Genomic DNA, 288,358 nt, shown 5'->3' on the forward strand with positions numbered 1-288,358 from the left:
GGTGGTTCAGCAGCGGCAGCGGAGGTAGAGACTTGGGGGGGTGGCAGAGGGGCAGGCGGGGGAGGGGTAGCTGGGGCTGATGAGGGGCCCCACCTGTCTCATCCCCCGCCATTGTGAGCAGGGAGGGAAGGGGAGACACCAGAAAGAGAAGGGGAAAGGGGAAGCAGGTCGACCACTCCTCCCCGCTAGGCTGCAGGCAGGGGAGGAGGGCACCAAAAGGGGTGGGCTGGATGGGGGGACAAAACAGGGGTTAGGGGTCAGTCACCAACACAGGGTGGGATTCCGGCTCCTCTAGCTGCATTAGGGATGGGGGGCTCCAGCAGCTCTAGGCAGCAGACTCTGCAGCAGCAGCTCCAGGAACTCCAGGTGGTGGTCCAGGCAGGCAGAAAGGACCCCTTTCAGGTGGTGGTGGTGGTGTCCACAGGAGCAGCGGCTGGGGTCCCTCACTCCCCCCCTCTAGGGAGCAGGCCAGCAGGCCTCCCCCAAGGGGCTGCAGTTAGAGCAGTAGCAGCACCCGAGGGCTGGGGGTCCAGCAGCTGGCTAGCAACCAGGTAGCAGAGAAGGGAGGTGGTGTCTGGCCCGGCCAGGGGAGCAGCTGGAGCAACAGCAGTGGCAGGGAGAGCCCAGGGCCTGGGAGCAGCAGCCCTCGCTCCTCCCTCCAGGACAGAGGGCTACAGGAGAGTGGTCAAAGGTAGATAGATTAGTTCCAGGTTAAGCTAGAACTTTTCCCTGGGTAAGATAACAGGGAAGGTGGTTTTTGTTTTTTTTTTTGAAACAGAAAAGAATTTTATTGTGTAACACTTAGAGTTACTAATGAAAACAAAACAAACTATGCAACAAAACAACGCAATCCGAAGGTATAACACAGCAGCTTTCAGGAGGGAGAAGTGTTCAGGCTAGCCTGGGCCCAGAGCGGGGGGGCTTCCTCGACACTCGTGGTCTTCCACCCTCCTGAGTTACCTGGTGGTCTAGAGCGGGGAGGCTTCCTCGACACTCGTTGTCTTCCACCCCCTCGAGTTACCTAGTGCCGCACCCAGTGTCACCGATTATCCCTCTCCTGAGAGTGCCCGGCAAGATGGGCACGGCTGCGGAGTGGGCGGTTTAGGGGTGGGGGGGTAGACACCCATGTATTATAGGACCCTTCCTAGATGACAGTAATGATGGTATCCACAGCAGCAACGGCTGGGGCTGGCATCTCTCGCTCTTCCCCTCAATCAAAGGGTCAGACGGAGGGAACCGGATGGGGTCACCGAGCAGAGAACCCCGGACAGCGCCCACCGCTCCTCGAAGGCGTCAAGGGAGTCGGTGGACGCCGCCCAGAGGAACTCTGCCCGGATACGTGAATGTACTGAGGATCGGAAAAAGGCCCTACAATCGCAGGATGCTTCATGGGACAACCTCCCCTCTCTGGTTTTATAAATGGCTGTTTTAGCCAAGGCTAGGAGGAGGTTAACCAGGAGGTCTCGCGATTTTGTGGGGCCACAGATGGGGAGTGTATAGATAAAAAGGTGAGGGGAAAAATGAAGCCAAAAGCACAATAGAATATTTGTGAGGGGCCGAAAAAGGGGCTGCAATCTGGCACATTCTAAATATACGTGCGCCAGGGTTTCCCTCACATTACAAAAAGGGCAAGTATCCGGGATAGGGGTAAACCGTGTCAGAAACACGCCCGTGCTCACAGCTCCATGAAGGAGCCGCCAACTGATGTCCCCGACGGGCCTCGGGACCAAGGTGGAATACAGGCTGGCCCACCGAGGTTGCTCACCCTCCAAGGGTGGCAGGAGGTCCTGCCACTTTGTATCGGGGTGGGACACCAGGGTGTGGGCGTGAAGGGTGTGAAGCGTGAGTGTGTATAAATAATTCCGTGGTGCAATTTGAAAACTGACCGGCTGCAGTTCATGAAAGGGTGAGGGGTTTGTTGGGATCGGCAGGGTAGGGGCCAAATGGAAAGGTCCGGTGGGCCTGGGGTAGAGGATGGGCGGGGTGCGCCTTCGCGCAAGGCTTGGTTGACATAAGCCCGAGCAGCGGGGGTCAAGGCAGCCTTCACCTCCTGAAGTACGCACCGGGGGGTACGAGGACTGGAGAGCCCCATGCGCCGAGCGAGCGTCAGGGGATCCAGCCAGTCTCTCCGGTCATAGTCCAGAAGGTCTCCGACCCTCGTGACTTCCGCCAGGACCAACCTCTGGCGCACCGAACGGGACCCCGCCACCTGCACACGGAGTTGGGGATTGTGTAGCAGGGGCTCCGTGAGGAGATCTGCTCCCACAGTGGCCGCCACGGACCTGGTCGTTAGAAACAGTTTCCAGATCTGGAGGAGGTCCTGGTAGAAGACCGGCAGCCCGGAGAGGTCTCACGGAAAACCTCTCGGACAAAGATAAAAGAGCTGCCAGTCGTATCGGAGCCCTTGGAAGCGGGCGCAGGAAGGCGTGCGCCAATATGCTCCACGTCGAACTACCTACACTATAAAGGAGCCTCTGCAGGGCCTGGAGGCGGAAAACGCGGACCTGAGTGTACAGACACTTCAGGCCCTGCCCTCCGTCCTTCAGGGGTAAATGAAGAACTCCAACAGGGGCCCAGTGCATTCCTGACCAAAAGAACTCTAGAATCAATCTCCGGAGGTGGGTCAGGAAACCCGGGGCCGGGGCCAGGGTGTTGAGCCGGTACCAGAGCGTGGACAGGACTAGTTGGTTAAGCACCAGTGCTCTCCCATGGAGGGAGAGACATCGGAGTAGCCTCGTCCATTTCCGGATCCACTCTATCACCCCGCCCTCTAAATTTTGCCAGTTCTCCGGCGGCGAAAGGTGCGTGGCGGAAGGGTAAACGCTGAGATAGAGCAGTGGACCCTCACTCCACCGGATGGTCTGAAGCGCGGGTGGGAGGGAGCTTACCTGCCATCAGTCCCCTACCACCAAGCCAGAGCTCTTGACCCAGTTGACTCGGGCGGAGGAGGCTGCCGAATAGATGGCCTGGCATGCCTCCACTTGCGCCAAGTCGCCCGGATCCTGGACCACGAGGAGTACGTCATCGGCGTACGCCGACAGGACCAGCCGCAGCTCCGACTCCCGCAGCACCAACTCTGTCATCCTCCTGCGGAGGAGACAGAGGAAAGGCTCGATCACCAGAGCGTACAGCTGGCCTGAGAGGGGGCACCACTGCTGCACTCCTTGCCCGAAGCTGACTGGTTCGGTCAGGGTCCAGTTGATCCTAACCAAACACTCCGCGGAGGCATACAGCACCCGGAGAAAACTCACAAACTGAGGTCCGAATCCAAACACCTGCAGAGTGCTCAGGAGGTACCCATGGTCTACTCTATCGAACACCTTCTCCTGATCAAGAGACAGGAGGGCAAACAACAGACCATCTCTCCACCCGAGTTCCAAAAGGTCTCGGACTAGAAATAGGTTGTCAAAAATGCTGCGACCCGGGACAGTATAGGTCTGGTCTGATCACGTCTGCCATCACGGACCCTAGCTGCAGCGAGATTGCTTTCGCTACGATTTTGTAATCCGTGCTAAGGAGTGAGACGGGACGCCAGTTTCGTAAATCGCGGAGGTGCCCCTTCTTCGGCAACAAGGTGAGCACCACTCGCCTGCACGACAGAGGGAGGACCCCGCTCTGCAAGGACTCAGCCCAGACAGTGACTAGGTCTGGGCCGAGAATGTCCCAGAACGCGCGATAGAACTCCACAGTCAGCCCGTCCATGCCCAGAGATTTATTGGTGGGCATGCGACGGAGGGCTTCCGAGAACTCGACCAGAGTGAGAGGCAGCTCTAGTCGGTCTCGGTCGCCCACGCTGACCGTGGGGAGTTCCTCCCAGAGCACCCCGCAAGCGCCAGGATCAGTCGGATCCAGGGAGAAAAGGCTTGTGTAGAAGTCACGGGCCCTCCCACACATCTCCTCCGGATCCGTGAGGGGGGTGCCATCTTCCGCAAGAAGGCAGGTGACGTGTTTCTTGGCCCCCCTCGTTTTCTCCAGGGCATAGAAGAAGCGGGAGCCGCGGTCCATCTCCTGAAGGAGGTGGATGCGGGACCGAACGAAGGCACCTCGGGCCCGGTGGTCCTTGAGGGCCCGGAGCTCCTCCCGCTTCTCCCTGCACGCTCTGCAGAGGGACGGGTCCTCGGGGTTGGCGGCCAGGCGCCTCTCCATCTCTAAGACCTCCCGTTCCCACTGCTTTATTGCCGCATTTCTCCATAGGCTGGTGCCCCGAGTGTAGTCACGGCAGAAGAGCTTGGCGCACACATTCCCTAGATCCCACCATCGCCGCACCGAGGGAAAGGCACGCCACTGCTTTCGCCAGGCCAGCCAAAACTCCCGGAAGGATGTCACGAAGCTCTCGTCCTCCAACAGTCTGTTGTTAAAGTGCCAATAGGCCGGCCCCGGTCTCTCTGCACGGAGGGAGACCATTATGGTGACTAAATGATGGTCGGAGAATGGAGCCGGCCGAATGGTGGAGGAGTGGGCCTGTGAAAGATGGAAACAGGATAAGTAAATACGGTCCAACCAAGAGTGGTGTGACCGATGGGCCTCCACCTGGACAAAGGTGAACGTGGAAGTGTCATCTGGGTGATGGTCATGCCAGATGTCCACTAGGGAGTGATGTTCGACTATTCCTCGGAGAATGTTCGCGGCAGCTGGGCTCGGCTCGGCCCCTGAGTGGTCCCATTCCTCGAGGGTGGTGTTAAAGTCCCCTCCCAGGACCAGGCACTCGTGCGAATCTAGGGTGCCGAGGAAGTCGGACACCCGCTGATAGAATTGTGGCCGCTTTGGGCTCGTTTGCGGGGCATAAATGTTAACAAGGTTGACCACGAGCCCCTCCATATGGACTCGAAGGTGCAGCAGGTGGCCCGGCACGGCCTCAGTGACCCCTAGCACCTCGGGCCGTAGGGTGGGGGAGAACAGGGTCGCCACTCCAGCTTGCCAAGTCGTGAAGTGGCTAAAGTATACCCCATCCCCCCACTCCAGCCGCCACCTGGCCTCGACAGTTGGGTCCGTATGGGTCTCCTGCAGGAAAGCTACAGAGTACCCCCCTTCCTGAAGGTAAGAGAGCACCTGGGACCTGCGGAGAGCCATCCTACAGCCCCTGGTGTTCAAGGTTGCAATAATGAGAGGCGTCATGCGGAGGGCTGGGGGGTGAGGGGTTCTTATTGGGTGGGGGTGTCTGTGGCCCCCGGCGGGTTGCACAGCAATCCGTGACCCATCCCGTAGACGAGTAAATCTTTTCGGAAGCCGCAGGCCCGCTCGTAGGCCGCAGCACCACGCTTTCCTTGCCCCCTGCTCTCCTTTATAAGGGCTCTTGAGGCCTGAAAAATTTGATCAAAGTCCCCCCATAGCTGAAGAGCTAGCTGTACCTTATTGCGGGCACCATGGGTGTGTTCTAGGAACTTCCGTAGTGCATGCCGCAGCTCATGGGGGGGTGGGGTTACGATTTCCGGGGTGTTCCCTGGTGGGGCTCTTAATACAGCCTCGTGGTCCGCTAAGGCGGGTAGGCAGGGTGCAGAGGAGTTGAAAAAGCTCATGCTCAAATAAATTGGTTAGTCTCTAAGGTGCCACAAGTCCTCCTTTTTCTTTTTGCGGATACAGACTAACATGGCTGCTACTCTGAATGTTGAAACAATGTAAGTTTTAGCGATTTAAGCATCAATTGGATTGAAAGTGAAACTCAATTAGCCAGTTATTGGGGTAACCTGTTTTATGAATGAATGTTGTTTCATTCATAAAACTTTGCTTACGAAGTTATATTAATAAAGTGAACAATTAAAAACAATTTCATTGATCAGTTCTACAATAGTGCCTGGTGTGGACAGAGCTTATACTGGCAAAGCTATGCTTACTCCAGCCCCCGTCCACCTTCAAATCGCTCCTGAAAACTCTCCTTGCCATGATGGCTACAAAAAATGTGGCAAGTTAGCTGCTTGTGTGCAGACACCACTCTGTGCATGACAGCTGATCAATACCGTCTCATTGTTTCCTTGACTGCCCTGTCTGTCTGTATCCAGCCATTGTCTCGTGTTCTTTATTTCGATTGTAAACTCCATCTTGTTGAGTGTTTGTACAGAGCCCAGCACAATGGGATCCTGGTCTTTGGCTGGTTCTCCTTCAGTAATACAAATAATAATGATAAAAAGGCAATGGTGGCAGGATAACTGTGCCCACCCTAGTGGCTTTTGCTGGCCCAGCTGTGTTCATCAGGGATTGCCCCTCTTCACAGCCATGACTGACACAGCGCTGCCAGCCAAAGGCTGCCTGGTGGCTGTGGCCTTAGTTCACCTCAAACTGCAATAAGCTGTACCCCTATAAGCGTTCTTGCAGCAGCATAGCTACATCCACTCCCGGGTTCTTCTGTCGCTTTAACTACACTGGCATAACTAACCCAGCAAAGCTGCTGTGTCTTGTCTACACTAGCCAGTGTTTGCTAGAAGAGCTACAGCAGCAAACCCTCCTAGTGGAGTCGCAACTTATATTCCTGAAAGAAGTAAGCTACACTGCCAAGAGGACTTTTGTGCTGAGACAACTGAATCAATGCTAAGGCTTTTGTCTGCATAGCCATGTCGGCTGGGGGGTTGATAGGGAGTGTGATAGCTATGCCAGCAAAACTCTTAAATGTACACCTAGTCTTTGTTTCCTCTGCTAGAATTTCTCTTAACCAAGGTAATTTGGCTAATTGAAATCCCAACAGCCAGCGGTTGATGCCGTCTGGTGCTACTCCACCCAATGTACAAGGTTTGACACACTTCAACAGCAATACAGCAGTACCAAACATGTCTGAGGTGCTGTACAGACAGTCCCTGCCCTCAAGGCTGTTTGGTGTGGATATTGTCATGAGTCACTATCTAACATTTCATCCCTTTTTACCAAAGGTTTGTCTTGTTGATTCTATGTGACAGTAGCCTCTAGAGACCCCAACTGAGCGCAGGACCCACTAGGCAATGAGGGGCAGGGACTCTTTCCATTAAACAAGAAATGATGATTTGAGACAAAGAGGAACTCTATGTCCGGGATAAAATGCCAGCTGACATACTTCTGCCATGAAATGATGTGGACTATACCACATCTGTTATCTTAACACATTTTGTGAATTTCTCATATTCCCTAGTAGGACCTATTGCCCCTAAATGATATCAGAGCCCTATTGTGCTAGGTACTGTACATATGGTGTGAGAGAAAGTCTGTGCCCCAAACAGACTAGTCCAGCTAGAGGGTGGGTTAAAGGAAGTATTTTCCTGCTTTTACAGATGAAGAACTGATAGATTTATTGACTTGCCCTGCTTCACACAGGGAGCCTGTGACAGAACCAGGAGTTGAACCCAGATCTTTAGAGTTCCACCCAACGGCTCTTTATCCATGACAAAATAGTCTTGATGTTCACTCCTTTTGTAAATTTAACAAGACTGAGCCAACCTCACTTGACAGGGATAAACAGAAGGTTATTTGACATCTGTTCCTTTTTCAGTATGAACTTCTTGCTTTTAGAAACACTGTAAAAAGAAAATGCTAATGATATAGCACAATGGATACAGTAACTTGTTCTTAATCTAATAACCTAGTCTCTGCTGTGTTCATTTAGATGTAATATATAGGCTTAAGGTGTTAACATAACCCAGTCACTGTCTACCATTAAACTGTGTTAAACAAGGTCTGGGGTTTGGTATGCAGAGACCTCAGCCTGCTTAGTACCATGGTGCAAACATCATAAAATTCATGCCAAATATTAGAAATGTATTGATTGAAACACAAAAGAGGAAGAGAATCAAAATGAGATCAAGAGCATTGAAACTGACCTTGATTCTTTATGAAAAACAAACTTAATAAAAATCTATCAAAGTCCCTTTCTGAAAACAGTGACTCTTGGTTAAAGTCTCTTATTCAGTCAAGTCTTTTTTGGTGGGGAGGAAAGGTTTAGTTCTGTTGTTCAATTCAGAGTTGGGAAGGATAGCCACTTCCCTGTTTTAAACAAAACACATAGGCACAGAAGGGAGAAAAGAGAGAGGATAGTAAAGATAGGGGAAATGTAGCTTTTTGTTGTTCTCCAGCTGGTGAGTCACAGACGGATGTTTTGGGCTGGCAGATTGGTCATGAGAGCTGTTGCTCTGAACCTCAGCTCATCTGCCAGGTCAGGGACCATCATCTGGTTAATCTGGCCAGGTCCCCCTCCTTCACTGGTCCTTCACAGGCCAGGCAGTGCTGGACGGGCCATCTCATCTCACCATACAGTGTGTTTGCTGCTGGAGGAACCCCATTATGTTCTGGTGAATCTCCATCTCCTTTTCCTGCTGGGACTCCTGGGCCTTTCTCTGTCCTTTCCTTCTCCAGGCTGTCTGCAATATTCATCCTCCAGGCACTCTGTTCATGGTGTGATGCAGCACTGGCTTGCAGGATCTCAGTGAACATGTCATCCCGAGTCCTCTTCTTTCTCTTCCTTATCTGGCTCAGGTGTTCCTCAATGGTGCCTTCCAAAGTTATCACCATCTAGCATGGGAAAGTGTCCTCCCATGGAGGAAAAAATAAGGCTGCTAGCAGTCACAGATATCTCCAGTGGCAGATGGTGGGACATTAGACGGGGAGGATGCCGAGAGTCACTTGCAGGTTTAAATTTGTGTAAATGGTGGATTCTCTGTAACTTAACATCTTTAAACCATGATTTGACAACTTCAGTAACTCAGTCAGAGGTTATGGGTCTATGACAGAAGTTGGGTGGATGAGGTTCTGTGGCCTGCAATATGCAGGAGGTCAGACTAGATGATCATAATGGTCTCTTCTGACCTTAAAGTCTGAGTCTATGAGTAACAGTGACTGTCATTCATGTTGGGTAGACAGGAAAGACCTAGGGACTTTATTTATTATTCTGGAGCACACTTGTGCTTGGAAGCTTGGAAGCTGTGCTCTGTCAACAACTGCTGAACACACTTGTCACGCAACCAGAGGTGTCCATTCATCTGTGTGCATAATTGCGATGCTCATAGTCAGGCAAAGCATGCCATGTAAGGGAGGCACCTGTATAGTTTGGGATGAGGAAGTTACAGGAGTCAGTTGGCAGTGCTGTATCATAGGCTCGGATCAGTGGATGCCAGCACACTGGCCCTATATTCTGTAGCAAGGGCCTAATATGTTCCTTTTCCTCCAATTACAAGGTGGTGGGTAATGTGGTGAGTTAATGCTATTCTAGGGGTGGGGTTGTGGGAAGTAAAATCTGTGATTGGACCTGGGATGTTGATTTAATATCTGAGAATTCTGTAAAGGTCCATTTGGTTTGCTGGGAATTTGTATAGAAGGGCTGTAAGGTTTGCTCTGGAGGGTTTGCTAGCTGGAGGTAGATTTTCCCAGGACCTGGCTGATAGTGCCGGAATGGACCCTCAAGACAAGAGACTAGTCTATTGGGGACAGCAGGAGGCCAGGATACCAGAAAGGTGGCAATGAGACCAAATTCAGAGGACATAGGAGCCAGCAGTTTCTGAGCATGGGATCTATAGTAGGAGTCTTCTGTGCTAGGCAGGGTAAAGAGGGCACCTGTAGATGAACAGTAAATGAGTTCATTCCTGGGGATTACCCATAAATAATAAAGTAAGAGCTCATTAACCGATTCTGGAGTAGAGCTGTGGTGACTGTGTTTTCTTGCAGTGGCCTTTGAAGAGCACCTGCCCTATTTATCAGCGAGTACCCCACTCCTGGGGTCCTTGGAATAAGGGAGCTGGTCGGGGTGACATAATATAACATTTCCAAGTACAAAGCTTAGTGGTGGAAAGTAGCTACCCAAGCCCAGGGCGTAGGCCACCTGGGCTCATAACAAGGGGTAAATGTGGTTCTGCCACATCCTCATTTCCTAACCCATGAAGCTAATCAGAGAAGAGTGGAGCTCTGTGCTTATGGCTTCTTGCCCTTTCAGAGCTATTTCTAGAGACACACTTCAGGCACAAGTTAGCATGCTGGTTTACATCCCACTTCCTTTTGGCCATCTGAGCTTCTCTTGTTCCTCATTTGAATAACTCAAGCCTTGTTGGCACTAGAAAGTGGTTGTTGATGTAGCTAACCTGGCTAACCCTCCAAGTGGAGATGCAGCTTATGCTGGAAGAAGAACTTTTGTTGGTACAGCTTATGCCAGTTCCTTGAACAAAATAAGCTTTACTGCCGTAGCACTTTGCTGATATAACTGTATCTGTGCTGGGACTTTTGCTGGAATAGCTATATCGGTTAAGTGTGTTTCCCCCCCTCCTGCCCCCCACACCTGCTATGCTGGCAAAACTTTTAAGTGTAGGCAGGTCTTATTCATAAAATCAGATGGTAATGTGTTTTCATTTCAAGTACAGCTGTATTAGACAATGAGATGATTTATTACTAAACTGTTTAGTGGACTAAACTCAGACCTGCTGAAAGCAGACACACCTCATCTTGGGACTGTCTCTGAGTGTATCACCTCACGTTGTGATCACATCCTCTTTCACAGGACAAACATCGTTGAGCCTGATTTGCATAGGCCACCTGCACATAAAATGTTTAACCAGCAGGTAGTGGTATTTCCTGGCAAATAGGTGTAATTCCCCTTTCTGCCACTGCTAACCACAAGCACCAGCATGGTCAAGGGGCCTCATATAAAGGTGTTTTAAGCCACTGGGAGTCTTTCCACTGGCTTCAGTGAGCTTTGGACTTTCAGTCTAGGATGAATTCTGCTGTTACAGAACCTATTTTGATTGCCTCAGTTTTGACTTACACCTCCACTCTCCCGTCCAGAATGATCAACCATCGTTTAACAGGGACCAATATCAACTTGGCAAGTCTTCAATCTATCACACATGATTTTCAGTGATTATATTGCATTTAATGTACAAAAGATACTATATTCAAAGCCTAAATGTGTATATATACATATTTAGGATCCCATTTAAAGAATAGTTGATACTGAAGTGTAACTTATGACTGAAGACTGCACAGCCCAGAGTGACTGCACCATCTGGCTAGATTTGTGGTTACTCAACTAGTGTGTTTGTAACTTTTCTGTGTTTTATTGCACACTCAGTATTCTCCTGCCAAGCCTATGAACTTGGAAATGAAACACGTCAGCAGTCACTAAAGCAAACTCAAGTCATAAGAGGCTCTCAAACACTTCTGATAATGAGTCATCTTGATATGGTTATGGTAAATGAATGTCTGATTTTTTCACAGAAGTTCCTCTGGGCTAGGTCCAGAAGAAGATAGTTACAGCCTTCACAAAGTCCAGAAAAGGAGGGATTTTGGCTTGTGGCACAAAACTAATCCTGCCCCCTAACTCAGAGGGGAACTGCAAAGTTCTTCAAGGTTTGGAGAGAGAAGAATGTGTGAATAAGCCTCTAACCTAATCAGTAGTTGCAGTGGGACATAGTGGCACAAAATCAAGATCAGGGTGGTGTATGCACAGTGTCCAATATGTGTAGCTGCCACTCTCGGCTTCTTTTGATTTAGATATAGGTGTAAAACCCCTCTAAAAATCAGGCCCACTCCTAATGGTAAGCTCTTCGGGACATGCAGTGGGATGTTTTTGTTTTTTAACTATCTAAATAGACAAGACAAAGGATGGATTATCCCCATTTTACTGATTAAATGACTTTCCTCAAGGTCAAACAGGAGTCTGTGGCAGAGACAGAAATCACACCCAACTTTCCCAAATCCCAGTCCCATGTCCTAGGTGATTAATGCAAAACAAATTAACTAGATTAAAAAAATAGTCGTGATTAATCAAAGTTTTAATCACACTGCTAAACAATAAAAGAATACCTATTTCAATTTATTATAAATATTTCTGGATGTTTTTCTACAGTTTGAAATATATCAATTTAATTTACAACATAGAATACGAAGTGTACAGTGCTCACTTTGTAATCAAAAGTAATAACACAAATATTTGCTCTGTAAAAAAAGATAAGAAATCATATTTTTCAATTCACCAGTACTGCAATGCAATCTCTTTATCGTGAAAGTGCAATTTACAAATGTAGAATTATTTTTACATAACTGCACTCAAAAACAAAACAATAAAACTTTAGAGTGTACAAGTCCATTCAGTCCTATTTCTTGTTCAGCCAATCACAAAGACAAACAAGTTTGTTTACATTTACACGAGATAATACTGCCAACATCTTATTTACAATGTCCCCGGAAAGTGAGCACAGGTGTTCACAGGGCTCTGTGCCAGATATGCTAGATATTCATGTGCCTCTTCATGCTTCAACCACCATTCCAGAGGATATGCTTCCATGCTGAATTTAAATTGGCATTCTATTATTGTTTAACAGTGCTCTTAAAACTGCAATTAATCATACTATTTTTTTTATCTCATGACTGAGGGTTGGTTTTTTTTGTAATCGTTTGACAGCCCTTAAGAAAAGGTTTGCTGGAATAGCTATACTGGCAAACCATCCTAATAAAGACCGTTTATACCAGCAGAACTATGTTTTTGCTGTTATAGCTCATACAGTTTCCTCAAGTGAAATAAGCTATACTGCCTAAAGCATGTTTTTGTTGGTATAACTGAGACTACGTTGACACGACCAGCGCTTACAGTGGCACAGCTGCACTGTAGGGCCATAGTGCAGACGCTTCCTACATTGATGGAAGACGGTTTTCCATCGATGTAGTTCATCCACCAGTCCGAGAGGTGGTAACCAGATCGATGGATGAATACAGGGGCTGTGTCGACAGGGGGTTAGGTTGACCTAACTGTGGCACTAAAGGTGCACAATTTTTCACAGCCCTGAGTGACGCAGCTAAATCCATCTGATTTCTAAGTGTATACCAGGCCTGAGCCTACATTAGGGTTTTTGCTAAATTAAAAAAAAAAAAAAAAACCCTCCCTGACACTACTAAACCAGCAAAAGTTTCTAGTGAAGATCAACCTTCTCTGGTGCAGATTGGGAAGCTCTGGGTCTAGATCCATGCTAACTACTATAGTGCTGCTGTATTTAAATACAGCCTTTCTAGCAGGGGTCTAGTGAAGGTTCTTTTTCATTGCCAGTTCAGCTTGGAGCTCTCTAGTGTGTCACACATTTAACAGTTGCTGTTTACTTATTAATCTGAAGTGCAGCGCAGGAGGGAGAGCCTTGCCCACCCCTTCTCTTGCATTAGCTTGACAGCAGTTCTTCGCTAGTCCCCTGACTGCAGCACAAGTACAAACACACCTTCATTAAAAATAAGACACTGAGCGCAAATACAAAGCTCTTTTTGTTCCAACCTGCCGGAGCAGGAATGCAGAGAAAGCCCCTCAGTGTTTCATGTTAGCCAATAAAACTGGCTTGGGCACTGCAGGGCTTTGCCTGTGTCCTTTCTGTTGATGTGTATTATGAGAGGGGTGTGTGAAGAGGGGTTTTACACTTAGCCAAAACATTCAAGGAAAACAAGTGAGCCTTGTTTTTGCTACAGCTTGGGAAGTTAGGAGGAAGGGGAGAGTGTTAGTTTGCTGCAAAGAATTTGATAAAACTATGCTGTATGGTCCAAGGCAGATGGATAGAGTGGATGGGTAGGAAAATCTTAGTGAGGGACAGGGTAAGTTACTACAAAGCTCATTATTAATACTTTTCTGTAGCCACAGGGGCTCCCAGCAAGGTCAGGACACTACTGTGCTAGGAGCTGTACATACAGTGAAAGACAGTCCCTGCCCTGAACAGTTTATAATCTAACTAGACAAAGGGAGAGAAGGGAAACAGCAGCACGGAGGGACTAGCTACACAGCAAAAGCTGTGCATGGCCTAGCCTACCTGAGCTGGTTCGAGTCCAGCTAACACAGGTAACAGTAGGGAAGACAGTGCAGTAGGGGCTCATGAGCTGAGCACATACCCGGAGTCTGTGCAGGGCTTGTATTACCCACCCTGTAGCCCATGCTGCGCTGTCTTCACTGGTATTGTTACCCACCTGCTAGCTGGATTTAAGCTAGTTTGACTAGGCTAGTCCATGCAAAGTTTTTGCTGTGTAGATATTCCAGGGGGATGGGGTGGGGGAGAGTGTGTGACTTGTTCAGGGTCTCACAAGGGACTAGAACCCAGGTTTCCTGTGCAGTGCTCTATCCATTAGGCCAGGCTGCCTCAGGCATGCCTTTTGCTTCTGCACACCTAATGGTATACAGCCCCCCCACACTTAAGATCTTTGTTGGTGTCATGTACCAAGCTGTTAAAGCAATCCCCAAAAGAAGTCAGTCTCAGGTCCCTTTTATGCATGGGGGTAGTTCCACTGACATGCAGGGGACTACTCATGTATAAGGAGCAGGACTGGGGATTGAGAGAACTGGAGGAGTACATTTTTGGCACCCGCTTAAAAACAGTCCTGCTTTAGTGGCTTCAGGCAGTATGGTCAGTGATGAAATATTAAACAAACTAAAGAGCATGTTTCTATTTACAGAAGGCTTGTGGATCGCACTGGTGGTACATTCTGCTTATTAACATGTCAGAGACTACCAGAGTGCCAAGGAAACTGTTTAAGATCAAAGGAGTTATGGATGTGTCTGCAAGAATGGAAGCAAAAAGGCAGCAGTTGTAAATCAGCACTGCCATAACTTCCAGTTCAGAAACCAAACCACTTAAGCATAAAATCTTCACCTCTGAAACCCTTCTGAGCTTGGATTCAATGATCTGCCACAGACTAGGCTGGGAACAAGGACAGTAGCTTACTGTTTTTTTAAGACACAAAAAGCTATTGTCCCAGGCTAGAATTCCAGGGAAGGTGACAGACAAGCTTTCTTTCAGTTATTCTGAACCCTGTGGCTCTTTCTAATCTGTAGCTACTGACCCAGCAGAGTTTGCTTTGGCTAAGAGGGGATGAACAGAATCTTATGCTTAGTAAAAATGGAAGGAAATTCTACTGTGCGGCTGTAACAGGAGGCAAAGTGTCAGTTAATGGGCAAAATGTCATTTAAAAACTGCACCTTACATGCCTTCATCTTCACTGAAATGCAACAACTATCCCTAAAGATAATCACTGAGTGACGGGTTGGTCACAGAGACCCCCTTGGGACTATCACCTGATGTGCTGAAACTACCTCCGAGCCCATTTTCTCTGCCAGTTTGGACCTCCAGAACCCTGCCTTGTTGAGCCAGACACGCAAGCCTGCTGCAACACAGACCCAGGGTCTGAGCCACACCCCCAAAGCTTACAGACTTAACTGAAAACAGCTCAGCAAGTACTCCATCTCCAGCATCCAGATACCCAGCTCCCAATGGGATCCAAACCCCAAATAAATCCATTTTGCTTTGTATAAAGCTTGTACAGGGTAAACTCATAAATTGTTCGCCCTCTATAACACTGATAGAGAGATATGCACAGATGTTTGCTCCCCCAGGTATTAATCACTTACTCTGGGTTAATTAATAAACAAAAGTGATTTTATTAAGTATAAAAAATAGGATTTGAGTGGTTTCAAGTAATAACAGACAGAACAAAGTAAGTTACCAAGCAAAATAAAACAAAACACACAAGTCTAAGCCTAATACATTGAGAAACTGAATACAGGTAAATCTCACCCTTAGAGATGTTCCAATAAACTTCTTTCACAGACTAGACTTCTTCCTAGTCCAGGCCCAATCCTTTCCCCTGGTACAATCCTTGTTAGTACCAGCTCAGGTGGTAACTAGGGGATTTCTCATGACTGGCAGGCCCCCTTTGTTCCACCCCCTTTTATATCTTTGGCACAAGGCGGGAATCTTTTGTCTGTCTCTGGGTTCCCACCCCTCCTTCTAAATGGAAAAGCACCAGCTTTAAGATGGATTTCAGTATCATGTGATATTTCACATGTCCCTGTAAGACTTCATTACCCACTGGCTGGCACCCACGTATACAAGAAGGCTTACAAGTAAACAGAGCTATTTACAGATCATTGATTGTGAAGCACCCTTAATGGCTTCCACTTAATATGTTTGTATCAGTAATAGAATCATAGATTTTTAGGTCAGAAGGGACCATTATGATAGTCTCGTCTGATCTCCTGCACAACGCAGGCCACAGAATCTCACCCACCAACTCCTGTAACAAACCCCTAACCTATGTCTGAGTTATTGAAGTCTTCAACTCATGGTTTAAAGACTTCAAGGAGAAGAGAATCCTCCAGCAAGTGACCCCATGCCCCATGCTGCAGAGGAAGGCGAAAAACCGCCACGGCGTCTGCCAATCTGCCCTGGAGGAAAATTCCTTCCTGACCCAAAATATTGCGATCAGCTAAACCCTGAGCATGTGGGCAAGACTCACCAGCCAGACAGCTAGGAAAGAATTCTCTTTGGAAACTCAGATCACACCCCATCTAACATCCCATCACAGGCCATTGGGCCTATTTACCATGAATAGTTAAAGATCAATTAATTGCCAAAATCATGTTATCCCATCATACCATCTCCTCCATAAACTTATCAAGTTTAATCTTGAACCCAGATAGGTCTTTTGCCCCCACTGCTTCCCTTGGAAAGCTATTCCACAACTTCACTCCTCTGATGGTTAGAAACCTTCATCTAATTTCAAGTCTAAACTTCCCGATGGCCAGTTTATATCGATTTGTTCTTGTGTCCACATTGGTACTGAGCTTAAATAATTCTTCTCCCTCCGTGGTATTTATCCCTCTGATATATTTATAGAGAGCAATCATATCTCCTCTCAACCTTTTTTTGGTTTGGCTAAACAAGCCAAGCTCCTTGAGTCTCCTTTCCTAAGACAGGTTTTCCCTTCCTCAGATCATCCTAGTAGCCCTTCTCTGTACCTGTTCCAGTTTGAATTCATCCTTCTTAAATATGGGAGACCAGAACTGTACACAGTATTCCAGATGAGGTCTCACCAGCGCCTTGTATAACAGTACTAAAACCTCCTTATCTCTACTGGAAATACCTCGTCTAATGCATCCCAAGACCGCATTAGCTTTTTTCATGGCCATATCACATGGGCGGCTCATAGTCATCCTGTGATCAACCAATACTCCAAGGTCCTTCTCCTCCTCCATTACTTCTAATTGATGCATCCCCAGCTTATAATAAAAATTCTTATTAATCCCTAAATGCATGACCTTACGCTTCTCACTATTAAATTTCATCCTATTACTATTACTCCAGTTTACAAGGTCATCCAGATCTTCCTGTATGATATCCCGGTCCTTCTCTAAATTGGCAATACCTCCCAGCTTTGTATCATCCGCAAACTTTATTAGCACATTCCCACTTTTTGTGACGAGGTCAGTAATAAAAAGATTAAATAAGATTGGTTCCAAAACCAGTCCCTGAGGAACTCCACTGGTAACCTCCCTCAAGTTTGACAGTTCACCTTTCAGTATGACCCGCTGTAGTCTCCCTTTTAACCAATTCCTTCTCCACCTTTCAATTTTCACACTGATCCCCATCTTTTCCAATTTAACTGATAATTCCCCATGTGGCACAGTATCAAACGCCTTACTGAAATCGAGGTAAATTAGATCCACTGCATTTCCTTTGTCTAAAAAATCTGTTACTGTCTCAAAGAAGGAGATCAGGCACAATCTATCCTTTGTAAAACCATGTTGTATTTTGTCCCATTGACCTCAATGTCCTCACTACTTTCTCCTTCAACATTTTTTCCAAGACCTTGCAAACTACAGATGTCAAACTAACAGGCCTGTATTACCCGGATCACTTTTTTACCTTTCTTAAAAATAGGAACTATGTTAGCAATTCTCCAGTCATATGGTACAACCCCTGAGTTTACAGACTGATTAAAAATTCTTGCTAATGGGCTTGCAATTTCATGTGCCCGTTCCTTTAATATTCTTGGATGAAGATTATCTGGACCCCCAAATTTAGTCCCATTAAGCTGTTTGAGTTTGGCTTCTACCTCGGATGTGGTAATATCCACCTCCATATCCTCATTCCCATTTGTCATCCTACCGTTATGCCTAAACTCCTCATTAAAGCCTGAGGCAAAGTATTTGTTTAGATATTGGGCCATGCCTAAATTTTCCTTAACCTCCACTCCATCCTCAGTGTTTAGCAGTCCCACTTCTTCTTTCTTTGTTTTCTTCTTATTTATATGGCTATAGAAGCTTTTACTATTGGTTTTAATTCCCTTTGCAAGGGCCAACTCTACTTGACTTTTAGCCTTTCTCACTTTATCCCAACATGTTCTGACCTCAATAAGGTAGCTTTCCTTGCTAATCCCTCCTATCTTCCGCTCCTTGTAGGCTTTCTGCTTTTTCTTAATCACCTCTCTGAAATGCTTGCTTGTCCAGCTTGGTCTACAACTCCTGTCTATGAACTTTTCTCCTTCCAGGCTTCTGATAGTTTCAGCAACTTTGACTTGAAGTAATTCCAGGCCTCCTCCTCCTTTAGAGCCACACGTTTTTCAGTCCAATCCACTTCCCTAACTAATTTCCTTAATTTTTTTAAGTTAGCCTTTTTGAAATCAAAAACCCTCATCATAGATCTATTTTAGTTTATCCTTCCATTTAGTTTGAACTGAATTAACTCATGATCGCTCGAACCAAGGTTGTTCCCTACAACCATTTCTTCTATGACGTCCTCACTGCTCGCCAAAACCAAATCTAAAATGGCATCCTCTCCTGTCAGTTCAGCAACTACTTGGTGAAGCAATCTAGCAGCTATCGCATCCAGGAAAATCGGAGTCCTATTATGATTACTAGCACTTGTCCTCCAGTCTATATCTGGGAAGTTAAAGTCTCCCATGATCACACAATTCCCATTAGTATTTACTTCTTTAAAAACATTAAAGAGGGCTCTATCCATATCCAAATCGGATCCCGGCGGTCTATAGCACACCCCAAGCACTGTCCTAGGGGAGGCTCTCTTTGCTTTCTTCCACAATGTAATTTTTGCCCAGACAGACTCAGTCTTATCCATTCCATCACTTTTTATTTCGTTACAGTCTACCTCATCATTGATATACAATGCTACTCCACCACCATTGCCTTTATTTCTGTCTTTCCTAAACAGGACATACCCTTCAATACCCATACTCCAGTCATGACTACTATTTCACCATGTTTCTGTTATCCCTTAATATCTGATTTCACTTCCCGCACCAGTAGCTCTAGTTCCTCCATTTTGTTACCTAGGCTTCTTGCATTAGTGTACAAACATCTTAATTTTTGCTGTTTGGCCTCGCTCACATTCTTTACCCGATTGGGCACAGACATTCTACCGCCAATATTTCCTATTAGATTGGTATGTACACTGCCCTTCTCCCTTATGTTCATTCTCCTACCCACGGCTGTATCCTTTCTTACTTCATTTTCTTCCCTCTCAAAGAGAAAATCTGGCATGGAAATTACCTGGACATCTCCCAACCATCTCCCCTGAATTCCTAGTTTAAAGCTCTCTTGATCAGTTGTGCCATCCTAGAAGTCTATTTCCCTCCTTACTCAGGTGAAGTCCATCCCGAGAGAACAGTCCTCTGTCCATGAATGCTTCCCAGTGGCCATACATCCCAAAGCCCTCCTGATAGCACCACTGCCTGGGCCATCTGTTGAGCATCATAATCTTGTCACACCTTTGTTGCCCTTCTCTAGGAACACTGAAGATCACCTGAGCCTTGATTTCCTTAAGCATATTCCCCAGCCTGGCATAGTCTACCCTGATAAGTACCAGCGAGAATCTAGTTGTATCATTTGTTCCCACGTGAAAGATAATCAATGGATTCTTTCCCGCTCCCAGTAGGATCCTCTTCAGCCTCAGATCCACATCCCGTATCTAAGCACCCAGCAGACAGCACACCCTTCTGTTCTTCGGATCAGCTCTTGTTACAGGACTGTCTATTCTTCTCAATAAGGAGTCCCAATGATGTAGACCTGCCTTTTCCTGGCAATGGTGCGATTCTCCAGTCTGTCCCCTGTTCCATCTGGCTGCAAGTCCTCTTGATTCCTATTGTCCCTTGCAATTCTCTGCAACCCATCCCGTATCCTCCTGGGGCTCATATTTGGTGGTGTTATCTCCATTGACTCTTGCCCTCTTCCTATAGGACTATCTGCTCTTCTCTTCTTCCTTGCCCTCTCACCTTCAGTGACCACCTGCTGTGCCCATTCTTCATTTTCCAACTCTGCAAACCTGTTCCTGAGCTCTATTTCTCCTTCACTAGCCCGTCTTTTCCTCTGCCTGGTTCTCTTAGTCACATGCTTCCACTTTCCTCACCCAGAAGTCCCCCCTAAGAGTTCTTTGGTCCTGCTTCCATCTGCAACTCTGAGCTTTTCCCTTCAGCCTCCTCATGTCTGCTCCATCATCTGCTCGAACCCCCTTCTAAACTCAACCAGACTTTCCACCTGCATCTCTAATCCTTGGATCTTTTTTTCCATAAGCTCTATCAGGCGGCACTTCATGCAGATAAAATTCTTTTCAGGTACCTCCTCCAGGATCAAGCACATGCCACAGCTTCTACATCCAGTCATCTTCATTGTGTCTTCCACTGCTTGGGTCACTCCCACTGCTGCCTCTGTGTCTATCATCGCCTTCCCACCTCAATCCTGTTAATCTGGGAAACACAAACCACACCAAAACACCACCACCACCCACAGCAAAACAAACCCCCCCAGCGAGCACCACAACACTGCCAGAACACCACACGCTCCCTTCACTAGCTTGTCTGTTCCTCTGCCTAGTTCTCCTAGTCTTCCCCCCAAACTTCCCTTGCAAACTTCCCTGTTTACAGCTCTGTTTGCTGGCTCCTGTGCCGCTGCAGCTGTCTGCGAGTTTATATCTCATTATCCTAACTCCAGACATAGAAATAATACATGCAAACAAATTGGATGAACGCACTCAGTAGATCCTAAGCTTTGTAATGATACCTTACAAGAGACCTTTTGCATAAAGCATATTCCAGTTACATCATATTCACACTTATAAGCATATTTCCATAAAACATTATGGAGTGCAATGTCACACTGAGTTTCGGTAATTTTTAGTAAACTAGCACATATCATATGCAGTTAATAGCACATTTCGGTATTTACGAATTCTTATTATAGCTTTCTTTTAATTATCAGACCAACTATTTAATTGTTTCAGATTTTTAGCAGGCAGAAAAGCCAGTTATTCAAGCCAATTCTATTTAAAGTTTGATTTCCCCACTTTCATCGATCCAATCCAGGGACAAAGTGTTGGAGATTCTTCCCCTGAATGAGATGATCACATGCTTTTCTGAGGCACTCTTCCAGCTATACCAAAATCATCTCTGGCTTTACTGACTTCATCTTCATGGAAGGCATACCTATTAAACTGGTGCCTCTTTAATACTCACTGTAGGGCATAGCAATGTCTTCTTATCCCGCAGTCCCCTCTAACTTCAATCCAGCCCTTTGGGCTCAGGCTTGGGACATGTGGGGTTGAGGATGGAGCTCTCGAGTGTGGGTGATTAACTTTTATCATATTTGTGCTGCAGAGAGTGTTCTGATTTTTGGTTGTAACTTGTAAGCACTGATTTAAAAATCCCCGTTACCAAATAAAGAAATCCGTGTCTAGCCAATAAATAATAGAAAAACACTGGAAATGGTTATTTGTACCTAAGCGCTTGTCTACACAAAGCAGAGACTCCCAGTCTCTATTCAAGCCAAAGCAGTAATGCACACTAATGGGTGTCAAAGTAACAGCCGTGTTAGTCTGTGTTCGCAAAAAGAAAAGGAGTACTTGTGGCACCTTAGAGACTAACCAATTTATTTGAGCATAAGCTTTCGTGAGCTACAGCTCACTACATTGGATGCATACTGTGGAAAGTGTAGAAGATCTTTTTATACACACAAAGCATGAAAAAATACCTCCCCCCACCCCACTCTCCTGCTGGTAATAGCTTATCTAAAGTGATCGCTCTCCTTACAATGTGTATGATAATCAAGGTGGGCCATTTCCAGCACAAATCCAGGGTTTAACAAGAACGTCTGGGGGCGGGGGGGTTGGAAAAAACAAGAGGAAATAGGTTACCTTGCATAATGACTTAGCCACTCCCAGTCTCTATTCAAGCCTAAGCTAATTGTATCCAGTTTGCAAATGAATTCCAATTCAACAATTTCTCGCTGGAGTATGGATTTGAAGTTTTTTTGTTGTAATATTGCAACTTTCATGTCTGTAATCGCGTGACCAGAGAGATTGAAGTGTTCTCCGACTGGTTTATGAATGTTATAATTCTTGACATCTGACTTGTGCCCATTTATTCTTTTATGTAGAGACTGTCCAGTTTGACCAATGTACATGGCAGAGGGGCATTGCTGGCACATGATGGCATATATCACATTGGTGGATGTGCAGGTGAACGAGCCTCTGATAGTGCCCACATATCTATTCAGGGGACACCATCACAGGACCTAATAACATCAGCCACACTATCAGAGGCTTGTTAAACCCTGGATTTGTGCTGGAGATAGCCCACCTTGATTATCATACAGATTGTAAGGAGAGTGGTCACTTTAGATAAGCTATTACCAGCAGGAGAGTGGGTTTGTGGGTGGGGGGGTGAGAAAACCTGGATTTGTGCTGGAAATGGCCCAACTTGATTATCATACACATTGTAAGGAGAGTGATCACTTTAGATAAGCTATTACCAGCAGGAGAGTGGGGTGGGGGGAGGTATTTTTTCATGCTTTGTGTGTATAAAAAGATCTTCTACACTTTCCACAGTATGCATCCGATGAAGTGAGCTGTAGCTCACGAAAGCTCATGCTCAAATAAATTGGTTAGTCTCTAAGGTGCCACAAGTACTCCTTTTCTTTTTACTAATGGGTGTGATTTCTAAAGTGTACTAAACGTGTTGTGCATTAATTGTTCTGGGTAGACCCAGCTGATGTGAACTAAATGTTCCCTGGGGTGATTTAATGTAGTACTGTTTGAACAGTGCCATGTTAAAGCACACAAGGGAACAGAGAGATTATTGTATATAATATACATTACTCCTTCCTGTAGATACAAAGAGGCCACCCCAAGCCCCTGATTTTTGGACATCGGCACAGAACTAAAAATGATTTTAATAAACCCTGAACACCAGAAGCCTAGCTGCAGATTAAACCAGTGATGGCATCTGATCCTGTGACATGCTGTGGCCCCTGTTCTCCCATTGTCTCCAGTGCCAGTCAAGGGTGCCTCTCAAGGAAACATCCAACTTCTTGCCATGATCAAGTTGGGATGCTCACAGTTCTCTGAAAAGAACGCTGTCCCAGCTGGTCAGCAGGATCAGGCCAGTGTTCAGCTAGCAAGTGTGTGTACAGGAAGCTGAGGCAAAGCAGCCCGCAGATTCCTAGCATTTCACAACTTTCCTAGTCATTTAGACCTTGGCTACACAACAGAATCACAAATCATAATTCTCTGTGGGTCATAGTTCTCTGTGAAAAATGTTGACTTTTGGAGGAATCTTCTAATTGGTTTTAAGCCTAGTTCAAATAAGCTGAATTCAAAACCTGTTGGAACTGCAGAGGAAACTTGATTTTTAGGAAACTTTAAGGTGACCTAACCTATCTGTACGGAGTTGGTTTCAAAGCTATCTTAAATAGCCTAAAACTGAGTTCAGGGGCATGGACAGTCTTTTCATTATGTGTACAGCACCTAGCACAATGGGTCCCTGATTGAGGCCTCTAGGAGGTGCTTGTGGTGTGGTGTACCAGGCCTTTTGAGGTCCCCTGCTGGAGGCCTTGCAGTCCTACCACACCCTGGCCCAGGAAAGGAGCAATGAAGGCCTGCCTAAAAAGGCTGCAGGGAAGCAGTCAATCAGAGCACAGCAGGCTCAGTTAAAAGGAGCTGCAGGGGCTGAGCTGTTCAGTTCTTGGCTGGGACCAGAGGGGTGAAGAAGGGCTGGAAAACAGAGAAACTCTCCAGGTGAGGAGGCCTGGGAGAGGCCCTGCTCAAGCAGGGAACAGACAGAGACCTGAGAAGGTGATGGAACAGAGTTGGAAGCAGCCCAGGGAAGGTGGCAGTCGCAAATATTAAAGGGAAGCAGTACATAGCTGCTGTTTGTTAGGACCTGGAAGTGGCCTAAGCCCTGAGGAGGGGGATAAGAGTTACTTAGAAGCTCAACTCAGTGCCAGAGACTGGGCTGCGGATACCAACTAGGGCACAGTGATAGGCCTTGTTGGACCTTTGTTGCCCCAGAATGCATTTTAGACTGTGTGTGACTTAGCCAGAGAACTGAACCACTCTAGACAGGCCTGCCAAGGGCAACCACCAACAAGGGGGGTGCCCAGAGCAGCGGAAGGAAAGAGTGCACCCAGCTAACAGGAGGTGCTCATGAGAGGTGAGTGCACCCCGCCACAGTGCTGCTGCAATAAAAACAATAAATCAGACACTCTGGCTCTACCCAGTTAGAAGACAAACCAGTCTGAAAACTAGTTAGTTCCACTAGTCTACATTGTGGAAACTTTATGAGATGGGCGCAACCCTTGACCTGAACATATGGCATCTCCCACTGGATAGTCTAGGCGAGGGGCCGCCTAGTATGCTGGGCTCTGTGAATCTCATTCTGAGGCGTCCATCTCTCCCCTTTCATCCTACAGGAGCCCTGGTGCTGCCCGCAGGCTTTGTGAAGCCCAGTTGTTTTCTAGATAGCTAAAAGTGAGGGGTGGCAATGCTCAATGTCACGGCTCGTAAGTTCCTTGGTGAATCGAGCCCCTCCTGCCTCTCTCCCCTCCCCAACCCTGCCAAGGAGTGATAGAGCCAGCTCCTCAGCCTCTTGCAGTGGAGCTGGAGCTGAGTGTGGGAGGGAGCAGCACCTGACCTCCAGCCCGACACAGGCCATTGGCTTGGGACCCTTTGATGTTTAACCAGGGAAGCAGTTTAGTCTAGTGAATAGGGCATTAGGAGAGCTGGCTTCTGTTCCACACTCCACGTCCTTTGGCAAGTCACTTCACCTCATCTGTGACATAGGGATAATGATACTGTGGAAAGTGCAAGTGCTATATAGACCTAGATATTAATATTATTCAGTGGCTCATGCTCAGAAGCAGTTGAGAACCTGCTGCTTTAGGGGTGTCAAGGTTCCTTCCCCACTCTGAACTCTAGGGTGCAGATGTGGGGACCTGCATGAAAACCTCCTAAGCTTACTCTTACCAGCTTTGGTTAAAACTTCCCCAAGGTACAAACTATTTTACCTTTTGCCCTTGGACTTTCGCTGCCACCACCAAACGTCTAACTGGTATATTACTAGGAAAGAGTCCATTTGGAAACTTCTTTCCCCCCAAAATCCTCCCAAACGTTACACCCCCTTTCCTGGGGAAGGTTTGATAAAAATCCTCACCAATTTGCATAGGTGACCACAGACCCAAACCCTTGGATCTTAAGAACAATGAAAAAACATTCAGTTTCTTAAAAGAAGAATTTTAATAGAAGAAAAAGTAAAAAGAATCACCTCTATAAAATCAGGATGGTAAATACCTTACAGGGTAATTAGATTCAAAACATAGAGAATCCCTCTAGGCAAAACCTTAAGTTACAAAAAGACACAAAAACAGGAATATCCATTCCATTCAGCACAGCTTATTTTCTCAGCCATTTAAAGGAATCAGAATCTAACGCATATCTAGCTAGATTATTTACTAAGTTCTAAGACTCCATTCCTTTCTGTTCCCGGCAAAAGCATCACACAGACAGAGAGAGAGACTTTGTTTCTCCCTTCCCCCAGCTTTTGAAAGTATCTTGTCTCCTCATTGGTCATTTTGGTCAGGTGCCAGCGAGGTTATCCTAGCTTCTTAACCCTTTACAGGTGAAAGGGTTTTTCCTCTGGCCAGGAGGGATTTTAAAGGTGTTTACCCTTCCCTTTATATTTATGACAAGAAGGTGGAACTGAATGACAGAAGAGCTTGTTTTATTGACCTGGATCCAGCACTGTAGACCTTCCTGTGCATCTCGACTCCCAAGGCACCTGCAGCTGTTTCACACTAACATGAAGGCCAATGCAATAATACTTACAGCCGGTAGGGTTTTAGCTGGCTTGAAGGAGACCCTGATTTATGGATTTCCTTCTTAAAATAACAAACAGTGCTGAGCTGACAGGCTGCATCAGCTGCTTGGAGGCAGCATCTCAGCTAGATGTCACAGCTCAAGGAATCCCATAGGAAAGGTTTAAAAAAATCCACTGAGGAGAAAGCTGTGGCTTGTCTGTGTGCTTTAATTAAAACTGCTTACAGGCCTCTCTTTTCCTTTTTTTTTTTTTTTTTTGGCATGAAAAAAAAAGCAGCCAAATTAACATCTCCTCCCCAATACAAAATTACAGACTCCAGGCTGGAACCCAGCTTGCCAGGTCCCCACGTTCTGCTTATTCCCAGCAGAAATTTCCATTGTGTGTCAGAAGCAAGAGATATAGCCCAAAGGTTGTATTTATACCTAGAGGAGACCAAGGTCCTTTCTTCAGTCTGCTACATTGTTCATGATGTAAACAAAGAGGCGTCTGGCGAAGCCCATGTCAAGTAGGACCTCTGGAAATGATTGATTGCCCCTCCGGGCCTCTGGTTAAAGATCAGCCAGAAATGTTTGAGCATGCACGGCTACAGATTGCCTTAAAGACAACGTGTAGGGGAAAAATATTTGCCGTACGTTTGATAGGGCAGGACTATACTTAAAACGGTGCAGCTGTGCCGCTGCAGTGCTTTGGTGAAGACATATTTATGCTGACAGCAAGGGTTCTCCCATTGGCGTAGGTACTCCACCTCCCCAAGAGGTGGTAGCTAGGTTGATGGGAGAATTCTCCTGGTGACTCACCACTGTCTATACTGGGGGCTAGGTTGCTTTAACTGCATTGCTCAGTGGTGTGGGTATTTCACACCCCCGAGCAACGTAGTTATACTGACTTAATTTCCTAGTGTACAGCTGGCCTGAGAGACTTGTTCCGTTAGGTTGCATATGAAACACATATATACATGTCAACATAAATATAAAGAGAATATAGTGTTGAGATCACAGAAAAACTATTAAATACATGTTGGTTTGTAATTTGAGATTCATCTAACCATTAGATCCTGTGTATTTACAATATGGGAAGGCTAGTTCTGGGTGACACTTTGTTAGAGAAGCTGCCTCCCCTCTTCTGTTTGCCCCATGCACTGGGGACTGCTCACTTCTATTCGAGCAAGATTCTGAAAAGCAGGTGGGAAAAGGCACCGTGGTGACTTCAGCTCCATCTCCTCTTGCAGTGAGAGGTTGTACCTTCATAAGCCCCCACCCTTGTCTCCAGGATCTACTCCTGCCCAGGTGTATGTCAAAAGCACCACATTCTAGCCCTCAATATTGCATGTGTTTACGTATGAAGACACTGCAGCTACACATGGCACATCCACCCGTACAATATATTTATGGTGTTCTCTTTTGTCTAATGAAGATAGCAATCAACATCTAAACAATGAGCATTTGTAAACCAAGGCTGGTGCAGTGGCAGAATGGTGTGCTGCCCTGGCTGGGGCCCAGGGAGCCAAGACAGGCGGAAGTTCCTTCATGGTGAGCCATCAAGGACCAGAAGGCAGCTGCTGGAAGTTGGCCTGATCCCTCCGTTGACTATGGCCAATTTAGCACCAGCCTAGAAACTGGGCCAGAGGGGCCTCCAAAAATTTGGAGATCCAGGCCTCTTACTCTGAAATTGCAAAACTACTAAGTGTAGTGTGTAACTGATTGCTGAAACAAGCCTCTGTACCTGATGACTGGAAGGTAGCCAATTTTATAAAGGGCTTCAGTATGACAGTACTTAGATTCTTAACTGCCAGCAATATATTCACGCTGTACAGACACAGCATGACAAGACAGCAGGCTGGGGGAGGGGATGGAGTGACCCTTCTGTGACGTGATCCCCGGGGTGCAGCCTGAGATTGTGGGACCACTGTCCCCACTTAACGCTCCAGCTTGGGCTGTCTCTCACAATGCTTTGCTAGTGACAAGCAGCAAACCCCTCCAAGTTTATTATTATTTACAAAAAATAGATATTAAGAGATTATAAGTGATAGGCAAAAAGTTAGTTACCAAAAGAAATAAAATATAAGCAAAAAGAACAGGAGTACTTGTAGCACCTTAGAGACTAACAAATTTATTAGCACATAAGCTTTCGTGGGCTACAGCCCACTTCATCGGGTGCATAGAATGGAACATATAGTAACTAGATAGATATATATATACATACAGAGAAGGTGGAAGTTGCCATACAAACTATAAGAGGCTAATTAATTAAAACGAGCTATTATCAGCAGGAGAAAAAAACTTTTGTAGTGATAATCAAGATGGCCCATTTAGACAGTTGACAAGAAAATGTGAGGATACTTAACTTAGGGAAATAGATTCAATATGTGTAATGACGCAGCCACTCCCAGTCTCTATTCAAACCCAAGTTAATGATATCTAGTTTGCATATTAATTCAAGCTCAGCAGTTCCTCGTTGGAGTCTGTTTTTGAAGCTTTTATGTTGCAAAATTGCCACTCTTAAGCTGGAAGCATGTAGGTAATAGCAATGCCCCTCTGCCATGTACATTGGCCAAATCGGACAGAGACTACGCAAAAGAATAAATGACACAAATCTGACATCAGGAATCATAACATTCAAAAACCGGTAGGAGAACACTCTCTGGCCACTCAGTAAAAGACTTAAGGGTGGCAATTTTGCAACAGAAAAGCTTCAGAAACAGCAAGGGAGGTTTAGGTTGGACATTAGGAAAAACTTCCTAATTGTCAGGGTGATTAAGCACTGGAATAAATGTGCAACAAGGGTGATAAGCTGTCCGTAAAGCACATGTGTGCTACCTGCTAATAGACAGATAATAGAGCTGCATGGTACAACAGCAGGAAATGAGTGGGTGAAAAACCTTATTAGTCACAATTAAGAAAGAAAGAAAGAAAGAAAGAAAGAAAGAAAGAAAGAAAGAAAGAAAGAAAGAAAGAAAGAAAGAAAGAAAGAAAGAAAGAAAGAAAGAAAGAAAAGGGAAGTTTTCTGGATTCCTTTTGGGCGTGTGCAGCAAGCCCTCACAAGAAAAAAAACCGCAAGCTGTTATTAACGCAGACAGACATGACTTACTGGCTTCAGGCTTTGCAAGTGCCTGACAGGAAGCACTAAGTCCTAACAGTGCACAATTTTTGCAGCTGAGCTTCAAGGCCACTTTTATGGTAAAAACAGGTATAATTACAATGGAAGAAAGTTGCTATTGCTGTTAGATTATGTTAATTAGCGAAGCCGCTAATTGTGGGCTTGCAGACATATTATACTCCACGTTCCCTTAAAGACATTTGTGTTTATTTACAGCCAGATTCTGCAACCCTTATTCATCAGGGAGCTGGTGTGTACTCTGCACTTCCCAGGGCCCATTTCAGGGAGGAGAAACAGAGCATACGTTTGAACAAGCCCCTCTAAATTATACCAGGATTTGGCAGAATACGAGGATCCCAGAAGTCGCTGAAAACTGCCTTCTCTCCAGCTCTCTTTCTATGCCAACAGCAGGAATGAAGTAGCTGAGAATCAGGCCCTTGGTTTCTAAATTGTGTCCTCTGAGAGGAAAGTCCCAGTTCCACATGCCCACGGTTGATGTCCAGAAGCCTGCAGAGAGCTTTGTTAAAGTGACATGAAATGGGGAGATCGGACTGTCTCCTGTTATTGCTGTCTCTGCATGCTCATTCTTTAAGAGAAACAAAACAAGACAGGAATGAACAATCTTGGAGCCTCTTTGCACACCTCCTGTTGAGACGCTACATGGCTGATGTCGGTTTGTTTCTCCCTAGCAGAACTCAGCTGTTTCTCATAAACTTGTCTGTCACTTTCCCCAAAGTTTATTCCCCAAAGTTTATTAAGTGCATCTCAGGACTTGCTAGGATACATCTGCCAAGGGCTGCTGCTCCATGCATGCTTGGTGGAAAGCCTGTAATTATTACTTGTTTAGATCATAGCACTATGTAGGGCCCCGGGCTCAGCTCAGGGCTCAATGGTGCTAGATGCTGTGCAGACACATAGGAAGAAACAGTCCCAGCTTTGAAGAGCTGGCAATCTAAATAAAGAACACAAAGAAAAGATGAATCTCTCTATTTTACAGTTAGGGATCGGAGGCACATGGAAATGAAGGTCCAGATCATCAAAGGTATTTCAATGGGAGTTAGTCACCTAAATAAACCAGTGGGAGTTAGGTACCTACATACCTTTGTGGATCTGGGCCTAAGTGACTTGCTTAGGGTTACACAGGAAGTCTGTGGCATCAGTTGGGAATTGAACCTCATTCTTTTTCATTCCAGAACCTCAAGACCATCCTTCCACCCTCTGCCGTTAGCAGTTGATCTTTGAGTGTCGCTTTGTTCTCACCTTTGCTGTTTCACATGCTAAAATTTGCAGTGCAGAACTGCTGTAAGCTGCGAAGGCAAGAGATTGCTCTCACCCAGAACCACACGCCTGCATTTAGAGTGGCAAAGATGAGGAGCTGACCCGGAAATTTGCCTTTAGGACCAGTCAGACAAGGGAGTGTGAACATGCTGTTCTTGCCAGATAGCTGCTGCTCTCTGTGTGTGCCTGCTGACTCTTAGCTCCTTACTTGTATGTCAAAAACAAGTTACTGTTAGTGCTCCGAGGAAAAGCCAGCTGGGTTCTACTTTGCCTGTAGACATAATGAGAATTGTTGGCCAAGTATAAGCTGTCTGAGTATTTTGCTGATAATTGGCTGTGTTCTGGTTTCTTTTGCACTGGTGCATTCACAGCCCCGTTGCTCCTGCTCTGGGGGCACGACACTACCAGGAGAGAGGAAGGATCGCCCAGGAGTTGGGGCTCTAGGCTGGAACTTTGGAGATCTGAGTTCAGGTTTCTGCTTTGCCAAAAACTTCATACATGACCCTGGTCACTTAATATCCCTGCCTCAGTTCCCTCTGTGTAACACACCGGGATGACAACACTGCCCTACCTCACAGGGGTGCTGCAAGGATAGACAGGTTAAAGATGGCTAAGTGCTTGGATACTACAACAAGGAGGGGGGGCGCTTACAGTTGCTGTTATCTATTTTAATTAGGGTGTGGAACATTGCGATGGGGTGTACAAACCCTGCAGAAGGTGGGAGGGGCAGTTAGGGAGAGCCTGGTAGTTCAATTAACCCATCTTGCTTCGCTTTTAAGAGGTGCCAGGCTGAAGGGGAGGGATTAAGAGGGGGAAAGCCCAGCTCGGTAGTGGCTGACAAGGAGGACGAGAGAGCCTCTCCTTCAAAGCCCATGAAAGGCAGCCTGGCTGGAGGTGGGAACTTCCTTGACACCAGAGCCTACCTAGGGGCAGGTGGTCCTGGCCTAGGACTCTTACATATATTTTGTTCTTTGTGACTACAGGGGCTTTCCTTTTGGGGTCTGCAAAGGAGTGTGCCCACCAAGGTGCTGGTGGAAAGGCCTTGAGCACATTGCTGATAGAAGCAGCTAAGGGAGAAAGCAGGCAGTCCTTAATTGTGTCTTACTACAGGGGCCCTGGGCCAGGTGGATTCCCTTACCACTTCATGGGTACAGGTAGTGCAGAAGTCCTGGGATAAGGGCTTGAAAAGGCTCACGTCTCTATTGGGCTGCAGACCTGGCCTGAAGCCACTGGGCTATTGATACCACTAAAGGGGAGGGACCTTATGTGATCCAGCTGAAGGGACGAGTCACAAGAAAGGAGCAGAATATCACAGGCCCAAAGCGGTTTCCAGTTGGGGGAGCCAGAAAAGGAAAGCTTGCTACACAAGCCAGCCACAAGGCAGCGCACCAGCAGTGAGTCCACAGACATGAGTCCTCCTATTACCGCACCAGCCGCTGGTGCCAGCTTGGGACTGGGGGCACTGAGTGTTGCACCTACTAAAAGGGTTGCCAGGGTCCATGTTGTTTTGGTGCCTGTATGGGAATTCTCTCCTGTGTAAACCAAATACTTCCAACTATGGCTGCTAGTGCAGTGCCCTTCCAGACAGTCTCTGGAACTAGTGTTTAGATGGCAGCTTGCAGTTAGAGTACCTTTGTCTGGACTTGTAAATGATTATAGCAAAACCTCACTCTTGTCTAGGCCTGTGTCAAACCATTGCCACTTTGGTTAGCAAGGGTTTTGCCAACCTAAATCAGCAGACCGCATTCCCCTGGATTTGTGTCTCTTGTTTTTCATTTGATGCTCTGGGATCTTGTGAAACCCAAAAGCAAACATCATTCTGGGATGTATTAGCAGGAGTATTGTAAGCAAGACACAAGAAGTAATTCTTCCGCTCTACTCTGCACTGATTAGGCCTCAACTGAAGTATTGTGCCCAGTTCTGGGCGACACATTTCAGGAAGGATGTGGATAAATTGGAGAAAGTCCAGAGAAGGGCAACAACAATGATTAACGGTCTAGAAAACATGACCTATGAGGGAAGATTGAAAAAACTGGGTTTGTTTAGTCTGGAGAAGAGAAGACTGAGGGGGGACATGATAACAATTTTCAAGTACATAAAAGGTTGTTACAAGGAGGAGGGAGAAAAACGGCTCTTCTTAACCTCTGAGGAAGCAAGAAGCAATGGGCTTAAATTACAGCAAGAGAGGTTTAGGTTGGACATTAAGAAAAAACTTCCTAACTGTCAGGGTGGTTAAGCACAGGAATAAATTGCCTAGGGAGGTTGTGGAATCTCCATCATTGGGGATTTTTAAGAGCAGGTTGGACAAACACCTGTCAGGGATGGTCTAGATAACACTTAGTCCTGCCATGAGTGCAGGGGACTGGACTAGAAGAACTCTTGAGGTTCCTTCCAGTTTGTAAATTTGTAAGAAAATCAGCACCTCCTCCCTCTGCTCCCAGCATGCTCTGTAGTGTTGCCTGGGACTGAGGTAGACCTGAAGCATAGGCAGAGGTGGTAGCTAAGCCATCTAAGTAGGTAAGAGAAGGTGTAGAAGGAAGAGGAGGGAACCAAGCACTAAGCCCTGAAGGAATTCCACACAGGGGGACAGGGATTGGGCAGTGGAGGCAACAGACAAACAGGGCCAAATGCTTGTTTCCAGCTTAGCTGCACTCCATATAGAATCCAACGAGAGGGGCAGAAATTGGTGTTATGCCACTCTTCCACCACTCCCTCCTTCCTTCCACTCCATCCTAGGGGCGGCCAGCAACTCAGGGCTGTTCTAAGTTACACCAGCCACTGACCCAGGATTGCTAGGCTGTAAGGCATTCCAGCTGTACCCTGCAGGGTGAGTGCTGGGGCAGTGCAAGGGGAAATCAATCAAAACTGAGCTGATCTTGCAAATGAGGTGGATACCCCTTTGCTGGAGACTTTAGTGGCTACTGTAGTCGTAAGAGACTCCAATGAGGTGTTGGGACACTGCTATGCGAGGTCCAGTATATTCAGAATGAGAGATGGTCCCAGCCACAAAAAGCTTACAGTCAAAGTATAAGACGAGAGAACAGGTACATACGATAAACTGAGGAGGTTGGGAGCCCAAAGGAAAACTGAGCTGGACACTGTGATGGGGTGTCCACCCGACACAAGGCCTGAAGGGCTTAAGGCAGTTAACTACCTAGGTTGCACTTGGAGGAGGAGCCAGGGAAGGAGGAGGACTAATTAGAGACAAAGCTCAGATGTACAGGAACAGGAGGAGCCAGTATAAAGTCCACCAGCTGAGAGAGAGAGAGAGCCTGCTGTCCCTCTCAGGCTGAGAGAAGGCAAGGTAGCAAGTAGTCCAGCCAGGGATACAGCAGCAAGGGGTAGGACTGTGCAGACCTTGACTCCTTGTTGTAGGGTCCCTGGGCTGAAACCCAGTATAGAGGACGGGTCTGGGTTGCCCTACCAGCCACTGTGGAAGTGATCCTATTAAGTGTGAAAATGGGACAGTGGGTCCTGAGAGACTTGGATACATGCACCCCTTCCAGAGAACTACAATGGCTTGGCTGGAGAGCCCATCCATGAAGCCGCAAGTAGAGCACCCCATGACAGACCCCATACTAGGAAACACACTGTAGTGAATTGTTCCTTGACTTTAGCAAAGCTTTTGACACTGTCTCCCACAGTATTCTTGCCAGCAAGTTAAAGAAGTATGGGCTGGATGAATGCACTATAAGGTGGATAGAAAGCTGGCTAGATTGTCGGGCTCAAGGGGTAATGATCAATGGCTCCATGTCTAGTTGGCAGCCGGTATCAAGTGGAGTGCCCCAAGGGTCAGTCCTGAGGCCGGTTTTGTTCAATATCTTCATAAATGATCTGGAGGATGGCGTGGATTGCACCCTCAGCAAGTTTGCAGATGACACTAAACTGGGAGGAGAGGTAGATACGCTGGAGGGTAGGGATACGATACAGAGGGACCTAGACAAATTGGAGGATTGGGCCAAAAGAAATCTGATGAGGTTCAACAAGGACAAGTGCAGAGTCCTGCACTTAGGACGGAAGAATCCAATGCACTGCTACAGACTAGGGACCGAATGGCTCGGCAGCAGTTCTGCAGAAAAGGACCTAGGGGTTACAGTGGACAAGAAGCTGGATATGAGTCAACAGTGTGCCCTTGTTGTCAAGAAGGCCAATGGCATTTTGGGGTGAATAAGTAGGGGCATTGCCAGCAGATCGAGGGACGTGATCATTCCCCTCTATTCAACATTGGTGAGGCCTCATCTGGAGTACTGTGTCCAGTTTTGGGCCCCACACTACAAGAAGGATGTGGAAAAATTGGAGAGAGTCCAGCGGAGGGCAACAAAAATGATTAGGGGACTGGAACACATGAGTTATGGGGAAAGGCTGAGGGAACTGGGGATGTTTAGTCTGCGGAAGAGAAGAATGAGGGGGGATTTGATAGCTGCTTTCAACTACCTGAAAGGGGGTTCCAAAGAGGATGGATCTAGACCGTTCTCAGTGGTAGCAGATGACAAAACAAGGAGTAATGGTCTCAAGTTGCAGTGGGGGAGGTTTAGGTTGGATATTAGGAAAAGCTTTTTCACTAGGACGGTTGTGAAACACTGGAATGTGTTACATAGGGAGGTGGTGGAATCTCCTTCCTTAGAAGTTTTTAAGGTCAGGCTTGACAAAGCCCTGGCTGGGATGATTTAATCGGGGATCGGTCCTGCTTTGAGCAAGGGGTTGACCTCCTGAGGTCCCTTCCAACCCTGATATTTTATGATTCTATGAATAATCCTGCGCTGGCAGGGGGATGGGCTAGTGCTGCATTCTTCTCCATGGTCTTTTAATGTCTGCGAAGCTCTTGACAGAGACTAATATACTAATTATAGACGTCAACCCCACGATGTCATTTTTTTTACAGTCATGTACGGTGATAATGGACCACATCTAATGTAGTATATCGCGCAAGGGAATTCTAATTGGGTTTTTCTGAGGGTTTTTTAATGTAGATATGGCTAATAGTCCATTTAATTCTATTAGTTTGAAGCCTGCTCTCTTCTCTTCCTAAATTTTGTTCCTTCGGCTAGCTTTGAAGTCCTCTAATGTGAACATCAAACAATATGGAATCCTAGGAGAGAAAACACATATTACAGCTTGCTGAAAATTCTCCATCAAAAAACTCTTTGCTGAGAAATACCTTTTTGATTAAAATAGAAATTTTTGAAAATATCAATTTGCTTGGAGTTTTACATTCTTTAAGAAATTTTAAAATTTGTTTTCGCTGACAAGGGGACATGTTCCTTATTGAATTGCTCCCCTTCCTCTTCTTTTTCCAGTTTGGGCAAAAGAATAGTTTTTCCTGGCAAAACTAACTGTATCAAACAATTTCCTTTTGGATTTTTTTCAAATGAAAAGTTTTACTTGAAATGCAAAAGTTTCCATTGTGAAATTGTTCATGAAACAAACATTGGGTGCCATGTGTCATTAATTTTGTATACCATTTGTACAACCTGAACTTTACTCATGCAAGTTATCATTAACGTAAAAAATCAAATTTAACTCAACTGTGGTCTTGAATTTCCTGAACAATTAATATGAAGTTTTCACTGCAAAAGCTGGTCAGGAGTTTGACAAAACGTTTTTTCATTGGAAAACATTGATTCGTCGGAAAACTTTTTGCAGGGATGAATTAATTTTGACATTTTTCAACTTTTTTTGAAAATGTTTTGAAATTGTCAAAATGAAGCATCTCAACAATTTCAAAATGAAAAATTCTGCTTTTCCAATTCAAAACTACTTTTCATTTTGAAGCTTAAGCTAACTATAGTAACAGTTTTAATGCAAAGTCAAAACTAAACATTTTGAAATTAAGAAAATATTTCAATTGATCTACACCAACTTTTGTTCATATTTTTAGTTCAAAAGTTTGAGATTTTTACTTTTTATTCCAATTTGGGTTGGGAAAACTTTTTGATACCTTGACAAATTTTGCTGGATGGGAAAGGGAAGACAGTTTCCGACAGTCACTAGGTTCACTCACTGCTGCTTTTGGCTGCTCTGGAGATTAGCTCCATCCAGGTCTGATGCTCCCTTCCATCATCTCACTCTTGCTGTGGCCCCACTTGCTCTCCGAGGCTCTGCACGCTGCTCTTTGTGACATGGCCCTCTGGCCAGGTCATTATGCAGTCTTCCCCTTCCGAGGTATTAAAGTCCTGCTGGGTCAGCTGTCCTCATGTGCTCCAGACAGTCTTCCAATACAAGGCCAGGCCCAGTGCCACAATCTCAGCCCTCCCTCTGGGTTCCAGTCCAGGGACCCTAAGTCAAGCAACCACGGTCTGCTTGCTCTTCAACCCTGTTGCTATTTCCCTAGACCCCTTCCTACTTCTCTGCTTTATCTTCCACTCTGTCCCCCCTCTGGATTTACCAGCCCAAACGCCTTCCCTCTCAGGGAGACTGCTGAACACCATAGCCTTAAACACATCTCCCTTCTTCCAGGGAGTGACTGCAGACTGCTTCCCCTGCCACCACCTTCTGTTCTGAGCTTGCTGGCTTTGTACAAGCTCAGCCTGCCTCTGCCCTACTGGGCTCCATCAGCCTTTCAAGCTCTGGCCCACCCCCAGGTACAGCCTACCAGATTAATTAACCTAATTTAACCTGCTCTACCTTGTGTGGGGTGGACACCCCATCACACTCTCCCAGCTCTATTCACCATTACAAGCCCAGTACTAATGGTGACCTATATGTGAACAAAACCCAAACAATAAGGGGGTTGTATCCCTGAGCCTGAGCCTGCAGTCACTGTTCATCCCCAGTTGAAGGCAACATCTTTCCGTGCCTACCTGCTCGCTATGGTGGTAACCACTTGATGCTCTTTGTGGAATGTGCAGGACAGGATTTGTCTGTTTCAGCTTGTGGGTGGGGGGGGTGCAGACTGTTGCATCTGCACGGCATGCATGTGATATAAATTAGCGGATCTGGTGCTGATGGAATAGATGGCCTGCAGTTCCTACAGTGACACGTTCGGTTTTCTCCCTACCACAGGCAGACCTCCCTCTGACATGTCTTTCTTCCCTATCGAATGCTGAGCCATTATGAGGAAAATACCATCTTAGCAGTGGACAATGACAGGATGTGGGTACCTCTTGGATACAGCTCCCAAAGAAGCAACATCCAATGATCATTTAATTCTGTTCTTTTCTACCATAAAGTTGCTGGTGAATCAAAAAACAAAGCTAAACCAAGATTGTGGGGGAGGAAAACCCACTTCTCATTAACAGTCTGCTGTGCACAGCTGGAGAAAAGACTCTGGAATTAGACACACTCTCAGAAACTACTAATTGTGCCATTAACCCTGCTTGAAACCAAAGGGCTTACAAATGTCATTTCTTTATGGAAATAATCACGCAAAATAAACAGAACAGTCCATAGATGTGTCCAATGGGGGTTGCTGTCTTGATGTTATCAGCTTTGTCTCACACTGCTCTTGATCCATAGTGAAGAGCTATTTGTAATCTGGTGCACACAAGGTGGTCTCTATGCAGGGCTAAGCCAGCGTGACTCCTGAATTAGCAGTCTTGCTGGGAAAGCAGAGCTTCCCAGGACAGGGATGAAAGCGGAGAGAATTATCCTTCTTGTACACTGAAAAGAGTGTAGAGTAAATGTCTGCTGTATTGTATGCATTACTGCACAGTGACAGTGTGACTCAGAGGGGCAAAGCCTTCAAAGAACAGTGTGAATTTTAAAGGGAAAAGACCAAGTAGTGCAGGTTCCAAATACAGGGTTTTCTGGAACAAACATTAGTTTCTAAACCCTTTTTCCTCTTTTAGACCGGTGCGGTAAGAATAGCCACACACAACAGCTTGGGAGATAAACCCATCCTCACACTTCTCTGCAATGCCCCTTGCTTCTAGGAAAACATGGAAGCATTTGCTCCTCTTTTTGCCTCAGCTGAATCCTTCGTCTTCCAGCTCTCTGCAGGGCGAGACCTTTCAGACTGAGGGATTCACAGGAGTCATTTGCTCCATATAAGTCAAAAATCTAGATTGAGAATAGATGCTGTTGTGCGCTGCAGAGGGCTTCCTTTGTGCTGCTCTTCACGACTTTAAGCACTCCTACAACCTCAGGAACTATGCTAACTATTCCTGAGTACCACTTCCCAGCACCGTGTCTAGTAACTATTTACAGATATCCAGATGTCAGAGCATTCCGGTGACAATTTACTTTTGAGACTGATGGTCCGTCTACATGGAAACTGGTGGCATCATTTCCAGCTTGGGTAGCTTTACCTGTGCTAGCTTTCATTGAACTAGCCTGCTAAAAATAGCAGTGTAGCAACAGTGGCGGGGTGGCAGGAATGACTAGCCATCCCAGCCACAATCCTGCCTGGGACCCTTGGCACGTACTTGGGGCAGCTCACCTGCACTATCCCTTGCACCACTGCGGCTACGCTGATACTTTTAGCATATTAGTTCTATAAACACGAGCCCGGGTATGTCTACCAGAGCTAGAAATTACACCTCCGCCTCCAGCGTAGACATACCCGCAACAGTACTCGACAGAAGCTGAACAAAACTTGGATTGAGTACTGGTCCTCTGGGTGCCCCCAGTCCTCTGAGGTACAGAGAGGCCCAGGCCACTTCCAACTTTTCAGACCCCCTGCCATAATAAAAATTAAAAATGATGATACATAAAAACAAAATAAGGCACTAAAATGTAACAATTCTCTACCTTTCAACATTCAATTAATCCAGCACCAGCTACTAGTAGTGGTTTGTTTATATAATCCGCTGATCTGAAAGGACACGTTCATCATGGTCTAATCTTGTGCCACCAGAACCGATATATTTTTATTAATATGTATGAACATTTTTAACTCTTTAATATGACAAAATCTATATCAGTTAACAAAAAAATTATGTCTTTTACCAAATCACATCTCTTATTTGCTTAAATTTGCAGCTCTAAGATGAGAAAGTGTGTCACATTTTAGTCCAATAGAGATGCTTATAAAAACAAAACTTATCAAATGCCAAAAATTAACAAGTGTCTAAATTTGAGGCCCCCCTTTGAGCTTGAGGCCCAGGCCAAAGGCCCTCCTGGGCCCCCCTCTGATTGGCCCTAGTGCCCACCCTGCCAGCTTGACAAGGTCTGAGTTTCAGAAAGACCTCTCTGAAATTCAGGCCTGTCTAAGGAGTTGCAAATCACCCATGAAACAGGACACCAACTCACTAGTAGTCCCTTTGGAAAATCTTGGTCTCTGGCATTATTTCCTGGCCTGGCAGACAGTATTAGTAACCATAACGTGATGGGGATGCTGCTGCTTTTTTTTTTAACTGGTTGGAAACCTCTATGCAACTACGTGGCACTCAGACCCAGCAGACAGAGGGCAAGTGACTGGTGACCTCCCACTCTTCCGGGTGAATGAAGAGAAAACTGTTAACAAGCAGCGTAAGTGTTAGAAAAAAATCTAAAAATCTGAACTTGCCTCTGCCCAGTGAAAAGTTAAAGCAAAGGGGGAGCCTTCCTTCCACACCCCCGGAGATAAGGTGTGGTCAGTGCCTTAGATAGTGCCTTCGTGCCTGTCCCAGCCTGTCTCTCCCACCCCTGGGGTTGGAACCTGAGCAGTCGAGTGTCCCCCAGCCCCCTCTTGCTGCCCCCAGCCCCCCCCCGGCCCCTGGAGCAGAGCATCCCTGCCTCTGCCTGGGCCCTGCAACTCCATGCTGCCTCCCCGCAGCAAGTGCTGCCGCAGGGTCCTAGTGCCCCCCATTTCCACTGCCAGGGCAGACTGACTCTGAGCCTGCCCTTCCACCTCACACCCTTCCCTTTTCCAGCAGGATCCTCCTCCAGCACAGGGGGCCCCCCCGCCCGTAGTCACCGCTCCTGCCCCAGGCTGGGCAAGGGGCAGCCCCATCCCTCGCCCCCAGTGAAGCTACAGGCAGGGGCAACAGCAGGGGAAGAGGCGCATGCAGCTCCCCCCGGCACCCACCACGGGGGAGGCGAGGGAGATTCCTGGACCTGAGAGGGGCCCTAGGAGCACATGCAGCGACAGTGGTGGGGGTGAGTGTGCTGCTGGGGGGGCGGGAAAGAGGGGCTCCTCCCCCAAAGCTCGCTGCTTCCGACAGGGAAAGGGCTGGAGGCAGTCCTCCCCTCTGTTCCCTGTCCTGGAGCAGCCTGCCTGCACCCCAAACTCATCCCCAGCCCTGCCCCACCCCAGAGCCCACAACCCCAGCCAGAGTTTTCACTGCCCCCACCAAACCCTCAACCCTCTGGCCCAGCCCTGAGCCCCTCCAACACCACAAACACCTTATCCCCAGTCCCAACCAGAGCCCTCACCCCCCTGCACCCTAACCCTCTGCCCCAGCCCTGAGCCCCCTCCAACACCCCAAACACCTTATCCCCAATCCCAGCCAGAGCCCTCATCCCGCTGCACTCCAACCCTCTGCCCTAGCCCTGAGCCTCTCAAACCCCCCAGCCCCAGACAGAGCCCTCACCCCCCACACTCCTACTCTCACCCTGAGCCCCTCCCCCACCCCAAACCCCTCATTCCCAGCCCCAGACAGAGCCCTCGCCCCCTACACCCCACTCTTGCCTGAGCCCCTCCCATACCCCAAACCCCTCATCTGCAGCCACACCCCACAGCCCTCACCCCTGCACCCCCTCCCTCTACACCCCCTCTCATCCCCAAACTCCTTCCCAGAGCCTGCACCCTGTACCCCAATCCCCTGCCCCAGCCTAGGGCCTGCACCCCAGACCTCCTCCCCCACCCAAACTCCCTCCCAGAGCCTTGGGCAGGTGAGGGGCAGAGTTTGGGAGGGGTGGGTTCTGGGCACTACCAAAATTTCTACAAACCTGCCACCCCTGGAAAGTGCAGCACGTTCATTCTGCAGGCCTCAGTATTACTCATAAAGAAAGATCACAGGCTCGGTTCGGTGGCGAAGGTACTCGGTCGGGTTTATTGTCAACGAAGCCCGGTACTAGTGCTCTGGTTCTGTGGTTACAGGTACACTATCACAGGTATGCCTGGGACAATTATACCAGCTCAGTCAGCACAGCAAGATGCTGTCCCCTCGGCTAGCCAAAGATGCCCTTCCTATGACTTCTCCTTTTACACATCGATACAAACAAGTTACGTATTACACTCCACCCCCGCCCACCTAGTTACCACCCTTATCCTTTTACCTGCTAGTTCGAACCAAACATCCTCATCCATTATCCTGTCATCCCATCCCTATCTTATGAGGGGTTGGTGTTTTCCTGTACAATCTCTTGGGAATGTGGTTACATAGTTACATGAGACCTCTGGGTGTTCTTGTACCATCCTCTCCAGTCAGGAATGTGCTTACTTGGTGTTAGCTAATACCTAGTGTGGTGTTATTTTGCCAAGGCCTGGCTTACTCTGGTTCACATTCATAGTTATGCCTAGGGCTCCAGCAAGGCCTTCAGTCTACCAATGACAAGTGATAGGGAAAAGGTAGGTATTATTATTAATATTATTTATTTTATTAATGCCAAAACCCAGGAAGGAGACAAGCTTTGGTCTGCACACAGCACTTGGCTTTAGGGCCAGCTGGGAAAGGTACCTGCTTCTCATTCTTTTGCTGGACACCAAGGACTCTCCTGCATTCCTTCCATGTTTAGCTCAGCTGGTTAAAATACCAGTGAAGCCCCACCCTGCCTCCCTAAACAACCCCAGCCAGACATCAGAGAAAGGGGTTGTCACAATAAGCATCTGATTCAAGGATTTCACTGCATTAAATAAGCTGTTTGTGATGACACATGCCATTTAATCTTTCAGCTCTGCACAAGAAAGGAAAACGGGATTAACAAGTAGCGTCAATAAAGAACAACATTTGCAGTACAACAAAAGAAGAAAGTGACTCACTCGTTGGAGCCCCGGGGTTAGTTCTATAGCTCTAGCATGTTTCCTAACTGTTGATTCACTCTAAAAGAATCAATTTGTATTATACACCCCTCCACTCTGTTAATCCAGAAAGGACCCCCTTCTAGAAACACTTTCACAAGTGATTGAGCTGTGCATTCAGGGCTGCGGTTGGGCACAAAATAGTGTGTAACCCACATTTAGTACTGTCTACTGCAAAAATTATACTTGATCGCTGGGGCAAATTCAGGCTGAATGGGTCCTGGATTGGAATGGCCAATGGCAAAGCCTCAAACCTGACTACATGGTTCCAGGGGAAGGAAGGAATTAACATAAATAAATAAACAAAGCCAGCTTCAAATTTGGCAAAGGGGCTGTCAGGTTTTTAGAGTGTGGGGTCATGATGAGACTCCAGCAGCCTCTCACTTTCTTTGATCTGAAAAGTGGTTTGTGGTCCTGTTTTATGGTTGGGCTGGCTTACGAGGATGGAGTAGAAGTGACTCCCCATTGCTTGAGAGACAGTCATTGACGTCAGTGACTGTGGATCAGGACCATTCAGCAGGTGTTTTGTCTGCGGGTGGACTCTTCTGGTTGGATTCAATTGGCCATAGTCTGTCCTTCTTCACCTCTGGGCAACCCCACAAAGGCAGCGATTGCACAGGCATAGCTGAGGGCATTCTCCCTGTCACAGGGTGAGCTGAGCCATTCAGGCATCCAGGTCCTGGCTCTGACCTGTGCTTGGCTTTCTCTCTGAGCTGATGGGACTTGGACAGCCGTATCCTGTGCCTGAGAGCCAGGCCTGCAGCCCACAGTGGGCAAGGGATGTGGGAGGAGGACCAATCTAGGGCTGTGGGGTCTCCCATAACCATGTTCTGAGGAAGGGCTGGTGGTGGCTCCTTGCTTGCATGAAATAAAGGCCCCTTGGCAGACTCTCCACAGTGGTGAAGGACTTCAGGAGTTGACTGACTTGATGGGAGTCAAGCCAGAGGTAGAGGGAAGCTCAGGAAAGAGAGTTCTCTTCGATGACTCACAAAATGAACAGATGAGGTCTCAGGAGGTGTGATTCATTTCTGAACTCTGAAATGTGGTATCTGTGTGATTATATAAAAGAGATAAACTGAGGCACAGTGTCTTTGGATAGATATCCGCAAACTCACACTCCTCCAGCAATGCCTCACAGAATGTACTGATAAAACTACCTGTGTCTTCTAGGTTACATAGGCCTAGATTTCATTTCATTACATATCCTTTCTAACCCATAGAAAATATACTTCGGCTTTTAATACAGATGATCTCTTGTGTGCTATCACAGTGTACCAATCACAAGAGATAGGCAGTAGAGTAATATTTGAAACACGGATGAAGCCAGACCTGCAGCTGGTGTAAATCAACATGGTGCAATAGACTTTAATGAGGCTACTTTGATTTACAGCAGCTGAAGGTTTGGCTCATGGTCATATCCACTGCAGGTGTGCAACAAATGTGTAACATTCATCTGGAAATATGGACAGCCACATGTTACTAAATTCTAGGATGCAAATCCCAGCTGCATCTAAGGAGATCAACGTCTGAAAATCATGTTAGTAATAACCATGCATAGTGTTTTGCTCAAAACAGAATCGATTGGAATTGAAAAATATTTGTATTAATTGACTGTGGAAGCTAGATGGTTCTGGTGTTGTTAATTGGGTATTGAGCTTTTCAGATCTATGTCCCAGGATCAAATCTACCTCGGGACGATAGTTACGACTTTCAGTCACTATCTACAAGCTGTTCAGTAGCCTGTCTAAAATGAATTGGCTGCCTTGGGCCCTGTGCCAAGGCGGCAAGCATCCCTCTAAAAAACCTTTTGTCATGATTAGCGAGGCTGATAACACAGAGAGGGCAAGTGAATACCAAAGATTAAACAGTCCTGGATATGGAGCAAACCATGAACCATAGAGATGCTCTCTCCAGAACAGTGATGAGATGCATTGCTGAGGCATTGTGGTTAAACTTGCACTGCTTCAGCTAGCCATGGATAAATGGATGCATTTGGTTTCCAGTGCTTTCATAGAATCATAGAATCATAGAATATCAGGGTTGGAAGGGACCCCTGAAGGTCATCTAGTCCAACCCCCTGCTCGAAGCAGGACCGATCCCCGATTAAATCATCCCAGCCAGGGCTTTGTCAAGCCTGACCTTAAAAACCACTAAGGAAGGAGATTCTACCACCTCCCTAGGTAACGCATTCCAGTGTTTCACCACCCTCTTAGTGAAAAAGTTTTTCCTAATATCCAATCTAAACCTCCCCCATTGCAACTTGAGACCATTACTCCTCATTCTGTCATCTGCTACCATTGAGAACAGTCTAGAGCCATCCTCTTTGGAACCCCCTTTCAGGTAGTTGAAAGCAGCTATCAAATCCCCCCTCATTCTTCTCTTCTGCAGGCTAAACAATCCCAGCTCCCTCAGCCTCTCCTCATAAGTCATGTGTTCTAGACCCCTAATCATTTTTGTTGCCCTTCGCTGGACTCTCTCCAATTTATCCACATCCTTCTTTTAATGTGGGGCCCAAAACTGGACACAGTACTCCAGATGAGGCCTCACCAATGTCGAATAGAGGGGAACGATCACGTCCCTCGATCTGCTCGCTATGCCCCTACTTATACATCCCAAAATGCCATTGGCCTTCTTGGCAACAAGGGCACACTGCTGACTCATATCCAGCTTCTCGTCCACTGTCACCTCTAGGTCCTTTTCCGCAGAACTGAGGGTGGGCTTTTCCAAAATCCCTACTGGATTTAGGAGCTACGTTGTTGGGATCTGTGTTCCCAAATCTCTTAGGTGCTTTTGAAAATCCCATCTCCAGTCTCTTTAATCGCCACTAAAGTCATTTAAAGTATGTTTAATACAAATACATTATTCATGGAACCCAATTAATACTCAACCCTGAATACACTTCAGAGGAACGTAACTCAGCTATTGTTGCTGGAGAGGAACATGCTGTAGCTCTTCCATCACTAAAATATCCAGCATTTTACAAATCTCAGGCCAAATCCTGATGCAATTTGCTCCCCATTCAATCCCATTGGCTCGGTATAATTCAGCCAGGGTGAGAGGAACAGATCTGGCTAGGAGATTTTGTTACTGACTAGTGTATTACTAATGTCACTGGCCTCAGATAAATTATTTAGCAGGTTGGAGTTCAGTGCCTGGCTGTTGATTTTGGTGGGCGTAACACTAAATCCACCAGCCGCAAGGGTTAAACATCTCCGTGATTCCTGCTGCCATACAATACTGCCTAGATGTCTACTCCATCCCTGAGACCTCAGTGGAAGACCTAGAGACCCAATTCTGAGATGATTGCTTGACACTTGGGTACCACCCCAATCTCTGACAAGAGGTTGGGGAGAAGCTTTACTGTTTCTAATCTTGCTGGAGGTGCAGTACCTGGCACCCTATGCTGTGCAGTGCTAGCTGCTCTGGGGAAGTGTGCTCTCCATGGCCCCTCCCTTTTCCTCCCCAGGCGTGAGAGCTTGGTGCCGCACACAGGTCCCTCTGTGCACCCACTGTCCTGTAGCTGGCATTTATCCAGGGGGCTGAGGCGACCTTCCCCCTATTCCAGTTCAGCTTGGGGTCTAGTGACACTATTTTGAGTGCCAGCCTTTAGGTGAGACCAAGCCTGGAAAGCTCCAGCCCAGCATGAGACAGCTGCAGCGGCGCAGGAGCCAGCAAACAGAGCTGTAAACAGGGGAGTTTCAGTGGGAGTTCTGTTGGAGGAGAAGAGGCTTGTAGGGGCTTTGTGCTGGGAGAGAAGCTGAGCCCTGATTAGGCTGGCTCTGATTCTCTGACGAGGGGTCCTATACAGATAGCCAGTCAGTCGTGCAGCGGCACAGACAGCTGCAGCGGTGCAGGAGCCAGCAAACAGAGCTGTAACACGGGAGTTTCAGTGGGAGTTTGTCTTGTGGTGCTTGTTTGGGGTTTGTTTTTGCTGTGGGTGGTGGGGTTTTGGTGGGGTCTGTGTTTCCCAGATTAGCAGGATTGAGGTGGGAAGGCTATGACAGATACAGAGGCAACAGTGGGAGTGACCCATGTCGTGGAAGACACAATGAGGATGACTGGATGTGGAAGCTGCGGTATGTCCATGATCCTGGGGGTGGTACCTGGAAAGAGTTTTGTCTGCATGAAATGCCGTCTGATAGAGCTGATGGAGGAAAAGATCCGAGGTTTGGAGATGCAGGTGGAAAGTCTGGTTGAGTTTAGAAGGGGGGTCGAGCAGATTATGGAGCAAAGACATAAGCCAGCTGAAGGGAAAAGCTCAGACTTGCAGATGGAAGCAGGACTGAGGAATTCTGAGGGGAGACTGCTGGTTGAAGAAAGTGGACAGTGGAAGCATGTGACTAAGAGAACGAGGCAGAGGAAAAGACGGGCTAGTGAAGGAGAAATAGAGCTCAAGGACACGTTTTCAAAGTTGGAAAATGAAGAAGGGGCTCAGCAGGTGGTCACTGAAGGTGGAAGGGCAAGGAAGAAGAGAAGAGCGGCTAGTCCTATAGGAAAAGGGGAAGAGTCAATGGAGACTACACCAAATATGAGCCCCAGGAGGATACAGGATGGGTTGAAGAGGATTACAAGGGAGAATAGGAATGGAAAGAACTTGCAGCCAGAGGGAACAGGGGATAGACTGGGGAATCGCATCGTCACCAGGAAAAGGCAGGTCTACATGATCGGGGACTCCTTACTGAGAAGAATAGACAGTCCTTTAACCAGAGCTGATCCAGAGAATAGAAGGGTGTGCGGTCTTCCAGGTGCTAAGATACGGGATGTGGAGCTGAGGTTGAAAAGGATCCTAAAGGGAACGGGAAAGAATCCAGTGATTGTCCTTCATGTGGGAACAAATGATACCGGTAGATTCTCACTGGAACATATCAAGGGAGACTATGCCAGGCTGGGGAAGACGCTTAAGGAAATGGAGGCTCAGGTGATATTCAGTGGGATTCTGCCTGTTCCTAGAGAAGGGCAACAAAGGTGTGACAAGATTATGACTATCAACAGATGGCTTAGGCAGTGGTGCTATAAGGAGGGCTTAGGGATGTATGGCCACTGAGAGGCATTCATGGACAGAGGACAGTTGTCTCGGGATGGACTTCATCTGAGGAGGGAAGGAAATAGATTTCTAGGATGGAGGCTGGCACAACTGATTAACAGAGCTTTAAACTAGAATTTTTGGGGAGATGGTTGGGAGATGTCCAGGTAATCTCCAGGCCGGATTTTAGCATTGAGAGGGAAGAAAACAAAGTAAGAAAGGATACAGCCGTGGGTAGGAGAATGGACATAAGGAGGAAGGGCAGTGTGGATACCAGTCTAATAGGTCATACTGGCTATAGAATGTCCGTGCCTAATCGGGTAAAGAATGTGAGTGAGGCCAAACAGCAAAAATTAAGATGTTTGTACACCAATGCGAGGAGCCTAGGTAATAAAATGGAGGAACTAGAGCTACTGGTGCAGGAAGTGAAACCAGATATTATAGGGAGAACAGAAACGTGGTGGAATAGTCGTCATGACTGGACTACAGGTGTTGAAGGGTATGTGCTGTTTAGGAAAGACAGAAATAAAGATAAAGGTGGTGGAGTAACATTGTATATCAAGGATGAGGTAGAACGTAAAGAAATACAAAGCGATGGAATGGATCAGACAGAGCCCGTCTGGGCAAAAATCACATTGGGGAAGAAAATTACTAGAGCCTCCCCTGTGATAGTGCTTGGGGTGTGCTATAGACCGCCGGGATCTAATTTGGATATGGATAGAGCCCTCTTTAATGTTTTTATTGAAGTAAATACTAATGAAAAATGTGTGATCATGGGAGACTTTAACTTCCCAGATATAGACTGGAGGACGAGTGCTAGTAATAATAATAGGGCTCAGATTTTCCTAGATGCAGTAGCTGATGCATTCCTTCATCAAGTAGTTGCTGAACTGACTAGAGGGGATGCCATTTTAGATTTGGTTTTGGTGAGTAGTGAGGACATCATAGAAGAAATGGTTGTAGGGGACAACCTTGGTTCAAGTGATCATGAGCTAATTCAGTTCAAATTGAATGGAAGGATAAACAAAAATAAATCTGCAACTAGGGTTTTTGATTTCAAAAGGGCTGACTTTCAAAAATTAAGGAAATTAGTTAGGGAAGTGGATGGACTGAAGAACTTATGGATCTAAAGGCAGAGGAGGCCTGGGATTACTTCAAGTCAAAGCTGCAGAAGCTATCGGAAGCCTGCATCCCAAGAAAGGGGGAAAAATTCATAGGCAGGAGTTGTAGACCAAGCTGGATGAGCAAGCATCTCAGAGAGGTGATTAAGAAAAAGCAGAAAGCATACAGGGAGTGGAAGATGGGAGGGATCAGCAAGGAAAGCTACCTTATTGAGGCCAGAACATGTCGGGATAAAGTGAGAAAGGCTAAAAGTCAAGTAGAGATGGACCTTGCAAAGGGAATTAAAACCAATAGTAAAAGGTTCTATAGCCATATAAATAAGAAGAAAACAAAGAAAGAAGAAGTGGGACCGCTAAACACTGAGGATGGAGTGGAGGTTAAGGACAATCTATGCATGGCCCAATATGTAAACAAATACTTTGCCTCAGTCTTTAATAAGGCTAATGAGGATCTTAGGGATAATGGTAGCATGACAAATGGGAATGAGGATATGGAGGAGGATATCACCATAACTGAGGTAGAAGCCAAACTCAAACAGCTTAGTGGGACTAAATCGGGGGGGCCCAGATAATCTTAATTCAAGAATATTAAAGGAATTGGCACATGAAATTGCAAGCCCATTAGCAAGAATTTTTAACCAATCTGTAAACTCAGGGGTTGTACCATATGACTGGAGAATTGCTAACATAGTTCCTATTTTTAAGAAAGGGAAAAAAGTGATCCGGGTAACTACAGGCCAGTTAGTTTGACATCTGTAGTTTGCAAGGTCTTGGAAAAAATTTGAAGGAGAAAGTAGTTAAGGACATTGAGGTCAATGGTAAATGGGACAAAATACAACATGGTTTTACAAAGGATAGATTGTGCCTGATCTCCTTCTTTGAGACAGTAACAGATTTTTTAGACAAAGGAAACGCAGTGGATCTAATTTACCTAGATTTCAGTAAGGCGTTTGATACTGTGCCACATGGGGAATTATCAGTTAAATTGGAAAAGATGGGGATCAGTGTGAAAATTGAAAGGTGGAGAAGGAATTGGTTAAAAGGGAGACTACAGCGGGTCATACTGAAAGGTGAACTGTCAAACTTGAGGGAGGTTACCAGTGGAGTTCCTCAGGGACTGGTTTTGGAACCAATCTTATTTAATCTTTTTATTACTGACCTCGTCACAAAAAGTGGGAATGTGCTAATAAAGTTTGCGGATGATACAAAGCTGGGAGGTATTGCCAATTTAGAGAAGGACCGGGATATCATACAGGAAGATCTGGATGACCTTGTAAACTGGAGTAATAGTAATAGGATGAAATTTAATAGTGAGAAGCGTAAAGTCATGCATTTAGGGATTAATAAGAATTTTTATTATAAACTGGGGATGCATCAATTAGAAGTAATGGAGGAGGAGAAGGACCTTGGAGTATTGGTTGATCACAGGATGACTATGAGCCGCCAATGTGATACGGCCATGAAAAAAGCTAATGCGGTCTTGGGATGCATTAGACGAGGTATTTCCAGTAGAGATAAGGAGGTTTTAGTACCGTTATACAAGGCGCTGGTGAGACCTCATCTGGAATACTGTGTACAGTTCTGGTCTCCCATGTTTAAGAAGGATAAATTCAAACTGGAATAGGTACAGAGAAGGGCTACTAGGATGATTCGAGGAATGGAAAACCTGTCTTAGGAAAGGAAACTCAAAGAGTTTGGCTTGTTTAGCCAAACCAAAAGAAGGCTATGGGGAGATATGATTGCTCTCTATAAATATATCAGAGGGATAAATACCACGGAGGGAGAAGAATTATTTAAGCTCAGTACCAATGTGGACACAAGAACAAATCGATATAAACTGGCCATTGGGAAGTTTAGACTTGAAATTAGATGAAGGTTTCTAACCATCAGAGGAGTGAAGTTGTGGAATAGCCTTCCAAGGGAAGCAGTGGGGGCAAAAGACCTATCTGGGTTCAAGATTAAACTTGATAAGTTTATGGAGGAGATGGTATGATGGGATAACATGATTTTGGCAATTAATTGATCTTTAACTATTCATGGTAAATAGGCCCAATGGCCTGTGATGGGATGTTAGATGGGGTGGGATCTGAGTTTCCAAGTTTACTGGGTAGCTAGCTGGTGAATCTTGCCCACATGCTCAGGGTTCAGCTGATCGCCATATTTGGGGTTGGGAAGGAATTTTTCTCCAGGGCAGAGTGGAAGAGGCCCTGGGGGTTTTTCGCCTTCCTCAGTAGCATGGGACACGGGTCACTTGCTGGAGGTCACTTGCTGGAGGATTCTCTTGAAGAATGCACCTTGAAGTCTTTAAAGCATGATTTGAGGACTTCAATAGCTCAGACATAGGTGAGACGTTTATTGCAGGAGTGGGTGGGTGAGATTCTGTGGCCTGCATTGTGCAGGAGGTCAAACTGGATGATCATAATGGTCCCTTCTGACCTTAATATCTGTGAGTCTATGAGATGAGGTGATACACGTCTGAGCAAATGGGGATGAGGCCTGAGATTGATGCTGAAAGCCGAGCATCTGCTGCTGCAAAGTCTAACCCCCCCAGCCTCTGCGCCTTGTTCTGCGGAAGTCTGTTTCACATTCCAGGCCCCGCTCTCCCTCCCTCTGCTGAAGCAATTGAACAATAAATCTATTAAAATATTAATGCTGAAGACTGCAGCCCTCCACCAAAATGCATGGCAGAGAGTGAGGTCATTTGTTGGCAGATAGCTAAATCAATTTGTTGCTGAATCATGCTGTAAATTGAATCGGTTGCTGTGGAGAGAGGGAGCCCAGCATAGCATTTACTGTTATTATCTTTCAAGCCTCACTGACATTAATGGCTTAAAGCAGGGCGATGCTGATCTATCGCTGGCTAGCCATTCTGGGTGGCATGATGTGAAAAGGAGGGCAATGACTGGGAGCGCACAGCCTTGAGTTTGAGGTCTAGCAGCAGACCTAGGCATGACAATTGCTCTTGTAGATTGGCTGCTGCTCCTCTACAGGCTCCTTGTTCAATCAGGAGAGAGATGCTGTCTCACACAGTCCTAGAGCTTAGAGATAGAAAAGACCTATAAGAGCATCTGGCCCATTTTAATTTGTTGTCATTATATTCTGTCAAGCTTTCATTTCAAAGTACAGCAATGGGGTTTCCTTGAGAGACAAGTACATCTCACTGGGATACAGGCTTCATCTTCTTTTAGCCTATTTTTCCCTTTCTCAGTTACATCCCATTCCTTGGTGGCTTATATCCCACTGGGCCACACTAATTCCTTTCTGGTGATATCCTCCTTGCTGTTCAGTGTGTGGCTTACATCCCACTCTGTGCCCAGTCCACAAATGATGTGGGGCTCTGACAGCTCCCCACCACAGCAATTAATCCTTTAGCTCAGTCTGTTGCAGCTCATACTCTTAGGTCTCGAGAACCCTGGTTTAGTCTTTGGTCACGACCACATTAATGGTCATCACATTTGCAGCACTCGCATATTTGCAGACTGTTATCATATCCTCTGTTCATCATAACTTGGCCCAGCTAGACCTTGTTAACTCTTCTTGGATCCTGCCACATAAATCAATCCCTCCACAATCCTGATCATTGTTGTTAATCCTCTGAACTCCCTCTGGTTCACTTTTCTTCCTGGGAATGAGCTGCCGCAAACTCAATGCAATCCAGATGCAATTACACCAGAGTCACGTGGAGACAAATGATTGCTTCCCTACTCCGTGGTCTGATGTCTTTCTCTGCACAGCCCAGAACTGCAATAGCCCTTTGGTTTGCTGCCATATTGCACTACACTGTGATAGATTAGCCTGAATCTGTCAATGACTCATACTTGATGCAGAACAGAAGTAATGTGAAAAGACAGAGCTCACCTTGTTATAAAGTCAGGCAGCTTGTTGGTTTAACATTTCTGGTCATGATGATTCCTGTCTACCAGATGTTGGCCAAGTAACAGGTTGTGTGGCTGGTGGATACAGCTGAGACGTGTATTTGACAGCCTCTTTTAGAGAAGTACACAGTGTTCGTGTATATGAAGTCTGGGTTCTAGACTCCTTCCCCCCAAATTTACTATCTTGCATTTTCAAAGCTGAATCACACTCCTTCTGTGTTCCCACTGCTGTTTGCAACACTTTCCACTTTAGTGATCACCTGCACTTTTCATTAACAGATCCTCTAAATACTGAAGGAAGATGTTAAATAAACCAGGCCTAATGCAGATTCCTGAAGTACCCCAACAGACACCTCCATTTGACTCAATTTGCCTTTATCACGAACCTTGGTGAGGAAGCATGGTTCAGTGCCAGGCTAGGACTTGGAAAACACAGGTTCCCTTCCTGTGTGACCTTGGGTGAGTCACTCAGGGCTTGTTGAGACTTGAAACACTACAGCTGCAGCCCTTCAGTGTAGACACTACTTACAGTGACAAGAGGGGTTCTCCCGTTGGCCTAGGTAATCTGCTTCCTGCAGAGATGGTAGCTAGGTCGACAGAAGAATTCTAGTGCTGTCTATGCAAGGGGTTAAGTCAGTTCAGCTACATGTCTCAGGTGTGGATTTTTTTGTGGATGGTCGCTGAGTCAGCCTAACTTTTTAATGTAGACCAGGCCTTAGTCTCTCTGTGCCTCAGTTCCCCATCTGTACCATGGGTAATAATAGCACTGCCCTATCTCACAAGAGGTGTTGTGAGGACAAACACATTAAAGATCATGAGATGCTCAGGTACCGAGAAAATGGGGGCCATATAAGTACTTTAAATATTTTATTTTCGGTGAGTGCAACAGTTTTCCTTTCTGAACTGATATGAATGAAGTTTGTGAATAGAATTCCAGGGGCCTGTTATTGCAGGCTTTTCTAAAATGCAAATCTTCTACAGCTGTGATTTTCTCTGTTGAAAGAGGTCTAGACATTACAACCCCTCTCATGTGCATAGCTTATGGTTCTATTCTTGTCTAAGGGTATGCCTTCACCATAATGTAAGATGTAATTGGCGCACAGGTGGGCAAACCCACGCTTGCTTTAATCTAGCTAATACAGGAAACAATAGCGGGGCATGGACCCTGGCATGAGGCAACAACCAGAGTATGTACCCAGGATCCTGGAAGCTTGTTCCAGGTTGGCTACCTCAGACTAAAACCCATGCTATGATTACACCTTAATTTCCAATGTAGATGTACCCTAAATCAGCTTCCCAAAGTGGGATGAGGCTGAAGGATTAGCCAAGGGACTGGTGCAGGACAGCAGTAGGGCAAACTTCTCCTTTGCTAACATGGTGGGTGGAATGGGGTGCAGTTTGTTTTATTTTCCTGAAGGGGCGGGGATCTGCTTTGAAAACCCGGTGAAATATGGATCTGGATCCTATGACTGAGCACCTTGCTTTTTCTTTGTTTTGGCCCTTTGGATAAAAGCAACGTAACAAAGCACTTCTGGTACCCAATTAATTTCCCTTGATGTTCCACAAACCATTCTCAGTGGTGTAGAGAATTAACTCCTTCTCATGAGGCCTTATCCAAAGCCCAGTGAAGCCAATAGGAGTCTTTCCACTGACAGCAGTTGGGTTTGGATCAGGCCCTTGGCAGCCTGGATTGCTTATCATCTGAACTAGTGGATTTGTTTACTGTATATTCAGATTTTGCAAGTATTCCCTTACTTTCTTTCTCTGTCATGTGTTCACTTCCTAATTGTCTAAACTTCATTTCTCCGGCTAACCCAAGACATTATTTTAAAAGGGGATTCAGTATCTCCACTATTTTTGCACCATTAACTTCACTTCCCTCCTTGCTTATTAATGAGCCTCCTTTCCATCTAGTCCTTCCCTCACTCTAATACAGCTGGAAAAACCCTTCTCCATTTCCCTGTATTCAACCCTTCCCTGCAGTAGGCCCATATACATGCATCACTTGACGGGTTGTTTCTGGTTAAGAGTCAAAGCTACTATTAATTGTTCTTTTTAGAGAAAGTTCAGCAGTTTGGTTCTCCAACTCTGGAAATTCAAGTAAGTCTCATTTGTTTAATAAAACTAGACATGCACAACCTAACAGATCCATTTTTATTGCATTCCCTTATGCATGTGTGTGTGTACACACAAGTCACGAGCAAAGCCCAAAAGGTTTCAAGGTTTGGTTCAGATGAGCACCTCAGGGTTTGAATACTGAGCCAGATTACCCAGGTTTATGGGGTGAAATCTGGTCTTCATTGAAGTCTGTGGGAGTTTTGCCATTGATGTCTGTGGGGGGCCAACATTTCAATCCTGGAGTTGACAAAACCAAACTGGAATACTCCTAAGAAAAGGCTCTCCTCAGACTGATGGTGCTTTCACTTAGGCCAGAAGCCCTGAGAACTGCCTTCCACATAGTATTTCACTGTTGGTCAGAATCAAGATAGAGGTTTTAAAAACTGAATAATTTTGTAGTTTGAATATTTAGCTTGGATTCCATGACTGGGAAAATCTATGGTTCATTAACCTGAACTCCCTCTGCCATCCCTAACATAGTATCTACGGCCAGCCTTTGAAAAAGCAATGGCCCGTCTGTACCCACAGAAAGTGTGTTGCCATGTGCACCCTGATTATGCACTCTCACATTTAACTGTACGTATATGTGCACAGTTTGAGTGTGGGTCTGTAGAACATGTAGGCCACTTTGTGTGTTTTCAAGTTAAAATGATCTATCTCTAGGAAATGCCTAGACTTGATTTGTCTTAGCTATTTATTCATTTGTTTAGAAGTTTTAACAGGTTTACAAATCCTTGCCATGTAAATATCAGAAGCAAAATAATCATTACACCGGGGAGCTTTTGTTTAAAGAAAGGCTATACAGGCATATAGTAGTCAGCGGATCTTTCTCTTTAACAGGGTATTATCATATTAGAGAGTGAGCATCATTACAATACCTATCGTGTTGTTTCTAGTGATTTTATTAAAACGAGTGAAATCGCCAAGACTTTTTTATGCTTCCAAGTGTTCCTGCTGTTTTGCATGACCATATTTTTAGTTGCAGTCCATCTCTTACCCTTTGTCTGTATGTCTTCTCTGTCAGCTGAAATCACACATGGTGTGAGTGCCCTTGCCATCTGTGACAGGGTGAGCTGGCCCTTTAAGGGGGCTGGAGCTCCTCTGTACCTGTGCCAGCCTTAACCCATCTCCCCAGGAGAAGGGAATGATACCAGGTGTCACAGGATGGGAGTGTGTGACTAGAACTAGGCCTTCTGGGAATCTAAGGGCAACCTGAGCTCAGGGGTGGGAGCTTGATGGGGAAAGGGCAGTTGACAGCTCTCCTGAGCTCCCAGGTAGGAGGCCTGGGAGAGAGGCCTGCAGGGAGCAGGAGGGCCGCAAAGGACTGTGAGCCTGTGGGGAAAGCCAAGCTGAGAAAGCTGGGCACATAAAATAGCCAGCTACTTTGGTAGGCTCTTAGTCTCACAGCACTCCCTGCCTTTCCAGGACAGCTGGGAGGGTTTGTGACTTTCCACAATCCCCGTCAGTCCCCTCCCCACTATGTATCCCCTTCCTCCTGGCCAGGGAAAAGGAGGAGGCAGAGTGTCCCTGAAAAGTCCCTGACCCAGGAAGTGAGCGGACATGTCTGGAAAGAAACAGAGCATGGCGAGCCAGGAGCTGCAGAGAGGCTGGATGCAGACAGGCATACCCAGCATACGTGTACAGAGCCACTTGGGAACAGGCTGTGACTGCTGGACACTACAGCTGGGGGCAGGTCTGCATGGGACTAATAGGGGAGCAGCAGTGGCTGGGGAGAGAGCCAGTGCAGAGGAGCCCCAATGAGAGAGACACCACTAAGTGATCCTGGCCTGTAAACCTGCAAGCTCCTATTCTCTTTGGATAGAGACGAACTTGAGAGGGCCTCCAGGTACTAGACCTGAAAAGCCCTGACTCTCAAGTGGACTGCCCCCGGGGCCAAACAAGAACCACAGTTACTCACTTCGAACTTGCAATCTTTAAGCATCTGTGCTAGGGCATCTCCAACCTCTCCCTTTTCTGCCAACCCTAACAAAATACCTTTTCCCTTAGTCATGTGTCTGTGTGGTTATGAGACCCATCAGGGTTAGCACTTGTGGATATGTCTACACTGCACACTGAGCCCAGGTGCTGACTTAGGTTTGAGCCCAACTCCCTTCCATCCACACACAAATCATTCTACTCAGGTCAGCAAGCACTCAGAACCAGGGTCCTAGGACCCTGCTAAGGGAGGGTGGGTCAGATCCCGAGCCCTGCTGTGATTCGGGTCAAAACCCTGTCATTGTGCAGTGTGGACACACTCAGTCCACAGACTTGAATCAGAAGGTGTGTGTGTAGTGTAGTATGGACACGATAGCATGGCTGTGAGACCCATGTCCAGCAGCTGCAAATCCAGGTTCACAGTGCAGTGTGGATGCTCAAGCACTGGCGTGGAAACACCGAGTTCACAGGTCCCACAGGAGCAGACTTAGTGTGCTGTGTAGACACACCTTGTACAGCCTAACTGCTGGAGCACCTGCAGTGCTTGCCTCCCAGCCCACTGCTGGTACCTTGCTAGTAACACAATACTGAGCAGCTCTAATAATTGTTCAAGACTTCACTCAGCAGAAATGTGTTAATGTGTGTGAGATGCACGCTGCAGCTGTGATCAGTGAAACACTTTCATTCCAGAGGAGAGGTGGCTCCCAGAGGAACAATTGATGGTGCCGTAGCAAGGTCACTGCTGGTGACTGTGAGCTCATCGCTATCATACAGTAATCAGACAAGACAGCTCAAGTCACATATGAAGTGACCTGAACATTCATCCAAAACCAGCACTGATCCCAAATTGGACAGCAGTGGAGACAGCTGATATCCTACTCTCAGACTAGATGTGCTCATGCCAGTTAAATTGCATGATGTGACAAAATACCTTGAGTTAATAAGAGTCCTCAAGGGTATTTTAAAAACTCTGGTATATCTGAGGAAGCATGCATCATTGACCAGTTTGAGACAAAGGTGTTAACATGGGGCTAGAGATGGGGAGATTGATGAATACATTGTGGGAAGGCAGCATTTGCCCTAGAAGGAGTTAGAATGGGAAGCCTCTGGCATGAAAACAGTTTGGGGAGGTAGTATTGCTTAGTGGGTAGAACATGGCATTGGGAGTCAGGAGTCTTGGATTCTATCCTCAGCCCTGCCTGGGACCTTGACCAAGTCACTTGCCCTCTCTGTGCCTGTTTCCCCTCTTGCCTTTTGTTTTGTCTATTTAGATTGTAAGCTCTTTGAAAAAAGGACTGACCCAAACTGTCTGTACAGCACCTAGCACAATGGGACCCTGGTCTCAGTTGTGGCCTTTCAATTCTACCAGAATACCCCCCTTCCTGCTCTGCAAAAGAGCCAGGTTAACGCAGCTTAACTGCACACCATAGAAGGAATGGGATTCCCTGACTCATTTGCCACAAGAACCAGAGAATGTGTCTATTTCTCATGTAACTAGCCTCCTGGTGAACTCAGCATTGGGATTGTTTTGCGTCTTTGCTTATGAAAATCCCCCCGGACATCTTAGATTTAGCAAGATTCAAAGAGGATGGATTTGTATGGATAGCACTAAGTGTTATTTTGGTTAACAAAGGGTATGTCTACACTATAAAATTAGGTCGAATTTATAGAAGTCTTTTTTTAGAAATCATTTTTATATAGTCGATTGTGTGTGTCCCCACAAAAAATGCTCTAAGTGCATTAAGTGCATTAACTCGGTAGAGTGCTTCCACAGTACCAAGGCTAGCGTCAACTTCTGGAGTGTTGCACTGTGGGTAGCTATCCCACAGTTCCCGCAGCCTCCGCCGCCCATTGGAATTCTGGGTTGAGATCCCAATGCCTGATGGGGCAAAAAAACATTGTCACGAGTGGTTCTGGGTACATGTCGTCAGGCCCTCCCTCCGTGAAAGCAATGGCAGACAATCATTTCATGCCTTTTTTTCCTGAGTTACCTGTGCAGACGCCATACCACGGCAAGCATGGAGCCGCTCAGCTGACTGTCACCCTATGTCTCCTGGGTGCTGGCAGATGTGGTACTGCATTGCTACACAGCAGCAGCAGCAACCCATTGCTTTGTGGCAGCAGATGGTGCAATAGGCCTGATAACCACTGTCATCATGTCCGAGGTGCTCGTGGCCGCCCCAGTAAGGTCGGTCAGGAGCGCCTGGGCAGACATGGGTGCAGGAACTAAATTAGGAGTGACTCGACCAGGTCATTCTCTTTAGTCCTACTGGCAGTCCTATTGTACCATCTTATGGCGAGCAGGCAGGAGATGCGGGTGGCTAGTAGTCCTATTGCACCATCTTCTGCCTAGCAGCCAGGAGATGTGGATGGCTAGCAGTCCTACTGCACCGTCTGCTGCCAGCCAAAGATGTAAACGATAGATGGAGTGGATCAAAACAAGAAATACACCAAATTTGTTTTGTATTCATTTATTCCCTGCTCCCTACCTCTGTGAAATCAATGGCCGACAATCGTTTTGGTGAGGTCTGTCAGGGGCACATTGAAAAGTTTAATGGAGATTCAGTCCTGCCTGAAACACTGGGCAGAGGGATAGCTCAGTGGGTTGAGCATTGGCCTGCTAAACCCAAGGGTTTGAGTTCAATCCTTGAGGGGGCCATTCTGTGTGACAGTTGTTTTTCCTTTCTCCTTGATGTACAGCCACCCGCTTTGTTGATTTTAATTCCCTGTAAGCCAACCCTGTAAGCCACGTCGTCAGTCGCCCTCCCTCTGTCAGAGCAACGGCAGACAATCTTTCCGTGCCTTTTTTCTGTGCAAACGCCAAACCACGACACACATGGAGCCCGCTCAGATCACTTTGGCAATTAGGAGCACATTAACCACCACGCGCATTATACAGCAGTATATGCAGCACCAGAACCTGGCAAAGCGAAACCGGGCGAGTAGGCGATGTCAGCGCAGTGACGAGAGTGATGAGGACATGGACACAGACTTCTCTCAAAGCACGGGCCCTGGCAATGTGGGCATCATGGTGCTAATGGGGCAGGTTCATGCAGTGGAATGCCGATTCTGGGCCCAGGAAACAAGCACAGACTGGTGGGACCACATAGTGTTGCAGGTCTGGGACGGTTCCCAGTGGCTGCAAAACTTTCTCATGTGTAAGGGCACTTTCATGGAACTTTGTGACTTGCTTTCCCCTGCCCTGAGGTGCAAGAATACCAAGATGAGAGCAGCCCTCACAGTTGAGAAGCGAGTGGCAATAGCCCTATGGAAGCTTGCAACGCCAGACAGCTACTGGTCAGTCAGGAATCAATTTGGAGTGGGCAAATCTACTGTGGGGGCTGCTGTGATGCAAGTAGCCAACGCAATCAAAGATCTGCTGCTATCAAGGGTAGTGACCCTGGGAAATGTGCAGGTCATAGTGAGTAGCTTTGCTGCAATGGGATTCCCTAACTGTTGTGGGGCCATAGACAGAACCCATATCCTTATCTTGGCACCAGAGCACCAAGCCGGCGAGTACATAAACCACAAGGGGTACTTTTCAATGGTGCCGCAAGCACTGGTGGATCACAAGGGACGTTTCATCAACATCAACATGGGATGGCCAGGAAAGGTACATGACGCTCGCATCTTCAGGAACTCTGGTCTGTCTAAACGGCTACAGCAGGGGACTTACTTTCCAGGCCAGAAAATAACCATTGGGGATGTTGAAATGCTTATAGTTATCCTTGGGGACCCAGCCTACCCCTTAATGCCATGGCTCATGAAGCCGTACACAGGCAGCCTGGGCAGTAGTCAGGAGCTGTTCAACTACAGGCTGAGCAAGTGCAGAATGGTGGTAGAATGTGCATTTGGACATTTAAAAGCATGCTGGCGCAGTTTACTGACTCTGTTAGACCTCAGCGAAACCAATATTCCCACTGTTATTACTGCTTGCTGTGTGCTCCACAATATCTATGAGAGTAAGGGGAAGACATTTATGGCGGGGTGGGAGGTTGAGGCAAATTGCCTGGCCGCTGGTTCTGCGCAGCCAGACACCAGGGCAGTTAGAAGAGCACAGGAGGGTGTTGTTTCTCCTTGATGAAACCACCCCGAGTTGGTTCACTCTAATTCCCTGTAAGCTAACAACCCTCCCCCCCTCCCTTCGATCACCACTTGCAGAGGCAATAAAATCATTGTTGCTTCACATTCATGCATTCTTTATTAATTCATCACACAAATAGGGGGATAACTGCCAAGGTAGCCCGGGAGGGGTGGGGGAGGAGGGAAGGATAAGGCCACCCAGCACTTCAAAACTTATTGAATGCCAGCCTTCTGTTGCTTGGGCAATCCTCTGGGGTGGAGTGGCTGGGTGGCCGGAGCGCCCCCCCCCCCCCCACCGTGTTCTTGGGCATCTGGGTGAGGAGGTTATGGAACTTGGGGAGGAGGGCGGTTGGTTACACAGGGGCTGTAGCGGCGGTCTGTGCTCCTGCTGCCTTTCCTGCAGTTCAGCCATACGCTGGAGCATATTAGTTTGATCCTCCAGCAGCCTCAGCATTGAATCCTGCCTTCTGTCATCACGCAGCTGCCACCTTTCAGCTTCAGCCCTCTCTTCAGCCCACCACATCTCCTCCCGGTCATTTTGTGCTTTCCTGCACTCTGACATTGTCTGCCTCCACACATTCGTCTGTGCTCTGTGAGTGTGGGAGGACAGCATGAACTCAGAACATTTCATCGCGAGTGTGGTTTTTTCCACCTTCTAATCTTCAGCTAGCCTCTGGGAAGGAGAAGATCCTGTGATCCTTGACACACATGCAGCTGGTGGAGGGGGAAAAAGGGACAGTGGTATTTTAAAAAAGACACATTGTATAGAACAATGGGTACACTCTTTCATGGTAAACCTTGCTGTTAATATTACATATATAGCACGTGCTTTCATTACAAGGTCGCATTTTGCCTCCCCCCACCCCCTGGCTAACAGCGGGGAACATTTCTGTTCAGTCACAGGCAAACAGCCCAGCAGGAACGGGCACCTCTGAATGTCCCCTTAAGAAAAGCACCCTATTTCAACCAGGTGACCATGAATAATATCACTCTTGTCAAAGTCAGATTCAGGACTCACATAATTTGTCAGACCACTCTGTTTATTAGCAAAGTGCTTTGCCAATGCACCCAGATGTGAGCCCCTCTCTGAGGCTCAAGATAACTTATTTATACAGCTAAGCCAAAGCCAATTTAACATAAGAGACAAAAGGAAGCAGAAACTGACAAATATACATACATATCTTATTTGCATACTAATGTTTACCAATCTCCTAGCTCAGTAGGAGCTCTAAGTTAATTAGTTTGAGGACCCATTGTCTCACATTCCTTAATGTTTCTCTTCCTGACAACTATATTTCAACAAACCCTTCAAGTAGCATTTCTTTAATGAATTATAATTTCAATATAATTCATTCTACTTCCACACTCTCCTGAGGATAACACAGAGAGATAAAGAACGGATGTTGTTTGAACGCCAGCAAACATACACTGCAATGCTTTGTTCTACAATGATTCCCAACTATGTGCTACTGGCCAGGAGTGGTAAAGTGTCCTACCATGGTGGATGGAATAAGGCTGCCCTCCCCAGAAACCTTTTGCAAAGGCTTTGGGAGTACATCCAGGAGAGCCACGAATGCCAGGGCAAATCAATCATTAAACATGCTTGCTTTTAAACCATGTATACTATTTAAAAAGGTACACTCACCAGAGGTCCCTTCTTCGCCTGGCAGGTCCAGGAGGCAGCCTTGGGTGGGTTCGGGGGGTACTGGCTCCAGGTCCAGGGTGAGAAACAGTTCCTGGCTGTTGGGAAAACCAGTTTCTCCACTTGCTTGCTGTGAGCTATCTTCCTCGTCCCCAAAACCTGCTTCTGTGTTGCCTCCATCTCCATTGAAGGAGTCAAACAACACAGTTGGGGTAGTGGTGGCTGAACCCCCTAAAATGGCATGTTTGGGGCTCTGACCCAGAGCGGCCGTTTGCCTCTCTGGTTTTCTGGTAGGCTTGCCTCAGCTCCTTAAGTTTCATGCAGCACTGCTTCGGGTCCCTGTTATGGCCTCTGTCCTTCATGCCCTGGGAGATTTTGACAAACGTTTTGGCATTTTGAAAACTGGAACGGAGTTCTGATAGCACGGATTCCTCTCCCTATACAGCAATCAGATCCCGTACCTCCTGTTCAGTCCGTGCTGGAGCTCTTTTGCGATTCTGGGACTCCATCATGGTCACCTCTGCTGATGAGCTCTTCACTCACCTGCAGCTTGCCACGCTGGCCAAACAGGAAATGAAATTCAAAAGTTCACAGGCCTTTTCCTGTCTTCCTGGCCAGTGCATCTGAGTTGAGAGTGCTGTCCAGAGCAGTCACAACGGAGCACTCTGGGATAGCTCCCGGAGGCCAATACCGTTGAATTGCATCCACAGTACCCCAAATTCGACCTAGCAAGGCCGATTTCAGTGCTAATCCCCTTGTCAGGGGTGGAGTAAGGAAATCAATTTTAGGACCCCTTTAAGTCAAAAAAAGGGCTTCGTCGTGTGGACAGGTGCAGGGTTAAATCAATTTAACGCTGCTAAATTCAACCTCAACTCCTAGTGTAGACCAGGGCAAAGGTATATTGGAAAAGAGAGAGAACTTCCTGCCTCAAGATTTAAACTAATCTCTTACTACCAAATCAGAACAAGACCTTCATGGGGTGGAGGGTAGGGCATATTCCTCACATCTGCCCACTGAAAAGTTCTTGCATTCTCTTCTGAAGCACCAGGTGTGGTCTCTGTCAGAGGGGATACTGGTCTAAATGGACCTCGGGTCTGATCCAGTCTGGCAATCCCTATGGTAAGGACATAACGGGCTTTGATTCCCTTCATGCTGATTTGACAGAGAAGGCAATACATCTACCCTTGATTTGCACCAGTGTAAACAAGAGTAGAAGCAGGCCCGGTTCCTCAGGTGGCATCTCTCCTACCAGAGTGACCTGGTATCTGCACCCCCTATTTTATGTTTGTGAAGGCTTGAAAAGTATAGAACTTCCCCCACAATTTTTCCATTTCACATTTCCTGGGCCTGGTGTGAACACAAACAGAGCGCTGTAACTTGCAATATTTGTTCTTAGCATGAGAACAGGCTTTACTGTGGCATACATTCATCCTAATTAATCCATTGGCTACATTTCCAATAAGACTTAAGATGGTAATGTAAACCTCACCCAGTTCTAGGGCATGGAAGGGAGAGGTGGTCTTGAAGTTAAGGCATGACTAGACTGAGTCTTCAGAGGTCTGAGTTCAATTCCTTGCTCCACCACTGACTCCCATGAGTCGTGTGACCCTGAACAATGCACTGGGGCCTGGATTCTGATATACTAACTCAGTCTAAGTATGACTGGATGTTCTAGGCCTTCATGGCCTCCTGCTGCTACACCTCACTCCAGGAACCAGCTTTCTGAGGAGAAAAAGAACCGTGAGTATTAGATGTCTGGGCTTGTCTAGAGAGGCATCCCGGGAGCAGCCATTTAGGGAACCATTGAGATCTGGTCCTCCAGCAGCTAATAGGGCAAAGGATCAGTGTCAGCCAATCAGGGCCCGAGCAGGCTAAAAGAAAAAGGAACTGGCTGTTGCTAGCTGCACAATTCCAGGCTGGAACCAGGGGAGGGGTGCTCCCTGGAGCACAGCCAAAGGAACCAGGTGAGGCCAGACCCATTGCTGGCTACACTCAGTGGCAGGCCTTCAGGAGGAACCCTGCTGATTTAATTCAGGAGAGGGAATTAAACCCCTGAAGGATAAAGAAACCATTTTATTTATATGTGGCCCTGAAGGGCAAGGAACTTCTTCTATTTGTGTTTGTTGTACCCCAGAAGGGGGGTTGAGCGGCATGAGCTCGCCAGAGGGCTGAGCCACAGAAGACCCACCGGGGGGGGCACCGGGAACTGAGGAGACTAGCAGCACCGCCCCTGGAGTGCTCAAAAAGTGAGTGCAGTCCACCACACTAAAGCAGGCGGCCCCCACTTCTCCACAGATTTGTGGAGCAGGGACTCTCTCTCCCTCTGTATGTGCAGTACCTACCACAATGGGGTCTTGATCTCTGTTGGAGCTTCTAGCTTGAAGACACGAACACCAGAGTTACGGAATGACCAGTCAACCGGACACCATGGGGAACTGGAAGTAAGATATCAGGCAGCAGCGGAGACAAAAACCAACCAACCAGCATATACATTACTGTACTGTGCCTGTATTGCAACTTAAAGGTAGGCACATCTGGGCTTCCTGTCCCCACCCCCACCCCCTACTCACCACGGCATGGGGAAGTCATGTACAGGTAGGAGGTGCTGAATGCTGTGTAGAAAGAATAGTAAATATGGCAGGCGACCAGCTTGGCTTAACAGTGAAATCCTTGCTGATCTTAAACACGAAAAAACACTTACAAGAAGTGGAAGATTGGACAAATGACCAGGGAGGAGTATAAAAATATTGCTCAGGGATGCAGGAGCAAAATCAAGAAGGCCAAATCACACTTGGAGTTGCAGCTAGCAAGGGATGTTAAGAGTAACAAGAAGGGTTTCTTCAGGTGTGTTAGCAACAAGAAGGTGGTCAAGGAAAGTGTGGGCCCCTTACTGAATGAGGGAGGCAACCTAGTGACAGAGGATGTGGAAAAAGCTAATGTACTCAATGCTTTTTTTGCCTTGATCTTCACAGACAAGGTCAGCTCCCAGGCTGCTGCACTGGGCAACACAGTATGGGGAGGAGGTGACCAGCCCTCTGTGGAGAAAGAAGTGGTTCAGGACTATGTAGAAAAGCTGGACGAGCACAGGTCCATGGGGCTGGATGCGCTGCATCTGAGGGTGCTCAAGGAGTTGGCTGATGTGATTGCAGAGCCATTGGCTATTATCTTTGAAAACTCATCGCGATCGGGGAAGGTCCCAGATGGCTGGAAAAATGCTAATGTAGTGCCCATATTTTAAAAAGGGAAGAAGGAGGATCCAAGGAACTAAAGGCCAGTAAGCCTCACTTCAGTCCCTGGAAAAGTTATGGAGCAAGTCCTCAAGGAATCAATTTTGAAGCACATGGAGGCGAGGAAAGTGATCAGGAACAGTCAGCATGGATTCACCAAAGGCAAGTCATGCCTGACTAATCTATTGCCTTCTATGATGAGATAACTGGCTCTGTGGATGAGGGGAAAGCAGTGAACTTATTATTCCTTGACTTTAGCAAAGCTTTTGCTATGGTCTCCCACAACATTCTTGCCAGCAAGTTAAAGAAGTATGGGCTGGATGAATGAACTATAAGGTGGATAGAAAGCTGGCTAGATCGTTGGGCTCAATGGGTATTGATCAATGGCTCCATGTCTAGTTGGCAGCCGGTATCAAGCAGAGTGCCCCAAGGGTCGGTCCTGGGGCCGATTTTGTTCAAAATCTTCATTAACGATCTGGAGGATGGCGTGGATTGCACCCTCAGCAAGTTTGCAGATGACACTAAACTGGGAGGAGTGGTAGATATGCTGGAGGATAGGGAAAGGATATAGAGGGACCTAGACAAATTAGAGGATTGGGCCAAAAGAAATCTGATGCGGTTCAACAAGGACAAGTGCAGAGTCCTGCACTTAGGAAGGAAGAATCCCATGCAGTGCTGCAGACTAGGGACCGAGCAGCTTGGCAGCATTCTGCAGAAAAGGACCCAGGGGTTACAGTGGATGAGAAGCTGGATATGAGTCAGTGTGCCCTTGTTGCCAAGAAGGCAAACGGCATTTTGGGATGTATAAGTACGGGCATTGCCAGCAGATCGAGGGACTTGATCATTCCCCTGTATTCAGCATAGGTGAGGCCTCATGATCTATGATCTTCTATGATCTATGATCTCATCTGGAGTACTGTGTCCAGTTTTGGGCCCCACACTACAAGAAGGATGTGGAAAAATTGGAAAGAGTCCAGCGAAGGGCAACCAAAATGATTAGGGGGCTGGAGCACATGATTTATGAGGAGAGGCTGAGGGAATGGGATTGTTTAGTCTGCAGAAGAGAAGAATGAGGGGGAATTTGATAGCTGCTTTCAACTACCTGAAAGGGGGTTCCAAAGAGGATGGATCTAGACTGTTCTCAGTGGTAGCAGATGACAGAACAAGGAGTAATGGTCTCAAGTTGCAGTGGGGGAGGTTTAGGTTGGCTATTAGGAAAAACTTTTTCACTAGGAGGGTGGTGAAGTACTGGAATGGGTTACCTAGGGAGGTGGTGGAATCTCCAACCTTAGAGGTTTTTAAGGCCTGGCTTGACAAAGCCCTGGCTGGGATGATTTAGTTGGTATTGGTCCTGCTTTGAGCAGGGGGTTGGACTAGATGACCTCCTGAGGTCCCTTCCAACCTTGATATTCTATGATTCCCCTCTCCCTCCCCCCTGGCTGGGAGGGGGACAAACTTTCAAGCTCAGAGCCCAGCAAAGGTGATGCCTGGGAGGGTCAAGAAGGGTCACATGCCTCTCCCTAGATGCCTGGGGGAGCATATTCAGCAGGAAACCGCAGTGGCAAAAGGAGCAGAACATGGGGCTTCTGCTCCCAGGACCCAGCACCCCATGCCGGCAGCTCCTCTGGCACGGCTGTACCAGTACCACCCACAGCCCTGTCCTCCGGTGGGGCTGGACAGACCCTAGGAGACGCAGCTGGGTGGAGGGGCTGGGGGTGGGGCTGGGGGCAGTACAGCCATGCTGGAGGAGCTGCTGGCATGGGGCTGCCCTCCTTTAGCCTGAAATCAGTATCCGGCGCAGTGGGAGGACAGAGTCCTCACCCCCAGGCAACGTGGGATGGGGAGAAGATGGGGAAAGCACGGGGGCCCGGGCTGGGGTGGAGAGGAGTCATTTGGGGGGTCACATGGAGTGGTCATGTGTCCCCCGTTGTCTCCCTCCCATGAGTCACTCATGCCAGCCTGGGAAAGAAGCTTCCTGGAGGAGCAGCTCAGATTGAAAGGGCCACAGCCTGCACTGTACACCAAGCGCCCACTGACACTGTGGTGCTCCAGGGTGCCTCACTCATCACCCTTGCAGCCAGGGTGGCTAGAACCAGCTGCCTCTCCCCTCTGCCACTCGCCAGGCAGCCACTGCAGAGCCGTAAGCCCTGCTCTGAGCAGTCTGCCCTGAGGAGCATCCCATAACGGCTTGTTCAGAGTTACAAACAACCTCCATTCCCGAGGTGTCTGTAACTTAGAGGTTCTACTGTGCTACAGACAGCTGAATCCATCTCTAGATTAAGAACAAATTCACCTTGAACACTTTTCATGTGTTTTCAAGACTTCACTGCATGTTGAGGGCTCACGATATGACACAGGTGATGCTATCGTACCTTAGCAAGGTTACTGACTGACCACAGTGACCCTATAAGAAATGGACACATGCAGGCTAGTATCAGGATAGGTGTTTGCTCTTCACTAACAGCTTGTGGGTTTGTTTAATGCAGGGGGTGGGCAAACATTTTGGCCTGAGGGCCACATCAGGTTTCCAAAATTGTGTGAAGGGCCGGTTAGGAGAGGCTGTGCCTCCCCAAACAGCCAGACGTGGCCCAGCCACTGACCCCTATCTGACCCCCCCTGCTTCTCACCCCCTGACAGGCCCCTCAGGACTCCTACCCCATCCACCACTCCCTGTACCCTGACTGCCCCCCAACGCCCCATCCAGCCCCTCCTTTCATTCCTTACTGCCCCACCGAGACCCCTGCTCCATCCAACCACCCCTTCTCCTGACCGGCCTCAGAATCCCTGCCCTTGACTGGCTCCCGCCGCCTCATCCAACCCCCCTTCTCCTTCCTGACTGCCCCCCAGGACCCCTGCCCCCATTCAACCCCCCTGTTTCAACCCAGCATTGAAATCACCCCTCTGACCACCCCACCCCCTATCCACACCCCTGCCCCCTGACCACCCCCTCGAACTCCACTGCTCTCTATCCAACCCTCCCTGCCCCCTAACCGCACTGCCTGGAGCACTGGTGGCTGGCGGCACTACAGCCGCCGGGCCGCGCAGCGCAGGGCCCCGGGTCAGGCCGCCGGGCCGCGCAGCTGCTCTGCCCCAGGAGCTCGCAGTCCTCCATCCAGATCGTTGCGCCTGTGGGGCAGTGAGTTGAGGCTGCAGGGGAGGGGGGCAGCAGGGAAGGGGTCTGCAGGCCGTAGTTTGCCCACCTCTGATTGAATGTCTGGTCCATAATGTTACTTTAACAAAGTCTGTGCAGAAGAATTTCCTCCACTGTTGTGCACAATAAGTCATTCCAACAAAGACAGTAAGGAAGTATTCTACCTATACAATGGAGCTACTTTTCTGAATGAAAGCTTTGGGTTTTTTCCTTGCCACTCCCTGTAGTAACACAAAGAAGGAGCCTATATTTTTTGAAGAGCAATTTTCATGAGGACAACTTTAAAGGCATGGTAAGAAATGCAAACAAATGTACTAGAAACAAATTAAGTTTCACCAAAAATCAATAACAATTTTTAAAGTGTCAGGCAGTTTCAGTCTAGTATCTGAGCACCTCCCACTCTTCTAGATCTTCCCAGCACCCTTGTGAGGCAGTGCAGTGGTGTTATCTCCATTGCATGGATGGACGGCTGAGCTGGAGAGTCACTAAACCCTAATCCCCATGGAAATCAATGGAGTTAGGCACCTAATTACCTTTGAGGATCTGAGCTTAAGTGACTTGCAGGTCATACAGGGAATCTGTGGGGGGAAACAGGGAATTTAACTCAGGTTTGAGTCCCAAACTACCCCCTAAGTCCTGCCTGCGGGCCACATCTGGCCTGCAGGACTGTCCTGCCTGGCCCCTGAGCTCCTGGCCCAGGAGGCTCACTCCCGGCCCCTCCCCCGTTGTCACCTCTCCCTCCCCCGCCCCGGCAGCCTCAGCTCACTGTGCCGCCGGCGTAATGCTCTGAGCAGCTGAGCTGTGAGCTTCTGGGGCAGCGCAGGTGCAGAGCCGGCCTGACCCAGTGCTCTGTACTGCACAGCTGCCTGTCCTGGTGCAGCCGCGCCGCCAGCCACCCGTGCTCCAGGTAGTGTGGGAAGGGGGAAGGGAGTAAGGGGGTTGGATACAGGGCAGTGGAGTTCGGGGGTGGTGGTCAGCGGTGTGGATAGGGATCGGGGTGGTCAGAGGGCAGGGAACAGGGGGGTTGAATGGGGGCAGGGGTCCTGGGGGGGGCAGCCCAGAAGGAGGGGGGGTTGAATGGGGCAGTGGGGGGCAGTCAGGGGCAGGGGGTCCAGGGATGGTCAAGGAAAAGGGGTGGTTGGATGGGGCAGGGGTCCCGGGGGGGGGGGCAGTCAGGAAGGAGAGGGGGGAGTTGGATGGGGCAGTGGGGGGCAGTTAGGGGCAGTGGGTCCGGGGGTGGTCAGGGGCCAGAGAGCAGGGGGTGGATGGGGCAGGAGTCCCGGGGGGGCTGTCAGGGGGCAAGAAGCGGCGGGGGGCGGATAGGGGGCAGGGGCCAGGCCATGCCTGGCTGTTTGGGGAGGCAAGGCCTCCCCTAACCGGCCCTCCATACAATTTCAGAAACCCAATGCGGCCCTCAGGCCAAAAAGTTTGCCCGCCCCTGCCCTAAGTCATGGATCGTTCTTCCTTTCTTAAGTCTTGCACCAGAAATGCTGTTATTCACTCAGTGATACAACCACAAGAAAGCTTAGCTCTACTAAAGTACTTGTGGTGTTTTCCAACAGCTAGTGGCTGGAAGGTTCCCTATAAAGTACACTTGTTTCAGAGGGGAAAATGCTTTAGTGCAAGTCCTGCCTGGCTGGGAGAGTCGCACAGACAGCGGTCAGTGTAAAGCGCCGCAGTCCTCCAATGAGATGATCTTAGCTGAGTCCTCTTTGTTCTGCATCAGAATACAGGGGCCAGAAAAGCAGAGATCCACAAAGGCCCAGGTTCCAGGCCTTCAGTGGGGAAGCAAGCCAATGTTGCTATAAACTAAACGGTAGCAAATGAGGCTTGGTGTAGTGCATTCTTCCCCCTATGTATTCAACAGGAAAAATCACTCATGTCCATGGTACAGTCTGAAAAGCAGATAACCGGGTGGAAGCCTTTGCTTTGTTCACTTGCCATGTGATAGGTGAACAGAAGCGGCAGACAGATTATGAAGAAATATTACAAGGCTTTCCCACAGGTCTCTGTTAGTCAAATTGGTTTTGACAGAGACCTAGTTTATTGCCATTTTTTTTTCTTGCTAGAAACGGAGACCACACCAAGACTATTTCTTAATATGTAACCCTTGGCAACTGACACCGAAGAATACACTGGCTTGCGTCCCTTTCAGGGAATAGTAACAAATTCCTCCACTTAGCTTTGCATCATAGTTTTCTGGTGATACATCCGTGCTTATTTTTTTCTAATAGCTTATTTACAATGACCTTGACACAAAGAGGAATATTGTACAGAGGGATGAGGTGGAGCAGGGAGCATCTTGCTTTTAAATAGTCTTTCTGCCCATACTAGTAAAACGAAGGGACAGGTTCGGTGTGGTAGATATTTCTTGTATTGGTTCTTCCACAATCTTTCCATTCACTTTCCCTCTTGGAGAATATTTGCAGCTGTTGCCCATTGACCTTGGAACATCTCTAATGTGCACCCATTAAATGCAACTTCACCTCTGAGAGAGAGAGAGCATTGATATCACCATTTTAGACAGGGGAACTGAGCCACAGAATGATGGCAGCCAATGTTTCCAGAAGTGGCTACTGATTTTTGGATACCTCTTGGCAATTACCCAAATGAAGACATCTAGGCCCAGATCCTCAGAGGTAACTGGCCCCATTGAAATCAGTGGAAATTAGGACCCTAGACACCTTTTGTGGATCTGGGCCTTAGGGATGGGTTTTCAGAGATACTGAGCACCCAGCAGCTCCTGTTGACTATAAGAGATGATAATGCTTAACAACTCTTGAAATTCAGATCCTTGCTGTCTCAAACTGGGCACTGAAAAACTGGCTCAGAATTAAACACCCATCTGGCAATACAGCAGTAAGTTACTTATCTGAAAAGGAGTACTTGTGGCACCTTATGAAGTGAGCTGTAGCTCACGAAAGTTTATGCTCAAATAAATTTTGTTAGTCTCTAAGGTGCCACAAGTACTCCTTTTCTTTTTGCGGATACAGACTAACACAGCTGCTACTCTGAAACCTTACTTATCTGAGGTTCCTTCTCATGGACATCAATGTTTCATAAGGCAATGGAAGCTGAAGGATCTCAACCCTGGAACAGCCAGTCAACACCTCATGGGAATTAGCCCAGCAGCAGAATCCAGAAACCTTAATTTTCAAACTCCTACCTCTGACCAGTAGATCATATACCCATGTCCTGTCATCAATCCCTCAGGTTAATGAGGGTCTTTTGCAGAAGCCATTGGCACTGATGCAAGCACTCAGTGGCTAGGTGGGGCTATAACAAAAGAACTCTGTAAAAAGAAAAGGAGGACTTGTGGCACCTTAGAGACTAACCAATTTATTAGAGCATAAGCTTTCGTGAGCTACAGCTCACTTCCTCAGATGCATATCGTGGAAACTGCAGCAGGCTTTATATATACACAGAGAATATGAAACAATACCTATTCCCACCCCACTGTCCTGCTGGTAATAGCTTATCTAAAGTGATTTCCAGCACAAATCCAGGTTTTCTCACCCTCCACCCCCCCACACAAATTCACTCTCCTGCTGGTGATAGCCCATCCAAAGTGACAACTCTTTACACAATGTGCATGACAATCAAGCTGGGCTATTTCCTGCATAAATCCAGGTTCTCACATCCCCCCACCCCCATACACACACAAACTCACTCTCCTGCTGGTAATAGCTCATCCAAACTGACCACTCTTCAAGTTAAAATCCAAGTTAAACCAGAACATCTGGGGGGGGGGGGGTAGGAAAAAACAAGAGGAAACAGGCTACCTTGCATAATGACTTAGCCACTCCAAGTCTCTATTTAAGCCTAAATTAATAGTATCCAATTTGCAAATGCATTTTGCAATCATTTGCAAATTGGATACTATTAATTTAGGCTTAAATAGAGACTTGGAGTGGCTAAGTCATTGTGCAAGGTAGCCTGTTTCCTCTTGTTTTTTCCTACCCCCCCCCCCCAGATGTTCTGGTTTAACTTGGATTTTAACTTGAAGAGTGGTCAGTTTGGATGAGCTATTACCAGCAGGAGAGTGAGTTTGTGTGTGTATGGGGGTGGGGGGATGTGAGAACCTGGATTTATGCAGGAAATAGCCCAGCTTGATTGTCATGCACATTGTGTAAAGAGTTGTCACTTTGGATGGGCTATCACCAGCAGGAGAGTGAATTTGTGTGGGGGGGTGGAGGGTGAGAAAACCTGGATTTGTGCTGGAAATCACTTTAGATAAGCTATTACCAGCAGGACAGTGGGGTGGGAATAGGTATTGTTTCATATTCTCTGTGTATATATAAAGCCTGCTGCAGTTTCCACGATATGCATCTGAGGAAGTGAGCTGTAGCTCACGAAAGCTTATGCTCTAATAAATTGGTTAGTCTCTAAGGTGCCACAAGTCCTCCTTTTCTTTTTGCGAATACAGACTAACATGGCTGCTACTCTGAAAAGAACTCTGTGTAGCTCTAAAGTTTGTCTCTTTCACCAACAGTAAAATATATTACCTCACCCACTTTGTCTCTTTAAAATCAGAGCTGGCTAAAGAAAATTTGATCAGAAAAACAATTTAATTGTTATCTCCAATGCATTACAATATTTGAGCTAAAAATAAAATCAGACATGGAGTCCGGCTGTATTTAGACTGGATGTTGAAAGGTTAATAAATCAAGTACTGGAGATGCTGAGAAAGGGAAATTCATCCTGATGGTCAAGTAGTTCAAACACACACTGCATAGTTCCCCTCTTGTTCAGTGAGATGGTTGCAGCCCAGTTTGTGTGGGCATGGAGAGGCAGTGTATTCTTTTCTTAAGCTTGGCTTAAAATAAAGAACCCTGCAGTACTTGAAGTTCAGAATTCATTCAGACATCTCCTCCTCCACATGCTCCTGGAGTTGACTTTTCTGCACATCACTGCACTGTGATGCAAATCTGGAAAGGCGCACCGTTCAGTAACAATTTAAATAATTGACCTGATGTGAGTTCACCTTCCTTTTGTTTTCTAAACTGTGAAAGCCCCCAGGGCACCTTTAACCATGGCCAGTGGCCCAAATATCTATCTATAGAATTGGCCCAGGTTCATTCTAGCATCCAACAGTTCACACTGGCTTTCATGGACTGAATCCTTTTTCCAGTGAAGTGAATGGAAGTTTGAGCTTTGATTTCAGTGGGATCAAGGTTTGCCTCTGTGTGGATCAATATTAGTATGGGATGCCATTGTGCTAGGCACTATACAAATTCAGTGAGACAGTCCCATCCTAAAGACTTAAAATCTAAATTTATCAAAATGTACATTTTCAAAGCATCATATAGAGGTTTCTTGACTCCCATTAGTATCGCTGAGGTATGTTGCTGTAGAATACTCACTGATACAGGTGCGGTGTTTGGAGCAATGTTATATGATCTGTGAGGGACTCACACCTCTGTGAGTGACGGGGTAGTTCAGTCTCCCTGACCATTCAGTGCTTCTATTGAGACTGCCAACAATTGTCCGAGACCATTAATTCACTTCAGGTAGGCCACTAAATATCCATCAGATAATGACTTTTGGTCCCTACAAACTTGGACTTGATTCAGAACAGTGACCTAGAGGAGAAATGATTTGTACTCATTACCAATCGACGGAGCCCTCCAGTCTCACTAGGAGCAAGACATTTTTTTTAAATCCCTAATTTTTACCATGTCTTCTCGCTAACCTAATTCTACAGCCTTTCTGCCTACGGAACTCCTGTTCACTTTGAGAGTTATACCCACCGGTGGGCTATAGAATCTAGCTTTCCTGCACCATAGATCTGATCATGGGTCATCCTCTCATAAACGTGAAGTCCCCTCACATAGCACGTGTGCATGGCTAACCTAACATCTCGTGTATGTTATGTGAAAGATTGAGCCCCACCTCCTCTTTGCCAATGATACCAGTCTGCATCACCCATTCGTTACATTTTTCAAACAAACACCTTCACATTTTCGGCTATTCCTGCGCTCATGCCTGGAATGAGTGCCCCGTAATCAACGACTGGAAAAAGGCTAATGTAGTGCCCATCTTTAAAAAAGGGAAGAAGGAGGATCCTGGGAACTACAGGCCAGTCAGCCTCACCTCAGTCCTTGGAAAAATCATGGAGCAGGTCCTCAAGGAGTCAATTCTGAAGCACTTAGAGGAAAGGAAAGTGATCAGGAACAGTCAGCATGGATTCACCAAGGACAAGTCATGCCTGACTAATCTAATTGCCTTCTATGATGAGATAACTGGTTCTGTGGATGAAGGGAAAGCAGTGGACGTGTTGTTCCTTGACTTTAGCAAAGCTTTTGACACTGTCTCCCACAGTATTCCTGCCAGCAAGTTAAAGAAGTATGGGCTGGATGAATGGACTATAAGGTAGATAGAAAGTTGGCTAGATTGTCGGGCTCAACGGGTAGTGATCAATGGCTCCATGTCTAGTTGGCAGCTGGTATCAAGAGGAGTGCCCCAAGGGTCAGTCCTCGGGCCAGTTTTGTTCAATATCTTCATAAATGATCTGGAGGATGGTGTGGATTGCACCCTCAGCAAGTTTGCAGATGACACTAAACTGGGAGGAGAGGTAGATAGGCTGGAGGGAGGGATAGGATACAGAGGGACCTAGACAAATTGGAGGATTGGGCCAAAAGAAATCTGATGAGGTTCAACAAGGACAAGTGCAGAGTCCTGCACTTAGGACGGAAGAATCCAATGCACCGCTACAGACTAAGGACCGAATGGCTCGGCAGCAGTTCTGCAGAAAAGGACCTAGGGGTTACAGTGGATGAGAAGCTGGATATGAGTCAACAGGGTGCCCTTGTAGCCAAGAAGGCCAATGGCATTTTGGGATGTATAAGTAGGGGCATTGCCAGCAGATCGAGGGACGTGATCGTTCCCCTCTATTCAACACTGGTGAGGCCTCATCTGGAGTACTGTGTCCAGTTTTGGGCCCCGCACTACAAGAAGGATGTGGAAAAATTGGAAAGAGTCCAGCGGAGGGTAACAAAAATGATTAGGGGACTGGAACACATGAGTTATGAGGAGAGGCTGAGGGAACTGGGGATGTTTAGTCCTACGGAAGAGAAGAATGAGGGGGGATTTGATAGCTGCTTTCAACTACCTGAAAGGGGGTTCCAAAGAGGATGGCTCTAGACTGTTCTCAGTGGTAGCAGATGACAGAACGAGGAGTAATGGTCTCAAGTTCCAGTGGGGGAGATTTAGGTTGGATATTAGGAAAAACTTTTTCACTAGGAGGGTGGTGAAACACTGGAATGTGTTACCTAGGGAGGTGGTGGAATCTTCTTCCTTAGAAGTTTTTAAGGTCAGGCTTGACAAAGCCCTGGCTGGGATGATTTAATTGGGGATAGGCCCTGCTTTGAGCAGGGGGTTGGACTAGATGACCTCCTGAGGTCCCTTCCAACCCTGATATTCTATGATTCTAAGTCCAGAAACAAAACGGAATGATTACAGATATTGAGAGGCTAATTCTAACTAATCAAGCAGAGAAACTGGAGCCTTCTCAAAGGATCCAGTTATGCCAACACTTACTGCTGGGCATAGTGCTTACTGCCATAAGTAGTCTAGTCAACTACACATGGTAGCAAGCACTCCCCTGCAGCTATATTTGTGGAACCAGGTCCTAAGACTTGGAAAGCCATTTTAAAACTGCTTTTATACAGAACTCCACCCAAATAGGTACTGAATTACAAACATGATGTAATCAGGGGAAACACTCATTGGTACTGACAGAGGGACCATGTTACCTAGCAACTTCTAGGACAAGAAGTAATGGGCTTAAATTGCTTCAGTAGAGATTTAGGTTAGACATGAGGGAAAACTTCCTAACTATAAAGGTAGTTAAGCTCTAGTTAAGTTAAGGTTGTGGAATCTCCATCATTACAGTCTTCTAAGAACAAGTTAGACAAACACCTGTCTAGATAGGATGGATAATACTTAATGCTGCCTCAGTGCAAGGGACTGGACTAGATGACCTATCAAGGTTCCTTCCAGTTCTGCATTTCTATGTAACAAAATATACTTTAGAATCAAATTAGCCCCATTGTAGATCACACCAATTCCCCTCCTCCCCTTTTAGTATTCTGAGGCAAACCACAAGTGATGGGGGGTGGGGGAAGGGGTTACTCCTTTCCATCTAGTTATGGAAGCTCAAATTCTAGGAAATGCGTTTAATTTCACTTCAGATACGTGGCAACTCACAGAATACACTGGCATAGAAACCAATAACCACAAACATGAGTGAGACTGATTTTCCTTTCCTATGTTTTACTACCACCCATACGGATCATACATTGAATGAGGGTGCATAACAGTTAATTCTATAATGCAGGAGCAGTATATATTAATAGTCCCTATAATTATGCTATGATGGCTCTTGGCACAGAAAAGCATGAATTTATGTTCCGGCAAAGATCTAAAAGGTGAGAGGAGGAATTCAGTTTCCTTGGTGACAGAGACAACACAAGGAAAACACATAGAAAAAAGAAGAAACTAAAGCCCTTCAAGGTCATGAGGTATTTTTTGTCTCAGTCTCTTAAAAACAAATGTTTTCACATGCACCAAGGTGACTTAACAGCAGATGGTACCAGGGATACTTCTAAGGGTGGGTCCAGTTTCCAAGGAATCTGGAGAAATAGGACTCCGGATTATTTTTCATACATTTCTTTCAAGGAAGACACAGGGGACTGGTAACAAGAGAGTTGTTCACCTCTCAGTCAGTGATCCAAATCTGACCAAAGTCAGTTGTGAGAAAGAGCCATTATCAGCTGATGTGAAATGAGTTTTCACTAATGGACAGTTGTCTACATCAGAGATAAAGCTGTTACAGCCCATGCTAATTCTGACACCCTTGTTGGTGGTCAAAACACTGACCAGTCAGGAATTGAATGAACAGAGAGACTGACCTCCAGATCCAGAGCAATGACCCCTCCAGAGAAGGTTAAGGTACTACAAGGGCTAGTTGGAGAGACTTTAGAAAATTCCACATTAACCAGCTTCTTCCCTTGACAAGCCTATGGGAGGAGGGAGAGAACGGGACAATCTTAGAGTGCTGCTTCCCCAGATGGATACCTTTTGCAGATAAGCAGAGAAGTTCGTTCTCCGTGGCTGCCCATTTCAAGGTAGCCACATTCCTCTTTGTTGTTATTTTTAAATGGTTCGTGTAACATTTCGGATGGAACCATTAGACTGATGACGACAGAGGCCACCCACAATGCTAGAGCAAAATAATCCCTGCAGCATGGCCTAGTGGATAGCGCACTGGCCTGGGACATCTGACACCTGGCTTTTATTCCTGGCTCTGTCCCTCGGTTGGCTGTAAGCCAGTCACTTTTCTCTGTGCTTCTGTTTCACAGAGAGGGGTAATGATACTGACTTCTGTTGAAAACACTTTGAGATATACTGATGAGACGTGCAAGATAAGCTCGAGGTCATATCATTAGTGAATCTATGCCTATGGTAAGACCACAGCAAGTTCGGTGACATACCAAGCAAGAACAGAAGCTTCTCTCCCAGAGCTTAACTATAAAGTGAGATGAATTGTCATAGTACAGATTCAGTCAGTAGAGAAGATGTAGTATTTCAGCTACAAGGATTTTTAAGCCTTTAAGAGGAGAAACATGCAGATCTGTCCCACTACTGTAACTGGTATGAGTCACTATATCTTATTTCAGTGGCGCTACATCAGCTTTCACCAGCTGATGACTTGGACCAGTAAAGCCAGCTGGAGTTACTCTAAATCCTTAATGAACATGCACTTGAGGAAAAAGCTCATGTTTGCCAGTTTCTGTTGCAAGGCTTCTGAAATCCTTGCAGACGGACAGCTGTAAATGCAAAAATGCCCATGGCGTTACAACAGAACATAACATGGAGACAAAAGCTTGCAGTAGGCAGATATTCTGATAAGGAAACATGGCTGTTGAACTGTTCATTTCCCTCTGCCACAGGCAGCAAAGAGCTAGGCTCTTCCTTTACAGAGGATGCAGAAGTCATTCTTCCTTCACCCACTTACTTCCCTGGTCCTTCTCGCATGAACAGAGAGGAACAATACTCGAAGTCCGAAGGTGCAAACAATTTGATGTTTATTGGGATGAACTTCCAGCAAGCATGAGTTCAGTTTCCTTCCTTAGTATCCTCCTTCCCAGCTCTGACACCACAGAGCCTTACACCTGTGTCCCTGTTCCCATTCCTACCCTTAGCCAAACATGATTCCAGCTTCCTTACTCCCATTCCCTGTTCCCATCTCCCCCACACACCCACCCCCTCCCACCCACACCCACTCACTTCCTCATTGACTACAGATTATATAGTAAAACTTGAGTTCTGCTTAGCTATACCTTAACCAATCGTTTTCCTGAAATTTAACTAACCAATCCTAACATATTGTAACATGATTATGTAACCAATTATATCCCACCACCTTAATTAGTTTACACCCAGCAAAATTAATTATACCGCAGACAGGAACAATCACAGAACCAGACAGAGATTATACAGACAAACTATAGCAAAGTGGGAACTATAATGACAAGACAATACAGAAGTGAGGATTTCACATCCCAGCTATTGATAAGTGAGTTCTTACCAGACAGGATGCTATCAAACTAAGTTTCCTTTTACATTTTCTAGGCACTTCCCTTTCTTTGGAGGTGATAGGAATACAATCCTGTCCTGATAGTGCCTAACAGCCCAATAGCACCTTATTTCAATGTGACTAGTTTGGAATGTGAGGCTGTGACTGTTCCTAGCTTATGGCTGCCTCTGCTGCTTAGCCAAAGGCCTTAGCCTAAGAACAGGGCCTCAGACTGTCACAGTAAGAGAAGGCCCTTACTCCAGCAGACAGTGATTTTGATTCTTTCTTTTATACCTTTAGAACTAGCCAAGTGATAAGAATACACCTAAATTCTTAAAGTACAGGCCTTTGCAGACAGGCCTGAATATCTATATCCTAACAGCCACTGTCCTCTACCTGAACTGTTTCAGGGAAGCAAGCATGCTGTGCATCCCCATCTCATGCTTACTTTTTTAGGTAAGAATAAATATTTCCTGGTCTTGGTTTTTTTCCTGAAATCAGTTTGGCTTGGTCTGATAATGTTGAGGAGAAACATGACCCCACCCTTCTGTCCTGGGTGTAAATGAACAGAGAGGCAACAGACAGACATCTCGTTCGCTACACAATTCTGTGTACTGTCCAGCGTGTGCGCTGAAAGAGGCGGGAGTCTTGTGGAAAACTATGTGGTCATGTAACTCCAGACCATTGCATAATTCATACACCTTAGGGGGGCAAATTAAGGTGGCATAGGCATTAATTCAGACATTTCCTACAGTTTTTGAGTGCTTGACCCTCATACAAAAAATGTTTCAACATATTGAGGCTGCAATGTTCTATTTTTTTTTAAAGGATTCTTTTTGTGTGTAACAATCTCTTTCCTACCTTCCCCTTTATAAGCAGGGTTTGAATCCCAAACACTGGCCTGTGGCACTTGAGTTTAAGGGTCAATCATGGTAGATGACAGTAGGAGTAGATTGTTATCCTCTGTGGAGAGACCACCAGAGAGGGCTCTGAAATGCACTGAAGAAATGGCTTATTCTACATATATATGAGTAGCTTCATTTTACAGACAGCAGAGTTGAGTACTGTATTTAGGTGTGGCAGATTTTTGAAGGGTCAGTTTAACTCACTGACTGTTACTTTGCTGTATTAAGCATCTACTTTCTGTTCCCAGGTTGTGTAACCTCAGTGGGCTAGGAGGCCTTGCTTAGGAATTAGGGGTGTAATTAATGCTAATCAGTAGAAGTGAGACTTGCATAATGGTCTTATCTGACCTCGTGGTCTGTGTTTTCCCACGCCCAGGCCACAGGGAGTCTATCACTAGCTGTTTCCTCCACGGGTTTTGTCTGTGTCTTGCCTGGGGCAGTGCTGGGAGACTGACTGAAGTGAGGTGCTGGGGTGGTACCTGTGCTACTACTGGCAGCCAGCCAGGAAGGAGCCAGCCGCTACTGGTATGCGCTGGCGCTTTTCCAACAGTTAATAATTTGTCCAAATCTGAATGGTTGTCAGCAAAAGGCACTCCTGCTGGTAACGAGGTGTATGGCGGATGTATGTGTGAATAATGCCTACAGAAGGATTAATTCCTAAAGGCAGAAGCTTTCAGAAGATGCTAGAAACCAGTGTCAGGTCCCCAAGGTATAAGCAGACAAGGTGAGTCTGTTTTTAATAATACACTATTTCTTCCATTTAATCAGTGGATTACACGGTCATCTGATAACCTAGGTTAGAGGTGGAGTTCTCTGAAGTCCAAGAACTTCTGTCCTGTCACACAGCTTAGTGAGCTGCTTACCTCACTCAGTTACTTTTCCTAAGTCACCACTAGACTCGTTGCCATTGCTTTTGACAGAACATTTTATTCCATGCCATGTCTGTATCTCCTAGTGTCTGTTCAGGCAGCATGCTCAAAATGAAATGGGGAGCAGTTGTCAAGCCCTCCCTCAACATGAAATGCTTTGGCATTCTGGAATCAAAAACATGTCATGTCAGGCCAAGAGATTGAAATTCAACACTCTGATTTTCCAGATGGAAAAGTTCATGGAAATTGATCTCCCCGAAAACATTGATTACAACTGCATTTTATTGTTCAACATTTTTCAGCCAGCCCTATCCAAGTTATTATAGTATCACCCAAAACCTCCGATCAGGATCAAGGCCACATTGTGCTAGGCATTGTCCAAACACATGGGAAGACAAGGTCCCTTCTGCAAAGGGTGCACAGTCTAGATTAGTTTAAGCAAATGAATCCATTGAAAGTTTTTTTACTCATTCAATTATGTTACAATGGAGGCTTTCATCCCTACCTCTTGTGTGTATTCCCATGTCATGCCCTCTGCTTTCAGAGGCTTAGGTTTTCCTTTAATTGTGTGTTGAGGGCAGCCTTTGTTTCTAAGCCTTTAATAATGGATTTTTCTTCTATGCTAAAAGAAGAATTTGTCTCTCTTCTGGCTTGTCTCTTAAAGCCAGAGTGACAGTTCCCTCTTCTGAATGAGATTTACAAAGCTTACTTTTTAATTTTCAAGAGCCAAAGGGTGGGGAGTGGGGAGACCCTAAGCATTTCAAACACTACAGCTAGGAGAAAGTTTAATGGTCTAGAAACAAACTGAAAAAATCTCTGGGTCGTTCAACATTAGTTACACTAAACTGCAGTTGTTCTAGATGGAGCCCAGCCAAAAGTGTGGGAGGATGAAGTAGGTTTTAGCCAGTTTGCTGCAAGTGTGGCCACCCTGATTCCTCCACTTTGCAGTTGAAAGTGACATGCAAGTCCCTCAACTGCCAACCCCAAACTCCCCTCTCTAAGAAGCCCAAAAAGGCTCCTGTGTCTCTTCTGGTTCAGAACTTCCTGGCCAGTTCTCATGAGAGTGGGTGAGAGGCAAGACCCTGAAACCTGCCCCTTCCTCATATTCCCATCAGACCTTGTGTTCTCCCTGCCCTGCAAATTGCTTGGGGCTGGACAAGGAAGTGGAGTCGCCTCCTGGCAGCAGGAAGAGAAGCCTGAATCTGTGTGTGGCGATTGTGTGTGCATTTAGGGCTATGCCCACACTCTGATTTCCTCTGCTTGCATACACATCCTTGCAGTAGCTTGATGAGAGCTACCATGAGTATACATAGTGCATATACATAGCGCAGATTAAAGGAAACTGAGGCAAGAGACTAGCTGAGAAAATCAAGTCAGGCTTCAAAAAAAAATTCAGAGACTTTTCAAAGTTGGATTCTGTTTATTTTTCTTCTGCTTTCTGAGCCTGTCAGGTGCATTTGGGTCAAATTCAAGCTTTGCTCAGCAATCATGAGAGCTAGAAACATTTTTAATGACAGTTGAGTTTCTCATGTAATGAGATGACTGCGGCTATAAGAAAAACACCACATCATGAGACTTGCGATCAGATCATAAGAGTAGACAATGCTGTCTTGTGGCTGCGAGAGCTGTAGGCTAGGTCATCCCTTGTGAAGTTCAGTCTTCTGTAATTGCAAGTTTCCATCAGTGGTTGGCAATTTCATTGTTCCAGTGCACTGACTGTAGCCATCGCTGTGAGAGGATAGGTGATCTTGCAGATAGCTAGGGCCAGTCCCATGGAGGGTCTTGAAGGGGCAGAGATTTTGAACTGGACTCTATTCAGTGGGAAACCAGTGCAGAGAGTGGAACACTGGGGTGAATGCAATCATGGTGACCTATGCTGCTCTGCAGACAGGCATTTTGCAGCAGTTGGCATTGCTAGATACGAGGCCCAGTAACCACTCCTGGAGGTTGCAAAATGTGAGGATCGGCATCCTGATCTGGATCCCCTATCTGGGCTCTGATACTGCAGTAGTGAGCACTGTATTCAACACCCATAGAAAACCAGAGCTGAATTTTGGAGCCTGATCCAGTCTTCTTTTTTTTTTTTTTTAAGCAAAATCCCAGATGGTGGCTTTCACTGTATTAATTATTAAATGAATAAGAGAGCAGCCTTCTGTCTAGATCAGCTGGCATTTTATGAAAAAGAGCCAAACAGAGTCAGTCAAAAAAACAGCTGTCCAGCTAGCAAGTTGCCAATGCTTTCAAGGAGTCCAACCTGTCTGCTAGCCTTTTCCTTTTTGGAGCATCCTGGTGCTTACTGCGGAGCTTTGTCTTATCACTTGTTTAAAGGCAAAACAAGCAACATCCAGTTCAGCAACTGCTGGGAAGGCCCACAAACCCGGTGATCAATCTCTGTTTCCACTGTTTTCAAAGAACAGTCCTGGGGTGCTTCTTGCCGTATGCCTCTCACACTTAGCCCCCCAGGACTCTATTCCAGCACAGTAATGTGGGATGAATTACTAGTTGATCCAAAAAAGACTGTCTTAAAATACGTGATGCCCATGAAGAGTTCAGCTTTCTCATTCTCCAGGAGGAGATGACATGAAAGTAACTTCTCTCTGGACAGAGCAGCTAAGAAATGGAGAGGACAAAATGAAGAACCACCAGGCTCCTTGTCAAGAGACCCTCAATTTCAATAAGGGAGACAATAAGATGTCTGGAGGTCAGAGAAAGCTATGACAGGGATATTGTTCCACACACAAACTGTTGCCAGTAGCATCCCTGGAAGCTGCATCACTTTCTCTCGCTCTGGATACACAGCAGTATACTAACATGCTTACTAGGGCCAGCTGGATTCAGGGTGGTCTGGGATATAACTTTGCTCTGAACTCTGTTAGAGTTCCACATTGGTTTTATACTTGTGGAGCTAGAGTATAAAAGCAATCAGTGATACCAGTAGATAATATACCATCCCTTGCAAAAGTAAAAACAAGTCCTGACAGAGGGCTACTTCCCCATGGCCTCCTCCCAACACCTTCTTTATCCTCACCATAGGACTCCCTCCTGGTGTCTGATAATGCTTGTACTCCTCAGTCCTCCAACAGTCCACATTCTAGCTCCTAGCACCTCTTGCTCCCAGCTCTACACACACACCACAAACTGAAGTGAGCTCCTTTTTAAAGCCAGGTGCCCTGATTAGCCTGCCTTAATTGATTCTAACAGCTTCTTGATTGGCTGCAGGTATTCTAATCAGCTTGTCTGTCTTAATTGTCTCCAGAAGGTTCCTGATTGTTCTAGACCCTTCCCTGTTGGGAAACGGGATGTCCCTCGCTTGCTCCTCAGCTATCTGCTTTCTATTCTTTCCTAAAGCCCCCTGGCCTGGATTTTTCTTACTTTTTGAGCCTGCCTTAGTCCCCCCTGCCCCTCCCCCCCGACCGGGCCAGACGCTTTTTTGTTTTGTTTTGTTTTTCTGCCGTTTTTTCTTTGCTGCCGTTGAGTGCTGGTCGGCTGCCAGCTTGCCGCCAGCACCACCCCCCCCATGCCTGCTCCTGGGCACAGCTATTTGCCTCAGCTGAAACCCCCAGAGGAGGGGGGGAAATTGCTGACCCGCTATCCGGAGGGGGGAGTGGAAGCCCCCAGACCCAGCTGTTTTGCTGGCAGCTCAGAATTTACTTCTTATCTCTGCAACATTCTCAGCATGCCGGAAGCCTTGGTACAAAGCCAGCAGAGCTGGAGAAGAAGAAGATAGCAGACAGAAGAAATCACCCAGGGAAGCTACAAATCATCGTTGAGGGGGCCGTAAGACTGAGTAATTTTTTGAATTATACTCTTGTGGGGGGGAGTTTGACTGTGGCTTAATTGCGTTTGTGGCGGCACAGGGAGTGTGGCACGGAGATGCCCCCCGATCCATCGGTGCCCCCCCCAACATTATTACAACTGTCACGGCCCCCCCGCCATCCGTCCCTGCTGGCAACCTGCCATCTGCCTCGGATCCAGCTGTTTGCTTTGAACTTTGCCTTTCGGACCGGACATAACAGCCGACCAAACGAGACTCTTTGGACAAACGTGCGTGGGTCCACACCCTCCCGCCCCCGGACTGTTTATCCCACAGCTTGCCCCTATCACCGGACTTCGATTCCTGTTTTTCCCCCCCTTCCAGTCCAACCCATTTGGTACCACCCCCCCGCCTGCAGCCCAGCAGGGAGGAGCGGTTAATCTGCTTCCCCCCCTGCCTTCTGGTGCCTCCCCGTCTCTCCCTGCTCACAATGGCGGGGAATGAGAGGGACGAGGCCCCTCCAACAATATCAGTTGTCCCTCCCCCACCTCCCCCCCTGCCCAACCCCCAAGCTCCCCCACCACCACCATCAAAACACCTGCCACTGCCCCCGCCGGGGCACCGGCAGCAGGAGGCACCGGGGCGATTACTGCCGCTGCTATGTCCACCGCCCCTCCACGTGGAGACGTATGTGCAGGCGCTGGCAAAGGTGGTAGGACCCACAGCTATTGTGGCGGCCTCCAAAATGTATAGGGAAGGTCGTTTTTTTCTTAGCTTCGGAGGCTGCCGCCCAGGAGGCGGGGAGGAGGGCCAGGCGGTGGGGTGTTTGTCCCCCTAGAGCCACTAGAAGACCTGGGCGTTCACCTCGTCCTCACCTCCATTCCTCTCTTTTTACCCAATGTTGCCCTGTTACCCGCTCTCTCCACTCTGGGGAAACTTATCTCTGTCATTAGCCCTCTTCCGTTGGGCTGCAAGGACCCCACCCTCCGTAACGTCCTTTTGTTCCGCCGGAAAGTGCAGCTTCTACCGCCGCCGGCGGCACGTGACGGAGAGGCGCTCGAGGGGTCCTTCCTAGTCCCCTACCAAGGAGCCCGCTGTCGGGTCTTTTATTCCACCGGAGAGGCCCGGTGTTACCGCTGCCGCTCAGCGGGGCATGTCCGCAGAGACTGCCCTTTGGCCCAGGGGGGAGGGGCACCCGAGACCCCCGAGACCCGGAAGGACATTGGCCCCGTCATTGCCAACGCCCCTGGCCGCCCGGCACCTGAAACCAACCCTCCTCCTACTCGACCCGCCGCGGCTCCCGTCCGGGCCCAAGAAACACCTTCCCTACAATGCCCAGGCGAGCAAGGGAGTCCCACCCTTGCTATTACCAATCCGGCAGAGCCTATGGAGGAGGGTGTGGCCAAGATATTACCGGGTATAGGAGAGGGCCCGCCCCAAGGAGAACCCCCCGCCCCTCATGCTGCCTCACCGTTACTTCCTCCCCGAACCCCTGAATCATCGCCTCCGCCCCCCGACACAACCCCTGCTAATCAACCCCCAGACGACGCTATGGAGGGCTGGACCCTAGTCCAGGGGAAGTGAGGCAAGCGGAAGGCTCAAGCTCCACTGCACCCATCCGATGCGGAAGCCCCCGGAAGACCAGGAAGGGAGGCACTGATATTGAGCCTTCCGCTATGGCCACGAGTGAGATCCATCCGCTGGTGTTAGGAGGGGAAGACAGACTGGCATTGGAGGGCAGAACCCCCCCTCCATGAGAGACCCTCCCCTCCGAGACCCCTGAGGAAGCTCCTTCTGCCCGGATACCACACGAACCCCCCACGAACCCCGAGGCTACCGTTGAGGCGGGCCAAAGAGGAGAGGCCCCCGGGGTAGCAGGTGTTGGCCTCTCCTCCGTGTATGCGGAGATTGAGGCCCTAGATTTGACCCCAGTCACCCAGGGAGAGGATGATCTACTGCTGGCTGGCCTCGATCTGGGTAACCTCAACCCAGCCCCCCTTTCCCCATGCTCCCTCCCCCAATTGCCTTCCCAGGCGAGCGCCCCGCAGAAGGTGGTCCACCACCTGATGCCATGGCCGCCAAGACCACCACGGAGCCAGCGCCTAGCGTCACTGGGAGCCCCCTCCCTTACCCCTTAACCCTCGACTCTGCTCAGGATGCACCTTCTTTTAGCTGCTTGCCTCCTGAAGCCCAGAGCCTTACCTCTGCCCCTGCCCCCACCCCTGTCCCTGCCCAATACACCTCCTCCTGCAATGCTATTGCCGCCCCTGGGGTTATTTCTTTCCCACCTTCCGCAGATTCCCCCCAGGAAGCAGCCTTTGCACTTTCTAGTTGCAACCCATTAGGAGTTGCAATTTTTCCCCCGCCATCCCCTTCCACCCCAAGGCGTGAAATGGATTTAATAACCCCAGCCTGTCAGACGCCCCGCTGGTGGTCCGCACCCTGCCTACCTGCCTTAGTGGACCACGAGGCTGCATTAAGAGCCCCACCAGGGAACACCCCGGAAATCGTAACCCCACCCCCCCATGAGCTGCGGCATGCACTACGGAAGTTCCTAGAACACACCCGTGGTGCCCGCAATAGGGTACAGCTAGCTCTTCAGCTATGGGGGGACTTTGATCAAATTCTTCAGGCCACAAGGGCCCTTATAAAGGAGAGCAGGGGGCAAGGAAAGCGCGGTGCTGCGGCCTACGAGTGGGCCCGCGGCTTCCGAAAAGATTTACTCGTCCACGGGATGGGTCACGGGTTGCTGCGCAACCCGCCGAGGGCCACGAACACCCCCACCAATAAGAAACCCCCACCCCTCCAGCCCTCCACATGACGCCTCTCATTATTGCAACCTTGAATACCAGATGGCTCTCCGCAGGTCCCAGGTGTTCTCTTACCTTCGGGAAGGGGGGTACTCTGTAGCTTTCCTGCAGGAGACCCATACGGACCCAATTATCGAGGCCAGGTGGCGGCTGGAGTGGGGGGACGGGGTATACTTTAGACACTTCATGACTTGGCAAGCTGGAGTGGCGACCCTGTTCTCCCCCACCCTACAGCCCGAGGTGCTAGGGGTCACTGAGGCCGTGCCGGGCCACCTGCTGCACCTTCGAGTCTGTATGGAGGGGCTCATGGTCAACCTTGTTAACATTTATGCCCTGCAAACGAGCCCAAAGTGGCCACAATTCTATCAGCGGGTGTCCGACTTCCTTGGCACCCTAGATTCGCACGAGTGCCTGGTCCTGGGAGGGGACTTTAACACCACCCTCGAGGAATGGGACCGCTCAGGGGCCGAGCCAAGCCCAGCCGCCGCAAACGTTCTCCGAGGAATAGTCGAACATCACTCCCTAGTGAACGTTTGGCGTGACCATCACCCAGATGACACTTCCACGTTCACCTTGGTCCGCGTGGAGGCCCATCGGTCACATCACTCTTGGTTTGACCGTATTTACTTATCCCATTTCCATCTTTCACAGGCCCACTCCTCCACCATTCGGCTGGCCCCATTCTCCGACCATCATTTAGCCACCACAACGGTCTCCCTCCATGCAGAGAGACCGGGGCCGGGCTATTGGCACTTTAACAACAGCCTGTTGGAGGACGAGAGCTTCCTGACGTCCTTCCGGCAGTTTTGGCTGGCCTGGCGAGAGCAGTGGCGTGCCTTTCCCTCAGTGCGGCAATGGTGGGATCTAGGGAAGGTGCGCGCCAAGCTCTTCTGCTGTGACTACACTCGGGGCACCAGCCGACGGAGAAATGCGGCGATAAAGCAGTGGGAACGGGAGGTCTTAGAGATGGAGAGGCGCCTGGCCACCGATCCCGAGGACCCGTCCCTCTGCGGAGCGTGCCGGAAGAAGCGGGAGGAGCTCCGGGCCCTTGAGGACCACCGGGCCTGAGGTGCCTTCGTTCAGTCCCGCATCCGCCTCCTTCGGGAGATGGACCGCGGCTCCCGCTTCTTCTATGCCCTGGAGAAAACGAGGGGGGCCAAGAAACACATCACCTGCCTTCTTGCGGAAGACGGCACCCCCCTCACGGATCCGGAGGAGATGAGTGGGAGGGCCCGTGACTTCTACACAAGCCTTTTCTCCCCGGACCCGACCGATCCTGACGCTTGCGAGGTGCTCTGGGAGGAACTCCCCACGGTCAGCGTGGGCGACCGAGACCGACTAGAGCTGCCTCTCACCCTGGCCGAGTTCTCGGAAGCCCTCCGTCGCATGCCCACCAATAAATCTCCGGGCATGGACGGGCTGACCGTGGAGTTTTACCGCGCGTTCTGGGACATTCTCGGCCCAGACCTAGTCACTGTCTGAGCTGAGTCCTTGCAGAGGGGGGTCCTCCCTCTGTCATGCAGGCGAGCGGTGCTCGCCTTGTTGCCGAAGAAGGGGGACCTCCGCGATTTACGAAACTGGCATCCCGTCTCACTCCTTAGCAGGGATTACAAAATCGTAGCGAAAGCAATCTCGCTGTGGCTAGGGTCCGTGATGGCAGACGTGATCCACCCAGACCAAACCTATACTGTCCCGGGTCGCAGCATTTTTGACAACCTATTTCTAGTCCGAGACCTTTTGGAACTCGGGCGGAGAGATGGTCTGTCGTTCGCCCTCCTGTCTCTTGATCAGGAGAAGGCGTTCGATAGAGTAGACCATGGGTACCTCCTGAGCACTCTGCAGGCATTTGGATTCAGACCTCATTTTATGAGTTTTCTCCGGGTGCTGTACACCTCCGCGGAGTGTTTGGTTAGGCTCAACTGGACCCTGACTGAACCGGTCAGCTTCGGGCGAGGAGTGCGGCAGGGGTGCCCCCTCTCGGGCCAGCTGTACACTCTGGTGATCGAGCCTTTCCTCTGTCTCCTCCGCAGGAGGTTGACAGGGTTGGTGCTGCGGGAGCCGGAGCTGCAGCTGGTCCTATCGGCGTATGCCGATGACGTACTCCTCGTGGTCCAGGACAACTTGGCGAGAGTGGAGGCATGCCAGGCCATCTATTCGGCAGCCTCCTCCACCCGAGTCAACTGGGTCAAGAGCTCTGGCTTGGCGGTGGGGGACTGGCAGCAGGTAAGCTCCCTCCCACCCGTGCTTCAGACCATCCGGTGAAGTGCAGGTCCACTGCTCTATCTCGGCGTTTACCTTTCCGCCACGCACCCTTCGCCACCGGAGAACTGGCAAAATTTAGAGGCCGGGGTGATAGAGTGGATCCGGAAATGAACGAGGCTACTCCAATGTCTCTCCCTCCGAGGGAGAGAACTGGTGCTTCACCAACTAGTCCTGTCCACGCTCTGGTACTGGCTCAACACCCTGGCCCCGGCCCCGGGTTTCCTGACCCACCTCCGGAGATTGATCCTAGAGTTCTTTTGGTCAGGAATGCACTGGGCCCCTGTTGGAGTTCTTCATTTACCCCTGAAGGAAGGAGAGCAGGGCCTGAAGTGTCTGTACACTCAGGTCCGCGTTTTCCACCTCCAGGCCCTGCAGAGGCTCCTTCATAGTGCAGGTAGTTCGACATGGAGCATATTGGCACACACCTTCCTGCACCACTTCCAAGGGCTCCGATACGACCGGCAGCTCTTTTATCTTTGTCCGAGAGGTTTTCCGCGAGACCTCTCTGGGCTGCCGGTCTTCTACCAGGACCTCCTCCGGACCTGGAAACTGTTTCTAATGACCAGGTCCATGGCAGCCACCGTGGGAGTAGATCTCCTCACGGAGCCCCTGCTACACAATCCCCAACTCCGTGTGCAGGTGGTGGAGTCCCACTCGGTGCACCAGAGGTTGGTCCTGGCGGAAGTCACGAGGGTCGGAGACCTCCTGGACTACGACCGGAGAGACTGGCTGGATCCCCTGATGCTTGCTCGGCGCATGGGGCTCTCCAGCTCTCGTACCCCCCGGCGCGTACTTCAGGAGGTGAAGGCCGCCTTGACCCCCGCTGCTCGGGCTTATGTCAACCGAGCCTTGTGCGAGGGCGCACCCCGCCCATCCTCTACCCCAGGCCCGCCGGACCTTTCCATTGGGCCCCTACCCCGTAGATCCCAACAAACCCCTCACCCTTTCACTGCAAGCTGGCTGCATGAACTGCAGCCGGTCAGTTTTCAAATTGCACCACAGAATTATTTATACACACTCACGCTTCACACCCTTCACGCCCACACCCTGGTGTCCCGCCCCGATACAAAGTGGCGGGACCTCCTGCCACCTTTAGAGGGTGAGCAACCTCGGTGGGCCAGCCTGTATTCCACCTTGGTCCCGAGGCCCGTCGGGGACATCAGTTGGTGGCTCCTTCACGGAACTGTGAGCACGGGCGTGTTTCTGACATGGTTTACCCCTATCCCGGATACTTGCTCTTTTTGTAATGTGAGGGAAACCCTGGCGCACGTATATTTAGAATGTGCCAGATTGCAGCCCCTTTTTTGGCTCCTCACAAATATTTTATTGCACTTCTGGCTTCATTTCTCCCCTCACCTTTTTATCTATACACTTCCTATCCATGGCCCCACAAAGTCGCGGGATCTCCTGGTCAACCTCCTCCTAGCCTGGGCTAAAACAGCCATTTATAAAACCAAAGAGAGGAGGTTGGCCCATGAAACGTCCTGCGATTGTGGGGCCTTTTTCCGATCCTCAGTACATTCACGTATCCGGGCGGAGTTCCTCTGGGCGGCGTCCACCAACTCTCTTGACGCTTTCGAGGAGCGGTGGGCACTGTCCGGGGTTCTCTGCTCGGTGACCCCATTCGGTTCCCTCCGTCTGACCCTTTGATTGAGGGGAAGAGCGAGAGATGCCAGCCCCAGCCGTTGCCACTGTGGATGCCATCATTCCTGTCATCTAGGAGGGATCCTATAATACATGGGTGTCTACCCCCACCCCCACCCCTAAACCGCCCATCCCGCAGCCGTGCCCATCTTGCCGGGCACTCTCAGGAGAGGGAGGATCGGTGACACTGGGCGCAACACTAGGTAACTCGAGGGGGTGGAAGACCACGAGTGTCGAGGAAGCCCCCCCGCTCTGGGCCCAGGCTAGCCTGAACACTTCTCCCTCCTGAAAGCTGCTGTGTTATACCTTCTGTTTGCGTTGTTTTGTTGCATAGTTTGTTTTGTTTTCTTTGGTAACTCTTTGCAAGTGTAATACAATAAAATTCTTTTCTGTTTCCAAAAAAAAAAAACCACCTTCCCTGTTATCTTACCCAGGGAAAAGGGACCTGCTTTACCTGGGACCAATATTGCTCCCTTTGCCTGCCCGCTTCCCGTATCCCAATAGGATCACTCTCCTGTAGCCCTCTGGCCTGGAGGGAGAAGGAGGGAGAGGGCTGCTACTTCTGCTGCCATGCCCCCTCCCATGCGCTTGTGCCACTCCCCATTTTAGTTTCAAACCTCTTCGCTGCACCCCTATTGCTGTTGTATCTCCCCCTCCCCTAGTGCAGCAAGAGGAGCCGGAATTCCACCCTGTGTCGGCGACTGACCCCTAACCCCTGTTTTGTCCCCTCATCCAGCCCACCCCTTTTGTCGCCCTCCTCCCCTGCCTGCAGCCTAGCAGGGAGGAGTGGTCGACCTGCTTCCCCTTTCCCCTCCTCCTTCTGGTGTCTCCCCTTCCCTCTCTGCTCACGATGGCGGGGGGCAAGACGGGTGGGGCCCCTCCATCAACCCCAGCTGCCCCTCCCATGCCTGCCCCTCCGTCACCCCCCGCAAGCCTCTACCTCCGCTGCTGCCACTGAACCACCTGCCACCACACCTGCGGTAACCTCTGCTGCTGCTGCTTCCCTCGCCCCCTCAGATTCTGGGGGAGCCCCCCCAGCCGGCGGGAAAGGCCAAGGTAAGAAGAAGGGGAAAGGCCCCGCTAAAAAGACCAGGCCCTCCATGGCAAGGGCTGCCCGCACTGCCATGGCCCTACCACCGGCCGCGGCGTCCCTCCCCGCTGCTCCCTCCACCAGCTCTGCGGGTGTCCCTCCCCCGGCCCCCAGGGCGTACGCCCAGGTGGCAGCAGCCCCCCCGCCTGCCTCTACGTCATGTCTCCCACCCACTGCCTCCGCTACCATCTATAGCGGCCGGGGCCCCACCATGACCAGGAAGCACGGCGTCCGTTGCCTCCTGGTACCCGCCTCACCCCACATGGAGACCTACGTGTGGGCATTGGCAAGGGCGGTGGGGCCCATGGCCATTGTGGCAGCCTCCAAAATGGTCTTGGCAAGGTCGTCTTCTTCTTAGCATCAGGGCCGCCGCCCAGGAGGCGGTGCAAAAGGGCCTGGCAGTGGGAGGGGGTGTTCTTCCCCCTAGAGCCGCGAGAGTATCTGGGCGTCCGCCTGGTCCTGACCTCCATCCCTCCTTTTTTTCCCAATGCCACCCTGTTACCCACCCTCTCCACCCTGGGGAAACCCATCTCTGTCATCAGCCCTCTCCCGTTGGGCTCCAAAGACCCCGCCCTCTGTCATGTCCTCTCATTCCGCCGGCAAGTGCGGCTTCAACTGCCACCGGCGGCGCGTGATGGAGAGACGCTCGAGGGGTCCTTCCTGGTCCCCTACCAGGGGGCCCATTACCTGGTGCATTGTTCAATGCGGGAGGCCCGGTGCTACCTCTGCCAGACGATGGGGCACGTCCAGAGGGACTGCCCCTTGGCCCAGCAAGGAGGGGCATCCGGGACCCCCAAGCTCCGGCAGGGCACCGGCCCTGTCATCACCGGCACCTCTAGCTTCCTGGCCCCCGAAGCCACCCCTCCTTCTTCCCAGTCTACCACTGCTCCCACTCGGGCCCAAGGGACATCTCCCGCACTATGCCCAGATGAGCAGGAGGGCCCCGCGGGAGGGCCCCGCGGGAGGGCCCCGCCCCCGCTACATGCAATCTGGCGGGGCCTGTGGAGGAGGGTGCGGCAGGGACACCGCCAGGCATGGGAGAGGGCCTGCCCCAGGGGGAATCCTCCCTCCCTCACACTGCCCCACCGTTACCCCTCCGAGTCCTTGAGCCATTGCCTCTGCCCCCTGACACGACCCCTGCTAGCCAGCCCCCGGACGTTGCCATGGAGGGCTGGGCCCTAGTCCAGGGGAAGCGGGGCAAGCAGAAGGCTCGAGTTCCGCTTCTTCCATCTGATGCAGAGGCCCCCCAGAAGACCAGGAAGGGGGGCACCGATGCCGAGCCTTCCGCTTTGCCCAGGGGTATATTCCATCCACCAGTGCCGGCTGGGGAAGACGTGGCAGCACTGGAAGGCAGTATCTCCCTTCCACAGAAGTCCCTCCCCTCCGAGACCCCCGAGGGAGCCCCTTCTGCCTCGTACCATCTGAAGCCTCTGTAAGCCCCGAGGCAACCGTCGCGTCAGGTGCCAGCAGGGAGAACCCCGGGGTGGCAGAAAGCCATCTCCCCACCATATACGAGGAGATCGAGGCCCTGGGTCTGACCCTGGTCACCCAGGGGGAGGATGACCCTACGCCAGTGGGCCTCGATCTAGGCGACCTTACTCCAGCCCCCTTTTCCCATGCTCCCTCCCCCTAACCATTATTTCCACTCCCACCTCCGAGAAGCCGCTGGACTCCTCCATCAACCCAGCCACAGATGGCACCCCGCTGACAGCCACCGAGCCTGTTCAGGCGACAGCCAGTGCCACGCGGCTGGGACCCGAGCCACCAGAGGCACCCCTTGTTGGTGTGGCACAATCGACTTCCTTCCCGGATGGGGGCCCTACAGAAGATAGTCCACCTCCTGATGTCGTGGCTGCAAAACCCACCATAGAGCCTGTGCCCAGCATCGCTGACAGCCCCCTCCCCACCCCCTTGAGCCTGATCGGGAGGCACCACCATCCAGCTGCTTGGCTTCTGAAGCCCAGAATCTCGCCCCTGACCCTGACCCTGTCCCTATCCCGTCCGCCTCCTGCGATGTTATTGCCACCCCTGGGGCTGTCTCCTTCCCTTTTCCAGGAGATGACCCTCAGGGAGCAGCCTTTGTGTTTACCTGTCCCGACCCACGAGGGGCTGCTATCCTCCCTCCGCCACCCCTTATTGCCCCAAGGTTCAAGGTGGCACAAATGGCGCCAGTCCATCAGGCGCCCCGTCGGGGGTCCACACCATGTCTGCCCGTCTCGGTGGGCCACGGGGCTGTACCAAGGGCCCCATCGGGGAATAACCAGGAGACCATAACCCCACCCACCCATGCGCTGCGAGAGGAGTTGCGGGAATTTTTAGAGATGTCCGTGGCTCCCGCAACAAGGTACAGCTTGCTCTCCAGCGATGGGGGGACTTTCATCGAATCCTCCAGGCCATGAGGGCCCTCATGGGGGAGGGTAAAAGGACCGGGAAGCAGGGCGCCGCGGCCTACCAGCGGGTCCGCCTCTTCCATGACTCCTTACTCACTTACGGGGTAGGTCACAGACTGTTGCGCGGCCCATCGGGAGCCGTGAGCGTCCCTACCGGCGAGGATTCCCCCCCAGTCCTCCTCGTGGCACCTCTCACCATCACAACATTGAACACCCGAGGCTCTAGGATGGGTCTCCGCAGGTCCCAGCTGCTCTCCTTCCTTCGGGAGGGGGGGTACTCTGTGGTTTTCCTGCAGGAGACCCATACGGATCCGACTGCCGAAGACAGCTGGCGGCTGGACTGGGGGGACAGGGTCTACTTTAGCCATCTCACAGTTCATACAGCTGGAGTGGCGACCCTGTTCTCCCCTGACCTACAGCCCGAAGTGCTGGGGGTCACCGAAGCTGTTCCAGACCGTTTGCTGCACCTCCGGGTCCATATGGAGGGGCTCATGGTCAACCTCGTTAACGTCTATGCCCCGACATCGGGCCCGGAGCGGCTGCAATTCTATCAGCAGATGTCCGCCTTCCTCAGCACCTTGGATCCTCATGAGTGCCTGGTCCTGGGTGGGGTCTTTAACACCACCCTTCAGGAGCAGGACCTCTCGGGGACTGTGCAGTGCCCAGCCGCCGCGGACGTCCTCCGGGAGATAGTCGAACACCACTCCCTGGTGGACGTCTGGCGTGACCACCACCCAGATGACATTTCCACGTTCACCTTTGTCCGGGTGGAGGCCCGCCACTCCCGGTTGGACTGCATTTATTTATCATGCTTCCACCTTTCACGAGCCCACTCCTCCAGCATCCAGCCAGCCCCATTTTCTGACCATCATTTAGCCACTGTGATGGCCTCCCTCTGAGCGGAGAGGCCGGGACCGGCCTATTGGCATTTTAACAACAGCTTGCTGAATGATGTGGGCTTCGTGACGTCCTTCCGGGAGTTCTGGCTGGCCTGGTGAGGGCAGCAGCGTGCCTTTCCCTCGACGCGGCGATGGTGGTACCTGGGGAAAGTGCGCACCTGGCTCTTCTGCCGTGACTACACCCGGGGCGCCCACCGACAGAGGGATGCAGCGATAGAGCAGTTGGAACGGGAGGTCTTAAAGCTGGAGAGGCGTCTGGCCACCAGCCCTGAGGATCCGCCCCTCTGTGGAGCATGCTGGGAGAAGCAGGAGGAGCTCCGGGCCCTCGAGGACCATCGGGCCCGGGGTGCCTTTGTTTGATCCTGCATCCGTCTCCTTTGGGAGATGGGTCACGGCTCCCGCTTCTTCTATGCCCTGGAGAAAACGAGGGGGGCCAAGAAACACGTCACCTATCTTCTGGTGCTGGCAGAAGACGGCACCCCCCTCACAGATCCGGTGGAGATGTGCGGGAGAGCGAGAACCTTCTAGCAAGCCTTTTCTCCCCGGATCTGACCGATCCTAACGCTTGCAGAGTGCTCTGGGAGGAGCTCCCTATGGTCAGTGCGGGTGACCGAGACCAACTCAAGCTGCCTCTCACTCTGGCCGAGTTCTCGGAAGCCCGCCGTTGCATGCCCACCAATAAATCTCCGGGCATGGACGGGCTGACCGTGGAGTTCTACCGCGTGTTCTGGGACATCCTCGGCCCAGACCTAGTCACCATCTGGGCTGAGTCTTTGCAGAGCAGGGTCCTCCCTCTTTCGTGCAGGCGAGCCGTGCTCGTCTTATTGCCGAAGAAGGGGGACCTCCGCGATTTACGAAATTGGCGTCCCGTCTCACTCCTCAGCACAGACTATAAAGTTGTGGCAAAAGCAATCTCGCTGCGACTAGGGTCCATGCTGGTGGACGTGGTCCACCCAGACCAGACCTACACCATCCCGGGCCGCAGCATCTTTGAAAACCTATATCTGGTCCGGGACCTTTTGGAACTCAGGTGTAGGGATGGTCTGTTGTTTGTCCTCCTGACCTTGGATCAGGAGAAGGCATTCGACAGGGTGAACCACGGGTATCTCCTAAGCACTCTGCGAGCATTTCGCTTTGGACCCCTATTTGTAGGTTTTCTTTGGGCGCTGTACGCCTCCGCAGAGTGTCTGGTCAGGCTCAACTGGACCCTGACCGAACCAGTCAGCTTAGGGTGAGGAATACGGCAGGGGTCCCCCCTCTCGGGCCAGCTGTACACTCTGGCGATCGAGCCCTTCCTCTTGTCTCCTCCGCAGGAGATTGACGGGGTTGGTGCTGCGGAAGCCGGAGCTGCAGCTGGTCCTGTCGGTGTATACCAACGATGTGCTCCTCGTGGTCCAGAACCCAGGCGACTTGGCACGGGTGGAGGCTTGCCAGGCCATCTGTTTGGCAGCGTCCTCCGCCCAGGTCAACTGGGTCAAGAGCTCTGGCCTGGTGGTCGGGGATGGCTGGCAGGCGAGCTCCCTCCCACCCGCGCTTAAGGCCATCCGGTGGAGCGCGGGTCCGCTGCTGTATCTCGGCGTTTACCTTTCTGCCATGCATCCCTCTCCACTGGAGAACTGGCACAATTTAGAGGGCGGGGTGATAGAGCGGCTCCGGAAATGGACAGCACTTCTCCGGTGCCTCTCCCTTCTCTCTTGTACTCTCCTGTAGCCATCTGGCCTGACCCTCTCACAATAGACATGGACATACTAGCTTTGATCAGATTAGCATGCTAAACATAGCAACATAGCCCTGGTAGGATGGGCTAACTGCCCTAAGGACAACCCAGTCGGACGCATTGGACATGTACTTGGGATGGCTAGCCACTTTCGACACTTGCAGCACTGTGGCTGTGCTTTTCTTTTAGTGTGCTAGCTCAATCAAAGCTTGTGTGGGTATGTCTACCTGACCTGGAAATTACGTCTCCATTTCCAATGTAGACATACCCAAAGTACAGATATGCTTCTTCCTTTACAATTGCTTGAGAGTAGAGACTGACCCTCAACCTCTCTCTATAGGTGAGCCCACTAGCATGGGGTAGTTGCCAGCAGGTTGACATCTTCCTCCCCACAGCCCTTGGCAGAATGAGTGAGTGGTCAGAATCCTATCCTCAGATGACAGGTTTCAGAGTAACAGCCGTGTTAGTCTGTATTCACAAAAAGAAAAGGAGGACTTGTGGCACCTTAGAGACTAACCAATTTATTTGAGCATAAGCTTTCGTGAGCTACAGCATCCAATAAAGTGAGCTGTAGCTCACGAAAGCTTATACTCAAATAAATTGGTTAGTCTCTAAGGTGCCACAAGTCCTCCTTTTCTTTATCCTCAGATGCTGCAGGGTCTCTTTGAAACCATAGCAAGCTGGTGCATTTTAGAGCAGTCTCCGAGCTACTGTAATCTGCACCAGGGACTGGGCAGAAATTGGAGAGCTGTAACTGCTTTCTGTCAGCAGAGGATTTGAGCCAAATCCTCTCTGATCTGCAGCCTAGCCAAAGTGAGGAATGCTGAGTGTGGAAAGTCTGCTAGCCTGGTTGCTGGCAAAGCACCTGGGAGAGAATGCTGTGTGGACACAGAAGCACAGACAAACCCATCCATTTATTTCCAGATCTCTGCTTTGAGGGAGCTGAAAAAAGCATCCGGGGTGTCTGCATGCAAACAAGCATGGTGATGTGAATCTAGAAGCAGAGGATCCACAGGCAAATTTTCCAAAAGGAACCTTCTAAAACAGGGATGGGCAAACTTTTTGGCCTGAGGGCCACACTGGGGTTCTGAAACTGTATGGAGGACTGGGTAGGGAAGGCTGTGCCTCCCCAGACAGCCCAGCCCCCTCCCCCTATCCTCCCTCTCCCACTTCCCGCCCCCGACTGCTCCCTGCAGAACTCCTGACCCATCCAACCTCCCCTGCTCCTTGTCCCCTGACCGCCCCCTCCCGGGACCCCACCCCATATCCAACCCCCACTGCTCCCTGTCCCCTGACTGCCCTGACCCCTATCCACACCCCTGCCCCTGACAGACCCCCCAGGACTCCCATGCTTATCCAACTGCCCCCTGCTTCCTGCCCCTGGACTGCCCCCCGGGATCCCCTGACCCTTATCCAATCCCCCCGCTCCCGCCCCCTTACCATGCCGCTCAGAGCACCAGGACTGGCAGCCGCCCCCTGCCCGGCCGGAGCCAGCCACACCACTGCACAGTCCAGAGCACTGGGGCAGGCCAGGCTCTGCAGCTGTGCTGCCTGGTAGGAGCTCACAGCCCCACCCCCCGGAGCGCTGGCAGCACAGTGTGCTGAGGCGGGAGAGGGGAGACAGTGCGGGAGGGGCCAAGGGCTAGCTTTCCTGGCTGGGAGCTAAAGGGCCAGGCAGGACGGTCCCGCAGGCCATAATTTGCCCACTTCTGTTCTAAAACATGCAAATGATTCATAGATTCCAAGGTTAGACATGACCTTTGTGATCACCTGGTGTGACCTGTATAACACAGGCCAGAGAACTGCCCCAAAATAATTTCTAGAGCAGATATTTTGGAAAAAGATCTAATCTCAATTTAAAAATAACCATTGATGGAGAATTCACCACAACCTTTGGTAAATTGTTCCATTTAGTTACTAACAGAGATAATTTACACCTTATTTCCAGTCTGAATTTGTCTGGTTTCAATTTCCAGCCATTGGATCACATTAGACCTTTCTCTGCTAGACTGAAGAGTCCATTATTAAATATTTGTCCCCCAGGAAGGTAGTTATTGTCTGTGATCAAGTCACCCCTTAACCTTCTCTTGGTTATGCTAAATTGACTGAGCTCCTTGAGTCTGACACCATAAAGTATGTTTTCTAATCCTTTAATCCTTCTCAAAGCTCTGCCCTGATTGCTCTCCAATTTATCAACATCTTTCTTGAATTGTGCTCCCCAGAATGGGTCACAGGATTCCAGCAGTGGTCACACCAGTGCCAAATACAGAAGTAAAATTACTTCTCTGCTCCTACTTGAGATTCCCGTTTACACCTCCTGGGATCGCATTAGCTCTTTTGGCCACAGCGTTAGGCCTATCATTACTCAGGTCATCCCATTTTTTTAAGACTGGCACATTAACTTTCTTCCAGTTGTAATGATTAGCACATTTCTGAAGCTAATATCTGGGCACTCCCTACAAACACCAGGATGTCCAAATCCTTGAATTGCTCTCTCAGAACCACTTACTTAAAGGGTCAGATGCCAAGAGGTGCCAGGGTAACTCCAGCACGCTGCTGTTTGTAGGCTTGGCAAATTTAGATTTTTAGTTTTTAATGTGGATGGAGAATATTTATGTTGAAATAAACATTTGTTCAATTTTGATTGATTTTTAAAATGTTCAGTTGTGGGAAATTATGGGAGGGTTTAGAGAATTATTTAATGACAGTAGATGTCGAGATTCAAGAAGTTTAAGCTTTATATCTCATAAAATATGCATTGTCAACATCACATGTCAAAATAAACAAAGTAAATAGCCTTAAATCAAACTCTAAGTTCTCAAGCAGCATTTTTATTATTTACCTGTTTTTCAATTTCAATTATTATTATTGATGTAAATATCTTTTCATTGGTTTGTGTGTGTACAATGAAACTCATTTGTTGTCATTTACCGATTAAAAGTCACATCCTTCCAAGCCAGGTGGGGAACTAATGCAGACACTTGTGCTAATTGCCCTTGAGCATGTTTTTTCTGCTCATCGCTTTGCAAATATCCCTGTGTGCAATACTACCAAGTAAATGAGTCTCTCTAGTTATTGTCAGAGCTAACATGGTACAGTCGTGTGTCTGAATTTAAGCTGTAGAAAATACTGAGTGGAATTACAGCAAAAAGTGCTTAGAAAGGCACAATGAAATTAATAGAGCAAGAGAGGAAGCGCATTGCGGAGAAAGCATTCCTCAGATGCCAGTTTTGAGGGTCATTCCTTATTAGCCCTTTAAGGCCTTGTGGCTGAAAGATACCCCATGTATTTACTCACCTATATCAGCTTTCTTGGACTGTCTTGTGTTTTATGTTAAGTTCATAGCATACCAACAGAGAACTTAGATAAAAACATAAAATACTCTTGCTGGACAGTTGCAATGTACCACTGCTTTAGTTCTTAGAACTCAAAAACATAGAGAACAGCCTGCTTTCTCTCGCCCTGCCTTACTCTAGACTGGCTTTCTGCAGATTGAATACTGCTAGGCTCAAATTGCACAAATCCTTACAGAACCCCAGTCTGCAAGCAGAACCAGGAAACCCCCTGACATTTAAAGTGTCAGCTTATAATTTTTCGACAGTTGTCAATACACCACAGCTTTGTAAAATTTCTACCATTTTTCCTTACCACAAAGAACTACTCATTCACACTGAGGAGAGAAAGCTTGTGAGCCATGAAGAACCTGCTGGCCTTGAGCCATTCCCCTATCCCCCATTTGGTTAAGTCAGATGCATCAGAGTCTCTAGCTTGCTAACGTAGGCAGGTAGACTCCATCTCCGCCAGTTCATACAAATGCTAATTATCCAGAGCTAATTGGTCACCTCCTTGGCTAATGCTCCATTAATAGATTTTAGGGCCAGAAGGGGACACTGTGAAAAGTCTAGTCTGACCTCCTGTATTACACAGGCCAGCAAACTCCCCCAAAATAAGTCCAGGACAAATTCCAGGACATATGCCCACTTTTGTCAAAGAAGTGGGGTGCAGAGGAAAGTGGAGGGGGAAGCGGCGATGCCAGCCCCGTGCATGTGGGGGGCAGGGCTCAGGTGGGGGGCAGGTAGGGCCTGGTTGAGCAGTGATGCCAGTGCCACAGGGGAGGGAAGGGAGGGCTTGGGTGAGCAGCGATGCCAGCCTCACACAGAGGGGCTCGGACTGGCCCCATGCATAGGGCAGAAGGGGGCCTTCAATGGGCCCCAAAAGGGCAGGAAGCAGGGAGGTCTCGGGCCGGCGCAGTGTGTGGGGAAGGGAGAATCATAGAATATCAGGGTTGGAAGGGACCTCAGGAGGTCATCTAGTCCAAACCCCTACTCAAAGCAGGACCAATCCCCAACTAAATCATCCCAGCCAGGGCTTTGTCAAGCCTGACCTTAAAAACCTCTAAGGAAGGAGATTCTACCACCTCCCTAGGTAACACATTCCAGTGCTTCACCACCCTCCTACTGAAAACGTTTTTCCTAATAGCCAACCTAAACCTCCCCCACTGCAACTTGAGACCATTACTCCTTGTTCTGTTATCTGGTACCACTGAGAACAGTCTAGATCCATCCTCTTTGGAACCCCCTTTCAGGTAGTTGAAAGCAGCTATCAAATCCCCCCTCATTCTTCTCTTCTGCAGACTAAACAATCCCAGTTCCCTCAGCCTCTCCTCATAAGTCATGTGCTCCAGTCCCCTAATCATTTTGGTTGCCCTTCACTGGACTCTTTCCAATTTTTCCACATCCTTCTTGTAGGCCCAAAACTGGACACAGTACTCCAGATGAGGCCTCACCAATTTCGAATAGAGGAGAATGATCACATCCCTTGATCTCCTGGCAATGCTCCTACTTATACAGCCCAAAGGTTGAGGGCAGGAGGGTGGTGAAACACTGGAATGCGTTACCTAGGGAGGGGGTAGAATCTCCTTCCTTAGAAGTTTTTAAGGTCAGGCTTGACAAAGCCCTGGCTGGGATGATTTAATTGGGGATTGGTCCTGCTTTGAGCAGGGGTTTGGACTAGATGACCTCCTGAGGTCCCTTCCAACCCTGATATTCTATGATTCTATGATTCAGTTTTCTATCCACCTTATAGTCCATTCATCCAGCCCATACTTCTTTAACTTGCTGGCAAGAATACTGTGGGAGACCATATCAAAAGTTTTGCTAAAGTCCACTGCTTTCCCCTCATCCACAGAGCCAGTTATCTTGTCATAGAAGGCAATTAGGTTAGTCAGGCATGACTTGCCCTTGGTGAATCCATGCTGACTGTTCCTAATCACTTTCCTCTCCTCTAAGTGCTTCAAAATTGATTCCTTGAAGACCTGCTCCATGATTTTTCCAGGGACTTTGATAACATGGAGGACTAGTTCTACAATTTATCGGACCTTTAGCTTGAAAAGACAGGCCTCCAAAAGCATAGGGCCCATCTCCGTACGGTCCCATCACCACTAGGTGATGGTGGGTGCAGTGGGGCACATATAACAGAGAATTCCCCCTTCTGGAAATGGGTCTCCAGGAGGAAAATAGTGTCAGCTCAACAATAAGAGTGAAGACAGTCTGTGAAGGAGACAGACCCTTCTCGGGGGTGGTCCAAGACTGGAACGAACTACCCCAGGTCCTAAGCTCCATCTTCCTCTCCAAATGTAAGGCACATTTCTCTGACCTTGTGTTCAATATAAACACAGAACAATCAATATATATATAATATTTAAAAGACACCCTACCAAAACAAGGAACTCCACTGCACATGCTTCTTGCTTTGGGGAGAGGATGAGAGACCAAACAATATGTGCTAGATGTGTTGTCACATTGCTTAATGCACTATTGGAAGGTGATGACTTGAGCATACAAACCTAAAGAGAATAGAAGACTAGCCCGTGAGCTACAGTGTCCCAAGTAGCCACTTCTAAAACTCTTCAAGCTGAGTCCTCAGCCCCTGCAGTGCACCTGGAGGTATGGCCCTCCATGCTAAGGAGTACTTCCACCCTGTTAAAGCTAAGCTCCAGGTGCCCAGTTGGGAGGGGGCTTCAGAAGTCATCCCCCCTCATTTGTTTGACCTTCTCCCATGAGGGCACGTGACACCTCGAAGGGAGCCCAGAGGTGTGTGGAAGAAGTGGGGCTTTGATTCTGCCTCCAGAGCCAGGCATAGGGCATATGTGGGCCATAGTAGCAGACTGAATTCTTTGCTGGCCTTCGTCATCTGTCACAGGACAGGACTGCAAAAAGTCCCACCTCTGTCATGTGACAGGAGCCAGTGTCCATTGACTCAAGGGGAGACTATTGGACAGCATTCTGCCTTCCCGAGAGTGGGCTGGCCACTGTGGGGCCTACAAGGCCCTGGGGAGAGCTTATTGCATGCAGTGGCATCTCTGGCTTGGGAGACTGAGTCTGTCTTGTGCACGGAATGCAGGCACGGCCAATATATGTGCACGTATTTCATGTGGAAGGCAAGACTCTGGTTTTAACTGCATGGTTTTGTTGGGTAACGGAGGTTGCTGCTGGAGTACAGATACACTGAGTAACTGAACCAGGTCATCATCCAATGACAAAAATACTGCCACTGCTTAGGCACGGACCTGTGACTGAACCTTTCTGCTTTTTGTGAATGTTGCGATAGGCTCTTCAAGACAGACATGCAAAGTGGGCAGTAACCTGTTACATGATACTTGGAGGTCTGAAGTGGAGAGCAGCAGTCTTATTTCAATGCCACGCTGTATAACATCAAGTCAGATCACACCACCGTAATCCATCCCCCAAGCAGTGCATATGAATGAGAAGAGGAAACGTTTTCACTATGGTGACACATCCTTGTGAGACCCCAATCTGGATTTATTGAGGTAGTAAAACCCTGCTGTATCTAGACTGTAGCTGAATAAAAGGCTGCAGTTTATAATGCTACCAATCTGGCACCATTCACAATTACTAAAGATATACTTTATTTTTTAAAAAGTTAAATTAACGAGCACTTTCTCGGCATGGTTTCTCTGTGACCCAGCTGCTAAGACTGTGGTTTGCTACTTAACATCAGCGCTTGGCAGCACTTCTTCTATTCATCTCACAAATGACTTTTATTTCAGTAATTATGAAATAGATTGCCTATTTTAATCAGCTTAGTCTTGTAATGTTCCTCCTTCCATACTCTGGGCCTGATTCTGCTACTCTTGCTCTGGTCAGGAGTCCCATCAGGGCCATTAATCAGGGTTAATTAATTAATTTCTGGAAGCACTATTCCCAAAGGCTTCACTGTTGGGAAGCTCTTGTCATATCATATGAAGGATGCTCATTATAATTACCAGTTGGCCAATGCTTTGCTATCCCTGTTGGCTACCTCGTCTATGATAGGCTATGGTTCCAAAGGAGATATAAACATTAAGAGCCAAATTCAGAGGTGAGTCAAGTTACACCAATTTAATCTTCTAGCTCTGCAGCCTGTATCTCCCACCCTTCATTAACTTACACCACTTCTTCTGCCTCCACAGCCTGGAAGCTACACCAGCTTACACCCCACTTCTGCAAAGACTGCTGCAGGTGTCCGAGAACACAGGAAGGAACTTCCTTAACACACAGCGTGTGTGTTTGTACAGCACTCTGGGGTTCTGATCTTGGCTGGGGCCTCTGCACCGCACTACTGTAATATAAATAGATGTGTCTGCAGGGCTTAGATTTCCTTAGGCATCAGGGAAGGGGGTGAAAGTGTGTCTAATGCAGCATAACTGAGTGTAAGGAGAACTGAGCCCCCAAGGCTGCAGGTTACTCCATGTGGACAGGCCCCTGTACTCACACAGGGCAACCGGCAGCATCAGAGCCAAAACTATTATTTATTTGTAGCATCTCACTACCCCAAGGGAGATCAGGGCACCATTGTGCTAGGTGCTTGTTCAGGCACATACATGGAGGCAGTCTCTTCCCTGAAGAGTTTACAGTCTAAAGAGACCAGCCACAGATAGGGAAGAGATATAACACAGTGATGGCCGGCCATTAGCATGTTAGTGCTGTGATTTCTTGTTGTTGGTTTTGTTTCTCTTTATGGGGGGCGGAGGGTCAGATTTTGTTGAAAGCAAATGAACTAACCAGAGGAACTGGGAAAGGGAGCTTGGAGAAAGGTGAAGAGAAGGGGATAGGAGAAAGTTTCAATGAAGAACAAATCAGCAGAGGGGAAATTTGGTAAGGGGCTTTCCAACCAGAGATTGCAGAAATATGCCTGTGAAAAATTGGACTCAATCTGAAATGACAACTCTTCCGTAAATGTTCCATGGGGCTGCCTTTCCCCTGCTTGCTGGCAAGATGTGAGCTCCCTGAGGGCAAGGAGTAACTCAGTTTGTGCTGGAGGGAGTGGAGAAAGCACAGGACTTTGATCACTGCTTCTAGGAAGGTTTCAACACACTGAATTTTTCTCAGCCAAGTGCAGTTCCATTCACTTGATTTGTGGTTTTTGTTGCCAAAAACTCTGGTTGAGGCTAGGCAACCTGCACTCCCTCCCTGAGAGATCCCAAGCCTCTGATCTGTCCCCCTCTCCTGCTTCTGCAGTCCAGAGCTCTTAGGGCAGGCCACTTCCCAAGGGCCTCTGTGCCCTGAGGGTAGGTAGAGTTTCGCACTGATGTCAGGCTCTGGGGTGGGAAGAAAGCAGGCTTAGGGAGGAGACACATGGAATGGATAGCACAGCCCTGCTCTTTCTCAGGGAATGAGTTTTCTCGCTTCACCGTAATTTCCTGAACACCATCTGCTAACCAGTGAAGGCACAACTTAGCCCATGGAGGCACACTCCCACCCGAAGGAGAGACAGTCACGCGCCCCAGGGAGAAGACTGGATTGAAGAGGCACTCCCAGGTGCAGGGGGAGCATGCACACCCCATCCTGTCACGCTGCTGCACAGCCAGCTGGGCTGGGGAAGCAGAGCCATGGCTTCTCCTTCTTTCTCCATAGAGACAGAGGAGGCACTCAAGGAAGTAAATAGGGAGCCTTCCATGCAAGATGGAGCGAGTGGGAGTTCATTACTCCCTCCCAACACTGAAAACCTAAGGCTTGTCTAGATTAAGGAACTTGCACTAGTGTAATTACTATACACGGGTGCAAACCACCAATGCAGAGTACTCCTGGGGGAATTCTGCTCCACTGCGCAATGCAGAATTTTGCAGAAATTAATGTTGTGTGTGCAGAATTTCCTTTCCCCCACAGAAATGGGCTGCAGTGCTGCTAGCCGCCACTGGACTTGGCAGAGCCCAGCTCCCACATAGAAGACACTGCTGGCGGGAGGGAGAGGGAGCTAGAGGGTTCCTGGCAGCTGCAGTTCCCAGCGTGCCCTGAGGGAAGGAGAGGACAGTGTGCAGGAAACTCTGTGCAAGCCTGGGACCGAGCATCAGGTTGTTTCTCCCTCTGGATCCCTGGGCTCTGGGGAGGGACAGAGATAGGTGTCTGGGCTGGGGGGACCCCGTGGCTGGGCTCTGGGGGTATGGGGGTGTGGGTGTCTGGGCTGGAGGGGGCCCCGGTTTTGCTCTGGGGAGGAGGGGATTCGGATGTATTGGCTTGAGGGGGCTGCAGGTGCACTCTGGTGCGGGGGAGGGGTTGTAGGTATCTGGCCCCCTGGCTGGGCTCTGGGAGTTGGGAAGGGGGCAGAAAAACAAAAACTGGGTTGTCGTAAGGGTTTTTTTAACTCTACTTCTGTGGGAATGTTTGTGTGTCTGTATTGTTACAGACATATTTGCTGACAGGCGTTTTGAAATAAATTACCAAAACAATTGAAACTGGCATGATTATGTAGTCTTATTTTGACAAATAACATTTGCAGAATTTTTAAATATTGTGTGCAGAATTTTAAAATGTTGGCACCGAATGCCCCCAGGGGTATCAGAGACATGGTGCTGTAGCAAAGCGGGGCTTGTGTGTAGTAAGTCATGCTGGTGCAAGCTCTGTTTTATACCAGTGTAGTGCATCTTCACTGGGGGCCTGTACTGGGGCCAAAACAACAGTCCGACCCGGGCCCTGCATCAGGGCCAGACAGAATCTAGGCCTATAGAAATACAAGTGAGAGCACAGTGAAATCACCTGACCCCCTTCTAAAAATCCCCAGGCTGCTGGGACATGTTGATGAAGGCTATCCAGTGCTTTCCCGGTGGGTTTCAGTGCCAAATAATGTCCTAATTCCAATGTTAGCTGGCAAGTAGCAGCCCTTTGCACTTTGTCAACTACAGGGTTAATGATAGATGAGTAGTTTCTGTTGCATTTAAACACAAGTCTAGTTAACTCTGAGATATGTTAAAAACAATGGTGGTTTCCTTTAAGTGACCTTCAGCTGTCCAAGGTCCTCTGGTGAATGTCGTATTATCCAGCACAGAGAAAGGATGTGGGGAAATGATGGGTGAATAGTGGTGGCTGTTCATTCAGCAAAACATGCTTTTCATTGTGCTTTGGAAAAGGAGCTTTAAAAAATGTGGCCTGGGGGAGAGAGAACAGCAGCTTAACAACAACAGACTGCAGCCCCCTGCCTGCTTCCCAGTGTGCACCTTTCCAAGGGCAGGCTAGGAAACCTGTGGTCGCCTTGATGTCTTCCCTGTGTAGACAACTGAGCTGAGTCACAACCCACACTAAAGAGCTTAGCTGCTAATCTGTTTGCAGTAGCGTCACGGGAATCTTACTGCTCAGGGGTGAGTTAGAAAAGGCATTATGGGACAGACCCAACTTCCTCTGAAATCTGTGGAAAGTTTCTGGTTGATTTTCATCTGAGCTGGATCAAGCCCATGAATGCTGGAAGAACCTGGAGGAACATAGCTCTGTCTAAACTGGACATTTATGGAATATTCACTGATGTTTCAAGAATGATTTAACCATCTTTTGGGAGCTAAGTGATAGCTTGTTTTGTCCCAAGTAGGGGGCTGTCCCAGGAGGAGATTGAAAACCAGACTGTGACTCATGAAAGGAGACTCAAGGAGCTTGGCTTGTTTAGCCTAACCAAAAGAAGGCGGAGGGGAGATATGATTGCTCTCTATAAATATATCAGAGGAATAAATACCAGGGAGGGAGAGGAATTATTTAAGCTCAGTACCAATGTGGACATAGGAACAAATGGATATAAACTGGCGATGAGGAAGTTTAGACTTGAAATTAGATGAAGGTTTCTAACCATCAGAGGAGTAAAAAGAAAAGGAGTACTTGTGGCACCTTAGAGACTAACCAATTTATTTGAGCATAAGCTTTCGTGAGCTACAGCTCACTTCATCGGATGCATTCAGTGGAAAATACAGTGAGGAGATTTATATACACACAGAACATGAAAAAATGGGTGTTTATCATGCACACTGTAAGGAGAGTGATCACTTAAGATGAGCTATTACCAGCAGGAGAGGGGGGTGGGGAAGAAAATCTTTTTTGGTGATAATCAAGGAGGGCCATTTCCAGCAGTTAACAAGAACATCTGAGGAACAGTGGGGGGGGGGGGGGAATAAACAAGGGGAAATAGTTTTACTTTGTGTAATGACTCAACCACTCCCAGTCTCTATTCAAGCCTAAGTTAATTGTATCCAATTTGCAAATCAATTCCAATTCAGCAGTCTCTCGTTGGAGTCTGTTTTTGAAGTTTTTTTGTTAAAGAATAGCCACTTTTAGGTGAGAAATCGAGTGACCAGAGAGATTGCAGTGTTCTCCGACTGGTTTATGAATGTTAAAATTCTTGACACCTGATTTGTGTCCATTTCTTCTTTTACGTAGAGACTGTCCAGTTTGACCAATGTACATGGCAGATGGGCATTGCTGGCACATGATGGCATATATCACATTGGTAGATGTACAGGTGAACGAGCCTCTGATAGTGTGGCTGATGTGATTAGGCCCTATGATGGTGTCCCCTGAATAGATATGTTGACACAGTTGGCAACGGGCTTTGTTGCAAGGATAGGTTCCTGGATTAGTGGTTCTGTTGTGTGGTTGCTGGTGAGTATTTGCTTCAGGTTGGGGGGCTGTCTGTAGGCAAGGACTGGCCTGTCTCCCAAGATTTGTGAGAGTGATGGGTCGTCCTTCAGGATAGGTTGTAGATCCTTGATGATGCCTTGGAGAGGAGTGAAGTTCTGGAGCAGCCTTCCAAGGGGAGCAGTGAGTGCAAAAAACATATCTGGCTTCAAGACTAAGCTTGATAAGTTTATGGAGGGGATGGTATGATGGGATAGCCTAATTTTGGCAATTAATTGATCTTTGACTATAAGCGGTAAATATGCCCAATGGCTTATGATGGGATGTTAGATGAGGTGGGATCTGAGTTACTACAGAGAATTCTTTCTTGGATGTCTGGCTGGTGAATCTTGCCCACGTGCTCAGGATTTAGCTGATCACCATATTTGGGGTCAGGAAGGACTTTTCCTCCAGGGCAAATTGGCAGAGGCCCTGAGGGTTTTTCGCCTTCCTCTGCAGCGTGGGGCATGGGTCACTTGCTGGAGGATTCTCTGCACCTTGAAGTCTTTAAACCATGATTTGAGGACTTCAGTAGCTCAGACATAGGTTAGGGGTTTATTACAGGAATGGGTGGGTGAGATTCTGTGGCCTGCATTGTGCAGGAGGTCAAACTAGATGATCATAATGGTCCCTTCTGACCTTAAAGTCTGTGATCCCCAGGTCTTGCCTTTCTCCATGGGAGCAGTAAGCAATACCAGCCCTACACCTGCTACAGATTGCCTCTCCCTCCACAGAACCTCGACTCTGCTGGCCAAAAGCTTGTTGGGATGGAGCCAAGGGGCCACTAAACTGTGTAAAGGGGAGTGGCAGCCTGGGAGATGGTGCTCACTCCTCCATGCTGCTTTATGGGTAACTGGTCCTGGAAGCAAAGGGGTATCCAACTTGCCTGTGTAGACACATCACTAAGGTCGCAGTGTGGCCCTTACATTTGTTTAGAGTGGGAGGAAATCACAGTAGTTATAGTTAACTAGTTGGCAGCTGGTATCAAGCGGAGTGCCCCAAGAGTCGGTCCTGTGGCAGGTTTTGTTCAATATGATGATTAACAATCTGGAGGATGGCGTGGATTGCACCCTCAGCAAGTTTGCAGATGACACTAAACTGGGAGGAGAGGTAGATACACTGCAGGGTAGGGATAGGATACAGAGGGACCTAGACAAATTAGAAGATTGGACCAAAAAAAAATCTGATGAGGTTCAACAAGGACAAGTGCAGAGTCTGGCACTTAGGACGGAAGAATCCCATGCACCGCTATAGACTAGGGACCGAATGGCTAGGCAGCAGTTCTGCAGAAAAGGACCTAGGGGTTACAGTGGACGAGAAGCTGGATATGAACCAACAGTGTGCCCTTGTTGCCAAGAAGGCCAATGGGATTTGGGGCCAATGGGTATAAGTAGGAGCATTGCCAGCAGATCGAGGGACATGATTGTTCCCCTCTATTCAACACTGGTGAGGCCTCATCTGGAGTATTGTGTCCAGTTTGGGGCCCCACACTACAAGAAGGATGTGGAAAAATTGGAAATCATCCAGCAGAGGGCAACAAAAATGATTAGGGGACTGGAACACATGACTTATGGGGAGAGGCTGAGGGAACTTGGGATTGTTTAGTCTGCAGAAGAGAAGACTGAGGGGGGATTTGATAGCTGCTTTCAACTACCTGAAAGGGGGTTGCAAAGAGGATGGAACTAGACTGTTCTGAGTGATAGCAGATGACAGAACAAGGAGTAATGCTCTCAAGTTGCAGTGGGGGAGGTTTAGGTTGTATATTAGGAAAAACTTTTTCAGTAGGAGGGTGGTGAAGCACTGGAATGGGTTACCTAGGGAGGTGGTGGAATCTCCTTCCTTTGAGGTTTTTAAGGTCAGGCTTAACAAAGCTCTGGCTAGGATGATTTAGTTGGGGATTGGTCCTGCTTTGAGTAGGGGGTTGGACTAGATGACTTCCTGAGGTCCCTTCCAACCCTGATATTCTATGAAAGTTGCAAAACAGTTTCAATGGTGGTAGTATAAGAGTAATATCTAGTGCTCCTCATCAGCAGATCTTCAAAGCACTTTGCAAAGGAGGTCCATATCACTACCCCCATTTTACAGATGGGGAAACTGAGGCACATAGGGACATGATTTGCCCAGGGTCACCCAATAGGCTAATGGCAGACCTGAGAATAGACCCCAAGTCTCTCCAGTTACAATCCTAAGACACGCTGCCTTCCTAACCCCCTTAATATTGCCCAAACAACTTTCTGAAAACTTGTAAGCAAGGGCGTCCCATCCATATAGGCGAACTAGGTGGTTGCCTAGGGTGCCAAGTTAAACCCTTGATTTGTGTTGGAAATGGCCCGCCTTGATTATCATACACATTGTAAGGAGAGTGATCACTTTAGATAAGCTATTACCAACAGGAGGGTCGGGGGGAGGGGGAGAAAACCTGAATTTGTGCTGGAAATGGCCCACCTTGATTATCATACACATTGTAAGGAGAGTGATCACTTTAGATAAGCTATTACCAGCAGGAGAGTGGGGTGGGGGGAGAGAAAACCTTTTGTAGTGATAAACACCCATTTTTTCATGATCTGTGTGTATAAAAACATCTTCTGTATTTTCCACAGTATGCATCCGATGAAGTGAGCTGTAGCTCGCGAAAGCTTGTGCTCAAATAAATTGGTTAGTCTCTAAGGTGCCACAAGTACTCCTTTTCTTTTTGCTAAAAGAACTAGTGACTGACTTTTCAAAACTTAAAGCAAGAAAAGTCATGTTTTAAGAGAACAGAGTGTTTTTTATTTGGAGTGTTTTGTAAATACAGGTTAAAGTTAATTGAAGAGTTTTCTTATTTCTTTCTATATTGGATGTGGTAGTAATCGCAGTTAAAGCAGGATAGCATAATGGATGATTTTGGATTTGTAATAATAAAAATTATAATTAAAATTTTTTATGCATTTTTATTTGAAATTGGACTGAAATATCATCCAGCTGTCATGTACAAATCTATTGTGAAAATTTTATGTCTCTATTTTATCTGATCTCAGAAACGTTAGTTGGACAGATGGATGGATGGAAAAACCGAATAATTAAGCCTCTGTTAAAAAAAATCGTTTAAAAAATATTAAAAGGAAAAAAGGGGCAAAATGTTTCCCAGTGTACCAAAAACTGTATGGTTCGGCTAGGGTGCCAGTTGCTGGCAGCTAGTCTAGGACGGCCCCTGCTTGTGAGCAGTCACTTTTTCCCCTTAACTCTCTGCCCAACGGAGAAGTAACATTTTTTGAGAATTTTGGAGCAAGGTCCCTTCAGTCTGTTGGGGTGAATTCGAGAGGAATCTACGTTACCCACAAGTTGAAAACACAAATCACCTACAGCTCTTTGAAGAAGGCTACAGCAGAACTGGTACAAGCTTTGTGTTTGGCATACATATAGGCCCTGATGCAAAGCAAATTTAAAAGCAAATTTAGACTCCTATTGACTTCAGCAGGCTTTGGCTTAGGTCCATATTCTTTACTGAGATGCCGTAGATTTGCTTGGTTTGCTGGGGACATGGACAGAAATAAATATATACACATAACTGAAAAATCACTTCTGAGCATGCTCATTAGCTGTCTGCTAATCTTAAAAGGCTGAGTCCATATCCCTTTTGTGATATCCATGCATGTTTTTCCTTCAGACTGCTTTGAGGAAGACATTTAAGGAGAGAGACTTTCAAAGGCACAAGTGGGATTTGTCCCCAGTGTAACAGGGCAGCCGCATATTTGTTCCCCCTCCCGCTGAAACCCAATGACAGGTTTCAGAGAAGCAGCCATGTTAGTCTGGATTCGCAAAAAGAAAAGGAGTATTAGTGGCACCTTTGAAACTAACAAATTTATTTGAGCATAAGCCTTCATGAGCTACAGCTCATTTCATCGGATGCATTCAGTGGAAAATACAGTGGGGAGATTTATATACATAGAGAACATGAAACAGTGTAACCCAATGTAAGTTGAGTGCCCAGTTCCCACTTGTGCCTTTGACAATCTCCCCATACACGTCCTCTTGAAACCAAATTCCCTTAGCATTAGGGAGACGAGAGATCCAAGGCAGGACAAAGCAATTCAAACCCTCTGATCTCTAGGGGGTGTCCAGCATTTTTGCTGCATCTAGTAAATTATCAGTTTTCATTGTAAAATCTTCATTTTCGCTAATGCCAAGAGATAGCTATCGCAGTGGGACCAGACATGCTACCACCATGTTACACATGGCTCTGATCCTGCTCTGGGACTGTATGGGCCAAGGGTTCTCAATACAGGATTGGGGCCTTAGCCATACAGGAGAATGTGTCCAGTCAAATAATGACCTAATCCAAGAGTTCCAATGAGTTAACCTTGAAGTCAAGGGGGCTACGCACATGAACAAGACTTATCCAAGTGAGTACAGATTTCAGGATCAAGCCCAGTAGAGCCACACAGTTTCCTTGTCCTTATCAACTTTGTTACAGTGCTCTGAGATCTGCAGACAAAACTCTTCATATATGCTAAGTATCATGGTGGTGGTATTATTAGCCCAGGGTTTTTTCCAGGCTGCACAGTTCCCTGCCTACCCCATGTTATTACCAGCATGTCAGATTGATTAGGCAGACCACCATCTGAGCTTTTGCTTACTCTTAGAAGTCTGTGAACAATCTAATTGCCCATGGTTTTAAGTTACCACATGGCTCTTTCTAAACAAATATATTTATTTCTAAGCATTAGAGAAAACATATTAAAAACATTAAAGAACCTACAGGCATGCTAATAAACTGACCAGGATTCAGCCTGTTTCTTGATTCAGCTTGGGCCTTTGATCTCCTTAGCCTTCCGGAACAGATAATCAGTAGACAATGGTTCTCTCCTCAGGGCACAGCTTCAAAAGGCAAGGTTTTAGCATAACTACAGGGGAGTAACTTTTCATTTGCCTCCCCTGAAAGATTCCCACTTTACTCTTTGTCCCAGAAGTTCATTCCCGTCTGTCCCATTGTTAAAGATCGTTCTTTGACTCTCCTAATACTGCCCAAGGTTTACACTGGCTACATGTCCCTCCACGCTCCTGAGAAGTTACATACAATCCCACAATAATATCTGAACTTTGTGTTTTTAATATAATACAATGGACTCCTAAGGGACTTCAACTTGATTCAATAAAGCTTTCCAAGGATACCATCGGAAATTGCCACACATCTGTCTCACTGACACTAAGGGAGACCATCAGTGCAAATTTCACACTTCTGTCTTCATGTTTTAAAATGAACATCATTCCAAGTGATGCCCCAGATTGCTGTAACAGACAGAAATATGCTTTCCTCTTTCCCCTTTTTCAGTTTGCAATGTGTATTTTGACAGCGCTGTGTATTAAGATTCACTGTTTCCTCTGATCTGGCAAATACTGGTAACTTGTACTCTGCTGAATAGGGATGGACTTCAGCAAAGCATTTAAGCATGTGATTTTAAGTCCATTCAACAAAGCACCTGTCGGCATACTGAAGTCCCACTGAAGTCAACAGGACTTAATCATGAGCCTAAAGTTAGGCACATGCATAGGGGCCACTGTTGCCTCTAAGCTGTGCGCATGTGCGAATGCACACAGATCCTAAACCCCATGCACATGGGGAAACACCGTGCACACAACAATTTGCACAGAAGCACAACAATTTGCACAGAAGAAATGTTTTGCGCACACGGCCTGTTAAAAATTTGCACAGAAGAAATTTTTTGCACACCCGGCCTGTCAAAAATTAGAGGGAACATTGGTAGGGGCTATGCTGAATAAATATGGATGGCTGAACTGAGGCATGACTAATCCCTATGCATGTGTAAGTGTCTGCAGCAGGGGGCCCTTTTAATCCATTTCCTTTGTTCTGTGAGTATTTGACAAAGCTTTAGGCAAGAGAAAAACAGCTGGAAAGACCGGAAAAAGCAGTTGTAAGCCCACAAACTGGCACAGGGCTCGAGGGTGGAGGGTAGCACCTGCAAGGAATTGCATTTCATGTTATGAACAGCAGCCTGTATATTAGCTTTGGAAAGTCCTTTTAAACACAAACAATTTTCTCTCTTCTTCCTCCTTTCCAAAAAAAAAAAAAAGAAATGCAAAGTGTAAGAATGTCAATGCTACTTTAAAGGCTGTATTTGCACTGCACACTGAAATGGGTACTTATGGGTTTGCACTGCATGGGATGGGTTTGCACTGCACACGCACATGGGTACTTAAGACCATCTGCAGACCCACCCAGGGTTCTGGGTCCTTATCCCCCACCTCTGTAGTGGGTGGAGAGGTGGTCTCTGCTCCACCCCCAATGAAGGCACCAGCCAGCATAGTGGAGACAGCATAGTAGAAGGCCGTAATTTGCTGTAGGTATGGCTCAGCATTAAGGATGGAGCAAGGCACCTAAGCAGGTGCCCACTGGCAATGCATACATGCATAAAATTCTACTTATGCTCTGCTGACTCAGAGCCTAAATTACTATCCCAAGTGGGGAGGCTCGTGTGTCAGTAGCTATGTGCAACCCTTTGTCCTTGTGGCACTATCTAGGCCTAAGACTGTGCAGTTAAAGGTTGCACACAGCCATGAAAGTCTACAGTGGAGGTGTAACAGATAGGAATTGGATAGCATCCCTTACATAGCTTGTGAGCCTGCCAGTGGCCCCCACTGTCGGCTGCTTCAGAAATCAGCAGAACAGCAGCAAGTATCTGTAACTACTAGGCCTTGCGTATTGTATGTAGTTACGTTATTTGGATCCCCACCATGGCCACGTGGTAGCTACATATTCCATCTGTTGTGTATGGTTCCAACAGCTGCACTGCACTCCTACAGCCCTCATTTTCTACTTCCACTTTACGTAGCCAGTGTGTGTCTTAATAAAAAGGCTGGTGTGAAATGTGCATCATAAAACACATAAGCTGTGCAACACAGCCCAGCTAATCTTCATATTTTCCAGCTTTTTAAATAAGTTCCCTTATTCTTCTTGTGAATACAGACTAACACAGCTGCTACTCTGATACCCGTCCTTATTCTAATGTTTTGCATTTATGCTATGGTGCTGCTAGCACAGATACGGATAACAATCTGGGGAATACTGAGCATATGTCAGAGTGATGCCAAGATCTTCTGTAGCTCAGGTTGCAGCCAAGTTTATTTTAAATCTCGTGTTGGAGTCCGCTCGATAATCCACAAGAAGTATCAGATCATCCTGAAAATGGATAAGTTGAGTCAGAAGCTGGGGTAGGCTTTGGGCAAAATTTGAGGTCAGCTGCCCAAGCAGTTCTTGAGTTACAGTACCCTTAAAAAGGAGCTGTATTCGAAGTTCCAGTCTATCTAAGAGCTGTCAAGCAGGCAGATGGCTGCATTATGATAATTGTACACTGTGGTCACTCACAAGGTGCAAGGCCAAATGGTTTCAGTGCCCAGTAAGTGCAGTTAAGAACTGCCGAACAGTGACTCTTGAATTGAGTCCCAATTCTAGGCCATATGGCCTCCCTAATACACTTATCCTTGCTTATGCTAAAGCTCTTCATTGCTGAATGATGTGCCTGAGTGCTTGGGCACATGTTAATTCATCTTACAAAATAGTTCACATGCAGGGAGAAATTGGATTTGCTGATAAAGATTCCTCCTAGTGCAGATATCTCTGCATATGGAGAATGAAAGAGATTGCAGGAGAGGTAGAGATAAAGTAAAACAGCATTCTAGGACCCTTGAGGATGAGAGGTCAGAGAAGCAGACAGCCGGGCCTCGCTGTGATAGGAGGGGTGAATTATTAACAGGGAGCTAATGCGCAAAAAAAATAAATTACGTGCATTCTTTTCCTGGGTGTCTTCATAAAGAAGGATGGGAGAGAGAAACCAGAAAAAGACATTTCACAGAGGAGGGGGAAATATGGAGCTTCATGCCAGAACAGGTCATCAAGGAGTTGAAATGTTTGAAGGCTGAAAATCTTTAGGGCTGAACTAATGGAATTTGTTTAAAGAAAATAAGCTTAGCTCATTGGAGTAATGCATCATTGTAGCTAAGCATCAAGGAGTTTTCTCCCTCCACTTCAAGCATCCTATTCCTACAGCCTATCCCAGTGTGCCAGCTCCTTCAACATTTTGTGTTGTGTTTTTTTTAAAGCCTCAGCTTCTGGAATCATGTCATTACATGAAAATCTCAGCTTTCCTTTGAAAAAGGGGAAATTTCTAGCCCTCCTGGTTGCAGACAGAGCCTTGAAAATGCAACCCAAGAAGGCTCAACTAGTAAAAGGCAAATCAAAGCATAAAATGTGTGCCGATCTCACAATTTTGGGGGCCAACTCAGGGATTATGAGTGGGTGGGGCTAGCAGCACCGCAAACCCAAGCAGCAATGTTTAACATGTCACTAGTAGGTAGAAATGTCTCCATTTCCATCATTGCATGCAATCTTTATTAACATAGCAGCATTTGCCTGCTGTGCAACTTCGCCGTTGTCACAGAAAGCCATTTTTGGTGGTGAAAATTGTTTTCTTCCTACCAAAATTGCTTTTTGTTTACATGACTATTTGGAGATGCACATGAAAACTGTCTTGGCTTAGCAAGATTTAGACATGTGGTGAACTTTAAAAACACACCCACCCTTCAACGCTGCTGTTGCTAGCTCCCATCACTAATCAACTAATATGTGGCTCTAAGTCTTGTCTGCCGCTCACACCATTCTTGTATTTCACGTGCCGAGTTCGATTCATATTGCTGAAGTGTGGAACAAAAGTCATGTATGCATGGCGTCACTTGTTTCTCAAACACGTGAGACACACTGAAGTTAAAAGACAAACTTCCCTGGTTAAATACATACAGTAGATTTGAGCAGGAGATGAAGGTGGATCCTGAATGGGAGGGATTTGGGAATGCTGGAATCCAGGAATGCTGTGTGAGGATATCTGGGACAAGCCCTAGGGTACTGGCAAGCAAGACAGCATATGAAGTAACTGCAGAGAAAAATGAACTAATGTAGAAGTTTTGTTAGATAGAAACTCCTGGTTGAAGACTGTGGTGGAGGGAAGGCTTGAGTGCCCCTATGCAACCTTGCAGGGGCAAAGCTGATCCCTCATAACTAAGGGGCAAAGGACTGCTGTAAGCCCCTGTTTGAAGAAGAGCAGACTGATCCTATGGGGAGAAATAATGAGGAGTCCTTATGACACCTTAGAGACTAACAAATTTATTTGGGCATAAGCTTTCGTGGGCTAGAACCCACTTCATCAGATGCATGGAGTGGAAAATACAGTAGCAGGTATATAAATACATAGTACATGAAAAGATGGGAGTTGCCTTACCAAGTGGGGGGTCAGTCTAACGAGACAATTCAATTAACAGTAGAGTACCAAGGGAGGAAAAATCACTTTTGTAGTGGTAATGAGGGTGGCCCATTTCAAACAGTTGACAAGAAGGTGTGAGTAACAGTAGAGGGAAATTAGTATGGTAAAATCAGTTTTGTAGTGACCCATTCACTCCCAGTCTTTATTCAGGCCTAATTTGATGGTGTCCAGTTTGCTAATTAATTCCAGTTCTGCAGTTTCATGTTGGAGTCTGTTTCTGAAGTTTTTTTGTTGAAGAATTGCCACTTTTAAGTCTGTTATTGAGTGACCAGGGAGGTTGAAGTGTTCTCTGACTGGTTTTTGAATGTTATAATTCCTGATGTCAAATTTGTGTCCATTGGTTCCTGGGCTAGTGTTTTTGTTGTGTGATGTGTAGTTGCTGGTGAGTATTTGCTTCAGGTTGGAGTGGCTAGGAAAGGCAGAGGGTCCCTAGCAGTGAGGGGCGATGAGCCATGCTTTCCTTTACTGTGGAAGGGAAGAACTTTGTCTTAAATCCAAATCACTCCATCAACCCTGGGGAAACTTTTTCTTAAGGCAGGAAACAGAATCATAGAATCATAGAATATCCGGGTTGGAAGGGACCTCAGGAGGTCATCTAGTCCAACACCCTGCTCAAAAACAGGACCCATCCCCAATTAAATCATCCCAGCCAGGGCTTTGTCAAGCCTGACCTTAAAAACTTCTAAGGAAGGAGATTCCACCACCTCCCTAGGCAACGCATTCCAGTGTTTCACCACCCTCCTAGTGAAAAAGTTTTTCCTAATATCCAACCTAAACCTCCCCCACTGCAACTTGAGACCATTACTCCTTGTCCTGTCCTCTTCCACCACTGAGAATAGTCTAGAACCATCCTCTCTGGAACCACCTCTCAGGTAGTTGAAAGCAGCTATCAAATCCCCCCTCATTCTTCTCTTCTGCAGACTAAACAATCCCAGTTCCCTCAGCCTCTCCTCATAAGTCATGTGTTCCAGACCCCTAATCATTTTTGTTGCCCTTCGCTGGACTCTTTCCAATTTATCCACATCCTTCTTGTAGTGTGGGGCCCAAAACTGGACACAGTACTCCAGATGAGGCCTCACCAATGTCGAATAGAGGGGGACGATCACGTCCCTCGATCTGCTCGCTATGCCCCTACTTATACATCCCAAAATGCCATTGGCCTTCTTGGCAACAAGGGCACACTGCTGACTCATATCCAGTTTCTCGTCCACTGTCACCCCTAGGTCCTTTTCCACAGAACTGCTGCCTAGCCATTCGGTCCCTAGTCTGTAGCTGTGCATTGGGTTCTTCCATCCTAAGTGCAGGACCCTGCACTTATCCTTATTGAACCTCATCAGATTTCTTTTGGCCCAATCCTCTAATTTGTCTAGGTCCCTCTGTATCCTATCCCTGCCCTCCAGTGTGTCTACCACTCCTCCCAGTTTAGTATCATCCGCAAATTTGCTGAGAGTGCAATCCACACCATCCTCCAGATCATTTATGAAGATATTGAACAAAACCGGCCCCAGGACCGACCCCTGGGGCACTCCACTTGACACCGGCTGCCAACTAGACATGGAGCCATTTATCACTACCCGTTGAGCCCGACAATCTAGCCAACTTTCTACCCACCTTATAGTGCATTCATCCAGCCCATACTTCTTTAACTTGCTGACAAGAATACTGTGGGAGACCGTGTCAAAAGCTTTGCTAAAGTCAAGATACAATACATCCACTGCTTTCCCTTCATCCACAGAACCAGTAATCTCATCATAGAAGGCTATTAGATTAGTCAGGCATGACCTTCCCTTGGTGAATCCATGCTGACTGTTCCTGATCACTTTCCTCTCATGTAAGTGCTTCAGGATTGATTCCTTGAGGACCTGCTCCATGATTTTTCCAGGGACTGAAGTGAGGCTGACTGGCCTGTAGTTCCCAGGATCCTCCTTCTTCCCTTTTTTAAAGATTGGCACTACATTAGCCTTTTTCCAGTCATCCGGGACTTCCCCCGTTCACCACAAGTTTTCAAAGATAAAGGCCAATGGCTCTGCAATCACAGCCGCCAGTTCCTTTAGCACTCTCGGATGCAACTCATCCGGCCCCATGTACTTGTGCACGTCCAGCTTTTCTAAATAGTCCCTAACCACCTCTTTCTCCACAGAGGGCTGGCTCTCTACTCCCCATGTTGTGATGCCCAGCGCAGCAGTCTGGGAGCTGACCTTGTTCGTGAAGACAGAGGCAAAAAAAGCATTGAGTACATTAGCTTTTTCCACATCCTCTGACACTAGGTTGCCTCCCTCACTCATTAAGGAGCCCACACTTTCCTTGGCTTTCTTCTTGTTGCCAACATACCTGAAGAAACCCTTCTTGTTACTCTTAATATCTCTCGCTAGCTGCAGCTCCAGGTGCGATTTGGTCCTCCTAATTTCATTCCTACATGCCCGAGCAATATTTTTATACTCTTCCCTGGTCATATGTCCAACCTTCCACTTCTTGTAAGCCTCTTTTTTATGCTTAAGATCCGCTAGGATTTCACCGTTAAGCCAAGCTGGTCGCCTGCCATATTTACTATTCTTTCGACACATCGGTATGGTTTGTCCCTGTAACCTCAACAGGAATTCCTTGAAATACAGCCAGCTCTCCTGGACTCCTTTCCCCTTCATGTTAGTCCCCCAGGGGATCCTACCCATCCGTTCCCTGAGGGAGTCAAAGTCTGCTTTCCTGAAGTCCAGAGTCCGTATCCTGCTGCTTACCTTTCTTCCCTGTGTCAGGATCCTGAACTCAACCAACTCATGGTCACTGCCTCCCAGATTCCCATCCACTTTTGCTTCCCCTACTAATTCTTCCCGGTTTGTGAGCAGCAGGTCAAGAAAAGCTCTCCCCCTAGTTGGCTCCTCTAGCACTTGCACCAGGAAATTGTCCCCTATGCTTTCCAAAAACTTCCTGGATTGTCTATGCACCGCTGTATTGCTCTCCCAGCAGATATCAGGAAACTTAAAGTCACCCATGAGAACCAGGGCATGCGATCTAGTAGCTTCCGCGAGCTGCCGGAAGAAAGCATCATCCACCTCATCCCCCTGGTCCGGTGGTCTATAGCAGACTCCCACCACTACATCACTCCTGTTGCTCACACTTCTAAACTTAATCCAGAGACACTCAGACATAGACTAGGGTGACCATCCGTCCCGTTTTTAAAGGGACAGTCCCGTTTTGGGGGACTTTTCCTTATTTAGGTGCCTATTCTCCCCACCCCGGTCCCATTTTTTCACAGTTGCTATCTGGTAACCCTAACATAGACACATCCAGCTGGTGGCAAAGTAAGCTGCACCTTGCAGTGCAGATAACCTCTTTTGTATTTTGTCATTTAACCATATTCTGCTTCTCCTCTTGCCTTCGTACTTCCTTTTGTTCAGAAGTTTTTCTTCTTACTTCCTGACACTGCTATGTTTCATTGGATTAGTTCCCTTTCTGAGTAGAAAGAGCTTAGCTTCCTCATAACTAATGCAAGGTTTTTAAAAACTCCCCCTTTTAGAAATTCCCCTAAGTTAGTGATTCCATAATTTTTTTTAGTAAACTCTTTGGGGCAGAGGCTGTCTACTACTCTGGGCTTGTGCAGCACCTGGCACAATGGGGAACCAATCTGTGATTGGTCCCTCGGCACAACCATAATAAACATGGTTAATAAATGATGGAAATGTAGGTCTGGAAGGGACTTTGAGAGGTTGTCTAGTCCAGCCCCCTGTGCTGAGGCAGGACTGAGTAAACCTAGACCATCCCTGATCATCCAACCTGTTCTTAAAAACCTCCAGTGATGTGGATTCCAAAACCTCCCTTGGAAGCCTATTCCAGACCTTAACTCGCCTTATATTTAGAAACTTTTTCCTAATATCTAACCTAAATCTCCTTTGCTGCAAAATATGCTGATAACTTCTAGTCCTATCTTCAGTGAACATGGAGAACAATTGATCACTGTCCTCTTTGTAACAGCCCTTAACATTTTTGAAGACTGGTACCAGATCTCCCCTTGTTCTTCTTTTCTCTAGAATAATCGCGCCAAATTTTTAACCTTCCCTCATAGCTCAGGTTTTCTAAACCTTTTATCATTTTTGTTGCTTTTCTCTGCCCTTCTCCAGTCCTCTGAGACCTCACCTGTCCTCCATGAGTTCTCAAATATAGTCGCTAACCGTTCCAAGATTGCTTCAGCTAATTCCTTAAGTGCCCTAGCGTGAATTTCATCAGCCCTCCTGACTTGAATACATCTAACTTATCTCAATATTCTTTAACCTGTTCTTTCCCTATTTTGGCTTGTGTTCTTTTCCCCCTCGTTGTTAATATTAGTTGTGTTAAGTTCTGGTCACAATTTACCTTTTTAGTGAAGTCTGAAGCAAAATAGCCATTAAACACCTCAGCCTTCTCGATGTCACACATCATTAGCTCACCTTCCCCACTAAGTTGAGGACCTACACTTTCCTTCATCTTTCTCTTGCTTCTAATGTGTTTCTAGAACCTCTTTGATTTTTATGTCTTTTGCTAGGAGTAACTCATTTTGTGCCTGACCATTTCTGATTTTTGTCCCTACATTTTTGTAATTGAGGAATGTTGGGGGTGGGGAGGGAGCAGTAACTGGAATTGACGGGGTGCGGGGGGAGGACTAACTTGAATTTGTGGGGCATGCTGTGGGTGGGGACACTAACTGGCAGAGAGGGGGCACTGGAGTTGCGGGACCACTAACTGGCTATGGGGGAGGATGTGGTGTGTGTGTGTGGTGGGGAGAGGTGGTAGCAGGCAGTGAGGGGAGACGTGCTATGTGTGTAGGGGGAGAGGCAATAATGGGCAGCTGCGGGGGGTCACTCTCTGTAGCGGGGAAATTGTGGCACAGCGGGGTAGGGGGGACGGAAACAGGATCCACCCTGGGTGGCGGCAGCAGTACCTACCTCTCTGCCAGCCAGTTCTCTCCAGCAGCAGCAGCAGCTGAGTAGCTGCTGTTTTTCCCGCCCTCTTTGCGGGGAGGTTGATCATGATTACTCTGGTAACCGGACTTTTAGTGTCTAGTCAGCAGTGCTGACCAGACACTGCCAGGTCCCCTCTTTGACCAGACATCTGGCAACCCTAAAATACTAATGCTGTTGTCTCTGCAATGAGTTCCCTGAAAGGTAGCAGGATGGAGGACTGGACAACTTGGTGAGAGGGAGTTGGATTCAGGTGCTGCTAAATTCAAATGGGACTGAACAGAATCTGAGACAGTAGGTGGGAGTCTCCCCTAGCATGGAGCTGCAGCAGTACTGAGCTGCTCCAGTCCATGTGTCCGTGATGCTGGCTCTGCAAGGTGGACGCGGGCCAGGTTTTCAAGCTTAAGTCACAGAAAGGCCATATGAAAGCTCTGACTTCAGAACTTGGACTTGCAGCGCTGTGCAGGACTCAGCCGAGACTCACCACACAGCACTGATGCGTGGTTTCTTATCTCAGAAATTCCATGTCTCTGGGCAACCCAGGCCCACTGCAGCCCCAGCAGTTGCACTAACAAGTCGTGTGTGCTGCTCCCAAAGTGTTTTCTGTAGGAGGATTATTTTCAACCAGATACTGGCGTCCCAAGCCTGGAGCACTGAAACCACAGAGCAGCTCCAGGCAGCAGCCAGATGTCCCTGTGTGGACGCTCAGCAGGGCCAGAGGCAGAGAAATACAGACAGATTGAACCTGAATGAAAAGTTGATGCTCTTATCCTCTCATGTCTCCTCTTCATCTGATACCCCTTTTTAGAGACTTCAGGGTAAGAACCTCATCTCCTCAGGGGTCCCTTCATGCAAGGTAAAAGGGCCAGCGTGGCACAAAGCCCCATAGGTTGCTGGGGGAGGATTTCCCACAGTGCAGACACTAAAGAGACAGCCATAAAACTCTTCCATGGACCCCCTTGCAAGCCCGGGCATAGGGAGCATGCCAGGGATAGGGATGGGGATGGGATGGGGCAGGGGAGGGGATGAACCATACCATGCTGCAGAGGTTCCAGAGGGTGCTGTGGCCCAAAGGGAGGCTGCCATAACTTAGAGGGTTCCCCAGGGCTGGCTAAATTATTCTGGTGGACACAGAATAACCCAAGATGGGAGAGTGCAAGCCACAGCATTGTCTCCGGTGTCCACGCACCTGAATTCCGTGCTGCACTTCTTAGAGCACAGCAGAGAGTCTCAACATTTAAAGGCTGCCAACTGTCACATGGGCAGCAAAACCAAAGCCCTGCTCTGCACCCCCCTCCAACATGGCTTCCTGGGGCAGCTTCCTCCCACAGTTAATGACAAGTGTGTCACAGACCTGTCAGTATGGACTTCCTTTGTTCTCCATGTTCCCTGCGAGGGTGTTTGGTTTCCTTGCTGTTCTCACTATGCTGAGCTCACTCCTAAGTTGGGAACAAAAAGCCTGAACCAGCAAGGTGAGATCTCTGGGTAGCCATCTCACTGTATTTGGAGAGTTTCCTAAAGTGTCAGGTGCTGGAAGTGAGCAGCTAGGCAAGGATCTCAGCTTTCAGTTTGAAAAAGTACATGTCTACTACTCATGGTTGGAGAGAAGTGCTTTAAAACAACCCCAGTACATGCTGGGGGCTCAGAACCCAGTAAATCTCAAGTTTTTTTTTCAGGCAGAGTAATAAATAAATAATTATTATCCCTAGCTGTTATATAGCACTTTTCATCACCAAAGCACTTCACAATCTTTAATGCATTTATTCTCACAACGTCCTTGTGAGAAAGATGTTATTCCCATTTTACAGATGTGGAACTTGACGTACAGGCAAACTAAGGCCTGGTCTATGCTGCGGGGGGGAGGGGGTATCGATCTAAGTTACGCAACATCAGCTACATGAATAACATAGCTGAAGTTGACGTACTTAGACCTACTCACCATGGTGTCTTCACTGCGGTGAGTCGACTGCTGCCGCTCCCCCATCAACTCTGCCTGTGCCTCTCACAGTGGTGGAGTACAGGAGTTCACGAGAGAGCGCTCGGGGGGTCGATTTATCGCATCTAGGCTAGACTGGATAAATCAACCCCCGCTGGATCGATCGCTGCCCGCTGATCTGGCGGGTAGTATAGACATCCCTAAGTAACTTCCTCAAGGTCACACAAGAGTGACTTACCTGCATGACTTGCTCAGTATTTTTAAACCCTTGGGGTTAGCAATCCAGAACTATCCACCAAGACGGGGCTTGAATTTGTTGTTCCACCTTATTAGAGAGGCAAGACCAAGGTGCAAATTTCTGCTTTGGAAACTGAAACCTGGCAGAAATAAGAATCCCCAGGTTTCTTTTTGCTGGGGCTTAAAACAGAGGTTCCAACCAAATGTGCTCATTCCAACCAGGATGTTAATGCTGGGTCCTGGCCAAACTCCTACACAAGTGATTAGACTGTCTACATTCCTCCCTGCCCCTAGTAGTTTAAACTGGAGCTGGTGCTTAAGAGGAGGTGTAGAGATCTCAGCTGGTGTTTGATAAATCAAGGGTTAGATCGGTTCCCGAAGCAAGGCAAAGTTCCCAGACATCCCAGGAAATTTGCGGATGATACTAAACTGGGAGGAGTGGTAGATACGCTGGAGGGGAGGGATAGGATACAGAAGGACCTAGACAAATTGGAGGATTGGGCCAAAAGAAATCTGATGAGGTTCAATAAGGATAAGTGCAGGGTCCTGCACTTAGGACGGAAGAACCCAATGCACAGCTACAGACTAGGGACCAAATGGCTAGGCAGCAGTTCTGCGGAAAAGGACCTAGGGGTGACAGTGGATGAGAAGCTGGATATGAGTCAGCAGTGTGCCCTTGTTGCCAAGAAGGCCAATGGCATTTTGGGATGTATAAGTAGGGGCATAGCGAGCAGATCGAGGGACGTGATCTTTCCCCTCTATTCGACATTGGTAAGGCCACATCTGGAGTACTGTGTCCAGTTTTGGGCCCCACACTACAAGAAGGATGTGGATAAATTGGAGAGAGTCCAGCGAAGGGCAACAAAAATGATTAGGGGTCTGGAACACATGAGTTATGAGGAGAGGCTGAGGGAGCTGGGATTGTTTAGTCTGCAGAAGAGAAGAATGAGGGGGGATTTGATAGCTGCTTTCAACTACCTGAAAGGGGGTTCCAAAGAGGATGGCTCTAGACTGTTCTCAATGGTAGCAGATGACAGAACGAGGAGTAATGGTCTCAAGTTGCAGTGGGGGAGGTTTAGATTGGATATTAGGAAAAACTTTTTCACTAAGAGGGTAGTGAAACACTGGAATGCGTTACCTAGAGAGGTGGTGGAATCTCCTTCCTTAGAGGTTTTTAAGGTCAGGCTTGACAAAGCCCTGGCTGGGATGATTTAACTGGGAATTGGTCCTGCTTCGAGCAGGGGGTTGGACTAGATGACCTTCTGGGGTCCCTTCCAACCCTGATATTCTATGATTCTATGATTCTATGATCTGCCCACTGAGCGGCTCCATCCTCACTTCAGTCCCTGGAAAAATCATGGAGCAGGTCCTCAAAGAATCAATCCTGAAGCACTTGCATGAGAGGAAAGTGATCAGGAACAGCCAGCATGGATTCACCAAGGGAAGGTCATGCCTGACTAATCTAATCGCCTTTTATGATGAGATTACTGGTTCTGTGGATGAAGGGAAAGCAGTGGATGTACTGTTTCTTGACTTTAGCAAAGCTTTTGACACGGTCTCCCACAGTATTCTTGTCAGCAAGTTAAGGAAGTATGGGCTGGATGAATGCACTACAAGGTGGGTAGAAAGCTGGCTAGATTGTCGGGCTCAACGGGTAGTGATCAATGGCTCCATATCTAGTTGGCAGCCAGTATCAAGTGGAGTACCCCAAGGGTCGGTCCTGGGGCCGGTTTTGTTCAATATCTTCATAAATGATCTGGAGGATGGTGAGGATTGCACTCTCAGCAAATTTGCGGATGATACTAAACTGGGAGGAGTGGTAGATACGCTGGAGGGCAGGGATAGGATACAGAGGGACCTAGACAAATTGGAGGATTGGGCCAAAAGAAATCTGATGAGGTTCAATAAGGATAAGTGCAGGGTCCTGCACTTAGGACGGAAGAACCCAATGCACAGCTACAGACTAGGGACCAAATGGCTAGGCAGCAGTTCTGCGGAAAAGGACCTAGGGGTGACAGTGGACAAGAAGCTGGATATGAGTCAGCAGTGTGCCCTTGTTGCCAAGAAGGCCAATGGCATTTTGGGATGTATAAGTAGGGGCATAGCGAGCAGATCGAGGGACGTGATCGTTCCCCTCTATTCGACATTGGTGAGGCCTCATCTGGAGTACTGTGTCCAGTTTTGGGCCCCACACTTCAAGAAGGATGTGGATAAATTGGAGAGAGTCCAGCGAAGGGCAACAAAAATGATTAGGGGACTGGAACACATGAGTTATGAGGAGAGGCTGAGGGAGCTGGGATTGTTTAGCCCGCAGAAGAGAAGAATGAGGGGGGATTTGATAGCTGCTTTCAACTACCTGAAAGGGGGTTCCAAAGAGGATGGCTCTAGACTGTTCTCAATGGTAGCAGATGACAGAACAAGGAGTAATGGTCTCAAGTTGCAGTGGGGGAGGTTTAGATTGGATATTAGGAAAAACTTTTTCACTAAGAGGGTGGGGAAACACTGGAATGCGTTACTTAGGGAGGTGGTAGAATCTCCTTCCTTAGAGGTTTTTAAGGTCAGGCTTGACAAAGCCCTGGCTTGGATGATTTAACTGGGAATTGGTCCTGCTTTGAGCAGGGGGTTGGACTAGATGACCTTCTGGGGTCCCTTCCAACCCTGATATTCTATGATTCTATGATTCTATGTGAGTAGTAGGACATTCCCTATGTGCTGGAGCAGTCAGATCAGGCAGAGTACAGCAAATGCTGTTGAAGGCTGATGGACTGGCTGGCTGCTTGCCCATCAGGGTATGGCTACACTACAGCTAGGAGTGAGCCTCCCAGCTCAGCTAAACAGACTTATGCTAACAGGGCTCAAGCTAGATGCTGAAAAGAGTGTGGAGGCTCAGCCTAGCCATCACAGCTCAGACCCAGGGAACGGGTGGGCGCTCACGTCCAGCTGCAACGTTGATATACTCTCAGAGACCTGGAGGGCTTGAGCCAGGTTTTCCATGCCCTGAACCTCATGGATGCATCTGTAGCAGTTTAAATGGAGCATAGAGGGTTACTGGGTCACTTTGTACCTTGTGGAGCAATAGAGTCAGGCCTCTTATGTTTCCCTTGCTCAAAGAGCCTTTCTGCATCTCTGGCACATAGGAAGCGGACTGACAGTGTTTGGTGAAGCAAAGATGCCCTTCTTATGTAACAGGTGAGACAGCAAGCCCCTGAAATCCAGATGCAGCGATAATCCCTCTTAGAGAGTATTCTGATGTTCCTGTTTTAAAATCAGATGGGCAAGGGTGCCAGGGCCTGTTTAAACACTATATTTCAACATCTACCCGAGCCTCACAGCTGGGTTACAGCTCAGCCAGCTGATGCCTGCAAAAGCCCTTCAACACCTGCAGTGAAAGGCACTACAGCAGTGACATGTATAGCACCTAAATACTCCAGCATGGAATAACATGCCGCTCTAGAGCTCCATTACACAGGAACAGAATCGCCAGGCTTCTAGAACACTCGTAGAAGATATGCCAAGACATCTTCCGATTCAGTGCAGCACTGGTTTCAACAGAGGGAAAAGATGCTTCCTCACATCGCCTGCTACGGCTGCTGTACTGGGAATCCCAGTCCAAATCTCCCCCCAGGCAGGACAAGCACATGTGGCCAATCCAGTCCCTGGAGGAGAGACACTGTTAATCAGTTAAATCTGCTGCCTGCTCTGGGCAAGAGCTGGTAGAAAACCCTATGCTCACCAGCATTGTATATGTTCATGGGCTTCTTCCCCCCACCCCACCCCCTGCCCCCAATGCTTAGAGTTGCGTAGTACCTTTCATCCCCAAAGGAATATGGCCCACCAACTTTGGGCCACAGCCTCAGCTGGCGTCAAGCAGCATAGCTCTATTGATCCAAATATACCTAAGCTGATGATCTAGACTACATCTACACTGCAAAGAAACCCACATCAGTGAGTCTCAGAGACTGGGTCAACTGACTCGGGCTCATGCTACAGGGCTAAAAATACCAATCTAGATGTTCCTGCTCAGAGCCTGGGCTCCAGCCTGAGCAGAAACATCTACATTGCTACCTTTAGCCCTATAGAACTGCCTGAGTCAGTTCCTTGACAGTGTAGGTTTACCCCTAGCCTCTGGACAGGAACACTCTAGTCAAGAATGAAGATAGCTGGGTAGAGAAGATTACCCATTAGTGTTTCTGGAGTGTGTGTTGTAAGCTAGGAATCCCATAGAGACCCTTCAGTATGTATAAATGAAGGGGCTGAAATAGGGACAAATGTAGAAATTACGCATGATAAAATGAGAAACACAAGGGAAATGGATAAAAGGCTTCATACTGATATTTTCAATCCTGCCTAAGAGAATAGGATACTCAATTCATAGCCATGCCCTAGTCTTAGCCCAAATAATTTAATATTTGTCAGGGACGTTGCAGATGTAAAGCTCTTACATGCTAATGAGTGATTTAATCATAGGAATGTGGGGCTATAAAGGACCTCAAGATGTCAACAGTCTAGTCCATCCCTTTGTGATGAGGCAGGATTAAATATACATATGTTACCAAGTTTCTTGGGACTTTATGTAGCACCTACAATAAGGCCAGGTCTATACTACCCGCCGGACCGGCAGGTAGCGATCGATCTATTGGGGGTCGATTTAATGCGTCTAGTCTAGATGCAATAAATCGATCCCCGAGCGCTCTCCCATCGATTCCTGTACTCCACCTCCGCGAGAGGCACAAGCAGAGTTGACGTGGGAGCAGCAGCAGTCGACTCACCACTGTGAAGACACCACGGTAAGTTGATCTAAGTACGTCGACTTCAGCTACACTATTCTCGTAGCTGAAGTTGCGTATCTTAGATAGATCCCCTCCCCCAGTGTAGACCAGGCCTAAGAGACCACAAAGAGAAGCTGTTAAGTTTTTATAGCCCAGGCTGTATTGCTCTTCAGCCATCATGTCCCATAAGGATTAAGTCTGTATTTTAAAGATATGCTAGCATGAAAGGCCCCAAATGAAGCTAAGGACACCAAAACCATAGCTAATGATGACTGGTTACCAGCATTCATCAACAGCACTACTGGCTGCTACATTTTAGCCATTTATATGCTTTTTGTCTTTCTGACTGCAGCCGCCTACATGCTACATAGTAATGGCAGTCTCTAAAGGGTTAACCATGGCAGGAGCAAAGGTAGGAAAGAAACAGCAAGCAGACATGCGCCCTCCCTTCTCCCGTTTCTGCAATGTCTGGTTTTGGCCTTTAACAGGAAAAAGTCTGAGCCACACCTTCAGCTGGTCTAAATCAGTGTAGCTCCATTGAGTCATGCTGATTTACACCAGCTGAGGGTCTGGCCCATAGCATTAAAAGAGACCCAGGATAGCTAGCAATTCCATAGCAGAGCTGGGCATAGAATCCAGAAGTCCTGACTCTCAGTCCCTTGCTCTAAATCACTGGACCACACAGATCATGAGAATTTCCCCCAGACACCTGAGCTGAAGGCTAGATTTTAACCAATCCCCAGGGTTCATAATTTTAGGGATGGGCAAAATCCAAAGAGTTTGCACCTTTCGGAGAATTCCCTGAAGTTCAGATTTTTGGATTTGGGCCCATCTATAATCATTATAGCTGCCAATAGCCATGTGTCTACATCACAAAATCCACCAAATAGTTTGACCTGAATGTCCATATTCCCAGTGGGGATAACAGTGAACGTCTTCTGCACCATTTCAGATTTAAATGGGCTAAGTGCCATCAATCTAAAGGGTCATTGGTGAGAAGGACATTTGCTTGGTTTCCAGTTCTGAAAGGACAAACCTAGGAAGAGAAGTGCAGGAGACCTAATGAATGAAACAAAGAAGACAGGGAGCTTTAGTTACTAACGAAACAACACCAGACTTTGTAGGGATGAGTCAATGGCATTTAAGAACCAAGCAAGGGATGCCCAAGACTTCACTGAATGAGCTACATTTGGTTAGAAGAAAAGGTGCATGTTTCCAGTGAAGAGCACTCAGGAAAAGGTGCAGACAAGCAGAGCTGAGTAACACCACATCTGCAGCAGAAGCAGGAGGGCCCAAAGAGCAGGGGAACTAAGCCACAATTCAGTAAACCAGGAATCCCATTTCCACATGCTTGGACTGTCGTAAATGTGTGCAGTACACAATAAAACAACTGCCAGAGTCAAGAGAAGCATGTGAGAGCAACAGACTGAGAAGCATATGGACAGTTACAGTCCAGGGCAGTTGTGTTGAACAGCAGTTCTTCATCCAATGCCACGCTGGTTTTGGATGTATGATTATACAGGGAGTGTTCATTGTGTATTCAGCCAATGCATTTGACTAGGCAGTTTTCTGGCTCAATACTGGGCTCTGGGTAAATAAGAACATAAGAATGGCCATACTGGGTCAGACCAAAGGTCCATCCAGCCCAGTATCCTGTCTACCGACAGTGGCCAATGCCAGGTGCCCCAGAGGGAGTGAACCTAACAGGTAATGATCAAGTGATATCTCTCCTGCCATCCATCTCCACCCTCTGACAAACAGAGCCTAGGGACACCATTCCTTACCCATCCTGGTTAATAGCCATTAATGGACTTAACCGCTATGAATTTATCCAGTTCTCTTTTAAACCCTGTTATAGTCCTAGCCTTCACAACCTCCTCAGGCAAGCAGTTCCACAGGTTGACTGTGCGCTGAGTGAAGAAGAACTTCCTTTTATTTGTTTTAAACCTGCTACCCATTAATTTCGTTATTATGGGAACAAATAAATAACTTTTCCTTATTCACTTTCTCCACACCTCTCATGATTTTATATACCTCGATCATATCCCCCCTTAGTCTCCTCTTTTCCAAGATGAAAAGTCCTAGCCACTTTAATCTCTCCTCTTATGGGACCTGTCATAAATATAAAGGGAAGGGTAAACCCCTTTAAAATCCCTCCTGGCCAGAGGAAAAATCCTCTCACCTGTAAAGGGTTAAGAAGCTAAAGGTAACCTTGCTGCCACCTGACCAAAATGACCAATGAGGAGACAAGATACTTTCAAAAGCTGGGAGGAGGGAGAGAAACAAAAGGGTCTGCGTCTGTAGGTACGCTGCTTTTGCCGGGGATAGAACAGGAATGGAGTCTTAGAACTTTTAGTAAGTAATCTAGCTAGGTATGTGTTAGATTATGATTTCTTTATAATGGCTGAGAAAAGAACTGTGCTGAATAGAATGACTATTTCTGTCTGTGTGTCCTTTTTTGTAACTTAAGGTTTTGCCTAGAGGGATTCTCTATGTTTTGAATCTAATTACCCTGTAAGGTATCTACCATCCTGATTTTACAGAGGTGATTCCTTTACTTCTATTTACTTCTATTTCTATTAAAAGTCTTCTTGTAAGAAAACTGAATGTTTTTTCATTGTTCTCAGATCCAAGGGTTTGGGTCTGTGGTCACCTATGCAAATTGGTGAGGATTTTTACCAAACCTTTCCCAGGAAGTGGGGTGCAAGGGTTGGGAGGATTTTGGGGGGAAAGACGTGTCCAAACGACATTTCCCAGTAAACCCAGTTAGAGTTTGGTGGTGGCAGTGGATATTCCAAGGACAAAGGATAAAATTAATTTGTACCTTGGGGAAGTTTTAACCTAAGCTGGTAAAAGTAAGCTTAGGTTTTCATGCAGGTCCCCACATCTGTACCCTAGAGTTCAGAGTGGGGGAAGAACCTTGACCGGACCCATTCCAAACCCCTAATCCTTTTAGTTGCCCTTTTCTAATGCCAGTATATCTTTTTTGAGATGTGGGGACCACATCTGTACACAGTACTCAAGATGTGGGCATACCATGGATTTATATAAGGGCAATAAGATATTCTCCATCTTATTCTGTATCCCTTTTTTAATGATTCCTAACATCCCATTTGCTTTTTTGATTGCCGCTGCGCACTGCGTGGACATCTTCAGAGAACTATCCACGATGACTCCAAGATCTTTCTCCTGATCAGTTGTAGCTAAATTAGCCCCCATCATATTGTATGTATAGTTAGGGTTATTTTTTCCAATGTGCATTACTTTACATTTATCCACATTAAATTTCATTTGCCATTTTGTTGCCCAGTCACTTAGTTTTGTGAGATCTTTTTGAAGTTCTTCACAGTCTGCTTTGGTCTTAACTATCTTGAGCAGTTTAGTATTATCTGCAAACTTTGCCACCTCACTGTTTACCCCTTTCTCCAGATAATTTATGAATAAGTTGAATAGGATTGGTCCTAGGACTGACCCTTGGGGAACACCACTAGTTACCCCTCTCCTTTCTGAAAATTTACCATTTATTCCTATCCTTTGTTCCCTGTCTTTTAACCAGTTCTCAATCAATGAAAGGATCTTCCCTCTTATCCCATGACAACTTAATTTATGTAAGAGCCCTTGGTGAAGGACCTTGTCAAAGGCTTTCTGGAAATCTAAGTACACTATGTTCACTGGATCTCCCTTGTCCACATGTTTGTTGACCCCCTCAAAGAACTCTAATAGATTAGTAAGACATGATCTCCCTTTACAGAAACCATGTTGACTTTTGCCCAACAATTTATGTTCTTCCATATGTCTGACAATTTTATTCTTTACTATTGTTTCAACTAATTTGCCTGGTACTGATGTTAGACTTACCAGACTGTAATTGCCAGGATCACCTCTAGAGCCCTTCTTAAATATTGTGTTACATTAGCTATCTTCCAGTCATTGGGTACAGTAGCTGATTTAAAGGACAGGTTACAAACCATAGTTAATAGTTCTGCAATTTCACATTTGAGTTCTTTCAGAACTCTTGAGTGAATGCCATCTGGTCCCGGTGACTTGTTACTGCTAAGTTTATCAGTTAATTCCAGAACCTCCTCTAGTGACACTTCAGTCTGTGACAATTCCTCAGATTTGTCACCTACAAAAGACGGCTCAGGTTTGGGAATTTCCCTAACATCCTCAGCCGTGAAGACTGAAGCAAAGAATTCATTTAGTTTCTCTGCGATGACTTTATCATATTTAAGTGCTCCTTTTGTATCTTGATCATCCAGGGGCCCCACTAGTTGTTTGGCAGGCTTCCTGCTTCTGATATACTTAAAAAACTTTTTGTTATTACCTTTTGTGTTTTTGGCTAGCTGTTCTTCAGACTCCTTTTTGGCTTTTCTTACTACATTTTTACATTTAATTGGGCAGTTTTTACGCTCCTTTCTATTTACCTCACTAGGATTTGACTTCCACTTTTTAAAAGATGCCTTTTTATCTCTCATTGTTTCTTTTACATAGTTGTTAAGCCACGGTGGCTCTTTTTTAGTTCTTTTACTGTGTTTTTTAATTTGGGGTATACATTTAAGTTAAGCCTCTATTATGGTGTCTCAGAAGTGTCCATGCAGGTTGCAGGGGATTTCACTCTAGTCACTGTACCTTTTAATTGCTATTTAACTAACCTCATTTTTGCATTGTTCCCCTTTCTGAAATTAAATGCCACAGTGTTGGGCTGTTGAGGTGTTCTTCCCACCACAGGAATGTTAAATGTTATTATATTATGGTCACTATTTCCAAGCGATCCTGTTGCAGTTAGCTCTTGGACCAGATCCTGCACTGCACTCAGGACTAGATAGAGAGTTGCCTCTCCCCTTGTGGATTCTTATACCAGCTGCTCCAAGAAGCAGTCATTTAAAGTATTGAGAAATTTTGTCTCTGCATTTCGTCCTGAGGTGACATGTACCCAATCAATATGGGGATAATTGAAATCCCCCACTATTATTAAGTATTTTATTTTGATAGCCCCTCTAATCTCCCTCAGCATTTCATCGTCATTATCATGGTCCTGGTTAGGTGGCTAATAATAGATCCCTACTGTTATATTCTTATTAGAGCATGGAATTACTATCCATAGAGATTCTATGGAACATGTGGATTCATTTAAGGTTTTTATTTCATTTGATTCTACATTTTCTTTCACATATAGTGCCTCTCCCCCCCCCCCCCCCCGCATGACCTGGTTCATGTGTTCATTATATGAATGAAGTTCATATGTGTTCATTATACTGTGGGAATTTAGCAACAATTAGCAGGAAAAGTATTAGCTTGAAGCCTCCTGAATTTTTCTTCCTGTAAAGCTTTCATTGTCCTTAGAGAGCTCTGACCTTGGACACCATCTTACATGATCTCCCCCTCCTCCCCCCCCACCTAAATCATTTTCCTATTCCCTCTGGTCTGTGGATTTCTGCTATCTACTTGGTTACAGTCTGCATTTACACTGATAACCAGCCAGAGGTCAAAGGCTGCATTTCACCATTGTTCATCAGCTCTCTGTGAAGCCGTACTTACCACCAAGCAGAGTCATAATAGGGGATATCATTCAGTTTCAAAGTGAAATATTTTGCTTATCAGTGGGATGCTGTAATAATCCTGAGGCGTAAATTCTAGGAGGGCAGATTAGATGGTGAAGTACTATGCTGAAAAAGGTGCCCTGGAAACTCATGAAATATTTGGAAGGGAGGTGAGGATGCCAAAGAATCCCTGTTAAAAGAATGGAAATAGACCAGCAGGGTTGCACTACCACCCTCTGGATCAGGAGGATGGCGTTGAGAGCACGATGCTGAACAGGGGCAGTTTGTCAGCCCAGGACCAGGAGAATTCTCAAAAGCTACACAGTACCTTTTGCATATTCTTTTTTTATTTCAATTGATAACTTTGTACAGATTTAAGGACAAATTGTGATTTGATTTACATGTCACAACTCACTCGAGCAGCAAAATGCAATACCAGAGAGTTTGAAGGATGGAATTCTTGCTTGAGACTCAAATCTTGGCATAGCTAATAGTGCCTTAAGGAGCTACCTTTCCAATTTACCAAAGCCAGGAGTCACTTTATAAGGGCGTTGCTATGGTAATCACTGCTTGGTGAGGCCAGGGCAGGATTGAAGCGCCTTGGCTGCAGAGGTCTGCAGGGGTTGAGGATGGGGCCTGTGCCCAGTACCTCCCAGGCCCCCTCTCCCACGGGGCAGGACCAATGGGATGGGCCCGGCTAGCAAGGATGACAGAAGTGACTCCAGCTCCCAGGTCTACCTGCATCTTCACTAGAAATAAAGTAAGCTTTTAATAGCTATTAAATTATGCATTGGACAGAAGTGGAAATAACTATGCTGGGATTTCTGCCTCATCTGTCAAAAAGGTCACAAGCCACCATCTATGCTGAGTTCAGAGAGACACAGTCTTAGAAAGCAGTACTCTAGGTAGACATTGGCCTAGCCTACCCTAGGAAAGGTTTGGAAAGGTACAGCTACACCTGTATAGCTATACCAGCAAACCCACCTCCTGGAGACCCAGCATATTGTGACAAGCTTTTATCAGTATAGCTTACACCACTTCCCCAAATGAGATAAGCTATACTGGCAAAAGCAGCTTCTTGCTGGTGTGACTGCATCTACACTAGGGCTTTTTCCAATATATAAGTGTGGCCAAAAAAAAAAAAATCACCTCCATAACTGACATTATGAGAGCAACAAAAGGTTTAACTTCCCCCCACCCTTCAACTTCCCCCACCCTATAATCTGGTCAAGTGTCATGTCAGGACAAGGTGTCAAGAAACAGTCTTAAATGATTGCTCTGGAGCTAGCCGTTCTGACCGGCAGGCAAGAGGAGAAGCTGCTTGAACTGACCCAGGTACTGTAACTACAGCCAGCTTTGCCAGCACTGGTGATTTCGTAGTCTTTGGTGTTCTCCTTAAAGTTCCATCTCCTGGAACCATGTGATCACATGGGAACTTCAGGTCTCATTTACAAAGAAGTATGTTTCCAGCCCTCAGAACCACAGATAAGAGCTTGAAAACATGAACCCTAAAACGTCAAAACTCAGAAGGGAAAAAAAAGCCAAAATGTATTATTCCTTACAATTCCATGGGGTCTTTTAGGGGAGGGGGCAACTCATGCTATTTGAATGCGTAGGGTTAACAATGCTGGGGAGCCACTCACAAAATAGTTAAGTTTAACATTGTCAGGGGAAGGATGGTACTATTACTAAGCCAAATTATGACTTAATTGGCATCGCAAAGACTTGGTGGGATCCATCTCCTGACTGGACTATTGGTATAGAGGAGCATAGGCGCCAACTTTCCCAGGCGCCAGTGGGTGTTCACGTCTCCCCCCGCCCCTGGCCCTGCCCCGACTCCACACTTTTCCCCGCCCCTATCCCAACCCCTTCCCCAAGTCCCTGCCCCAACTCCACCCCCTTCCTGCCCCATTGGACCCCTTCCCCAAATCCCGGCCCCGCCTCTTCCCCGAGTGCGCTGCATTCTCCCTCCTCCCCCCTCCCTCCCAGCGCTTGCCGCATGAAACAGCTGTTTCACGGCGCAAGCACTGGGAGCTAGCGGGAAAAAGCGGGCATGCAGCACACTCAGGGGAGGAGGCGGAGTGGAGGCGGAGGTGAGCTGGGGCGGGGTGGGGAGGTGCCGGTGGCTGCAGAGCACCCACCAATTTTTCCCCGTGGGTGCTCCAGCCCCGGAGTACCCACGGAGTCGACACCTATATAGAGGAATATATCTTGTTGAGGAAGGACTGGCAGGGTAAAGAGGGACGAGGTGTTGCATTATACATCAAGAATATATACACTTGTTCTGAGGTCCAGAAGCAGGTGAGGGACAGACCAGTTGAAAGTCTCTGGGTGAAGATAAAAGGGGAAAAAACAGGGGTGATGTCATGGTACGGGTCTACTATCACAAGGAGGTGATGGATAGGGTTGCTACCTTTGAAATGCAAAAAACCCAGCATCCCTCACCCCCACAAGCCAAGCCCACTGTAAACCCAAACTCCAAACACAAGGCAACTCCATACCCATCCCTTCAACAGCACTTATAGTTTCTAGAGAGATAACACATATAGATGTGATCTGTAACATCTCACATCTCCTCACTCTTGCATGACTCAAACCCTCTCCCTCATATACCTGCGTGGTGCGCTTGTGTGGGTTTGTTTGGTTGTTTGTTTGTTTGTTACCCGAGTGTGTTTTTATTAGAAAGCAGGACAGGTGGGGGGAACGGTGCCTTTGGCAGTCAGAGCTTGAAGGTGTAGGAGATGATGTCTGAGAAGTGGAGCAGGGCCTCCCTGTGCACACCCAGCGGGATCTCCAGGTCGGACACCTGGAAGTTCAAGATGTCGATGTCTGAGGCATTGAAGAAGGCCGAGACATTGACTCTCTCATACATTGTGAAGTGGATGGTGTGGCCAACCATGACAAACAGGCTGTATTTTCAGTAGTTTATCACTGAAACTGTGGATGTGGGAACACTGCAGCATCTTTAGCGGAACACAGAAACTTTTAACATTAGATATCGCAGTGTCTTGTGGTAATAATGCAAATCTTTAGACCCACTGTCAAGGTTCCTGCCCCACTCTGAACTCTAAGGTACAGATGTGGGGACCTGCATGAAAGACCCCCTAAGCTTATTCTTACCAGCTTAGGTTAAAAACTTCCCCAAGGTACAAACTTTGCCTTGTCCTTGAACCCTATTCTGCCACCACCAAGCGTGTTAAACAAAGAACAGGGAAAGAGCCTGGAGACGTCTTCCCTCAAAATATCCCCCCAAGCCCTACACCCCCTTTCCTGGGGAAGGCTTGATAAAATTCCTCACCAATTTGTACAGGTGAACACAGACCCAAATCCTTGGATCTTAAGAACAATGAAAAATCAATCAGGTTCTTAAAAGAAGAATTTTAATTAAAGAAAAGGTAAGAGAATCACCTCTTAAAATCAGGATGGTAAATACCTTACAGAGTAATCAGATTCAAAACATAGAGAATCCCTCTAGGTAAAACCTTAAGTTACAAAAATACACAAAAACAGGAATATACATTCCATTCAGCACAGCATATTTTACCAGCCATTAAACAACAGGAAATCGAAGGCATTTCTAGCTAGATTACTTACAACTTTACAGAAGTTTTGAATCTGCATTCCTGATCTGTTCCCGGCAAAAGCATCTCACAAACAGACAGACCCTTTGTTTCCACCCCCGCTCCAGATTTGAAAGTATCTTGTCTTTCAAGACAAGATACTCTCCTCATTGGTCATTTTAGTCAGGTGCCAGCAAGGTTATCTTAGCTTCTTAACCCTTTACAGGTGAAAGGGTTTTGCCTCTGGCCAGGAGGAATTTTATAGCTCTGTATACAGAAAGGTGGTTACCCTTCCCTTTATTTTTGTGACACGCCCCCCAAATCACAGATAGGGTGAAAACACTGTGATTTATGGGCCTGGAGCACCTTTAAGACCATGACCTGGTCCCCTACTTTGAAGGACCGCTCTCTGGTATGTTTATCATACCAGGCTTTTTGCTCTTTTTGAGCATCCTGTAAGTTTTCTTTAGCAAGGGCTAAAGAGGTTCGGAGGGTGTTTTGTAGGTTGGTTACAAAGTCCAGAATGTTAGTTCCTGGAGAAGGTGTAAATCCCTCCCATTGCTGCTTCACCAACTGTAATGGCCCCTTAACCTCATGGCCATATACAAGTTCAAATGGGGAAAACCCTAAACTGGGATGTGGTACAGCTCTGTAGGCAAAGAGCAACTGCTGCAACACTAGGTCCCAATCATTGGAGTGCTCATTTACGAATTTACGTATCATGGCCCCCAAAGTTCCATTAAACTTCTCCACCAGGCCATTTGTTTGATGATGGTAAGGGGTGGTAACCAAGTGGTTCACCCCATGAGCTTCCCAAAAGCTTTCCATAGCTCCTGCCAGGAAATTAGTTCCTGCATCTGTGAGGATGTCGGAGGGCCAACCTACCCTGGCAAAAATGTCTGTTAGTGCCTGACACACACTTTTAGTCCTAGTGTTGCTTAGAGCTACTGCTTCCGGCCATCAGGTGGCAAAATCCATGAAAGTCAGTATGTACTGCTTTCCTCTGGGTGTCTTTTTCGGAAAAGGACTGAGAATATCCACAGCTACTCGCTGAAATGGAAGTTCAATGATGGGGAGTGGCTGGAGAGGGGCTTTGACCTGGTCTTGGGGTTTCCCCACTCTTTGGCATACCTCACAAGACCAGACATAGGTAGAAACATCCTTGCCCATTCCCTCCCAGTGGAATGACCTCCCCAACTGGTCTTTGGTCCTGTTCACCCCAGCATGGCCACTAGGATGATCATAGGCTAAGCTCAAGAGCTTGATCCAGTAACTTAGTTGGAACTACCAGCTGTCTCTGGGGATGCCAGTCTTCCTGGTGTCCTCCAGAAAGAGTTTCCTTGTATAAAAGGCCTCTTTTTACAACAAACCTGGATTGATTAGAAGAGCTGAGAGGCGGTGGGTTGCTCCGTGCTGCCGTCCATGCTCTCTGGAGGCTTTCATCTGCTTTCTGTTCAGTCTGGAACTGTTCCCTTGATGCTGGAGACATCAGTTCCTCATTGGATTGTGGACCTAGGCTTGGTCCCCCTGGAAGCGATGTAGGGGATGGGGCTGCTTCTGTTGACTGTGAACCACTCTGAGCTGGTGACCTATGTTGGGGTTCAGGCTCTGGCTGAGCCTCTTGTGTAGGGTTATCTGCTGCTGCTGGTGCAGGTTCAGTGGGGCCAGATTAAATTATTTTTCTGGCAACCAGCAAATCCATAAAATCCATTAAAAAAAATCCATAAAAAAACCAGCCAGGCCAGTCAAATACCAGCCAGATGGTAACCCTAGTGCTGGATGAGGCATTTGTAGAACAATTAAATACCCAAAACACAAGACCTGGTAGTAATGGGGACAAACTATCTAACTAACTAACTACATGCAGTATTCCCCATCAATGCCAGTTAGTGCCCCTACAGTCCCTGTACCCCTCAATGCCAGTTACTGCCCTTACCCCACATCTTTGGGAAGTAGGGCAAGGCTACTTTTTTGTGAGTTATCAAGAGTGCGGATTAATACATTTCTATTCAAACAATATTCTCAGATGCTTATTCTAGTGACAAGTTTTAAAATAAGCTTGATTTAAAATACAATACTTTCTTAACCAGCCAAAAAATCACTTGCCAGCTTTTCAAAGAATTGACACCTAAAAAGATATAATTTCTACAAACAAATCTTACTGTGCACAATATGCCAGATGCCATAAAATTTGTACCAAATTTAGAGATTCTAAAACAGAAACAAGATGATTAGGACTATGGAAAATGGGGCAGGTAGCTAGCTACAGCCTGGCAAATGGGTTGCTGCATTGTACAGCAGAATTACATATGCTGCCAGGTTTGTTTGCCATTATCTTGGGATACTATGTTTTAGTAAGGCATTCTTGTTTGTATAGCTGAAACATTCTTTTTCAAAGTTTGTGGGATTTCTCATTAACCCTTACCCCAAGAAAAACTCACATTAATTGTACCCTTTTATATCTAATAACACATAGAAAAGAGGTGGGGTAAGCTTTTAACCAAATTATAGGAAGATTTTTAAACTTTGGTTTTGGATATTAGTGGGTGGTACTTCTCACTGAATGTATATGCACTTAAACCTGTTTAACCCTCACTTAAATCAGTTTAGTTTAATTTAGTAATTTACTAGTACATGATAAACAAGGATTAAATGGGTTTAAGTGCATATACATTAGGGGGTATCACCTATTTAACTACACAGACTTCAAATTAATTTAGTTAAGGTGCCACAAGTACTCCAGGTTTTTGTTGTTGTTGTTGTTTTTGCGGATACAGACTAACATGGCTGCTACTCTGAAACCTTAGTTAAGACTGTACAACTTTTCTAATATAGATAAGCCATAAGTATTAGGACACAATTGCAAATAGATTCACACTGGTTAAATGTCAACATGCATTTGTATAATACCACACCGAATCTGCTCATTAGGTTTGCTTCATTTGAGTGTGCAATCAGTTTTCTCTTTTAAAAATAAAAAAAGTCCTTGAGAAGGTGTGTGGGAAAAGCATACCCACAGAACAGGTGAGACATTTCATGAATGCTCCTAAGGCTAGAAGTTTTCTCTACATGATTTTTCTGTGGAGAATTTCGTTGTAGAAAGGAATCAAGTATGAGAAAAGTTTTCCAAAAGGCAAAGAACAAACACTTCTTTTAAATCTCTGATGCTGTTCTAAATCTCATGAATCAGCACCATCTTGCCCAATCATACCAGCTTCCTGGGATAGGGGAGTGAGTGGAGGGCAGGGCCTCAGGGGAAGAGCTGGGCTGGGGGCGGGGCCTTAGAGATGAGATCGGGCAGCAGTGTCCAGTTGTCAGCAATTAGAAATTTGGCAACCCTAATCAGGGCTTAAATTCAGCCAGAGCTGTCCGGAGCAGAGCTCTGGTAAATATTTTCAACCCCTCTGGAATTTTTATGATGGGGGCAGGAGGGGAGCATAGGGGGCTGCGGGAAATACTCTATACGGATTTAAGCCATGTTTAGTATCATTTTTATATGACCTCCCCCATCCACTGGCACTCTGTACAAGGGTGAATGGGGGAGCTCTGTACAGACAATAGTAAAGCTACACTGGCCTGAAGAGACAGTCAATGGTGAAGTTTCAGTTCACAAGCTTCAGTGGTGAAGCTTGTGAGAACCAGTCCCTGTGGATTCATATACCCTGACCGTCAAGAGAGCTTGGTTTGGAGCCAATCAGTCTTTTCCCAGAGTCCAATCCAATGAAGAGCTGTTAAGCGGTGGTTGGGTTTGGCAGGGCTCATGCACATTCATGGGGGTTTGAGCAAAGTTCTTGCAGCATGAGGCCATCCTGCTTTCCCCAGCAGAATGTGGCTTGATCGTGACAGCTTGGATTTTCCGGAGGTGGGGTATATAATGATCCTCTCTTAGGATACATCTACACTCCCTTGCTGAAGCGCAGAGCCCCAGCTCCAGCCTACATGGTAACTTCTACACTGCTACTCTTAGCCCAGTAGCATGAGCCCGAGTCAGGTGAGCTGGGCTCCGAGACTCATTGCCGCAGGATTTTTCTTTCTTTCTTTACTGTGTACACATACCCAATGCATTTCAGCTGGGCTTGTCAAACAGCCGAGCAATGGCGGCACCAGCAAAGACGTGCCGGAAAATGTTGTGTGTGGACACGCAAATGCTCCTTCCAGCCAACCGTTGCTGCACTCACCGAGGTGTTCAGGGCACAACGCTGCACTGCGTGTGCTCCTCACATGCCCACCTGCGTGTGTTGCCATGGCTATGGAGCCCAAGTCAGAGGGGATTAACAGCTCCAGTCAACTAAACAAACTGAAGGCAGGAGCCAGGCATTCTCAGCCAAGATGGTATCAAGTGGGAAAAGCAGGGCTGAGCCCAAAATTAGCATGCAGTGAAGAGTAGGGCTATCAGAGATTTTCTCCAGACTCTGACTCTCTGGGGGGTGAGCTCTCAGCACAGCACTCAATGTGCAGATCCTCTTTAATCCTAAATACCGGTGCAGTGGGTCTGATTCTTGGATCAAGCATCTAGTAACCATGCTAGGGAACTTAGGGAGTATGTTAAACCTAAGTGCGGGAAAGCAGGAATTCCCGTACCTGGGGGAGGGGGTCAGCCACTCTCAATGTGGGGCAGAACCCTGCAAACGAAACTAAACAGATGTGCACAGAGAGAGAGGGAGAAAGAGTTCATGGGGCCTCCAGTTTCCCTAGATGCATTGTACTTAGAACACCATTAACAGTGTCTGATCTGTTGTATCTTGAAAAGAAATGAAACCAACTGGCCATGAGTGTTATGTGTGTCTGAGTCCCGGTCTACACTACAAGTTTAGGTCGAATTTAGCAGCATTAGATCGATTTAACCCTGCACCCGTCCACATGACGAACCCATTTTTGTCGACTTAAATGGCTGTTAAAATCAATTTCTGTACTCCTCCCAGACGAGGGGATTAGCACTAAAATCGACATCGCCGGGTCAAATTTGGGGGTAGTGTGGATGAAATTCAACGGTATTGGCCTCCATGAGCTATCCCAAAGTACTCCATTGTGACCACTCTGGACAGCAGTCTGAACCCAGATGCATAGGCAGGGAGTTATATCTCCATGTGGTGCCTCGGCACCAGCAATATTCAGAGCCCAGGGGCCCAGCTCCACCAATATTTGGGGCTAGGTGTCCCCCCCAGCCTCATCTGCCACTACCCCGCGCCTCCTATGAGTGTCCCCCGGCCTCCTCTTGCTGCCCCTGGCCCCCCACGCGCCTCCCCGGGCCCTGGAGCAGAGCGTCCCTGGCTCTTCCGTGCAGCTCCATGCTGCCTCCCTGCAGCAACTGCTGCCACAGGGTCCTAGTGCCCCCCAACTCCACTGCCAGGGCGCATTGACTCTGACCTGCCCTTCCACCTCAGACCCTTCCCTTTTCCGGCGGGACCCTCCACCAGCACAGCCCCCCCTACCCCCCCCCCGCCCACAGTCACCGCTCCTGCCCCATGCTGGGCAAGGAGGCAGCCCCATCCCCCACCCCCAGTGAGCCTACAGTCAGGGGCAACAGCAGGGGAGGAGGTGCACGCAGCTCCCCCTGGCACCCACCATGGGGGAGGCGAGGGAGATTCCTGGACCCCAAATCCATCATCTGCAGCCACACCTCACAGCCCTCACCCCTGTACCCTCTCCCTCCGCACCCCCTCCCATCCCCAAACTCTGTCCCAGAGCCTGCACCCTGCACCCCAATCCTCTGCCCCAGCCTAGGACCTGCACCCCAGATCTCCTCCCTGACCTAAACTTCCTCCCAGAGACTTGGGCAGGTGGCAGGTGGAGTTTGGGAGGGGCTGAGTTTGGGCAGGGGCAGGTTCTGGGCGCCACCAAAAATTATACAAACCTGCCGCCCCTGCTCAGATGCACTGGCCAGATAGACAGGAAAAGCCCCGCGAACTTTTGAATTTCATTTCCTGTTTGGCCAGCATGGCAAGCTGATCAGCACAGGTGACCATGCAGTCCCAGAATCGCAAAAGAGCTCCAGCATGGACGGAACAGGATGTACTGGATCTGATCGCTGTATGGGGAGATGAATCCGTGCTATCATAACTGTGTTCCAAAAGACGAAATGCCAAAATATTTGAAAAAATCTCCAAGAGCATGAAGGACAGAGGCTATCACAGGGACCCACAGCAGTGCCGCGTGAAACTTAAGGAGCTCAGGCAAGCCTTCCAAAAAACCCCAAGAGGCAAACGCCCACTCCGGGTCAGACCCCCAGACATGCCGCTTCTATGATGAGCTGCATGCAATTCTAGGGGGTGCCCCTACAACTACCCAACCCCTGTATGTGGACTCCTGCAAGGGAGTCTCACGCAACAGGGATGAGGAATTTGGGGACGAGGAAGATGATGAGGAGGAGGATGTTGAAGATAGCGCACAGCAGGCAAGTGGAGAAACTGTTCTTCCCAACAGCCAGGAACTGTTTATCACCCTGGAGACAGTACCCTCCCAACCCGGCCTCCTGGACATTGAAGGCAGAGAAGGCACCTCTGGTGAGTGTACCTTTGTAAATATAATACATGGTTTAAAAGTAAACATGTTTAATGATTAATTTCCCCTGAAGACTTGGGATGCATTCGCAGCCAGTACAGCTACTGGAAAAGTCTGTTAACGTGTCTGGGGATGGATTGGAAATCCTCCAGGGACATCTCCATGAAGCTCTCCTGGAGGTACTCCCAAAGCCTTTGCAAAAGGTTTCTGGGGATGGCAGCCTTATTGTATCCTCCATGGTAGGACACTTTACCACACCAGGCCAGTAGCACGTAGTCTGGAATCATTGCATGAGAAAGCCTGGCATCGTATGGTCCTGATGTTTGCTGGCATTCACGCAACATCTGTTCTTTGTCTCTCTGTGTTATCCTCAGGAGAGTGAAATCATTCATGGTCACCTGGTTGAAATAGGGGAATTTTATTAAGGGGACATTCAGAGGTGGCCATTCCTGCTGGGCTGTGTGCCTGTGGCTGAAAAGAAATCATCCCCGCTGTTAGCCATGCATTTGGGGGAGGGGTGAAGCGATCATCCCAGAGAATTGGGTGTGAGGGGGGTGTAGTTGGGTTTGTGCTGCATTTTAACCCGAAAACCTCAGCCCCTCCTTTTAAATGGCCAACCCAACGGGTGCTTGGTATGGGAAATGAGGGTGCTGCTGTTTGAAACCATTCCCACATGTTATGAAGGTTAAAGAAGCCAAAAGACTGTGGCTTACCATACCTGCCTGCAAACCGAAGTCTGTAGCTCGGCCCTGCATGTGTGAGCTCTCACACCAAACTGGCAGGCCCTCAATATAAGAGGCAAAATGCGACCATGTAAAGAAAGCACATGTGCTATGTAATGTTAACAGCTTGGTTCACCATGAAAGTGTCTACCCATTGTTCTCTAAAATGTGTCTTTTTAAATACTACTCTCCCTTTTTTTCCTCCCACAGCTGCAAATGTTTCAACGCTCCTCCTATCATCTCCATCACAGAGGCTAGCGCAGATAAGAAGGCGAAAAAACTCACAATGAAATGTTCTCTGAGTTCATATAGTCCTCCTGCACTGAAAGAGCCCAGCAGAATGCGTGGAGGCAGACAATGTCAGAGTCCAGGAAAGCACAAAATGAATGCGAGGACAGGAGGGACGCGCGAGAGGATAGATGGCTGGAGCAAGAGGAGCGGTGGCGGCAGCGTGATGAGAGGAGGCAGGATGCAATGCTGAGGCTACTGGAGGATCAAACTGATATGCTCCGGCGTATGGTTGAGGTGCAGGAAAGGCAGCAGGAGCACAGACCGCCACTGCAGCCCCTGTGTAACCAACCTCCCTCCTCCCCAAGTTCCATAGCCTCCTCACCCAGATGCCCAAGAACACAGGGCGGGGCGTCTCCAGGCACCCAACCACTCCACCCTAGAGAACTGCCCAAGCCACAGAAGGCTGGCATTCAATAAGTTTTGAAGTGCTGTGTGGCCTTGTCCTTCCCTCCCCCACCACCCCTCCCGGGCTACCTTGGCAGTTATCCCCCTATTTATGTGACGAATTAATAAAGAATTCATGAATTTGAAACAACAATGACTTTATTGCCTCTGCAAGTGGTGATTGAAGGGGGGAGGGAAGGGAGGGGAGGGGAGGGTGGTTGGCTTAGAGGGAAGTAGAGTGAAACAAGGGGGTGGGTTTTCATCAAGGAGAAACAAACAGAACTTTCATGCCTTAGCCTGGCCAGTCATGAAACTGGTTTTCAAAGCTTCTCTTATGTGCAGCGCGCCCTGCTGTGCTCTTCTAACCACCCTGGTGTCTGGCTGTGCATAACCAGCAACCAGGCGATTTGCCTCAACCTCCCACCCCGCCATAAGTGTCTCCCCCTTACTCTCACAGATACTGTGGAGCACACAGCAAGCAGTAATAACAGTGGGAATATTGGTTTCGCTGAGGTCTAACAGAGTCAGTAAACTGCGCCAGCATGCTTTTAAATGTCCAAATGCACATTCTATCACCATTCTGCACTTGCTCAGCCTATAGTTGAACAACTCCTGACTACTATCCAGGCTGCCTGTGTATGGCTTCATAAGCCATGGCATTAAGGGGTAGGCTGGGTCCCCGAGGATAACTATAGTCATTTCAACATACCCAGTGGTTATTTTCTGGTCTGGAAAGTAAGTCTCTTGCTGCAGCCGTTCAGACAGACTAGAGTTCCTGAAGATGCACCTTTCCCGGCCATCCCATGTTGATGCTGGTGAAACATCCCTTGTGATCCACCAGTGCTTGCAGCACCATTGAAAAGTACCCCTTTCAGTTTATGTACTGGCTGCCTTGGTGATCCAGTCCCAAGATAGGGATATGCATTCTGTCTGTTGCCCCACCACAGTTAGGGAATCCCATTGCAGCAAAGCCATCCCCTATGACCTGCACATTTGCCAGAGTCACTACCCATGATAGCAGCAGCTCAGTGATTGCATTGGCTACTTGGATCACAGCAGCCCCCACAGTAGATTTGCCCACTCCAAATTGATTCCCGACTGACCGGTAGGTGTTTGGCTTTGCAAGCTTCCAGAGGGCTATCGCCACTCACTTGTGAACTGTGAGGGCTGCTCTCATCTTGGTATTCTTGCACTTCAGGGCAGGGGAAAGCAAGTCACAAAGTTCCATGAAAGTGCCCTTATGCATGCTAAAGTTTCACAGCCACTGGAAATCATCCCAGACCTGAAACACTGTGCAGTCCCACCAGTCTGTGCTTGTTTCCCGGGCCCAGAATCGGCGTTCAATGGCATGAACCTGCCCCATTACCACCATGATACCCAAATTGCTGGGGCCCGTGCTTTGAGAGAAATCTGTGTCCATGTCCTCATCACTCTCGTCACTGAGCTGCCGTCGCCTCCTCCTCTGCTTTTGCGGGTTCTGGTGCTGCATATACTGCAGGATAATGCGCGAGGTGTTTACAGTGCTCATAACTGCTGTTGTTATCTGAGCGGGCTCCATGCTTGCCGTGGTATGGCGTCTGCAGGAGAGCAGGAGAGCAGAGTGGCAGCGGAAGTGGTCAGTTCGGTCGTTCGATGACGATGGTTTGCAGCCCTACTGCACTGACTGCTGCCAGCAGCACCCAGGACACAACTGCGGCGGCTGAGTTGAGCGGGCTGCACACTTGCCGTGGTATGGCGTCTGCATGGAAAAAAGGTGTGAAACGATTGTCTGCCATTGCTCTTACGGAGGGAGGGGCGACTCACAACATGTACCCAGAACCACCCGCGACAATGTTTTTTCCCCATCAGGCATTGGGAGCTCAACCCAGAATTCCAATGGGTGGCAGAGACTGTGGGAACTGTGGGATAGCTACCCACAGTGCAATGCTCCGAAAGTTGATGTTAGCCTTGGTACTGTGGACACACTACACTGACTTCATGCACTTAGTGGGGACTCACACAATCGACTCTATAAAATCGCTTCCTAAAAAATCGACTTCTGTAAATTCGACCTAATTTCGTAGTGTAGACATACCCTGAGCCAGAAAAATATGTCTTACAGGCTGGTCTACTAATGTAGATGGACTAGGTGGACCTAAAGAGTCAAAGGTGCCCAACAGGAAACAAGGTTCAGGGTTTGGGATACAGAGCCCTCAGTCTGCTGAGTGCGAGGGCAAACCTACCATTAAAAATTCCCTTAGCCTTTTATTAAAGATATAGAACAGCAGGAGAAAGAGTTAAAGCATTGAAGTGTAAAGTATTAAGTAAGACTTTCATTTTTACAACATGCCTTGTTCCTATTCGCTGGAGAGAGTTTTTAGAAGGACTCCCACTGGCCTTGTTTGATAGTCTTATAGATGGCATTAAAGATGGTAATAATCGTCCTATTGGGGACAAATTTGGACTAGCATCAGGCTGTTCGGGGCATTGCTTTAGCTGCCTCTTTCTGGTCACAGGCTTACAGTGGGGTGGCAAAATTTGCAGTCTTGTCTGGCTAAGCCAGACTCCTATTAGATAGAGGGCAAAATGAGAGGAAAGGAAACAGAAAATAGAGAAGGAAAAGGACACACTGAGGGTTGGTGGGGGGGGAATGACAAAGTCTCACACTGCAGGTGGTGGCTGGGACTCAGCTAGAGCCAGTGGAGATGATGATCTCATCTGGGTCCCTCCGTCTGTCCCAGTCTGGTCAGGACATCTCTCAGGATCAAAATGAAGAAGGTCTGGGGTCCCAGAAGGTGGTGGGGGTGGCAGCCATGGTGACGAAGCTCACTCCAGTAGCCAGGCTTCCTCCACAGAGTTTTTCTTTGAAGACTCCAGAAGAGAGTGATGGTGGGATAGCCCTTCCCTCGTTATTTTGTCCTCATAGCAGACACTCCAATTTGGGTTCACTGATGTCCAGTTCCATAGTTTGATTGTTCCTCAGCCATGATTTTAACACAGTCCTTGAGTTATAGCAGGAAGTATTTTTGTTTGGACTCATTCAATACTTCTGTCTCACTTTTTCACCTTTCCCCATCATCGTTGCTCGATCTAGGTCATCCAGACATTAGTATGGACTTTCACTCACTTTTTATCATTGAGCTCACAGGAGAAATGTGTAGGGCCAACTATCACAACAGGTCCACAGCTGTGCGGGGGAGGGGGCTTTTTAGCTCAAGCTTTAGCAGCTCAGGCAGGGCCCTGGTCCAATCCCTGACGTGTTCACCAGGCTGGCAGCCTTCTCAGAAAGATCAGCTGGCCGTGAGCACTTTGTAACCATACATTTCACAGGCAGGATCCATCAGGAGCTTGCCCTGCATTTCATTTCATCTTATTTTTCTGCTTGTGTGCATTTCCACAGGCACAATAGACCATATTGTTTGGGGCTGTTGTTTTTTTTTTAAAGACTGGATGAGTTTGCTTATTTCCACACAGCTGAAACTCTTGATCCACAGGGATTTGGGAGTTTTCCAAACAAAGCTGGGATAATGCAGTTAGTGACGGTCCCTGCCCAAAGATGCCCTGCAGCTCTTTACCAGACCTGGAAGTTCAAAGGAAAAAACCCCAGAAAGTATTCCCTCCTTCAGCACAGCCCTGTCATTAGGAATCTGCCATACAATATCCTACATGGCCCTTTGGGCAGAAATAGTTGGTGGGAGCCCTATGGCTACACTTGCCAATTTTCCTCCTTCTCATAATAAGAGAGAGCCAGTACCCTGTGATGTGCAGGCATATAATTAGCACTTGCAGGCAGCCTTCAGAAAATCACTTCTGTTCTCCTGCAGCTTTTTGCCCGTAATAGCCATTCAAAATCTACATTATACCTTCCTTTTGTGGTCTAAAGTCTGGTGTCCTTTGAACTGTAACCCTCCTTATTTAGGACACACAACCAACTTAAGCACCTTAGAAACCCAAACACGGTAGCCAAATCCCAGTTCTCTAGTGTGCTTGATGGACTGTCTCAGGGCTAGGTTTAAAAACACCTTTAGCTTGATCTGTGCAAGTGTGTGTAGACAACTTAGAGCTGTGTTAATAACAATACCCTAGCTTGGCTTAACAGTGAAATCCTTGCGGATCTTAAACATAAAAAAGAAGCTTACAAGATGTGGAAGATTGGCCAAATGACCAGGGAAGAGTACAAAAAGGTTGCTCGGGCATGTAGGAATGAAATCAGGAGGGCCAAATCACACCTGGAGCTGCAGCTAGCAAGAGATGTTAAGAGTAACAAGAAGGGTTTCTTCAGGTATGTTGGCAACAAGAAGAAAGCCAAGGAAAGTGTGGGCCCCTTACTGAATGAGGGAGGCAACCTAGTGACAGAGGATGTGGAAAAAGCTAATGTACTCATTGCTTTTTTTGCTTCTGTCTTCACGAACAAGGTCAGCTCCCAGGCTGCTGCGCTGGGCAACACAGCATGGGGAGTAGGTGGCCAGCCCTCTGTGGAGAAAGAAGTGGTTAGGGACTTTTTAGAAAAGCTAGATGTGCACAAGTCCATGGGGCTGGATGCGTTGCATCCGACAGTGCTAAAGGAGTTGGTGGCTGTGATTGCAGAGCCATTGGCCATTATCTTTGAAAACTCATGGCGATCCGGGGAAGTCCCGGATGACTGGAAAAAGGCTAATGTAGTGCCCATCTTTAAAAAAGGGAAGAAGGAGGATCCTGGGAACTACAGGCCAGTCAGCCTCACCTCAGTCCCCGGAAAAATCATGGAGCAGGTCCTCAAGGAATCAATCCTGAAGCACTTACACGAGAGGAAAGTGGTCAGGAACAGTCAGCATGGATTCACCAAGGGAAGGTCATGCCTGACTAATCTAATCGCCTTCTATGATGAGATTACTTGTTCTGTGGATGAAGGGAAAGCAGTGGATGTATTGTTTCTTGACTTTAGCAAAGCTTTTGACATGGTCTCCCGCAGTATTCTTGTCAGCAAGTTAAAGAAGTATGGGCTGGATGAATGCACTATAAGGTGGGTAGAAAGTTGTCTAGATTGTCGGGCTCAACGGATAGTGATCAATGGCTCAATGTCTAGTTGGCAGCCGGTATCAAGTGGAGTACCCCTAGGGTCGGTCCTGGGGCCGGTTTTGTTCAATATCTTCATAAATGATCTGGAGGATGGTGTGGATTGCACTCTCAGCAAATTTGCGGATGATACTAAACTAGGAGGAGTGGTAGATACGGTGGCAGGTAGGGATAGGATACAGAGGGACCTAGACAAATTGGAGGATTGGGCCAAAAGAAATCTGATGAGGTTCAACAAGGATAAGTGCAGGGTCCCAAAATAAGTCCAGGACAAATTCCAGGACATATGCCCACTTTTGTCAAAGAAGTGGGGTGCAGAGGAAAGTGGAGGGGGAAGTGGCGATGCCAGCCCCGTGCATGTGGGGGGCAGGGCTCAGGTGGGGGGCAGGTAGGGCCTGGTTGAGCAGTGATGCCAGTGCCACAGGGGAGGGAAGGGAGGGCTTGGGTGAGCAGCGATGCCAGCCTCACACAGAGGGGCTCGGACTGGCCCCACGCATAGGGCAGAAGGGGGCCTTCAATTGGCCCCAAAAGAGCAGGGAGGGCTCGGGCTGGCGCAGTGTGCGGGGAAGGGAGAATCATAGAATATCAGGGTTGGAAGGGACCTCAGGAGGTCATCTAGTCCAACCCCCTACTCAAAGCAGGACCAATCCCCAACTAAATCATCCCAGCCAGGGCTTTGTCAAGCCTGACCTTAAAAACCTCTAAGGAAGGAGCTTCCACCACCTCCCTAGGTAATGCATTCCAGTGTTTCACCACCCTTCTAGTGAAAAAGTTTTTCCTAATATCCAACCTAAACCTCCCCCACTGCAACTTGAGACCATTATCTCCTTGTTCTGTTATCTAGAGAACAGTCTAGATCCATCCTCTCTGGAACCCCCTTTCAGGTAGTTGAAAGCAGCTATCAAATCCCCCCTCAGTCTTCTCTTCTGCAGACTAAATAATCCCAGTTCCCTCAGCCTCTCCTCATAAGTCATGTGCTCCAGTCCCCTAATCATTTTGGTTGTCCTTCACTGGACTCTTTCCAATTTTTCCACATCCTTCTTGTGGTGTGGGGCCCAAAACTGGACACAGTACTCCAGATGAGGCCTCACCAATTTTGAATAGAGGAGAATGATCACATCCCTTGATCTGCTGGCAATGCTCCTACTTATACAGCCCAAAATGCTGTTAGCCTTCTTGGCAACAAGGGCACACTGTTGACTCATATCCAGCTTCTCATCCACCATAACCCCTAGGTCCTTTTCTGCAGAATTGCTGCCTAGTCACTTGGCCCCTAATTTGTAGCAGTGCATGGGATTCTTCCTTCCTAAGTGCAGGACTCTGCACTTGTCCTTGTTGAACCGCATCAGATTTCTTTTGGCCCAATCCTCCAATTTGTCTAGGTCCCTCTGTATCCTATCCCTACTCTCTAGCATATCTACCACTCCTCCCAGTTTAGTGTCATCTGCAAACTTGCTGAGGATGCAATCCATGCCATCCTCCAGATCATTAATGAAGATATTGAACAAAACTGGCCCCAGGACCGACCCTTGGGGCACTCCACTTGATAGCGGCTGCCAACTAGCCATGGAACCATTGATCACTACCTGTTCAGCCCGACAATCTAGCCAGTTTTGGGATGTATAAGTAGGGGCATAATGAGCAGATCGAGGGACGTGATCATTCCCCTCTATTCGACATCGGTGAGGCCTCATCTGGAGTACTGTGTCCAGTTTTGGGCCCCACACTACAAGAAGGATGTGGATAAATTGGAGAGAGTCCAGCGAAGGGCAACAAAAATGATTAGGGGTCTGGAACACATGAGTTATGAGGAGAGGCTGAGGGAACTGGGATTGTTTAGTCTGCAGAAGAGAAGAATGAGGGGGGATTTGATAGCTGCTTTCAATGACCTGAGAGGTGGTTCCAGAGAGGATGGTTCTAGACTATTCTCAGTGGTAGAAGAGGACAGGACAAGGAGTAATGGTCTCAAGTTGCAGTGGGGGAGGTTTAGGTTGGATATTAGGAAAAACTTTTTCACTAGGAGGGTGGTGAAACACTGGAATGCGTTACCTAGGGAGGTGGTAGAATCTCCTTCCTTAGAAGTTTTTAAGGTCAGGCTTGACAAAGCCCGGCTGGGATGATTTAATTGGGGATTGGTCCTGTTTTGAGCAGGGGGTTGGACTAGATGACCTCCTGAGGTCCCTTCCAACCCTGATAGTCTATGATTCTATGATTCTATGATTATACAGTGCTTTTCATCAGCAGATTGCAAAGTGCTTTGCAAAGGAGATCAGTATCATTATCTGCATTTTACAGATGGGGAAACTGAGGCTCAGAGCAGGGCTGTGACTTGTCCAAGATCACCCAGTAGGCCACTGGCAGAGTCAAGAGTAACACCTAGGTCTCCTGAATCCCAAACAGTACTATCCATAGGCCACGCTGCCTGTCCTAGTAAAGGCCTTAATTCAGGAAAGCATTTAAGCACATGCTTACTGTCCCACTGAATTCAACAGGACTTAAACATGTGCTTAAGTGCCTTCTTGTATAGGAAGAATTGCATACTATACTAAAAAGAAACAATCCAAAGTACCACATAGAACATAAAATCCCTGCAAGCTGCAGGGAAACTTTTTAAAGACACCATAATAGAGTCTCAACTTAAAGGTATACCCCCCAAATTAAAAAACGTAGTAAGAGAACCAAAAAAGAACCACCCTGGCTAAACAACAAAGTAGAGGAAGCAGTGCGAGGCAAAAAGGCATCCTGTAAAAAGTGGAACTTAAATCCTAATGAGGAAAATAGAAAGGAGCATAAACTCTGGCAAATGAAGTGTAAAAATATAATTAGGAAGGCCAAAAATGAATCTGAAAAACAGCTGGCCAAAGACTCAAAAAGTAATAGAAATTTTTTTTTTAGATACATCAGAAGCCTGCTAAACAACCAGTGGGGCCACTGGACGATTGAGATGGTAAAAGACAATAAGGCCATTGCGGAGAAACTACATGAATTATTTGCATTGGTCTTCATGGCTAAGGATGTGAGGGAGAGTCCCAAACCTGAGTCATTCTTTTTAGGTGACAAATCTGAAAAACTGTCCCAGACTGAGGTGTCATTAGAGGAGGTTTTGGAACAAATTGATAAATTAAACAGTAATAAGTCACCAGGACCAGATGATATTCACCCAAGAGTTCTGAAGGAACTCAAATGTGAAATTGCAGGACTACTAACTGCAGTCTGTAACCTATCATTTAAATCAGTTTCTGTACCAAATGACTCGAGGATAGCTAATGTGACGCCAATTTTTAAAAAGGGCTCCAGAGGTGACTCCGGCAATTACAGGCCGGTAAACCTGACTTCAGTACTGGGCAAATTGGTTGAAACTATAGTAAAGAACAAAATTGTAAGACATATAGATGAACATAATTTGTTGGGAAATAGTCAACATGGTTTTTGTAAAGGGAAATCATGCCTCACCAATCTACTAGAATTCTTTGAGGGGGTCAACAGGCATGTGGACAAGGGGGATCCAGTGGATATAGTGTATTTAGATTTTCAGAAAGCCTTTGACAAGGTCCCTCATCAAAGGCTCTTAAGCAAAGTAAGCAGTCATGGGATAAGAGGGAAGGTTCTCTCATGGATTGGTAACTGATTAAAAGATAGGAAACAAAGGGTAGGAATAAATGGTCAGTTTTCAGAATGGAGAGAGGTAAATAGTGGTGTCCCCCAGGGGTCTGTATTCGGCCCAGTCCTATTCGACATATTCATAAATGGTCTGGAAAAAAGGGTAAACAGTGAGGTGGCAATATTTGCAGATGATACAAAACTAGTTAAGTCCCAGGTTGAATGCAAAGAGCTACAAAAGGATCTCACAAAATTGGATGACTGGGCAACAAAATGACAGATGAAATTCAATGTTGATAAATGCAAAGTAATGCACATTGGAAAACATAATCCCAACTATAGATATAAAATGATGGGGGTTAAATTAGCTATTACCACTCAAGAAAGAGATCTGGAAGACATTGTGGACAGTTCTCTGAAACTGCCACTCAATGTGCAGCAGCAGTCAAAAAAGCGAACAGAATGTTGGGAATCATTAAGAAAGGGATAGATAATAAGACAGAAAATATCATATTGCCTCTATATAAATCCATGGTACGCCCACATCTTGAATACAATGTGCAGATGTGGTTACCCCATCTCAAAAAAGATATATTGGACTTGGAAAAGGTTCAGAAAAGGGCAACAAAAATTATTAGGGGTATGGAACGTTAATAAGACTTCATCTTGGAAAAGAGATGGCTAAGGGGGGATATGATAGAGGTCTATAAAATCATGAGTTGCATAAAATTAAAATCTATAAAATCTATAAAATTCAAGTTGCAGTGGGGGAGGTTTAGATTGGATATTAGGAAAAACTTTTTCACTAAGAGGGTGGTGAAACACTGGAATGCGTTACCTAAGGAGGTGGTAGAATCTCCTTCCCTAGAGGTTTTTAAGGTCAGGCTTGACAAAGCCCTGGCTGGGATGATTTAACTGGGAATTGGTCCTGCTTTGAGCAGGGGGTTGGACTAGATGACCTTCTGGGGTCCCTTCCAACCCTGATATTCTATGATTCTATGATTCTATGACTGGTGTGGAGAAAGTAAATAAGGAAGTGTTATTTACTCCTTCTCATAACACAAGAACTAGGGGCCACCAAATGAAATTAAACTAAGCAGGTTTAAAAAAAACAAAAGGAAGTATTTCTTCACACAACGCACAGACAACCTGTGCAACTCCTTGGCAGAGGATGTTCTGAAGGCCAAGACTATAACAAGGTTCAAAAAAGAACAAGATAAATTCATGGAGGATAGGTCCATCAATGGCTATTAGACAGGATGGGCATGGATTGTGTCCCTAGCCTCTGTTTGCCAGAAGCTAGGAATGGGGTGACAGGGGATCGATCACTTGATGATTACCTATTCTGTTCATTCCCTCTGGGACACCTGGCATTGGCCACTGTTGGAAGACAGGATACTAGGCTAGATGGACCTTTGGTCTGACCCAGTATGGCCATTCTTAGCTTCTTACAATCTGAGTTTATCCAATTTTAATCTCTTTGTCAAGAAAATGTTTAGTAAAGGTGTTTGCCGTACTCAGTAGCCTTTTATAGTTAGATGTCTCTTTGCTGGATATATGCTGAGACCTGAAATCAATACATAATATGAGCAGATATGTATCTTTTTAAAAATGGCATTTGGTTTACAAAATTGAATTCCTTACATTCCAACCATCTTTCATAGAAAAAATGCAATGCCTTTGGCTTACTAAAACCCTGGCAATCTCACATTTGGGCTGTTTTCCCCTGGAGTCTGCTACATTATGATTGTGTGAGCTGTCCTATGGGTACAGCTGCAGCCTCTGGACTGCTGTCATCTGCAATGGAAGTCACTCAGGAAATGTCTTATCATGCAAATACCCTGAGTTGCTAAGACAATGACTCTCTTTTTCTGAAGATTAAGAAAAGATTTAAAAAAACCTGAATGGCTGAAGCCTCATTGTGGACTGCTCTGGATTTACAACTGGTTCAGGTAATGGGAGTTCACTTCAAATCCTAATCAGTGTCTTCAAATGGCCATGTCATTGGGCTAAATGGCAAATCCCACAGCTAACTTCACAAGGGGATCCCCAGTGAAGGAAGCTCTGGGACAATTCACAAACATCTCAGAAGTGTTATGACCTGTGGGTGGGTAGAAAGGGACAAAAATTATTGGAAATCCACTTGGACCGGTGAATTAGGATAGGGTGGAGAAAGTTAACAGGAATTCCCGAAGGAGTTTTATTGGTGAGTGGTGATTTAATTGGTACCCATTCACTTAGGGTATGTCTTCACTGCAGAGTTAGCCCAGGTGCGATCAAGCTGTCTCAAGTGACCTGGTTGCAACTTATGGTAGAGCTGGGACCTTGGGCATGTTTTCTAACTAAGCTAAAGCCCTAGATAATGAGGTATCAGTACCTCGAGTTTATTCCACAATGCTCAGCAATGGAACACATTGCTGATCCCCCATCTTCTGAGGAAGTCGGGTGTGCCATCACTCAGACAAAAAATCACAAGGCACCAGGCCCAGACGGCATCCCAACTGAGGTTTTTAAAGCTGGTGGAACAATGCTCTAGCACAAACTTTGCCAATTCCTTGAAAAACCTGCGAAGAAATTCCATCTGACTTTAAGAACACCAACATTGTTACAATATTCAAAAAGGGGGACAAATCTTTGTGCAGGAACTACAGAGGTATTGCTCTCCTCTCCATCACAGGGAAGATTCTTGTCCGGATCTTTCTATACCACCTCCTCCCTCTTGCTGAGGAACTCCTCCCCGAATCACAGTGTGGCTTCAGACCATCCCAAGGCACAACCGACATGATCTTCGTGGCACAACAGATTCAGGAGAAATGCAGATAGCAACACCAGGAACTGTTCATGGCATTCATCGACCTAACCAAGGCCTTTGACTCTAACAACCGTGATGCCCTATGGAAGGTGCTGTGTAGGTTTCGCTGTCCACAGAAATTCATTTCCATCATCAGACCACTCCATGATGGGATAACTGCCACCATTCTGTGCAAAGGCTCAGAGATCGAACCATTCACCATTCGCACTGGGGTCAAGTAGGGCTGTGTCATTGCTCCAACACTCTTCTGCATTTACCTTGCCATGATCCTGATTCTCATTCACGACCGCCTTCCTGATGAAATCGGGATTGAGTGTTGTCAAGGTTCCTCCCCCACTCTGAACTCTAGGGTACAGATGTGGGGACCTGCATGAAAAACCTCCTAAGCTTATCTTTACCAGCTTAGGTCAAAACTTCCCCAAGGTACAAAAATATTCCACCCGTTGTCCTTGGATTGGCCACTACCACCACCAAACTACTACTGGTTACTGGGGAAGAGCTGTTTGGACGCGTCTTTCCCCCCAAAATACTTCCCAAAACCTTGCACCCCACTTCCTGGACAAGGTTTGGTAAAAAGCCTCACCAATTTGCCTAGGTGACTACAGACCCAGACCCTTGGATCTTAAGAACAATGAACAATCCTCCCAACACTTGCACCCCCCCTTTCCTGGGAAATGTTGGATAAAAAGCCTCACCAATTTGCATAGGTGACCACAGACCCAACCCTTGGATCTGAGAACAATGAAAAAGGAAGGGCTTATAAAACCAGGTATCTGGCAACCGAAGTAGGGTGCAGGGAAGCAGGCTGCAGTCACTCCCTGAGAAGAGGGAGTTCAGAGGCTGGTGAGCCCAGAGACAGGGGGAAGCCAGGAATGTAGGAGAAGGCTCGGGGGAAAGCAGCAAGTGCAGGCCTCGGCTACTGACCAAAGAGCCTCTGAGCTGAAACCCAGAGTAGAGGATGGGACTGGATTCCCCTACCAGCCACTGGGGACGTGGCACAGGCCAGGCAGAGTACAGCAGACAGCCTGGGAGTCCTGAAAAGACTTTCTTACACCTACCCCAGCCAGAGTGCTGGGTTACGAAGAGGAGGCTGCAGTTCCTAGAGCGAGATGGGTCCACAGGGAGAAAGAATGACCAGAGGGACACCACTAGAGGAGAATGCAATGCCTGGTCAAAGCTAATCCCCAGAATGACCAAGAGGAGGAACCCCACGACATTGGGTTTTAAGTAGAGTTAGTCAAGATTTTTCCCTTGGTGTGTTTGAGAGAAAATGGGTTTTTGACAAAACAGGAATTTTTCCCCAAAAAATTTCCTTTGAAACTTTTTAGGTTTTCATAGAAAAAACAAATATTTTGGTTTTAAGCTGAAAATGCAAATTTTGGAGGAAAACCGCACCCCAAAAAGCCCATTTGTCAAAATTTTTCAGGGGGAATCATTTCCTGACATGCTCTAGTTGTAAGACATTTGATCATAGACACAAATCGTGTTCCAAATGGGTTTATATAGTACCGGGGACACTGAAGCCTTGGTCCATGACCAGGATAGAGTTGCCAACTCTGACTGAAGCTATTCCAGGAGATTTATTTTTTCCCAACATGACATAATGTCATTTCTTAAAATATCCTGTTAAAGTCTCCTGGATTGCTTTCAATAGTCACCAGGAGATTTTTTTTTTTTTTTTTTTTTTTTGCTGATTCCGGGAGACTCCAGGCCAATCCTGGAGGGTTGACAACCCTAGATCTAGATGCTGCCATAATAGAAATAGCAAACTGTCTGTAAAAGACTTCAAACCTGGTTATAAGTACTAGTGTGGTCATGGGTTGAAGGTGTAGGTAAGAGATGAAAAGGGCCCAATTCTGCCCTCAGGAGTACAAATCCCATTAACTTTAGATGTGTCTGCAAGCAGAGTTGAGCTCTGGGACATCCAGTCATGATGAGTTGAGAATGGATAAATTGATCATGTTAACTAATTGAAACAGAAGTGCAAACAGTTATGTGGCAGTTCAGAGGCAGATGTGCCAGTCCACTTGGTTAGCAGTTGGGTTGCAGTGATGAGACCTGGTTGATCTACTGAAACTGGAAATCCAAACGAGAACATAGCAACATTCGTGGCAAAACCACTTTAGCCTGCTTCCAAAACCACAGCTGTCAGATGCTGGAGATCAACGAAATTAATCTCCACCAACTTGCAGATCACTGTTTGATGTAGATGAAAAATTTCAGATTACCTCTAGGCTGTTGGCTCAAAGCCAATGCAGTAATGGAAAGCTGCGCTATCTGATGTCTTCCAGACACACATTTTCAACGAACAAGAGCACCGTTTGCCTTCTTGCAGGCATAGTTTGGACCTACAAAACTTACTCCCATATTTTGCCCCTACAGCAGTGAGCTGGGTGTAGATGGGCATACTTGCACCGGCAGTTGCCTGAGGGGTACGCATACTCGGATAGCTAGAAGCGCAAAACATGTAGATTTCCTTCCATACTTCAATTACATGCAAATAATGGGTACAAATGTTGACTCCTGCAAAATGGAAGCTGCCTTTAAAAAAGAAAATTGACCTTGATTGTCTTGTACTGAAATCAGGTGATGGCCTCACTTCAGTTCCTGGTGGACAATTGTGAAGCCCACAAAAATACTTTTGTGACTGGAATTTATTTTAGAATTACCTTCTCACACCCTAGCTCTGTGAGGCATCTTAGTTGGTAAGAACGGTCTTGTGGTGAAGGAATGGGCCTGGTACTTGGGGCATCTGGGTGCAATTCCTGGCTGTGCTACAAACTTCCTGTGTGTCCCATTTTCTGCTTACACTGTGTGTCCCATTTTCTGCTTGTATGTTATACCTTCTCTCTCTACCTTTTTCATGTCTGTCTAGTAAGAGACAGTCCCTTTCCCAATGAGTTTACAATCTATGTACAGCTCCTAGCACAATAGGGCCCTGTAATACAAATTAGTAACAGAAAAGTCTGCACTGAGACAATTTAGGCTGTGGTTTTGTGGGGACAAGACAACTGTGCTTTCCATTGCTTTCAATCTTTACCTATCATGATCTCATTAGAAAAATCCATGTGTAGACTGATAAAACTTAATTGCATGAAGCACAAGAACGATCACAACAAATCTCATGATTTCACCAGAATTTTACTTAATGGATCAAAATGGGATCACCACATCATTTCATGGTAAATCCCATGTGGGGTTTTCTGTAAATCTATAAGACCAGCCTTGCCTGGACACTGGAGTCACTTATGTAGCTTACAACAAGCCCAGCTGGTGCAAAATAGCCTCGAGAAGACTGCATGTTACTTAAAAGTCATTGTCTCCATCTGTCTCTAATATGTTGACTTTAGCACCTTTCCGTCTGCCCCAGTTTGCTGCTGAAAGCAAGGCATGATGAGTACGAAAGGGTTGAGTGATCCCAGCAGAATGACCCCTTTTAGGTTTATGGCTGAGGTGATGGTGTTTTGTCAGTGTCTTGCAAGAGTGATCCATTAGCAGGAATGCAGAAGAGCTTGAACTATGGTGTCAGGATGAGAAGCTTTCATTCCTGAAATACTTCACCCCTCTGACCTCCACTCCCTCCTCCCTAGGCCATTTCAGTTCCACAGATTGAGAGGCAAAAAGCACAGCCTAAAGGTGTGTGTGAAATAGCCACTCATATTAATGCAGTCAGTGACTGAAGGTAACTGGCTGCCACTGTGCCGTTTTATGCTAGAAAAATAAGTAGAGTAACTATATATATATATATATATATATATATATATATAATCTAGGTATAGCTAAACATAGTGATTCAGATAAGTTTCTACACCACTGGTTCTCAACTGGGGGTCCTCAGCCCCTGGGGGTCTACAACCAGGTTTCAAGGGGTCCACCAAGAACTGGGCTTCAGCCCCAGATGTCTGGGCTCAGGCTCAGGGAAGGAATGCCACCTCCACCCCGACTCACCTCAGCAGGCCACCCAGCCTGTTTGGGTTGAGGGTGGGGGAGGATGGTGCACATCCAAAAATTGCAGGGTCACTGCAGAAGAGAGATCTCCCCCTGCCATCAGAAGGGGCTGCATCACAGCCATTGACTCCCAAGCAGGCAGCAGCCAGCCAAGGAGACACACCACTGCTCTGCCCTGAGACATCAGCACTTCAGGGAGCAGGGCCAAATGGAAGGCAGAAAGGTGGAGGGAGGCAGGTGACCCTGTGTGCCCCCCCCCATGCATTGCCTTTGGTTGGAAGTCCACAGGTTGGTCTATTTAAGTTTAGGGGTCCTGTTTTAGATGCCAGGTATTAGAAGCATATTTACAGACATTTTTCAAAGGAAGTCTCAAACTGGAGACCCCCAAACCTTGCAAGCAAGTCCTCTTGGCTAGTCAAAATGGGCGCTTTCTTGTCACTCTAATTCAAAGCTGGTCACTGCAGAGCTAGTGACCTAACTTGCATGTCCCAAATGCAAATATGAGTGTGTATGTGTGATGGGTTGGACCCCCCCTTCTGGGATGCCACCTGATATACTGGGATTTCACTGAGCCTCTCCTGCTCAATCAGCCTGGGTTCCCTCTCCCTGCTTTGCTGAATTAGCTGTCCGGCCTCTTGCAGCACACACACAGGTTGGGCCTCACGGCGCTGCAAACACAGACTGAAGTCAGCTCTGGGTGAGAGGACTCCCCCAGCAGTCACGTGCACACCACTTTTGGGAGATAAACCCAAAATAATAGTGTCTTGCGCTGCATAAAGAAATCTGCACAGCATAAGCTCATAAAAATCCGCCCTCTTCCTCAATGTGACGAGAGATGTGCACACTTCTTGCCTGTCCCCCAGTTAGAAATTGCATAAACTGGGTTTATTATAAACAAGAAATAAGTTTATTAACTAGCAAAGGTGGATTTTAAGTGGCTATAAGAGAGAACAAACAGAACAAAGCAGCTTTCTAAGCAAATGAAACCAAACACACAATCTAAGCTAGTTTCACTACAGAAATTGGTTACAAATAGTATTTCTCACCCTAGATATTGTTGCAGGCAGATTACAGACAGTCTTGAAAGGCAGCTGCACTGGTCTCCCTCTTGAGACTTCAGTTATTTCAGATTTAATAATTTTATTAAGATAATGTCGAAATAAAAAGAAAACAGTACAGAGTTTAGGCATAGAAGTTTCTGGTTATCAGGGAATAAGGTACAGATTATCAAGGGGTGCGAAATTCAGTTTAGGAACGGGTGGCGTAAGGAATACATAATCTGCAATCTCCCCGATTGGGGGTAAAAATTTAACCGGTCAAAGTACAGACATTGAGCTATGGGGGTATGTTGTCCATATAATGGCTTTGTTCAGGTGTGGAGTATAATGAGTGGATACGATCTACCCTCATTTGGTGGGATTTAATGTTCAGTGAGTTTATGGTTCCAGTTCAAACGGTCCAGTGGAAAAAGTCTGTCAGTCCCTTTCCCATAGTGGATGCACGATGTCGTGCCGGCTCACACCTCCTGGTACTGTCGGTGGCCGGTGATGTGTTTGATGTAGATGTCCCTGGACCATCAGATGGTGTCCAAGACCATGAGGTGCCGCATGAGCCATGCATAGCATCGACCGATCCCACAGGTCCGCAGCACACGCTTGTTGCAGGGGTCCCATGCGCCCAGGGCTCCGACGATCAGGGCGTCCATCTGCACCTCGTAGCCCTTCGCTCTCAGGGTGTCAGCCAGAGGGGCGTATTTTTCCAGCTTACGAGCCCGGGCTTCTCGGAAGGCCGGGGTCCTCTTCTTGAAGGAGACCGTGATGTTGACGGGGATGATCTTTTTCTGGGCCTCATCAGAGACTACAACATCAGGTCGCAACTGGCTGTCAGTACCGGGGATGGCGCAGTTTACGGCGACCTGCCCCAGGCGCGGTGCGATGGCTTTCACTAGGCGGTTCTGGATGGCATTGTGGCACAGCTGCCAGGCTCTGGAGTGGGGCTTTCAGCTGCACAGGACGTGGGGCAGGGTCTCGTTGGAGTAGCCGCACTTCCTGCAACGCTTGTCTCGGTTCCCGTGGCGGACGGCTCCGTTGAGCGGGATGCAGTTGAGCCAGGCGCGGTGGATGAACCGCCAGTCGGCGAAACGGGTGAAGCCACCCCCGGCGAGGAAGTGGTTGCTGGCGTCCCACTTGCTGGTCAGTTCAAAGGCTTTACCCTGGTCCGGTTTACGCTTCAGGGCTTCCATGTACAGCAAGTGGATGGCTGCCTTCAGGGTCCTCTCCAGCATGCCCCTGGCGCTCGGGGTGATGATGGTGTTGTCCTCAGACCTGATCTGCGGCACCAGGACTCCCAGCTCCTGGCGCTCCTTGCACCACTCCCAGTGGCAGCCAATACGCTTCCCCAGGCGACGCGTGGCATTGCGAGCACAGGACCACAGTGAAGAGATGTCGCGCCCCTCCCTTCCAAATTTGCCATCCAGGGAGTTGCTCAGGAAGCTGGCGGTGTCTTAGTTGGAGGGAGTTAGACACCCTTCCAGCTTGGGTTCAACCCTTCTCCCCTCAGTTCAGTTCTTGCTTCCAGGTGTTTTTTTTCAGTGTCTCTTTGGTGGGGAGACAGAGGAGAACCCCTGTGATGTCACTCCCCTGCCTTATATAGCTCTTGTGTAAGGCAGGGACCCTTTGTCTTCCAGTGGAAAACCACTGGCATTCCAAAAGGGGAGGAGGGGTGTCCAGTGCTAGGTAACTCAGCCCTGTGTCTCTGCCCGGCTGTTGCAGCCATTGCTCATAGGCTATCTCCAGCATCCACAGGAAGACTAAGCTCTTTCACAGTCCATTGTCTCTGCTAATGGCCCATTAGCCCTTTCTGGTTTTTCCATTGTTGTACCTGAAGCACGGGTTAGGGGTGACACCCAAAGTAACACTACTAGAAATACAGATACAGAGTTAATATTCCTAACTTCAGATACAGAAATGATATAGGCATGCAAATTGAATAATCACATTCAGTAAATCATAACCTTTCCAATGATATCTCACACGACCCATCTTGCATAAAGTATATCTCAGTTATGTCATATTCATATCATAAGCATATTTTCATAAAGAATATGGAGTGAAATGTCATGGTAAGGACACATGTTACACTCACAGATGCGAGCTTTGCACATGCAAAATATGTTGGCAAATCTCAGAAGAACTGGTAATTTTTATTTAGGATAATTACCCCAAAGTTTTAGATGCTTATAGATACTTTGTCCGAACTATGCAACCACTGTGGACTTCTAAAAATAGGCTGGAAATCTTGTGAGCAGTCACTTAGCATTATTGTTCACCCTTTGTATTGCTGTAATGTCCTAGGGCCTCAGTGGGGATTGGGGCTGTATTGCACTAGGTGCCATGTGGTCATCTTTGCCGTGGTTTATCAGCATTTCTCCTTCTCTGTGGTCAAGGCATGTAAAAATAAACAGGGGGGAGCAAAAACTATCTGTAGAGGTGATCAAAAAAAAGTCATTTTAATGACACTTCTCATTGAAATTCCAGCTGAAAAATCATCACATTTTGGTGAAAATTTCATTCTTCACCATTTAATCAGATACACAGCTGTTTGATTTCCTTGATCTTTTGATGAAATTTTCATCAAAATAAAGTTTGTTTTTACAGAAAACTCTAACTTTTTTGGTGAAAATGTCACTTAGGGAAAGATTTTAAAGGTACTTAAGTGCTTAACTCATGGGAGGTAGGCACCAAAACACTTTAAAAATCTGTTCTTTACAGTTTGACCAGTTCTTCTAGTTATCCAAAGTAGACAAACCAGATCCAGTTACTTGTCACTATGAATTTTAGGCAGTGGTTTGGATCAGTTCTTATTTGGTCCACACAAATTCAGCCATACATAGTCCTGATAAGTACTTGACACAAATGCATAATCCCACATGCATTCTGGGAAACTGCATGACACATTCATTTACTTTCAGTTTATAAAGCTAAATGTAGATGCATAAATTAGAAACAAACAGATCTTTAATATTAACAAAATTAACTCTCTTGCCAAAATAACTGCATATCCTCCCAGCATTAATCGTTTATACACACACCACTGCTCGAACCCAACAGCTCTATGGATTATGATCTAGTCTGACCTCACACATAACAGAAGTCATGGGATTTCATCCAGTGACTTTCGTATCTAGCTCACAAGCTGTGGCTCAGCTAGATCATATAGCTTTTTGAAAGGCCTCAAGTCATGATTTGAAGATTCCCCAGGGGTGAAGGATTCACCACATGCCTTAATAAGCTGCTGTAACGTTGAATTACAGTCACTGGTTGCAAAATTCTAACTGGAAATAAATGCAAATTATTTCTACTTGAATTCCCAGCCATCAGATCTTTCTAATTTGCCAGCCAAATTAAAGATCCATGTATGGTATGATATCTTCTCCCTGGGCAGGTACTTCTAGACTAATTAAATTGCCTCTTAACCTTACATATTCCAGTTTTGTTTGCTGCTATTTAAAAAAAGTTTCCACCCCTCTAAAAGTGGAAAGGATATAGGAAGGGGAATAAGCTATACTGGTATCAGGCACCTTTGTACCTGTATAATTGTGGCTACACTAGGAGTTGTACCAGTATAACTATCCATAAACAAAAAAAAAAGACCCTCACACTGCTAACTAACAGAGGGTATGTCTACCCAGCCTGGCACTGAAAATTTGAAATTTGAAGTTATGTATGTTTCTGGTGATTCCATTTCCCTCTGCCACTGTTCTCCCACGAACAGTTCCTGTCATAGCATTATCCTCCATAATGGCAACTATGGCAACATCTATCTTCCCAATTTGGCGTTTGATAGGCTTTATCACCTCCACTCGACTTTCCCATCGTGTGGCACGCAGTGGTTTCAGTGTCAGAGAGGATGTTCCCAGATGTTGCTTCAAAATTTGCCATTGATGAGTTGATGCAGAGAAAAATACATAGATGCTTTGAATTACATTAAAAAATTCAGCAGCCTCACTAGAAGCTGATGCTGCCGCACTGACCACCAAGTTCGATGAATGAGAACTGCATGGGACAAAAAAAGCTCGAGGGTTTAACTCTCAGATCCATGTCTGCACTCCTCTGTTCTTTCCTCTCATGTTGGCACCATTATCGTAGCCCTGACCTCTCATGTCAGCTATCGCAATTCCCGTCTCTTCCAGCTTTTTAAGAAGCACTTTTGTCATACCAGCTCCTGCAGTATCATTAATGTCAATAAATTCTAGAAAATGCTCTCTGACAGTCACCATTGCAGGGACATTTCACTAGGTTCTATTGTTGTTACAAAACGCACCATTAAAGTCATTTTTTCCATATGGCTGATGTCCGGTGTGCAGTCCAGAATAACAGAGTAATATCTTGCTGACTTCAGATCTGCCACAATCTTCTGTTTGACTTTTGCTGCCAGTAACTGTATGATCTCATTTTGAATTGTTTTTCCAAGGAAGTGGTGTGTGTACATTCCTTGGGTGGTGACTCTTCTTAGATGCTCCTGGAGTACAGCATCAAACTGAGCCATCAGCTCCACAATTTGAAGGAAGTTTCCATTGCTTGGCACATACAGCTGATCTGAAGTGCCACGCAGTGCTAGGTTTTGGGTAGCAAGCATTCTCACAATGGCAATGAGCCTTTTCAGAACATTTTGACTGTAAAGAGACTCTGATGCAACCTTCTCTTGATGCCGATCATCTATGGTGGCCTTTAACGTTAGTCTCATCTCAAGCTCGTTCCACCTATGGAATGCTCTCTGCTGATTTGCTGCCTTCTCATGGCATGCCAGGTTTCTAGACAGATTTTTCCAGTCCTTTGTTCCTGTAGAACCCAGTGTGGTTTGAAGATTAGACTGGAAGAGTTGGCAACAAAAACAGTAGGGAGCATTCTGGGTTTTTGAGTACATAAGCCATGGCCTCTCCACTTTGTCACCATTGGGGATTTCACACCAGTAATGTGCTGGATACAAACTTCTATTTTCATTGTCTTTGGGGAACATGAAATTTTTCACTTGCTGTGGCCCATGCAGTACAAGCATAAGCTTGCACAGGGGTGTGCCGGGCATGCCCAGGCACACCCTAATGCCCTGAGCTCCGGCTGGGAGGGTTGGGGGTGGGAGGAGGAGGAAGAGGAGGAGGCTGCAGCAGTTGCAGGCAGTGATGGCGGCTGAGCTGTGTTCACATCGCTGCTGAGCTGCTGGCCCCAGTGGCGCGGGGTGAGTGGAGTCGGCCCGGGGCCCACCTCCAACAATATTTGGGGCCAGATGTCCCCCCCAGCCCCACCTGCTGCCCCCCATGCCTCCCCCAGCCCCCTCTTGCTGCCCCCACACACCTCCCCGGGCCCTGGAGCAGAGCATCCCTGCCTCTGCCCTGCAGTTCCATGCTGCCTCCCTGCAGCAACTGCTGCCACAGGGTCCTAGTGCCCCCCACTCCACCGCCAGGACTCTGACCTGCCCTTCCACCTCAGACCCTTCCCTTTTCCAGCGGGACCCTCCACCAGCACAGCCCCCCCCCCTCACCCACAGTCACCGCTCCTGCCCCATGCTGGGCAAGGGGCAGCCCCATCCCTCTCCCCCAGTGAGGCTACAGGCAGGGGAACAGCAGGGGAAGAGGCGCACGCAGCTCCCCCGGCACCCACCACGGGGAGGCGAGGGAGATTCCTGAACCTGAGAGGGGCCCTAGGAGCACACGCAGTGACAGTGGTGGGGGTGAGTGTGCTTCTGGGGGGTGAGAAAAGGGGGGCTCCTCCCCCAGAGCTCGCTGCTGCCGGCAGAGAAAGGGCTGGGGGGAGTCCTCCTCTCTGTTCCCTGTCCCAGAGCAGCCTGCCTGCACCCCAAACTCATCCCCAGCCCTGCCCCACCCCAGAGCCCACAACCCCAGCCAGAGCTTTCACCCCCCGACCACACCCTCAACCCTCTGCCCCAGCCCTGAGCCTCTCTAACACCACAAACCCCTCATCTCCAGTCCCAGCCAGAGCCCTCATCCCCCTCCACATCCCAACCCTCTGCCCCAGCCCTGAGCCCCCTCCAACACTCCAAACCCCCCAGCCCCAGGCAGAGCCTTCACCCCTTGCACCCCTACTCTCACCCTGAGCCCCTCCCATATCCAAACCCCACATCTGCAGCCATACCCCACAGCCCTCACCTCTGCACCCCCTCCCATCCCCAAACTCCCTCCCAGAGCCTGCACCCTGCATCCCAATCCCCTGCCCCAGCCTAGGGCCTGCACTGCAGACCTCCCCCACCCAAACTCCCTCCCAGAGCCTTGGGCAGGTGGGAGGCAGAGTTTGTTGGGACAGAGTTTGGGCGTGGGTGGGTTCTGGGCATCACCAAAATTTCTACAAACCTGCCACCCCTGGTTACAGGGTCTCCCCCGCCCACCCGCGCAGGGTGTATTTGTTGCCTGTACAAACTTCCCCAGCAGCTTCACAAAGTTGTAACTGTGTCACACAGCGAACCCCATGCTGCTACCGTGACCCGCCTTGGCCCCCGCCCGCTCTGGCCTGCCCAGCCAATCGTCATCTCCCCAGCGCTACACATGACCTTTGTTGACTTACGTCAGTCATAGCGCTCTTCCACCGCCGCACTCCAGCTTGGTTGGTGCTCTTTGCACACGCCCCATAAGTGCCATCACGTCATTGGTCATGGGGATGTCCAGGGGGTGTGTCATAACCATACCATTAAGGGTAGCCTAGAATTCCTCCCTACCTGTAAGGGGTTAAGAAACTCAGATAACCTGGTTGGCACCTGACCAAAGGGACCAATGGGGAAAGAAGATACTTTCAAATCTTGGTGAGGCGGGAGGAAGGCTTTGTGGTGTGTTCTCTGGGGAAAGCAGAGAAGCATCAGGTCAAAAAAACTCCTTCTCCTATAAACCATCCTGTACAAGTCTCTGATATTACAAAAAGAGTAAGTAAATAAGGCAAGGAGCGATAGATTACCTTTTGTTTTCAACTTGTGAATTTTCCCATTGCTAGAGGGAGGTTTATCCCAGTTTTTTGTAACTTTAAAGTTTTGCCTAGAGGGGAATCCTCTGTGTTTTGAATCTGATTACCCTGTAAAGTATTTACCATCCTGATTTTACAGAAGTGATTCTTTTACCTTTTCTTTAAATAAAATCTTTCTTTTAAGAACCTGACTGATTATTCCATTGTTCCATGACCCAGGGGTTTGGGTCTTTGATCATTTTGTAACCAATTAGTTAGGATATTATTCTCAAGCCTCCCCAGGAAAGGGGGTGTAAGGGCTTGGGGGGATTGCTGGGGGAAGTAGTCCTTTCCCCTGGTTCTTTGTTAAAATCACTTGGTCTCTTGACCATGAGATGCTTTTCTTAAAGTTCCAGCTCCTGGAGTCATGTGATTAGAGGAGAATCTCAGCCAATATTTAAAAAATAATAATAATAACTGTTTCTAGCCCACGAGCATGTGGAGGAAAGCTTGGAAGTGTGACCTGATTGCAACCCTAATGGCTCAGAAGCTAGGAGGTCATCAAAAAGAACCCAAAGTTGATTGGCTTAAAACTCATGAGATTTTTGAAAAATGCTCTCATGTTTTGGGGTCCCTGACTCAGAACTTTTGAATACTTGGGGCTGGCAGCACTGCATGTCTGTCTGCAAACTAGTGCCACCGTATTCCTGTGCTGTCTGGGGGAGTTGGTGTTGTGATGTTGTACCCCATAATGCTTTATGGGAATATGACATAATTGGAATATGTTTTATGCTACATGTGCCATGTAACTTATCTCTTTAAAGGTTATGGTCTACTGAATCTATTCATCCTATTTGTATACATATATCCTTTTTTTATTCAAAGTTATGAATATTGGCCGTATACTTGTCTGATTCTAAGTAGGTTTTAGTGAAGCAGTTGGTCAGCTTCCTGAGAAAAGACTATTGTCAGTAAGTGCCCAACCAAGAATGAACTTGGAAATGCCAATCCACATCTGAGCTTTCCCAGGAATGTGGCTAGTCTGGTAAGGAACTCAGTCATGCATGGACATGTGACTTGCCCAGGCTGGGAGGGCAGGGAAAGCAGGGGCAGAGGGAGTCTTGGCACATCAGTTGGCAGCCTCCAACGGGGTTTCTGTGATTCTCTTCAGCTAGCTAAAGAGAGATTCTCCACCTCCAAGGATACCTGAAAGAAACTGGAACAAAGGACAGTAACTACAGGGGGTGTGAGTGGTTGCTGGACCCAGAGTAGAAGGAGACTAGTCTGTAAAACAAAGCTTACTGGAACTGGTGAGGTTTTTATCTGTATTCACTTTTATTACTGTACTAGACTTAGACTTGCCTGTTTTATTTTATTTTGCTTGGTAATTCACTTTGTTCTGTCTCTTTCTACTTGGAACCACTTAAATCCTACTTTCTGTATTTAATAAAATCACTTTTTACTTATTTATTAACCCAGAGTATGTATTAATACCTGGGGTGGGGGGCAAACAGCTGTGCATATCTCTCTATCAGTGTTATAGAGGGTGAACAATTTATGAGTTTACCCTGTATAAGCTTTATACAGGGTAAAACAGATTTATTTGGGGTTTGGACCCTATTGGGAGTTGGGCATCTGAGTGTTAAAGACAGGAACACTTCTTAAGTTGCTTTCAATTTAGCCTACAGCTGTTAGGGGACGTGGTTCAGGCCTGGGTCTGGGTTTGCAGCAGGCTAGTGGGTCTGGCTTAAACCAGGCAGGGCACTGAAGTCCTAAGCTGACAGGGCAGGAAAGCAGGAGCAGAAGTAGTTTTGGCACATCAGGTAGCAGTCCCAAGGGGGTTTCTGTGATCCAACCCGTCACAGGTTTTTCTTGGCTCAGCCCCTAAATGGCAGCATGGTTCCACACAGATGAGGCGTAGGCCCCTGTGTCAGGAAGCAAGTCCTGGTGCGGGGATACTACTTCCTAGCAGGGGAGAGAAGAGCTGATTTATTTTCAAGATCATTCCTACTCTTCTTTTTTATTGTGCAGCTTCATGTTGCCCTTCTCTAAGCTGTTTGAGGCTCTTAGAGCATCTTTGCCAATATGCATTAGTCTCACCATGCCCTAAGGAAGGTATTAGGAGAAATTTGAGGCACAGAGGATAAAAGCATCTTGCCTAAGGCCAGACAGAGTCTGTGGCAGAGCTGGGATTAGAACCCAGATGTTTGACACCCATGAGCATTAGCTGCTAGACCATGCTTCCTCTTCAGAATGATGACTAATGAATTACTAAGGACTGCATTACATTTCTGGCTCCAAGGAGTCACAATCCTTCATGTACCATCAAACAATGGGAGGGAGCAATCCCTCTTGACCTCTCGGGGATTGGTAATGGGCTTCGGAGCCTTTTGTGTCTTCCCATTGTGACCGCAGATCAGGCCGGGAGTTCTATAACGTTGTTCTCACAGCTGCTTGGGGACCCATCTGATAGGAGCTCCTGTTTCCTTTATCCTGCTATTTTATTGCTAGTTGTTTGATTTCCCCCACCACCACAAAAATCATCATCACGGGCAATCTTCATTGGCAGGCTTAGTAACAGGACCCCAAGGACTTAATCCTCAGCTTTGGCTGCTCAGTGCTGGACCCAGTGGCGGAGTATGAGGGAAAAATGGCCGTGTCACCTTTATGTTACCCTGTTCCCTGGGGCTGCTGGAGGCTGGTCTGGCTCCCATGGTAAGTTAAAGCAGCTTCAGGGTGCTGACTTCCTGAGCTTGCAGGCAGCTACTGTGCCTCTGTTGCTGCTTAGGGCTCTTTCACACAGAAATTAATAAGGGGAGGATGGAGAAGGGAGTAGGTAATGAAGTCCCACCAGGAGGCTCTGGTTAGGGGAGAAGATAAGTTTCTTATCACTGCTAGCAGCTAGAAGGGTGACGCTCCAACTGTAAGGCCCAGCACCAGGTAGCAATCCCAGTGCTCCTTTGTTTTCTCAGCATCTGTGATGGGAAAGTCATACTCCCGGTCTGCCACCAAAGTCTCTGCATGATAGATTTCCCTTCGTAGGCAGCTCTTAGGGGAATTCTCTGTAAGCCATGCCTACTCTGTGTGGCACTCTGTCTCCCTCTAGTGGTGGGTAGGCCAGATAAAGATTGATGATCCTGCTACAGCCTTGGCTAACATAGCAACATCTTTTCACACAGGCAGTAGAGGTTCATGCATTCAAATAAAAAGGTCCCAGGTTCAATCCCTGCTGCCCATGACCCACCCAAGGTCATCAGCATTACATCTCCATTTCTCATCCCATAGTAGGGAGAATGTTGCTAAAGGCCCCAATCTCTACGCAGGCTCCTCAGGAAATTCTTGCTCCTCTACCACCTCAGAGGGTTAAGGCAGCTCACAAAGTCTGGGTGGTGTGGCTTCTATACCTAGCTCCAGCCAGTGAGTCACAGCTGGCACACACAGCCATCTTGGGATGGGGACTTCCATGGAATGGGTGAATACAAGCCCGGAGAATACACAGAACATGCACTTTGGCCAGGGCACTGCTGGGGAAAGACCTAGGCTGAAGCTCTTCAGCGAAGGAGAGAGAAAGGCAGAGTTGTTTTCGGGATAATATTGCTCTAATAGAATTCCTTGATGAGCGTAAGAAGAGAGGGACTTACCATTGTCACACCACAGCGGGTTGTCATGGAGATGCCAAAGAATGTGCTTACATCACTGTCACAAACAGAGTTAGTGATAGGAAAGGAGAGGTGGAGAGGGTGCTAGTGATTCTTCCTCATCATCATCATGACAGAGCCACCCAGAGCCATCACTAGCTCGCTTAAGACTGTCTGGCAAGATATTTGGTTTATGTCCATCACTGGCAATCAGATCACGCCACCAAAGCTTATGGCAACCATGTGCACACCTGCTATGTTGTGGCATTCCTTGGTCAACGTGCATTGGAGTTTGTTGCTTTTCCATCCTGAGCCAGCCCCTGAAACTGAACCAATGAATGCTAATTCCTACTGCCTTCTTGAAAAGCCAGCTTTCAAAGCGAGCACCCCTCTTTTTATCTCCCCTCCCCCCAATCCATGCTTTCACTCGGCTAAGCGTTGCTTGTCTCAGTTGAGTTCTTCCTTGCTAGGCTGATGCTGACAAAAGGTCCTAGATGACACGATGTGTTTAATGTGATGTTAGCTAGGATGCTTGGTGACATCCTCTGCACAGATGAAGAGCACTCCCTTCCTTTCTTGCTCCCAGCAATCCATGTATAATGGTGACTTAATTAGCAGAAGACAGGAGTAACAAGTTCCTCCTCCCTGTGCTACAAGCTTTCTTTTGTTAGTCACCGATGTGTCCCTGTTAGTTCTTGCTAGCAGCAGGAGGCACTTTTCCTAGCAGGAGAGAAGCTTCTGTGATCAAAAGGTCTCTGGAAAATATCTGTTGGCAGAGTGAGTTCAATAGGGAAAGGCAGGGGGTGTACTTTGAAGAGGGGATAGGGGTGACTATCTCTAACCTACTGATCGGCTTCCCTACCACTGCTATAAAGTCACTTTCTTCTAACGCTGAACAAGGAACTCCTTTGGAACAGCAGTATTATCCCTAGTACAGAGTGTTGCCTGTCTGCAAATGTTACTTCAGCATGATAGCTCCATCTCTAAAATCCCTAGAAAATGCTGTATTGTTAGATGTAATATAAGGGCCAAAACCCAGTTACTGTCTGACATTCAACAGCGTTAAATAAGGTCTGAGGTTTGATGTACAGAGATCCCAGCCTGCCTAATACCATGGCAAGAACACTATTAGACATAATATATAACCTTTTATTAAAGGTACAGAAGCAAAGGAAGAACAGTTAAAGCATTTGAAATGTAAAGTATTTAGTAATGCTTTCATGTTAATGACAGCCTGGGTTTCCATTCCCTTTAGCTGGAGAGAGTCAAAAAATGTCTAAAAAAAAAAAGTTTATGTCAAACAAAATGTTATATGTCCATTTCCAACATTTTAAATTTTCTAAAACTAACATTAAAGGAAATTTTGAAACCAAGTTTTGAATCAAAACATTTTGTTTTTAAAATGTCAAAATGAAACTGGTTTTTTTTCCCCTTTCCTTTTTCCAGCTGAAACAACTTTTTGTGACTTTGTGTTGCGGGGCATTGCTCAGCGCTCATACTGTGCTCCCCATCAGTGCCGGGGAGCTGACGCTCCAACCAGCGGACCACGTTCGGTGATGGCTCCCGGTTACGGGCCACCTGAGGCACCTTGCACATAGGCTAAGACGACGACTTTGTTGTGCTGAGTCCACCAATGTTTTGTCATCGACTAATCTGACTTTTTCAGTCTCCCCAAAAAGTCTTGGTTGAAAAGTTTTGCTCAACTTTAGTTGCAGCATTGAGAGAAATGAGTTAAAAAAATAAATTTCTAGTCTCCAATATGTTACTGTCCCAAATCAAAATAACCCAACTGAAATTTGCTATTAAAGTCTTCAAAACAGAAAACTTTCACAAGCATGAATAAGGGTTTCTTTATCCGACTAAAGTTTACCTCCATAGTATCTTCTAGCAGTGAGTTTCACAGGCAAATTATGCATTGTATAAAGTATCTCCTTTTAATGGTGTTATATTTAAATTTTAAGTTTAATTACAGTGGTTGCCTTCTTGCTCTCACATTATGAGAATGTAAACAGGAGCAGCTAACTGACCACAATTGTCTGTATTATGGTAGTGCCTAGAGGCCCCATCCAATTGTCCTTATATACACACACATTCTGAGGGATGGTCCCTGTCTCAAAGAGCTTAGAATCTAAATAGACATGGCAGGCATAGGGTGGGAAGGGATACAGAGACCTACCCACAGTTATACCGCAAGTCAGCAGCAGAGCTGGAATAGAACTCAGCTGTCCTGATTCACAGTCCAGTGCCTTAGCCTTTGTTGTTTTCCTGTCCTCTTTGATGTATACAGCTCTACCATGTTACTATTTATTGTCTCATCTAAATGAAATAGAATATTTTTATTCTCATAGAATATCAGGGTTGGAAGGGACCTCAGGAGGTCATCTAGTCCAACCCCCTGCTCAAAGCAGGACCAATCCCCAATTTTTGCCCCAGATCCCAAATGGCCCCCTCAAGGATTGAACTCACGAGCCTGGGTTTAGCAGGCCAATGCTCAAACCACTGAGCTATCCCTCCCTCCCTTCTCTCCTCATAGACAAGATTTTTCCAAACTTGTCTTTTTTTGTTCCCCTTCTCTGGTGTTTTTTCTACCGCTTCCATGTCTCTTTAATAGGGAGCTACACAATTCAACATGGTACCATTGGTTTATGCAATGGCATGGGAATGTTTTTTGTATTAGTCGGTCACCCCCTTTTGACCTTAGTGACTAGCCAAAGTTCAGGGCCCTATGGATTCTTTCTGTTACAAGGAAGAATTGATGGTGGAGTCAGGTATCTCTGGCATATTCCTGTTTATTTAGAAAGAATGTCCACCCAGTTTCCCTTATCACAGCAGGACTCAAACAATGGGAGATCGTTTCTTTGCTTACAGTTCCAAGCCCCTCTCCAGCCAGCACTCAGCCCAAAAAGTGCTTGTTCGGGCTGTGTCTGGAGCTTCTTCTCACCATTCTGTGTTCTCCTGTGTTTTCTCCTGCCCTCTACCACACACACACCTCTCCACCAAACAATGCCCAGCAAAAACCCTTTGTCCATATAGTTCTAATTCCTGAACAGACTCGCATGCACCTTCTCTTTCGGGCAATGACATATACCTGGGTTTTGGTGCTCCGATACTACAACAATGAGCGTGGCTGTCCCCGATTGTTTTACATTTACCTCCAAAGGAGGGCGGCTGTCATGCCCACCTGTTTCAATGACATTTGTCCTACTCACAACAAAACTCTCTCTTTCCTGATCTAGCCGAGCAGGCTGTCTGTCCGTTGCAGCTGCTACTCATTGAACAGAGGTTTTCATTGAGCTGCCTGCACTGGAGTGGTGACAGTTAATTTAGAACTCAGCAACATGTCAGAGCAGAGCAACTTGTTCCTTCCCGTATTCATTACCATGTTTTCTCTATGATGGATTTCATCTGCCATTCTGTTAACTAAGGGCCCACTGAGGCCCATGGAAATACTGTCAATGGGCTTTGGAAAGTGCATCATATCGGCCCCCAGAAACTCCTCCTGTTGCAATCAGGTAGGATCCAGACACAGGGAAAATTCCACCAGAACCTTCCCATGGAGTTTCCAAAATCCAAATGAATGGCAGCCACGTTATTTGTCCTGAAGTCCACAGAACAACAGGGAATTGCAGTCAAAACAGAACACCTGCCCAGTGTGGTCTTTCCCTTCCCCACCTAATTTCTTCTCTTTCCTATCTCTGTCCTTTTGCCTTCTGTCTAATAAGAGTCTGTTAATAAGGCTGAGCCAGACGCCACTGAATATTCCGCAACACCACTGTAAGCCTGTGCCAGAAAGGCAGGTAAAAGCACAGCCCTAAACAGCTCGATGCTGGTCCAAGTTTGCCAGGCCATGGCACTAAGCAGGCTGAGGGCTCTGGGTACCAAACCCCAAACCGTGGTTAATATTGGACAGGTTCAGGATCACATTAACACTTTTGACTCTTTGAGCCCTTTATTTCCTCTAAGGTGATGGCTACAGTATGGAGCTGCAGTGGCACCGCAGTGCTTGAGTGTCGGAAGGGGTTTTTCCGTTGATGTAGGTACTCCACTCCCGCCGAGCAGTGGTACCTAGTTCAAGAGAACGGGGTTAGATCACCTTACCTCACTCTTGTCACACTCTTGAGCAACACAGCTGTGTCAATGGAGTGACGACCTAAATTCAACAGGTCTCTGCCCACTGGCACGGGTTAGCAAGGGGGATCTGTGTTGGGTTGGATCACAGAAACCCCCTTGGGACTGCCACCTAATGCGCCAAGACTACTCCTGCCCCTGCTTTCCCTGCCAGCTTGGGACTCCAGCACCCTGCCTGGTTGAGCCAGACACGCCAGTCTGCTCCAACACAGACCCAGGGTCTGAACCACGTGCCCCAAAGCTGCAGACTTAGCTGAAAGTAACGTAAGAAGTATTCCTGCCTTTAACACTCAAATGCCCAACTCCCATTGAGGTCCAAACTGCAAATAAATCCGTATTACCTTGTATAAACCTTATACAGGGTAAACTCATAAATTGTTCACCCTCTATAACACTGATAGAGAGATATGCACAGCTGTTTCCCCCTCCCCCCAAGTATTAAGACATACTCTGGGTTAATTAATAAGCAAAAAGTGATTTTATTAAATACAGAAAGTAGGATTTAAGTGGTTCCAAGTAGTAACAGACAGAACAAAGTGAATTACCAAGCAAAATAAAGTAAAACATGCAAGTCTAAGTCTAGTCCAGTATAAAACTGAATACAGATAAAATCTCACCCTCAGAGATGTTTCAATAAGTTTCTTTCACAGACTGGATGCCTTCCTACTCTGGACAAAATCCTTTCCCCTGGTACAGCCCTTGTTCCAGCTCAGGTGGTAGCTAGGGGATTTCTCATGATGGCCTCCCCCTAGTTCTGTTCCACCCACTTATAAATCTTTTGCATAAGGTGGGAATCCTTTGTCCCTCTGGGTTCCCACCCCTCCTTCTTAATGGAAGGTTAAAGATGGATTCCAGGTCAGGTGACATGATCACATGTCACTGTAAGACATCATTACCCACTTGCCAGCCCACAGGTATACAGGAAGACTTACAAGTAAAACAGAGCCATCTACAGTCAATTGTCCTGGTTAGTGGGAGCCATTCAGATTCCAAACAACCATTAATGGTCCACACTTTGCATAACTACAATAGGACCTCAGAGTTATATTTCATATTTCTAGTTTCAGATACACAACTGATACATTTATACAGATAGGATGACCACACTCAGTAGATTATAAGCTTTGTAATGATACCTTACAAGAGACCTTTTGCATGAAGCATATCCCAGTTACATCATATTCACACTCATTAGTATTGTCATAAATATAAAGGGAAGGGTAAACCCCTTTAAAATCCCTCCTGGCCAGAGGAAAAATCCTCTCACCTGTAAAGGGTTAAGAAGCTAAAGGTAACCTCGCTGGCACCTGACCAAAATGACCAATGAGGAGACAAGATACTTTCAAAAGCTGGGAGGAGGGAGAGAAACAAAGGGTCTGTGTCTGTCTGTATGCTGCTTTTGCCAGGGATAGACCAGGAATGGAGTCTTAGAACTTTAGTAAGTAATCTAGCTAGGTATGTGTTAGATTATGATTTCGTTAAATGGCTGAGAAAAGAACTGTGCTGAACAGAATGATTATTCCTGTCTGTGTGTCCTTTTTGTAACTTAAGGTTTTGCCTAGAGGGATTCTCTATGTTTTGAATCTAATTACCCTGTAAGGTATCTACCATCCTGATTTTACAGAGGTGATTTCTTTACTTCTATTAAAAGTCTTCTTGTAAGAAAACTGAATGCTTTTTCATTGTTCTCAGATCCAAGGGTTTGGGTCTGTGGTCACCTATGCAAATTGGTGAGGATTTTTACCAAACCTTCCCTAGGAAGTGGGGTGCAAGGGTTGGGAGGATTTTTGGGGGGAAAGACATGTCCAAACTACATTTCCCAGTAAACCCAGTTAGAGTTTGGTGGTGGCAGTGGAGATCCAGGGACAAAGGACAGAATTAATTTGTACCTTGGGGAAGTTTTAACCTAAGCTGGTGAAAGTAAGCTTAGGAGGTTTTCATGCAGGTCCCCACATCTGTACCCTAGAGTTCAGAGTGCAGGAGGAACCTTGACAAACATATTTTTATAAAATCATATAGAGTGCAACATCACAGGATTCTTCACCACTAAGGATCTTTAAATCAAGATGAGATGTCTTTTGAAAAGAGCTGCTCCAGCTCAGCTAGCAGGCAGGAGTACCTGAGTGGAAGTCTCTGGCTTGGGATGCAGGCTTTGATGATCACTCAGGTCTCTCCTGGCCTTCAAGTCTATGAATTTCATTCTAGAACTGGGGCAGCATGAGTCATCCTAGCTCTTCCCCCAGACTGCCACCGGCTTCCCTAGAAAGTATGGAGTTTAACCCTTGCTATAAACTGGTTCTGTACCTGTCACTGGTCTAATGTGTCAAAGGCACCAGGCCCTTTGGCTCTCTTATTGAGCTGTAGATTTATGCATGGCACACTGTCAGCATTCATGATTTCCCATCAGCCTGCAAAGAGGACTTCCCCCAGCACCTGATTTTTGAGCAAGGTTCATCCAACCAAACAAGGGGTGAGATGGTAAATGACACACCGTTCCTGTGAACTAACCGCTGTGGTCACTGAACAGGGTGGAAACTAACAGGGGCCAGGTCTGTACCGGGAAAAAGTAGTCTGTAAGAAAGGATGTTAATGAGCCCTGTGTTTAACACCGCTTTGCGCCTGGTGGAGATGGGGAAATCCTGTCCACAAGTGGGCTCACAATCAGGTTGTGGTCAGTCCTAGCATCCCTGCCACTTAAGGCAATGGGGATATGCCCCACAGAGCAGTACCTGAAGCAATGATGTGAAGGTGCTTTGGGTACCCACTTCTAGGCAGCCTGTGGGAGTATCCTTAATAGAGACCTTTAAATCTCTAGTTACAGCATGACTCTCCTAGCCCCCATCCTTCCTGCTGAACACCAGAGGCCAGAAGTCCCTTTGGAACTCAGTAATGCTGTTTCTTCTTTGACCAGCTGGGACACTGCAAGGCAAAACCCTCCTGGCAAGCTCGGGAAGCCAGGGACAGAGCCCCAACACAAAGTCTCCCACACACAGGCTTTCAGGCTCTCTGTCTCCCTCCCTCTTCATTTTTATTTTCCCTACAAGCAGCCTCAGTGGCAAAGGAGCCAACACAGGTAACTTATCATTTTCAGAAATGAATGGGTAGCAAAGCTGAGAAATCCAGCTGCACGGTGCCACAAAGGAAGCTGCTTCCTGAGCCACCAGAGACACATTGCAGACAAGCTACGCTTGCTCTGAAAAGTACAGTGGAAAGCTGAACATTACTAGAACCTGCCTGATGCCACCAGGAAGCCTGTTACCCACATCCTGTGTGTGTTCGTCACATCCCTTTGAAAGCTGCTAACTGGAACTTTTCAGCTGTTGAAGGATTGTCTTTGAGCCGCTGAAGAAACTGGGCAAAGAGAGAACAGGGCCAGCGTGGCTTTTTCGCTATTCATTCATTTTAATACAGGAAAAGCAGAGTGAGTCATCTCGAGTGTGTATCTCCCTCTCCGCCGCTCAGTCCCTCTGCCAGGATTCTTATTGCTGATCATTGACCTAATGCTCCTGTTGATCCACAATCATTTCACTGGAGCACTGAGTCTGCTTTTTTAAATAAAGCACCTTTATCTATTTTTTGGCTTAGCTGGTGTTGAGCGAAAGGAATTGAGATGAGGAGGCAGACTCTCTCTTGTGTGTGCTAGTCCTGTGTGGAGCCTGCGATATCCAGCCCAGGGCCTCTTTATCCCCATTTGCACAAGAAAATAATAAGTGGCAACATTGTATGAAATGTGCCCAGAGTCACTCACAGGCATCCTGCCAGCTGTGTGCTCCAAACATCCTGTGTGTAACAGGAAGCTTGTGGATGGCTGGAGGGGGTTGGCTGATTTCTACTGAAATGAGGGCACAGGATTCTTGGGATTTCACTTGGAAAACCCATTCCACTGAGGGTGCAGCCCATGGCCACCTACCACAGGGTGGAATCCACCCAGGCCAGGGGCATGAACACGAGCAAGCAGCAGAGTCCTTCTGGGTGGGGTCAGTGACAGAGGGTGGCAGGGGTCAGACACTGATTGTGCCTTCCAGGAGCCATGCTGTGGGGGCTGTGATGGCTATAAGGGCCAGGTGCTCCAGGCAACTCCAAACACACTGGAGAGGGTGAGAATGAACAGGTCACTTGCACCAGCATCTGCACAGAGCACAGGAACTTGCTCCTGCAGAGAGTATGTGCCAGCAGCTGTGGCCAGGGTGTCTGGCACTAGGGAAAGCAGGCACAGACCCAGTACCAGCTGGTAATAAATAAGGCACCCATCAGCTGGAGTGTGAAAAACAGTATTAAGTACAGGTATTAGGTATCTCATGTCTACTAGGGGGCAGGTAGCATGGCCTGGGGATAGAACACTGAACTAATACTCAGGTGACCTGGCTCTAGTCCCACCTCTGCCAGTGACTTTTTCTGGGTGACCTTGGGCAAGTTACAGCCCCTCCCTGTGCCTCAGTTTCACCAGCTGTGATAATGATACTGACCACCTTGATAAAGTGCTTTGAGATCTATGGATGAAAATCACTGGATCATGTTATTACTATGCTCTGCTGCTAGCATGAGTGAAAAATTGGGGAAGTCCAGGATCTGTCAACTCCATAAGGTCCCATCCATCCCAAACCTCCCTACTTCCTTCTAAACCCTGGCTCTGCCTCCTCAGACAAGTATCACCCACCCACCAAACCACAGCCCTGCCTTCATTGCAGTGCTTTACTCTGCCCACCAGCTCTTTCCCGCACCCAAAAGCCTTGCTGCCGCCCTCCCCTGCTGCGTTCCTACTGAGAACAGTGCCCCCAGGTGGCTTGTGTCTTTGAAAGTCAGAAGGCCCATGGCACAGCAGAGGCCAGCATTCAGGCTCTGGAGGGCAAAGCAGCTGGCACCAGGGTGTAAGATAAAGCCCCCCACCCCTGCTTCTTATTGTACTTCTCCTTTCTGCCCACTTGGCCAGGGCTCAATTCCACAGGACATTCAGGTGCCAGGCCCCCAGCTCCCACAGTGTGTGATGGGAGCAACATCTGCACTTTCATTTTAAAACAGAGATGAGTCTAGTTATGTTTACAGCAGAAGTTCACAAATGTGAAGCGAGCATAAGCTCACATGATGCCATCTACCTGAGTTTGCAGGTAGCCTCCAGTGGGGAAGAAGCAGTGGCCAGATAAGGAGCCACCAACCAAACAGTAGAGTGAACCTGCTTTTGCCTCCCCTGACTTGCAGCAGGTTGTCCTGTTGATGGGGGCCTCCACTTGCGGAATGGGCCTGGGTAGCTCATCCCATCCAAATCTTGCCCTGTGCATTTTGTATATGCTACACTCATTACTGCCAGCAGTGGGGCAGGAGCGGGGAGTATAGTTTAGTGGAATGGGCACTGGGCTGGGAGTCAGGAGTTGTGGGTGCTCATCCCAACTCTCACCTGGCCTGCTTGGGTGACCTTGGGCAAGTCTCTTCACCTCCCTGTGCCTCAGTTTCCTGCCTGCCAGCTGTGCAAAGCAGGCGTGAAATACTGCCTCTCTGACTGGGGACCACTGGATGATCTATGCGTGTAAAGTGCTAGATAAAAGCTGGTGGTGGTGGTGTTCACTGCCCTGCATCTTGTGTCATCATTCACCCCCCTGCAACCTGGCTATAAAGTACCCCCTGAATTTTGTCTGTCATAGGCCCATTTTACTCCACCTTTACATTAGGCTTATTGCCTCTACTAGGGCAATGTCAGGTTTCCTCTGCTTTGATCCATCCTGGGCTGTTCCCCCAAGCCCTGTTCTGTGTGTAAGTGGACAAAACTCTTCATCCCATTTGATGTGATCATATAAGAAGAGGACCCGTTGTTAATGGCTCTTGAATAGGTCTGATCCTAATCCCCATCTTCTGTTTTAAAACACCCCGGCCTCTAATTTAGTACAGACCCCACACTGCTCCCCTCTCCTTCTGAAACGCCACTTTGCTTCTGGGTTCCTTCCAGGGTGGGGCACCAGAGGAATGTCCTGGGTTTAGTTCTGGAGGGCAGGTGTTCGTAACCAGCCCCCTGGAAAAGCATGAAAGGGTCACAGTTCCCTGCCCCCGTATAATGTAGGCTTCTCCTGCTGCTGTTTCTCTGCTCCTGCGTAAACTGTTTGATTCCTGAGTTACAGCTGGAGGTTGTTACAAATATATATGGCAGAATCATGGTGTTGGATCATATTAAAGAAGTTCTGTATTAAAATTACAAATGAGTTTGATTCCTCGTAGTTTAAATTTCAGGGTATTTACTAATTAAGAGCTCTCTTGGTTTTTTGACTCTTGTTTTTACTGTTTCTCTCCCTCTCTGTGTGAAACTTGCAAGCTGCTAATTGTGTTAGTACAGCCTAAGACACAGTCTGTTCTCAAAGCAATGCTTTGTAACAACAACTACTCACAGAGAGAGAGAGAGAGAGAGAGAGAGAGAGAGACTCAAAGTGATACTTTGTAACAACAGAAACAGCACCCAGAGACTCCCTGCCCTTTTGTTGTAATTATCTCGCTTTGTTAACAATTGTGATTAAAATATAGAGGATGTATGTGGATGGATGCTTGGTGTGGATAATAAATGAATGATCAGGGAGGTGCCAGCCTAAGAATCCAGTGTTGATTGGCTGAAGAAGACGTCAAGTGGAAACAACCAGAGGACCCCCAGAGGGCAGACTGGAATCCACCCAACAGCCTCAAGAATGAGAGAACCGAAGAACTTTGGGGTCTGATTTTGCAAACCAACTTCCAGGAGCATCCGATGAGCATCTGACAAGGCCCTGCTCCCTCCTTGTGTCCAGGCCACTTGGCCAGTGGCTTGGCATGAGCAACTCTAAGGCTGGTAACTATGATAACAACCTTGCAGAACCTGTGTGTGTATGAATGAATGAATGTGTGAATAAATATGAAATTGAATGGAATGTTATGGCTATAACTAACTGCTTATTATGATTCTTTCAATATTCACAGTAAATGTGGCATTTTGCCTTATTCCCTTTAATAAGATCCTGCTGGTTTTTATTTTATTGGTATAACAATGGTAATAAATACGGCTAAAGTCACAGGCTTTTTTACAACCAGCAAGCTCCTTTGGTAAACCCAGCCTGGCTGGCGGTGGAAAAGAGGACAGTTCTCTTGGGGCAATTAAAGCTTTCTCCTGTGCTGATCCTTACTCAGCTCAGAGTTTCTTCTTTGCAGCTCTCCTGTCTGTGACTGACGTTTGTCCAGCTGTAATCAGCACAACCCCTGCCCTGATGACACACCTCTATTTCCCACCCACAGCCAGTCTGGCCTAGCCTCCGCCTTTGGTGTCTTGTGTCAGCACCACTGTACAAGAGAGAATTGCTGGGTGTGTTTATGCTTTTAACAGTCCAAAGCATTGATCTGCCATCATTCAATAAAACCTGCACCCGTCTGCTCAGCCTTTGATGCACTCTGCCCCCTGAGGGGCTAGACCAACGCAAGGGTTGCCAGTGGGACACATTAATGCCAAGACCTCATCCCTCCCCTTCAGCAGAAGCACCCCAGAGAGGACCAGTTAGGAGTTAATGGAAAAGGCAGCTCCCCCATCCACTGCTCCTTTGGAGGAAGCAATGCTCTCTCCCTGCTCCTTCCTGTAGTGAGCACTCCACACCTGTTCCAGTCCAGTTCTCCATGCAGCTTTCTTGGAATTATGTCTCCTGTGGGTTGGAATGCCACCTGCGTGCTGACCGGTTGCTTCTCTGATGCATTCCTTGTTGCTTTTCTAGCTTATTTTGCTTCCTTGTCTCTTTGGCACATTTTCCTCACGCACTTTAAGAGAGACAAGAAGCTGAAGGAAGGATGGTTCAATAGATAGCACACAAGCCTAGGACTCGAGAGCCATGTTTGATTCCCTGCTCTGCTGTGATTTGAAGTGGGAGCCTGGGCAAATCACATAGTCCCTCTGTGCCTCAGTTCTCCATCTGTACAATAGGAATAATAGCAGGGCCCTAATTCACATGTGTGCTGGGAGGGTAAATATGGTACAGCTCATGAGATATTCAGATAGGATGGATATGGGCAGCCCTTACGAGAGTCTTAGCTAGATAACTTCCCTTCCAGTACTATCCCAATGTTCTTGGGGCAAAGAAGCATTTTAACCAGGGTAAACCATGCAGTCTGAGACCTGGGAATAGCAAAGGGAAAGGAAAGAAAAATTCTCTGTAAAAGCAAAGACCTTTCTGGAGCACAAGCAGGTAGAATTTCAAAGTGATTCTACTGAGGAACATCAATTACTGAATGGGGTCACTTATTTTCTGCTGCGGTATTTAAAACTGGTGTCAGGCGGCTCTGGATTGTCCCTTTCCATTAGTTGGGTGCGAACATTTTATAGTACGTCTACACAGGGAACAGAGACCCATAGTATGCCTATGACTGGCCCGGGTCAGCTAACTGAGACACTCAGGCTCTGGGGCTAAAAATCGCTGTGTAGATGTTCTGGCTCATACTGGAGCCTGGGGTTTGGAACCTTCCTCCTCACAGGTCCCAGAGAGACTGAGACAGATGTTTAGCCCCGCAGCCCAAGCCCTGCGAGTCTGAGTCAGCTGACCTGGGTCAGCCATAGGTTTTTTTATCCCTGTGTAGATGTAGCCTTAGTGGTTAAATAACCTCTTTTTCAGGTACTGCACCATCATTCCCCGCTGCAGATGCATTGTCTTCCTTCCCTGCCAGGAACCATAATGCCTGCAGAGGGGCTGTGTCATGGAGCTTTGTTAAAACATTTTTCAACTCAGTTGAGCCTGGCCACACAAGGGGACAATTAAGTCGGTTCCTGGTGGAGTTGGTTTTGATACCCGCTATCACCTGTGTATGGAAACCACCCACACATTTGGGAGCCACACCCATGAGGCACTGACAGGAGCGGATTTTAGACTCCCGTGGAGCATCAGGGGTGGCAGAGGGAGGAGAAGGAGGGAAGACAAAAAAAACAGATAAAAAGATGGTCTGCATAGACTCAATCCTGCTGCAGCATAGGAGGGCTGGACTAGGTGACCTCTTGAGGGCCATTCCAACCCTGATATTCTATGATACAATAGCTAAGTCTGGCACATTTTCCTCACACGCTTTAACTTAGCTGAGTCAGCACAGTAAGTGCTGAATTGTGGTCATCTAGGTCCAACCCCCTGCTCAAAGCCTGCTAGGTCAGGTGGTCATCTAGTCCAACCCCCTGCTCAAAGCAGGACCAATCCCCAACTTTCCCCATGTTCCCTTTCCTCTCCCCATTGGTGGGATTCTGCTGGCTTCACTGGGTTCCCTAGGTGGTGGAGAGGCTGCAAGGACTCCATCCTGCCCCCAGCAGTTCTTAATGTGGGAAGGGGTAGCTACGTCCAGCATGCTGTGGCTATTTTTGATGTCTGGCCCTTACAAGCCAGCATTTTTCTATGTTGAGCTAGGGACTGAGCAGGAACCGAAAGAGGGGGTGAACTAGGTTGGATTAAAGCCCCCTGTGCCAAGCAGAGGAATGGCACAATGGAGAATCTGGCCCATGGGAGTCCTGGGACAGAGACATCCCTTATGTACCATGTGCTACATTAAGTACATTGTCTAGAGGCCTACACTGGTCAGAGATCGTTAATGAGGAGTCAATGGGGACATTCTGAATGCAGGACAGTTGGTAACTTTATGAGCAATAAAGCATCCTATGGGGTCGTGTGACAGCCAGTCCAAAGCAAACATGACTGTGTGGCTCAAGTTTGGCTCTGTCCCTTTAAGCCCTAAATTCTTCTGACAAGAGCTGATGAAAGCCAGAGAGAGACCCATGCCAGCAGCAGCTGTTGCAGAGAAGCAAGCCCCAGGCAAAGATGCATGAGGCTGAGACAATGGTGCATTGGGAGTGGTATTTTTAGAAGTTCTCTGACCTGCTGACAAGTCTGGGACCAGAGGGCTGGAAAGTGGCAAATGTAGCACCATTATCATTGGCAGCAGAGCTGCTCAGTGCACCAGGCCAAATCTAAAGCATGTTAAGAGGGGATCTGCATGAAAAACGGTTGAATTTCACTCAGTTCTGCCACCGATCAATCAATGACAGGAGGACAGTGTAATACAGAGAACAGCACAACACGCAGCTGTGGGAAACAACGTAGGGATTCAGAGAGAGAGAACTACATGGAAGGGACCAAATTGAGCCAGGAGCAGCTGACTGGATTAGGGTAACAGTATCACTTATTGTGTAGTAGCAAGAGGCTCTGATGGTGCTGGGCAATGCACATACACTCTCTGCCCAGAAGACCTTAATCTACATGGACAAAGGGTGGGAGGGAAAAGAGACTTGCCCAAGGATCATACAGCAGCAGAGCTGGGACTGGGACACAAGTCTCCGGACTTCCATGCTAGGATCCTATCTACCTGATTGTGCTGCCTCTTAGGTGAGAATGGGAGTTTGCTTGATTAACTTCTCAGGGTGCCTTAGCCCTTGCCTCAATGGCAGATCACAGCCATTCAGTGGATGTGTGTAAATAGGGGTAGCTCCCTTGACAGTGTCAGGGGCTTGGGAGAAGCAGCTCCCACAGATGAGTTCCCAGAAGCAGAGCATGGAACTGTTGCCGTAGCTGCCTGCTTGAGACACACCCAGCCTGCGGGTCTGCAACAGGCGCCTGATAGACAAGCAGGGCAAGGAACGGCAGGCTAAGGGGTGCGCTTGGACAGACCTCATGTTTGGGTGGCAGAGGAGGAGGCACTAGGGCTGGAGCTGGCCCCAGGGAGCCTGCACGTGACAAGGAGTCCCAGGGAGGAGGAGGGACAGCTCTGGTGGAGAGTGAGCTGGCGGCAGGGAGTTGGGTTAAAGGGGGCTGCAACTCCCGCATTGCTCCCAGACTTTATTTTCTCTCTCTCTCGGCCTCAGCGGACTAGCTCCCTCACCCACCCTGGAAGCAGTAGTGCAAGTAGGGCAGTACTCTTGCCGGTACTGCATACTGGAGAGATTTTTAGCAGGTACAGGGTACCAGAAAGACTCTGGGCTAGCCCCCACCTCCGGGGGGGAGGGGGAGAAGGGGCTGCACTCTGCTCCTTAAAGGAGCAGAACACAGCTAGGGAGGTCATTCATTCTTTATATGGCTTTAACAGCACAATACATATGCTAACTGAGGTGGGGGTGATGACTCATCGGTGCAGCACCTCCTGCTGGTTGTCTAGGGAATCAGCACTTCCACAGCAGAGTGCCCTCTGCTGGCTGGTGTCTCACCCACTGCTTGCCCCCCATGTCCCTCCCATACTCCGGTGCCTGCTCTACATCTGGGTTCTGCCCCCCAGAAACAATCCACAGTCAGGGTCTCCCCATCCAGGGGAACCCCCAACCCTCTATCCCCACCTTAGCTCAGTGGCTACTGCCAGTCATCATCTAGTCCCTGCTCCCTGGGGCAGACTGCAGTTTGTCAACCACACATCATCAGCAAGGCTGGTTGGACCAGCCACCTCTGTCTATCTAAGGGCTTCCCCTTTGCAGCCTGAGTACCCTTTTGTAGGCCTTTGACAAGGCCTGCAGCCTGGGGCTTTGCTAGGCTAGAGCTCCCCAGCACCACCCCACCCCGCTACACTAACAAACAAACAAAGGCTTTGTTTAAGTTTGTTATCATATGTATTGTGCTGTTAAATTGGTCAGGAGTCCTCAAGATGGGAGTTTGGGGAGGGAAGGTGTTTAAACAGTGTTTTTGATTCTGTTTCTCCGCATTGGTCTGAATTATCCATGACATCCGTACTGCATCACATCAAGTCCAAATCATTAGAGGAATCACTCTGCTTGCACTGACCAGAGGATAAATGGATTCTGATGTCAGCCCAGTTCTGCAGCCTGACAGGAATCAGGTTTTGTCCCCAGTGTACACAGAATTCTTCTTTGCAGCCAAACTAGTCTAACATGCATTTTGCTGACTGGAACTGGAGCAGCAAAACAAAGAAAACAAATGCCTCATTTTCCAGCTTTGTGGGTGAGAGAACTATAAGTGAAGATTATAATGCCAGACACTGATGACCTTAAGCCATCTGCCTCAGGAGTCTGCCAAGAACTTTGCTGAAAATATGTTCCTCATCTTAGCAACGGAGCTAAGACTTATCACACATCTGCCCACCTTTATTCGAATGACGCTCCTTCTGATCTGACAGCTCAGGCATTTTCAGTTTCATCTAGAACAATTTACAAACTTGGAACCTAATCCTGTAAACCCTTAATCACTTAATCAATCCCATTGAACACAATGGGACTATTTGAATGACTATGGACCACTTTTTTGGTAAGAGTTTCAGGAGTCTGTTCTGTTCCTATAAAGGAAGTTGAATCTCCCACTCAAATGCAACATTTGGGTACAATATCATAATGCAGTTTAGGATACAGTTCTACTTAAAATTTGTCTTTTAATAAGTCATATATATGTTGAAATGGCTATTCATCCAACTCCCATATTCCATATAAACAGACTGAATAAGTGAGCATGATGATGTTTGTATATATCAGGGGTCGGCAACCTTTCAGAAGTGGTGTGCTGAGTCTTCATTTATTCACTTTAATTCAAGGGTTCACGTGCCGGTAATATATTTTAACGTTTTTTAGAAGGTCTGGCTCTATAAGTCTATATATTATATCACTAAACTATTGTCGGATGTACAGTAAACAAGGTTTTCAAAATGTTTAAGAAGCTTCATTTAAAATTAAATTAAAATGCTGACCTTATGCCCCTGGCCAGCTCAGCCCGCGCCAGCCTGGGGTTCCGTTCACCTAGGCCAGCAGCAGGCTGAGCGGGGCCTGTGGTCAGGACCCCGGCTGGCAAGGAACTGGCAGCCAGGACCCCAGACCGGCAGCTGGCTGAGCGGGGCTGGCAGCCGGGACCCCAGACCGGCAGTGGGCTGAGCGGCTCAGCTCGCTGCCATTCAGCCCGCTGCCGGTCTGGGGTTCTGTCCACTGGCTCCTGCCAGCCAGGGTCCCAGCTGCCAGCCCCGCTCAGCCCGCTGCTGATCTAGGATCCCGGCCCTGCCCACACAGAGTGGGTACCTACTTTCTCCCTGGTTCCAGCCCATTCTCTTCCTCTCTCTCTGCACTGAGCACAGGGCTGGGGGTGAAGGAGCAGGCTGGGGGTTGGGGTGTTGGGTCTGGCCAGGAGCTAGAATGAGGGAGAAGGCTCAGGGTTGGGGCAGGAGGTTTGGGTGTGAAGTGCTTACCTGGGCAGCTCCCATTTGGTGCAAGGGGTGCAGGTAGGAATGTGGGGTGGGGGTGCAGGAACAGGGGAGCTCCTGTTTGGTGCTCAGGGTGGGGGCGAGAATGTGGGAGGTGCAAGAGTCAGGGCATGGGGTGGGGGGGCTGGGTATGTGTGGGGGGTGCAGGAGTGAGGGCAGGGGGCTGGGGATGTGTGAGGGGGCTCGAGCCAAGGCTGGGGTCATGGGGGGTGCCAGGGTCAGGGCAGTGTGGGGTGTAGGGGTCAGGGCAGAGGGCTGGGGATGTGGGATGTGGGCTAGGGTCGTGGGGGTGTCTCCAGCCCCCTCCCCAGAGAGGCTCATGGCAGGGGGCTGGAGGGGATATGCCCTGATTCCACCCCTCATTCCCCAAGGCCCCGTCCCCACCTCTTCTCTGCCTCCTCCCTGGAGCAGCGAGCGCGCTGCGGCTCCACTTCTCCCCCTCCCTCACCAGGGCCATCAGCTGATCAGCGGCAGGGAGGGAGAGGGGGAGGGGCAGGACCCCAGCACAGCAGGGGAAGAGACGGGAAAGGGAGACCTTGCCTGCCCTGAAGCAGCAGCCGGCAGGACCAAGCTTCTTCACCCTTCCCCCCGCAGGGGACGGAGAAGAGCAGGCCAGGGTGAGATAACTGGTTCTGTGGATGAAGGGAAAGCAGTGGACGTGCTGTTCCTTGACTTTAGCAAAGCTTTTGATATGGTCTCCCACATTATTCTTGCCAGCAAGTTAAAGAAGTATGGGCTAGATGAATGGACTATAAGGTGGATAGAAAGCTGGCTAGATTGTCGGGCTCAACAGGTAGTGATCAATGGCTCCATGTCTAATTGGCAGCCAGTATCAAGTGGAATGCCCAAAGGGTCGGTCCTGGGGCCGGTTTTGTTCAATATCTTCATAAATGATCTGGAGGATGGTGTGGATTGCACCCTCAGCAAGATTGCAGATGACACTAAACTGGGAGGAGAGGTAGATACGCTGGAGGGTAGGGATAGGATACAGAGGGACCTAGACCAATTGGAGGATTCGGCCAAAAGAAATCTGATGAGGTTCAATAAGGACAAGTGCAGAGTCCTGCACTTAGGACGGAAGAATCCAATGCACCGCTACAGACTAGGGACCAAATGGCTAGGCAGCAGTTCTGCAGAAAAGGACCTAGGGGTTACAGTGGACAAGAAGCTGGATATGAGTCAACAGTGTGCCCTTGTTGCCAAGAAGGCCAATGGCATTTTGGGATGTATAAGTAGGGGCATTGCCAGCAGATCGAGGGACATGATTGTTCTCCTCTATTCGACACTGGTGAGGCTTCATCTGGAGTACTGTGTCCAGTTTTGGGCCCCACACTACAAGAAGGATGTGGAAAAATTGGAAAGAGTCCAGCAGAGGGCAACAAAAATTATTAGGGAACTGGAACACATGACTTATGAGGAGAGGCTGAGGGAACTGAGGATGTTTAGTCTACGGAAGAGAAGAATGAGGGGGGATTTGATAGCTGCTTTCAACTACCTGAAAGGGGGTTCCAAAGAGGATGGATCTAGACCGTTCTCAGTGGTAGCAGATGACAGAACAAGGAGTAATGGTCTCAAGTTGCAGTGGGGGAGATTTAGGTTGGATATTAGAAAAAACTTTTTCACTAGGAGGGTGGTGAAGCACTGGAATGCATTACCTAGGGAGGTGGTGGAATCTCCTTCCTTAGAAGTTTTTAAGGTCAGCCTTGACAAAGCCCTGGCTGGGATGATTTAATTGGGGATCGGTCCTGCTTTGAGCAGGGGGTTGGACTAGATGACCTCCTGAGGTCCCTTCCAACCCTGATATTCTATGATTCTATGAAGCCCATTATCCTGAACGTGTGCCAGCCAGTCTGCCCTCACTGACTAAAAGTGCAGTCATGCCTGAACAGCTAAAAATTAACCTTGCCCTTTTAGGTTAAACCGAGTTATGTCACTGGCTCCATCTCTGTTGTTACATAACAGCCTTGAGTGGGCCTGACAGTTTTAAAAAGCCAGTCAGCTGCAAACCAGCTGAGCGGCGAACAATGGAGAGGCTAACAGTTGCCTGGGGAGAGCCCACTGAGGCTTTCATCTTGCCAGCTTCTCTGAGTAGTTACTACAGCACCAGAGGAAGCTCGTAGAAGGAAGGTAATATGGATGGGGAGCATTCAGCTGTTGTGACCTGCACTGGATGTGCCATGTCTGTCTTTCTTCCACAGGACAGAAGCTACTTTGTACCAGTGCAAGCTGGTCTCCATATTGGAAGAGAAGGTTCAACGTCTGAAGCAACAGGTATCGACCCTGCGTTGCAAAAGAGAAACTGAAGTTTTCCTGGACAGACGTCAGGATATGCTTCTATGGGCACAACATTCTGAAGATTCAGAGCAGGCTGCACAGCAAGGACAGAAGGACGGTGAAGAAATTTGGCAGCATGTGACCTTCAGAAGAAGAAAGGAGAGCATTCATGTACCAGCAATGCAGATACAGGTAAGCAACCGTTTTCATTTTCTCTCCACAGGTACTGGAGAATGGACTAGATGATACATCTGAGGGAAGGGAGCAGAAGAAGATTCCACCGATTGGAAGGCATGAGATGCACTGTCTTAGGGAATGGAGTTCCACGACCACCGCTACCAAGAGAAGGAGGAGGGTGGTGGTGGTGGTCGCGGATTCCCTCCTCAGGGGGACTGAGTCATCTATCTGCCGCCCCGACCAGGAAAACTGAGAAGTCTGCTGCTTGCCAGGAGCTAGGATTCACAATGTGACAGAGAGACTGCCAAGACTCATCAAGCTCTCGGATCGCTACCCCTTCCTGCTTCTCCACGTGGGCACCAATGATACTGCCAAGAGTGACCTTGAGTGGATCACTGCAGACTACGCGGCTCTGGGAAGAAGGATAAAGGAGTTTGAGACACAAGTGGTGTTCTCGTCCATCCTCCCTGTGGAAGGAAAAGGCCTGGGTAGAGACTGTCGAATCATGGAACTCAACGAATGGCTACGCAGGTGGTGCTGGAGAGAAGGCTTTGGATTCTTTGACCATAGGATGGTGTTCCAAGAAGGAGGAGTGCTAGGCAGAGACGGGCTCCACCTAACAAAGAGAGGGAAGAACATCTTCACAAGCAGGCTGGCTAACCGAATGAGGAGGGCTTTAAACTAGGTTCACCAGGGGAAGGAGACCAAAGCCCTGAGGTAAGTGGGGAATTGGGATACTGGGAGGAAGCAGGAGAGGGCAGGGCTCCTGCCTCATACTGAGAAAGCAGGACGATCAGCAGGTTACCTTAAGTGCCTATACACAAATGCAAGAAGCCTGGGAAACAAGCAGGGAGATTTGGAAGTCCTGGCACAGTCAAGGAATCATTATGTGATTGGAATAACAGAGACTTGGTGGGATAACTCCCATGACTGGAGCACTGTCATGGATGGATATAAACTGTTCAGGAAGAACAGGCAGGGAAGAAGAGGTGGGGGACTTGCACTGTATGTAAGAGAGCAGTATGACTGCTCAGAGCTCCGGTATGAAACTGCAGAAAAACCTGAGAGTCTCTGGATTAAGTTTTAAAGTGTGAGCAACAAGGGTGAAGTTGTGGTGGGAGTCTGCTATAGACCACCAGACCAGGGGGATGAGGTGGACGAGGCTTTCTTCCAGCAGCTAACAGAAGGACTAGATCACAGGCCCTGGTTCTCATGGGTGACTTTAATTTTCCTGATATCTGCTGGGAGAGCAATACAGCGGTGCACAGACAATCCAAGAAGTTTTTGGAAAGCGTAGGGGACAATTTCCTGGTGCAAGTGCTGGAGGAACCAACCAAGGACAGAACTCTTCTTGACCTGCTGCTCACAGACCAGGAAGAATTAGTAAGGGAAGCAAAAGTAGATGGGCACCTGGGAGGCAATGACCATGAGATGGTCGAGTTCAGGATCCTGACACAAAGAAGAAAGGAGAGCAACAGAATACGGACCCTGGACTTCAGAAAAGCAGACTTTGACTCCCTCAGGGAACTGATGGGCAGGATCCCCTGGGAGAATAACATGAGGGGGAAAGGAGTCCAGGAGAGCTGGCTGTATTTTAAAGAATCCTTATGGAGGTTACAGGGACAAACCATCCCGATGTGTAGAAAGAATAGTAAATATGGCAGGTGACAAGCTTGGCTCAACAGTGAAATCCTTGCTGGTTTTAAACACAATAAAGAAGCTTACAAGAAGGGGAAGATTGGACAAATGACCAGGGAGGAGTATAAAAATATTGCTCAGGCATGCAGGAGAGAAATCAGGAAGGCCAAATCACACCTGGAGTTGCAGCTAGCAAGAGATGTTAAGAGTAACAAGAAGGGTTTCTTCAGGTATGTTAGCAACAAGAAGAAAGCCAAGGAAAGTGTGGGCCCCTTACTGAATGAGGGAGGCAACCTAGTGACAGAGGATGTGGAAAAAGCTAATGTACTCACTGCTTTTTTTGCCTCTGTCTTCACGAACAAGGTCAGCTCCCAGACTGCTGCACTGGGCAGCACAGCATGGGGAGGAGGTGACCAGCCCTCTGTGGAGAAAGATGTGGTTCAAGACTATTTAGAAAAGCTGGACAAGCACAAGTTCATGGGGCCGGATGCACTGCATCCGAGAGTGCTAAAGGAGTTGGCGGATGTGATTGCAGAGCCATTGGCCATTATCTTTCAAAATTCATGGCGATCGGGGGACGTCCCGGACGACTGGAAAAAGGCTAATGTAGAGTCCATCTTTAAAAAAGGGAAGAAGGGGGATCCAGGGAACTACAGGCCAGTCAGCCTCACCTCAGTCCATGGAAAAATCATGGAGCAGGGCCTCAAGGAATCAATTCTGAAGCACTTGGAGGAGAGGAAAGGAACAGTCAGCATGGATTCACCAAGGACAAGTCACGCCTGACTAATCTATTGCCTTCTATGATGAGATAACTGGCTCTGCGGATGAGGGAAAAGCAGTGAACGTGTTATTCCTTGACTTTAGCAAAGCTTTTGATATGGTCTCCCACAGTATTCTTGCCAGCAAGTTAAAAAAGTATGGGCTGAATGAATGGACTATAAGGTGGATAGAAAGCTGGCTAGATTGTCAGGCTCAACAGGTAGTGATCAATGGCTCCATGTCTAGTTGGCAGCTGGTATCAAGCGGAGTGCCCCATGGGTTGGTCCTGGGGCTGGTTTTGTTCAATATCTTCATTAATGATCTGGAGGATGGCGTGGATTGCACCCTCAGCAAGTTTGCAGATGACACTAAACATGGAAGAGTGGTAGATACACTGAAGGGTAGGGATAGGATACAGGGGGACTAGACAAATTAGAAGATTGGGGCAAAAGAAATCTGATCAAGTTCAACAAGGACAAGTGCAGAGTCCTGCACTTAGGATGGAAGAATCCCATGCATCGCTACAGACTAGGGACCGAATGGCTAGGCAGCAGTTCTGCAGAAAAGGACCTAGGGGTTACAGTGGATGAGAAGCTGGATATGAGTCAACAGTGTGCCCTTGTTGCCAAGAAGGCTAACAGCATCTTGGGCTGTATAAGTAGGGGCATTGCCAGTGGATTGAGGGATGGGATTGTTCCCCTCTATTCGACATTGGTGAGGCCTCATCTGGAGTACTGTGTCCAGTTTTGGGCCCCAAACTGCAAGACAGATGTGGAAAAATTGGAAAACGTCCAGCGAAGGGCAACAAAAATTATTAGGGGACTAGAACACATGAATTATGAGGAGAGACTGAGGGAACTGAGATTGTTTAGTCTGCAGAAGAGAAGAATGAGGGGGGATTTGATAGCTGCTTTCAACTACCTGAAAGGGGGTTCCAAAGAGGATGGCTCTAGACTATTCTCAGTGGTAGCAGATGACAGAACGAGGAGTAATGGTTTCAAGTTGCAGTGGGGGAGGTTTAGGTTGGATATTAGGAAAAACTTCTTCGCTAGGAGGGTGGTGAAGCACTGGAATGCGTTACCTAGGGAGGTTGTGGAATCTCCTTCCTTTGAGGTTTTTAAGGTCAGGCTTGACAAAACCCTGGCTGGGATGATTTAGTTGGGGATTGGTCCTGCTTTGAGCAGGGGGTTGGACTAGATGACCTCCTGAGGTCGCTTCCAACCCTGATATTCTATGATTCTGTGATAACAGATAACAAAACTCCAGTGGGGCATGGTGCTGGCACAGAGGGTCTCAGATACGTGATGTGATTTTTCAGAATCTCTTTTGGGAATAGTCATGTAGGTGAAATAGCTGGTACTTATGATTATGCTATTTCTATGCATGTATATTCATCTTGGTATCTGAAGTTATGAATATTAGCTATGTTTACCACATGTTTGCTCCTGTGGTAATGCCCACAAAAGTATTTAGCCAGCACATGAAGGGACAAGTCAAGTTGAAAGGCCCATTAAGGAACACTTAGCCACAATGGACCCTGAAACATGCCTGTCTACACTTAATGGACTTTTCCTGTGAATGTTCTAACTAGAATATGGGTGGGGGTGATGGACATTTAACTTGCCAATGTGACTGCAAACACCATCTTTCACAGTAAGAACAGATTTCCCTTTACTTGGCACTTTGCAGAAGCTAAAAGGCCCCTGCCTGGAAATATCTCCATTTTGCCTCTTTCCTGCTTTGACCTCTTTCCTGCTCTACCCTGTGGACTATGAACACATACTAATGGGAGCATTCTAACCAAGGGACTGAGGACTTGAAGGTAATCTGGAGCCTTCATATTTCCTTGATGCTTTGCAGATGGACTTATGAGTTGGATATGGTACAGAGACTGTTCTAGCCTCATTGATTGCTGATTTCTCCCTTGCAATGGACAAAGATCAGATGTCTGCTGACTTTCTCACATGAATCAGCAGCATTTGATACCTGTGGTATAAGCAACATAGCCCTTGCTTGAGTGGTTTTGTTCTTTCCTCTCCAAATGTCAAAGTCTGTTCCCATTGAACTCAATAGCAAAACTTATTTCGATCTCAATGGGAACTGGATTTGGCCCCAAGAGATCAGCGTATGTGATTTTGATCCATTGTTAATCTGTCCAGAGACATTCCTCATGCATGTTCTGCCAGGCTGATTTTGAATGCCCCTCCTGTATGTCATGCTGAAGAAAATAAAACAATTTGGGCTGTAGTTCTATCAAGATGCACATGGCACATACAGTTCTATGCCTCTTTTCCACCAAACCCAGATGGCTCAGCGTCTTTGCTTTCCTAGTGCCTGGTAGAGAGCAATACTTAGATAAAGGTAAGCTGGCAGAAGCTTAGTTTGGACATAAGGGAGGCACTGATAGTGTGTTAAGGGAAAGGGGAGTGATTGTCCTTCCCATCCTTCTTTCATTTAAGAAGTTTTCAATTTGGGGTGCTGCTGGATCCTCAGTGACACCTGGAAGTACAGGTGGCACCAGGGGCCCAAAGCATCATTTTAGTCAAATCTTGGACAGGTAAGGGGAGTATCGGAGGGGACGGGGAGAGTGTGGGGGCCCTGGGCTGGGGGTGGGGTGGGGAGGAATCACATGCAGGGTCATGTGGGGAGGTCACATGCCCTCCCTTGTGTCCCTCCTATGAGTGTCCCAGCAAGAAATTATTTCTACTTACAGCACTGGCTGGAAGCCAGGGACAGCTAGGAGAATGCTGCTCCACAAAGGAGACCCTGAGAGATGGCCAGGGCTTGAGGCTGGCAGAAAGGAGAGCTTCCCACTTCCCAGCGAGGGATGCCAGACCTTTACATTGACCTCCATCTCCACAGCCAGGTGAGGCTGAGGGGAGGCTTTAGGGGCGTTCTTGTTGTTATGGCTGAGTTGTGGGCTTTTGAGTAATTCAAGGAGGCAATGTGTAATTGTTGCTATGGGATCAGTTACCCCTTTAATTCGTTACCACTGATTCTCTTGCTCCCCCAATTCTCTTTTGTCCTGGGTTTCTGCCTTTTTCCCTCTGTTGTTTGTTTATCCTTATCTGTTGGACCTTGATTTCATGTACTTACAAAATGTAGTGGCTGAGAGGTCCTAGTGTTTGTCTGTTTGTGCTCCCAGCCACTAGGTGGGCACACTGAGCACTAAGAACCCAAGGCCCATTGGTCATAAGGTGGTGTGGGAAGTGGGGCTACTCTTCAGTGCCCCCTTCAGGGCCACCCATGGTACTGTAGGTGCTCTCCACCTTAGTCTGCAAGGTTAGGTGCCTGCAGGACTGGGTTAACCACTACGCTAATAAGGCTATAGCCTAGGCCCTCCTATTTTTTAGGTCAGGCAGGGGGGCACGGCTGGGGACAGCTGAGGTTTTCTTTTACATAATAAAAGCTGGCTGCCTCCCAGGCTGCAGTCAGAGTGAGATGTGATGTAGAGGCAGTAGTTTGGGGGGAACACTTGCAGGGCTTGACTTTGCACTGTGCCTTGTAGAAAGCTGAGGGTAGACGCATAAGGTGGAAAGAGGTGAGCAGTGTTGCAGTGATCACCCTCATACAGACGAGCACTCCACTACCTCACAGGAAGGAGGCCTAAGAGAAGGACAGTGGAGCATCCCTTGTGCTACCTCTTACTCAGAAGCATCTGTTTGGAGAATTGAGCGTCGCAAGAGTAGAATAAACTTGTTAATTTTATATAAATAAATAATATATAAAGACATATGTAGAGAAATGTTTGATGACTTCTTAATTTCTTTTGCAATATGTCATGCATACTTAGCCCTGGTCTACACTAGGACTTTAGGTCGAATTTAGCAGCATTAAATCGATGTAAACCTGCACCCGTCCACATGATGAAGCCCTTTATTTCGACTTAAAGGGCTCTTAAAATCGATTTCATTACTCCACCCCTGACAAGTGGATTAGCGCTCAAATCGGCCTTGCCGGCTCGAATTTGGGGTACTGTGGACACAATTAGACGGTATTGGCCTCCAGGAGCTATCCCAGAGTGCTCCATTGTGACCGCTCTGGACAGCAGTCTCAGATGCACGATTGTTTGCCGTTGCTCTGACGCAGGGAGGGGCGACTGAGGACAAGGCTTACAGGGTTGGCTTCAGGGAGCTAAAATCAACAAAGGGGGTGTCTTTACAGCAAGGAGTATTTCAGGCAGGACTTCACGGAGGGTTTCAATAAGAAATGGTGCACCTAAGTTATTGTTCTTATTGGAACAAGGTTAGCCTGGCCTCTGATTGATACATGGCTAGATTTACCTCGCTGCACCTTCTCTGTGAGTGACTGCTGTGTGACCTAGAAGAATGAGTCCCCTAGATGGGGGAGGGGGGGAAGCAAATGAATACAGAACAAATCTGGTCTATTTCTTGTTTTGATCCACTCCATCTATCTTTTACATCTTTGGCTGGCAGCAGACGGTGCAGAAGGACTGCATGCCATCCACATCTCATGGCTGCTCGGCAGAAGATGGTACAGTACGACTGCTAGCAATCCGTATCGCCTGCCTGCTCACCATAAGATGGTTCAATAGGACTGACTGCAGGAGAATGACCTGGTCAAGTCACTCCAAATTTAGTCCCTGCGCTCATGTCTGCCCAGGCGCTCGTGGCTGACGTGGCTAGGAGCACCTCGGACACTATGAGAACGGCTACCAGTCGTACTGTACCGTCTGCTGCCACAAGGCAAGGGGTTGCTGCTACTGTGTAGCAATGCCGTACCGCATCTGCCAGCACCCAGGAGACATAGGGTGACGGTTACCTGAGCGGGCTCCATGCTTGCCGTGGTATGGCGTCTGCACAGGTAACTTAGGAAAAAAGGCGCGAAACGATTGTCTGCCCTTGCTTTCACGGAGGGAGGGAGAGAACGGGGGCCTGACGATATGTACCCAGAACCACCCGCGACAATGTTTTAGCCCCATCAGGCATTGGGATCTCAACCCAGAATTCCAATGGGCAGCAGAGACTGCGGGAACTGTGGGATAGCTACCCACAGTGCAATGCTCCGGAAGTCAACTCTAGCCTCGGTACTGTGGAAGCACTCTGCCGAGTTAATGCACTTAGAGCATTTTCTGTGGGGACACACACACTCGAATATATAAAACCGATTTCTAAAAAATCGACTTCTATAAATTTGACCTTATTCTGTAGTGTAGACATACCCTTAGGCCCTTCCCTCCCATTAGCCCTCATAACCTTAACCCAGCCCTGGGCACCTGCATGACACCAGTTTGGCGTCAGCCTCTGACTATCAAGTCCTATGGCCCCACTGTTTTGTTTGTAGAAGTATTTGCATTGAGAAATGCAACTGGAAGTCCATTGCTGATTAACTGTCGGTTCCCCCCAGTTTGGGAATCTTACACTCATTTTTCCATCCCAGCAGGTCTCCCCTGTTCATCTTTACACTGTCCCCTGAGCTTTCATTGAATCATAGAATAGCAGGTGTGACGGGGCAAGGCCAGATGGTGATAGAAAAGTAGTGGAAGAGAGATATATTAGCTCCAGGCTAAACAAATCCCTGGTACCAGGATAAGTGAAATGGCAGCTGCTCCAGGTCAATTAAGACACCTGGGGCCAATTAAGAACTTTCCAGAAGGCAGGGAGAATGCTAGGTTGATTGGGACACCTGAAGCCAACCAGGGGCTGGCTGAAACTAGTTAAAAGCCCCCCAGTTAGTCAGGTGGGTGTGCATGTCAGGAGCTGTGGGAGGAAGTTGCACTGTTGGAGAGGCTGAGTAGTACACACCATATCAAGCACAAGGAAGGAGGCCCTGAGGTAAGGGTGAAGTGGAGCTTGAGGAAGTGAGGGCTGCTGTGGGTGAAGTAGCCCAGGGAATTGTACATGTTATATTTCTAAAAGGTCAGCTAGCATAGCTTATACTATTAGGGTCCCTGGGCTGGAGCCTGGAGTAGAGGGTGGGCCCGGGGTTCCCCCCCTCCCCACCTTTGCCTCCTGATTAATCACTGAGATGGGGAGACAACAGAGACTGTGCAAGGAAGGATAATTTCTCCTCACCTCCCTCGCTGGCTTATGATGAAAATGGCTCAGTAGACTGTGACCCTTGTCTCTAGAGAGAGAAGGGTTATGTGCAGGGTCATGATGAGCCTCTGAGGCTAGCGAAATCCGCCAGGAAACGTGGGACCCATGGAGGCAAGGACAGAGCTTTGTCACAACTGGTGTCAGAAGTGGGATTTCGTACACAGCGTGGCAGAAGAAAGAGGTTTTTTAAAAAAAAGTGCACTGGGGTTTTGGATTTTTTTTTGTTTTGGTTTGTTTGTTTGCTTTGTACCACAATGGAGGAGGTGGTAAGAGCTCTGGTACAAGCCACGGCAGCCCAGCAGGAGGCCACCCAGGTTCAGGCAATGGCACAACAGGAATCTATGCAGCTGCAGCAGGAAACCAATCAATTATTGATGACCCAGGTGACCCAAGATCGTGCCCTCTTGAGAGAGGTAGTGGACCAGCTGAAGATCCTCACCACCCAGGCCCGGGGGTCCGACGGGACATGAACCCTGAGGGCCACTGGTTGTCTGCCAAAGATGATGTCAGGAGATGACGTAGAGGCATATCTCCTCTCATTCGAAAGGACTGCTCAGCAAGAGGTGTGGCGCAGGAGCACTGGGCCAGCATTCTCGCCCCTTTTTTGTGTGGCCCAGAAGGCCTACTTTGACTTGCCTGCCATGGATGCCACTGACTTATACCTGTTTGAAGGCAGAGATCCTAGCACGATCAAGGGTAACAGCAGCAGTAAGGGCCCAAAAGTTCCATGAGTGGAAATACCAGGAGAACAAACCCCCGAGGTCCCAGCTATTTGACCTCATACACCTCGCACGGAAGTGGTTACAGCCCGAGGTGTGCAGGCCAGAGGAGATTTTGGAGACCCTGGTCATAGACCATTACATGCGGGGACTGCCGCCAGATCTCTGCAAATCGGTAAGCCAGAACGATCTGTCCACGTACGACGAGATGATCACACTGGTAGAAAGATGGATGACAGCCAGGGAACTGACCCGACTACCCAAGGAAGGCCCCTTTCGAAGCAAGCACCCGACCCCAACCCTGGAAGGTTGGGCAGCCAAACCCCCGGGTAGTCCTAGGTGGAAGAAGGGGGGGGCCCGAAAACCAGCGGGAACCCCAGAAGGAAGGAATTCGCCTGAGTGGGGGGAACCTCAGGTCTAAACTCCCTAACCCCCGGGATAGGGGAGTGATTAAAAGCAATTATAGATGTTATGCATGTTGGGAGTGGGGACACATAGCAGCACAGTGTCCTAGCACCGAGGAGCCTAAGCAATGTAACTTGGGGGATTGGGAGGTCCCATGCTCCCTTATCCACCTCGCGGGGGTCGCATTAGTCCCGCATAATTACACCAGGCCAGAGAGGATAAATGGAGCACAGACTACAGCCCTTGTGGACTCTGGGAGTGCTATCACCCTCATACCGGGTAAGCTGGTAAAAAGTAGTCAGCTGCTATGAGCCAAACGCGTAGCAGTGACGTGCATGCATGGGGCCGTGAGCCATTACCCCACCATCCCAGTGGAGACAGAGGTTCAGGGAAACCCCATTGAGGTGACCGTGGGCATAGTTCCTAAACTCCCATATCCTGCAGTCATTGGGAGGGACTATCCAGGGTTTGATAATTTACTCCCCCCGGAGAGGCTGGAGGGAGGCAGGGACCCTGAGGACAGCGACTCGTCACCGGGGGAATGATAACCCCCGATGTTCGCTGAGATTTCTCAGGATCTGTTCTCAGTCCCCTGAAAGACCCAGAAGACAAAAAAAGAGAGGAAGGCCGCGAAGGCCTTGGGAACCCAGATCCTGACCCAGAGCCAGAAGACCTCGCTAGTACGCAGATAGATGCGAGCAGCCAACAGAGAAATTTCCACCACAGAAGGTGAGCCAGAAGCTGCCCCCAGCCATGATGGCTGCGAGCCATTGGAAAAAGCAGAAGCTGGCCACTGGGAGCTTGGGCAGGTTAGTCCCGGGAGAGAGACTTTTGGGCGGGACCAGGCGGAGGACCCCAGATATGATAATGCCAGGAAAGAGGTGGCCGAGATCGATGGGATACTCATGGATGGGAAGGTCCGGGGTCCTGGACCTTACTTTATAGTGAAGAAAGATCTCCTGTATCGCGTGGTGCAAATGTAGGAGCAAGAGATACAACAACTTCTGGTGCCACGAAAACTTCAAAAAGCCACACTGAGTCTCGCCCACAGTCGCCTGTTTGGAGGACACCTAAGGGTAGAGAAAACCCAGGCATGGATCCTGCGCAGGTTCTTCTGGCCAGGAGGACATGAAGATGTCCGGCGATACTGCACTTCTTGTCTGGAGTGTCAGTTACACAGCCCTCGCCCGCACTTGCAAGCTCCTTTGATACCTCTTCCAATAATAGAGGTTTCTTTCGAACGGATAGCCATGGATCTGGTAGGGCCCCTAGAGAAGACAGCTTGGGGCCACCAACATGTGCTTGTTGTACTGGACTATGCAACCTGGTACCCGGAAGCTGTTCCCCTGCGCAACTCAGCTTCCAAGACAATAGCTAAGGAGCCAGTACAGATCTTTGCCTGGGTTGGGCTACCCAAGGAGATATTGACTGATCAAAGGACACCTTTCATGTCCAAGTTGATGAAAGATCTCTGTTCATTGCTCCATGCACAAGCCCGATGGACCTCTGTATACCACCCACAAACAGACGGCCTTGTGGAAAGGTTCAATAGGACTCTCAAGGCCATGATCAGGAAAGTGGTGAGCTGGAATGGGAAAGATTGGGATACCCTGTGGCAGTTCAATACAAGACAGGACACGGCTTTTAGCAAGCAAGCAGGCTGGTCTGCTGATGGGATCGCCCCTGTCAGCTTTTCCACCTCTTTTATTTCTCTCCCCCCCTGCGCATCACATACCCCAACTGACCGCAAAAGGCATCAACAAAGGAAATAATATGACTTTGATTAATATTCCTATTTACTAGCCTCTATCTACTACAATCTTTATTCTCAGGCCTTGAGCTTCGGCCGAGGAAGCTTCCCACGGCTAATGTCCTTATTTTGACTTCCCAGATGGTCCATGTTTTCATGGTCCATGTCCTTGGACAGAACAGAGCAATGTGTGCATTGCTCCTACACAACAGTCAGGGTGTGCCCTGACTGTTTCCAGGTGCATGAACACTGCATGAACACTTCAATACCCTATTGCCTTACCTCATGTTCGCTATCTGGGAGGTTCCGCAAGCCTCCACGGGTTTCTCTCCATTCAAACTACTATATAGGCGCCACCCTCGGGGCATACTGGATATAGCCAGAGAAGCCTGGGAAGAGGAGCCAAATCCCAGAAGGAACATAGTTGAACATGTACTGCAGGTGAAAGATCGGATAGCCCGAGTTACGCCCACTGTACGGGAACTCTTGGAGAGAGCACAGGAGACCCAACGTACCCATTATAACCACCAAGTGAAGCTTCGACGGTTCCAACCAGGGGATAGGGTGATGATACTGGTGCCCACAGCAGAAAGTAAACTGTTGGCCCAGTGGCAGAGACCCTACGAAATAATCGAAGCCATGGGAGAGGTGAACTATAAGATGTGGCAGCCAGGCTGCCAGAAATCGGAGCAAATTTACCACATCAATCTTCTAAAACCTTGACATGATGGAGAGGCATGCTTAGTCATGCAGGAGACCCTTCCCCAGGAGGATAACTTACATGAGCAAGTGAAGATATCATCCGACTTGACGCCGATCCAAAAGAAGCAGCCGACATGATTAATCGCAACCGAGATGTGTTCTCTACAAAACCAGGGCGGATGACTGAGACCTATCACCATATCCACACGATCCCCAGAGCCAAGGTAACATTGAGACCCTACCGAATCCCAGCAGCCAAAAGAGAAGAAATCAAGGCCGAAGTAAAGAAAATGTTAGAATTAGGGGTTATTGAAGAGTCTTACAGTCAGTGGGCCAGTCCCATTGTTCTAGTGCCTAAACCTGACGGTACCACGAGACTCGGCAATGACTTTCGCCGACTGAATGAAATATCCCAGTTTGATGCCTACCCCCTACCACGCATCGACGAACTGGTTGACTGACTGGGTAGTGCCCGATTCTTGACTACACTGGATCTGACAAAAGGGTACTGGCAGATTCCTCTGACCAAGGAAGCTAAAGAAAAGACAGCATTCTCCACCCTGGATGGGCTATTCCAGTACAGTGTCCTCCCTTTTGGGCTACATGGGGCCCCAGCCACATTCCAGCGCCTCATGGATAAGCTGCTGCGCCCCCATACTAGTTATGCAGCTGCATACCTAGACGATATCATCATCCATACGCCAGACTGGGGAACCCCTTGGAGAAAGTTGAGGCAGTACTGCACACCTTAAGGCGGGCTGGCCTCACTGCTAATCCTGCTAAATGCGCCCTAGGGCTAGCAGAGGCTAGGTACCTGGGATATATTGTGGGAAGGGGCATAGTGAAGCCCCTGACGAATAAGCTAGAGGCAATTCAAAACTGGCCCCGGCCGACCCAAAAGAAGCAGGTCCGTGCATTCCTAGGTGTCATAGGCTTCTACCAACGTTTTATTCCCCACTTCGCCAACGCAGCAGAGGGGGCATTTACAGACCGTCAGACGGCCCTCTGTAATGACCCCATACTCATAGTCCCAGACTTTAACAGGGAATTTATTTTACAAACAGACACTTCCGAGGTGGAGTTGGGGGCAGTTCTGTCGCAAATGGTGGGAGAAGAGGAACACCCGATCCTCTACCTAAGCAGAAAGCTTCTCCCAAGAGAACAGAAATACGCAGTAGTTGAGAGAGAATGCCTTGCTGTCAAATGGGCTATGGAGACACTGTGTTATTACCTCTTAGGCTGGTGAATTACTCTTGTGATGGACCATGCACCCCTCCAGTGGATGCAGCAGAATAAGGAAAAGAATTCAAGGGTTACCAGGTGGTTCTTATCCCTCCAACCATTCCAGTTCCACATACAGCACAGGGCTGGATGCCACCATGGCAAAGCTGATGGTCTGTCACGAGCATACTGCCTGGCGTCCCAAGTTGCCCAACTCTATGGTGTTGAGCAGAGGGGATATGTGATGGGGCAAGGCCAGATGGTGATAGAAAAGTAGTGGGAGAGAGATATATTAGCTCCAGGCTAAACAAATCCCTGGTACCAGGATAAGTGAAATGGCAGCTGCTCCAGGTCAATTAAGACACCTGGGGCCAATTAAGAACTTTCCAGAAGGTAGGGAGAATGCTAGGTTGATTGGGACACCTGAAGCCAATCAGGGGCTGGCTGAAACTAGTTAAAAGCCCCCCAGTTAGTCAGGTGGGTGTGCATGTCAGGAGTTGTGGGAGGAAGTTGCACTGTTGGAGAGACTGAGTAGTACACACCATATCAAGCACAAGGAAGGAGGCCCTGAGGTAAGGGTGAAGTGGAGCTTGAGGAAGTGAGGGCTGCTGTGGGTGAAGTAGCCCAGGGAATTGTACATGTTATGTTTCTTAAAGGTCAACTAGCATAGCTTATACTATTAGGGTCCCTGGGCTGGAGCCTGGAGTAGAGGGTGGGCCCGGGGTTCCCCCCCTCCCCACCTTTGCCTCCTGATTAATCACTGAGATGGGGAGACAACAGAGACTGTGCAAGGAAGGATAATTTCTCCTCACCTCCCTCGCTGGCTTATGATGAAAATGGCTCAGTAGACTGTGACCCTTGTCTCTAGAGAGAGAAGGGTTATGTGCAGGGTCATGGTGAGCCTCTGAGGCTAGCGAAATCCACCAGGAAACGCAGGACCCACGGAGGCAAGGACAGAGTTTTGTCACACAGGGTTGGAAGGGTCCTCAGGAGGTCATCTAGTCCAACCCCCTGCTCAAGGCAGGTCCAATCCCCAATTTTTGCCCCAAATCCCTAAATGGCCCCCTCAAAGATTGAACTCACAACCCTGGGTTTAGCAGGCCAATGCTCAAACCACTGAGCTATCCCTCCCCCCTGCTTCTCTTTTTGTCACAAGTCCCTGGGATGCTCAGCAGGTTGTGCTAGTTAGACAGAGCCCTGTGTCAGGGCCAGAGCAGATCTTCACAGAGTCATAGAATCATAGAATATCAGGGTTGGAAGGGACCTCAGGAGGTCATCTAGTCCAACCCCCTGCTCAAAGCAGGACCAATCCCCAACTAAATCATCCCAGCCAGCTTTGTCAAGCCTGACCTTAAAAACCTCAAAGGAAGGAGATTCCACCACCTCCCTAGGTAACCCATTCCAGTGCTTCTCCACCCTCCTAGTGAAAAAGTTTTCCTAATATCCAACCTAAACCTCCCCCACTGCAACTTGAGACAATTCTTCCTTGTTCTGTCATCTGCTACCACTGAGAACAGTCTAGATCCATCCTCTTTGGAACCCCCTTTCAGGTAGTTGAAAGCAGCTATCAAATACCCCCTCACTCTTCTCTTCCACAAACTGAACAATCCCAGTTCCTTCAGCCTCTCCTCATAAGTCATGTGTTCCAGTCCCCTAATCATTTTTGTTGCCCTCCGCTATCAGCCAGGAACCCTGTTTAAAGATGCCCATGGGCTACTCTTGGCTGCACGAGAATTGCCATGCCATGCTGCTAGGGGGTGTGCATGTATATGGGGGGTTCAGAGGGGTGCCAGGGACTCAGTCCTCTCACCTAGCTTTGTGGTGCAAAGATTGTATCCTCCTTTAGCTGCATGCCCTAAGCCCCACTATGTGGGGTGATGAGTGCCCGTGCACCCTCAGGGATTGCGATAGGCCCGGTGTGGCGGGCTCCTTGCCCATTCCCCTGGGCAGTCCTGTAAAAGCCAGACCCAGCCTAACCATTCCTGCGTGGTTTGGTCTCAGAACAGAGCCCAAGGCTGGAGCCTGGGGAACGTGATTAGTTGCAAGAAGCAGCAGCAACAGGTAGTTTGCTACTCATGGGTCATCCTGCGCCATGGGTGTGTATCCATATTTGTCCTTCTCATCCACCAGCCTCAGCCATCCCATCAGATAGCTCTCCGGGGAAGGAAGGGACCTGTATTTACCATTGCCTCCCCTCTGACAGGCTGAGGCTTCATTAGGGAATACCAGGGAGGCCCCCTGCTGCCTTTAGCCCCATGTGAACCCAGGAAGCTCCATTAACCTCTCTGTAGTAAAGAGCCTTTCTAGTGCCGTTACACAGCAGTGCCTGCTTCCCAGGCAAAGATCTATGGGCAGAACAAGCCATTAATGCCCCAGAGTTGTTCAGGTGGGGGCCTGTGAATAGACCAGTACAGTGGCTAGACCAGACACCTTGGACGTCCTAATGCTTCAAACTCAGCTGGAAGCTCCCTGTTCAAAGAACACTGTCTTTTATTGCTGCTCTCCGGTGCGTTTCTCCAGCAACTGGCTCCTAGACAATGGCAATGATCAGCAAGTGTAGTAATGAGAGGCGAGCCTTGACGGTGTGGGCTCATCAGGCTGCCCCTCTTTGCCTACAGTGTGTTTTCAAACCGGTATAGTTCAATCAGGGGCAGGCCGGTCTGTGACCATATCTGTTACACAGAGTTCCTATCGATTTGCCAGTACAATAATCCAAACTGGGAGAAGCTGGTTTTAATCCAATATAAAACCAAGCCTACATACAGCGCTTGTGCTGGCAAAACTATTTCAGTTAGGGGTGTGATTCCCCCCCCCCCATATATTTAATCGAGCACAGCCCCTGAGTCTATCCTGGACTCAGTTATACTGGTATAAAGGATTGGTATAGCTTATTCCCCTTCCCATACCGAATGAATGGGGTTGTGGAATAGCTATGAATCTCACCCCCTAGCTCCATGCTGCTCCTAGACTCTTGTGATCTTTCCGAAGCACTCTGCTTCGGGCGGGCCCAGGCTCCCACTCTTGTCTAAATATTTGGAAAGGGGAGTGGTGCTGGTAGGAGCAAAGGAGGCTGCACTTGTAACTAATAATCCTCCCTCCAGCCGTGCCAGGGACGATAGCACAGTGGGAGCTTTCAAGCCGGCACTTGCAGCAAGGCCTGGAGGTGTGGGGGAAAGTCTGGCAAGATTATCAGATTTCTCTGCAGCTGACTCATCCCTGGGAGAAATTCCATCTTGTCTGGCAGCTAGGCAGGGATAAAATGGCTTAATTGGGCTCGGCTCCCCAGGCCAAGGAGGAGCTGCGATGCAGTTTGTAGAGGGAAGGGCACAGCACCCTTTGTTACCAGGTGCTGGAGCCTGGACAACAACAGGAGTATCCTTTTGTTGAATCACCCATCCACCAGTCCTTTACGTGTGTCCCAGCAGGGAAACTAAAAATGAGGCTCTGGGCACTTTGGGCTCTGCAGCCTTTCATTCAAAGGACTAAATGCCCATCAGCCTCAATAGGAGCAGGATTGATCTCAGAGCTCCTACTTCAAAGGCTGAGAGAGTTTCTCCCCTTGCCCCAGTCCTGATCTAGTGCATGCTGCTGGGTGATGTGAAACTGTCTTTTCAATCTCTGCAGTTTATGATGACTATGGTGGGATAAAACTCAGGCACATCCGTGACCCCAGGGGCCCCATTCATTCTTGCACAGGAACTAAGCCGGGGCGCCAGAGTGGGGTGGCCAAGGGGGTCACGGGCTCATCACTTTTTTACTGGCAGTAAGGGCGAGTGATGGGGGGTGGGAGGGAGAGGAGCGGAGAGAACAGGGGCGGGGCTCAGGGAAGAGGCAGTGCAGGGGCGGAAACTCAGGGAGAAAGGGTGGTGCAGGGGGCGGGGTTTTAGGGAGCTTTCGCTGCTCCTGAAGTGAGTTCAGCATGGGCTTGAGGGGAGGGGAAAGGCAGCTTTAGACCACATTTGCCTCTCTCTCATCCTGGGCTGCCCAGGGTCTGCATCAGATTAGAGCAGCACTGAGGTCTGTGGAGCTATGCCGACTTACACCAGCTGAGGACCTGGCCCATTATCAATAGCTCTCCCAGCTGGCTGGCAGGTGTGGGGAGAAAACATCACACACTGAGTCCTGGGCGCAGGGGAGTGGGGCCTATTTCACTCACGAGGGCCCAGGCACCTGGGGACAAGGCCCCGACCTTAAACCCGGTTGATTTAAAAGCTGAGCTGTTGCTGCCTGTGCTAGCAAAGCCCATCCTGTGGCTTACAGGCAGGAGTCAACCCTAAACCTTGGGCCTGGTTGAGTCACTAGCAAGGGATAGAAATCCACAGTGGGAATATGGGTTACACGTCCAAGGACACAGTGCCCCCAAATCATGCTGAAGTGTGGCTCAGGGGAGAGCTAAGGACCTGGGCTAGATCTCTGTGTTGGAGTGATTCCTGGCTAAACTCTGCCTCCCCAATGATTGTAAGCGTTTGGCACAACCTAGCCGAGATGGGCCACCCCCATCACCCTTAACTTTTGTTTTGTCTCCCACCCTTTGTCTGTCTTGTCGATTGAAATGGTACACTTTTTGGGCAGGGACTCTCCCATACTGTAGTGCGATGGCAGGAGTCACCAGAGGGTGCTGCTGTTGTCCAGAGACTCTTTTTCTCTGTGTGGAAGTGGGGTGCAGACATTGAAAAAAGTCCCTATTGTCATTCAGTTTGATGATGCCATTTCACTGGGGCTGTCACAGTGTCTGGAGTGGCTCAAGCCCGAGAGTGCCCACCTCAGGGCAGACTGGCAAAGAGCTGGGAAGAACCCCCGAACTGGTGGGATGATCTCTAAGGAGATTTCAGCAGCCCAGTAACAAATGTGAATCTCCAAAGTGATACAGATGTCTCATAAAGGTATCACAGAGTCTCCCTGGGCACTCCAGTCTATCCTGCCACCCAGGCAAGCTGGACTATGTGATAAATGGACACTTACCCCCAAAAAATCACAAAAGATTCAGGTTGCTTCCAGTCTCAAGAGACCAGTCACTTACCCCAGGTCAATTTGTACCTTAGATCTCATACCAAAGACAACCCTGGTAGCCAATCTTGTAATAAACTAACTAAAGGTTTACTAACTAGGAAAAAGCAATGAGAGAGTTTTAAAGCAGGCAACAGATACACATGTGAGCTCAGTCTATGATTTCAAAATGTGACCGAGATGAAGCAATCTTTCAGCACTGAATGTCTTTGTAGGGCTAACCTGAAAGCATGGGGATCTCTTGATTATGTTTAGGAATCCTTGCCCCCTAGAGTCCAGACAGCATACAAGAGATTCAGTTTCTCAAAATTCAGTTTCTCCTTGAGAAACAGCATACAAGAGATTCGGTATCTCCTCCCCTCAAGAGTCCAAACTGATGGGGTGAGTTCATGCATAGGTCTCTCCTGTCTGGGGGGAATTAGGAATGCAATCAACAGGGCCACTGTCTTTTGGTGCATCACAATATTTAATTTGCCTTCAATGGGCCATGGACAAGCACTTTACCTTAATCAGTGCTTCTTTCCTGTTTGGCGAGTTACACAATGCAAACACTCAGTATAACTTTATACCATGGGCTATAGAGGTTATAAACGCATTCCTATCAACTTAACATCTACTACCTATTTTGATGATGCTAACCCACAGGTGAGCAAGACTGGTTTCCACCCGTGCATTTGTAAGTGTTCAGTGAGGCCTGGGCATGAGCTGGCACCCTGTCTGCCAGCATCACAGGGGCAGCTGTTGCAAACAGCAAATGTTTGCTCTCTGCTGTAATTTCTCCAAGTAGAGGCAATTATTGGGGTAATTGCTCCCTGGGGACTTGGGCTAAGGTTTCAGAAAGAGGGGATGACAGATATGATGAACACAGGCAGATCCTGAGATTGTCATATCCACTATATAAATGTTCTGTGTATCTCTGGAATCCAGGAGTTGCATGCTGGCTGGGTGGGGATGGTCACTGAGCTCCAACCAGCAACTAAAATCAGTGGAGGAAATGACTGCAGATGTTGGGACAGGTACCGCCCCTGGAGGGAATTGCAAAGACTGGTTCAGACCAGGTTCAAGAGACCCAGAAGACAAAGAAAGGCCTTTTGGTACAAAGCAGTAGTCCCCAAATTGTGGGGCAAGGAACATCCAGGGGTGGGGGTGGAGGGGAGGCACAGACACATTCCGTTACTGATGGTGTGGTGAGGGGGTGGGGTGAAAGGAAAAGTTTGGACACCATTGGTATAAAGGATGAGGTTAACATGATTTGAGGCCCAAGGTTTGGAGTCCACAAATTGATATGAACTTTCTCCAAGAGGAAAAACCCTGCTGAATGGTTTGAGGGACCTGCCAAGAGCTCCATAGGAACAACGAGGGAGTGCTGGTAAGCTTACGTATGTGTGTGTGATGGGGTGCCCTCCTCCCCACTTGCCACCAGGGTTAATGAGGGCCAAGAATGACATTAATTAATCCAACCAGCCACAGCTCAGGGGAATCAGACAGGCAAGTAATCCTCTGAGTGGATAAGGGCACCTAGTTGTGGAGGAATGCGCTGGGCAGGACATAGGAAGACAGGAAATTGAAAGCAGTCAAGGTTGCTGGGAAGGGATGGACACTCCCAGGGGAAGTGGAATATTCCCTGGGAAGAGGGAGGAGGCTTTGGGAACTGGTGCACCTAGTGAGAGAAGGGGAACCAGTGGTAGGAAGCAGCCTGGGAAAGAGCAGTGAGGGCAGAAGAGAGAAAGCCTGAACTGCTCAGCTGAGGGTCCCTGGACTGGAAGCCAGGCTAAAGGGCAGGTCTGATTTCCCCTACCAGCCACTGGGTGAGTGGCACAGAGGCAGTGAGTGAGTGTGTGAGCACTGCTGAGCAACTATACCCTAGAACAATTATACCCTAGAACAGGGGTGGGCAAACTTTTTGGCCAAGGACCACATTGGGGTTGCAAAACTGTGCAGAGAAGTGGGTAGGGAGGCCTGTGCCTCCCCAAACAGCCTGGAGCCTGCCCCCTATCTGCCGCTCCCACTTCCCGCCCCCTGACTGGCCCCCTCAGAACTCCTGACCCTCCAAACCCCCGCCCCATTCCTTGTTCCCTGACTGCCCCTTCCCAGGACCCCACCCCATATCCAACTACCCTGCTCCCAGTCCCCTGACTGCTCTGACCCCTATCCACACCCCTGCCCCCTGACTGCCCCCCAGAACCCCACCCCCTATCCAACCCCCTTGCTCCCTGTCCCCTGACCACCCCTCCCCCCGAACCTCCACCCCATCCAACCGCCCCCTGCTCCCTGTCCACTGACTGCCCCCCGGGATCCCCTGCCCCTTATCCAACCCCTCCCCGCCCCCCTACCATGCCGCTCAGAGCAGCAGGAGCTCGCAGCCACGCCACTGCACTGTCCAGCCAGAGCAGTGGGCCAGAGCCCCGGCAGTGCAGTGCGCTGAGGCTGCGGGGGAGGGGGGACATCGGGGGAGGAGCTGGGGGCTAGCCTCCTGGGCCAGGAGCTCAGAGGCCAGGCAGGACAGTCCCACAGGCTGGATGTGGCCCGTGGGCAGTAGTTTGCCCACCTCTGCCCTAGAAGGAGGAACTCTGAGTGACCTGGCTGGAGGGCTGAGTCGTGGGGAGGATGCTGTGGTTCCTGAGACACAGAGAGGCTGCAGGCTGGACAGAGAGTTGGAGCGATGGTGCGCAAACTGCGGACAAGGGTGTTGACTGAGCTAATTCCCAGAGTGACCAGTAGGAGATGCCGTGAGTGGTGTGTCCTGTGACACCATGTAGATCTTTTATTTGATTGTTTTCTCTGTAATGCTTTTGTTCTCAAATAGATGTATTCTGTGCTGTGAAAGGCTGTCTGGTCTCTGGTAAACCACTCCCTAAGCCGCTGAGAGAGGGCAAAACTGCAGGGGCTGAGCTAGCTCAGACCTGCTGGGGTAAACACAGTGAATTGCAGCGGGTTGCAGCCTAAATCTGGAGGCAGAGGAACGTGGGTTCCTGATCAGTGAGAGGTGCTGGCTAGAGGCTTGTGACCTAAAGCCAGCATCCTTGAGCAGATCATGGAGGGGGCCAGAGACTCAGTTACCCCAAAACTGTAACAGAGGGGTTTGCCTCCATGCCATTTGTGACCACCTCTGTTAAAGGACTAGTGTAAACTGAGTAAAAAACCAAGTCACACTAAGAAAACACCCAGAGGCAGTTTCACTGATTTCTCCTCCTCTGCTACCCCTTGACAACATGAATGTGCAGCCCAGCCCTTAGGACAATGGGGCTCTGATCTCAATAGAGGCTTCTAGGTGCTACTGTAATACAAAATAATAATAACTGTGAAAATCAGGGATGGGTTCCTTCATCGTTGATGTTTCCCTTAGAAAAGATAAATGAAACTTTATCTACATTAGTCTAGAGCAGGATCCAGTCCTGGCTGTGTCAAATTAGTTTGTGAGCTCTTTGGAGCAGAGACAATCCTCTTGTGTGTTTGTCCTGGGCCTAGCACAAAAGGAATTGAATTCTAACTGGCCTTTGGCCACAACAGCCGTACCAAATAATAACAGTGTAATGATCCTAGTCACATCATCTGCTCTTTCTAGCAAATGGAGACGGGGAGCAGATAAAATAACATGTTTTCGCAGACTCAGTCATGGTGAGTAGACATGCTGGGCCACCTCCCCAGCTGGTGCAAACTCAGAGCTCCACAGGAGCCCGAGGCGCTATGACCATTTACACTTGCTGAGGGTCTGGCCTAAGATGTGACTGATCTCTTGACTTCTCCTATCGTTTTACCACCCAAATACAGTTCTTAAGATTCAGTTTTCAAAACAAACACTCCAGCATCATTGTGCCCCAGATTTCCCATCACCTCAGAAATAAATAAAGCCACCAGATGTGCTCAGGGCACGTGAACAGCCTCCTTCTCAGATGGAACCACAGAACCTTCAGATGGAAATTCCAGCTGCTTTCAGGTGTTTTCTGTCAGCCCCAGGCCTAACGGAGAATGTCTGGGAGGTGCTCATCATGGCAGGCCACCAGAGCTCAGGTCCCTGGCAAACACCATCTCTATGAGGAGACAGTTGAGTCTCAGAAGGGGAGTGGTTTAAAGATATAACCTGAAATGGATTTTTTGGTGGGATTTCTGCACTTCTGCTTTTGAAGAGAATTAGGAAGTGCAGAGGCATAGGACAATGACATTATATGAGCTAACTGGAAATATGTTTTTGAAGCTTTCAAAAAAAATGGGTTTGGTTTAGGTTTTGGGCTAAGCTTTGGGTTGAATCTGATTCTATTTCAACTCACTGCTTACCCATTGGGTCAACTCCTGACCCTATTGAAGTCTCTGGGAGTTTTGCTATTGACTTCAGTGGGGCCAGTGTCTCACCCATTCTGTGGCTGCTAGCGCTAAGCTCCGGATAACTGGATCCAAACAGCATTAGCGAATGACAGTTAGATCCAATGTGATTTTTGTCACCAGGGCCTTGCACAGACATGGAGTGACTGGGCCTTAGAGTTGCCAACCCTCCAGGATTGGCCTGGACTTTCCAGGCATTAAAGATTAATCTTTAATTAAAGGTGAGGAAACCTGCAGGAATATGTTCAACCAAAATTGGCAACCCTACTGGGCCTGATCCTCCAGGCCTCGCTCAGGGGGCCCCTTAGTGAATGACTCTCCCCTCTCCTGGGTGGAATGAGGCAGCCTGCTTCAGGGACAGTGTCCCTTCCTTCCTGCAGCCCCACAGATGGTTCTCCCTGGCATGCAAGCTAGGTAGGCCCTTCACAGGAGGCCCAACAACTGCAGGCACCTCCATGTTAAGAAACACTCCTTTAAGGGGAGTCCTGGGGCAGCTGCAGCCAAGATCCCTGTAACACAGCTCCACTGGAGCTAGTGAGCAATAGGGGACCACCTGCACCCCAGGGCCCACACTCACGGACCCATCCAGTGCAGATGCCAATCTACACCTTGTTCTATGGGGGGAAGCCCCGATGCCCCCTGGTGGAGATGTTCAGGAGGATTGCACAAGGGAATCCTGAATCTCCTCCCAAGTGGGAAAGCTGGGGCTCTCGCAGATGTTGTCTGAGTGACGTCCTGGGGGTTTGGCCTGTTGCCCATTCTGTGGGGCTGTGCGCTCAGGAAGGGAGCTTGAAGCAGCTTTTCTGTAACTCTTACACTGAGCTCACCGTGTAGCCCAGAGTGACCCCCAAATAAGTTCTGTCGATTCCCCAGTCCAGAAGGTGGGAGTGCTTTCCCCTTCCACGGTGCATGCATGGGCCTGCTGCTGCTCACAAAGCCCGGGCAGGCTTCCATGTCATGTTCCCTACCCCTAAAGCTGGCTTTGTCTAGACTGCATTGCAATTGGGATTCCATGGACACGTCTGTGTGCCCTGGGAACCTATAATGAAGTTCCATCACTCGTTTAGCACTGGTTGGAGGAGATGGGATACGCCTGTCATAAGGCACTTTTGCAGCCCTATGATTTGGGACAGTTTGCAACACACAAACACACACAGAGGACAAATAAATGCTGGTCTCCAATAAGGGAGAGAGCTGAAGACTCCTGCCCACTCCAGATCTATAGAAAGTTTGACAGATTCCTGCTGCTGCAGCCTGCTCAGAAAATGTTACTGTCGCTCGGCAGTTCTATACAGCTCCAATTAAATTAAGAGATTAGAGCCAGCTCTCATCCCACTCATCTGATGCCAGATGAGAGTTCCCAGGGAGTTTCCCATGTTGTACTCTGCCCCACTATAATGCGCTCTGTGTGCCACAAAGTCATTCCATTAATGTACTGCATTGCAGACGGCTCGTGTTGGAGGGAGTGATCTCGCAAAACTTCGCTCCATTTTACCAGGTTAAGTCAACTAGGCTTCTGGGCTTTTAATTGCTTCCTTGTTTAATGCAGCACAATAGTTTGACCTCTCATTGTTCTTTCAAATGCAATTCCCTTTGCCTCTGGCAGGAAGGCAGTTGCTAGCGATAAGTAAATTGCCCAGTGTCCTCCCACAGCAGATTCTCAGTGCAAATCCCATCCACCATCCATTCCCCATCTGTATCCTTTAGCAGCCCTTGGGAGGCAGGCTTGCCGAGAGATGGCCCTTTATTAGCTGCACCAGGATTCAGCTCAGGATGAGTCAGCTCAGGACTTTGGAAATACCCAGTTCTCGCTGGCCATGCTCAGAGACTTAATGCAGGCATTAGCAAAGTTACTGCACAGTGTGTTGTTATGAATATTTGCTACTCTGGTAGCATTCAACCAAGATCAGAGCCCTGGTGTGTTAGTTGCTGTATAAACACACAGTGAAAGACAGTGCTTGCCATAAAGGGTTTACAATCTAGATAGATAAAGGGACAGGAGGGGAAACAGAGGCACAGAGAAGGAAAAGGATTTGCCCAAGGTCAGAGGTGGAGCTGGGAATAAAACCCCAGTCTCCAGGCTCCCAGTCGAGTGCCCTATCATCTTATTTGCATAGTACTGCCCATGTGTGTAATGTGATACCTGTCCTTGTGCCATCAGGTTACATTGTGCTGCACTCAAGAGATATGGGGCATCTGGGAAGCCAGCCCCTTGTGTGGTGCTATCTACGCCTTGCAGCCCCTGCGGGTGGAATACAAATAGTGGGATCAGAGATGCTAGGGAGGGAAGGAAGAAAGGAAAGCATCCTCTATAAAAGAGCCTTATTTATTGGTAGGTAACTGGATCATAGAATATCAGGGTTGAAAGGGACCCCTGAAGGTCATCTAGTCCAACCCCCTGCTCGAAGCAGGACCAATTCCCAGTTAAATCATCCCAGCCAGGCCTTTGTCAAGCCTGACCTTAAAAACCTCTAAGGAAGGAGATTCTACCACCTCCCTAGGTAACGCATTCCAGTGTTTCACCACCCTCTTAGTGAAAAAGTTTTTCCTAATAGCCAATCTAAACCTCCCCCACTGCAACTTGAGACCATTACTCCTCGTTCTGTCATCTGCTACCATTGAGAACAGTCTAGAGCCAAAACAAGGATGTTTTGACACGGTCTCCCACAGTATTCTTGTCAGCAAGTTAAGGAAGTATGGGCTGGATGAATGCACTATAAGGTGGGTAGAAAGCTGGCTAGATTGTCGGGCTCAACGGGTAGTGATCAATGGCTCCATGTCTAGTTGGCAGCCGGTGTCAAGTGAAGTGCCCCAGGGGTCGGTCCTGGGGCTGGTTTTGTTCAATATCTTCATAAATGATCTGGAGGATGGCGTGGATTGCACCCTCAGCAAATTTGCGGATGATACTAAACTGGGAGGAGTGGTAGATACGCTGGAGGGAAGGGATAGGATACAGAAGGACCTAGACAAATTGGAGGATTGGGCCAAAAGAAATCTGATGAGGTTCAATAAGGATAAGTGCAGGGTCCTGCACTTAGGACGGAAGAATCCAATGCACCACTACAGACTAGGGGCCGAATGGCTAGGCAGCAGTTCTGCAGAAAAGGACCTAGGGGTGACAGTGGACGAGAAGCTGGATATGAGTCAGCAGTGTGCCCTTGTTCCCAAGAAGGCCAATGGCATTTTGGGCTGTATAAGTAGGGGCATAGCAAGCAGATCGAGGGATGTGATCGTTCCCCTCTATTCGACATTGGTGAGGCCTCATCTGGAGTACTGTGTCCAGTTTTGGGCCCCACACTACAAGAAGGATGTGGATAAATTGGAGAGAGTCCAGCGAAGGGCAACAAAAATGATTAGGGAACTGGAACACATGACTTATGAGGAGAGGCTGAGGGAGCTGGGTTGTTTAGTCTGCAGAAGAGAAGAATGAGGGGGGATTTGATAGCTGCTTTCAACTACCTGAAAGGGGGTTCCAAAGAGGATGGCTCTAGACTGTTCTCAATGGTAGCAGATGACAGAACGATGAGTAATGGTCTCAAGTTGCAGTGGGGGAGGTTTAGATTGGATATTAGGAAAAACTTTTTCACTATGAGGGTGGTGAAACACTGGAATGTGTTACCTAGGGAGGTGGTAGAATCTCCTTCCTTAGAGGTTTTTAAGGTCAGGCTTGACAAAGGCCTGGCTGGGATGATTTAACTGGGAATTGGTCCTGCTTCGAGCAGGGGGTTGGACTAGATGACCTTCTGGGGTCCCTTCCAACCCTGATATTCTATGATTCTATGTAGCGAAGTTGCTGTATAAATTGTACCATCAAGCAAGGAGGGGAAACCTTAGAAGTGGATATTGTAGCAAGTTCCCCTTGACAGCTGGTTTGTAGGGAGGGGATGCCCATTGTGTCAAAACTGCATATTATGGAATCGAAATCAATTGACGCTGGCAACAGAGTAAGTGGTGAGAAACGAAGCACAGTTCACTGACCTTTTACTTTAATTTGGTTCTGTTCTTATGAGCAACTTCAGTTCCCTCTTCCAGGCAGCCCCTGATAGAGCAATTGCAAAGGAACCCTCTCTGGACCCAGGTTGCTGACTGACAGAGATCTGGGTGACTTTGTTTTGCAATTCCAAATCCTCCTTCTGTTGCGTTTCAGCAAAGGATCTGGAGCAATATACTGCTGGAAGCGTTCTCTGCCTTCATCCTCCAGCACACAAAAGGCCTCACCATTTCCTAGAAGGGCAGATTACCACCGCTAATTAGAGACTCGATCAAATTGCAGCTCTTTGAAGCAAGAATGAAAACACCATTGTAAAAAGAGCCAGTAATACAACAGAGTAGGGATGATGAAGCCGCTGACAAACAACCTTGCACAGGAGCTGAACCCAGACTTGGGAGCTCATTGGCAGCTGAAACCAAAGTGTGCAGCAGCATTGCCCTAGTCCGAACAAAACAGAAAACCCATCTCATGCACTTGGCCTGCCTGTGATAACCTCTCATGCTTCCTCTGTGCTTTAAAAATAATCCCAACAATATATCTGTAAGTTTAGTATGGTCAGATTGACTCATGGAAAGCTCTGCATCAGAGCAAGGTGGTGTCATAATTATTCCTGCCAGCATAGCTGGAAAAAAAGAGAGGTTTGTATTTACATTTCATGGAAGCCATTCAGATAAGAATGGCCATAATGGCTCAGGTCAATGGTCCATCTAGCCCAGTAGCCTGGCTTCCAAAAATGCCTAGTGCCAGATGATTCAAAGAGAATGAATAGGGCATTTATTGAGTGATCCATCCCCCATCATCCAGTCTCAGGCTGATGAGTGATCTTACAGGAGTACATCTGGGCGTGTATGGGAGGGATGGAGGGATAGATAGCAAGGTGTGTATGGGGAGGGATAGATAGTACTGGTTTTGGAAACTTTCTGCTGCAAACATTTCAATTTTGTTTGAATTTTTCAATTCTTCTTGCTACTGTTGGGGAAAATTGAAATAAAATATTTTGCTTCAAGTCAGGTCGACCTGAATTGAAATATTTTGGTTTGTCGAATGAAACCAAAATGTTTCATTTTGGGTTAGTTCAGAGTTAATCTGTGTATGCCTGAACTGCCACATAGCCTCAGAAGTGTTGTAGGTCTGGTGTCCTAAGCCCCCATTCCCCTCTATGTGTCGGGCTCCCCAACCAAACAACATCTCCCACGATGCATCATGGTCAAGTGACCCTCATAACTGGCTCAACAAGAAGGGAGACCATGGTGCATCATGGGAGATGCAGTCCAGCTGGAGAATGGGGACATGAGACATCATGAGAGTAAGGGAGACAGAGATTAATGTCAAACCAACTCAAAAAGAAATATTCTCACATTACCGAATCAAAAATGTTAGACTGTCCATTGTGGGAGAAAAGATTGGCGTTTCAACTTTTCCTTACAAAAACAAAATTCACACTACTGGAATTTCCTATGGGCTGGACATTCTGCTTTTTTTTTTTACCAGCCCTGGATTTAACCTGAAGGCAAGTCAAGGAGTTCTACAGCGGGAGAGAGGCAAATGTGCCCTGGAATCTTGTAGACTGAGCAACACTGCAGCAGTCCAGTGGAGAGGGCAGGAGTCAGGAGCCCTGTGTTCCTGGTCAGGCCATTGACCTGCTGCTTAGCTTTGGGCAAGGCACTGCACCTCTGTTTCTTCACCTATTCTTTGTCTCTCTTTGGGGTAGTGCCTTTGAAATTGGTGCAATTTTCTCGTGTGGACAACCCTAGTTGCTGGGTTTTTAAAATAGGAGTAAGCGCCATTGAAATAAAGCACTCTGATACTCAAATGAGTGCGTCTACACACAAATGGGCTCCACTTGAACTAAATCAGTTTAAATAGGTGCAACTTGTAACATAGACAAGCCCTGTGTCTCCAACGGTCCAGGCATCTGGAAGGCAGGAGAAAGAGGGACACTGACCATGGGGCATTCCCAGTATGAACACTCAGATCCTTCATGGCACACCTTTCTCTAGGACACTCCAACCAAGTGGCAGGGCCAGGCTCTCCTGAGGGGCTGGTTTATAGTGAGTTCACCTCTTGGTGCCAGCTGCAGAGGGAATGAAATCCCTTGATTGGATTCAAGGCCTTTCCACTCATGCTGGGAGTTAATCAATGCCCCTTGTCTGTTTACCTTTCTAGGCCATTTCACACTGTGGTGTCCTACCAAGTGCTGTGCTAGGATTCCTTGGGCTAGTTCACTCTTTCCACGAGGAGAGTCTCTCACAAACCGGAACAGGGTCTGGCCGATATTAGAAATGCTGAGCAGTGTCACAACACCAGTTTTACAATGGAATCGATCCAGTCTTAAGGCAGCTGTGGAAAGTGGTTTGGGGAGGCCAAGTAGGGCCCAGAATTCAGGTGGTGAAAAGGAGGCTGAGACATACAGCTCAGCATTTGGGCCTGTAACTCTGACCTCCTTCATAGAATATCAGGGTTGGAAGAGACCTCAGGAGGTCATCTAGTGCAACCCCCTGCTCAAAGCAGGACCGATCCCCAACTAAATCATCCCAGCCAAGGCTTTGTCAAGCCTGATCTTAAAAACCTCAAAGGAAGGAGATTCCACCACCTCCCTAGGTAACGCATTCCAGTGTTTCACCACCCTCATAGTGAAAAAGTTTTTCCTAATATCCAACCTAAATCTCCCCCACTGCAACTTGAGACCATTACGCCTTGTTCTGTCATCTGCTACCACTGAGAATAGTCTAGAGCCATCCTCTTTGGAACCCCCTTTCAGGTAGTTGAAAGCAGCTATCAAATCCCCCCTCAATCTTCTCTTCTGCAGACTAAACAATCCCAGTTCCCTCAGCCTCTTCTCATAAGTCATGTGTTCCAGTTCCCTAATCATTTTTGTTGCCCTCTGCTGGACTCTTTCCAATTTGTCCACATCCTTCTTGTAGTGTGGGGCCCAAAACTGGACACAGTACTCCAGATGAGGCCTCACCAATGTCGAATAGAGTGGAACGATCACATCCCTCGATCTGCTGGCAATGCCCCTACTTATACAGCCCAAAATGCCATTGGCCTTCTTGGCAACAAGGGCACACTGTTGACTCATATCCAACTTCTCATCCACTGTAATCCCTAGGTCCTTTTCTGCAGAACTGCTGCTGAGCCATTCAGTCCCTAGTCTGTAGCGGTGCATTGGATTCTTCCATCCTAAGTGCAGGACTCTACACTTGTCCTTGTTGAACCGCATCAGATTTCTTTTGGCCCAATCCTCTAATTTGTCTAGGTCCCTCTGTATCCTATCCCTACCCTTCAGCGTATCTACCACTCCCCCCAGTTTAGTGTCATCTGCAAACTTGCTGAGGGTGCAATCCACACCATCCTCCAGATCATTTATGAAAATATTCCCTGTACCGCTCTTGGTGCCCCTGCTTCTTCTTGTCCCACTCTTGGCTTTACACGGTCTGCCGTGCCCCACCTGCCCAGAAATTGCCCATGCTTCTGTCTGCTGTGTCCTTCCTTTCCTCTTTCACATCCCAATTTAAAACCTATTCCCCTCCAAGTAGCCTGCCAGTGCTGGAGCTAGATTTGGCCTGTCCCTTGTAGAGGAGCAGGGGCCAGGGTTGGCCTTAAGGGATGGTGCCATAGTCAAGGGGCATTGTGGTGCAGAGGCAAGGGGCTCGGGTTCCCCCTAGCTCCCTGTGGGGTGCAGCCCTGCATGGCAGGAGCAACTGCTTCCCTGCTCCAGAATGGCAGCCCCCTGCTTGTCGCCCCACGCAGTTTCACAGTGTGGCTCCTAGTCCCGCCTCCACACTCTGGGAGCTGGTGTGCTCTCCCTCCCCGCCCCCTGTCCCTCTGGGACTATCCCAGCCCAGGCAGTTCCTCCTTCCATGGGTGGCCTGAATGGGTGGCATTGATTTCAACAGAAGGCAAGCGTGGAATCCCAGCCAGCTAATGGGAGCTGGAAGTTGTCAGCCTCTTCCAGTTTGGGAGGAGAAGGGAGCTAAAACTGTAGGGCAAACAGTAAGTGTGGGGGGGGCCCTCCCTGTGCCTTAGCTGCCAGATCCCCTCCCTGCCCATTCAGCTCCCAGGAGGCCCTTCCCTCTGTCCCGCAGGTCCCAGTTTCCCAGTTCTCAGGATGTCCCCCAGGTCTTCAAGGTCCCCCTCCCACATCCACACTCTGAACCCCCCCAGTTCTTCATCCTCCCCAGTTCTCAGGGCTCCCCATTTTTCCTGTTCATCCCAAAGGGAGGTGTCAGTGCAGGGTGTTGGGGCTATTTCGGGAGTGAACCTTCCACCATCACCACTAACCCTAGCTACCTTCAATGCTCTGCAGCATTTGCATTTTAACTTTCTCCCTGCCCCAATAACCAACCTTCCCTGGGACTGAAATATTGGGGATGCTCAGTACTGGGGTGTGGGGAGATCTGCCCTGCTGAAGCTTCCATGTCACTGCCCCCTACCCACATCCCCACACCAGTGAGACTCTATCTGTACTCCTCTGATTCCCTTCCCCCCAGCTCCTTTATGGGGCTCTCAGGTCACCATGCTCTCCTGCTACCACCACCCTCTGGTCCCCTTGGGCTGATGACCCTCTGGGGCTTTGGCAGAGGAGCTGGATGCCGTGCGGAGAAGGAGAGGTATGACTCTGCCCCAGGGCCTGCTCACCCAGTCAGAGTGCAGCAGACCACCTGCTACATCATCTTTGCTGTCCTGCTCAAGTACCAGATGAAGGGGTCCCTGTAGCACCGGCTGGGGGAGTGAAAGTGTCTGCTGTGGGGTTTCCTGTGATGCCCATCGCTGTGGCAACCAGATGTGAGTCACTGCAGGACAGGGCCAGCCCTATGAGTGGGTGATGTGGTCGGGGGAAGGGTGCTGTGGTCAAGAGGCAAGGAGCAGGGGTGGGGAGCTTGGACTGCAAGGCCATGGAAGGTAGCTTGGGGCAATTGCGGGGTGGGGGGGCAGCAGGGACCAGGATGATTGAGAGTGAGTGGGGAGCCCAGAGAGGCTGTGGGGACAAGGGGTTCCAAAATACAAGTTCACCCAGGGCGCTATTTTCCCTAAGGTTGGCCCTGGCAGGGGATATGGACTGTTAGGAGCTTCTGACCTGCTTTCACCAGTGCCTCATGCTGGAGCAAGACACAGTGGTGATTTTTGCCATCAGCAGAGAGCAAATTGGTGCAAGCCTATTGATGCTGGCCAACCCAAAGCAGGAGGAGCTAGAGGGATGTCCCCCTCTCCCCCTGCACTGGCTGATGGAACTATCTGACCATGAAGGAATATATTTCCCCCTGCATTCCAGAAGGATGTATCGCTATGCCTGCTGGTCTAAGGGACAATCCAGTGTTTGATCTCCAAGGGTATGTCTTCCCTGCAGAGCTAACCTGCGTGACTGGCAAACGCGTTTGAGCTCCTGGGTTAGCCTAGTCTGGGGATGAGCAGCTACACTGAAAATCTCTACCTATCTTACCATGTTCACACTGTTTCTGCACTCACTTGGATACATCTGCGGGCATAGCCCACTGTTCTTTGTGCTGAAACTCTTTAGGGTTTCAGAGTAACAGCCGTGTTAGTCTGTATTTGCAAAAAGAAAAGGAGTACTTGTGGCCTGTATGCATCCGATGAAGTGAGCTGTAGTTCACAAAAGCTTATGCTTAAATAAATTGGTTAGTCTCTAAGGTGCCACAAGTACTCCTTTACTTTAGGGTTTGTGATGCAAAAATCTTAGTGTCATCTGGCAAGGGGCACAGAGTGGGTACATGGGGGCTACAGGGATCTCCTGGGTCTGGTATGTACACTCTACATACTCAAGGTACCACTGGACTCCTTTTTGTTTCTATGTACACTGTAGTTCACCAAAGAGTGTCATGTGAGATCTCAAATAAAATCTGGTGTCACACTGGTGATCAATATAATTACAAAACTCAAATACAGATGTTGTGTAAAGACATAAGAATAGACATTGAAAATTGTTTTTCAAGTCTGTCTAGGGACTGGCCACCAGCAAAAACAGGTTTTCTATCAGAAAAAAAATGTCTGTCTGCCTGTTTGCATGTAAGTTTAAGTATTTACTCCTGGGGGAATTCTGCGCCACTGTGCACAAGTGCATAATTCATGTGCCATGCATAATTTTTTCCCCCGCAGAAAATAACTTCTGCTGGAAAGTTGCTGCAATTCTGCCTTTTGCCCACCAGGGGCTCTTGTGGCACTAGAACAGAGCAGCCACTCCTGCATGAGCCTCAGCTGCGATAGGTAGGGCCCTACCAAATTCACGGTCCATTTTGGTCAATTTCATGGTCATAGGATTTTAAAAATTGTAAATTTCATTATTTCAGCTATTTAAATCTCAAATTTGTTGTAATTATAGGCGTCCTGACCCAAACAGTGTTGTGGGTTGGGGGAGGAGGGGTCACAAGGTTATTGTAGGGAAGGTTGCTGCCTTCAATGCTGGGCAGCTACAGAGTGGTGGCTGCTGGTTGGGAGCTCAGTTCTGAAGGCAAAGCCGCTACCAGCAGGAGTGCAGAAGTAAGCATGACATGGTATGGTATTACCACCCTTACTTCTGCACTGCTGCTGGCAGGTCGCTGCCTTCAGAGCTGGGCACCTGGCCAACAGCTGCCACTCTCTGGCCACCCAGCTTTGAAGGCAGCACAAAAGTAAGAGTGGCAATACTGTGGACCCTCCCAAAAATATCCTTGTGACACACCCCCATAACTCCCTTTTGGGTCAGGAACCCCAATTTGAGAAATGCTGGCTCTCCCGTGAAATCCGTATAGTATAGAGTAAAAGCACTCAAAAGACCAGATTTCACGGGGGAGACCAGATTTCATGGTCCGTGACAGGTTTTTCATGGCTGTGAATTTGGTAGGGCCCTAGCAATAGGGAAAGGAAGAGGCTGCCTTCTTCACAGTACTGGTGGGACCAAGTCAGGAGACGGAAGATATGAAGGGGAAGACAGATTGGGGAACATGGGACTGCTGGGGGGGTCACAAACTGGGGTTTATAAGGGCTATTGGGGAAGGCCAGACTGAGGCAGGGACTGAATGGGAGTGGAGGTGCAGGACCACATGGGGAGGAGCTGGATAAGGGGGTGCAGGGCCACATGGGGAAGGGGGCAGAGCCACATGGGGGAAGAGGGTGGCTGATTGGGAGCACAGACATGTTGGGGGTGGGTGTGCAGGGCCACATGGGGATGAGAGGAAGGGGCTGGCTGAGGGGTGCAGGGACATATGGGGATTGGGGTAGATGTGCCTGACTGAATCAGAGAAGCTAAGAGTCAGCCAGGGTCTGCATGGGGGAGGCTCCCTAACAATCCCTCCCTGCCCCCCAAAAGACTGTTCCATATTTCTCCCACCACACCCAACAACCCTCCAGGTTCACTCACAGGCTCCTTCCCTCTCCCTCAGCTCCTCCATTACCTGACTCCCCCCAGGTCTTTGCACTGCTTCTGAGGGGGTGGGATATATGGTTCTGTACTGTAGTTTAAATGAATTACTCTGTATTTATAGGCCTAGTAAGGAACCTATTTGACAAAAAAAAAATTCCTGAATCTTTTTCATTGTCTATATTGTTCCAGACATGCTTTCTGACAGATATTTTGAAATAAATTGCCAAAATAATTGAAACTGATATGATTCTATTGTGTTATTTTGACAAATAAAATATGAAGAATTTTAAAATATTGTGTGCAGAATTTTTAATTTTTTGGCACAGAATTCCCCCAGGATAAGTATTGTATGGTTCACCAGTCTGAAACAAATGCTAATGAAGGATGATGAGAACTTCAAAGAGAAAAGTAACAGGAAGAAGTAAACAGCCAGGGGGTGAGGAGAGAGAAAGAAGATACCCTGTCTTCATCTAAGAAGTAAATGGACAGCGAGTTTGTTTCATGAAAGAGGGGTCTCACCCAGGCTGGTTGAAAACCCGGGAGAAACCCTCCTGTCTAAAGAAGATTCTCACCCAAAGTTAACTTAAGTTTAGTCTCTAGAAAGTGTGTAATGATTTTGTATGTGACCATTTTTTCCCTGGTATTCTTACTCACTGTTCTTTGATAAACGTTTCAGAGTAACAGCCGTGTTAGTCTGTATTCGCAAAAAGAAAAGGAGTACTTGTGGCACCTTAGAGACTAACCAAGCTGTAGCTCATGAAAGCTCATGCTCAAATAAATTGGTTAGTCTCTAAGGTGCCACGAGTACTCCTTTTCTTTTTGATAAACGTATTCTTGTTTTCACTATAAATGTATCTAAGTGCTGTGATGTTAATCAAAGTTGTGGTGTATCTTACAGCTGCTGTGTCCTGTTCCTTTGGCAACAGCAGATCTAGTGAATGTTCAGCGGAGACGGGGCTGGACACTGGAGGAAATGTTCCAAGGACTCGGAGGCTGGTGTGTGGCTGTCCAGTCAGAGTGAGGCCTGGCAGGCAGTGCTTGTGTTGTCAGTGGCTGGTGGTTTCAGGGAGCTGATCCACAGCAAGCTCAGACAAGACTTCCTCACACTAAGGGCAGGTGGTGGAGAGGTGCCTCGCATTCTGGGTACCCCTGGGAGTGTCACAGGATTATTTCCCAGTCAATTGTGGGAGAATTGCTTGTCCTGCAGAGGGAATTGTAGAAGGGGCATTAGAAGACTTAGTACTCCTGTGTCTTCACTGCAAAGTGGGCAGGTTCCAGCCCAAGTTAAAGCAGATCCTGGACTCTAATGCACCCCACCCACTGCTGGGTCAGCTAGCCTGGATTTACAGCACTTCCAAACCTGGGTCAGAGGTTCTGCTGTGTGGATACGGGGGCGGGGGGGCAAGTTGGGCTGAAACCCAGGTAAGAGCCCGAGTTAACAGTGCAGTGAACACATACCCTAAACTGGTGTAGTCTCCTCAGCATCTGTTTGCATGCCCATCCCGTGTATTGTATTAGTCTGAATGAACACGATCCTTGGTGCTTGAACAGGGGCTGTTTCTCTGTGTGTGTGGTGAGGTGTCATGTCTTACTACACTGCATCAATATGAAACACCACTGTTCATACAAGAGCCCCTGATTCTAATTCCCAGAGATGCTGGTTACAGATTCTGGGCAGAGCCATGCCTCCTATTCCGTCAAATGCACAACAAACTGACAACTGCGCACAGGGAGGGCGAGGGCAGCACTGAAGGATGTAATGTCGGTAACCAAATATTTATACTGCACGCTGCACGTCCAAGGCAATTAATGTGGCTCAGCCAAAAGTGGAGTGATGATAGAAGCTGTTGGCTTTCAAAACTGGTAGAGCAAGTGCATATTAAATTACCTGCGTGGACGATAATGTTTGTCCATAAATCTTATTAACAGTGCACTGCAGTAGTCCAGATGTGAGGGAATAAGAAACCAGGGAGGAGGCAATTTCTGGATAATAAAGGAGGAAATAAGCAAATGCTAGCCGAGAGCTCGGGGTGGTAAAAAGGAGGTCACAATCGAAGAGTTTATATGTAAGGGCTTGCCTATGTGGGGAAATTGACCAGAACAGTTATTGCAAAATAAACCATTCAGGAATAGCTATTGGGGGAACAATTCTTCATGTGGAAACTTTATTCCAGAATAAATGATTTCATTCCAGAATAATTACTCAACCTTAGAAGCACACAAATTAATCCATAAATAAAGCAATTTTTATCATGGAATAGAGTCCACGTGGGGAGCTGATCTGCAGTAGCTATTCCCGAATCACTTATTCTGCAATAGCTGTTCCGATCAATTTCCCCATGTCGACAAGTCCTTATTCAAAAGAGAGTCTTCAATTTTAGCATACCACCCATGTCTGACAGGAACACCATCAAGGATTTGTAGCCTAAAATTTTATTGAAATTGAAGTTATTGTGAATCATGTGTCAGATACTTTGGGGTCTAAGCAGCTAACATTTAACTTTATGGTTTTGGGTCAGCTCTCTGGCAGGTGTAAATAGTTCCACTGAAGGCAGTGAGATAATACCTACATGTATGTGACGGGCTCAGATACCACATGGATGGCAGTTAGAGAAATGCCTAGATAGGAAAGAAGGATCTAGCTCTTTATTTTCAAGCAGCCTCTGGCTTGTAGACCGAGCATGTGGATAATGGAGTTCCACCAGGGACAGATTTGCCCCAATGCCTTGTGCTCCTTCTGCAATACCAGGAGCAGTTAACTAGTCAATACGAGAACTGCAAGCTAGACCAGATCCAAGCTTCATGGATGGACAGCCACACCTGCCCAGGCATGATGACGCCTTTGCATTTCCTGCCAGTGTTCTTTGTGAGCTGGCACAGCATGCCGGGGCTGACAGCCACATGACATGGACACATGTACAAACCAAAGCAAAGCCAGCAGCTCTAATGATGATGTCTGCAAGTCCTGACAGCACATGGCTTTAGGGGCTTTGCTTTTTACAGCTTGCCCATGCAGTGGCAGATTTAGTGTTAGTGGGGCCCTGTGAGCAGCTTCATTTTTGAGTTCCCCCCCGAGGACCCAGCCAAGAAAAAGAACATTCTCTCTTATCTTCACCCCATTTTTCATGCCTTTTTTCTTCATGCTTCTCCTATATTATAAGTAATGGGAAGTAAATGAAAATAAAGTGAGGTACCTTGATTGGAGCAGGGGACTGGGGTGCAGGAGGAGGTGCAGGGGTCAGGCTCTGGAAAGAAGTTTGGGTGCGCGGTGCGGGCTCTGGGCTGGGGCAGGGGTTGGGGCGCGGGAGGCGGTCAGGGGGGTGGAGCTTACCTTAGCATGGCTCCCAAAGCGACTGGTGCACACACCTCTCCAGCAGTGGCTCCTAGGCGGGGGGTGGCGGGGCAAGGGGGTCTCCGTGCACCACTGCCTGCAGGCGCCAGCCCCGCAGCTCCCATTGCTGCAGTTCCTGACCAATGGGAGCTGCGGAGTTGGCGCTCGGGTCGGGGGCAGTGTGCAGAGATGCACCCCCACCCCCAGGAGCCCCAGGGATATGCCATCCACTTCTGGGAGTGGCACAGCGTGGAGGGAGGGAGGCAGAGCAGGTAGCAGCTCTAAGGTGGCTCCCTGGCACATGCCAGCATCCGGCCGCTTCCAGGAGCATGTCTTTCAGCCTGCATGTCTGAGCCCTGCTGCGCCACTGGCCATGACTCAGCGGCAGGTTTTCAGGTGAGATTTGTCCTGCATTTTGGGGGCCCCACTGTTGTGGGCCCCATGTCACCGCACGGTTTGTTTCATGGTAAATCCACTCTTGTGCCCATGGGCCATTGCTCTTCCCATCCTGATGGCTGATCTGGATGGGAACCTCATTCCCTGTCACTGAGACGTATCCATCTACAAAGGTTTTTCTTCTTCGAGACTGGCACCATTCCACAGGTTCAACAGATTCTGTGCCAAGAGCAAGTCCTAGCTCAGTGCTGGAATGAGGCCATGCACAGAGCAAGCCACTGTCCTCCTCTCCTCACCAGAAAGGGACCTGCACAGCAGCATTCCTTGGTACCTCCTCATTAGGTCAGGTTTCTTATCATCTGTCATTCACTTGCTGCCCGTGGCCTCGTGGAGTGAGAAATCAGGCCTCAGGCCCTCTGTTTCCATGGGGGAGGATTTTACAGACAGCAACCAAAACAACACCCTGTTACATGTTTCCAGCTGCCGTCAGTTCATTTAACCAGATCCAACATCAGAGGGTCCAAAGACTAAAGAGGTGCTGGAGGTTGTCTCCTCCACCTCTCAGCCAGTCCAGCTTTGTTCCCTGTTGCATCTTCATTTGTGTCTCATCAGGCTGGGTTTGAAATATCCCCAGGAATGAGCCATCCAGGAGCCACCCCTCCCCTCACAAGTTTCTTCTTCAGATCAGTAACTCTCACTATCAAGGAATTTTCCTCTCCATACACTTTAAATTTTCCTTTTATTAGGAGCAACACCTTGCTCCTAGTTAGCCCCTTCCACTCTCCCAAATAATTTCTCTGCTCCTTGGCCACAACATGCTTTCTTGATAGTCACTGTCCATCCCCCCACACCCTCAACTTTACAGGCCAGATCCAGCCAAACTTGGATGTGGAAAGGTGTGTACTTGGGTGTGTACTAAGCCACCATTCTGCTCCCCAGATCCTGGGACTGGCTCAGCCCACTAGTATAATTTAGAGCAGCCTAAGGGCTGCTCTAGGTTCTGCCAGAAGGAACAGTGCCCTGGCCTGTGCTATTGGCCAGGCATTGCTGGATGTAAGCGGGGGAATAGTCCTGGCTTCTGCACTACACCGGTGAAGTGGGCTAGAAAATCTGAGTCCTCACTCCCACTTCCTTTACCCAGTGGCCTCCCTGCCCTTGAGGACTCCCCTTCCACTCTCCTGTCTGGCAGAGTCCTCGTAACCTCTGCAAGGCTGGGGGGCTCCTGGGGGGGCTCGACCCCCAACCCTGCTGTGGTCACCAAGGACAGAGGCTAGGGTGTCCCCACTCCGGGGTACTCTCTCTGCACTGGGCACTTCTCTGACCCACTGACCATTACATACAAGTTAAAGCAAATGCAAGTTATTTAATCAACAATTAACTTTAAAAAGAATAAGGAAAAATGGGAAAGGTGAAAGGAAACACATCACCCCGCTCTGCGGCAGGGAACGTCACAAACAGCGTCTCTGGAACGTCAGGGCCGTTCACAGTCTGCTCCTTGTAAGACCCAGGCCCCTTCTCCAGCCCTGGCCGTGCTGCAGGGATGCTGCCGGTTGGACACTCGCTCTGGTGGTGGCCACAGGCTCTAGGTGGCAAGGCCCTTCTTCCCAGCGTTGCCCCCGCCCTGTCAGGGTTACCGATCCCCCTTCAAGTCTGGCCTGCAGAGCTCCTGGCTGAGGTGTCTCCCTGTGCGGGGCCCACTGCCCAGGGTCCCCCTCGGTCTCCCCAGCTGCTCATGACACCCGGCTCTGGACTGCTCTAGCCCCAACTCCACCACTCTGTTAGCTCCAGCCCCACTCTGTCTCAGCACGGCTGCTGCTCTGCCTCCAGCTCCCTGGGCTGCTGCTCTGGCCCCTCTGGTTCTCGTTGCTACAGCTCTGCTCCCAGGACAGGTCTGCTCTGCAGGCTGCTTCTGTGACTCTGCTCCCAGCACTGACCTGCTTCCTGGGCTGCTGCTCTGGCCCCTCTGGTTCTCGTTGCTACAGCTCTGCTCCCAGGACAGGTCTGCTCTGCAGGCTGCTTCTGTGACTCTGCTCCCAGCACTGACCTGCTTCCTGGGCTGCTTCTCTGGCCCCTCTGGCTCTGGCACAGCTCTGCTCCCCAGCTTAGCTTGGGCCCCACTCTGTCTGATGCAGGCAAATTCAGCTCACACGGAGGACAGGACCTCCCTGGCCTCCTGACTCCCTGATTAGCCTGCTTGCCCTGTCATGCAGGCTGACCTGGAGCATGGGCCTCTTCCCATTGTTCCTGGGGACTGTCAGTCTCAGGGTCCTGGTTTCCCATTGACCCTTCCCCTTTTAGTACTGGGAGCTAGCAACTAAAACACCCCACTGAATGTTAGTAAGGGGGCAACAGTCCCCTTACATGGAGCACAGCACACTCCAACCATGCCCCCCAGGAATGGCCCTATACCAGGAGGAGCCAGGAATGGGTGGTGTAGAGTCAGGACAAGGCAGCTTTCTAGCCCTGAGCACTGCAAAGGCACTGGGACCTGGTCCTACTTATTTAACCCTTTCCTCCCTTTGGTATGTTCTCCCTACCCTGTCCCCTTCCGTAGGGGTAGACTGGGAGTCGGTCCTATGAAGCCATGCTGAGGAGGAAGTGGGAGGTACTCTTAGCTAAGGCTGTAGAGCAGACTCAATCTCTTTCTAAGTGGTCTTGGTGCCACTAGATGGGACAGAACACCACACCCGGAAGGTCTGTGGGTTACAGTATGTGGTCTTCTTAGAATCATAGAAAATCAGAGTCAGAAGGGACCTCAGAAGATCACCTTGTCCAACCCCCTGGTCAAAGCACGACCAATCCTCAATTTTTGCCCCAGATCCCTAAATGGCCCCCTCAAGGATTGAACTCACAACCCTGGGTTTAGCAGGCCAATGCTCAAACCACTGAGCTATCCCTCCTCCCTTGTATCAACACAGAATATTCCAAGCATATGCAGTGAATCTGGCTGTTCCATTTGCTAGGCCTAAACTACCGTTGCGATCAGCCATTGATCAAATATTTTCCAATAACCATGACATTAACCCACTTTTCTTGTTGTTGTGTCTCTTTGTTGTGCCATGTTTTCTTTCCCAAATTTAATAGCTGTTGGTGAAACAGAGCTGAAGGTGGAAGGAAAGAGGTATGCATGCATCACGCTTTCACTTTGGTGATGCTGTTCACAGCACATTCAGTGTGAGGTCTCACATGCATCATTGCTCGCTGGGTGACCTTGCCGAAGCAAAGCCATCTTGTTGGTGTACGCCTCACAGCTTTTTAGTGGCTCAGCATCCTCCTGCAGAGAAATGTGTTTCCAATGGGTTCTCTGAATGCTGGAAGGGAAATGTCTGTGGGAAAAGGTCACTCATCTTCATTTGCAACTGATGCTCCACTTAGATCAGCTGCCTGACAAAGCCAGCAACACCTTATGTCTTTGTTTGGCACAAATCAGGGCTGTAGCTAGAAATGTGTTGCTGGTACAGGGACTGACCCCCGCCCTTTCATATATGGCAATAATTTACAGTGACAGATGGGCCATTGCACACACAATATGATTACTGATGCCATGATCGTACATCACCTGTGTGACATTGCACGCAATACGGACATCCTCATAGGTCAAGACATCTAGCAGTTTGTTAATAAGGTTGGGTGAGTGGACGGGACACCTGCTTACTCCAGGAATGGCTTTCAAGTTGCAGTTGCCCTGCACATCCAAACACCTGTGTTTAACACAGTTATGTCTATGTGGATATTTATTTAGGATGAGATTTGCAAAAGCACCTTGGTGATTTAAGTCAATGGATTTTCTACTCTACTCTTAAATCACTGGGCTGGGCCTGAGAGATTGATAAGACATATCAGGGTGTGATGTGGCAGCTGCCCCTCACTGGCTGGCAAAGGGTTAATAGCAGCCCTTGGAGCGGTGGCACAGAACCCAGCCAACCAGAGGAAGGCTTAAAAACAGCCAATCAGGGCCAGGCGGGGTCCTATAAGAGGGGCTGCAGGGCAGCAAGGAGGGTAGTCTCTCACTGGAGCTTGAGGGAAAAGGACTGGTTGCCTGAGGAGAGAAGTACCTGGGACAGAGTAGTGTTGGGCAGGGTCAGTGGAACAAGTGGAGCTCCAGCCTGGCTGGCTCCCAGACTGTGGCCTTGATATAGGGGCCAAGAGGCTATGGGGAAGTGGCCCAGGGAAAACAGGTAGTAGGAGAGGCAGTGAGCAGCTGCTAGCTATAGAGTCCCTGGGTTGGGGCCCATAGTAGCGGGTGGGCTTGCCCCTGCCCTTGCCCCACTGGCTGCCAAAGGAAGTGGCTAGCCTAAGGACTGCAGTTTGCCCCTGAGCATGGGGATGGACTAGGGGCAGCAGTTTGCCACTGTGGTGAGAGGCCAGGCAATGGACTGACTGTTTCCCCTGGAATGGGGGAGACAACAGAGTTGGGGTACACCTGGAGGACCATGCTCTGAAGAGAATGCTGTGGTCTGGGAGTGACATGGGTCCCCACAGACAGTGGAGATGGTAGAGAAGTAGTGATGGAGAGTGAGACACCACAAGAGGAGGGCACCCTGCTGATGGACAGAGCTAATTCACGGAGCAACCAGAAGGAGGTGCTGTGCTGATGAGCACAACCCATTACACAGGGAACAATTCCTTTTCTTTAATTTTCTTTTCCTTTGGAGAGTGTCCCCTTCTAGCCCCAGCTGTCACAAGCCATGACATGCAAGTCATAGTTGCTTGTTAACAGGGTCTATGTTAAATAGAGATGGGCCCAAACCGAGCTCCTGGATAGGTACTGTATGGATCTGTATCTGAACTCATGGACCATATTTTTCTCTCTGTTACATAGCTGTAAGTCTAAAGTAACTCTGCTTACTTCACTGGAGTTGCATGAAATATGCATCAGAGTAACTGAACAGAATTTGACCTGGAACACTATAAAGGGCACAACCAAAAGTCCAGATACTGAAACTTGGTGGGTTGAAATCTGGATCTGAATACAAACATTCACAAAACTCATGATGTTTGTATTTGTCCAAGTATTGAACTGCATTTGAGCTGCACACTTGGATCCAAGCCTTGAACAGGGTTTGGATCCAAGGTTCTGGTTTGATCCTATCTCTAATGAGATTCTGAATGCTTTTGACCTTGTGTAGCACTTTCCCTATGAGTATCTGTATGTGTTTGAGTTAGCAATGGCCAAGTGCTGCTATTTAGGTGCCAGCTCATGGAGGGGTTTTACCTTCAGCCTATTGCTGTCTCTGCTCCTAGCTGACTGTCCATCTAACTACAGTACTTCTATGGCTCCCGTTGTCTGAGCACTTCACAATCGTTAATGTATTACACTTAGAATACTCCTGTGAGGCAGGGTGGTGTTATTACCCCCCTTGTACAGATGGGGAATTGAGGTCACTTGGGAAGGTTGGTGTGGAGAAGAGAACTAAACGTGAGTCTCTGGAGTCCCAAGCTAGTCGCCCACTGGACCACCCTGTCCATAACGTTCTGCAGGGAGACTTTACAAAATTGCTAACCTTGGGTATTCAAGAATCATGGGTCAGGCCCCCAACATTTTTGAAATCCTGAGTTTAAAAAAAATTGGGGTTTGTTTTACTCACCTTCTGGTTTTTGAGACATAAGGAATTGCATTTGCCAGCTTTTCTCTGCAACCAGGAAAGCTAGAAACTTGGGGGGTGGGGAGGGGCTAAATGCAAGCTGGGATTTTCACCTAACCACATCCCTCTGAGAGCTGGGGCTGCAAGAAAAACCTCACATTTGTGACACTTGGAGTAAAAGTGCACAGGCCTTGATCCATTCAAGCAGCTAGGAAGCCTCTCCAGGTCTGTCTACACAGCACTGGAGTTTTAGGCTCGGACTTGAGCCCAATGCCCTGTACCATCCACACACACACATCTGTGTGACTTAGATCAGCAAGCACTCAGGACCCAAGTTCTAGAACCTACCCAGAGGTTGAGAGGTGAGTCTGAGCCTGAGTCTTGCTGAAATTCAGGTCCAAGCCCTGTCACTTTTCAGGGTGGATGCAGTTGAAGCCACAGAGCTGAGTCAGGGGTCGTGTAGGGCCACATTAGCATGGTTGTGAGAGCTGGGCCCAGCAGTTGTGATGCAGTGTGGAACTCAAGTGTGCGCTTAGAAACACTGAGTCTGCAAGCACAGATCTGGGTTCACAATGCAGTGCGAACAAACCTCCAGGACCTGTCTTCCCCGCAGTTGGGCTGGGGATCTGACCCGGGTGTGAGCAGCTTCAGTGCAAAGGCCTACGTGAGTTAGTAGGTCCTCGCTGGCTCTACACTCCTCCGTGTGTGTCGCTTGGGCTTCTGGGGGTGTATCCATGGTGCTTTGTGCTGCTGTGAACTGAGACTCTCTGTTCCTCCCCAGCAACTTGTCAGAATCTGTCTGTAACTGTACAGTCTGCCCTGAGTAAGGGCTGCGCCACGCTGGCTTAACTCAGGAGCCAAGCAGAGAATAGATGTGATGCTCCCCTCTGCATCCAGTCTGTCCATGCACTAGCAGGGGAGTGTCCCCATCACAAAGTCAGGATTAGAGCTCTTGGAAAATTTGCAGTGGAATCGTTAGAAAATACAATTGTGTCAAAATTGAACCATTTTGCAGGAACAGACGGATTTCAATGACATTTTCGATGAGGAGAAAGTTGAAATGAATCCCTTTGTTTTGATTCATTTCCTTTTACATTATAGGAAAATTGTAAATTCAATGTTCTGTTTGATCATGTTTTGACACTATCAAAACAAAATGTTTGGACAGTTTTTGAATGAAAACCAAACCTGAATGTTTGTTTCATGGGAAATTTTGAAATTTCACCTTTTTTGTGCCTGATTCAGAATGAAGCCATATTTCCAAAGGTCAGAATTTTCCTAGAGCTGGAAATTCTGGTTTCTGAGAAGCTCTCATCAAGATGCAAGCAGGCCTTGAACCTGGGCAAGAGGTCCTCCCCCCTCCATATTCCCCTGCATGACCAAGCAAGGGCTGTGACCATGTAATTCTGAGATACAGCTGATCTTAGATACCGCTGAGGTAGGGCAGGGCTTGATATTGTTAAATGGAGAAAGAATGTCCAGTTTCACGACTGTCTAAAAAATAGATGTTTGGCTTCACTGTAAACATTGCCCAAGAGCAAACATCAGAAGCTTTGACCTGAAGCCCTCATTCATTCTTGGGATTATTTCTGTTCCTCTGTCCAAACCCATCTGACCTGTTTCTGACCTCCTTCCTCGGGCTAATTTCCAAACACCAAGTGGGGCTCAAGGAATCCTTACTCTTTCTTCTTTCCTTCCTCTTGCTTTCATAGCCTTATCAGTTTCGACATCTCTGCTTTTTGCCTGCTTTTCATTGCTGTTCTTTCCTCTCCCCAGGATTGCTGCAGCTGCTGTTGCTTGCATAAAGACTTGCTTGTGCTTCTCAGGCCCTGGTCGTTGGTAGGTGGGCCAACCTGGGACGTCTGGAGTTTAGTGCCTGAGCCAAAATCCAACTGCCTATTTGCTAAGGCGGTAGAACAAACTCATTTTATCTCTCTAAGTGGTCTCAGTGCCACTAGATGGGACAGAACACCACACCCAGGAGGTGTGTGGGTTACACTTCCATGGCTGTTTGCTCTTAATTGCACCTAATCCTGGCAGGAGCTCTGAAGTGCTGATTTTATCAAGCACTGAAAGTTCCTTGCATGCTTGAAATGATGGCCAAATCAGCTAGCTTAATAGGTTGAGAACTAATTGTATGGAAGCAGGAGTCTGCTATCTTGGCCCTGGTCTACACTATGAGTTTAGGTCGAATTTAGCAGCATTAGATCGATTTAACCCTGCACCAGTCCACACAACAAAGCCATTTTTGTCAACTTAACGAGCTCTTAAAATCAATTTCTGTACTCCTCCCCAACAAGGAGATTAGAGCTGAAATAGACATCGCTGGGTGGAATTTGGGTTAGTGTGGACACAATTCAATGATATTGGCCTCCAGGAGCTATCCCACAGTGCTCCATTGTGACTGCTCTGGACAGCACTCTCAACTCGGATGCACTGGCCAGGTAGACAGGAAAAGCCCTGCACACTTTTGAATTTCATTTCCTGTTTGGCCAGTGTGGCAAGCTGATCAGCACAGGTGACTGTGCAGGTCTCATCAGCAGAGGTGACCATGGAGTCCTAGAATCGCAAAAGAGCTCCAGCATGGACGGAACAGGAGGTACTGGATCTGATCGCTGTATGGGGAGACAAATCTGTGCTATCAGAACTCCGTTCCAAAGGACGAAATGCCAAAATATTTGAAAAAATCTCCAAGGGCATGAAGGACAGAGGCTATAAAAGGGACCCGCAGCAGTGCTGCATGAAACTTAAGGAGCTCAGGCAAGCCTACCAAAAAACCCAAGAGGCAAACACCCGCTCGGGGTCAGAGCCCCAGACATGCCGCTTCTATTCGACATTGGTGAGGCCTCATCTGGAGTACTGTGTCCAGTTTTGGGCCCCACACTTCAAGAAGGATGTGGATAAATTGGAGAGAGTCCAGCGAAGGGCAACAAAAATGATTAGGGGACTGGAACACATGACTTCTGAGGAGAGGCTGAGGGAGCTGGGATTGTTTAGCCTGCAGAAGAGAAGAATGAGGGGGGATTTGATAGCTGCTTTCAACTACCTGAAAGGGGGTTCCAAAGAGGATGGCTCTAGACTGTTCTCAATGGTAGCAGATGACAGAACGAGGAGTAATGGTCTCAAGTTGCAGTGGGGGAGGTTTAGATTGGATATTAGGAAAAACTTTTTCACTAAGAGGGTGGTGAAACACTGGAATGCATTACCTAGGGAGGTGGTAGAATCTCCTTCCTTAGAGGTTTTTAAGGTCAGGCTTGACAAAGCCCTGGCTGGGATGATTTAACTGGGAATTGGTCCTGCTTTGAGCAGGGGGTTGGACTAGATGACCTTCTGGGGTCCCTTCCAACCCTGATATTCTATGATTCTATGATGAGCTGCATGCAATTCTAGGGGGTGCCCCTACAACTACCCCACAACTGTACGTGGACTCCTGCAAGGGAGCCTCATGCAACAGGGATGAGGATTTTGGGGACAAGAGAGATGATAGCGCACACCAGGTAAGGGGAGAAACCGTTCTCCCCGACAGCCAGGAACTGTTTATCACCCTGGAGACAATACCCTCCCAACCCGGGCTCCCGGACCTTGAAGGTGGAGAAGGCAGCTCTGGTGAGTGTACCTTTGTAAATATAATACACAGTTTAAAAGCAAGCGTGTTTAGTGATTTGCCGTGAAGACTTGGGATGCATTTGCAGCCAGTACAGCCCCTGTGTAACCAACCGCCCTCCTCCCCAAGTCCCATAGCCTCCTCACCCAGATGCCCAAGAAAGCGGGGTGGGGGAGCCTCCAGGCACCCAGCCACTCCACCCCAGAGGCCTGCCCAAGCAACAGAAGGCTGGCATTCAATATGTTTTGAAGTGCAATATGGCCTTGTCCTTCCCTCCTCCCCATCCCCACCCAGTGCTTCCCTGCTTCCCCACCCCTCCCAGGCTACCCTGGCAGTTATCCCCTATTTGTGTGACGAATTAATAAAGTATGCATGAATTTGAAACAACAATGACTTTATTGCCTCTGCAAGTAGTGATCGAAGGGAGGAGGGGAGGGCGGTTGGCTTACAGGGAAGTAGAGTGAACCAAGGGGGCGCGTTTTCATCAAGGAGAAACAAACAGAACTCACACCGTAGCCTGGTCAGCCATGAAGCTGGTTTTCAAAGCTTCTCTGATGCGCAGCGTGCCCTCCTGTGCTCTTCTAACTGCCCTGGTGTCTGGCCGCACGTAATAGCGGCCAGGCGATTTGCCTCAACTTCCCACCCGCGAGGTGTTTACAATGCTCTGAACCGCCGCAGTGATCTGAGCGGGCTCCATGCTTGCCATGGTATGGCGTCTGCAGGAGAGCAGAGTTGCAGGGGAAGCGATGGCTGAATGACCAGTTTTGCAGACCTACTGCACTGTCTGCTGCCAGGACACAACAGCCGAGCAGGCTGCATGTTTGCCATGGTATGGCGAGATAAGAGCAGCTGAGCAGAGTTGCAGCAGAAGCAGCCCTGCGAGACCAGAGGAGAGCAGAGTGGCAGCAGAAGCAGTGGATGACGATGGTCATATAGAGGACCTGCGAGGTGGATTCATAGCATCAGGAGAGCAGAGTGGCAGTGGAAGCGGTCGTTCGATGACAATGGTTTGCAGCTCTACTGCACCGTCTGCTGAAAGCAGTATGGCACCCACACAGGAAAAAAAAGAGCGAAACGATTGTTTGCCGTTGCTTTCACAGAGGGAGGGGCGACTGATGACATGTACCCAAAGCCACCCACGACAATGTTTTTGCCCCATCAGGCATTGGGAGCTTAACACAGAATTCCAATGGGCGGCAGAGACTGCAGGAACTGTGGGATAGCTACCCACAGTGCTCTGCTCCGTAAGTCAACGCAAGCCTCAGTACTGTGGATGCACTTCACCAACTTAATATGCTGAGCGGGGACACACACAATCGACTGTATACAATCACTTTTTAAAAAATTGACTTCTATAAATTCAACATAATTTTGTAGTGTAGGCATACCCTTAGATAATAGCTAGTACTTGATGAGGAGATTAGCCAGCAGCTTCCTATAAGCATTCAAATTGAGTTTGAACCAACAAACTGTATTAGCAAGTATTGTGTTAACACTGGAAGCCCAGATCCTCCGCTGGAGTAAATAGGCACAGCTGTACGGACCCACAGTGATGTTGCACCCATTTACCCAAGCTGAGGAACTGACCTAGGCTGCCTGACACACTAGTAGGAACTAGAGTAGCATAAGGCAGAGTCCATGGCTTAAAAGCACTCCTTCTGTTACCGAGATCAGCTGTCTCCCGAAAGTGTGCTCCTTATAGAATCATAGAATCATAGAATATCAGGGTTGGAAGGGACCCCAGAAGGTCATCTAGTTCAACCCCCTGCTCAAAGCAGGACCAATTCCCAGTTAAATCATCCCAGCCAGGGCTTTGTCAAGCCTGACCTTAAAAACCTCTAAGGAAGGAGATTCTACCACCTCCCTAGGTAATGCATTCCAGTGTTTCACCACCCTCTTAGTGAAAAAGTTTTTCCTAATATCCAATCTAAACCTCCCCCACTGCAACTTGAGACCATTACTCCTCGTTCTGTCATCTGCTACCATTGAGAACAGTCTAGAGCCATCCTCTTTGGAACCCCCTTTCAGGTAGTTGAAAGCAGCTATCAAATCCCCCCTCATTCTTCTCTTCTGCAGGCTAAACAATCCCAGTTCCCTCAGCCTCTCCTCAGAAGTCATGTGTTCCAGTCCCCTAATCATTTTTGTTGCCCTTCGCTGGACTCTCTCCAATTTATCCACATCCTTCTTGAAGTGTGGGGCCCAAAACTGGACACAGTACTCCAGATGAGGCCTCACCAATGTCGAATAGAGGGGAACGATCACGTCCCTCGATCTGCTCGCTATGCCCCTACTTATACATCCCAAAATGCCATTGGCCTTCTTGGCAACAAGGGCACACTGCTGACTCATATCCAGCTTCTCGTCCACTGTCACCCCTAGGTCCTTTTCCGCAGAACTGCTGCCTAGCCATTCGGTCCCTAGTCTGTAGCTGTGCATTGGGTTCTTCCGTCCTAAGTGCAGGACCCTGCACTTATCCTTATTGAACCTCATCAGATTTCTTTTGGCCCAATCCTCCAATTTGTCTAGGTCTTTCTGTATCCTATCCCTCCCCTCCAGCATATCTACCACTCCTCCCAGTTTAGTATCATCCGCAAATTTGCTGAGAGTGCAATCCACACCATCCTCCAGATCATTTATGAAGATATTGAACAAAACCGGCCCCAGGACCGACCCTTGGGGTACTCCACTTGATACCGGCTGCCAACTAGATATGGAGCCATTGATCACTACCCGTTGAGCCCGACAATCTAGCCAGCTTTCTACCCACCTTGTAGTGCATTCATCCAGCCCATACTTCCTTAACTTGCTGACAAGAATACTGTGGGAGACCGTGTCAAAAGCTTTGCTAAAGTCAAGAAACAATACATCCACTGCTTTCCCTTCATCCACAGAACCAGTAATCTCATCATAAAAGGCAATTAGATTAGTCAGGCATGACCTTCCCTTGGTGAATCCATGCTGGCTGTTCCTGATCACTTTCCTCTCATGCAAGTGCTTCAGGATTGATTCTTTGAGGACCTGCTCCATGATTTTTCCAGGGACTGAAGTGAGGCTGACTGGCCTGTAGTTCCCAGGATCCTCCTTCTTCCCTTTTTTAAAGATTGGCACTACATTAGCCTTTTTCCAGTCATCCGGGACTTCCCCGGTTCGCCACGAGTTTTCAAAGATAATGGCCAATGGCTCTGCAATCACAACCGCCAATTCCTTCAGCACTCTCGGATGCAACTCGTCCGGCCCCATGGACTTGTGCACGTCCAGCTTTTCTAAATAGTCCCTAACCAGCTCTATCTCCACAGAGGGCTGGCCATCTCTTCCCCATTTTGTGATGCCCAGCGCAGCAGTCTGGGAGCTGACCTTGTTCGTGAAGACAGAGGCAAAAAAAGCATTGAGTACATTAGCTTTTTCCACATCCTCTGTCACTAGGTTGCCTCCCTCGTTCAGTAAGGGGCCCACACATTCCTTGGCTTTCTTCTTGTTGCCAACATACCTGAAGAAACCCTTCTTGTTACTCTTGACATCTCTGGCTAGCTGCAGCTCCAGGTGCGATTTGGCCCTCCTGATAACATTCCTACATGCCCGAGCAATATTTTTATACTCTTCCCTGGTCATATGTCCAACCTTCCACTTCTTGTAAGCTTCTTTTTTATGTTTAAGATCCGCTAGGATTTCACCATTAAGCCAAGCTGGTCGCCTGCCATATTTACTATTCTTTCGACTCATCGGGATGGTTTGTCCCTGTAACCTCAACAGGGATTCCTTGAAATACAGCCAGCTCTCCTGGACTCCTTTCCCCCTCATGTTATTCTCCCAGGGGATCCTGCCCATCCGTTCCCTGAAGGAGTCGAAGTCTGCTTTTCTGAAGTCCAGGGTCTGTATCCTGCTGCTTACCTTTCTTCCCTGCGTCAGGATCCTGAACTCAACCAACTCATGGTCACTGCCTCCCAGATTCCCATCCATTTTTGCTTCCCCCACTAATTCTACCCGGTTTGTGAGCAGCAGGTCAAGAAAAGCGCCCCCTCAGTTGGCTCCTCTAGCACTTGCGCCAGGAAATTGTCCCCTACGCTTTCCAAAAACTTCCTGGATTGTCTATGCACCGCTGTATTGCTCTCCCAGCAGATATCAGGAAAATTAAAGTCACCCATGAGAATCAGGGCATGCGATCTAGTAGCTTCCGTGAGCTGCCGGAAGAAAGCCTCATCTACCTCATCCCCCTGGTCCGGTGGTCTATAGCAGACTCCCACCACTACATCACTCTTGTTGCACACACTTCTAAACTTAATCCAGAGACACTCAGGTTTTTCTGCAGTTTCGTACCGGAGCTCTGAGCAGTCATACTGCTCCCTTACATACAGTGCTACTCCCCCACCTTTTCTGCCCTGCCTGTCCTTCCTGAACAGTTTATAACCATCCATGACAGTACTCCAGTCATGTGAGTTATCCCACCAAGTCTCTGTTGTTCCGATCACGTCATAGTTCCTTGACATCACCAGGACCTCCGGTTCTCCCTGCTTGTTTCCAAGGCTTTGTGCATTTGTATATAAGCACTTGAGATAACCTGTTGATCGCCCCTCATTCCCAGTATGAGGCAGGAGCCCTCCCCTCACAGACATTCCTGCCTGTGCTTCCTCCCGGTATCCCGCTTTCCCACTTACCTCAGGGCTTTGGTCTCCTTCCCCCAGTGAACCTAGTTTAAAGCCCTCCTCACTAGGTTAGCCAGCCTGCTGGCAAAGATGCTCTTCCCTCTCTTCGTAAGATGGAGCCCGTCTCTGCCCAGCACTCCTCCTTCATGGAACACCATCCCATGGTCAAAGAAACCAAAGCCTTCTCTCCGACACCACCTGCGTAGCCATTCGTTGACTTCCACGATTCGACGCTCCCTACCTAGGCCTTTTCCTTCCACGGGGAGGATGGACGAGAACACCACTTGCGCCTCCAACTCCTTTATCCTTCTTCCTAGAGCCACATAGTCCGCAGTGATCCGCTCAAGGTCATTCTTGGCAGTATCATTGGTGCCCACGTGGAGAAGCAGGAAGGGGTAGCGATCCGAGGGCTTGATGAGTCTCGGCAGTCTCTCCGTCACATCGCGAATCTTAGCCCCTGGCAAGCAGCAGACTTCTCGGTTTTCCCGGTCAGGGCGGCAGATAGATGACTCAGTCCCCCGGAGGAGAGAGTCCCCGATCACCACCACCCACCTTCTCCTCTTGGGAGTGGTGGTCGTGGAACTCCCAACCTCAGGACATAGCATCTCATGCCTTCCAACCAGCGGAGTCTCCTTCTGCTTTCTCGCCCCAGACATATTATCTGGTACACTCTCCGCAACGATACCTGTGGAGAGAACATGAAAGCGGTTAGTTACCTGTGTCTGTGTTACTGGAACCCGGACATTCCGCTTACCTCTTCTGGAGGTCACATGTTGCCAAGCTTCTTCACTGGCCTCTTGGTTCCTCTGTGCAACCTGCTCTATATCTGTAGAGCTTTGTGCCCCTAGAAGCCTATCCTGAGTTTTGTCCAGAAAAACTTGTGTTTGTCCAGAAAAACTCGTGTCCTTGCTGCACTAGGTTCCCACTTTATATTGGGGTGCACGATTATCAAGCAAGCACAGGGCACTTGGCAGCTGTTGATCAGCTGATTGTATGTGGGAAGCATTATGGAATAGCGGGGGATCTTTAATACAAGAGCCATCCAGTCACTGGAAAAGGACAAAGAGACAGACCATGCCCCCTTTGAGCTGGTGGGTGGACTCTCTGCATGGTCTGGGGTCCACACACAGGGGAAGGACGCAATCAGGATTTGGAGAGGTGGGGATTTGGGGCAGGGGGCCCTCTAGCACCAGTAGAAATTAGCCAGAAATTTTAACATACCCACAAATTGTATTAACTTTTCTGCATCTCACCATCTCCCAAAATTCTGCCCTGGGGCTGCTGCTGCTAGGCAATGTTTGTGCCACCAGGATCAGAGACACTCTACCCATTTGGTATGGAGTATACAGGAGTGAGCACCTTGGCTATCCCTATAGCCCTGGTATCTCATGCTTCCCCCCCCCGAACCACCTGGATTGGGTGGTTGGGACTCTTCCATGGGGGATGAAACCTCATCCCCTCCGACAAGATGATTTGGGGTAAATTTCCCCAGGATGCCTCGCCAAGATTGCAAAGTGAAGAATCCCCTCCAGAAGACAATCTGGCCCAAGGCTATTCTTGTCTTCTAAGCCATTGGACACATGACATGGTGATTATTGCTGGACTTAAGAAAAGGGCTTGTCTACACAGAAAATGGTATAGTGGCACTGCTGTAGCACTTCCATGTAGACACTACCTATGCCGCTGGGAGGGGTTCTCCCACTGGAGTTAGTATTCTACCTCCCTGAGAGGCAGTAGCTAGACAGATGGAAAAAGTCATCTGTTGACCTAGCACTGTCTACATGGGGATATTGCTGAGGGTGTGGATTTTTCAAGCCTTCCCCCCCCCCCCCCACCCCACCAGGTCAGCCCAGCCACATCACTTAAAGTTCTAGTGGAGACCTGTCTGTAGTGGAACGTAGTGCGCAGGAATGTACAATTACCATTTGACCACAGCTGGTCAGAATCATTTTCTTCAAAACCATTTTTGGAAGACAAATGGCTTTTCTGCTCCCTCTATTTTTAAACCACTCTCCGATGCTTTTTTTCCAACAAGTAATATTGCGAGAAGTTTTTTGTTTTGATATTGGGGGAGATAAAAAATCAAAGAGTGAAAAATTCTGGGTTTGTTCTGGAAATAGAAATGGGGAAGGAGGTGGGGGAATCCAAAACATCTGGGGGGGGGTTTCAGTGGAAAACCAGAAATTTCTGTGGGAAAACTTGAAGCAACATGAACATTTGTAATTACTTTCTAAATGAGTCATGGAAAATACTTACTCTCTTTTATGCTGCTCTACTGGTTGTGTTCAGACAGTAAAAAGCTAAAAATATACAGCTACTGTAGACATACAGAAACTCTTATTTGTCCATTGTGACTTAGGTCCTGATCTAAAACCAATGGGAGTCTTTCCATTCATTTTCATGCGCTTTGTATCAGCCACGTAGTTCCCTTAAAAATGTTCCTTCATCCTGGTGTCTACATTTTTGTGTGTTGACAGGTTTCAGAGTGGTAGCCATGGTAGTCTCTATCAGCAAAAACAATGAGGAGTCCTTGTGGCACCTTAGAGATTAAAAAATTTATTTGGGCATAAGTGGGTTTTAGCCCATAAAAGCTTATGCCCAAATAAATGACAAAAGGACTCCTCATTATTTTTGTGCGTGTTTGTCTGTCAATGGGCAAAAAGAAATGATGAGGAGGAAAAAATATGTCAGCATCTGGATCTAACCAGCCTAAGCTCAACTGATAGCAAGTCATAAATGGGCATTAATTAAACCTAAATTACAGGGAAATGCACAGTCTCATCCTATATCAAATTAGATCTCTGAAGTTCAGAAGGGGGAGAGACTTTCTGGTGTGTGGATAAATGATCAAAGCCTGGCAACATGCAAAGTCAGTAGCATGGCTCGGCAGAGTACATCAATGGGGAAAGCAAGAGGTCAAAGGATGCCTGAAGGCCAGGTGGCATCAGAACATGAAACCCCATGGTCAAGAATACAAAGCCAGGCCCTGCTGCAGTAAGCCCCAGGCCTGGCTGGGATAGGAGCTGCAGGATCATAGAATCATAGAATATCAGGGTTGGAAGGGACCCCAGAAGGTCATCTAGTCCAACCCCCTGCTCAAAGCAGGACCAATCCCCAACTAAATCATCCCAGCCAGGACTGTCAGCCTGACCTTAAAAACCTCAAAGGAAGGAGATTCCACCACCTCCCAAAGTAACGGATTCCAGTGCTTCACCACCCTCCTAGCAAAAACATTTTTCCTAATATCCAACCTAAGCCTCCCCCACTGCAATTTGAGACCATTCCTCATTGTTCTGTCATCTGGTATCACTGAGAACAGTCTAGATCCATCCTTTTTGGAACCCCCTTTCAGGTAGTTGAAAGCAGCTATCAAATCCCCCCTCAATCTTCTCTTCCGCAGACTAAACAATCCCAGTTCCCTCAGCCTCTCCTCATAACTCATGTGTTCCAGTTCCCTAATCATTTTTGTTGCCCTCCACTGGACACTTTCCAATTTTTCCACATCTTTCTTGTAGTGTGGGGCCCAAAACGGGACACAGTACTCCAGATGAGGCCTCACCAATGTCGAATAGAGGGGAACGATTACATCCCTCGTTCTGCTGACAGTACACCTACTTATACAGCCCAAAATGCCATTAGCCTTCTTGGCAACAAGGGCACACTGTTGACTCATATCCAGCTTCTCATTCACTGTAACCCCTAAGTCCTTTTCTGCAGAACTGCTCCCTAGCCATTCGGCCCCTAGTCTGTAGTGGTACATGGGATTCTTCCATCCTAAGTGCAGGACTCTGCACTTGTCCTTGTTGAACCGCATCAGATTTCTTTTGGCCCAATCCTCTAATTTGTCTAGGTCCCTCTGTATCCTATCCCTACCCTCCAGCATATCTACCACTCCTCCCAGTTTAGTGTCATCTGCAAACTTGCTGAGGGTGCAATCCACGCCATCCTCCAGATCATTCATGAAGATATTGAACAAAACCGGCCCCAGGACCAACCCTTGGGGCACTCCACTTGATACCGGCTGCCAACTAGACAGGGAGGCATTGATCACTACCCGTTGAGCTTGATGATCTAGCCAGCTTTCTATCCACCTTATAGTCCATTCATCCAGCCCATAATTCTTTAACTTTCTGGCAAGAATACTGTGGGAGACCGTAGCAAAGCTTTCCTAAAGTCAAGGACTAACTCGTCCACTGCTTTCACCTCATCCACAGAGCCAGTTATCTCATCATAGAAGGCAATTAGATTAGTCAGGCATGACTTGCCCTTGGTAAATCTATGCTGACTGTTCCTGATCACTTTCCTTTCCTCTAAGTGCTTCAGAATTGATTCCTTGAGGCCCTGCTCCATGATTTTTCCAGGGACTGAGGCGAGGCTGACGGGCCTAGTTCCACAGATCTTCCTTCTTCCCTTTTTTAAATATGGGCACTACATTAGCCTTTTTCCAGTCGTCCGGGACTTCCCCCGATCGCCATGAGTTTTCATAGATAATGGCCAATGGCTCTGCAATCACATCCGCCAACTCCTTTAGCACTCTCGGATGCAGCGCATCCGGCCCAATGGACTTGTGGTCGTCCAGCTTTTCTAAATAGTCCCAAACCACTTCTTTCTCCACAGAGGGCTGGTCACCTCCTCCCCATGCTGTGCTGCCCAATGCAGTAGTCTGGGAGGAGGAGCGGAGGTGAGTACAGAGACAAGTAGATGCAATGGCACTTTCCCTTCTACAGAAAATTATAGACCCCCCTCCTTTTTTTCATACTGCATTGCCTGAAGGACAATCCCATAACAGGCTAGCAGCCCAGAACAACACTCAGTGCCATTAAGAGACAGAGGTGAGCAGCCACCCGCTGGTAGTTGCAACTAGTGGTCTGCCATCACCCTGTGGTCAGCATATCCAAGAAGCTGGGTCATCCGTATGCTGTGGTCTTCCAAAGCTACAGTACGCTTGAGCTTAGTTGGTATTTGCATCCACATTAGAAAAGGGAATTAGTGCCTGTTGGGGGCTTTCAGTGGCTGCAGCGCCCTTCAATATATAATATTTCTACTTCACTTTCCCAGCCATTGAGAGCTATTGTTCAAACCAGGGGTGCCGGAACAGAGGGGGCCAGGGCTCCATCACTTTTTACGGGCTATAAGGGCAAATGATTGGGGGGCGGCGAAGAGGAGCAAGTGGGTGGTGGTCAGGGGAAGGGGTGGGGAATGGGGCCTGGGTTTGGGTGCTGGTGGCCCCCCACTTTTAGGGAGCTTCCATTACTCCCTGGTTCAAAGAGCGGATCCCTGCAAAAGTGTCAATGTGAAGCAAAGCTAGCAAAACCAGACTAAATGGTAAGCCCCAACCATCCAATAAGCATGAGCATAAAAGGAATACAGCCAGCCCTCAGCTGGTATTCTCAAAGACAAACACAGCCAGCAACAGTTTCAAGGAGTGCAAAGAGACAAGGGGAGCAAAGTAATATATTTTATTGGACCAACTTCTTGGTGAGAGAGAGATAACATAGAGTGTAGGCAGCTTAGTAGCCAGCCATCATCTCATAACACAATTAGTGCCTCCATGTCACCTGCCAAGCAGTGAGAGGAGTCCGCTTGCTTCCTTGTCAAAAGCAGAAGTGAATCAATTGTAATACCGAACCAGCTCTTGCAAGCCTGGCATGTGAGAGCTGAGAATTAAAGGCCTGACTCCCTTAAAGCCAATAAGGCTCTTCGGAGGGCTCGGAGCCACTCAGTGTGAGGAAGGAAATGGTTTCCCACCTCTTAAGAGAATTTTTAAGATTTCAAAAATGTTTCCTGTCCTCAGTTGGGACAAAGTCAAAACCTCAAATTTTTGCAAACCAAAAATCCAAATGAAATGAAGAGCGGGTCAATCAAAACCATTCATGTCAATCATTTGAATGTTTGGGTTTATTTTGACCTTTTCAAAAACATTTTTTACTACAAATTAAATTAAATTGCAAAACCCAAGGCATGTTTCTCCCAACCCCACAAAAATGGAAGTTTTTAGTTTTGACTGTGTCAAATGTCCCTTTTTGATCATTTTGAAACCTTTTTTCAAAACATCCAGTTGATCGCAACCAACCCTTTCCCGTGCACAGTTTTGGTTTTGAGGAATTGTCCTTTTCATGATGGAAAAAGCCTTTTGTCAAAAAATTCCCAACCAGCTCTTCTAAAAGACACTGATAGTGAAGCCAGATGTGCAGCCACCGAAGTGATCTGCTCCTGCGTCACCACCACGGCAGCCCTGAGATATTCAGGGCATATGCTGATATCAAGCAGGTACAGGAAACTTGCTGCTGTTGATCAGCTGATTTAGCACAGGCTGTGCATTCACAGTTATCCAGTTAGATGGTTTAGGACAAGGAAACAGAACATGTCCCCTTAGATCTCCCGTCCGCTGCCAGGTGCTTGGACACCAGCTGCTCTCCCTGGACCTGGTGGACTGCTAACTGGGGTCTGCATACAGGGAGGGGCTGAAGTTGGGACTAGGAGCAGGTTGGGGATCCCATGGAGATGAGCCAAAAAATGTAGAACACCCTCCAATTGCACTCAGTTACAATTGGGGAATTGCCGACTCTCACAATAGTAACACAAGTCATGAGAGATTTGATCGTTTGGTTTCACTGAAAATGAAAGCAAGTTTCTAACCCTGATGGTAGTGGAGAAAAGCTTTTAAACATCACCCCTAAAGGCTGGGAAAGAGCCCAATATTTGTTGTTTTTCAAAATTCCATGATTTTGAAGCCAATTTCATGACTTCTTCTGGTCCTTAATTTTTGAACACTTAGGGCTGGCAATGCTGCATCCGAGCCCAGAAAGAAACCACCTGTTTCCAAGCTTTCTGACTGTTGCCTTTAGCTCAACCTGATGAATTCTGAGCGAGAGTGTGAGCATTGCTGGGTTGTATGCGTATCAGAAGAAAACCGTCCTAACAAAGACACTAAGTAAACTGCCACATTTCCCCCCAGATCCATAGGTAAAAAAGTGGATGGAGGTTTTCAAAGCAGGAGATGCTGATCCTGTGATAACGATCAGCACCAACGACTTTATTCCTATTCCATCAATTGAGTGATGGAATCACTTTGTCAGAAGCAGGCTGCTACAGAATACAGATACTCAGTGTACCAGTATTGATTGGCTGCATTCTGATGGGTGTAGAGCAGCATTTCCCAAATTCAGGGGTGCACTCTTCTCCTTCGGGCATGCCTGCAGGAGATGTGTACAAAGTAGATTTTGAAGGCTTCTGACAACACATGGTAGGGTTGAAGCAGGTGTAAAACAGATTAATTTTCCTGAAGCAGACGGGGCTCAGCTTTCTAACATTTGGGAAGCACTGACTTAGAGAACAGCAATAACAGGCTGGATCCTTTAGACAATCAGGAATTGATCAATCAGAGCCAGTTCATGATTCAGCCAGTCAGGAACTTGTTTATCTCTAATTGTTGGGGATTGGCTGATCCTGGAGATGCTTGGCTTCTGTGGCTGGCTGCAATTGGTTTTGGCTTCTCCTCACTCTCAGCCCCCCAAAAAACCTCAGAATTGTAGAATCCAAATCCTATGTTTTCAGGCCCAAACCCTGGTTCTGTTGCCATCAATAACTGCCATCAATTTCCTATGACTTTACTAGCTCCTCAATTTGGCCTTCTATTAAAAAACAACAACAATGGCAACAACCAAATCCACCACAACGACTAACAGCACAATGGACAAAGCTTCCCTGAGTGTCCCAAAACATGTAGCCCACAGGATCAGCCATGTGCAATATACCCATTTAATCACATAGGGCTTGAGCTTAAGACCTCGCAGCCTTTTCCATTTAAAATCAATGGTCTTTGGCTCAAGCCCTAAATGGGGGATAGCAATGAACATAAGTCAGTAAGGGTGACAAATGCCTCTTATGCTCTCAGGATGCCAGAGAAGCCCATCTCTTGTGGCCAGATTTTCAGAGGTTGGAGCTGCAGGGGGTCTGCACTCCTGAGAACCAAGTCAGGAGGAATCAAGGTCTCTGCTCCTTCTAAAGCTGCCACCTGGTACCTGGCAGGACTGAGCAATGTTTCCATGAGCTGGGACGGTGGAAGGCCTGATGTTAGTCCTAGTGCATTCATCTCCTAAGTCACTTCCTGATGGCTGGTACAGATTCCGGCAAAAACTATAAGCAGAACTTTCCCCACTGCTTCCTCCTGATGTCTGCCATCTTTTTGATGACCATATTCCATATGTTGCCTTGTTTACTATAATGTGCCGGGGGACTAACTTGTGCAGTGGTTAGCCCTACATCTCTGGTAACTTCAGTTCCTCCTCAAGTGAAATGGGCATGACTATCTCAATTCCCAACGGGGCATTTTGCATATCACAAAATCAAAGCACAGGACAATGTGATTGGCGGCCTTTGCTCAGAAGGACAGTTAATGGATTTATAGATGTTAAGGTCAAAAGAGCCCATTCTGATCATCCAATCTGACCTCCTACATTAATTTGCAGCAAGGTAGATTCAAGTAAGATATTAGGAAAAACTTTGCAACTATAAGGATAGTTAAGCACTAAAGCAGGCGAACTAGGGAGTTTATGGAATCCCTGTCACTGGAGGTTTTGAAGAACATCTGCAATGGAGAATCCACCAGGTCCCTGGGTAAGTTGTACCAATAGTTAATAGTCCCTGTTAAAGATTTGCACCTAAGTTTTTGAATATATTTCTGAGTCAGCCATCTCAATTTTGAATATTTCTTTTTGAGTTAAGGGCATCTCAGTTAGATTGTAACACAGATAACTTGGATGCAGTGAAGTTGTTTTCGTTTGGTCTAAATGTATCTGTAAGGGTTTCTTTCTAAGATGAAAGATCTTACTGGGCTTCGGATGTTAAGTGTGAAAAGTGTTTCCAGAGATTCTGTGGCTCTAGGTGTAAAAACAGCAAAATAAATGACTGGTTCTATTTAAGTGCCAATATTTCCCAATATTTAGATTGTACATGTAAAGAAAATGAAGCCTGAAGCAGGAAATGGGAGGAATCCCTACACAAAAGAAGGAAATTTGAGAAGAATGACTAATCTAGGAGAGGAAACCAGGAGCTGTAATGTGTCATTAGCAAGGCTAAGAAAGAACGCATCTTTTGTTGCCTCAGGACAATAGTGAATGTTCAGCCCTTTTGAGAGGGGTCAGAAATATCTGCTGCCGCTCAGCTGGTGCATGTGCACAAACCATTCTTCCAGGTAGAGCAGAACTATTAGAATCTCCCAGTTACCTCAGTCTTATACCTGCACCTTGTGTCTGAGTAGAGCTAGACAATGAGCCCAGATCTGCTGGGCCCCAGTCCAGTGGTGGCACACAAGGACATCCTTTCTCCTGGAAAAGACACTGGGGGTGAAGTTCTCAAAAGTGCCTAAGTCTCATCTCCTAAAGACTCTGTTAAAAGGAAGATGAACTTGTGGTAGTGTTGGATTTGCATTGTGGGGTGCGTTAGCAGTGATATAATTGTATCCACAACTCCCACAATCTCCCTCGCCTACCCCTCAAAAAAAAAAAAGACCATGCAAGAGCCTCTATGTCTGATTAAGGGGGGAAGATGCAGCAATGTAATTTTTCTCCCAGTCGGTGCTATTTATAAACTCTTCGGGCACTGTAGTCTTTTGGCTGGGGCCCAGCAGATCTGGGCTCATTGTCTCATATGAATACAGCGACTGAAAAATGTTGAGTTTTTCCCAGGGGGTTTTAATGAAAAAAGGACACATTTTTACCAAAAACTGGAAATTTTTTATTAAGAATTGAGGGGGGAACTGAATTTTCACAAAAACTGTATCCTATTTTTGGACCAGCTCCGTGTAGGAATTTAAGCATTTCCTTGCATGCACAGGAAATACACAGGGGGAGATTGGAGTAAAAAGAAGGGTAAACGGTGGCTGGGTTAGTGCTTGGGTTCCAGGCAAATAAGAATTCCTGCTACTTCAGGAGGCGACTTGATACAATACTCACAGGCTTTTGGAGAAGTGAGAGAGAGCATTTTTGAAAAATAGAAACGTAAAGTAGGAGAAACTCACGATGCATATTAAAAAAGCAGCCCTCACAAATATACTCAGATGTCTGTCCCTGATACAGGCCTGGATAAAAGTGGAAAGGGAGAATAAACTTCTGTGATCTACACATTTTACCTCTCACTGACTTTGGTGTGAGCTCAACATGTAGAGCAAATGAAGAATATGCCCCTAGGGTTTGACTTGGTCATTACAAAAATGCCCTCCAACTGTGAAATGCAAGTGGAAAAAGAGAATACAAACCACAGCCCACCCTCTCTGGCCCCCATCACACCCGCTCTCCCAATCCTATGCTTTATGCCAGCCTGGGAATCTTCTTCACCCACTTTATGGCATTCTTTAATGTCCTGTTGAGTTTCTCTGGCCATGCAAAGAATCTGGCCCAGAATTTTAAAATCTTCTCAGTCATCTAGCCATGGTTCAGTTCTGACAGCAGCTAATTTCTTAACCTCCCAATTACCTGGAAAACTCTTTGAAGAAGGCATAACCCTTCTCCCCAACCTTGAAATACCCAGAAGGAAATCTAGACTGAGCTGCTGGAGACGAAAAGCATCTGACAGATTCTGTGTGCACCTGAGGAAATTAAGTCTATGAGGTTCAGGGTTACACATGGATCAACAAGGCTAAAAATACATATTGAACAGGGCACCAACCTGCCAGCACCAGGAAAGAGGCAGGGCCTTGCAGAAAAAGACTATGCAATATAATTAAAGACTGTATCATAATGCATAAGCACAAAGGGGATCAACTAAGGTATACAGGGGGCATTTAAGTCTGATTTTGAGCACTTCACCTTGAACCGTAACTTTCTTTAAAGGTATGTCCAGTTTCATCCGTCCATTATCCACCAATTTTACATCAGTGTGCCTCCCTGGATTTCACTGAAGTACCTTGGCTTTGGAAGGGTAGAAGTCATCACTTGCCCCTGTAGGGGAGCCTGATGAGTTCATGAGGTAATTAGGTTATCAGTTGGGTAGCTGTGAGAAGAAAGCAAGTGGTATAAAGGCTGAGCCAGAGAGCAGGAAGGGGACTCCACATAACACCTGCTATCTGGAGCAGAAACAGCACCGAAGACACTTGGTGGAAGTACGCTGCAGGATTCACGAAGAAGTCTTACCAGCCAGGGCTTCCAGGAGCTGAATAAGGAGCCTGTTCACGGAGAGAAACAGATTTGATAGAAAAGTCTCTCTCTCTGAAAGTACTATGGCTGTGATTTCTGTGTTAAGCCCATGTCCTACCAGGCATGTTTATTTTCTCCTCTAGAAAAGGGAGATCTTATCTTCCCCTCTGGAAACCTTAGGATGAATCCGTCAGCTTCGTTTTTTCTTTAACATGTTAGTTTCTTGGGGAAACAAATGCAGCTAATCACTACTCTGCCATATCAGCTAGCAAAAGGCTTAGCTGGCTCTGTTTGATGAGCCCCATCACTGGTGGAATCCTCTTCAAATGACCTCTTTGGTTGTTGCACTCATAGCTGAGCTTCCAACAGCAGATGTTTCCAAAAGAATGAAACCAAAGCAAAACAACCTCCCAAGATTTAAGAACTGATGTGTCAGACTTCTAGATAAGAGGAGCTGCTTACAGGGGCATGGGCTAAAACAACACTGTCAGTGAGGGGGGTTGCTGGAGGATCAAAGGCCTTGTCTACATTAGGATTTCTGCCTGAATATTTCCCACCACCAGTGCTAGCAATAGTGCCTACCATGCCTGCCGTAGATACAGTCTTTGAGATGAGCATGCGACATGCTGCACAGCAAGCAAGCCAAGCTTGGAGTTGTGGTGGCAAGGCCTCTCAGTCTTAATTCAGGTATGGCATTCACAAATCATGAGACTGGCCACCAAAAACATGATATTTAAACCCTGTTGGGTTCTTTTTCTCTCCCTTCTGGTGCCTGAGCCTTTAGGGGTCACACTTTGAGGCTGTTCTCCACAGGTGTGAAGGCTAGGAGCTTGCTTTTTACTTTTCATGAAAGCTACAATTCTCATCCAATCACTTGCCTCCAGGAGCTGGGGCTTGAGCAGAAACACTGAGTATTGTGAGAGTTGGCAATAACCAGCTCTGCTTGATGCAGAACATGGAGAGCATTTTTTTTTTTTTTTTTGCAAAAAGAGCAAGAACTAAAAACCCCAAACTGCCTTTTTTGTTTGACTTTTTCTTTTCTCCTCCTTTTTCAGTGGGATGAATTAAAGTGCCTTTACACCACTTGTAACCTGGGGCCTACCTTTCCCCAGTGTAAAATAGAGTAGCCTCAGGGCTGCTGTAATCTACATTCAGAATCCCACATGCACAAAGGGCTGTTCTGGCTTCTGAGAATAGCTAGAATATAGGGGTGTGCCAGGAATGCCTTCCCCGCCTCCCTAACACATGCTTTAAAGTGGAGGATTCAGGAAGGGGAGGTATAGGGCCTTACACCAGCTTTGCTCATCCAGAATATCTATCCTGCTACATCAGGGTTATAAAATGGTGCCCAGAGCCACCATCTGTATAGAGCCTTTAATTATTGCTATTCATCATGTTTATTAGGGCAGTGCCTAAAGGCCAGCTGAGAGTGGGGCCTCATTGTGCTCGGTGGCATACAAACAGAGATGGCCCTTTCATGGCACTGGAGCAGTGTAAAGCAGCTACGAAACAATGGAGACTCACGCCCCATATTTTTTTCTTTTGCATAGAGCTGGCCAAAAAAGGTACTTCTATTTCACCAACATTTAACTTCTGTTGTTTTCCCCTCTACACTGTTTTCAAGAAAACCGTAGGCATTTTTTGATTTTGTGATCGAAAAAAGTGGACACTTTCATTTTTTGCAACCAAAACCTGAATATTTTTGAGGCTTGGGGGGGGTGTTCACCCTTTTTTCTTTTTCCCAATTTTTATGCCTTTCTCCATTTTGTCCCTGAAAAAGGATGAGAAAAGAAAGCCAATATAACTCAAAAAACAAGAACCAAAAAAGTCAGTTCAGGGTGGTGGTAGGGGGTTGTTTGTTTGTAGAAATATTTTAGTATTTTTCACTAACAAATGTTCCTCAGAAGAAAAAAAATAAAAACCCCTTTTTGCAGGAAAAAAATATGTATGAAAACTTTGACCACGTCACCTTCATAACAGCTGGGGCCGAGCTCTTCAACTGTTTCTTAGCAACAGAAACATTCAAGAAAATTGAAACCAGATCTAAATTTTTACAAAAGAAAAAGGAATTTCAATAGTTCCAAATCAGTGGTTGGATTTTGCCATAATAGAGACAGTGGAACTCAATGGATTTGGAGTCCAGAATGTTCTAGTCTCTCTTCAGGGGGAGATTCCCTTCCCATACCAGCCCCTTGTGCCAAGTAAAAAAAACCAGGGCAGCATAAAGAGGCCCTAAAATCCCTGTATCAAGCCAGAGGAGGCACTGTGCAAACAGCCATAAGGCTGCCCTCTTCCTAAATCTTAGTGTAGGACATGTTGGGGACAGATTTCTGTCCTCAGCGCTATGTGGATTCACAGAATCACAGAATATCAGGGTTGGAAGGGACCCCTGAAGGTCATCTAGTCCAACCCCCTGCTCGAAGCAGGACCAATTCCCAGTTAAATCATCCCAGCCAGGGCTTTGTCAAGCCTGACCTTAAAAACCTCTAAGGAAGGAGATTCTACCACCTCCCTAGGTAACGCATTCCAGTGTTTCACCACCCTCTTAGTTAAAAAGTTTTTCCTAATATCCAATCTAAACCTCCCCCACTACAACTTGAGACCATTACTCCTCGTTCTGTCATCTGCTACCATTGAGAACAGTCTAGAGCCATCCTCTTTGGAACCCCCTTTCAGGTAGTTGAAAGCAGCTATCAAATCCCCCCTCATTCTTCTCTTCTGCAGGCTAAACAATCCCAGCTCCCTCAGCCTCTCCTCATAACTCATGTGTTCTAGACCCCTAATCATTTTTGTTGCCCTTCGCTGGACTCTCTCCAATTTATCCACATCCTTCTTGTAGTGTGGGGCCCAAAACTGGACACAGTACTCCAGATGAGGCCTCACCAATGTCGAATAGAGGGGAACGATTACGTCCCTCGATCTGCTCGCTATGCCCCTACTTATACAGTGCTGCTACCCAGAGGGCAGCCCCAGGAGGCTACCCTAATTTAGCTGTCTAATTTCTGCCAAGAGCCTCTCTCCAGCCATGGAACAGCCCAGGATCGGAAAGGTGCAAAGGTGTCTTTAAAGCCACCATAGTCCCCATCCCCCTGGGCCGAAGGTTCTGTCGGCATCTCTTGGAGGTTCAGAATTGCACCCTTACTTCTCCTGGTGAGTGGTAAGTACCCAAGGAGCTCTCTCCTGTCCTACTTTATGCTACTTTTCACACACACCCTCTCACTTCCCTGGTCCTTCTCACATAAACAGAGAGTAACAATACCCGAAGTCCGAAGGTGCAAACAATTCAATGTTTATTGGGGTGACCTTCCAGCAAGCTTAAATCCAAGTTCCTTTTTCCTTATTTTCAAATCCCAACTTACTTCCTGTTTGCCCCTAATTTATATAGTAATATTCTTAGCTATACCTTAACCAATCATTCTACTGAAATTTACCTAACCAATCCTAACATATTGTAACATGATTAGCTAACCAATTATATCCCACTACGTTAATTAGTTTACACCCAGGAAAATTAATTATACAGCAGACAGAAACAATCACAGAACCAGACAGAAACTATGCAAATAAACAATAACAAAGTGGGAACTATAATAACAAAACAATACAGAAGTGAGGATTTTACAACTACATCTATAAAGACGTAACAGTTTCCCAGCTGTGTCTATTGATAAGTGAGTTCTTACCAACAGAAAACTATCAGACTAAATTTCCTTTTACATCTTCTAGGCTCTTCCCTTTCTCTGGAGGTGAACAGCCCCAGATTGCCTTATTTCAATATGACTTGTTTGGAATGTGAGGATGTGAGCATACCTTTCCCAGCTTATGGCTGCTGCCACTACTTAGCCACAAGCCTTAGCTTAAGAACAGGGCCTCCGACTGTCACAGTGAGAGAAGGCCCTTACACAAGCAGACAGTGATTTTGATTCTTTCTTTTATGCCTCTATAACCAGCTAAATGATAAACATATACCTACATTCTTAAAGTATAGGCCTTTACAGACAGGCCTGAATATCTCTATCCTAACACAAGTTTCCAAAGGGCACTGACTCTCACAACCATCTAGCTATTTAATAATGAAAAGCAGAGCAGTGCATTGTACTAGCTCCTAGATGTTTCTTCCCTGTGTTTCTGTTGTCAGTGCAGTTTTAATGCTGTCAAGACACCAGCGATTGCAGAACCATTAATGATGACAACGTAATGGCTTGAATACCCTAACCTTGTTCATTATCAATATACAACTGACATGATTACAGTGTTCCTGTTGAGTATCTCAAACAGGGCCTCATGTAAAGACTTTTTTTGTGCCACTAACCTAGGAGGAAAGATTTGCTCCATGCCAAGCACCAGCCATTCTAAAATGTGGGAATAGATACCAGTTCTTAGTTTTCTAATCACTTGGCTTCAATGGAAATACATCCTTAAAAATAACTAAGCAGCTTTTCCCACTCGGTCAGTGTAGACATTAGCAAGAATGAACATTGAGGCCCTGATGCAGCACATCCTTACCTCCAAGCAGGCCAGCTGATCTCTCTGGCACTACTCACATGAGGAAAAATAAAACGTGCACAAGTTTTCAGGTTCCAGGCCTTGGTTGCTGCAGCAAGGATCATAGAATCACAAGCTGCACTAGATGTCGTGTTTATATTCTCTTCAGAGCAAGTCTTCAGCTGATGTAAATTGGCAGAGCTCCACTAACCTCAGTTCACATGTATACCAGCTGCAGACCTGGCTCTATTTCTATCTGGAATATTGATGTGCATTTCACATTTGATTGAAAGTGAACTCTGCAGTATGTGTGATTTCCCACCCCCTCCCCCCTGCAATTCTTTCTCCTTATCTACTACAAACATACCATTACGCAACTTGTGATCTTTCTCCTTAGTGTAGGATGGGTTCTCCTGTTCTTTCAGCTAATCCTTTTGAAAGCAGTCGGTGTACATTTCAAATCACGTATCAACCCTTCTCTGTCTAATCTGGAGATCTACCCATGCAGTTACTACACAGCCAACACTAAGGGCTACCAGTATTATAAGAACAGTAAACATAGGCCAAAGACGGAGGTTTAATTCTTTGGGGTCACTTGCCTATCTGTTATCTTTCTCTCAGGGGTTGATGCAGGGGTGCTGGCACAATTTGTATAGTGGGGGTGCTGAGAGCCATTGAATCAAACTCTAAACCCTGTCTGTGATGGAAACCACTTCAAAGGCAGGGGGTATGGTAGCATCCCTACTTCCAGCACCCATGGGCCAATGGAACAGACAAAAACTCGCTGGCCTTCCCAAAGCCTGCTGTGTAAACGTGGGTACTGTTCTTAGTGCAGCTCACACATACCTAGGATTGCCAACCCTGCAGGATTGGCCTGGAGTCTCCAGGATTTAAAGATTAATCTTTAATTAAAGATTGTCACATGATGAAACCTCCAGGAATACATCCAACCACAACTGGCAATCCTACCTGCCCTGCTCAGCTCCGCATTGCATCACCCATCAGAGTTCAGTCTGACTTAACTGCTTTTGTTGCACTCTGATAAAAGCCACCTTCTTCGGGCTCCTTACCTCTTTTCCTTTCCCCTAGACCCTTATTTAGTGGGCTTATCTTTCTCTTCTACAACAGTCCCTCACTGCGACTGCCCTCTGTGACCTCTGGCAAGGACTGTACTGCAAATTTCACACTTCCCCTTGCTTCTCCGCATAGCTCACATTCTTCCTGAGGGTGCTGTGCTCCCAGAGGAAGGAGCCACTCCAAACAAGCTCAGCCTGTTTCTCCTAATTGCCCTGACCTGTCTGATAACTCTACACTCGCCCCCCCACCCAGGATTTAAACATCTCTGCCTAGCTACTGGGTTGTGAAAGATAACGAGTGATAGCAGCTGAGCATGGGCAAGGGGCTAGAGTTGCAGTCATTGGCTCTCAGATGTAGGAGGCACCGGTACGGGATGATGGTGGACCCTATATTAGAGATGCTGGCAAAGCTGGACTTTGGATGTTTGAAATGATGGGGAAATAAGCTCTCACATGTTAGTTTGTGGGTGAATTTAGTGCTGGGCTGGAAGAACTCAACTCAAGCCAACTAGTATGGGCTGTATGGGCATCCCTGCACTGCTGTGCCTGTGCACCACTATCCTGACCTATCAATTCCCCCGGCTACCCAACTCCTGGGTCACATTGGAGCAGAGACTGGGCCATGGTGTTGGATGACCCCCATAAATGGGGAGTAGGATGAGGCTACCCACTTCAAGCCAGGATTTGATCTTAGCAAGGTCTCTAAAGATGAAAGGCTGATTCACTAACCTGTTGCATCGCCCAGCTCCCCAAAACAACTGCAACAGGGCCATGATTCAGTTCCTGTGATCTAAATATTAAGTAGTCGAAAACACCAGGTATACATGGCATGGAGTTATAGTTAGACTTAGCATGGGGTTGGGAATTATAGTTATGGGCCAGGTCTCAAGGGACTGAGAAACTCAAAGATGTTTTTCTTTCAGCATCCTACAATGGTTCATGGATCTGGGTCTTGTGCTGCCTGTTGGCCATGCTATTCCTTCAGACAACTGGGGGCTAAACTGTGCCTTTAGGCTGCGTCCTAGCTAAGCCACGAATGTCCTGGAACAAACATTTGGGGAGTGTCGAGACTGGCATTTACAATCACGTTGCTAGATAACTCCAGTTGACAGCCAATTAACTTGTATTAAGAGCAAAATCTCTAGTCTGGACTCATGCAGTCACAGTGCTAAAACATGGGTCTGTGAATCGGGTGGCAGAGTTGTCTGAAACAAGGTTAATGTGGCCTGCTGAATGGTGTTGTTGCACAAGAAGGAAAAGAAGTCAGCTTGACTCTCCAATCCCAGGGAGAGTTTGCAGGGCTGGCAGTTGGGCAGGAATATCTTGTTACCTGTTGACTAAGTCTGAGTGATAGTCAGACCCAGAATTAAGATGGGACCCCACCATGCTATATTTAGAGACACTTTGCAAAACAGAACCTCACTTGAGGAACATCCATTTCCTTTCAATGTATTTAAAAAGGAAGAGTCGACTCATTCCATTGTACAACTTTCCTGTTGAACAGCTTCACGGCACAGGTTTTAATGGATACTACAGAGCCGTAACCATCTGTGCTGTTTACTACCTCATCATGCACAGGGAATATAAAACAGTGAGATGCACAGTGAGATGTCTGGCCCAGTATGGCCATTCTTATGCAAGTGATTTAAAACATGGCCCTGTCTCCTTAATTCCCCGCACCATGTGCATTTCTGATATTATTTATCATACTGCTGCCACAAACCAGTGGGAAAGCGGTTCTCCATTTAAATACCCAATAGCAGCATTCCTAATGTACTCTGTTTAGATCCCTCTCTCCAAATATTTGCCTTTCACATCCAACCATACTAACATATGCAGCATATACCATGGAAACATTTATAGCCCCATCCTTGATAATGGGGCAGTGTTGTCCAGTGGGTAAAGCAGGATCCTAGCAGTTAGGAAAGCTAGGTTTTATTCCTGTCTCTGACACTGATCTGCTTTAATCACCTTGGGTAAGTCACTTCCTCTCCATCCTCGTGTAACTCACTTCTAAGCCTTTTAGGGCAGATACTGTCTGACAATGGGGTCCTAATTTTGCTTGTGGTCTCCAAGCACAACTATAATACGAATAACAGTGATAACCTGACAGGGTGTTTCTTTAGGTGTTTAACAATTCTCTGTGTGAACAATGGATCCATCGGCTCCCCCTCTCCTCCTGTGACAAATGGGTCAATCTGTCCCATTCTCATCCCCTCTCCATCCCTGCCTTGGAATGGCGAGAAGGGGACTCAAGCAGGTGCTGCCCCCTGCAGGTGTGGGATGTTGGAGTACAGAGCCCTCACAGCTGCAGGAGGAGCAGAGGTGCATTGGGAGGCAAAGGGGAGATGTGGGGACTAGAGGGACAACACTAGCTGATGTGGGCATGGGGAGATGAGGGAGGGCACTGAATTCATTTGCATTTTGAGGTCCGAGGGGCAGCTGGAAGGGCCGCAACATCAAGAAGCACTTTGTACACGTGTGTAACTTCATATTGGTTGTGTAACATTGTGCCAATTAAAGAGCTATGAGTGTGGGGAGTCGGTTGGCACAAGATGTTAGCAACTGTCAATCTTGTAGGGACAAAATGAGCTAGAATTGATGTGTCCCCCACGGAGCTAGAACTTGTGTCCTTCCCAGTGAGCTAGCCTCGCTCAAAGCTGCTCCTTGTCACATGCACTCTGCAGAGCGGGCAGGCAGAGGTCAAAGATCAGAAGACAACCCCCACCAAATGACAGTCTCTTAAATAAATAAACCTTACAGCCAAAATTTTTGAATTCCTGGGCTTGGCAATACCAGTTGTTCTAATTTCAGTTAATGTGACCTGCACCCACATTGTGCTGTTTTGAAATAATGCTACACTCTGCCCCCGGAGTGCTCCTCTGCAGCCTGCTGGGAAGGTGGAGCGGAGGTGTCAAGCATGGTTCTGACGGACCCTGGCTCACTGCAGCTCCGGGAGCTCTGTTTGCTTCACTGCTGCTGTTCCCAGGCATGTGCTTGTAGAAGTGATTTCACTTGCCTGGATAAACCTTGTGAGGAGCCCACTTTCAGAATTGACTCAGCTTTCTGCTGCTGCCCAGTCAGGTTCAGCAGCACATGTGATACTGGAGGCAGTGAACATCGCAAGCCTTTGCTTGGAACCAGAGAGCCATGTTGGAGTGTAAGCACTGATCATCCTTGGCTGCTGCCAGAGGATGGGATCCTCCACTGATATCAATCAGCACAGCTAACAGAGCTGGGCTGGTTTATATCGCTGAGGATCTGGACCCAAACATTTCTGCTATCCAGCATTTGAGCACATTATAAACCAGGGAACTGGGAAAAGAGCAGAAATTCTCTGTTGAAATGGTGCAGCTTGCCCTGCCTTCTAAAGAGCATCTTGGGGGGCTGTCTGTCCCCCGCCCCACAAATATTTGAAGGATTTTTTCCTCCTTTCAGTATCTGCCATCTTGAAAAAATATGACTAGTGCAGGAGTGTTGTAAAGATAATGCCCATTAATCCTGGTGAGTTCCAAAGGCGCTGAGGGGCCATGGCAGTAGATATCAATGTCTGTCTTCTGCTTTAGGAAAGCATTCAGTTGGCTGCAGAGTGGCCTCTATACATGGTACAAGTTTTGTGTGTGTGCAAGGATTAACATGCTGTTTCAAGAGGCGTTTTGAGAAAGGGGGTGGTAATGGGGACCGCTTGTGCCTTCTCTTCATAGAATCATAGAATATCAGGGTTGGAAGGGACCTCAGGAGGTCATCTAGTCCAACCCCCTGCTCAAAGCAGGACCAATCCCCAACTAAATCATCCCAGCCAGGGCTTTGTCAAACTTAAAAACCTCAAAGGAGGGAGATTCCACCACCTCCCTAGGTAACGCATTCCAGTGCTTCTAGCGAAAAAGTTTTTCTTAATATCCAACCTAAACCTCCCCCACTGCAACTTGAGACCATTACTTCTTGTTCTGTCATCTGCTACAACTCAGAACAGTCTAGATCCATCCTCTTTGCAACCCCCTTTCAGGTAGTTAAAAGCAGCTATCAAACCCCCCCTCAGTCTTCTCTTCCGCAGACTAAACAATCCCAGTTCCCTCAGCCTCTCCTCAGAAGTCATGTGTTCCAGTCCCCTAATCATTTTGGTTGCCCTCCGCTGGACACTTTCCAATTTTTCCACATCCTTCTTGCAGTGTGGGGCCCAAAACTGGACACAGTACTCCAGATGAGGCCTCACCAATGTCGAATAGAGGGGAACGATCACGTCCCTTAATCTGCTGGCAATGCCCCTACTTATACATCCCAAAATGCCATTGGCCTTCTTGGCAACAAGGGTCCACTCTTGACTTATATCCAGCTTCTCGTTCACTGTAACCCCTAGATCCTTTTCTGCCGAACTATTGCCTAGCCACTCGGTCCCTAGTCTGTAGCAGTGCATGGGATTCTTCCGTCCTAAGTGCAGGACTCTGCACTTGTCCTTGTTGAACCTCATCAGATTTCTTTTGGCCCAATCCTCTAATTTGTCTAGGACCCTCTGTATCCTATCCCTACCCTCCAACGAATCTACCTCTCCTCCCAGTTTAGTGTCATCTGCAAACTTGCTGAGGGTGCAATCCACACCATCTTCCAGATCATTTATGAAGATATTGAACAAAACCAGCCCCAGGACCGACCCTTTGGGCATTCCACTTGATACCAGCTGCCAACTAGACATGGAGCCATTGATCACTACCCATTGAGCCTGATGATCTAGCCAGCTTTCTATCCACCTTATAGTCCATTCATCCAGCCCATACTTCTTTAACTTGCTGGCAAGAATACTGTGGGAGACGGTGTCAAAAGCTTTTCTAAAGTCAAGGAATAACACGTCCACTGCTTTCCCCTCATCCACAGAGCCAGTTATTTCATCATAGAAGGCAATAGATTAGTCAGGCATGACTTGCCCTTGGTGAATCCATGCTGACTGCTCCTGATCACTTTCCTCTCCTCTAAGTGCTTCAGAATTGATTCCTTGAGGCCCTGCTCCATGCTTTTTCCAGGGACTGAGGTGAGGCTGGCCCAGGAACTGAGGTCTTCTTGGCTCTGCAACTGGCAGTAGGAACTGGAACAAGTCACTTAACCTCACTGTGTCCCCTCTGCAGTGTGGGGAGAATATCTGCTTCACGGGGGCGCTGGCAGGTTTAACTTGATGTGTCAAATGTGCTTTGAGGTCCCCAGTTGAAAGCTATCGGGGGAGGGATAGCTCAGTGGTTTGAGCATTGGCCTGCTAAACCCAGGGTTGTGAGTTCAATCCTTGAGGGGGGCCATTTGGGATCTGGGGCAAAAATTGGGGATTGGTCCTGCTTTGGGCAGGGGGTTGGACTAGATGACCTCCTCAGTTCCCTTCCAACCCTGGTATTCTATGATTCTATGAAAGATGCAGCAGAAGTGCAAACTATTATCTAGCAAGGTCTTTCTATGGTTCTTCATGACTAAAAAATAGGAGTGCTTCTGAAATGCTGGAAGAAGCATTGAACTTTCTGATGGTTTCAATAAAAGCTGCAGGGTAGGGATCAAAAATTCTCACCACAGCCCTTTCCAAGGGTGTTGGGAGGTTGGGAACCTTCTCATGAAAATCTGGAAATCTCTCAAACAAGACAACATGGCCAATGAGACCCCCACATGGGGGAACTCCATAACTATGAGGCTGATGGACATGCTGGGAAAGCTGCTGAGTATGAACTGAAATTGTTTTCCCTGAAGTGACCTTATTTTGTGTGAATCTGTGGGACAAAATTAGCCTGTGGAACTCACTGCCACAAGATACCATTGAAGTCAGAGTGCAGCAGGATTCAAAAAGGGATTGGGCATTTATATGGAGAAGGAGGATCCCCACAGACCTCATAGAGAGGACCTAAAAAAACCCACTAGTATTTTGGAGGGGATATAAACCTTCTGGCTTCAGGGCTGGAGACAGCCCCTAACTAACAAGGGTTAGGAAGACATTTCCCCTTGGGTTAGGTTTTCCCATAACTTCCTACTGCAAGGCTTATTCAGAGGCATTCGGCACTGGGTGGAGCCTGGAGGCTGGGCTAGATACTCAGATCCTATGACAATTCCTGGGTTGCAAATTTCCTTGAAATTCTCTGGTTGACTGATGCCTCCATCTGGGCATTCTCCAGAGCCTTATGGTCCTTCTTTTTTATCTCAAATCCTCCCCCAGAGAAGGAGTGATGCGGACTATTGATTGATGCTGGTTTGGAGCCAAGGATGGGTCAGCCCCATGCCCCTCCTCAGAGTGATGGCAGCACACTCTAGAGACAGCAGGAGCTGCATTAAAGGTCAGAGGCCATGACTGATATGCGTGAAAGTAAGCTGGGAATGTAAGGTAATCACTTTGGCATTGTCTCCAGGAATTGGAGGAATTAAATCTTCCCAGTGAAAGAAACAGCTAGGAGAGAGTAATGGTCATTGATGGTTTAATTAATACTCTACATTGAGCCTCATTCAAATGGAAGACTGCCCACAATTTCTTAACAATACAGTGTAACTAACGCAATAAATGAGATGAATGACATTCATAGGCTGCTACTGCAGATGTAGATAGCCTGGGGCTTTTTGCTTTTCTGTTGCATGATTTCACTTAGGCAGGAGAAGATTATATCAGCTGATTGAAACAATTATAGAGCTTCCAGGCCAGCACAATTCATAGTGATCTGCTGCCATTCACTAGGAGATGGAATCCCGTTGGTTTCAAGTGACAGGGTACGTGAGCATGATGGAAATGTTGGGCCTGTCTGCACGCAGGTAGTAGGGGTCTAGAGAAATAGAAATAGCCATGTTCAGAGCTGGCAATGACTCACTCCCCAGGTAGTTTTATTGGTCTTTTCCACCAGGTGTGAGAAAAACAGTTCAAAAGCAGTTTATAGCATGTGTGCCCACATGAACCCATTTTACAACAGAGTTGGAGAAAAGCCTTTGAAGTTGTCACGAAGTCACTGGGCAATGCTCTGGAACTACTCCATACGAAGCTAGTCAGGACTCTGGGGGAGCCTCCTCTCTGAGAGCAGACTGTCTCTAGGACAAGAAGCTTACACAGCTTCAACCTTCCTGAGTATGACCTCGGAGCATTCAGCATCCCCTTCCACACCATGTGCTTCCCACAGCGAGTCCGCACAGGCGGGGCTCCTGGGGAAGCCAGTAGGTCCTTCACCCTAATTCCGCAGTCAGACATGACTCTCAGCCAGCCAGTTAAACAGAAGGTTTGTTAGACGACTGGAACATGGTCTAAAACAGAGTTTGTAGGTACAGAGAACAGGACTCCTCAGTCACGTCCATCTTGGGGGGCAGGGAGGCCAGAGCCCCATCTGGGCCTCCCTCCTTTTCCCCAGCCAGTTCCAAACTGAAACTCTCCTGCCCATCCTCCCGCTTTTCTCTCTTTCCCAGGCCAGGAGGCCACCTGATCTCTTAGTTCTCCAACATTTTCAGTTGGCACCTTTGCAGAGGAGGGGCCTAGGCCATCAGTTACCAGGAGACAGGATTTCGGCCATTCTCTGTGCAGACAGCATCACACTGGCCCTCTAGGGCTCTGCAACAATCACACACCCTTATCCCACCACCTAGATACTTAAGAACTGCATAGGGGAAACTGAGGCACCCACACAGTATTCAGAGAAAACATTAAGAATATTTTTCAGAGTAACAGCCGTGTTAGTCTGTATTCGCAAAAAGAAAAGGAGTACTTGTGGCACCTTAGAGACTAACCAATTTATCTGAGCATAAACTTTCGTGAGCTACAGCTCACTTCATCGGATGCATACCGTGGAATATGTATGCATCCGATGAAGTGAGCTGTAGCTCACGAAAGCTTATGCTCAAATAAATTGGTTAGTCTCTAAGGTGCCACAAGTACTCCTTTTCTTATTAAGAACATTCTCACTTTGTCACAGAAGCCTCCCAGGCTTCATCTGTTATAGCCTTATATGTGATAGCCTTATATGGGAACCCTTCCCTCAGTGCAATCAACATCCGGAGAACTAGTGTGAATTGCGTGCTGGTATTTTTACCACTGCGTGCTATCACCCTTCCTTGAGACTAACACAGGGCATGACTACACTTGCAGATGTAGAGCACTTTGAGTTAAACCAGCCTTCATAGAGCGCAGTAGGGAAAGCATTGCAATCTGTCCACACTGACAGCTACAAGCACACTGGCGTGGCCACATTAGCAGCTCTTGCAATGGCCACAGAGAGCAGTGCATTGTGGTAGCTATCCCAGCATGCAAGTGGCTGCAATGTGCTTTTCAAATCAAGTGGGGGGGGAGTGGAGTATGACAGGGAGAGTGTTCTTTGTATGTGGGGGGAGAGAGAGTGGGTTTTTGGGGGGCTGAGAGCATGTCAGCATGCTGTCTTGTAAGTTCAGACAGCAGCAGACCCTCCCTCCCCCTCCTCCCCCACCTCCCTCTCTCACACACAGCATTCCACACTAATGGTTGCTTTGTCTCGGAGCAGATAAGCATGCCGGCTGTCAGAAACAGAGTTTTGAAAGGGCATATCCGCATTCCTACAGCAAGTTCAAAACAATGACAAGAGGGCAAGAGTGGCCACTTGACTTAAGGGGCTTATGGGACATTTCCAGAGGCAGATCAGAGTGCAGTAGTGCAACACCTCGTTCACACTGGCGCCCGGGCATTTCAGCCAAGGTGCAACAAGCATTAATCTTCTCGCCAAGGTGGAGTACCAGGAGCGCCCTAGCCGTGGAGTCAGAGCACTCTACATGCCTTGCCAGTGTGGACGGGTAGTGAGCTAGGGCTCCTGGGGCTGTTTTAATGCGCTCTAACTCTCAAGTGTAGCCAAGCCCACAGTGGTAGAAATACAGTGTAGTTGTAGACCTGTCAGCCTCAGCCCCAGAATATTCGAGAGACAAGGTGGGTGAGGTAATATCTTTTCTTGGCCCAACTTCTGTTGGTGAGAGACAAGCTTTTGAGCCACACAGAGCTCTTCTTCAGGGCTGGGAAAGTGGTCTACCTTGCATTTAGTGGTGACACTAGGAGAACCTTTCCACAGAGGCTAGTGATGGGAGCCATAGATAAATCTAGAGTGATCATACAGTTCTTCCAACTCTCATTTCTACAGGGGGCTGGTTACTGGGGCAGACTGTTGGCTGTACATTCATTTTCAAAACACAAGTCAGTGTATCAATCAAGAGGTGACTTGTGTAATTCCATTGCTAACACTAACTGCTCCTGCTTAGTTGGTAGTTCGATGTGTCTTGCCCACAAAGTGTAGGTACATAAGGCTCATGGAGCTTTCACAATACAGTTATACACAATACAGCATACACCATTATGCTTGCTTTATTCCTACATGACAAAGCTTTGTTTTTTTCTGGCCCAGCTTTGTTTGTTTATTACCCTGTTCCTCAGAGAGCTTTAATTGAAGAGCTCTGAGCCTGTGGCATTAAAAGAAGCACTGCTCAAACAATCCCAGGAACAGCGCTGTTAGCCAGAGCAGAAGGGTTCTGGCTGGTGGAATTCACTCCTGAGCAGTGACCATCTAGGAAGCCTGTGCAGAGGAATTCCCTCCAGTCCTCAGATGTTGATGTTGGCTTCCAAAGCTTGTGCCCATTAAAGTGCCTTCAGTGATGAGAGAGAGAGCGAGAGAGAGAAATGACAGACCCAATGACTGACATCTCACAGGCATCTCTCCATTCTCATCACATTAGATGGAGCCTTGCCTGCGGCTGTGTCAAACCTGCATGTTAGGACTAAGTCAAACAACATTCAGCTCCCAGACTACTGAACTGGGCAGCACAGCATGGGGAGAAGGTGACCAGCCCTCTGTGGAGAAAGAAGTGGTTCGGGACTATTTAGAAAAGCTAGATGTGCACAAGTCCATGGGACCGGATGCGTTGCATCCGAGAGTGCTAAAGGAGTTGGTGGATGTGATTGCAAAGCCATTGGCCATTATCTTTGAAAACTCATGGCGATCGGGGGAAGTCCCGGACGACTGGAAAAGGCTAATGTAGTGCCCATCTTTAAAAAAGGGAAGAAGGAGGATCCTGGGAACTGCAGGCCAGTCAGCCTCACCTCAGTCCCTGGAAAAATCATGGAGCAGGTCCTCAAGGAATCAATTCTGAAGCACTTAGAGGAGAGGAAAGTGATAAGGAACAGTCAGCATGGATTCACCAAGGGCAAGTCATGCCTGACTAATCTAATTGCCTTCTGTGGTGAGATAACTGGTTCTGTGGATGAAGGGAAAGCAGTGGATGTGTTGTTCCTTGACTTTAGCAAAGCTTTTGACACCGTCTCCCACAGTATTCTTGCCAGCAAGTTAAAGAATTATGGGCTGGATGAATGGACTATAAGGTGGATAGAAAGCTGGCTAGATTGTCAGGCTCAATGGGTAGTGATCAATGGCTCCATGTCTAGCTGGCAGCCGGTATCAAGTGGAGTGCCCCAGGGGTCGGTCCTAGGGCCGGTTTTGTTCAATATCTTCTTAAATGATCTGGAGGATGGTGTGGATTGCACCCTCAGCAAGTTTGCAGATGACACTAAACTGGGAGGAGAGGTAGATAGGCTGGAGGGAGGGATAGGATACAGAGGGACCTTGACAAATTGGAGGATTGGGCCAAAAGAAATCTGATGAGGTTCAACAAGGACAAGTGCAGAGTCCTGCACTTAGGACGGAAGAATCCCATGCACCGCTACAGACTAGGAACCGAATGGCTAGGGAGCAGTTCTGCAGAAAAGGACCTAGGGGTTACAGTGAATGAGAAGCTGGATATGAGTCAACAGTGTGCCCTTGTTGCCAAGAAGGCCAATGGCATTTTGGGATGTATAAGTAGGGGCATTGCGAGCAGATCGAGGGACGTGATTGTTCCCCTCTATTCGACACTGGTGAGGCCTCATCTGGAGTATTGTGTCCAGTTTTGGGCCCCACACTACAAGAAGGATGTGGAAAAATTGGAAAGAGTCCAGCAGAGGGCAACAAAAATGATTAGGGGACTGGAACACATGAGTTATGAGGAAAGGCTGAGGGAACTGGGGATGTTTAGTCTATGGAAGAGAAGAATGAGGGGGGATTTGATAGCTGCTTTTAACTACCTGAAAGGTGGATCCAAAGAGGATGGCTCTAGACTGTTCTCAGTGATACCAGATGACAGAACAAGGAGTAATGGTCTCAAGTTGCAGTGGGGGAGGTTTAGGTTGGATATTAGGAAAAACTTTTTCACTAGGAGGCTGGTGAAACACTGGAATGCGTTACCTAGGGAGGTGGTGGAATCTCCTTCCTTTGAGGTTTTTAAGATCAGGCTTGACAAAGCGTTGGCTGGGATGATTTAGTTGGGGATCGGTCCTGCTTTGAGCAGGGGCTTGGGCTAGATGACCTCCTGAGGTCCCTTCCAACCCTGATATTCTATGATTCTATGATTATTTCCCCCTCCAGACCTAAATGTGGGGAGCAAGGCTGCTCAGGGCTAGGCTACACTTGCAAGTTAGAGCGCATTAAAGCAGCCCCGGGCGCCCTACCTCATGACGCGTCCACACTGGCAAGGCATGTAGAGCACACTGAATCTGCGGCTAGAGCGCTCCTGGTACTCCACCTCGGCAAGTGGAATAATGTTTTGTGCGCCCCCGCTGGAGCACCGTGGCGCCAGCGTGGACACCTTGGCCTGTTAGTGTGCTCTGATTGGCCTCCGGAAGTGTCCCACAATGCCTGTTCTAGCCACTCTGGTCATCACTTTGAACTCTACTGCCCTGCCTTCAGGTGACCAACCGTCTCACCCACTCTTTAAATTCTCTGGGAATTTTGAAAATCCCCTTCCTGTTTGCTCAGCCAGGCGTGGAGTGCTCTCAGCAAATCTGTCCAGGTGACCCTGCCTCCACGTGCCAGGCGATCCCCAGTATGGAGCAATGGCAAGATGCTGGACCTTATCAGTGTTTGGGGGGAGGAAGCTGTCCAGACCCAGCTGTGCTCCATACATAGGAATTACGATACCTTCGGGCAGATACCATGGGACATGATGGAAAGGGGCCATGATCGGGACGCACTGCAGTGCAGGGCTAAAGTGAAGGAGCTGGGGAATGCCTACTGCAAAGCCCGTGAGGCAAACCTCCGCTCCAGTGCTGCCCCTGCAACCTGCCATTTCTACAAAGAGCTGGATGCGATAGTTAGGGGCAACCCCACCTCCACTCTGAGTACCATCATGGATACTTCAGAGGCCAGTGCAACAAGGCAGGAGGAGGAGGAGGAGGAAAGTGGGAGTGAGGGTGCTGAGGAGGAGGGAGACACCCCGACATCCCTAGATGCATGCAGCCAGGAGCTGTTCTCAAGCCATGAGGAAGGTAGCCAGTTGCGACGGCCTGTGCTTGGGGAAGGACAAACACTGGAGGAGGTTCCTGGTAAGCAGCTTTTATTTTGGGAATGAAGTTATTCGGTGTGGGCTCTTGGGGCGAGGAGTGTTAGGACTGTTGTAGGAGCAGCAGTGATTTGTATGCTATGTATAGCATGTTACTCAAAAGGTCTGTTACACCCCCCACCGCACCCCTTTTGTCTCTTCTCCCTCTTTGAATACCTGTGAATTGGCTTTCCCCACCCTGCCTCCTGGAATGCTTGTGGGAGGAATGGGCTGCTTAAACAGCTGCAAGATCAGAAGAACTCCAAGGTAGACAAGATGTCTGGGACTCTGATTAGGCAGCGATCACAGACCCAATGCATGGACACTGTCCGAGGTGGAGTGTGATCAACCAGATGCGGCTAAGTCATCTCTAGTTGCAGGCCAGGAGGAGCAGGTCCTTAAAAGGGGAAGGGGCCACGTGCTCAGGAGTGCACTCACAAGCCTGTACCTCTCGTGAAGGCCCTTTGCCCGGATCGCCTGGCCAGTGGTTCACCACGTTGCATTCCATCGTGCCTCGGGAAGACTTACCTTCATCACACCATCCATCGCTGTGCTCTGCGCTCTTTGCCTTGATGGATCCTGACATCTCCAGTGCTGTGCCAGTCCTGGGAGCACGAATATGGGAGTGTGAGTGTGACCCCCTCCCTTTTGAACTTAGCTACCAGTATAATAAATGTGCTGCTTTCTGCCAAACTCTGGTGGGTCATTAGTCCTTCCTAGGCTTACTAGCTGGCCCAGTTTTGGGTAACATTAATGGTGGAGAATGCGGGCAGTTTAGTGGAGGATTTGGCCCAAGGGTAGGGGTCCCCTGGTGCCCCCTGGTGGTCTCTTGGGTGGGTCCTGCTTGAGCCTGCATGAAAAAGTAGTTGGCTAGCTAACTACAGGGAGAAAAGGACACCACTGTTGAGTGCCGGTGTCGGGCAAGGGAGAGAATTAAGTGTAAACCCCCCAATAGCTTCTTGAGCGGGTCCGGCTCGAGCCTGTGTGAAGAGTGGAAGGCTAGCAACCCACTGCAGGGAGAAAAGCATGCTGCTGCTACGTGTGCCACTGTGGGACAAGGGGAAGGAAGAAGCGAAGCAGCCCGGGTGAGAAGGCAGCCCCCTTGAGGAGCGGCGCCGCCACCTGGGGTGGTGTCAGAATGGCTCCAAAAGAAAGGGGTAGACCCCTGGGAGGACAATTCTTTAACCAGAGCTCATGTTGGATAAATATGTACTTATACATGGTCCCAGTAGGCTGGACTGGATCGTGCAGCCGCCTGGGTGCTGTGGCAAGCAGGTTGGCAATGGCAGGTGGCAAAGAGTCAGCTTGCCACTGAAATAGATCCACTCAAGGACCGACGTAATGGGTTGGGGAAGGAACAGAATAGGTGGAAGGCACAGGCTCTGACTGCTAGCGCCCAGGAGTCTTCCCTCTCTGGAGCCACCGTGCAGGTGGCGGCAGCAGAGGAGAAGCGGGAGCGGCTGGAAGTAGAGAATGCCGCTCTGAGCCAGGCAGTCACCTGCCTGAAGGTTCTGGTCCTGGATTGGTCCGCCCAGGAGAACAGGGTCCGGGGGACTTATTCAGCCCAGGTCGCCGTCGTTGGGGTGAAAGCCCAGGGGGGTAAGGGACCATATGATGATTGGGACGGGGATATCTGTTGTGATCCAGATCCCCACCCTGGGTGGCCGGACCCCAGACACCATGTTGCGGTGGTCCGGAGGGTGGTCCGAAACTGTGGGCCTGCGCCCTCAGGGGGCAGGGCAGCCCCAAGTACCGGACACACTGTGGCAGAGACCAAGATGACTCCCGCGCTAGCAATAGAGTTAGCGAAAACCCTGGGTGGCCCCTCACACTCTGGGTTCAGCAGGTGGGTCCGGGATATGGTGACCCTGTGTTTGGATACAGGACTGAACCTAGCTGAGACCCGATGGGTGTTAAAAGCCACGTCTGGGTTGGGAGGAGATTTAGCAGGGGCAGCTCGGCAGCAAGCCGGTCATGCCACACACAATAGTTTCTTTAATATGTTGGCGGGGATGGCGCCTGCCATGGGGCCACGTGGGTTGTTGGCAGAGTTTGTCTTGGCAGCTGCTGCGCCTGGGGAAGACCCCGTCCGGTTTACAGAGAGAATGGTTCTCCTGGCATGTTTATGTGGCTGGGGTCTGGCTGCAACAGTGGGAGGGCAGGAATTGAGGCTGATCGCCCACGGTCTCCCAGTCCATGTACAGCAGGCGATCGGGAGGTGGAACCCGCAGATGTGGAAGCCCTGCTGGACACAATCTGGCAGGCTGCTCTCATCACCCTGCCTATGCCACAATCACCCATGGGCAAGACTTTTAAGGTGGCAGCAGTAGACCGCAGAAATGTCGGGAGACCAGACCCTAGGAAACTGCAGGGGGCAGTCTAGCCTGCAGAATAACCTCTGGCGGGTTTTGCTAGAACAGGGGGAGGATATGGACAATCGGCATGGGAAACCCACCAGGGAGCTGATGCGTCAGTGCATGCAGTTGAGGATACCTCTTCCTGCAGGGGAGCAGAGGGGCGTCCCGGCCCTGTCAGGAGCAGTGACAGCCCGCTTGGATCAGCCAGCGCAAGTCCCATAGGGGAGCTTGCAGGAGGACGGATGCCTGGAGGATGGGTGGCAATGGGTAGCCACCCTGTCCCCTGATCACGGGGGGCGTCTAGTAGTCCAGATGATGGTAGGAATGACACGTACCCCCTGCGTGGCATTGGTGGATACTGGTGCAGCAGTTTCACTTTTACCCTTTTTTCCCCCTGAATGTGTGCAAGTTCAGTCAGTTGTGCTGGCTGCTCACAGGGGCCAGGAGGAGAGAGGAACCTTGTTGTCAGCAACTAGGTGGGAACTGGCAGGTTTGGTGGCTAACCTCCCCTGGGTTCATTCACAGATGGCAGGCAAAGTTATTCTGGGGGTTGATCAGCTCAAAGAGTTCCGTTTGGTGGTAGATTGTGCCAATCGACGTGTGTGGCAGGTCCCCGCAGTGGATTGGGGGAAGATCTACAAGGAGGGGTCTCTGGAGTGCTAATCCGCTCTATGTTGGGGGTGACAGCTGTGGAGGTTCCAGAGACAGATGAATGGAAAAAGCAGGTTCCCGGAGTCTGGGCTAAGGATAAATACTATTGTGGAAGGGGGAGTCCATTGTCATTCAGGGGAGCCCCAGTGCTGCCCCAGAAACAATGCAAGTATCCTCCTGAGGCAGAGCAAGCTGTGGGTGAGATATTGGATGCCCAAGGGAGTAGTTCATTTAACTACCTCTCCTTTCAACTCCCCCGTCTGGTCAGTCCACAAGGCAGATAGGAAGTCCTGGCAACTAACTATAGACTAGAAAAGGAGTACTTGTGGCACCTTAGAGACTAACCAATTTATTTGAGCATGAGCTTTCGTGAGCTACAGCTCACTTCATCGGATGCATGCCGTGGAAACTGTAGCAGACTTTATATATACACAGAGAATATGAAAAAATACCTCCTCCCACCCCACTGTCCAGCTGGTAATAGCTTATCTAAAGTGATCACCAGGTGGGCCATTTCCAGCACAAATCCAGGTTTTCTCACCCTCCACCCTCCCACACACAGATTCACTCTCCTGCTGGTGATAGCCCATCCAAAGTGACAACTCTTTACACAATGTGCATGATAATAAAGTTGGGCCATTTCCTGCACAAATCCAGGTTCTCTCACCCCCTCACCCCCCTCCCAAAAACCAGACACACAAACTCACTATCCTGCTGGTAATAGCTCATCCAAAGTGACCATTCTCCCTATAATGTGCATAATTAAGGTGGGCCATTTCCAGCACAAATCCAGGTTTTCTCACTTCCCCCCCACCCCCATACACACACAAACTCACTCTCCTGCTGGTAAAACCCCTTCAAAACTGACCACTCTCCAAGTTTAAATCCAAGTTAAACCAGAACATCTGGGGGGGAGGGGGTAGGAAAAAACAAGAGGAAATAGGCTACCTTGCATAATGACTTAGCCACTCCCAGTCTCTATTTAAGCCTAAATTAATAGTATCCAATTTGCAAATGAATTCCAATTCAGCAGTTTCTCGCTGGAGTCTGGATTTGAAGTTTTTTTGTTTTAAGATAGCGACCTTCATGTCTGTGATTGCGTGACCAGAGAGATTGAAGTGTTCTCCGACTGGTTTATGAATGTTATAATTCTTGACATCTGATTTGTGTGGGTGGGGGGGATGTGAGAAAACCTGGATTTGTGCTGGAAATGGCCCACCTTAATTATGCACATTATAGGGAGAATGGTCACTTTGGATGAGCTATTACCAGCAGGATAGTGAGTTTGTGTGTCTGGTTTTTGGGAGGGGGGTGAGGGGGTGAGAGAACCTGGATTTGTGCAGGAAATGGCCCAACTTTATTATCATGCACATTGTGTAAAGAGTTGTCACTTTGGATGGGCTATCACCAGCAGGAGAGTGAATCTGTGTGGGGGGGGTGGAGGGTGAGAAAACCTGGATTTGTGCTGGAAATGGCCCACCTGGTGATCACTTTAGATAAGCTATTACCAGCTGGACAGTGGGGTGGGAGGAGGTATTTTTTCATATTCTCTGTGTATATATAAAGTCTGCTACAGTTTCCACGGCATGCATCCGATGAAGTGAGCTGTAGCTCACGAAAGCTCATGCTCAAATAAATTGGTTAGTCTCTAAGGTGCCACAAGTACTCCTTTTCTTTTTGCGAATACAGACTAACACGGCTGTTACTCTGAAACCTAACTATAGACTACAGCCAGATCAATGCTTGCACCCCACAGCGGGCTCCAGTGGTGGCAGACAAGACTGCATTGTTGGTAAGTATTCTGCCCGAGGCACAATGGTTTTCAGTGACTGATTTAGCAAACTGCTTCTTCGCCCTGCCCCTGGCTCCAGAGAGCCAAGACTGATTTGCCTTTACCTTTCGCAATATCCAGTATACGTTCACCCAGGTTCCCCAGGGATTCCACAGTTCCCCCACGCTAGCCCACCAAGCTGTGACTAGCACCCTAGATACCCTGACCCTCTCTGACCGGCCATGGGACCCCGGAGGGAAAATGGGTACACCACGGGCAACTCAAATGATCAGGGTCTGCAGCGGTGGGAGCACTGTGCTAATTTGTTTCTAAGCTTCTATCTTTCAGCCTCTGAACCAGAACATCAGGAGAGCTGGTACCAGCTGAAGAGTTATAAAAATACCATGGTTATAGTGTCGCGACAAAGTCTGTGTTGCATGTTCTGTGTTGCATGTCCTGTGTCTGTCGCTGGTGGGTATCCTGTACTAGCATTGGGTCCAGAGAGTGGGGGGGACACTACACTAGACAGGGTAAATGCCTTTTCCTCTCTCTACTTCCCCAGTCTCCAACCAAATTATCAATCACATCCGCCTCGGTCCAAAAGACTTTGTCCCCAATGCATCAGGTTTATTTTTTTGTTAGGTTCTCTAATAATCATTTTGTTTCTGAGTTTTGTTATGGATGCATTTGTATTCTTAGTTACATTTTCTTGTATTGTTAATTCCACACTTTCCTCTATGCATCCTGGTTCTACTTCCCCAAGCCCTGAAGGGTAGTTCATGGGCCCCCATAACCTATAAAACCTTGGCCCGTGACTGTAGGGCCCCGTCTTTCAGGTCTTGGATTCATTCCCCCACCACCACCCCACCTGCAGAGACCTCTTGAGAACAACTGTTAGTAGTATGTGATTCTGCAACATTTTAGCAACTAGATGTTAGTTTAAGTCCAAATCAGTTTAACCTTGCATGACAATTGTGGTACTCCTACAAATCTTAGCCCTGGTCTACACTAGGACTTTAGGTCGAATTTAGCAGCATTAAATCGATGTAAACCTGCACCCGTCCACACGATGAAGCCCTTTATTTCGACTTAAAGGGCTCTTAAAATCGATTTCCTTACTCCACCCCTGACAAGTGGATTAGCACTTAAATCGGCCTTGCCGGCTCGAATTTGGGGTACTGTGGACACAATTCAACGGTATTGGCCTCCAGGAGCTATCCCAGAGTGTTCCATTGTGACTGCTCTGGACAGCACTCTCAACTCAGATGCACTGGCCAGGTAGACAGGAAAAGAACCGCGAACTTTTGAATCTCATTTCCTGTTTGGCTAGCGTGGCAAGCTGCAGCTGACCATGCAGAGCTCATCAGCAGAGGTGACCATGATGGAGTCCCAGAATCGCAAAAGAGCTCCAGCATGGACCGAACGGGAGGTACGGGATCTGATCGCTGTTTGGGGAGAGGAATCCGTGCTATCAGAACTCCGTTCCAGTTTTCGAAATGCCAAAACCTTTGTCAAAATCTCCCAGGGCAAGAAGGACAGAGGCCATAACAGGGACCCGAAACAGTGCCGCGTGAAACTGAAGGAGCTGAGGCAAGCCTACCAGAAAACCAGAGAGGCGAACGGCCGCTCCGGGTCAGAGCCCCAAACATGCCGATTCTATGATGAGCTGCATGCCATTTTAGGGGGTTCAGCCACCACTACCCCAGCCATGTGGTTTGACTCCTTCAATGGAGATGGAGGCAATATGGAAGTAGGTTTTGGGGACGAAGAAGATAGCTCACAGCAAGCAAGCGGAGAAACCGGTTTTCCCGACAGCCAGGAACTGTTTCTCACCCTGGACCTGGAGCCAGTACCCCCCGAACCCACCCAAGGCTGCCTCCTGGACCCAGCAGGCGGAGAAGGGACCTCCGGTGAGTGTACCTTTTAAAATACTATACATGGTTTAAAAGCAAGCATGTGAAAGGATTACTTTGCCCTGGCATTCGCGGTTCTCCTGGATGTACTCCCAAAGACTTTGCAAAAGGTTTCTGGGGAGGGCAGCCTTATTGCGTCCTTCATGGTAGGACACTTTACCACTCCAGGCCAGTAACACGTACTCGGGAATCATTGTACAACAAAGCATTGCAGTGTATGTTTGCTGGCGTTCAAACAACATCCGTTCTTTATCTCTCTGTGTTATCCTCAGGAGAGTGAGATATAATTCATGGTCACCTGGTTGAAATAGAGTGCTTTTCTTCAGGGGACACTCAGAGGAGCCCATTCCTGCTGGGCTGTTTGCCTGTGGCTAAACAGAAATGTTCCCCGCTGTTAGCCACAGGGAGGGGGGAAGGTTGAGGGGGTAGCCACGCGGTGGGGGGAGGCAAAATGCGACCTTGTAACGAAAGCACATGTTAACATTACATACATAGCACAGCAAGGTTTACCCTGAAAGAGTGTAGCCACTGTTTTATAAAATGTGTCTTTTTAAATACCGCTGTCCCTTTTTTTTTCTCCACCAGCTGCATGTGTTTCAATGATCACAGGATCTTCTCCTTCCCAGAGGCTAGTGAAGCTTAGAAAGAAAAAAAAAAAGCACTCGCGATGAAATGTTCTCCGAGATCATGCTGTCCTCCCACACTGACAGAGAACAGATGAATGCGTGGAGGCAAATAATGTCAGAGTGAAGGAAAGCACAAAATGACCGGGAGGAGAAGTGGCGGGCTGAAGAGAGTAAGTGGCGGGCTGAAGAGAGTAAGTGGCGGGCTGAAGACAGGGCTGAAGCTCAAATGTGGCAGCAGCATGATGAGAGGAGGCAGGATTCAATGCCGAGGCTGCTGGAGGACCAAACCAGTATGCTCCAGTGTATGATTGAGCTGCACCAAAGGCAGCTGGAGCACTGACTGCCACTACAGCCCCTGTGTAACCAACCGCCCTCCTCCCCAAGTTCCATAGCCTCCACACCCAGACGCCCAAGAACGCGGTGGGGGGTCCACTGGCCAACCAGCCACTCCGCCACAGAGGATTGCCCAAAAAAAAGAAGGCTGGCATTCAATAAATTTTAAAGTTGTAAACTTTTAAAGTGCTGTGTGGCATTTTCCTTCCTCCTCCACCAACCCTCCTGGGCTACCTTGGTAGTCATCCCCCTATTTGTGTGATGAATGAATAAAGAATGCATGAATGTGAAGCAACAATGACTTTATTGCCTCTGCAAGCGGTGATTGAAGGGAGGAGGGGAGGGTGGTTAGCTTACAGGGAAGTAGAGTGAACCAAGGGGCGCGGGGTTTCATCAAGGAGAAACAAACAGAACTTTCACACCGTAGCCTGGCCAGTCATGAAACTGGTTTTCAACGCTTCTCTGATGCGTACCGCGCCCTCCTGTGCTCTTCTAACCACCCTGGTCTGGCTGCGCATAACCAGCAGCCAGGCGATTTTCCTCAACCTCCCACCCCGCCATAAACATCTCCCCCTTACTCTCACAGATATTGTGGAGCACACAGCAAGCAGTAATAACAGTGGGAATATTGGTTTCGCTGAGGTCTAAGCGAGTCAGTAAACTGCGCCAGCGCGCCTTAAAATGTCCAAATGCACATTCTACCACCATTCTGCACTTGCTCAGCCTGTAGTTGAACAGCTCCTGACTACTGTCCAGGCTGCCTGTGTACGGCTTCATGAGCCATGGCATTAAGGGGTAGGCTGGGTCCCCAAGGATACATATAGGCATTTCAACATCCCCAACAGTTATTTTCTGGTCTGGGAATAAAGTCCCTTCCTGCAGCTTTTGAAACAGACCAGAGTTCCTGAAGATGCGAGCATCATGCACCTTTCCCGGCCATCCCACGTTGATGTTGGTGAAACGTCCCTTGTGATCCACCAGAGCTTGCAGCACTATCGAAAAGTACCCCTTGCGGTTTATGTACTCGGTGGCTTGGTGCTCCGGTGCCAAGATAGGGATATGGGTTCCGTCTATAGCCCCACCACAGTTAGGGAATCCCATTGCAGCAAAGCCATCCACTATGACCTGCACATTTCCCGGGGTCACTACCCTTGATATCAGCAGATCTTTGATTGCGTGGGCTACTTGCATCACAGCAGCCCCCACAGTAGATTTGCCCACTCCAAATTGATTCCCAACTGACCGGTAGCTGTCTGGCGTTGCAAGCTTCCACAGAGCTATCGCCACTCACTTCTCAACTGTGAGGGCTGCTCTCATCTTGGTATTCATGCGCCTCAGGGCAGGGGAAAGCAAGTCACAAAGTTCCATGAAAGTGCCCTTACGCATGCGAAAGTTTTGCAGCCACTGGGAATCGTCCCAGACCTGCAACACTATGCGGTCCCACCAGTCTGTGCTTGTTTCCCGAGCCCAGAATCGGCGTTCCACAGCATGAACCTGCCCCATTAGCACCATGATGCATGCATTGGCAGGGCCCATGCTTTCAGAGAAATCTGTGTCCATGTCCTGATCACTCACATGACCGCGCTGACGTCGCCTCCTCGCCCGGTATCACTGTGCCAGGTTCTGGTGCTGCATATACTGCTGGATAATGCGTGTGGTGTTAAATGTGCTCCTAATTGCCAAAGTGAGCTGAGCGGCCTCCATGCTTGCCTTGGTATGGCGTCCGCACTGAAAAAAGGCGCGGAATGATTGTCTGCCATTGCTCTGACGGAGGGAGGGGCGACTGACGACACGGCTTACAGGGTTGGCTTCAGGGATCTAAAATCAACAAAGGGGGTGTCTTTACATCAAGGAGTATTTCAGGCAGGACTTCACGGAGGGTTCCAATAAGAAATGGTGCACCTAACTTATTGTTCTTATTGGAACAAGGAGGTTAGCCTGGCCTCTGATTGATACATGGCTAGATTTACCTCGCTGCACCTTCTCTAGGTGAGGACCTAGGGGTGACAGTGTACGAGAAGCTGGATATGAGTCAGCAGTGTGCCCTTGTTGCCAAGAAGGCCAATGGCATTTTGGGATGTATAAGTAGGGGCATTGCCAGCAGATCGAGGGACGTGATCGGTACCCTCTATTCGACCTTGGTGAGGCCTCATCTGGAGTACTGTGTCCAGTTTTGGGCCCCACACTACAAGAAGGATGTGGATAAATTGGAGAGAGTCCAGCGAAGGGCAACAAAAATGATTAGGGGTCTGGAACACATGACTTATGAGGAGAGGCTGAGGGAACTGGGATTGTTTAGTCTGCGGAAGAGAAGACTGAGGGGGGATTTGATAGCTGCTTTCAACTACCTGAGAGGTGGTTCCAGAGAGGATGGTTCTAGACTATTCTCAGTGGTGGAAGAGGACAGGACAAGGAGTAATGGTCTCAAGTTGCAGTGGGGGAGGTTTAGGTTGGATATTAGGAAAAACTTTTTCACTAGGAGGGTGGTGAAACACTGGAATGCGTTGCCTAGGGAGGTGGTGGAATCTCCTTCCTTAGAAGTTTTTAAGGTCAGGCTTGACAGCCCTAGCTGGCATGATTTAATTGGGGATGGGTCCTGCTTTTGAGCAGGGGGTTGGACTAGATGACCTCCTGAGGTCCCTTCCAACCCTGATATTCTATGACTGCAGTGTGACCTACAGGAATGAGTCCCCTAGACAGGAGAGGAGGCAAATGAGTACAAAATAAATCTGGTCTATTTCTTGTTTTGATCCACTCCATCTATCTTTTACATCTTTGGCTGGCAGCAGACGGTGCAGAAGGACTGCATGCCATCCACATCTCATGGCTGCTCAGCAGAAGATGGTACAGTACGACTCCTAGCCATCCTCATCTCTTGCCTGCCCGGCAGAAGATGGTACAGTACGACTGCTAGCAATCCGTGTCGCCTGCCTGCTCACCATAAGACGGTTCAATAGGACTGACTGCAGGACTAAAGAGAATGACCTGGTCAAGTCACTCCAAATTTAGACCCTGCGCCCATGTCTGCCCAGGTGCTCCCAGCCGACATGGCCAGGAGCACCTCGGACATGACGATGACGGCTACCAGTCGTACTGTACCGTCTGCTGCCACAAGGCAAGGGGTTGCTGCTACTGTGTAGCAATGCCGTACTGCGTCTGCCAGCACCCAGGAGACATAGGGTTACCTGAGCGGGCACCATGCTTGCCGTGGTATGGCGTCTGCACAGGTAACTCAGGAAAAAAGGCGCGAAACGATTGTCTGCCCTTGCTTTCACGGAGGGAGGGAGGGAACAGGGGCCTGACGATATGTACCCAGAACCACCCGCGACAATGTTTTAGCCCCATCAGGCACTGGGATCTCAACCCAGAATTCCAATGGGCAGTGGAAACTGCGGGAACTGTGGGATAGCTATCCACAGTGCAATGCTCCAGAAGTCGGCTCTAGCCTCGGTACTGTGGAAGCACTCCGCCGAGTTAATGCACTTAATGCACTTAGAGCATTTTCTGTGGGGACACACACACTCGAATATATAAAACCGATTTCTAAAAAACCGACTTCTATAAATTCAACCTTATTCCGTAGTGTAGACATACCCTTATTTGTTGTATGTACTTAAGGAGGTTCTGACCTCAGTGACTTTTATTGTTTGATGGCTATTGCAGCACCAAACTTGGGCCTCATTTTGTTTGTCAATGTACCCAATTATTGTAATGGTGATGGTTTTATTGTATTCCCAATTATTATGATTGTGATTGTTTGCATTTGTGTTTATATTATATCTGGTGTTTAGTCAATTGTAATGGTTTTAGTTATATTCACCTGGCTATGATTGTTTGGTTTGTTTGCAACAGATCATCTGTGCCCTACAACGACAACAACTACTGTAATGATCATATATCAAGGGGCGGAGTGTTGTAGGAGCAGCAGTGATCTGTATGCTATGTATAACTTGTTACTCAAAAGGTCTGTTACCCCCCACCCTTTTCTTTCCTCTTCCTCTTTGAATACCTGTGAAGTGGCTTTCCCCACCTGGAATGCTTGTGGGAGGAATGGGCTGCTTAAACAGCTGCAAGATCAGAAGAACTCCAAGGTAGACAAGATGTCTGGGACTCTAATTAGGCAGCGATCACACACTCAATGCATGGACATTGTCCAAGGTGGAGTGTGACAAACCAGATGTGGCCAAGTCATCTCTAGTCGCAGGCCATGAGGAACAGATCCTTAAAAGGGGAAGGGGGCCATGTGCTCAGGAGTGCACTCAAAAGCATATACCTCCCGTGAAGGCCTTTTCCCCGGACTGCTTGGCCAGTGGTTCGCCGCATTGCATTCCATCGTGTCTCGGGAAGACTTACCTTCATCGCACCATCCATTGCTGTGCTCTGGGACACTTATCTTGAAGGATCCTGACATCTCCAGTGCCGGGCTTGTCCTGGGAGCGTGAGTATATGAGTGTGAGTGTGGCCCCCCCATCCCCTTCTTTTGAACTTAGCTATCCATATAATAAACGTGCTGCTTTCTGCCAAACTCTGGTGGGTCATTAGTTCTCCCTAAGCTTACTAGCTGACCCAATTTCGGGTAACAATGGCTGCATGCTTAGATGCGGAATAGGGTGTTGATGTGCTCTCTCACTGCATGGTAATCAGCCTCAGTGAACTCTTCAAAGGGCTCATCCAGAACTTCGGCAATGCGCTTGTGCAGGTTTCTTGGGAGAGCCACTGTGGTCCTTGTCCCAGTCAGGGTAACATGTTCGCGCTGCTGTGCTGTGAGGGGCGGGGGAACCATTGCTGCCCACAGGTAAGCTGCATATGGGCCAGGGCGGAAGCCGCATTGTATTAGAAGACCCTCCCTTGCTTCCCAGGTCACCCTCAGCAGCAAGATCTCTTCCAGAACTAACTCCTGTGGAAAATGTGGGGAGAGTGTTCAGTATAGGGGCCCCCTGCCGCTGTTGGCTCTCCCCAAGGCTCAGAAACCTAGAGGACAGTATGGCCAGGAAACAATCAGTCCCCCTGGACCCAGTGCTTACTCACCATTTTGGGGCTCCCGTGGGTTATGGGCGCTCGCTTTGGGATGGACAAATTATGCTATTGTGTAGACTATGCTTGCCCTTAACTATGGGGGAATCATTGCTCTGTCTGGTGTGAACAATGCTGTCTCTGTTAAGTGTTGCATTTTGCTTTACAGATGCAACCTTGAGATCTCAGCCGTCCGTGTTATCACCGGCTGAAAGACTCCAAAGAATCATAAAGAGGCCACATAGAAGCAAGGAAGACATGTTGCATGAAGTAATGCAGCATTCCAGTAATGAAAATCAAAAAGTGCAGGAGTGGCGGGACAGGGAAAGGAGGATCCACCAGCAGAATGAGGAGCGCCGGCACAAAAGCGCAGTGCTCCGGTAGCAAAGCACGGATCGGCTGATAAGCATAATGGAGCACCAAGCGGACTCTATCCAGGCGCTCGTAGCCATGCAGGCAGAGCACAACCGCGCCCGTGCCACACCCTGCCCTCCTCCCCCGCAGGCTTTGTCCCAAAACTCTTTCCCTTGTGCCCCCATGTCACCTCCAACCCACTTTCCCCAACATCCGGGTTCTTACCACCACCAGCTGACTTCAACACCTGTAGCTTCACCACCCAGCCCTGAAACCTACGACCCTTACCCTCTTCACTCAACCCCCATCACCATGCAGTATAGCCATCCTGAAGTGCAGCACACATTGCACAGCACTCCAGACAGGAAGGCTGAGTATGAGAACAGGACATACACAAATCTGTGATTGCACCATTCCCCCCCCCTTACCCTTTCTGTTTCCCAAGCAGTTCTGTTTCTTTTCAATAAATGGATTTTTTGGCTTTGAAAACATTCTTTATTATTTATTGCATAAAGTAAAAGATACCTTACCCCAGGAAAACAACAAGCACTGCAAGTAAGCATAGAAAACACAGATTCCTACTAACATTGGAACCACTTGCACTTCACTCTCAAGCAGGGCACCAAACATTACTGGTGGCTTTCAGCCTCAAATTGCTCCCTCAAGGCATCCCTAATCCTTGCAGCTCCGCGCTGGGCCCCTCTAATAGCCCTGCTCTCTGTCTGTTCAAATTCAGCCTCCAGGTGTTGACCCTCCAAGTTCCATGCCTGAGTGAATCATTTACCCTTCCCTTCACAAATGTTATGGAAGGT

At 48.1% G+C, this 288,358-nt stretch overlaps 1 long non-coding RNA gene across 1 annotated transcript; it reads left to right on the forward strand.

The window, feature by feature from the left end:
* Positions 1 to 193,745: 193,745 nt before the first annotated feature.
* LOC311528449 lies at positions 193,746 to 200,060 on the forward strand. The gene is made up of 3 exons (XR_014713604.1): positions 193,746 to 194,009; positions 199,105 to 199,257; positions 199,900 to 200,060. It is a non-coding gene; the product is annotated as an uncharacterized lncRNA (long non-coding RNA).
* Positions 200,061 to 288,358: the final 88,298 nt, after the last annotated feature.

The sequence above is a fragment of the Lepidochelys olivacea genome (genome assembly GCF_965140295.1).
Source record: "Lepidochelys olivacea isolate rLepOli2 genome assembly, chromosome: 11".
Lineage (NCBI taxonomy): Eukaryota > Metazoa > Chordata > Testudines > Cheloniidae > Lepidochelys > Lepidochelys olivacea.